We start from the raw sequence: 287,462 nt of genomic DNA, 5'->3' as shown, positions 1-287,462 counted from the left end.
ACTCGGGCCAACCGCCGGATTGGTGCGAGGATCTCGGTGGTCCCCTCGCTGCCACCATTAGCTACTCTAGGTCTCATGCAGGCTCTTGGGCCGACCGCCGGAGTCTCTGGAACCGGTGTGAAGGATCCTCCTCAGGCCTTCATCTAGTCTCTGACCCTTATCCCGGGTCGTCTTTGTCTGCAAGTCGAGAGGGTGGCTCGCTCCACACCCTCCCCCGTGGTACTGACGTACCGTGCTTCCGGCCTCTTCGTAGGCCTGCTGTCTCCTCTCTTCCGGATCAGTTATCCGGAAGTCCGTTCCGCCCCGTTCTCGTCCGGATCCGCCCATCATTCTCTGGATTGTCGGGTCCTGTTCTCCTGTTGCCACCGATCTCTCTTATAGGACTCACATCGGCACTCAGGCCGACAACCGGATCCGTGTGAGGATCTCCGTAGGACCGGTCTTCGCTCTCCGCTTCCTCCCTTGTACTTCTACCGGATTCGTCGTCACTCTCCTTGCTGCGTTCCCGCCTCCATCTTCCTTCTCTTTCGGTCTCACGTTGCCATGTTGGCTTGAACTGCCGAAGTCTTCGGTCAAGATGTGAGGAAACTTATTTCGTAACGGCTCGTGACGACTCCTCCGGGGCTATTCACCCTTTTAGTGGTGCCGGTGGATAGCATCCGCTCTATGATCGATCAAGTCCCGTCTGGGCTTGATTCTCCAATGTCTGGAGTTTCGGCTTCGATGCCGATCCTGCCGGATTCGTTCTGCAACCTCGATCATCTCCCTTTTGATTCCCGACCTTTGCCCGATCGGTCTTTCTCCCCATGTAAAAGAGGGCAGCTCGTTCCGCACCCTCTCCTATATCAGCACCCTCATGCCGATTCTGGCCCTGGTTGAACAATCCACGACTAGATCGCGCTCCAACCGAATTGGAGTGTCGCGATGTTCGGTTCCCTGTCGGCTTGTTTCTTGGTCTCTTCATCGACCTTCTCGCGGGCCAACTCCCATCCTTCTTTGCTGGCATCGTGCTAGGAGTCCTCGATACCGTCATCCATCTCCTCGGTCTCACATGGGCATAACGACCCGAATGCCGAGTTCTCCAGAATCGGACTCGAGGGCTCTTGTCCGTTCCTTCCCCGTATCGTCTCGCCAGTGATTCTCGGTCTCACACCGCCGCCTTCCTCCTCTTGGGACTCACGTGGGCACTCGGGCCCGATTGCAATCGTCTCGGGAGAAAGTGTGGGAAGACGCGAAGAATCGCCCGTCCATTTTACGCCGTTGTCCGTAAGCACCGGCTCTTCGTGGTCAACGGTCGTCTCCTTACCGATCACGCAAGCCCTGCCTGGGCTTGCTTCTCCTATGTCCGGAGTATCGGGCTGGTGTGCCCAAAACCGCCGATCACAACACTCTGACTTTGCGATCGGTATCTCGACCTCGTCCTCGGGCGTTTTATATGCGCAAGTCGAGAGGGCGTTTTGTTTCGCACCCTCTCCCGTGGTACCGTGGTACCGATCTTCTGCCATCTCGTGGGGCGATCTTTCCTCTTCCTTGAGCATCACCTCGAGAGTTGCGTACGCCTTCGCAATCCTGGCCCCGAAGCCGAGTCTTGCTGACTCTGTTTGCCGTTCAGCCTCTTCCCGCTATCGTGAAGAAAACCGGCCATAGGCGGAAGTGAAGAAAAAAGCGCATGAACCGGCTCTTACACGGGTGGACGGGAGGATTGATATATTGTACATAACTCATAATTAGGGCGACTGGTGTAAATACTAGGTAGTGCACATTTATTAGGGGATTTTGTACGTATCTCTTTCCACATGGACAAGGAATAAAGCAGTTTGGCTGAGGAAAAGGGGCACCCCTTTTGGGAACTATTTAAGGAGGGAGAGAAGGAAGGAACGAGCATCGCGCGTTAGGGAGAACGAAGTGTTGCTGCAGACCAGCGTGCCGAGCTCTCTCTTCCCCTCTAGTCGTCGGTCTCTGTGGGTCGGGAGTTCGCTGCCTCTGCTTCGTGGACAGCCCGTGCGCTTCCAGCAGAGGCTCTCCCCCTTTGTTTTGTTTTTGGGAGTCGAGCGAGTGCTGTCTGTGTGTATGAGTAGGATCCCCGTGTCGGGTCCATCGCCGCCTTGTCGGTTGTAACCGTCAGAGTCGTATTCTCTTGTAACCTCTTGTATTCTCTTGTTATTGTAATCTCTTGTTATTGAAATCAAGTGTTACGTTCTATATCTCCCCTTCTCGCTCTGCATATCTACAAATCTCTCTCTTTTCTTTTCTTTTTTCGTAAATAATGGCTTTCATTACGAAAGAAAAAACACCACCATGACTAACTTACAACAAATTATAGAACCCCTTCTATCTAGGGATCTAAAGAAAACTACGACACCAAACTCAATGCCACCCTACACACCAATTCAAATGGCAAATATGATGATATGTGACCTTGCAGAGTTCTCTCTCTTCTTGGTTGAGATTTTGTGACTTCTCTAGCACTGTCAATTGCCACAAAAGAAGTCCTTTTAACTTAAGAACATATTTTCTCACCCCAACTTGTGAATCAAAATGAAGACATTCTGCATATTCCAATTGAACCATAGCCCCCAATACCTCAAGAACTCAAAAATAATTTGAAAATGAGGCATGGGTTCATTGTTCTCCATATGTGCAAAAACCCAACTGAAGGAAGATAGACTTACTCTTGTTAGAGACATCCACACTAAACTGATACACCTCCAAACCATCCTTGCCATCGGGCATGAAATAAATCGATGCCTACTATGTTCCAATTCCACCGAACAAAAGAAACACAATCCTTTAGTAATGTTTCTTCTTTTTAATGCATCCCCTAATGGTAAAGCTCCAACCATAACTCTCCAAATAAATACCTTGGCTCGTAGCATCAATCGAGAACACCAACCTGCCTTGATCACATGAAACCACCAAGTAATGGGCTTATCACAACCCCATATCTTTATAACCCTTTCTTCCAACCACTTATGTTTGTCAATCAACTTGTGATAAGCAACATTCGTTGAGATCATAGTCAATGTCTTATTTCCAACAAACCTCCAATCAAGCTCTTGAGATCGCCCATCTAAATCAGGAATTGGCTCATGCAAAGATAGTATTTGTTGCAACTTATACCAAATAAAGTTATAACCTTTTGGAATACGAAATGTTGATCTTATTGTTCGAAAAGCCATTAATCTTCTTTGTGAAACCAACATAGCATCCTTAACTCTTACCAAACCCAATCTAGCCATCCGATTAAATTGAAGGTTAAGAATTTGTTTACCTTCCCACCTCAACAACCTTGATGTTGCCAAAACCTCCATTTGTAATGAATTGGCACATCCCCTTTCTTGTGGGGGATGCCATTCTACAAAATCCAACATACTTTGCCAAGATATCAACAAATGATTAACTATCATAGACCCTGTACATTTGACATCCCTGTCAGAATTAATTACATTCCACCAATTCGCTTCAACCTTCATGTTTCCAAGCTTTATTCCGTTCTTCTCTATAAAGTATGCCACCATTTCTGTCCAAGGTTGTACATCTTCAAACATGAATCGAATGAAAGTAAATCGACGAGCCACCATATGCTCATATAGATTCAATATTGATGCCCCACCAAGATGCTTCGGAGTACAAACATGATCCCATGCCAACCATGACAAGGCACTTTTCCCTTTTCTTTTCCATAACAACATTCGCATCGAGCGTGACAACATTTCAAGAGCTTTCTTTGACCATGGGAGCAAAGGAAGATAATAAGATACCATAGAGACCATAATCGATTGGACCACCTTAAGTCGTACATGAAAAGGCCAAATTTGAGACCTCCAATACATAAACTTATCCTCCAACCTTTTGGATACCCACTCAATAAGTTTCACATGAGAAACTTCCACCCCAATTGGATATCCAAGATGACGACAAATCATACCACGATGTACTATCCTTCTTGACCACCCCAACCCTAACACATCTTGTTCTGTACATGAAATGAGGACAGATTTATGTATATTAATTCTCAACCCCGAAGCATTTGAAAACAATTCCCACACATCTCTTGTCTTACTAATATTTTCCCGATTAGGTGCCAAAAACATAATATGGTCATCTGCGAGAGCTTGAACAATACATGGCTTCCCTGATGGCAACCTTAGTCCAAGAAATTCTTCCCCCATAGCCATATTGTGTAACTTAACAAGAATAGGATGTGTCACAATAGTGAATAGTAAAGGACTTACCGGGCATCCTTGTCTAACTGACCTCCGAATAGAAATCGGTTGGGTTAGTCCTCCATTAAACATCACATGTGAAACCGAACCCTCCCCTAATGTGTATATCAACTTAGACATACGATCACCAAAACCCATATGAGACATCAATTGATTTATAAATGACCAATCCACATTATCATAGGCTTTCTCGATATCCAATTGTAGCAACACTAATTCTTGGTTAGACTCCTTTGCATAGTCAATTGCCATTTGAACATTTAAAATATTATGTAAAATGTCTCTTTTTGCTAAAAACCCATATTGAGCATTATGAATAATAGAAGGTAAAACCTTATGCAACCTATTGGCCATCACTTTTGCAAAAATCTTGTACATTCCCCCCATCAATGAAATAGGCCTCCATTGAGCAAAGGAAGATGGAGAAGGCACCTTCGGCAAAAGCTTGATCAAACCAATCTTCCAAGAATGAGGCATTTCCCCTGATGTCCACACCTTCTGAAATAAAATCGTAAAAGGCCCCTTTAACTTAATCACATATTTCTTAAAGAGTTCACGTGTTAATCCATCCCACCCAGGACTCTTATCATTAGCAAGATGTGACATGACATGTTCCACCTCATCCTCTGAAATATTAGCATCTAATGATTGTGCCACATCATGCGATACATGATTTTTCACTCCATTAAAAAATACATCTCTATCCTTTTTAACATTATCATCGATACACACTTGTACATGCAACAATTGTGTATAATATTCTATGCATTTCTCCACAATTTCTTGAGGATCGGAACACATGATACCATTTTCCTCTAACCTTACCACATTATGTCGTGCATGTGATTCATGAAGGTCATGGAAAAACTTATGTGATTGACAATTAGCATCATCCACTTCTTGTCTTAGACGATGTAGTCTAGCATGTTGATAATTTTTTGCCGTTAGGTCATGCATCGCAGAAATTAATACCTCTTGATATCCCATCAACTCTACATCCGTTGGCCAATAAGTTAACAATGAGTTGCATTTATCAAGCAAATTAACTAGGAGACTTAATTTCTTTCTCCTTTTAAAAGCATGGTGAATTCCATAATATCTAGTTAACCTCTGAACATTTGCAACAAATACTTCCCACGCTTCATACCCATCAAATTGAACGCGATAGGCAAATGCATCAATCAATTGACACATATAGGCATGGAAGACCTCATGATCCAAAAATGATGAATTAAAAATCAACGGTGGTTTTCCAAAAAACTCATGAAAACCTCTAATTGAGTGGTGATTGAACTCAAAAATTAATGGGAAATGATTTGATATAATTGACCCATAAGACACTGAAATATCCAAAATCTCTGGTAAAAAACCTTCGGTATGCATTACATAAATTCAATCCAACCTACTCCAAGTATCTGTCATGGCAAGACTCGAACCCATGACTTTATGCTACATGGGTCGAGCTCTTACCATTAGATTATGAATTGTATTTTGTAGGATATTATTTTCATTTATACTTTATCATAGAAAATTGATGTATATTCCAGATCTCTCTGGAACATTATAGAAGCTTCAGGATTATTCCTAAAAACACTATAAAAGGAGGCACAAGGCATTGTTTTGAACCAAATTGGTTCAACGCCAGTCTTAAGCCTCTTAGCCGCTTGTACTTATCTTTTCACATAATATATAACCGCTGTCATCATCTCTCTCTCTCTCTCATTCTCGCTATCTCTCTCTCTCTCTTCTTCTCACTTCCTCTCTCGGGAATCTTACGCAGTCCCGTCCTCTTAGTACTAATAGTACTGCTATTCTTAGTACTAATTCCATCTCTGTTTTAGTACTATTCCTGACAGTTTGAACCAATTTGCTCCTCTAGCCTACTTGTCACTCTCCCTCATCCTCCTACCCTTTTCCCTATACTATGGCTACTGTTAGCGCCCAAGAATACCAATCCGTTTTCTCCGAGCTACAGTGCCTAAAAGAAAAGTTTGTTGCCCTGGAACAAGAAAACCAACGGCTGATAGGGGATCTGCAACAAATCGCTCTGGAAAAACAACAAACGCAACAACAACATGGGGAGTTAGCGTTACGGGTACAACAACTCGAAGCAGCGTTGCAACAACAAGGATCCAGTCCCCAAGGATTTCATAAAGAGCCCAAGATTGGACTTCCTGTGAAATTTGATGGAACGCGTTCGCAATTCCGGGGATTCCTTAATCAGGTACGCTTAGTCATCCAGATGCATCCTTCCCGATATCCCACTGATGCATCTCGAGTCGGCCTAATAGGCACGCTACTTAGCGGCTCAGCCTTGGCATGGTTTGCTCCGCTTCTAGAAAAACAATCACCCTTACTTAATAACTTTGAAGATTTTATTGGTGAGTTTAAAGCCTGCTTTGGAGACACCGACAGCATCAGGACGGCGATCAACAAGATCCGGCGATTGCGTCAAGGCGATCGTCCAGCCTCTGCCTACGCGGCGGATTTCCGCCTACTTGCTTCAGATATACCCTGGGATGATCAAGCACTAATGGATCAGTTTCGCTATGGCTTGCGAAACGATGTCAAAGATCTACTTCTAACTTTCCCCGAAGAACCAAAGTCTCTTACGGAGGCAATCAGTCGAGCAGTTCGATGTGACAACCGCCTTTTTGAACGGCATTCAGAACGTCAATTACAGATACCACGCTCTAGGCCAGAGCCCACTTATGCCGCAGTCGCGGCTAAACCGTTTGCACGAGACATACCTCAAGCAAATACTTCGACACCGATGGAGATCGATACCATGCGTCGACGCGGCCCGTTATCGGAAGAAGAAAAGCAACGACGACGTGCCAATCGATTATGTCTTTATTGCGGTGGACCAGGACATATCGCCATCAATTGTCCCCATAGGCCAAGAAGACAGGTAAATCAAATCGTCGCCTGTACTAAACCCGAGTCAATTCTTCCCTTTGGAGTGTCTGATAGTATTAATAGTACTAATAGAGTGTTAGATAGTATTCATAGTACTAATAGCCCAAGTATCTCAAATAAATTTGAAATCCTTAGTCAATTAGATGAAGAGTTAAACGATTGAGTCCAGCCAAAATAGGAGCCATTTGGTTGGACAGCAGCCCTAGATCTGTACAGCCCATTAGTGGTTCCATTCCTTCCAAGCAAGTTAGCAATGTGTTCCTAGCCCAAGTCATTGTTAGTACTAAAAGTACTCCCCTAGTACCCGTCCTAGCACTTTTAGATTCCGGAGCTAATTCCTGTTTCATGGATCGAAATTTTGCCCAAGCTTCTCAGATATCCTTAAGAAAACTTCCTTGTCCCGCATCTGTAGTGGTCATTGATGGTCGTCCCATTGCTTCCGGGAATATTGTAGAAGAATCAGAACCCATTCAAGTTGTCCTAGGTAGTTTTGTGTGTATAATATCATTTAATATAATTAGTAGTCCAGAGCATCCCATTGTCCTAGGATTACCTTGGCTTGAATTACATAATCCAGCCATAGATTGGAGAACAAGAGAAGTCCGATATCGACCACCCCAAGAATCAACTCACCGAGTTTCGACCATTTCACTCCATCAACTACGCGAAGAAGGACCCAAGGAGGCAATGTTCCTATTTGCCATATCAGTACATCCTTCTAGCACTATTAAGAAGGACTCCTTAATACAACTTCCGGCAAAATATCATCCTTATACCGATGTATTTGACAAGGTAAAAGCCGGTACCCTTCCTCATCACCGTCCCTATGACTGTCCCATCGATTTACAACCAGGAACCGAGCCACCATGGGGACCAATTTACAACTTGTCACCCACCGAGTTAGAAGTCCTTCGAGCCTACATAGAGGAGAACTTGGCAAGCGGGTTCATCCGTCATTCGAAATCTCCGGCCGGTGCACCCATCTTCTTTGTCAAGAAGAAAGATGGCTCACTTCGTCTTGTCGTTGATTACCGCGGATTGAATAAAGTCACCATCCGGAATAGGTATGCACTTCCTCTTATATCAAGTCTTTTAGAGCGAGTTAATGGTGCCAAGTTTTTTACTAAAATCGACCTACGAGGAGCGTATAATCTCGTGCGGATCCGACCGGGAGATGAGTGGAAGACCGCTTTTCGCACGCGGTATGGGCATTTCGAGTATACTGTTATGCCGTTTGGCCTAACCAATGCACCCGCAGTCTTCCAACACATGGCAAATGATATATTCAGAGACCTCTTGGATATCTGTTTGATCATTTATCTGGATGATTTGTTGATTTATTCGAAGACCCAGGAAGAGCACGATTCTCATGTACTATTAGTACTAAAGCGACTCGGCGAGAATGGTCTTTATGCCAAGCTAGAGAAATGTAGCTTTGACTGCAAGCAAGTGGAATTTCTAGGCTACGTCATCTCCTCAAAGGGCATCGCCATGGATCCAGCTAAAATCCAAACTGTACTAGAGTGGCAAATTCCACGGTCGGTACGAGATGTACAATGTTTTCTAGGCTTTGCTTACTCGAAGATTATTTTACCTCTCACACAACTTACGAAGAAGGGCCAAGCATTTCTTTGGTCCATCGAAGCAGATATGGCTTTTCGGCATCTTAAGAAAGCCTTTACATCAGCACCGATTCTAGCTCATGTGGATACAAGCAAACCATTCATCATGGAGGCCGACGCATCAGATTTCGCCCTCGGTAGCATCCTTTCTCAACAAGGCAATAAAGAAGAGTTGCATCCGGTGGCTTTCCATTCGCGCAAATTCAATGTCGCAGAAATCAACTATGAAATACATGACAAGGAGTTATTAGCCATCGTGGATTCATTTGTACAATGGCGACATTTCTTAGAGGGCTCTCCACATCAGGTCATTGTCTTTAGCGATCATAAAAATCTTGCTTATTTTCAGAACGCTCGCGTACTAAATCGACGGCAAGCTCGGTGGGCGCAATTCCTCACGCGTTTCAACTTCGAAATCACATATCGACCGGGGAAGCAGCAAGGAAAAGCAGATGCACTATCACGGCGTTCATATCTGGCACCTCGTCCTGGTGACGCAACATTTGATAATCAAAAGCAAGTAATCTTGGGACCAACACGATTGCACACGACGCGGATTTTTCACACCCCGATGGATTCATGGATTACCGATGACAGACGTGCAACCTTGAAGACGGATAGTTTTGTTCAAGACATCCTGGCGCACATTGATACTTCTCGGGCATCCTGTTCTCAGTCTCAACAACCAGGTATTGACTACCGACAATTCGAATATCATGATGGTTTGTTATTCTTTAAAAAGCGCGTATATGTCCCCGATTGCTCCTGTCGCCTTCAAATCGTCCAACATTGTCACGACACCCATACAGCGGGACATTTCGGTAGTACCAAGACATTGGAGTTAGTGCAGCGATCTTTTTGGTGGCCCCACATGCGCCGTTTTGTCGACGACTACGTTCGGACCTGTGATGCTTGTTGCCGAGCAAAGATGCCACGACACCATCCATATGGCTTGTTGGAACCTTTACCAATTCCAAGTAAGCCATGGCAGTCTATTTGTCTTGATTTTATCACAGATATGCCGGTCTCGAAGGGGTTCGATGCTATCCTAACCGTCGTCGATCGATATACGAAGATGGCACATTTTGTGCCATGTACTAAAGCCATCACTAGCGAGGAAACCGCCGCTCTTGTTATGCGTGAGGTATTTCGGCATCATGGCCTACCAGACAGTATTATCAGTGACCGAGGCCCGCAATTTGTCTCCAAATTTTGGCAGCATCTCTTCAGGATGCTCAAGGTCTCCTGCAACCTCTCCTCCGGCTACCATCCTCAAACTGACGGACAGGCGGAACGAACAAACCAAACGTTGGAGCAATATCTCCGGTGTTTCCTGAGTTATCAACAGGACGATTGGGCTGAGATTCTCCACTTTGCGGAGTTTGCGTATAATAATGCTATTCACTCCTCGACTCGGGTCTCCCCATTTCTCGCTTATACCGGTTTCCATCCTCGCTGGTCGGTGATCGACACTCCGGAGCTACCTACCAACCCTCGTGCCGAGGACCATTTGGAGAGGCTACGCAAGATCCAGATGGATCTCTCTACTCACCTTCGTCATGCTCAACACACATAGAAGACTTATGCGGATCGTCATCGGATTCCCTCCTCTTTTGCCATCGAAGATCGAGTATGGCTCTTACGTCGTCACATCAAGACTACTCGACCGTGCGACAAGTTGGATTATCGACGACTCGGTCCTTTCCGTATTACGGGGAAGATTAATGATGTCACCTTCCGCCTGGATCTCCCTCCGCAGCTTCAGATACATCCGGTTTTCCATTGTTCTCTTCTTGAACCTTATAAAGCAAACACCATTCCCGATCGTGTGACACCACCGCCGCCCCCGCTGGAGTTGGACGTCGGCCCGGAGTATGAAGTTGCTGCCATCCTCGATTCCAAACTTGTTCGCAACAAACTTTATTACTTGGTCGATTGGCTCGGTTATAGTCCGAGCGAACGTACTTGGGAACCCGTCGAGAATGTTGCCAATGCACAAGATCTTCTTGCTGATTTCCACCGAAAGTATCCGGACAAACCCGGTCCGCAATTAGCGCCGACTCGTTCCACTCGTCGTCTTTAAGGGGGAGATAGTGTCATGGCAAGACTCGAACCCATGACTTTATGCTACATGGGTCGAGCTCTTACCATTAGATTATGAATTGTATTTTGTAGGATATTATTTTCATTTATACTTTATCATAGAAAATTGATGTATATTCCAGATCTCTCTGGAACATTCTAGAAGCTTCAGGATTATTCCTAAAAACACTATAAAAGGAGGCACAAGGCATTGTTTTGAACCAAATTGGTTCAACGCCAGTCTTAAGCCTCTTAGCCGCTTGTACTTATCTTTTCACATAATATATAACCGCTGTCATCATCTCTCTCTCTCTCTCATTCTCGCTATCTCTCTCTCTCTCTTCTTCTCACTTCCTCTCTCGGGAATCTTACGCAGTCCCGTCCTCTTAGTACTAATAGTACTGCTATTCTTAGTACTAATTCCATCTCTGTTTTAGTACTATTCCTGACAGTATCCTTATATTGAGCTGATTGAAAGGTATAACCAAGTTCATCTCCCTTGATCCATTTCCATACATCCCTTAACATGACTTCAGTCTCAAAATCTCCCCAGTCTTGAGCCTCTGGTCCATCCATAATAGAGTGGATAGATGTTGATTGATCTGTCTCACAACAAACATTAAAATCTCCCATCAATAAACCCGGTCTACCATTATGAAGCACTGAGTTTAGAGATCTCCATAACAACTTTCGTTCTTGTGAAACATTTGATGCATACACACCAACTAACCAAATAGCTTGCCCTTCATAACATATCTCTACCACAATAAATCTTCCAAATTCATCTGAAACAATTACTTTTGGGTGAAATTTATCTCTTATAAACATGACAATCCTAGAATAATCCCCATGAACCTTGCCAGCATAACATAATGTATAACCCTTAGAATAACTAATTAAACCAGCATTCCGATGATCTTTATGCTCTATTCCACATAAAACATCCCATTGCTCACTTAACACAATCCTTCAAACCTCATGCATTCTAAATCTAGAACACAATCCCCTCACATTCCATGTGGTGATCTTCATACTTTATTTTTTCCTTTTATTCGAGAAATCTCCTTCTCCTTCACTACTAATGTTTCTGCCATATCCAAATAAATCCCCTAAGATTGCATATGAATTACTATGGGAATGCAAAACTCCAGACCTCGATGGCTCCTCATGTGAACAAGGCACCGATTTCCGTTTATTCCAAGGAACATACAAATTACCTTTATTATCAAAAGATAATTTCTTTGGATAGTCCTCTTGACGAGCCCATGGTTTATTCCGCATGGGATGTGTCGGTGTGACCTTCTCCATAGATACATTATGCCCAACATTTTTATTAGACTTCTTCATCTTTCCAGAAACTATTGACCATTGTCTTTCATCCTCTAGAGTCTTTCCATCCTTCTCATTCACAATTTGTGGTTCCTTTGTTTGCTCTAAAATTGTCAAATCTTGAATCTGATCATGAGTTGTAGGCTCTTCATGTACCACTTCCACTACATTCAGCCATAAAATGCCCCAACACACCACAATGGAAACAATGTCCTGCAAATGTACCCCATTTAAGCCGAAAATACATAGGTGGCATACTAGAACATGCAATCTGTAAACAACTTGGCCTCTTTATAGCAGTATTCCAAAGAATACACATCCGATATCGATTTTGAGCATTAGCACTAGGAGGCACCAAGATCTTTCCCAACTTTTCCATCGTTGACCGTAATATTGGCCAAACCACTGAATATGTGCACTCTACCTCAACCCATATGGGACACTCTTGCTTTAATATATCTTGATATTCCACTAATGGTCTCCACGAAACAATATGAACCAAACTTTTCTCATAAAAAACTAGCAATTTATTGAGTAATTTCTCTTTATACTCTTGTGATACCAAAACAACCTCATAAAATCCACGAGGACCAGCATAAACATCCTGAACACAATCAACTTGTATAATCCCACGTAACCATTGTTTGACCCTCCAAAGGAAAGGTATCTTTCCCGTGAAAAACAATATGACCCCTTTATCACAAAAATTAGCAAATGAGCCCAAAAACTCCTTATTGTCTATTTCTACCTTAGCCACTTCATCGTCAACAAAGTCCTCAACAACTTTCACATTCTCCCTTATACAATCTTCCATTAATATATTTGCCATGCATCTTAAATGTTCCCAATGACTATCATCTTTCTCAATATCATCTTGTCGCATTGCCTCAGCATAAGACATGTCATTACTATTATCTCCAATACATCATTTTCTTTTACCATCCCCCCTTGGGCTTGATACTGACTCAACCATACACGCATCCTTTGAAGAATTTGGAGACTCATCCATATTCATGAAAACACTACCATCGATATGACAAGAAATAGGAGAGAGTTCACTTACAAGTAATTGTGTTGGAGAAGGAATCAAAGCAAGCGATCATGAGATGCATGCAGTCGAATGGGTTTTTTACTCGTAACGTTCTACCAAGACTTCCAAATGATACCTGCAGATACTCTTTAGAAAGCTCTATGTGCAGGCTTCGAAACAAGCTAAAGAACAAAGCAAACGGAGACCGTAGCAAGAAGATACATCAAAATTAGTGTTTGCCCTTCTCCCACACAACACAGATCTCTCAATCTCTCTCTCTCTCTCTCTCTCGCTCCTCGGTTCAAAACCCCCGTGGTCCTGCCCTCTTCTCCACGCACGCGCGTAACAACGAAACATCTTTGGTGAACCCGACGTGAATGAGGTGGCAAAGGAGTCGAAAGATGAGGGGATCAGAGCTAGCAGAGCCAATGGCGGTAGCCGTCGACTGGCTGGTAAGCGCTAGTGAGGGGACGGGTACCCTCGACAGAGCCATTGAATCGATTGTTGGCACTATAGGCCGGTTCGGAGGGAAAGACGCCACAAGTTATTTGGAGGCTTACCGGGCCAAAATGATCATGAGGGATATCCTGGTGGACAGGCGGTTGTTCGGATTCCCTCGGGTGGTGACGCCGAGCATCCACACGAAGGTGCTCGAGGTGCTGGCCGGATGCCAGACTTGGGAGGAGTTCGAGCTGCAGCTCCTCGAGAAGTACGCGTTTGACGACTCGCTTCGGCTGTCAAGGCGGGACTCCATGACGTGGGTGGAAAGCCCCGGAAAGGGGAGGAACACGACGGTGCTCCTCTAGGAGTTTGAAAAACGGTTCGTGCAGTTGTCGACGCTAGACCGGACGGTGCTCGAAGCAAGTCGAGTACTACTGTTTGTCAAGTCGGTGGACGCGCTCGACAGAGAAAAGGTGGGTCCCCTATTGGAAATGGACGAACGGCTCACGGTAGACTAGGCTGTGGTAAAACGGGTTTGTAGCCGATTCGACAAACGGCGCGATTGGAGCGACGGAAGCTCGTCGGGGTCGGGGCCGGTCCCGGGGAGGAGGCTCGAGGAGCCAGTATCGGTGATGGCCGGTAGGAAGGATGAGACTCGAATCTGGCCAGAGTCGGGGTCGGCAACGAAGGACGTGGTCAGAGGCCCATCCGAAAGAGCGGCTCTGGAGGAGCTGACACAGATGGTGCGCAACCTGCAGATCGCACAGGCCCAGAGAGACAGCGGCGAACAACCTCGCGACCGGAGGCTGCCGGCTGGGCAGCGGTGCATGTGGTGTGACGCAATCGGTCACATTCGGAAGGATTGCGCAGATTTTGCCGACGCGCTCAGGACCAACGTGGTGTACCTCTGGAATGGGCGGGTGCACGCGGAATGAAGAGGTCGCGGCACGGCACGTCGAAGTTGTTAACTACTCAGTGTCGGCGGGAATTCGGGTCGGGGGTGATGAGACCCGGAAGGCGAAGGACTCCGGATTCTGGCCGCTAGTGCTAGAAGGCCTCTCCGTAGTTCGGCTGAAGAAGGAAGAGGCGGACCGCACGGAACAACGGGTCCAGGAGGTCACCAGTTGGGACGATCCTGTCGAAGAGAAGACGGGCTTTGTAGAAGCCGCTTGCCAGAACTACGAGGTTCTCGTGGAAGACAAACGGGCAGGAAAGGTCACAGGGGTCGGTCCCCCGTAGAGGTACGAGACAAACGGGCAGGAAAGGTCACAGGGGTCGGTCCCCCGTAGAGGTTAGCCTCCCAGAAAAATTTGATGGAACGAGGTCGCGTTTCCGAGGGTTCATCAACCAAGTTCGACTTATCATTCGGCTACAACCTCAACGTTATGGAGATGGTCTTCGACAAGTCGGCCTTGTGGGCACCCTTCTCTCCGGTCCAGCCCAAGCTTGGTTTGCACCATTGGTAGAAACCTCATCACCTTTATTGGAGGACTTTCCCGCCTTCCTCGCCGAGTTAGAGGCCACATTTGGAGAGACGGACCGACGACGTACAACTCTTAACAAGATTTATGCACTCGAACAAGGTTCACGTGCAGCTTCGGTCTATGCTTCCGAATTTCGACAACTAGCATGCGACGTCAATTGGGATGATCAAGCTTTAGCTGATCACTTTCGGCGCGGTCTTCGAAGCAATGTCAAGAATCTTCTCTTAAACTTTCCGGAGCCCACCTCGTTATCCCAAGCGATTTCACAAGCAGTCCATTGTGACAATCGTCTTTTCGAATTTCGCCAAGAAGAGCGCCGGACTTGGGTTCCACCTCATTCACTTCCACGCCACGCCCTGGTCACACAACCCCAAGCATCCTCACACTCACCCGCCTACTTCGGCAGATGCTCCTGTCCCCATGGAAATTGATCAAGCCCGATTTCGGCCATTGACTGATGCTGAACGACAATTTCGGCGGGCTAATGGCTTGTGCATGCAAAGCCATTCATCATCGGCCATACGGCTTACTACAACCACTTCCATGTGCTCGTCGTCCTTGGGCCTCTATCTCTATGGACCTGATAACTGATCTACCCTTGGTCAATAGCTATGACTCGGTGTTGGTCGTTGTCGATCGGTTTACGAAGATGGCTCACTTCACTCCATGCTCCAAAACCATTTCCGGAGAAGGAATGGTGCATCTCCTACTCAACAATGTGGTACACTTGCATGGACTCCCCGACGATGTCATCTCGAATCGCGGACCCCAGTTTGTCTCTCACTTCTGGCAGCGCCTGCTACAAACTTTAGGCATCTCTGTCAAGTTGTCCTCCGCTTATCACCCCCAAACTGATGGGCAAACGGAGCGTGTCAACCAAGTCCTTGAGCAGTATCTTCGGTGCTCGATTAGTTACCAACAAGATGATTGGGTCAACTTACTTTCGCTCGCGGAATTCGCCTACAATAATTCTCTCCATGCATCGACTGGCGTCGGAATTCGCCTACAATAATTCTCTCCATGCATCGACTGGCGTCACTCCCTTCTTTGCCAACTACGGTTTACATCCTCGCTTCAACATTTCCCTTCCTACCACTTCCATGAACCCTTCGGCGGAGGATCGCGCTCGCATTTTGGAAGAACTACATCATGATTTATCCTTGGAGATCAGTCTTGCTAGTGAACGATACAAGACGCAGGTTGATCGCCATCGATCTTCCACTCCACACTTTGTCGTTGGAGACATGGTCTGGTTGTTACGTCGACACATCTCTACTACTCGTCCATGTGCGAAACTTGATTACAAGAAGTGCATCAATCCCATCACCTTCCGGCTCGCCCTTCCATCCCACTTCTGGATTCATGATGTTTTTCATGTCTCCCTCCTCGAACCCCATTATGCTTCACAACTCCCAGGACATCAAGCCCCACCACCACCACCTGTGCAATTGATGACAGGGGAGGAATACGAGGTCGACCAAATCCTTGACTCGCGTTGGCACCGTCGACACTTGCAATACCTCGTCCTATGGAGGGGTTACCCCATGTCTGAGGCCACATGGGAACCATCGGCAAATTTACAAAATGCCCCAAAGGTCGTCCAAGATTTTCATCACCGATATCCCCACAAACCAGCGGCCGATTTGGGAAGGTGGCGTAGGAGGGGGGATAATGTCAAGATTCGAACTCTTGACATGACCATGTTATAATCTAGTATTATGAGTTAACCAAGATATCTAGTACTAGTTATGTATGTAATTGGTCCTTATTATTTTGCTAGCATCATGTGCATAGTTGCTCCCTTGTAGTATTTACACTTGGCACATGCATGCATACCTACATGCTCTATTGTAGATTCACATGCGTGCAACAAGTATGCATGCCATGTAGTATAAATAGAGGAGTTCACCTTGAAGGAATTCAAGGTGAACAACACCAGTTATGGAGTCTTTCCTTTAATACTATCTTCTTTCTTGTCCATTTGGTTATCTTCTTGCTTGTCTCTTGAGCTTATGATCCGTGACACGGGGTTTCGGTTGAGCACCGAAATCGAGAGAGCAATGGACCTACGGAAGGTCCTTGAAGAGCGGATCCTCGACAGTAAAGTGGAGCTGTCGTTGCGGGAGGTGCTGGGAATCGCCAAGAGGGAGTTCCACAACTCTATCGTAGACTTGGTGAAGCGGAAGAGGCTCTCGACGGAGTCGGAACCGGAGAAGCCGATGGAGGTGCGGACCACGCACTTGGAAGACGAAGCCCTAGAAGACGAGTTGGCAGGAAGCCACTACACGAAGCCGCATTGGGCCAGTGCAACTACGGAAACCCCTGTACGGATCGGCAACGTTCTGGAACCTGTGGTGGCGCTGGTAGACCATGGATCCGAAATCAACCTGATGTCCATGGATTTCTACAAGAAGGGTAAATGGCCGATCAACACCAAGCACGGCTGGAAGATACGGGCAACGACGCGCGCCACGGAAGAACTACATGGGGCCTGTCCGAACGTACGAGTGAAAATCGGCGATGTCGAGATCGACCAACACTTCTTCGTGCAGGAGATGTCCTCGCATCCGGTTATACTGGGAGAGCCATACATCACGGCGGCACGGATGGAGACCAAGGTGCTGGACAACGGTTCAGCCTATGCAAGAGTCAAGAGCCAGGACGGGCGTCACTCGGTCCAGTTCCTAACGGTGCGACCAAACCACCAGTGTGACCACGAGGCCCTCGGCGGCGAAACCCAAGGGGATTTTTAGAGAGGGCTATCATGGCGTGGGGCTGTGATAGTCTGAACATCCGGGAAGAACCCCACAAATGTATAGTATGGAAGAAGACCTGTACCGTAGGTAGGAAATTTTGGTTCCCCGACAACAGAGGTTGTACTATAACTGGCGTTAGCGGCCGGGAGAGGAAGCGAGTGGAGGATCGGCTCAGGGCATGCGGAGTCCTCTTCCCCGACGAAGACATCAACGGTGCCGTGGAGGCGGTCTCTTTTGACGACACCTTGGGCGAACTGCGAAAGGTGATCGGTGAAGACCTTAGAGAAGACCGGACCATTCCAGTAGGATCAATGGGAATGTACGAAGTCATCGCGGACTTCGAGGACAGGATTGGGTCGGATTGGACGGCCCGCGTGGATACAAAGTACAAGACTGTGGACCGGAAGGTGAGGCCAGTCGCGGCACCCTTGCCGGAGGGCAACGAGGAGCGGATAAAAGGGGCCGCGTCGGACCTAGGTTTACGGAATCCGGCTGACATAGGGCACCGGTTCACCGACATAACGCTACGGGAGCTCAAGGTCGGTGGGGGCGGCTTCTTACTGCCGACGGAGGAGGACCGGTTTCGGAGAATGCTCGGGAGGCACGGGAAGGCTTTCGCATTCTCACTGGAGGAGATCGGGTGCGTAGACCCGACAGTTGTCGAACCGATGGTGATCTTCACGGTACCGCATGTACCATGGAATCTCAAGCCGATTCCGGTCCTGAGAGCTCACATCCCGAAGTTGATGGAGCTTCTGAAGCAAAATGTGGAGATGGGCATCCTCGAACCGTCGAGTGCCCCGTATTCGAATCGGTGGTTTACAGTGCCGAAGAAGAATGGAACACTGCGCTTCATCCAGGACCTGCAACCGGTCAACAAGGTGACCATCCGTAACGCAGGTATCGGACCAATCATAGATGAGTTCGCGGTGGCCTTCGCCAGAAGGTGGATTTACTCTATCGGTGATCTGTACTCGGGGTACGATCAGTTCCAACTAGTCGTGGAGAGCAGAGTCATTATGACGATGCAGACCCCTCTCAGCCTAGTGCGGATGTGTACCCTACCACAAGGAGGGACGAACTCAGTGGCTCACATGGTGAACACGATGAACAAAGTGCTCAGGGATTGTTTCCCAGACATCACCATGCCATTCTTAGACGACATCCCGATCAGGGGATGCTCGGTGAAGGAAAAGGACGAGGTAATCAAACCAGAAGGATGTTGGAATTTCGTGGCGACTCACATTGATGACTGCGAGAAGGTGCTGCAGAGACTAGAAGGCGTGAGGCTCACCTTCGTCGGGGAAAAATCGTCCTTCGGGCAATCAGAAATCATGGTCGTCGGGCACCTATGCGGACCATACGGTCGGAAACCGTCTCTGGCCAAGGTGGAAGCCATCTCCGCGATGAAGCATGACTGCAATTCGGTTACGAAGGTTGGAAGATTCTTGGGAGCATGCGCGTTCTACCATATCTGGATCCCGCATTACGCCCACGTCGCGGAGCCGCTGTATGGGTTGCTGAAGAAAGGGCATAAATTCGAATGGGGAGACGAGCATACGGAGTCAATCCGAAAGATGAAGGAACCACTTGCCATGGCACCGGCGCTCCAAAAGGCTGTCTATGGGGAGTGGCTCTAAATCGGGAGGTTCCTACGGACGATGACGTCGGACGCAGCATGGGCGAGAAAGGAGGCGAGCCGGGTACGGAAGAAGGCGTACCAATTCTTCCTGCGAGACGGGTGCATATGGAGGCACCCAAAGAAGAGAAGCGGCATTCCACTCCGAGTAGTGGCAAAGGAAGAAGAACAGGGGAAACTACTGGCAGCATTTCACGAGAGCCCTTGGGCCGGACACCGCGGAACGTGGGCCACGTTTGAGAAGCTGAAGGAGAAGTACTGGTGGCGGGGGCTGTACCAGGATGTGCATTGGTTCGTAACGACTTGCGAAAGCTGTCAGATGCACTCTGTAGTCCGACACCGGGACAAGCTACACCCGACCTACCCGCCTACGGTCCATTTCAAGTGGATGGTGGACTTGGTGACGATGCCGATGGGGGTAGGACAGATGCGATACTTGGTGCTTGCACGGGAAGACTTAACGAACTAGGTGGAAGGCCGTGCACTGCAAAGCAAGACAACTGCGGCGGTATGCTGGTTCTTGATCGAAGAAGTAGTGTGTCGGTACGGGTGCGTCGGGAGGATCGTGGCGGACCGGGGAGAGCTGTGTGCGCGAGAAGTTGAGGAGTTGTTCGACCGGCTAGGCGTCAAACTCTCCCTCACTACGGCGTACAATCCGGAGGCGAACGGAAAGGTGGAACGGGGGCATGGGCCGATCGTAAAGGCGTTGGTGCGTGCATGCGGAGGGCAGGTCGGGAATTGGCCGTGGCTCCTTCCTTATGCACTATGGGCGGACCGAACTACGCACAGTTCGGTGACAGGGTTTATGTCGGCGGAGCTGATGTACGGACAGAAGACGATCATGCCGGTGGAACGGATGGTTTCTTCATGGGCGACGATAGATTGGAAGGACGAAATGAGCCGGGAGGAGTTGCTGGCGACGCGGATTCGGCAACTCAAGCGGAGGCTGGAGGACGTTATACAGGCGAAGGAAAAGTTGCGAGCGACAAGGGAGCGGAACAAGACCCGGTTCAACCAGACGCACCGGTTGCAACCAAAGAAGATCGAGGAAGGCGACTGGGTCTTGGTATACGACAACAGCCTCGACAATCAGCACAAGGTGGTGCAGAAGTTCTCTAGGAGATGGTTCGGGCCCTACACGGTGACGAGCGCGAACGACAACCGCACGTACCACCTCGCGGAACTCGACGGTGCACGGTTAGCGGTGCCAGTGGCCGGGAAGCGGATCAAAGAGTTCAAGAAGCGGTTCAAAGACGAGCCGGAGCTGGCGAGCGAGAGTGACAACAACGATCAGATCGGGCCCGGCGAAGAATCGGAGAGCAACGAGTGAGGCCGGTTTTCTTCGGTATCTACCTATCTCTGGTGCATGCCGGTGGATGAGTGGTTTGGTGGGGGTGGATGTCGTGAAGAAAACTGGCCATAGGCGGCATCGAAGAAAAAGGCGCATGAACCGGCACTTACACGGGTGGACGCGAGGATTGATATATTGTACAGAATTCGTAATTAGGGCGATTGGTGTAAATACTAGGTAGTGCACATTTATTAGGGGATTTTGTGCGTATCTCTATCGACAGGGACACTTAGGAATAAAGCAGTTTGGTTGAGGAAAAGGGGCACCCCTTTTGGGAACTATTTAAGGAGGGAGAGAAGGAAGGAGCAGGCATCACGGCTAGGGAGGACGAAGTGCTATTGCAGACCAGAGTGCCGAGCTCTCTCTTCTCCTCCGGTCATCAGTCTCTGTGGATCGGGAGTTCGCTGCCTCTGCTTTGTGGACATCCCGTGCGCTTCCAGCAGAGGCTCTCCCCCTTTGTTTTGTTTCTGGGAGTCGAGCGAGTGCTGTCTGTGTGTGTGAGTAGGATCCCCATGTCGGGTCCATCGCCGCCTTGTCGGTTGTAACCGTCAGAGTCGTATTCTCTTGTAACCTCTTGTATTATCTTGTTATTGTAATCTCTTGTTATTGAAATCAAGTGTTACATTCTATATCTCCCCTTCTCGCTCCGCGTATCTCTCTCTCTCTCTCTCTCTCTCTCTCTCTCTCTCTCTCTCTCTCTCTCTCTCCTCAGTTCAAGACCCCCGTGGTCCCGCCCCCTTCTACACGCACGCGCGTAATAACGCGACACCACTGTGATGGCACGCCGTCGCGCGCCTTCCTCTTAGCCTTCTCGGTCCGCTCGTCATCTAGCCGTTGGCATACCCTTCTGAATTTCGACCAATCCTCCGTAAGGCCATTCGCTCCGTCCTCGTCTTCGAGCTCAATCCCGATGGCCTCCCGTTCCGCTCGGTCAATCGACCTGATGAACTACAGGACTTTGTCTGCCCCCACCAAACCTTTTCCCGCTCCAGGAGCCGAGCAAGCCGTCGCTCGAACTCTCGGAATGCCTTCGTTGCGCCCTGGTGGGTCTTTGCCGATGCTACCCACTATTCCAAGCTGCATCGTCCCCGACGCTTTTGCCGTCCCCCATATGCCTGCAAGAGGGCCTCTTCGAAGGCCTTCCACGAACTATGAGCTTCTCGGAGCTCCTTCACTTCCGCGTGCATACGGACGACCACGACCCGACAGAAGAACTCCAGCGTCAACGCCTCGGCTACGTCTCGCTCCTCCATTTCCAAGTTGTAGGCTTCGAAGTAAAATGGGACTTTGTCCCCGTTGAAACGGCCAACTCTTCCGACCACTTGCTCAACCGCTTGCTACGCCGTCTCTCGTCTTGCTGTTGCTCGTCCAAACTCCCTCACTGCTTCGACAAAAAGTTGTGCAAAGTCGTTTTCTTCCAACTCCATTCTCCCTTTCCGCCCTTCACGTCGGGTTCACCAAATATGTCGCGTTACTACACGCGTGCGTGTAAAAGGGGCGGGACCACAGGGGTCTCGGACTAGGGAGAAGGGGGTGCCGAGAAACCAACTCCGGACGCGTCCCAGAGGCAACCGAACGCGAGAGAGAGAGAGAGAGAGAGAGAGAGAGAGAGAGAGAGAGAGAAAGGAGAGGGAGAGTGTGCGCACGACACCGACTCTTATGCACAGGAAGCAAGGGGTTGTGCTTCCGACACCACCACATACACCAATATGCACAAACAGATACAAATATGTATATTACAAGGGAAAGAATGCATCCCCAGCTTCGAGCCGGACCAAGGTAGGTAACGTTACAACAACAGTCTGCTGCCAAGCCGCTGTCGGGGGTAGCTCTCGGGCTCGTTGCGCAGAGCGGGGTCTTGCACAAGAGGCCGAGTAGAAGTAAACCCCCACAGAACATACAAGCTCTTCACCGGGCCAAAACCTTAAACAGACACGAAGGGGCAGAAGAAGAAGAAGAAGACAAGATGAAACCCTAAACGAAATAGGGCGAAGACCCAAGTACAAACCCTAAGGGAACAAGAATAAGATGAAGAGGAAGAACTCTACCAAACCCTAGACCTAAGTGGTATACCCTCCTAACTCAAAATGGGCAACTCCTTCACAAGAGGCGCTCCCTTCCTTTTATAGAACAAGGAGGGAGATGCGTTACAATGTGGGATAAATCCCTTATTACATGGGATCCTCTGTCTTGACTTAACTCCAATTATTCACACGTTTTTTACAAGGGTAAATGCACATGGTGCACACCGCCGATTCTCCCGATATTCTTCGATTCCGTCTATTGACGGTTTTCTCCACGACAACGTCTTGCATGTCCCAACCATCACGGAGAACCTGGCCAGATTGTCAAACACGATATGCAAGTATGATTCAATAATGATGGGTGCTTCACCGAAAAAGACGATCAAATCATAGCTCATGGTCATCGAGAAGGCCGAACGTTCATCCTCGAATCGGAAGAGGTGAAATCGGGAGGATCCAAGAACGGTAAGGGGACAGCCTTGGTAATGAAGCACACGGCAAAATCAATGAAGAAGACCACTTCCAAATCGGAGGAAGTGTGGTACGTTGACTCCGGCGCATCAAACCACATGATGAGCCACGAGGAGTGGTTCTCCTTTTTGGAGAAGCCAGATCAACCGGGAGTTGTCGAAACCGGAGATGACACTCCACACCTATCTAACCACAGTCCCTTTGAGCCACGTCGGACAGAGGGGGAAGCTGATGAATGTATTACATGTTCCGACGATCACGAAGAACCTGGTGTCGGTCGGACAAATCGTCGACCAGGGGATGCAGGTGCGGTTTACGCACCTTGGGTGCTTCATTGAGGATGAGGGCGAAGTTATTGCGCAAGGGCGCAGAGATGGGAGGATGTTTATCCTCAACACCAATGACGTCGGCACCGCACTGTTTGCCAAAGGACAGAAGGTCGAGTTGGATATCGACCTATGGCACAAGCGGATCGGCCACGTCAACTACCGGAGGCTTCAAGACCTGCAAATGGAACAAGTCGTTTTCGGTTTGCCGAAGTTTAGTGGCCGAAGAGCCCAGATTTGTGAAGCCTGCCTACTCGGGAAGCAACACCGGCTTCCATTCCCCACCGAAAGAAATCGAAGCCGTAACAAGCTCGATCTTATCCATTCGGATGTGTGGGGACCAGCACAAAATGTTAGCATTGGCAGGAGTCGATATTTTGTCTCCTTAATCGACGACTACACGCGGCATACGTGGATCTACCTCATTGAGTGGAAGAGCGAAGTCTTCGAGTGTTTCCGAAGCCTCCAGAAGATGGTGGAACGGGAATCGGAGAGGAAGATCAAATGCCTACGGTCGGATGGCGGAAAAGAGTATTTTTCCAGCCAATTCAACAACTATCTACAACAAAAAGGAATTCGGCGAGAATTCAGTTGTAGATACACACCGCAACAGAACGGTGTGGCCGAAAGGAAGAATCGGTCGCTGATTGACGCGGCTAGGGCAATGCTGGAGGAAAAGAGCATGCCCAAGTTCTACTGGGCGGAGGTGGTCCAAACGGCCGTTTACATCCAGAACCGGATCGGGGACAAGGTGTCAGCTCACGAACTGTATTTCGGGCGCAAGCCGAATTTGAGACACCTCCGGATATTCGGCAGCATAGCCTATGTACATGTGCCAGATGAGAAGCGGAGAAAGTTGGATGCAAAATCGGAAAAATGCATCCTAGTCGGCTATGCTCAAGAGCAAAAGGGGTATAAGTGTTATAACCCCCGGTCGAAGCAGGTCCGAGTCAGCCGAGATGTCGAGTTTGATGAATCGGCATCGTGGTATTCTTTACCAACTCCGACTTTCGATTCCGACCCGATGTCGGAGGACGGGGCTAGTGAGCCTGAACTGGCCCAGGTAGAGAAAGATGAAGCCGAGACTCAAGATGAGAGTCAGGAATCATTCCGGTTAAGCACACCGAATGAGAGACTGGATCAGTCCAACCAGTCGGATGATGAGACAACGAGTAGTGGAGACTCTATCGTGCTCTCCCCACGCAAGGAACTGAGGAGATGGTTCACATGCAAAGAGAAAGGGAAGCAGAAGATGCCAGAATTCGAGACCGGCAATGATGAGTCGGATCCGTGCGTATCTGACTTCGGCAAGGACATAGGTAGATCTTCGGTAACGAAGACCGAACTGGCCAAGAAGGGTCGCATACTGGGTAACGGTGAGCTACGCCGGTCCACCCGCCAAAAGGATCCCGTTAAACGGTACGGGTATAACGAGTACATGGCGCATCATTATGCGTACATGACCAAGGTCGCGGAAGTGCGTGAGCCGGAGAGCTACGCAGAAGCGGCAAAGGACGCAAATTGGCATGCCGCTATAGAGGAAGAAATACGGGCACTAGATGCCAACGGAACTTGGGACCTGGTTGACCCTCCCCGTCACTGTAAACCGATCGGATGCAAGTGGGTGTACAAGGTAAAGTACAATGCCGACGGTACAGTTAACCAGTACAAGGCCCGGTTAGTGGTGAAGGGATATGCGCAAACCCACGGAATCGACTACGACGAGACCTTCACTCCTGTAGCGAAGATGATGATGGTTCATGTGGTACTGGCGGTTGCTGCGGCAAGGGGGTGGCATCTCTCATCAGATGGATGTGAAGAATGCCCTCCTTCAAGGAGATCTTGAAGAAGAAGTCTTTATGACTCAGCCCCCCGGATTTCAGTCGGAGGTGAACAAGTCGGCGGTATGCCGGCTGAGGAAGTCGTTGTATGGCTTGAAGCAAGCCCCCCGTGCTTGGAATGCTAAGATCACGCACTGGTTGTGAAAGATGGGGTTTGGTGCCTCTAAGTCAGACTCTTCCCTGTTCATCCGTCAAGGCTCAAACGGTCCGGTATGTATCTTACTCTATGTTGATGATTTAGTCATCACCGGCCCAGGTCTTCCGGAAATCAATCGCGTCAAGTCCCAGTTGTCGGACGCATTCGATATGAAGGACTTGGGGGACCTTCATTATTTTTGGGGGATCGAGGTCATCCGCACCCCCGACGGCATATTGCTTTCTCAACTCCATTATGTGTTGAATATAATGTACAAGTTCGGCATGACGGAATGCCGACCTGTCTCCACACCCCTAGACAAGAATCAGAAGATCCGTCCCAACTCCGGACCAACCTGCGATGAGAAAAGGTTTCGACAAATAGTCGGAAGCCTGATCTACTTGACCATCACCCGACCCGACATTAGCTATCCGGTCGGAGTGGTAAGCCAATTCATGCAAAAGCCGACCGTGGAGCACCTTCAGTGCGTGCAATGAATACTGAGGTATGTAAGCGGGCACTAAGGACCGGGGGCTCTTATACCAGCAGGGTATAACCGAAGAGCTTGTCGGCTACACGGATGCCGACTGGGCTGGCGATGCAACGGATCGTCGCTCAACTTCCAGTTTTATGTCTTCTCTTGGGAGCGCGGCTGTTGCGTGGAGCAGCAAAAAGCAGCCAACAATGGCTCTATCCAGCACTGAGGCTGAATACCGGGGTGCGACCCATTGCCACCTGTGAAGCCATTTGGCTTCGGCGACTACTGCAAGACCTGCGTGCGGATCAAGGTACCGACCCCGATCCTTATCTACTGGGATAACCTCAGCAGCATGCAACTCGCCAAGAACCCTGTGTTCCATGCTCGCACAAAGCACATAGAAGTGCATTATCACTTCGTGCGTGAGCGGGTCCTAAGCGGTGAAGTTGAACTACGGTATGTTCACACGGATCGGCAAGTTGCCGACATCTTCACCAAACCGCTCAGGTCGGACAAGTTGCAGCACTTTACCGAAATGCTTGGTGTTCAACATCTTGACGTGCCGCACTTGAGGGGGAGACGCAAAGGCAAAAAAACTGTTGAACCCGTAGGTAAGAGAAGAACTGGTAGAGGTGGAGACAAGAAGAAAAATGAAGCCGAGTCGACGAAGGAAGTCGGCACATCCGAACAGGTCGGAGTGAGCGGTTGTGAAGAAGAAGTATACACTCAGGAAGAGAAGTGCATGCTATGCGGAGGTCATCACGATCGTAATGGCCATGATGTGGAGTCGAATGAAGAATTCGACTTCGGTGAACCGGCTGAAGAAGCCAAGGGAAGCACGGAGAAGGCCAAGACCCGGACGTGGTCCGATGTGGTGAGAGGCCTGAAGCCGAAAATCGAATCGGAGGATACCAATTCGGACAAGAGCTGGAACGAGTCGGAGACAACCAATTCGGATCAACAAATGGATCTGGATGAGTCGGATCAACGAGAGGCCAAGGAGACACGGACACAGCGGAAGTCGATGCCATCGCGGAGGTACCGACGGATCCGCAAGCGCCGGAGTCATAGCAGCGAAGGAGCTGAGATGGGCCTATTGAGTAGACATGCCGAAGGTCGAGGCGCGCAGAACCAAAGGGGTCGCGGCGAACGGGACCGGACCAGACAAGGAGCGCAAGCAAGGCGAAGCGACGCCAGGAGAAGTCAGTTGGAAGAACCGGTTGCCACAGAGGTTGACACTACGACCCTACCTCAGGTTGAGCTTGAGGGGGAATGTTCAGCGGCAAGCTCAACCGAAGCCGGATCGGCTGAATAAGCCTGAGCCGGTAAGCGAGAGGAATCAGTATGCCGGTGATCAGGGGAGCCGGTATGCCGGATCCAATCTGTAACTGGTAGCCTAGTATAGGTTAGACTACTAGGCAGTTATAGTCTCGTAGTTAGTGTCAGATGCTCGTGTGAGCATTGAAGTACACTGTACTTCTAACAGTCTCATGTGGACTTGTATAAATAGCGTTGATGAGCGCGTTGTAGATACAGAGAGCATAGAGTATTCATATCATTTTTGAAAATAGTGTGTCCTGCTCTCTCTCTCTCTCTCTCTCTCTCTCTCTCTCTCTCTCTGTGTGTACTGTTCTTTCTAACGCTTTCGCAAGCAATCTTTAACAGACATCCTGGTACGAACCAGAGACAACTCTGATTACGACTTCAATCGACCCGAAATTAGCCGAACAAGAGATAGAAGAAGAAGATCGACTCAGGCGCATGTTCGAAGAAAGTTCTATCACGACTCGATTGAGTGGACCACAAGAGTTGTCGAGTGATCGCAGCACATCTCAATTGAGTTCGAACTTGGACAAAGGGAAGGCAAAAATGTTGGATTATGAAGATCCGATCGAAATCGAGTCGACTCACTCTCTCAACAGTGAGTTTGAAGGCCTTGACTTCCTCGACATCCAAACAAATGGAGCGAAGAAAGCATTAGTCTCTACGAACGAGAAGTTACGCCGGTCCACCTGTTAAAAGCACCCCGTAAGCCGATTTGGCTATGAGGAGTATATGGCATATCATTACGCCTTCATGATGAAGGTAGCAATTGTTCGATAGCCGGAAACATTTTCCAAAGCCGCCAAGGACCAGCGATGGGTCAATGCGATGAATGAAGAAATGTAGGCCTTGTGCAAAAACGAGACATGGGACCTTGTTCCCCATTCACTTCAAAGGAAAGCGATAGGTTGTAGATGGATCTATAAGGTCAAATACAACGCTGATGGCTGAGTAAATCGGTTCAAAGCACGACTCATCGCAAAAGGATACACACAAACACACAGAGTCGATTACGAGGAGACCTTTGCCCCGGTGGCAAAGATGACAACGGTGCGGATAGTTATTGCACTCGCAGCTACAAAGGGTGGCACCTCCATCAGATGGACGTAAAGAACGCTTTCCTACAAGGCGATTTAGACGAGGAGGTTTTTATGGTTCAACGACCCGGTTTCAAATCGACGAAACACCCAAGAATAGTATGTCGACGTAAGAAGCCTTTATACGGCCTCAAGCAAGCACCGCGCACTTGGCACTCGAAGATCACTCGGTATCTTCACCAAATCGGCTTCTGAATATCGAAACCAGATAACTCCTTATACAAACGAAACGAGTTGAACAACCCGATTATCATCATCGTGTATGTGGATGATCTGGTCATCGGATGAAAGGATCTCCCCGAGATCAATAAGGTCAAATCACTCCTATCCGGCAGATTCGAAATGAAAGATATGCATGAGCTCCATTACTTCCTTGGTATTGAAGTAATTTGAACACCAATCGGGATATTGATCTCACAACAGCACTACATTCTCAACTTCCTCTACAAGTTCGGAATGACCGATTGCAAACCTGTGTCTACCCCTCTCGATCATATCTCAAGCTCAATGTCGATTCATGAACAACAGAGTGTGAGTCGACTCAGTATTGATAGCTGATCGACAACCTAATCTATCTAACCATCACACCACCCGACCTCAACTATTCAGTCAGCCTACTTAGCCAATTCATGCAGAACCCATGAAATGAACATCTCCATTGCGCTAAGAGGATACTTCGATATGTCAGTACGACAATGGATTATGGCATCATGTATAAGTCAAATACGCTTATTCGACTTGATGGGTACACAGACACAGACTGGGCATGATATAAGGTCGATAGACGTTCAACCTCCGGATTCGTTTTCTCTCTCGGTAATGGAGCAATCTCATGGAGTAGTAAGAAGCAGCTGACAGTCGCACTGTCGAGCATGGAGGCATGAACAATATCTACCTGGCTCGGAACCCCGTGTTCCATGTGCGGACTAAGCATATTGAAGTACACTATCACTTCATCCGCGAGTGCGTATAGGCCGGAGATGTCGACCTACAACATCTCAACACGAATCTTCAAGTGGCTGACATCTTCACAAAAGCCTTGAGTATCGACAAGCTGCAGCAGTTCGTGACGAACCTTGGTCTCTCGATCACCGACCAGCCACGCTTGAGGGGGAGTATAGTAGCAGCGATGTTGAACAGTCGAAGACAACCAAAGGGGTTGAAGTACGAACAAACCGAAAAACGAAAATCGAAATCGAACAACCGAATCAAAGTATTTCGAAGACCAAACCAAAACAACTTTTTGGCTTCCGAAGTTGTGTTCGAAGGGGCGTATTGAGAATCGAAATCAACTTCCCATAGGGACAATGTTCACACTAGTCAGTGGACAAGTTACTAGGATAGATTTGTAATTAGTAGAAAGGGCATTTGCCCTAGAATAGTTGGTATTGAAACCAACCTTTTGTAATTGAGTAACTGTTGGATGTAATATACAATTTTCTTGCTTACAACTCTCTCTCTCTTCCTCTCTATTGCCTTACATGCACACACACACACACAAAGCTCACTTCCGTTGCATAGCACCATCTACGCCCTTCACTGTTTACACTTTCTATTCACATAAAGTTGACTTACATCTTTGTGGGACTTATTTCATCATGAGTTTATGGATTACTGACTTTATTGAATCCTTGATTTGAATTTTGTACGATTAAAACTTTTCATTCATTGATTCAAGGTTGATCTAGAACAATGTTTTAACCCAATTCAAAACGTATCATGATATACATCTACATATTCATCAATGTCTCTATAGACCAATTTGGATTGGTCCTACATACTGACAAAGTAATTTCGAGGTCTTGCCTTGAACAAGGAGAAGATAGATTAATGAATTAATTGGAATGGTGATTAACAAAAACTAACAACCATATCGATTAACAAATTTACATGTGTACAAGGAAGCAAAGAATAGAATAATGAGAATGTGATTCAAAAACATTAAGCAATTGCTTGAGGTTGACATTAACACAAAGTAATTAATAAGAGTTATAATTAGTATAAATGAACCTTGGTTGAGACCTGTTTTTCCTTCGAGTCTTCTCATTTGGTATTGCACTCCTAATTCTTTTCACCTAGCTTGGATATGAATATGCAAATGACTCCTATTGCATAGGAAACATTGGGTTTAGTACTCACCATGATATTCATCAAGCTTCAGATGACATATAAATATGACACGTTTCACATTTATTCTTGGGAATTTTGGATTTCATGCAATTCTCCTTGCTTAGCCTTGGCAATAATGGTATGCAAAGAAGCTTGGCTCCATCAATATAAAATCACTCAAGCACTTTGGAGATATGTTCACTTAGAGACAAATGGATTCTCTCACTCATTATTGACCAAAGACCCGCTTTAGCTTTGTGGATCCTTGCTATCATCTTTTGCTTGAATCTTATAATGGGCACTCCTCTTCGAATCACACACATTGAATGCCTCTTCACCTTGTGCCCATTCCATAAATATCCTTAACATCTTCTCACTTATTAGAAACTCTCCACATATAACCACACATGGGAGTACTATGCCATTCATCCCATGAGCTTGGTAATGTGCATAAAAGCATTATTGCTTGCAATTTGGGAGCAGATTTCTCTTCTACACATTCAAACTAGTTACAAAGCTTAATTCCTTCACCCAAATCTCATACAATAGCCTCATTTGTTGAACCTTACTTGATGTACAATTATGTCAATCTAGTTTCAAAGTCAAATTCCTTCATCCAAATCTTATACAACATCTTCATTTGGTAAACCTTACTTGAATAAGTGTTCTTCTCATAAGTGTTTCCCTAGATTCTTTCATAAATCCATCAAGCGTTCACATTCAGTCAAGCCTCTGGTGCAAAAAGTAATTGGTGTAAATCAATGGGTTTTTGGTTTTGGTTTCTACGAGGTTGTTGCCATCATGGAGACCTTCTGAGTTCTTTCATTGGATTCAAGAAAGATTTTTAGTTTGTTACTTAGGTTGTCAAGTTGGTATAAATGTGCATAAGGAGCGATTGTTAGTTCCTCTAATGTTATCACTCAGGAAAAAGTTATTGATTTGGGACATTATGGAGTTGTCTTTAGCAAGCATAGTTTTGCTATTTGGGTAGGAAGAAGTAATTATGATGCCGTGCGAAGGTAGCTTGGTCAATACTTACTACACAATTATTTGATGGTGGTTTAGGGTTGGTAGATCCAGATAGTCAATGTAAGGCTCTTCTGGCAAAATTTGTTATTAGAGCTATGTTTCCTGCTCAAGGTGTATGGTATGAGTTGCTTTTAAACTAATTTGTTGATATTAAACTATCTACTAGTGGTTCTTGGAAGTCATCTCTAAGATGGGATTCTTGTCAAATTTTAAGACAAGATAGATACATGTTTTGAAAGATGGTTTTAAGGATGGAATTTGTAGAGCATGGGATGTTGGTAAGTTTTTTTTAATCTGTGGATGCCCATCTTCGAATGAAGAACTATTGCGGCAACCTTTGAATTGGAATTTTATTTTTTTAGATGATAGGGGTGTTTTGCTTGGAAGTAGACCGGCTACATTGGGTTGAATTGGGTAATGGTATAGCTGCCACAATAGCCTCTTGGGGAAATTATGTTTGTCATCTTCATAATTCTCAGCTTGATGATTCCATGTGTAGGGGTTTTAGATCTATGTTTTATGCAATTCAGTTATCTTTAGGGAATTTTCTTTCCAATTGGTCACCTTCTTTTGTGCATGTTTGGTTTGGATACTTCATTTGGTGTTATTAGAGGAGTAAAACAAAAAACGTCTCAAGGAGATTGTTAATATTTTGATGTATTTGAGGAAGGAAGATTATGGGAAGTTGGTGTTGAATCTTTGATTTCAAACAACATTGCAACATCCGATGAGAGTGGTTGGTAAGTAAGGTAAAAGTTGGATTTGAGATCCCTCTCCTTCTAATAGTATGTTATTTTGCCAATTGTGGGTATTTCAAAAAGAGTCATTGTTGGACTTGCATTGGAATCCATCAAATTATCTTTGGAAACATCCACATCCTTCATCTCAAACTAAATTTATTTAGTTTTTTCAATATTCTGTGAAGTTGGGATAGAAGTTGCTCTTAAGTAAGAAATTGTATCCGCCATCTGCTATGAAAGTGTCGTTGACAAATGGGCCCTCTTTAATTGATACATCTAAATATTGGAAGTGGTTATGGAGTATGTAGATTCCTAGGACAATCATACTTTTTCGCTAGTTATTGATGCATTATGCATTACCGGTTCGAGCCTGGTTACGCCAAATACATTGTAAGTCATGTGGATTTGGTTGTGGTAGTATGATGTAATCAATTAAGCATGTGTTGTGGTCTTGTCCTAAAATTGCGCAAGTATGGAAGAGAGTTTTAAGGCTCCCGGTATTCATACATGCTAATTGTGTGATCACTTGGGGTGTTGTTAGGTGGGGCATTCTAGAAGGACAACTGTTACATGAAAAGGAGGATATAATGGAGGCCTTTCACATAGTTCCTCCTCATGTACAAATGGTTCAACCTTTTCTGTTTGACACATTGCAAATTAGGGATGATATTATTTGGAAGACAAATTCATCTATTTTGATGTGAGTGATTTGGAAGGTGCCATCAATTTTTGACAATGTCACTCATGGTGCTTCTGTTATAATTGTTGAATTCTAGTTGTTGCTTATTCATACATTACGTGGTCAATACAACAGTTGTATAGGCAATGGTGAAGCTATTTTCAGGAAGCGAATGCATTTTAAAAGGTTATGGGATTCAATGCTCATTTTTAGGGAAGATGTAAACCATATAATATGGATGTATATTGTTCCCGTCATTTTGGGAAACAATGTCTACTAACTTTGTTTATGGATTTTGTTGCTACAGATGCTAGTAATATAGGTTACATTGCATGTTCATTTGCAGTTTGGGAGGAGTAGACCACAATAATATTGGAGATATGGTATACAAATATGTGTGGTTATTGTATATACACATCAAATTGGCCATGATGTGAGTACAAGTGAATCGGTTGGTATATTCGTTTATCCAACACAACTTTTGTATTTCTTGTGATTTTATAATACCAAGGTGTACCTTTTGGTAAAAAGAAGAAGCATACAGTATCCTCTAAATGGAAGCAAATCATTAACATTGATACTTGATCAAGGTATTCCTAATCTTTCATTACCCTCAATTGAATCTCAACATCATGGATTTGATTGGCCCATAGAGACAAGTTGGATTTGTCAAACTTATGCATGTCTAAGAATTGTGCACGTTGAGCCATGTGAACTCTTCTTAGATTTTTCAACCAAGGAAATATGCTCGATGAAGTAGGGGTATCACTTGATGACATTTTTGTGATCTTGTGTTTATGAGTATTTACACTTGCGGGCACATTTGAGCTAAACACACTTCCATTGTAGTTCAACTAATGTATGTACATTAATAGGCTGTAAAATATGAAATTTCTACTCCAGGTTTTATTGTTTAGGCTTATCTCCTCTTCTTGTGAACACCACACGAGATTTCAAGTCTTATGTGACTATTATTGTTACAAGTATAACTTTAGTGAATAAATTTGAAAGCTAACTTTAATGGATTTAAATGTAGAATAAATGGGGGACTGATTATCTTACGACTTGAGACAACCCATTTGGATTTGGGGACACATGGCATACTCTGAACTATAGGACGTCAATGGGGTTTGGTTGATCTAATCTCCTTTGCTCACAGTGGTGAGTGTGGATATTACCCTTAATTCATTATTTTCTCTAATCTTTATAACTAATTACTTATTAGTAGTAAGTGTTCATGATAATTAGAGTGAAAATTGTGAATCTGATATCACTTTTTGGAATTACATGTTATATAGAGGAGTGGAAGCAATGGATGAACATCCACATTCAATGGTGCTACAATAGTATTTACGTGGCTTAGTAGATGGTTTTTGGAAAGTGCACAAACTAAACAAATGGCAATCGTGATGTATAGTGTAATCAACTAATATTGAGAGAGAGATTGAGGAATTTGAAAATGCTAAACCATGGTTATGTATTCCCCCAAAATGGAGATTTATTTGGGTAAAATTGCAAGATATACCATTGTTGCAGGGATCTTTCCCAATAAAAGCAAATGGTGTTCTTTGGGTGGGTTGGCAGTTAAAGGATGGTACTGGGTCTTATAAATCACTACAAATATACCGTATCATCATTGTCTTGGTTGTCTCGAAAGCATTTGTTGTCTTGGTTGTCACCTAAAACCAAAAAAGTGTGGGATGTATACAACTCAAGTGCAAGGTGGTGGCAAATATTGCAATGTAGTTGGCATTCTCATTTGCCATTTTGTGCAAAGGAGTTCCTGTGGAGAGTCATGATTAGTGGATTCCCATTATGTTCAACATTAAGAAGATAAGGATTGGGTCACATATATACTTCTTTTGCACCATTCAATTGGAAGACATGACACATAGGTTCATTAAACGTCTTATAGCTCATATAATTTGGATTTACTTGTTAGATATCTAGCTACTGTTGTCCCATTGTTATTTGATGCCTCGACAATGGGTTTTTGTTTAGTATGTTTAAAATGGTCCAATTGATGAGATAGAGATCATATTCCAATTTCTACGATGGGCTTACAACACAATCGGAAGATGTGTAATGCTTTCATGTTTGATGGTAGAGATAGATTGAAAGCCTAGGTTAAGAAGTTTAAAGACATTCTCATGTGGAAGATTTGGATGTTGGAGCACGTGGGGATCATTTCCTCAAATGTATATTTAGGTTTACTAATGGCTTTATAGGATGTCCATTTATGTACATAGGTAGAGATGGATGAGAAGTTCTAATAATGGTTTTTACATACAATTAAGATAATTGTGTGTGCTTTTACGAGATAGATAGATAGATAGATTATATTATCATCTTCGGAGGTCAAATATGACCTATGAGACCAAAAATATTACATTTCACGTGATACGTGTGAAAGTGAGTAGTGACTCTCGATGTTCAAGAACTTTACCAATGAATGTTGGAATCGAGAGTGCACATTGTGGTTGTGAGAGGAATTCATGCAAGGATTGGGCTCGGTTGAAGAGATGTGGAAAGTAGGGTCTAACATGTATGGGCTCGGTTGAAGAGATGTGGAAAGCATGGTCTAACATGTATCGACGTGTATGATTTCCCCATTCCACAAAGAATATGGTTTTGTAGTTAGGTGCAACATGTGTAGCATAATGTGTGAACCGTGAGCCTCCACATTTGTCCCATGTCATGATACATTGGCATTGCAAAAAGGCCTCATTTATAGAGGAATCTAATGATGCATCATGAAGCAAGTGTCTCGCATCCCATCTACCAAACCATTTTTCTATATCTTGCATCCAACCGGAACACAAAATTTTGCTTCTATGCGCCTTTTGGATCTTTTTGCTTGCTTCCCATGCAATTAGGAAGTCGATGTGATGGACTTTTTTGAACCTTAAGCATGTATTCAACAACCCTTTCCATGGCCATGATTTCAATGGAAAACGATCCTGTCTCAAGGAGGAGGGTGCAGGGCGTTTGTTTCTTAACTTGTAAGAACTTTGTAAGAAAATGTTTTTGGACATTTTCAAACTCTTTCCACATAGATTTAGGGATGTTACTGCCCCATAGAGAAGAACCGGTGTCACCAAAGTGTCGAAAAGATATTTCTTGAGGACCCAACACTTAATATCTCCAAGATTGCATGTGTTTTGAAATGCATAATATGCTCGCTTACCCGCCTCTAAGCAACGTGTAGCACATTCATTCCATCTATGATTTGAAGGAACTTCAAGGCCAAGATATTTGAAGCTTTCCACACATTCAAGTGGCTCATTGTTGTACATCATGCATGATTTATCTCTTTTTTGGCTCTTCACAAGCATAATCTTTTTTTTAGAGCTATTGACACTTAATTTAGTATGCATGCAAATTCTTTCCAATGCCTTCATAAGCTTTTGTGCATCTCCTAAGGTATTTGCAAAAAGCACTACATCATCTGCATATAGCAAAAGCATAATCACAACATTCCCAATGGCAACTTCTTCAACACATTCTTCCTTTACAAACTTAATAATCATTTCTTCCAATTCATCAATGCATAGACCAAATAGTGTTGGTGAGAGTGGGCATCCTTGCTTAACGCCAATAGTGCTTTTGAAAAAGTTTGAAAGTTTATCTCTCATGTGCACACAACATATAACCTTCTCATAAATTCGGGAAATTGCAAGCATATATTCCCTTGGCACCTCAAGTCCTTCCATTCGCCTCCAAAGATGCTCATGAGGTACCATAGCAAAAGCTTTCTTGAAGTCTACAAATCAACAATATAAACCTTTACCTCTAAGGCGACTTTCCTCCATTAATACTCGAAGGGTGACAAGGTGATCAATGGTGCTATGGTGTTTTCGAAAGTTAGCTTGTCCATAAGCTCTCTTACCATTTTTTTCAACCCATACACTTATCTTTGATTCCATTATACATCCAAATAGTTTTGCCATTAATGAGCTAACCATGATGGTTCGATAATTGTTTACATTATTTACATCTCCACCTTTATGTAAAGGTTTGATCCAATTTGTAGTCCAATCGTACGACATACCATGTTGCAATGCATCATTAAACATGTCGCTTATCCATACATGTGCTTCCTTTCCCGTCCATTTAAGCATTTCAGCCTTTATACATTGAAGATCGCCGACCTTCCAAGAGGCCAATTTCTTAAGTCCTATGCATATATCTTCAATTGTAAAGAAGGGAGACATATGTGAAAGAGAACCATAACACATCATCTTTCCGGCAAGAGATAACTCATATAAATTCTTACAATGCATAGACAAGTCATGAAGAGTTAAGTCACCATAACTCTCAACACGTTTCCCTTTTAGATTTCCCCAAAATTTAGCACATGCATGTGCTTTCTCTTGCGTTTGGAGAAATGGTTGAGTAACTTCCCATATTCTTCTCTTTCTTTGAATAAGCCTTTTATACTCATGGAAATGCTTTTGGTAATTCCCTCTATCCTTAACTACATCCAAACCCATAAGGCACTTTCGAGCTTCATGACATTCTTTATCAAACCATTTTTTCCTAAGTTTCTTGGTGCATTTCCAAGATGTGCAGTTGGTCGAAAAACATTTGTTTGTACATGAGAGAATGACTTTCTTGAAAGCTTCCCATTTGCATTCTAGTGTGGCACCATGTTGTATCTTTGTCATTTGTAACATATCCTTAACCATCTTGGAATACATGGGCGCTCACTTAAGGTTCATGCTCAAGTGCGGTTGTTTATTATCTTCAATAGCCTTCTCACAATCAAACCTATGCATACATTTGAGATCAATTCATAAAGGCCTATGATTGGATTCCAGTGTCCATTCACCAAGTGAGAATTTATGTATACGATCCAAAATACCTTCGGAAACACTATTTCCGTTGTGTTTTCTACATGTAAAACCATTAGTGTTGGGCCATAAGGAAATACCATTTGCAATAAGCAATCCGGTATTATTGCACATTTGTAGGAGTAACTTCCCAAATTGGTCCGGATCTTTTTCATCGCTAGAAGAGTGGCTATACATTTGCATATCCTCTTGTATCCTTGAGATATGTGGCATGAAAGATTATTGTGAATCAAGTTAGAAGCTTCTTGTACGAGCATTCATGTCACCAAAGGCAATAACTTCCCCTTTGGATTTGAAATAAGGAATATCATCATCTAGATTGGCAAAAGGTTGAGAGCGAGAGAGAGAGAGAGGGCAGGGGGGGGAATCATGGTTGTCATGCATTCAAACCCTAGATTCAATAATGGCATCTAGCAAATTAGGAAACATATATGATCTAATAAATATGTGTGAAAGTTGGACATTTAGCCCAAGGCCTTATGTCCATAGCTTGATAGCTTGCCACATGGGTTGGTTAATTACAAAAAATAGAAAAAAATTATATCGGGAATAGTTGCAAAGACTCAATTATGCTAATAAACAAGATTACACTAGGAAAATAAAATGATTAAAGACACCTCACGAAGCCTAGGTTACCTCTTTTTATAATTCTGCCTTAAAAAGAGGTCTAACCAATTAACTTTCCACCCTGTTCAGTGTTTGTATTGAGTGCAATACATTTAATTTCTTTTTCATTTACCAGTTTCATCATGCTAAAAATGATTAAAAATAAGAGCTTAATATGAACAAAAAAATTGGGTTTACAAGAAAAAGTTTCATTTTTATAATAAAGGAAAGGAAAATGATTGGTTATAATAAATACTCTTAAATTCCTTAAGAGTGATGAAAATCTAAGCTTTTAGAAATGTCATGTTTTCTTTACATGGCGTTGTAAACTTGTATCATTGGGAACGTATAGCAATCACTAGAAGCCTTAGCGTTTGAGGCTAACCATTCTAGCTAGAGCCTAGGATATATCTCAAATGGTATAGTTGACCTTTCAACAAAATTCATTCAAAGCAACATTATTTCAAGAATATTTAGGGTGGAGAGTCGAGACATGTCAAAATGAGGGTGCAAGCTACAACTTCACCATTCTGGTATCCAACTCACAAATTTATAATTTCAATTTGACGGTACATATATCAAATCGTAGCTGAATGTATTATTTTATGCATGTGGGCACCATATGACTAAGTCTACCCAATGGCATAAAGTGATATCTAAAGAAAAGTAAAGAAAGTGATATAGCCTTCCATAAATTTGTTTGTTTCCTAAAACATCCCTTAGGGCTATTTTTCATATTTTGAAAAAGTTACCCTAGGTACAACCAATGTTACCCATATGTACATATATGTAAGAGAGGAGGGATATTTCCTATATTTTCCCTTAAAACTTTATTTCTTAAAATGCATCTATTATGATGTACACAATTTATATAACCGAATAACAATATTCAATCATAACCTTGTAGAGATATCAACGTTTTGGTGAACAAGTTGCTCTCATTGGTTAGAACATCCGATCGGACTTTTAAGCATGCTACCTAGGTGGAGCATTAAAGGGGGAACAAATTCCGACAGAGATATGTATATAAAATTGTTGCTAGGTTGTCACATACTTATTCTAACAAGCAGAACAATAAAAGAAAAATGTCTTAGTTTCCCAAATATATGTAGAGATATGTTGGTCCAAGTTGTGGGATAGAAAGGTAAACATTGTTTGAGTGGGTGATGGATTGATCGATCGATCGATGGAGATCACGTAGAAGGAGAAGCGAAGAACTAGTTGAAGACTAAGTTAAGTGGTGGGTCAAGCAAGAGAGTAGTCATCACACTCCTTTCCAGCCCAAACCTCACAAACAAAACAAAACAAAAATATGTTGGTAAGAAAAGAGCCTATCAAAATATCTTCTTCTTCATCACTATACACACACTTACTTACCACATACACATACACATACACATACACTATTCCTTCTACTACTTCTTCTTCTTCTTCTTCCTCATTTCTTCTTTCCTTGCCCATGGATCTACTTGCTCCCTGCAGAACATGCCTCCAATGGCTCCCTTTCTTCCACAGGGATGATCCGCCTCCACTTCCTACTGCTTCACCTTCTTCTCACCCGTCTTCTTCTTCTTCTCCACCACTACCACTGTCATTACCTGCATCATCCACAGAGAAAGGGGCAGAGCTTCCTGAAGTAGTAAGTGAGTCCCCCATCCAATCGAACCTTATAAATACCGACCCCCTTGAATTAGTAACTGAAGTTACCGAATCAGACATCCGATCCAATCATGGTGGGATAGGTCCGTTGGATCAGATCATCATAACTGCGCCCGTCTCTAGCTCTGATCATCATCATCATGAGGAAGAGAAGGAGGAGGAGGAGACAGAGAAGAAGGCTGTCTATGATGGTGATGGTGATGGTCAACAGCCCATAGCATCAATAGATCCAAACGGTAATGCAGCGCAGCCATGGCTGGCGATGCCCTTCATAAACGATGTGGATTTCTCTACCGCTGGATTGAAGCCCCCGCCTTCTCCCATCACCCCATCACCCTTTGGATCTACATACATCCCACCCCAATTAGATCATGGTCATGGCCAAGATCACGGCCACAGTCAGAGTCGTGATCATAATGGCCATAATAAACATAGCAACCATCATGGTCACAGTCATGGTCACGGCCATGGTCACAGTCATGGTCACGGTCATGGTCACAGTCATGGTCACGTTTAGAAATCCCATGGTTGTCGTGAGGGTCATCCTTCTTCTTGAGGCTACCATGACCATGACCATGAACATGACCATGAACCTTGACCATGGCCATGACCATGACCATGACCATGAACCTTGACCATGGCCATGACCATGACCATGACCATGAACCTTGACCTTTGAGGATATGTACATTTGAACACCCAAATGTTGGAGGAGACTGGGTCACTACCACCGTTATATTCCATTCATTACATAAACTTGGCCCCCCAATCAATCCTTCTTCTATTATTGTGGAGTTTTTTGTATGACTGCCCTTGCATCTAATGAGACCAAAGTTAGTTTATCTGTTAAGGTTTTATAAGATAACCTTATACAAGCACTTCATCACCATTAATTAATAATGTTGTCTTAAAAGGTAGGCTTTCTCAGGTAACCTTATAATAAGCACTTCATGATTTAAATCAAGTAATTAAGCAGTTTATGAGTTCGTGGTAGAGTGTGGTTTTTAAAAGTATTTACTACTGCGGTCTTCTTTCCTCATGCCTAATTGGATATGTCATAGATACTAGAATTGTTCATTTCCCTCGTTTAACATTAGTAACGTTTGCAAGGGCTTAAGTATGCACAACATAGTTAAAAATCAAGAGGATGCTTAGATATGTGAAAGAAACAATTAATTTTGAATTATAATTAATATATACTAACAATAAATTGTCTCTCGACTTATAATGTGATCAAGATTGGGCATGAGAGAAACCAGTAAGAAAAAACATGTGGAATTGTGTCACCATTCGATCTAATTTGGTTGAGATTTGTTTGTTGAGCCCAAGTTTAATTCTCCTAGTTCCGTTTCTTGCATATCAAAGGAAACCTACGTTTTTATCTATTGAGCATCTCTATCCTTGTGAGTTCGGATAGGTTCTTTGGTGGGTCATGCTGGTGATAGTTGTTCGCTTGGTGGGATCATGAACTTGATATCAATGGTAGTGGTGAGTGCTTATTGACGTAGATGGTATTGGACAACTACTTTCAACACATCAATCAGACTGGAAAAAAGGTATCAATTGGGGTTGTTGGGTCAAGTAATATTTATATTGTTTGCATTCTCTAGCCATCCACCATGTTGATGCCCTTGGCATGCCACGAAGTGCTCATCAAGCTACCGTGCGTCCAGTTGTGTTGAGAGATTGAATTTGGGTTTAGAGTGTTGAAAGCAAACTAGATGGTTTTACCAATAATGTTTGAGTTTGGTGGTATGTAACCAAGGTTGGTTCCATAGTAATAGCCCATCATCGATGTAAATAAGGAACAAATTAATAGAAGACAAAAATTGGAATGGGTAATCCTCTAGCATGGATTGTGAGATCCTTTATCAAGTGGAATAGCCGAAGGAGCATGTTGTCCATATTGTTAAGCCTAGGCATTCACATGTGTTTTTCTCACAAATGACGTTGGCACCTCACCCTTCATTTATCATGATCTCACAGACATCAAACCCATTGATATGAAGGCTCAAAATTGGGAAGTGCTCATCCATCACTAGGGGAGTGGTGTTGTGGTTTGTGACTTCAATGTCAATGAACACTTTCTTCATGGTAATGGGGAACATAGAGGGTATGACGTCTCTAGTTGATTCAATTATTTGTGGAAACATGACATAAAAGGCTTAACAAGCAATGAAGGGATAATATCACCTCGTTGGCTTGGTGGACAAGCCAAATATCACTTGGTGAAGTTGGTGGATGTTGCAGGAGCTTGACCATGTGATTTCTATCACATGCTTGAGAGATACATGATTGGGCTGGCATGTTGTGCCATTCTTGTTGCTAAACAATATTGTTTGATTTGTGGATGACATCTTTCCACGATTGAAAGACATATCCTACTTGTTGCTACTACATTCCAAGAATCTCCCTTAAGGTAGTCAAATGTTTACAACATTTCTTTGCCAACAATGTCAGTTCCAACTATGCACATCTCAAATGTTGTACTGAGGAATCTCTAACCTACGAGCTTGTTTTCGGCCTTTCTTTGTTAACAATGTGAATTTTCGGTATCTACACTAGACCAATGTATCGAGGAATCTTTGAACTTCGAGCCATGAAAAGACAATCACTACTAGACACCAACCACTAATCTACTTAAAGTTTATTGAATTAACTATCATATATGTCATGAAGGTTTTTCTATGTCATCAATCTTCAAGGGGGGTGAGGATCCCTTGAGCAATGTTCTACCATGAACACCTTCGCTCAATCCTCCTATCCTCTATCTCTATGTCTACATCTTTCATAGAACCAAAACCCAATATTACGGTTTCTTATACCAAATTAATTTGTCAATGCAATGTAATCAAACATTTCAAGAGGTTAATTGTTTTATGTGTTATTATCTCATGGGAATTTCTTGTCTTATATATAACATATACATACATACATGACATTGCCCATCAACCGCTCATACATTGTGTCATCAAAGTCTTCGTTGAAGGATCAACTTGTTCACATGGACAAGCTTGAGTGACACTTTAGGGGAAGATCTACAAAGTGTCAATAAATGGAAGACATCTTCCACTATTTTATGTCATGAAGAAAGGAATATTAATTTAATCATTAGTAACAACAATAGATGTGCAAATGGGTAGCTTTATCTTGAATGAAAAGCTCAATCAGACCCAAATTCTCAAATGGAAAATTGATTCATTGTCTGTAATCTAGTGATGGAAAAGAATACTTGTCCAATAAGTTTATGAAGTTCCTCCAATGGAAAGATATACAAAGAACAACAAGAACCCACATATCGTGAAAGTGGTCCAAAGAATATTCTTTGTGGAAGTGGTGGACAACGAGTGTCCATCTAATGAATAGGCATCTTACCACTAGAGTACATGATGCGACTTCACACAAGAGAATCTGTGGAAATGAACTATGTGGCTTTCTTATTATACTCACCACCCCTACCCCACAAACACAATCCACACAATGCTTATCGATCTTTAGCACAATTCTTTGATTGTTTATCACCATCCCGAGTGGTCGCTCTTATGGAACTTGAGGATGAGGTTGAGAATGAAGTTGAAGAAGTCCAAGATTCAAAGAGGATAAGACGACAACTTTAATATATAATCTTGTGGAAAGGCTACCTAAGCCACTTGGGAACCAAATGAACACCTGGACAATGTGAAAGACATAGCCGTGGATTGGAAGTTCACTCTTTGATATGCTCACAAACCTACTCCTCTTGGATGTACATGAAAGAGTGCAAGGTTGTACAATCATGTAGTCAACATGTACCTTATGATATTGTAAGGGCCATCTATATTGTAGGCACTTCGTAAGTTTACAAATGTAAATCCTACGAGGTTGCATGTGTTAAAATATGGGACCGGCCACAACTGGTTCACAAGAAACAATGAGGAATGACGAGAAACACGAAAAAAAAACAAAAACAATAGAAGACAGAAACCTTGAGTGGAAAAAATCTAGGGGAGCCCTCAAACTCCGAACAGAATCACTATATCAAGAGCGAATACAAGAGACCCGCAAGCAACGACCTTGATCTCATCTTAGTCTATCAGACTGATACACACACACACACACACACACACACACACACACACACACTTCTTCTCTCTAGACACACAGAACAATACACTCCACAACTCTGTCTACATCAACAACCACAATAGTTTTTACTATTATTACACACCTTATAACTACATGCCCTAACTATATTTATACTCATATACATATATGACTATTTACAAATATAGCCCAATCGAATTCGGTCGATTTGGCTAATAGCTGAATCGGTTATCGATTAGTCGATTTTTTGGCCTCAGCTATTTTGGCTATCAACTGATTCGACTTATCTCACCAGTCGGTGCTAAATCGGTTCCTTGTGCAATATCTGAATTTCAAATCGGACAAGCTCACTATCATTTGACTCTTCAGTCGATTGGCTTCAGGCCGATTTGACTGCTTCTCCATCCTATCCAACTTGTCTTCTTCCCATCCAGAGGGACCAGTTTTCCCAACAACAGGCATACTTGCACATGATTGTATATTTGTAAGTATATAATGGGCTTTCTCTTTTAGGAGATCTATGTTAGTAATGCGAGTAATCATTCTTAATGTTATATTAAATTTCGTTCTCCTATCTCTATCGCGACTTGTCTATAACACATTTATTTTTGGGTCACACCTAAGTTTCTTGGGGGCTATGGTTGTGCCTATTTTCTTGTTTGTTTTCTCATCCATTACATAACTTGTTCGAAAAATGGGACTCAACCACAACCGAGAAGGGGGAAACAAGCAAAGCAGAGCAAAACCAAAAAATGTTGCACGCAAGATATTAACGTGGAAAACCCCTAACTGGGTAAAAAACCACGGGAGCCCTCAGACTCCGAACAAATCACTATGAGAGGAAATACAGAGTCAACCCACAAGCACCAACCTTGAGTTCATTTGCTTCGACCACATGTGGTTACAATCAGAGATGCTAGAGCACTCAATTTCTCTCTCTCTCTCTCTCTCTCTCTCTCTCTCTCTCTCTCTCTCTCTCTCTCTCTCACGCTATGATTTCTATAGTAGAGGCAATGACCTGGCACACACGCTATACAGTTACTCACGATGAACATCACATACATAAAGTTTTGCCCTAGTTATCTTTATAGTTAGATAACTTTTCAACTAAAAATTGACCCTAATAGGCGCGTTACTAAAACCTATTTACAAATGTGTCATATTTACCGGATACCTATCTAGACTCTTATCTTATTCCGGATCGGTGACATCTAATCCAACTCGTATCTCTCTTATCTGGAGTTCAACCCATCCGGTGTTCAACCCATCCGGAAGGGACCTATTTCTCAACAAACTCCCGCTTCATTCCGGAATGGGGGTTCATCAGTCTGACCCGACTCCGACATGCATCTTGCTTCTTTGCCGACAACACCTTCGTCATCATGTCAGATCCATTCTCCACTATATGGATCTTCATCAAAACAAAATCCTTTTCTTCTACTCATTCTCGAAGCCAATGATATCTCCTCTGGATGTGCAGGGTCCTTGAGTGGTAGGCCGCATTCTTCGCAAGGTGGATTGCACTCTGGTTGTCACAGTAGAGTCAAAATTCATCTTGTCGAATTCCCAACTCTCTAATAAACCCCTTCATCCAAATGATCTCTTTGTCAGCTTCTACAACTGCCCTATACTCGGCTTCTGTGGTCAACAACGCCCCAGCCTTCTACAACCACGACTGTCACGAGACGGCCCCCCCTGCATAAGTCATGACATACCTGGATGTGGACTGACTGGTATCTACATCAGCCGACATGTTCGAGTCGGCGAAACCTACTAACATGGGGTTACCTGGGTCGAATCGGAGACACATGCTCGAGGTGCCTCTCAGATACCAAAGTATCTATTTCACCGCAACCCAATGCTCTTTTCCGAGATTGCTCATGAATCGGCTAACAACTCCGACTACATATCTAATGTCTGGCCTGGTACATACCATCATGTACATTAGGCTTCCGACTGTTGAAGCATAGGGCACCTTCATAATCTCAACTTTATCTATCTTCATCTTTGGACATTGTGTCCCAGATAGCTTACTATTTGTCGGGGGGTGTCGAATTGACCGCTTTCCATGGGCCCGAATCTTTGGAGCACCTTTGTCATGTATTTTTTTTCTTGGGACAACCACAATAACTTCTTTGTCCAGTCCCAAAAAATGTGCATCCCCAAGATTTGCCTTGCCGGACCCATATCTTTCGTCGAGAATGACCTACTCAAAGCCTTCTTCAGCATTCATATCTTCATATGGTTCCTTCCCGCAATCAACATGTTGTTCACGTACAACAGGAGAATGAGGAGATCTCCTCCCTCGAACTTCTTCACAAACACGCAATGGTCGGCCTTTCCATCAATTTGTATTTTGTAGTTGATATGTATTTTAAAACTAATGGAAGGATATGTTTTTATGAAAAATAAAAAAAACACGCAATGGTCGGCCTGCGTTTTGTGGTACCCTTGGTTGGCGATGAAGGATTCGAACTTCCGGTACCATTGCCGGGGAGCCTACTTTAGTCCGTGTTGGCGATTGGCGGCCAAAGTATGTGATAGGGAAAGGGACGAGACGGTTTCCGGATATGATAATAAATATTATTAATAGTTAAGAATTATTATAGGAACGGATGGATCCGGACCGGTTCGTAGCCGATGGCCGGTTATGCATCGTTTTGTAGCAGAGAACCAAATGCCTATAAAAGGATTTGGGTGTCAATGTATTAAGGGGATGGAATATTAATATAAGAGAGTTTTGTTATTGTTATCCTGTTCATCTTTATGTTTCTATTTCGTTCTGCGCTCAATGTATGAATCTTACACGTGTAATCTATGTGTGTTGTGATTCTGGACACCGAACCGGAAGATAACTGGTCATAGTTGTTAGTGTTGAATCCCTTAACCATAACCACCCTTTGGTGAAGTGATCCGAAAGGACACCTTGTGTTAGAGGCAAGTCCAGCCTAGGAGTTAACACAATATTGGCGACCACAATTACGGCAGCAAGCAGTGAACGATGGGGGAATGGATGACTAGACCAACAAACGATCCAATTGCCGAACCAGCAAGAAGACTAGTCGAGAGACTGCGGAAGTGAGAGGCTTACTAGCAAGCAACTGAGGAGATCCGATCCAATCGGTCTTTTTCTAGTGTGATTTGGCGGGTCGTAGAGGAGTCATTCCGGTTACAACAAACTCCATACCCAGACGAAGGAAGCAGTTTGAGCAGTTTGCGGGACGCAGAATCCATCCTGCAAACCCTCGCGGCGGGCGAGGGAGATTCGAGAGCGTTCTCGTCTATTGAATGAATTCAGACGGGGAACACAGTGTTCATTCCAATTATCGATGTAGTCATGACACCTTGGAAGGCATGGACGATGACAATTTGGAAAACATACCGACGCCAAAACCGGAAATGACAAAACTGGCATCCCCGGTCAACGAAACAAGTTCGGACAAGCAAGGGAAAGAAACGAATGAGCAAGTGCCTACACCACCACACAACCAATCGGAGACTCAGGAGGAACGGGCTCGAACACCACCACCCAAGTCACCAAAGAAACAGGGGGAGCGAGTACCGACACCGCCTCAAGCAGAACTGATAGACGACGACACCATGCCATACTAGTCTTCGAAATACCGGGATGACCCAGACGTGGAGGGATGACCAAAGAGGGGAGTATGCAAACTAGCAAGGATATTGGAATAACCAGCACTACAACCGAAGAAGAAACTTTCGACGAGACAGAGATAGAAACACAACCGGTTCCCAATCAGAGCAACGGAGAATAGAGGAGCCCAACCGAGCGATACCCGACATTCAATCGGGTAACCCGGAAAAAGCAGACTCGTCTAGTAGCATACAAGAAGTGTATTGCTACTATTGCCGGCAAGAAGGACACTATAGCAGTCAATGTCTGGTCAAGACAAACGACAAACAACAGGCAGTGAATATGGTGATTGCGGAGGTTGTAGACATTAAGCAAGTCACAATCCGATCAAAAGGAAAAACGTCAGAATAGGAGGCTCAGGAAGTCATCTGGAAACAGGCCACCAAATGGATAGAGAAGGCCAATGAAAGGAACGTGACCGAATTATGAGAACAAATGAAACCCCTGAATGAACTGACAAAGACCATGGACGAGGACCCAACGTGGCAAGCATTACAGGACTGCCAGATTACGCTACCATTGGGCCAGCTATTACAATTAGTCCCTTGATTCACCGACGGACTAAAATCGGTATTGGCATCGCCACACTTTGCGCCAACTCCAACTTTCTTTTCCAACCTGGAAGAAGGATTGATGGTCGTGGATACAAGCAGCTTGGCAATTACGGTCATCGTTAAAGGACGGGAAGTACCTAGAACAATAGTGGATGGCAGATCGGGAGTGAACGTCATTAGGAAACACACATGTGACACGTTGCGAATATGAGAATGGGAACCATGTCCATTTTGGCTCCGGATGGCAAATACTAGTTTGGTATGGCCAACTGGACTGATCCGGGATTTGGAGGTCACAATCAACGGACATGCATTCCGGATATCCGCAGTGGTTCTGTAATTAAATGCACAAGGAGCATATCCCTTGTGGCTAGGAAGATCATGGCTACGGATGGCTCATATAAAACAAAATTGGCAGAAAAATACCATCACGTTTTGGAGAGGCAAAGCAAAGGTGTGAGTGCCGACACAACCATGAACGGGCGCAAGCAAAGAATTAACGCCATTGTATGCGGAAAGCATTAACATGCTGGAAATGAGGAGATGGACCGGTGTCATGAATACATAAGCATCATGGCTTCACGTGGACTTGAACCCAAGACCTTGTAATACATAATTAAGAACCTAACCATTAGGATAACATATGATTATATAAAATAATAAAAGCTACTTCTTGTAATAGATTGATTATTATAAATGTTTTGGAACATTCTAGAATATCCTAGAACATCTTAGGATATTCTAGGTCTAGACCATTATAGAAATCCCTAGGCTATTCTATAGGAACCTATAAATATGGACACACAATTCTTCTCAAACCAATTCGAATCAACACCAATCTTAAGCTTTCGTCACCTGTCTTGTATCCATCTTCATTCTATCTTACTAATACATTCATTTTTCTCTTATCACTTCATTCCTCTCTTCTTGTTATCTCTTTACATCTTTCGTCTACCACTCTATCTTTTCTCTTGGTTCTAACAGTTTGATTCAAATTCTCTCTCTCTCTCTCTCTCTCTCTCTCTCTCTCTCTCTCTCTCACAACCACAATGTGCACTCTCGATTGCAACATTCATTGGTAAATTTCTTGAACATCGAGAGTCACTACTCACTTTCACACATATCACGTGAAATGTAATATTTTTGGTCTCATAGGTCATATTTGACCTCCGAAGACGATAATATAATCTATCTATCTATCTATCTCTCCCTTATCCTCCTCTATAAACATCACAAAACATGGTTGCCATAAACTCGGAAGAATATCTCACCCTTATTATAGAAATGGAGAATATTAAATCCAAGTTCGCATCTCTTGAATTAGAGAATCAACGTCTTCTTGGGGATCTACAAAAGGTTACTGTTGAGAAGCAACAACAAGAAGAAGAGTTTACCCGACGATTGCAACAATTAGAATCAACAATTGTAATTTTACAACAACAAAGGGTCGAAGGTCAAGGAAGTATTAAGGAGCCCAAAATCAGTCTCCCAGCTAAATTCGATGGTTCAAGGGCGCATTTCCGAGGTTTCTTGAATCAAGTGCGGTTGGTAATCCAAATGCATCCCACGCGTTATTCGACAGATGAATCACGAGTCAGGTTAGTGGGCACCTTATTGACTTGCATAGCGTTGTCGTGTCGTTACACTTGCGTGGGAAACTAAGGCGGGACCACGGGGGCCCTAGATCGAGGAGTGCACGAAACAGAGAGGGAAAGAGAGCGGAAGTGGTGAGCCGGCGATTAGCGGCTATAGACAAGTGGCTAAACGAGGGCCGGCAAGTCCCGTTACCGGTATGCAGTGCTCACCGGACCAAACGAAAACACAACTAGCTCTCACCGGCTCACCGAAAACACGACATCGTACAAAGAACAGCCAAGGGCACGCTCCCAACCAGTTACAAGACAACAACGAGTTAGAGAGCACACAGATACACCGGGAGACGACAACTCATAGAATCTACTCAACCTAATAAGTGATTACAATGCTCCCAAGATTACAATCGGCACAACAGTGACCAACGAAACACACACGCACGCACACACACCCGAAACACGTAGTGGAGCTCCTGCTAGAAGCACTCGGGCTTCTCTCGCGAGTAGAGGCGACCGACCAAAATCTGCAGAGATCAACGCGAATGAAGAGAAGAATGCTCAGTTCCCAATCCGACAACACTTCGTCCTCGTCAAAGCCCCCCCCCCCTTTCATCCTTCTCTCCTTCCTCTTTATAGCCGTCGGGGAGGGACTATCGCGTTGTCGTGAAGATTTTGGGCCACAGTGAGAAATTGGAGAATATCGGAAGAATCGGCGGGGTGGAGCATTTGCACTCACCCTTCTACAAATTGTGTAAATGATAGGGGTGCCATCATGGCACTGGACAGTAGTTAATTCGGGACAGAGGATCCCATGTAATAAGGGATTTATCCCACATTGTTACGCATCCCTCTCCTTGTTCTATAAAAGGAAGGGAGCACCCTTTGTGAAGGGGTTGCCCATTTTGAGTCGTAAGGGTATACCATTTTGTGCTTTCTTTTCTAGGGTTAGCTACATTATTTTCTTCTTCTTCTTCTTCTTCTCCTTCTCGAGAAGTCGGGCGGCAGCTATGGCGGCAAAGTTGATAGGTTAACTTCTCTTCTTCTGAGCGTAGCCGGCTCGCGGTCATGGTTGTATCTTTCCCCTTTGGAGGTTTGCTTCTGCTCGGTCTTCTATGCAAGACCCCGCTCGGCGCGACAGCCCGTGAGCTCCCCGACCGGCGGCTTGGCAACCGATTGTGGTTGTAACCTACCTTGGTCCGGCTCGAAGCCAGGGTTGTATTATTTCACTTGTAATATATGTACTCAGATCTGTTGTGCATGTTGGTGTATTTGGTGGTGTCAGGAGCACAACCTCTTGCTCCCTGTACAAAAGAGTCGGTGTCGCGCGCATGCTCTCCCTCTTCTCTCTCTCTCTCACTCTCGTGTTCGGGTGCATCTGGGTCGTGTCCGGTGTCAATATTCTTGGCATCCCTTTTCTCCCTCGTCCGAGACCCTCGTGGTCCCGCCCCTTTCACACGCACGTGCGTAATAACGCAACATATTTGGTGAACCCAACGTGAAAGGGTGGCAAGGGAGAATGGAGTTGGAAGAAGACGACTTCGCACAACTTTTTGTCGAAGCGGTGAGGGAGTTTGGACGAGCAACAACAAGAAGAGAGACGGCGTAGCAAGTTGTTGAGCGGGTGGTCGAAAGAGTCGGCCGTTTCAACGGGGACGAGATCCCATTCTACTTGGAAGCCTACAATGCGGAGATGGAGGAGCGAGACGTAGACGAGGCGTTGAGGTTGGAGTTCTTCTGTCAGGTCATCATCGTCCGTATGCACGCGGAAGTGAAGGTGCTCTGAGAAGCTCATAGTTCGTGGGAGGCCTTCGAAGAGGCGCTCCTGCAGGCATATGGAGGATGTTGGAAGAGCCGGGGACTACACGGCCTCGACCAGTGGGTTGCATCGGCAAAACCGGTCAGGAGAACCTTCAAAGCTCGCACTACGCGCAGGGATCGAAAGGATCTAGAACCGGGAAGACTGGTAATGGGCCAGCCTTGGTGATGAAACATGAGGCTAACTCGATGGAGAAGACCACTTCCAAATCGGAGGAAGTGTGGTACGTTGATTCCGGTGCGTCAAATCACATGACAAACCACAAAGAGTGGTTCTCCTTCTTGGTGAAACCGGAACAACCGGGAGTTGTCGAAACCGAAGACGACACTCCTGACCCAATCGTGCATGTCGGAGAAGTTCCCCTGAGCCACGTCAGACAGAGGGGGAAGCTGATGAACGTATTACACATTCCGACTATCACAAAGTACCTGGTGTCGGTCGGATAGATCATCGACTAGGGAATGCAGGTGCGGTTTACGCACCTTGGGTGCTTCATCGAGGAGGGCCATATTAGCGCGCAAGGGCGCAGAGATGGGAGGATGTTCATCCTCAACACCAATGACGTCGGCACCGCCTTGTTCGCCAAAGGACAGAGGGTCGAATCGGACATCAACCTGTGGCACAAGTGGATCGGCCACGTCAATTACTGAAGGCTTCAAGACGTGTAGATGAAACAAGTTGTTTTCGATTTGCCGAAGTTTAGTGGCCGAAAGGCCCAAGTATGTGAAGCCTGCCAACTCAGGAAGCAACACCAGCTTCCATTCCCCGCCGAACAAAACCGTAGTCGTAACAAACTCGACCTTATTAATTCGAATGTATGGGGACTGGTATAGAACGTGAGTCTTGGCGGGAGTCGATACTTCGTCTCCTTCATCGACGACTATAGTCGGCACACATGGATCTACCTCATTGAGCGGAAGAGCGAAGTCTTCGACTGTTTCCGGAACCTCCAGAGCTTGGTGGAACGGGAATCAGAGAGGAAGATCAAGTGCCTGCGGTCAGATGGCGGAAAAGAATATTTCTCCGGCCAATTCATTAGTTACCTGCAGCAAACAGGAATTCGGAGAGAGTTTAGCTGCAGATACACACCGGAGCAAAAAGGTGTGGCCGAAAGGAAGAATCGGTCGCTTGTCGACGCGGCAAGGGCAATGCTGGAAGAGAAGAGCATGCCCCATTTCTACTGGGCAGAGGCCATCCGGATGGCCGTCTACATCCAAAGCCGGATTGGTGACAAGGTGTCCGCGCATGAGCTGTATTTCGGGTGCAAGCCGAATTTGAGACACCTTCGGATTTTTGGCAGCATAGCATATGTGCATGTGCCGGATGAGAAGCGGAGGAAGCTGGATGCAAAATCGAAGAAGTGCATCCTCGTCGGCTACTCACATGAGCAAAAGGGGTATACGTGTTATAACCCCCGGATGAAGCAAGTCCGAGTTAGCCGCGATGTTGAGTTTGATGAGACGGCATCATGGTATGCCTTACCAGCTCCGACTTCTGACCCCGACCCGATCTTGGAGGATGAGGCTAGTGAGCCTGAACTGGCCCAATTAGAAGATGATGAATCCGGGACTCAAGAAGAGAGTCCAGAATCGTTTCGGTTGAGTGGGCCGAACAAGAGATTGGGTCAATCCAACTAGTCAGAAGAAGAACCGGCAAGTAGTGAAGACGCAAGGAACCGAGGAGACGGTTCACGCGCAAAGAGAAGGGGAAGAAGAGATGTCGGATTATGAAACCGGTATTAATGAATCAGATCGGAGTGGATCCGACTCCGGAAAGGAAAATGACGGTTCTTCGGCACCAAAGACCGAACCGGCCAAGAAGGGCCTCAAACCGGGTAACGGTGGGTTACGCCGGTCAACCCGCTAGAAGGAACCTATTAAGCGGTACGGGTACAATGAGTACATGGCGCATCACTATGCGTACATGACCAAGGTGGCGGAAGTGCGTGAGCCGGAGAGCTACCCAGAAGTGGCAAAGGATGCACATTGGCGTGCCGCTATGGAAGAAGAGATGTTGGCACTTGATGCCAACGATACATGGGACCTAGTTGACCCTCCCCGTCATAGTAAACCGATCGGATGCAAGTGGGTGTACAAGGTAAAGTACAACGCCAACGGTTCAGTTAACCGATACAAGGCCCGGTTAGTGGCGAAGGGATATGCGCAGACCCACGGAATCGACTACGACGAGGCCTTCGCTCCGGTAGTGAAGATGACGATGGTTCGTGTGGTGCTAGCGGTTGCAGCGGCAAGGGGGTGGCATCTTCATCAGATGGATGTGAAGAATGCATTTCTTCAAGGAGATCTTGAAGAAGAGGTCTTTATGATACAACCCCCCGGTTTCCAAACAGAGATAAACAAGTCGGCGGTATGTAAGCTGAAGAAGTCACTTTATGGTCTGAAGCAAGCCCCCCGAGCTTGGAATACGAAGATCACGCACCAATTGCGTAAGATGGGGTTTGCGGCCTCCAAGTCCGACTCTTCGTTGTTCATCCGACAAGGTCCGGACGGTCCGACTTGCATCTTGTTGTATGTTGATGATCTAGTCATCACCGGACCCGGATCCGGACTCGAGTCAAGTCCCAGTTGTCGGACGCGTTTGAGATGAAGGACATGGGGGACCTTCATTATTTTCTTGGGATCGAGGTGATCCGAACCCCCGACGGCATATTGCTCTCACAAAGACACTATGTGTTGAGTATGATGTACATGTTCGGCATGACAGAATGCTGACCTGTCTCTACACCCTTGGACCGGAACCAGAAGCTTCGTCCTGACTCCAAACAAGCTTGCGATGAGAAACGGTGTAAAAAGTAGCGTGCGGAAGCAAGTATAAAGACAGAACAGAAGGGAGAACACTCAGGTTTAATGGAGAGCTTGAGCTTACATAGTATACACGGGAGAGACCGAGAGAGTTAGAGAGAAGACACCAAAAGGATTGTATATTATCAAAGACAAAGAAAACAATACATATATGTGTTCAATGAACGCTTTGTACAAGCCCTAGAAGGACTAACTGGAGTACTGACAGTACTTCAATGCTCATTAAGAGCTCCTACACTAACTCCCAAATTAATTCCTCACGGAATATCTTTCCTAACGGCCTAACCGATCGGTCCCAGCCGATCCGGTCCTCGGCTTCTTCAGCCGATCCGGCCGATGTTGAGCTTGTCTCTCAACACTCCCCCTTAAGCTCAACTTGAGGCTCTTCGGGATCTTCACAGCTTCGGTTCCTCCTGACTTCACGGCTCGCTCGCGCTTCTCGACCTGTTCGACTCTGCGCGCTTCGACCCTTACGGTCGGCTTGTCTGCTCATGTGACCCTTATCAGCTCTTTTGTTGTTGCGGTGTCGACACTTCTTCTACTGCCTTTTCTTCCGCTTGGGCCTCGGTTGATTCAACGTGTTTGAATCAAACATCCGACCCGACTCGGCTACTTCCGATCGGTTTTCTCTCTCGTCCGAGTTGGCTGTCTCCAACTCGTCTTCGGTCTTCTTGCCCTTGATTGCGTCATCTCCCCCATGCATGGTTGGCTTCGGCTCTCTCCTTCGACTGCTCCCCTTCTGTCCGCTTTCGGACTTTTCCGTGGGTCCGCCCTCGGCTTCTTCAGCCGATCCGAAGTCGAACTCGACAACTGAGTCAACCGACTCGGACTCGGTGTCGCGGTATCCACTCCTTTCATGCTGCCTTGCTTGGTCGTTCGGGACTGTTCTCCCCCTCAAGTTTGGCACGTCGAGGTGACGCAACCCGAGTGCACCCGAGAATTGCCGCAACTTGTCCAGACCAAGAGGCTTTGTGAAGATGTCGGCAGTCTGCCGATCCGTCGGCACGTACTGAAGTTCAACTTCACCAAAAAGGACACGCTCACGGACGAAATGGTAGTGCACCTCAATGTGCTTGGTCCGTGCGTGGAAAACGGGGTTCTTCGCGAGCTGGATGCTGTTGAGGTTGTCGCAGTAGATCATCGTCGGATCTAACACCTCCACCTGCAGGTCCTTAAGTAGCCGCTTCAACCATATGGCTTCGCATGTCACAACAGCCGCTCCTCGGTACTCAGCTTCGGTGCTCAACAGTGCAACTGTCGGCTGCTTCTTACTGCTCCACGCGATCGCGGCACTCCCGAGGGAGAACGCGTATCCAGACGTGGATCGGCGATCGGCGGCGTGGCCAGCCCAATCAGCATCGGTGTAGCCGACTAACTGCGCGGCGGCACCGGTCCGATATAGCAGTCCGCGGTCCTTAGTGCCACTTACGTACCGTAGTACGCGTTGCGCACACTGAAGGTGCTCCTCGGTAGGTCGCGCCATGAATTGACTGATCACTCCGACCGGATAACTGAGGTCGGGTCGGGTGATGGTCAAGTATATGAGGCTTCCGACAATTTGTCGGAACCTCGTCGGGTCGCATACCTTTCCCGTATCGGGACGAAGCTTGACGGTTCTGTCTAGAGGAGTCGAGACGGACTTACAGTCGGCCATCCCGAATTTGAAGAGCATACTCAGCACGTAATGACGTTGGCTGATCAATATGCCTTCAGGGGTACGAATCACTTCGATCCCGAGGAAGTAATGAAGGTCCCCCAGATCCTTCATGTCGAACGATGCCGCAAGCTGGAGCTTCACGCGGTCGATTTCACCTAGGTCAGCGCCGGTGATGACCAAGTCATCGACATATAGTAGAATACTAACCGGTCCGAGTCGACCTTTCCGGATGAACAGGGATGAGTCCGATTTTGACGTGACAAAGCCCATCCGACGCAGTTGTTGCGTGATCTTCGCGTTCCAGGCACACGAGCCTTGCTTCAGTCCGTAACGGGACTTCTTCAGTCGGCATACTGCCGAGGAGTTCGTTCCGGAGTGAAATCCGGGGGGCTGTACCATGTACACTTGTTCCTCAAGGTCACCTTGTAGGAACGCATTCTTTACATCCATTTGATGTAGGTGCCACCCCTTGGCCGAGGCTACTGCGAGCAAAACACGGACGGTCGTCATTTTCGCGACCCGCGCAAATGTCTCATCGTAGTCGATGTCGTGTTTCTACACGTAGCCCTTTGTCACTAGCCGAGCCTTGTACCGGTTGACTGAGCCATCGGTGTTGTACTTGACTTTGTACACCCACCTACACCCGATCGGTTTTACCCCTCTTGGTGCATCAACCAGGTCCCAGGTCTCGTTCTCTGCCAATGCGTGCATCTCTTCCTCCATCGCGGCACGCCAATTCGCGTCTTTAGCCGCTTCTGCGTAGCTCTCCGGCTCACGCACTTCCGCTACACGGGTCATGTACTCGTTGTATCCGAACCACAAAACAGGATTCTTCTGGCGGGTAGATCGGCATAATCTCACATTAGCCGATGTCGAGGCCTCCTCGGTCGACGCGGTCTTCATCTTTAAAGACCCGTCACCGGTTCCCTCGGAGTCGGACTCGCGTCGGTCTGACTCGTTCCTTTCCGTGCCGGAATCCGACACCTTCTTCTTCCCTTTCTCTTTGCGCGTAAGTCGTCTCCTCGGCTTCCTACACGGGGAATGCACGGCCGAGTCTCCACTACTCGCCAGCTCTTCATCGGACTGGTCGTACCGACTCAGTCGTCCAATCGGTCCACTTAACCGGAGTGAAATCAGACTCTCTTCGCGGGTCTCGATTTCGGGCTCATCCAGAGGCATCTCGGCCTCAGTGACCTCATCGTCAGAGCTCGGATTGGAGTCGAGGTTCGTAGTCGGGGGCAGGTACCAGGACGCGGACTCGTCAAACACAACGTCGCGGCTGACACGCGCTTGTTTGGTGCGAGGGTTATAGCACTTATAACCCTTCTGCTCGTCCGAGTAACCGACCAAGATGCATTTCTCGGCCTTTGCGTCCAGCTTCCTCCTTTTCTCCTTCGGTATATGCACATACGCAATGCTACCGAACACCCTCAAGTGTCGCAAGTTCGGCTTCGTTCTGAAATATTGCTCGTGCGCTGACACTTTGTCTCCGATCCGGTTCTGAATGTATACCGCGGTCCTTACCACCTCGGCCCAATAGAACTTGGGCAAGCTCTTCTCCTCGAGCATTGCCCGTGCCGCTTCCACAACTGACCGATTCTTCCTCTCGGCCACGCCGTTCTGCTCCGGCGTGTATCTGCAACTGAATTCATGCCGAATTCCCATTTGTTAGAGAATTTTTAGAGAGGGCTATCAAGGCGTGGGGCCGCGATAGTCCGGACACTCCGGCAAAACCCCACAAGTGTACAATAGTGAAGAAGACTTATACTATTAAGTAGGAAATTTTGGTTCTCCGACAACGGAGGGTGTACGATAGTCGACGTTGTTGGCCGGGAGAAGAAAAGGGCGGAGGAGCGACTTCGGGCATGTGGTATCCTCGGCCTTGGAGAGGAAATCAACGGAGCCATAGAGGCGGTCTTTTTCGACGATACCTTGGGGGAGCTACGAGAGGTAGTCGGAGGAGTCCTTAAAGAGGACCGGACGATTCCGGTATGTTCAGAAAGGATGTACGAAGTCATCGCGGACTTCAGTAGAGGGCTCGAGTCGGATCGGACGGCCCGGGTGGACACGAGGTACAGGACTGTGGACCGGAAGGTGAGGCCAGTCGCGGCTCCCTTGCCAAAGGGCAGCGAGTTGCGAATAAAGGGGGTTGCGTCGGACCCGAGTTTACGAAATCTGGCCCGCATAGGACACACGTTCACCGACATAACGCTACGCGAGCTCAAAATCGGTGGAGGCGGCTTCCTACTGCCGGCGGAAGAGGACCGTTTTCGGGGAATGCTTGGAAGGCACGGGAAGGCTTTCGCATTCTCACCGAAGGAGATCGGGTGCGTAGACCCGACAATCGTGGAACCAATGGTGATATTCACGGTACCGCATGTGCCGTGGAGTCTCAAACCGATTCCAGTACCCAGAGCTCACATCCCGAAGCTGATGGAGCTGTTAAAGCAGAAGGTCGAGATGGGCATCCTCGAACCGTCGAGTGCCCCATACTCGTATCGGTGGTTTATTGTGCCAAAGAAGGACGACACGTTGTGCTTTATTCAAGACCTGCAGCCGATCAACAAGGTGACCATTCGAAACGCAGGAATTGGACCAACAATAGACGAGTTCGCGGAGGCCTTCGCCGGAAGGTCGATTTACTCGGTCGGTGATCTCTACTCGGGGTACGATCAGTTCCAGCTAGCCATAGAGAGCAGAGACATCACGACAATGCGAACTCCTCTCGGCCTAGTACAGATGTGTACCCTACCACAAGGAGGGACAAACTCGGTGGCTCACATGGTGAACGCAATGAACAAGGTGTTGAGGGATTGTATCCCAGACATCACCATGCCATTTCTGGACAACGTCCCGATCAAGGGATGCCCGGTGGAGGAAAAGGACGAGACGATCGGACCGGACGGGTGCCGGAAATTCGTGGCGACGCACATCGATGACTGCAAGAAGGTGCTGCAGAGGTTGGAGGGCGCGAGGCTCACCTTCTCCGAGGGAAAATCGGCCTTCGGGCAATCAGAGATCATGGTCGTCGGACACCTATGCGGGTCGTACGGCCGGAAACCGTCTCCGGCTAAGGTAGAAGCCATCTCCGCGATGAAGGACGACTGTGGCTCGGTCATGGAGGTTCGGAGGTTCTTGGGAGCGTGCGCGTTCTACCACATATGGATCCCGCATTACGCTCACGTCGCGGAGCCGTTATACGGGTTGCTGAAAAAGGGGCGAAAATTCGAGTGGAGAGATGAGCATACGGAATCTGTCCGAAAGATGAAGGAAACACTTGCCGCAGCTCCGGCGCTCCGAAAGGCTGTCTACGGAAAGGACACTCCAATTTACGTAACGATAGACACGAGTCCAACCGAGATCAGATGGGTCGTCAACCAAGAGGACGAGGACGGCATGCGTTTCCCGATCCGGTTCGGCACAAAGGTCCTCAACGAGCGACATAAAGACTACCTGATCGGGGCAGAGGTAATTATCGAGACGGACTGCCTGCCAATTCTTGGCATGGTTTCCGGATGCGCGACGCCGGACCTGGCAATGCTCAGGTGGATAGCGTACATCAAGTCCCTGAATCCGGAAATACGACACATTTTCGGGAAAGACAATGCCATGGCCGACATGCTTTCAAGGGCGAGGTTCAAAAACGAGGGCGGCATGGTTTCGGAGGACGAGGAAGTCGGCGTGGACTTCTTCAAGGTGGCTCACGTAACAACCGGTAGGGAATGCACTCCAACGCTTAATGATTTTGAAGAGAGCAAGTAATACCGGGAGTGGCTGCAGATTGGCGGGTTCCTGAAAACAATGACACCGGACGCGGCATGGACAACGGATGAGACCAACCGGATTCGGAAGAAAGCCTACCGATTCTTTCTCCAGGACGGGTACATATGGAAGCACCTGAAGAAGAGGAATGACATCCCGCTCCGAGTGGTGGCGAAGAAGGAGGAAGATGAGGATTTGCTAGCGGCGTACCACGATAGTCCTTGGGCTGGACACCGTGTAACGTAGGCCACGTATGAAAAGCTAAAGGGGAAGTACTGGTGGTCGGGACTATACCGGGACGTGCATCGTTTCGTGATGACTTGCGAAAGCTGCCAGGTGCACTCCATGATCCGACACCAGGACGAGCTTCACCCGACCTACCCTCCAACCGTCCACTTCAAATGGATGGTGGATTTGGTGACGATGCCAATGGGGGTAGGACAGATGCGGTATCTGGTGCTGGCTCGGGAGGATCTAACAAACCAGGTTGAAGGTCGAGCCCTGCAGAACAAGACGACTGCAGCCGTATGCCGGTTTTTGATTGAGGACGTGGTATGCCGATACGGGTGTGTAGGGAAGATCGTGGCTGACCGTGGTGAGTTGGACGCAGAAGAGGCCTAAGAGCTGTTCGACCGGCTAGGAGTCAAACTTTTGCTCACCACAGCGTACAATCCGGAGGCGAACGGGTAGGTGGAGCGCGGACACGGGCCAATTGTCAAAGCGCTAGTACGGGCATGCGGAGGCCAAGTCGAGAACTGGCCACGGCTGCTACCTTATGCCTTGTGGGCGGACCGGTGTCGCGTTGCTACACACGTGCATGGAGAAGGGCGGGACCACGGGGGTCTTGGACTAGGGAGTGACGGAGCGTAGGAAGTCGCACTTCACCGTTTCCGGGGCATCCCAGAAGCACACCGGAAGCAACCGAAGGGAGAGAGAGAAGAGAGAGGGAGTGCGCGTATAACATCAACTCGCACACACACACACACACACACACACACACCCGACTCACGCCCTTATGTACAAGAAACGCAGGAAAGGAGAAGCACTCGACACCAACAGAGACGTCAATATACATAGACAGACGCAAATGTATATATATATAAAAGAAAGAATACATTCCCGGCTTCGAGCCGGACCAAGGTAGGTTACAGTAGTTGTCGGCTGCCAAGCCGCCGGTCGGGGGAGCTCACGGGCTTGTCGCGCCGAGCGGGGTCTTGCGCAAGAGATGAGTTGAAGCAAACCCTAAGCGAGCACGAAGGGGGAAGAAGAACAAGAAGAAGAAATGTCACTAACCCTAAATCTAACGGTATACCCTCTAACGCAAAATGGGCAACCCCTTCACAAAGGGCGCTCCCTTCCCTTTATAGAACAAGGAGAGAGATCCGTTACAATGTGGGATAAATCCCTACTTACATGGGATCGTCTGTCCCGACTTGACTACTCTTCGGCGCAATAACGGCACCCTCGTTATTCACACTAAATGTACAAGGGTGAGCACACATGCTGCACCCCGCCGATGTAGCCAATGTTTCCCGGTTTCCGCCTTTGGACAAAATTCTTCACGACACCGGACTACGCACAGTTTGGTAACCGGGTTCATGCCGGCCGAGCTTATGTTCGGATAGAAGCCGATCATGCCAACAGAGCGAACGATCTCCTCGTGGGCCACGGTGTACTGGAGGGATGAGATGAGCCGGGAGGAACTGTTGGCGGCGCGGGTTCGACAGCTCAAGCGGAGGCCGGAGGACGTAGAGCGAGCCGTGGAGAAACTTCGGGTAGCGAGGATAAGGAACAAAGCCCGGTTCGACCGAACACACCAACTCCGGTCAAGGAAGATCGAGGAAGGCGACTGGGTGCTAGTCTACGACAGCAACCTCGACAATCAGCACAGAGCCACGCGGAAGTTTGCGAGGAGGTGGTTCGGGCCTTACGTAGTAACAGGCGCCAACGACAATGGGACGTACCATCTCGCGGAGCTCGACGGTACGAGAATGGCGATACCGGTAGCGGGGAAGAGGATCAAAACGTTCAAGAAATGACACGACGGTGAGCCGGAGCCAGGGGGCATGGACAACAGCGACGAGCAGCCCGAGGCGGAGGATGAACCGGTAAACGAGGAATAAAAGCAAGGATCGGTTTTCTCCCGTAGGAACCCAATTTCGGCGCATACCGGTGGATGCGCGGTTAGGTGGGGGCGGATGTCGTGAAGAAAACCAACCCTAGGCGCAAACCGTGTATAGCATGTGTGTGAACCGGCCCTTACACGTGGGCGCGTCCCTTGTTGTATAGTAGATAGGTAGGCACAAAAGTTGAATCCTAGGTAGCAATATTCTATAGGGAGAATCAAGGAGTATCTCTGTCCGAAAGGACAGAGAATTAATGTGATGTAAACGGGTGAAACGGCCTCCCTCCTTGAGCTATAAAAGAGAGGGAGACGGGGAGAGAAGGGTATCGTGCGCTAGAGGGAACGAAGTGTTGTCGGACTGGGACCGAGCTCTTCTTCTCTGTCGTTCTCCATAGCTTTCTTTTGCGCAGGTTCTCAGGAGGCTGATCCTGCTCCGTGGAACGCCCGTGTGCTTCTGGCAGAATCTCCATCTTGCTCTCCTGTGTGTGTGGGTGATCAGGCGCCAGCATCCGTCTCGCCGACCTGATCGGCTGTAACCGTTCGAGTCGTCTGCATACATACAAATACATACACATATTTATCTACATACGTTAGTGTTCTCAACTCGTGTCTCCTGTGTTGTTGGGCCGCGTCCCCGTGCGCTTCTTTGTCTATACGTGTGTGAGCGTCTCTCTCTCTCTCCCTCCCTTTTCTCACCTAGTCCTCGGTCCAAGACCCCAGTGGTCCCGCCTTGTTCTCCACGCACGTGCGTAGCAACGCAACAACGTGTCGTTCTTCTTTGGCACCGTGAACCACCGATTCGAGTATGGGGCATTCGACGGTTCGAGGATGCCCATATCCACTTTCTGCTTCAGTGGCTCCATCAACATCGGGATGTGAGCTTGGACACCGGAATCGGCTTGAGATTCCACCGCACATGTGGTACCGTGAAGATCACCATTGGCTCGACGATTGTCGGGTCTACGCACCCAATCTCCTCCTGCGAGAACGCGAAGGCCTTCCCATGCCTTCTGAGCATCCTCCGAAACCAGTCCTCCTCCTCCGGCAGTAGAAAGCCACCCCCACCAACCTTGAGCTCCCGTAGCGTTATGTCGGTGAACCGGTGCCCTATGCCAGCTAGTTTCCGTAAACTTGGGTCCGACGCGACCCCTTTTATCCGCTCTCCGCTGCCCTCCGGCAGGGGTGCCGCAATTGACCTCACCTTCCGGTCCACAGTCTTATACTTTGTGTCCACACGGGCCGTTCAATCCAACCGGATCCTCTCCCTGAAGTCCGCGATGACTTCGTACATTCCCATCGAGCTAACCGGAACGGTCCGGTCTTCGTTAAGGCCTTGACCGACCACCTTTCGTAATTCGCCCAAGGTGTCATCAAAAGAGATCGCCTCCACGACGCCGCTAATTTCTTCGTTGGGTAAGAGAACTCCACACACCCTAAGTCGTCTCTCCGCATGCTTCCTCTCCTGGGTACCATTACCCGTTAACATACAACCTCCGTTTTCGGGGAGCCAAAATTTCCTAGCTATAATACATGTGTGCGGTTCTTCCGAGGTGTCCGGACTATCACGGCCCCACGCCTTGATAGCCCTCTCTAAAAATCCCATCAGCTGTCGTCGCCGAGGGTCTCGCGGTTTCGCTCGTGGTTGGGTCGCACTGTCATGAATTGGACGGAATGCCGAACGTCTTGGCTCTTGATGTGCGCATACGCCGAACCATTGTCCAGTACTTTCGTCTCCATGCGCGCTACCGTAATGTACGGTTCGCCGAGAATTACCGAGTGCGAGGAAGTTTCCTGCACGAAGAAATGTTGATCTATCTCGACGTCGCCGATCTTCACGCGTACGTTCGGGCACACACCATGCAACTCCTCTGTAGTGCGCGTCGCCACGTGTTGTCGTGTTGTTACGCACGTGCGTGGAGAAATGCGGGACCACGGGGGTCTTGGACTAGAGAGTGACGGAGCGTAGGAAGTCATACTTCACCGTTTCCGAGGCATCCCAGAAGCACACCGGAGGAAACCGAAGAGAGAGAGAGAGAAAGAGAGGGGACGCACGCTTAACACCGACTCGCATACACACACACACGCACACACACACACACAGGCTGACCCGGTTCACGTCCTTATGTACAGGAAACGCAGGAAAGGGGAAGCACCCGACACCAACAGAGACGCGAATATACACAGACAGACGCAAATGTATATATATAAGAGGAAGAATACATCCCGGCTTCGAGCCAGACCAAGGTAGGTTACAGTAGTCGTCAGCTGCCAAGCCGCCGGTCGGGGAGCTCACGGGCTTGTCGCGCCGAGCGGGGTCTTGCGCAGGAGATGAACTGAAGCAAAACCTAAGCGAACACGAAGGGGGGGGGGGAGAAGAAGAAGAAGAAGAAGAAGAAGAAGAGTAACTAACCCTAAATCTAACGGTATACCCTCTAACGCAAAAAAGGGCAACCGTTTCACAAAGGGCGCACCCTTCCTTTTATAGAACAAGGAGAGGGATGCGTTACAATGTGGGATAAATCCCGACTTACATGGGATTGTCTGTCCCGACTTGACTACTCTTCGGCGCCATAAAGGCGCCCTCGTTATTCACACTAAATGTACATGGGTGCGTACACACGCTGCACCCTGCCGATGTAGCCAATGTTTCCCGGTTTCCGCCTCTGGCCGAAATTCTTCACGACATCCGCCCCCACCTAACAACATGTCCACCGGTACGTGCCAAATCCGGTGAAGGGTGAGAGATTTCAGCCGGTGAGAAACCGGTCTTCCGTGATCCGCATCCCGACTCGTTGCCGGTTTGATCCGTCGGCTTCGATTCTTCCTTCGCGCTTACCTCCCCATAGGCTCGTTCGACCCGTCGATGGGTCCTCTGCCGCGATCTCCGTGGTACGCGTACTTCCGCTGGCCCTTGTTCAACCGTATGAACGCCCACTCCCAGCCGTATGCTCGATGTCCTCTGCTTGAGGAAAGCCCGTAGTGGCCCGCTTGGCCTCCGTTGATCATTCGTGTTGTCCTGATTGCCGTCCCATGCTGCTTCGCGTTGCCTTCGTCCTCTTGCCGCCACCTTCCTTCCCCATGCTCTTTACATCGCCGCGTTGGCTCGAACCGCCATGGTCTTCGGAACGGTGTGGAGGATGCTTTCTAGCCTTCTACGCGCTACCTCCGAACCGCGCAACCTATCTCCACGCTCGCCATTCCGCTCCGGCACCTCCGGGTGCTACATACCCTTGTCCGTTGTTTGGCACTGCCTGTGCCGTACTCCGGTTCATTGCATGCCTTGTCGGCCCCTTTCCCAGCCGGATCGCGCATCGCCGCTCACCCGCATACCAGTGTCCTCCGCATCCGAGGAACACCCCATAGTAGCCTGCTTGGCCCGTCCCGTCTTCGTGTTGTTGCAACAGGTCCCGAGTCTTCCGCTTGCCGTCGTCCCCTCGCCCCACCAGCTTGTCACCCCGGCTTGCCGTGTCAGTCTTCGCTACTTCGACGGAGCTACCGAGATCTACGAAGCGAGTGTGGAGGATCCTCCTCCGGCCTCTCTTGCCATCCCCTGACTCCGACCTTGTGCAATCCACTAGTTACTTGTCACCTCGTTCCCGGCACCTCCCTTGTGCCGTCTTCCGCTTCCTTTGTTCGGCACCGCCCGTGGCGAACACTGTCCCGTAGTCACGCTTCGATCTGGCCCGTGATGGCCACTTGCGAGACTCTTGTTCCGTCCCAGGTGTGCCTTTCCGGCCTGACACACCTCCTCGTATTTGCCCTACCGGCTCCTTCTGAAACCTCGTGTCGTCGGGTCCCGTTCCCTGCCGCCACCGTCCTTCTCCCTAGGTCTCACGTGGCCGCGTTGGCTGAACTGCCGAAGTCTCCGGATCGGTGTGAGGGTCCCATAGGACCTGTCTTTGTTTCGTCGCTTGCCGAGATCTTGGTGTCTTTTGTCGGAGTCCTTCACGACTCTCCTCATGTCTTCCGCGTAGTCGGGTCCCGTTTCTCGCCGCCACCAACCTTCTCTCTCGGTCTCATGTTGCCACGTTGGCCGAACTGCCAAAGTCTCTGGTTAAGTGTGGGGATCCCGTAGGACCGGACTTCCTTACGCCCACTGACCTTGCCGGAAGGTCCGATTTGGTTCGTGGCCGCCTCGCCGGCCTGATACCTCCTTGTCGTCCGTCGCCTCATGTCGTCCGATCACGTTCTCCTGCTGCCACCGATCTTCCCTATAGGACTCACGCTGGCTCTCGGGCCGACCGCCGAATCGGTGTGAGGATCTCCGTAGACCGCCCATCCGTAGCCCTTTTGCCTTCGTCACCTCGCCGCCACCGTCATTATCTTGGTCTTACGTCGACCGCGTTGCCGACTGCCGAAGTTTCTAGAACCGGTGTGAAGGATCCTCCTTGGGCCTCCGATTTGTCTTCTTGACCTTGTCCCGGGTCGTCCTTTTCCGCATGCCGAGAGGGCGGTTTACTGCGCACCCTCTCCCGTGGTACCGACGTACCGTCTCCTCGGTCTCTTCGTAGGCCTGCTTTCTCCCTCCCTCCCGGAATGGTCATCCGGGAGTCCGTTCCGCCCGGTTCTCGTCCGGGTCCGTTCGTTCTTCTCCGGATTGCCGGGTCCCGTTCTCCTCTTCGTGTTCTCGCCTCCATCTCCCATCTCTTTCGGTCTGACGTTGCCCCGTCGGCCGAACAACCGAAATCTCCGGATAAGATGTGGCGTAACCGATTTCGCAACGTCTTTCTGCAACTCGTCCGGGCCACCGCCCCTTTTAGTGGTGTCGGTGGATAGCATCCGCTCTGTGATCAATCAAGCCCCGCCTGAGCTTGATTCTCCAATGTCCAGAGTTTCGGCTCCGATGCCGATCTTGCCAGACTCATTCCGAACCTTTGATCACCTTCCTTTCCAATTCCCGACCTTCGCCTAGTCGGTCTTTCTCCCCATGTAAAAGAGGGCGGCTCATCCCGCACCCTCTTCCGTATCGACACTTTCATGCCGAATCCGGCCCCGATCGAACGATCCACGACCAGATTCTGCTCCATCCGCATCGGAATGCCGATCTCCTCGTGCCGCGTCCATCCTCGGCCTCCTCACAGGCCGTTTCCCATCCATCTTCGCTGGCATCATGCCAGGACTCCTCGGTACCGCCATCCATCTCCTCGGTCTTGCATGCGCATACGGGCCCGAATGCCGAGTTCTCCGGAATCGGGTCCGAGGGCTTTCGTCCATTCCTTCCCCGTATCGTCTCGCCGGTGATTCACGGTCTTTCACCACCGCCTTCCTCCGCTTGGGACTCACGTGGGCACTCGGGCCCAACTGCCATCATCTCGGGAGCAAGTGTGGGAAGACACAAAGAATCGCCCGTCCGTTTTACGCCCTTGTCCGTAACCACCGACTCTTCATTGTCGGCAGTCGTCTTCTTACCGATCGCGCAAGCCCCGCCTGGGCTTGCTTCTCCGATTTCCGGGGTTCCGGGCTGACACGCCCGGAACCGCTGGTCCCAACTATCCGGTTCCGCGATCTGTATCTCGGCCTCGTCCTCGGCCGTTCTATCTCTGCAAGTCGAGAGGTCGTTTTGTTCTGCACCCTCTCCCGTGGTACCGTCGCACCGATCTTCCGCCGTCGCGTGGGGCAAGTCCGTCTCCTCAGTCTCGGCTTGCGGCCTTGGTCTTTCCTCTTCCTCGAGCATTGCCTTGAGAGTTGCGTACGCCTTCGCAATCTTGGCCCCAACGCCGACCCTTGCCGACTCTCTTTGCCGTTCGGCCTCTTCCCGCTGTGATGGCACGTCGTCGCGTACCTTCCTCTTAGCCTTCTCGGCTCGCTCATTGTCTAGCCGTTGGCACACCCTTCCGACCTTCGACCAGTCCTCCGTAAGCCCATTCGCTCCATCATCGTCTTCAAGCTCAATCCCGATGGCCTCCCGTTCCGCTCGGTCGATCGACCTGAAGAACAATAGGACCTTGTCCGCCCCCACCAAACCTTGTTCCCGCTCCGGGAGCCGAGCAAGCCGTCGCTCGAACTCTCGGAACGCCTTGGTCGCGCCCCGGTGGGTCTTTGCCGATGCTACCCACTGGTCAAAGTCGTGTCGCCCTCGGCACTTCCGCCGTCCTCCGTACGCCTTCAGGAGCGCATCTTCGAAGGCCTCCCACGAACTATGAGCCTCACAGAGCTCCTTTACTTCCGCACGCATCCGGACAGCTACGACCCGACAAAAGAACTCCAACCTCAACGACTCGTCTACGCCACGCTCCTCCATTTCCGCATTGTAGGCTTCCAAGTAAGATGGGACTTTGTCCCCGTTGAAACGGCCGACTCTTTCGACCACTCGCTCGACCGCTTGTTGCGTTGCTTCTCGCCTCATCACCACTCATGCCGACTCCAACACCACTTCCGCCACCATCACCGCGAGGTTGTCGTCTTCCGACTCCATCCTCTCTTGCCGCCTTTCACGTCGGGTTCACCAAATATGTCGCGTTGTTACGCACGTGCGTGGAGAAAGGCGGGACCACGGGGGTCTTGGACTAGAGAGTGACGGAGCGTAGGAAGTCGTACTTCACCGTTTCCGGGGCATCCCAGAAGCACACCGGAGGCAACCGAAGAGAGAGAGAGAAAGAGAGGGGATGCGCGCTTAACACCGACTCGCAGACACACACACAGGCTGACCCGACTCACGTCCTTATGTACAGGAAACGCAGGAAAGGGGAAGCACCCGACACCAACAGAGACGCGAATATACACAGACAGACGCAAATGTATATATATAAGAGGAAGAATACATCCCGGCTTCGAGCCGGACCAAGGTAGGTTACAGTAGTCGTTAGTTGTCAAGCCGCCGGTCGGGGAGCTCACGGGCTTGTCGCGCCGAGCGGGGTCTTGCGCAGGAGACGAGCTGAAGCAAAACCTAAGCGAACACGAAGGGGGGGGGAGAAGAAGAAGAAGAAGAAGAAGAAGAGTAACTAACCCTAAATCTAACGGTATACCCTCTAACGCAAAAATGGGCAACCGTTTCACAAAGGGTGCACCCTTCCTTTTATAGAACAAGGAGAGGGATGCATTACAATGTGGGATAAATCCCGACTTACATGGGATCGTTTGTCCCGACTTGACTACTCTTCGGCGCCATAAAGGCGCCCTCGTTATTCACACTAAATGTACATGGGTGCGTACACACGCTGCACCCCGCCGATGTAGCCAATGTTTCCCGGTTTCCGCCTCTGGCCGAAATTCTTCACGACAGCGTATCTTCCACCCGTGCTTGGTGTTGATCAGCCATTTCCCCTTTCTATAGAAGTCCATGGACATCAGGTTGATCTCCAAACCGTGGTCTACCAATGCCACCACCGGCTCCTGGACGTCGCCGATCCGAACATGGGTTCCGTAGTGGCCCTAGCCCAATGCGGCTTCGCGTAGTGGCTTTCCGCCAACTCATCCTGTAGGGCCGTGTCTTCTAAGGGTGTCGTCCGCACTTCCACTAGCCTCTCCGGTTCTGGCTCCGTCGAGAGACTCTTCCGTTTCATCAAGTCCACGATGGAGTCGTGCAACTCCTTCTTGGCGATTTCCAGCACCTCCCGTAACGACAACTCGTCGAGAATTCTCTCTTCCAGGACCTTCCGCAGGTTCATTGCTCGTTCGATTTCGGTGCTCGGCCGGAAAGCGGCCTGCTTCTTCTTCTCCGGTGCGTCGGCGTTGGCGGCCTCATTCGGCTTCGGTCCGAACCAGGTCTCATACCGCTGCGAGGGGTCGCCCCCTCCGGCCTTTCCTGCGCACTTGTCTTCTACCAGAACCTCGTAGTTCTGGCATGCGGCTGTCACGAAGCCAGTCTTTTCTTCCACCGGGTCGTCCCATCCGGTGACCTCCCGGATCCATCGTTCCGCACGGTCTGCCTCTTCCTTCTTCAGCCATACTCCGGAGAGACCCTCTAGCACCAGCGGCCAGAATCCGGAATCCTTCACTTTCCGGGCCTCATCACCCCCAACCCGGACTCCCGCCGACGCCGAGTAGTTAACGGCCTCTGCATGTCGTGTCGTGGCCTCTTCCATCAACCGCTTCATTCCGCCGCGCCCCGTATTCAACTCTAGGGCTTTCCGGGTCTCGCTTGCGTGCACCCGCCTGTTCCAGAGGTACACCACGTTGTCGTGAAGATTTTCGTCCACAAGCGGAAACCCGAGCAACGAGGGCCAAAGAGCAATGTGCAACGTTGCACACGTACATAATGTATTTGTAATAGTAATAAAGGTATAAAGGTGATGTGGTCTTGTACGCACAAACACGCGAGAGAGAGAGAGAGAGGTACTATGTGGTACATAGGTACCTAGTTGTTTGTGAGGAGGTGGGAGTTAAGGGGGCCATCGATCTCACCCTCCCCAAATCAAGGCAAATATCCCCTTTGAATGAAGGGGGGATATTTTAGTCTCGCTTTTGTAAACGGTCTTCCCTCCTTGTGCTATAAAAGGAGAGGGAAGGCACCATTGTGGGGGTTGCCTATTTTGAGTGTGCGAGGTATACCACATAGGTCGAGCATTAGGGTTAGGGTTAGGGTTTCTTCATCTTTATCTTCATCTTCGTCGGTTAGGGTTCCGAGTAGTCGTTTGGTGCGGCCTATGCGGCCACCATTTTGTAATCGTTCATTTCGTTTTAATATATCTTGTTGATAATCTTGTCTCCATCTTCCTCTTGTTCGATCTAATCTCTTGTTCATTCTTCTTCTTCTTGAGCCAAGCTTCCATTCCATGTCTGACTCCTTCTCCTCTACTCCTTAGTCCAAGACCCCCGTGGTCCCTCCCTTCTCCACGCACGCGCGTAGCAACGCGACAACGTTGGTCCTGAGTGCCTCGGCGGAATCCGCGCATTCTTTCCGGATGTGGCCGACCGCGTCGCACCACATGCACCGCTGCCCCGCCAGCGGCCTTCGGTCATGGAACTGTTCGCCGCTGTCTCTGCGGGTCTGTGCGATTTGTAGATCTCGCACCATCTGCGACAGCTCTTTTAGAGCCGCGCCCCCGAAGGAACCTTTGACCACTCCGCTCGGGGTTGAGCCCGCCTCAAGCCAACTCCGAGTTTCTTCCTTCCTAGCCGGTACCGACACCGGCTCCTCGAGCTCCCTCACCGGAACCGGCCTTGCCGCCGTCAAGCCCACATCGCTCCACTCATGCCGCTTGTCGAAATGACCGCAAACCCTCCTTACCATGGCCCAGTTTGCAATGAGCCCTTCATCCATTTCCAACAAGAGACCCACCTTCTCCCGGTCCATGGCGTCCACTGACTTGACGAATAGTAGTACCCAGCTTGTGTCGAGAACGGTCCGGTCCAGCGTTGACAGCCGTGCGAACCGTTTTTCAAACTCCTGGAGGAGCGCCGACATGTTCCTCCCCTTCCCAGGGCTCTCAACCCACGCCATGAAGTCTCGCTTCGACAACCGAAGCGAGTCATCGAACCCATACATCTCGAGTAGCCGCAGCTCGAACTCCTCCCAAGTCTGGCATCCGGCTAGCACCTCGAGCACCTCTACGTGGATGCTCGGCGTCACCACCCGAGGGAATCCGGACAGCCACCTGTCCATCGAGATATCCCTCATGATCATTTCGGCCCGGTAGGCCTCCAAGTAGCTCGTGGCATTCTTCCCAACAAATCGACCTATGGTGCCGACGATCGACTCAATGGCCCTGTCGAGGGCACTCGTTCCCTCGCGAGCGCTCACTAGCCGGTCGACAGCTACGGCCATAGCTTCAGCAAGCTCAGATCCCCTCATCCTTCACTCCTTTGCCGCCTTTTTCACGTTGGGTTCACCAAATATGTCGAGTTATTACGCTCTTCGCGTGTGGAAAGAGGCTGGACCGTGGGGTCCTTGAACCAAGGAGAGTGAGAAAGAAGAGAGGGAGAGAGCGCACGCAGCTTGCAGGAACACAGAGGGAAGAAGAGGGAGAGAGAGAGAGAGAGCAAAGACTTAATTACAAATCAATAGCGATTACAACTGGCAAGCCGGTAATGGGCCCAACTCATGCGAACACACACACACACACAATGCTCACGCACTCACACAGCCCCCACTGCATTGTGGAGCCTCTACAGGAAGCACACGGGCTTTCCACGAAGCAGACAACTCAGTCCGAAATCCAGCGAACGATGTAGGAGGGAGCTCGGTCCCAGTCCGACAGCATTTCGTCCTCACTCCCCAAAACACGATCCCTTCATCTTACTTCTTCCCTCCCTTTTATAGGTCGTCGAGGCAGGCCATTGCACCCTCGTTTTTATCAATTTATTCTCTATCCTTTCGGGCAGAGATACTCCTCGATTTCCTAGACATTCAATGCGTCACATCTAGTCTATTTACACCCACAGTCCTACTCCTAGTTATGTACAAGGTAGTAATTAGTGTGGAAAAGTGTAGGGCCGGTTCATGCACCCTGCTTCGTTGATTCCGCTTCTGGCCGGTTTTCTTCACGACAGCAGCAAACAGAACCGGACCGGACGAGGAGCGCGAGCAAGGCGTAGTGATGCCAAAAGGAGCCGAGCAGAAGGACCGGTTGCCACAGACGTTGACACTACGACCGGACCTTAAGTTGAGCTTGAGGGGGAGTGTTGAGCAACAAGCTCAATTGGAGCTGGATCGGCTGAATAAGCCTAAGTCGGTGAGCGAGACGGATCGGTGACCCGGTGAGCACCCGGTGAGCAAAAGAGCTGGTGAGCTGGGGAGCCGGTTAGCCAGATCCATCAGTAACCGGAAGCCTAGTAGCAGCTAGACTACTAGGGAGTTATTACTCTCGTAGTTAGTGTCAGACGCTCGAGTGAGCATTGAAGTACACCGTACTTCTGTCAATTCGTATGGACTTGTATAAAAGTGTTCGCTGAACACATACGATGTATAGAGTGTTGATATAATTTTGAATAGCAATTCCTGTTTTGCTCTCTCTGTCTCTCTAGCGTACTATTAAGCTCTCCATTAAACTTGTTCTCTGTTTTCTGTTTTTCCTATTTCTTCCACACACTATTTGTTTTTACAAGTATAGAGGGTAATTCGAGGAATACTGCAAGTGCCAAGGTATTCAAATCGAATACACAGTGCGAAAGACCCCAAAGTTGAACAGGCTTGTAGAGAGGATGAATCGAACAATCATGGAGAGAGTAAGGAGCATGCTCTCTCATGTGAAACTGCCGAAATCCTATTGGGCTGAGGCGATGTACACAACTGTTTATCTAATCAACAGGTCTCCCTCAGTACCATTAAAGGGCGATGTCCCACAGAGAGTGTGGACAGGGAAGGATGTCTCCTACCAACACCTAAGGATGTTCAGATGTTTGGGGTACATGCATGTACCGAAGGATCAGAGGTCAAAGCTCGACAATAAGTCGAAAGCATCCATATTCATGGGATACTTGGAAGATGAGCTCGGCTATAGGCTATGGAACCTAGTCGACAATAAGGTAGTGAGAAGTCAAGACGTAGTCTTTCTTGAAGATAAGACTATTGAAGACGGGAAGCAACAGAAGTTGGATACAACATCCCAATCAACCCCGACTACCGTCAATCTAAGGTCAAGTGAACCGACAACGTCAGCTGTTGGAGACGGCCAGTCGGCACAGCCGAATCTGAGTCGGTTGATTCAGAGAGACCGACCGATTATGAGTCAGAGTTGGCAGAGCTGCTAAGGTCAATTGAAGAGTATGAGTTGGGTCATCCAACCTAGAGATGTTGATTGAGGTGCAAGAATCTGAGCGGAGAGAAGAGTTAGCAGAGACATCCGAAAGAGAGCCAACAACGAGTGGACGGAGATACCCACTCAGAGAAAGGAAAGCACCGACAACATATGCCAGTCAATACATCCTCTTAACTAATGAAGGTGAACCGGAGTGCTATGAAGAAGCCATTGCCGACGAGCATAGAGAGAAATGGTTGAGCGCGATGCAAGATGAGATGGAATCCTTGCACGAGAATTACACCTACGACCTGGTAGATGCCAAAAGGTAAGAGAGCATTCAGGAATAAGTGGGTCTACAAGGTGAAGACTGGAGAAGCCGACAATGAGCCCAGGTATAAAGCCCGCATAGTGGTGAAGGGTTTTCAACAGAAAAAGGGTGTCGACTTCGACGAAATATTTGCACCAATATGGACCTGGAGATCGAACAGTTGGATGTCAAAACCGCATTCTTACACGGGGAGCTAGAAGAAGAAACCTACATGCAGCAACCTGAAGGCTTTGAGGAGAAAGGGAAAGAGAACCTGGTGTGTCGACTGAAGAAAATCTTGTACGGTCTAAAACAAGCTCCACGCCAATGGTACAAGAAGTTCGAGTCCTTCATGATGTAACACCGGTTCCAAAAAACACAGGCCGATCACTGTGTGTTCGTCAAAAGGTACGAAGAAGGAGACTTCTTGATTCTCTTGTTATATGTTGATGACATGTTGATAGTCGGTCAAGACACAAGGACGATCAAAAGCTTGAAGAAAGCTCTAGGTAGGTCGTTTGCCATGAAAGACCTTGGACCGGTTAAACAGATCTTAGGAATGCACATAGTTCGAGACAGAACTCAAAAGGTGCTATGGTTGTCACAACAAAAATATGTGACGAAGATCCTAGAAAGGTTCAACATGTCGGACGCAAAGCCAGTCAACTCAGTGTTGCCGACAAACTGCAGGTTGAATGCGAAGCAGGCCCGAAACGGGAGAAGGAGAAGGCCGAGATAAGGAAGGTACCATATGCCTCGACCGTCGGCAATCTAATGTATGCTATGGTCTGTACGAGACCAGACATAGCATTTGTTGTGGGAGCAGTAAGCTGATATATGAGTAATCTAGAAAGAGAACACTGGGCAACGGTGAAGTGGATACTCATGTACTTAAAAGGCACTTCATGGGTGTGCCTAGGGTATGGTGTCGGAAAACTTGTGCTGGAAGGTTTTACTGACTCGGACATGTCGGGAGATGTAGACTCAAGCCGAACCACATCGGGGTAAATGATGACCTATGGAGGGGGAGCAGTGTCGTGGCAATCACGACTGCAGAAGTATATGGCAGCGGCAGAGGTCGGCAAAGAGCTGATCTGGATGCGAAATTTTCTCAACGAGCTAGGGATGAAGTAGAGGGAGTTCTTGCTTCACTATGACAGCCAGAGTGCCATACATCTTGCCAAGAATGCTGCATATCACTCCCGAACCAAGCACATATAGAGAAGGTATCATTGGTTGCGGGAGAAAGTCGAAGAAGGAGAGTTTACACTTGTGAAGATCCACACGGATAACAATGGATCCGACATGCTCACGAAGAACCTACCTATGGACAGAAGTCTTAGAGTCTGTCGACAGAAGATAGGATTGACTAACTCCCTCCTACAAGAGTAAAGGGGGAGTTTCTTGGGGATATGTCCCTCCAATGGGAGGAACCGACTGTTCGAAAGTAGCCGACAGTCGAAGAGTCGAAGGAACCGACTGTTCGGAAATAGTCGACAACAGAGAGTCGATTGTTTAAACAGATTATTATTATTGTTATAGTAATAATAATAGTAATGATATGTAGCAGTGGCTACAATTGTAAATAGTCCATACGATGTATCGGTATAAACACATCTAGGGCAAACATAGTGAAGTGGTGATGACAACGTAAGAGATACGAGAGAGAAAGTGTAGAAAAGAGAAAGAGAGAGAGCGACGCCATAGTTGTGTGTGTAACGGCAGACGCCAAGAACCCTGTGTGGTTGATACACTCATAATTAGAGTGTTGTAATTTTTGTCTTGTACATCCAGCTGGGTGGAACTCTCGTTAAGGGAAGTGCTTAGGATCTCGACGAAGGAGTTCCATGACTCCATCATCGACCTCATAAAAAGGAAGCGGCTCTCGACGGAGCCAGAGCCGGAGAAGTCGGTCGTGGTGAGGGTAGCCCACATTGAAGAGGTGGCGATGGAAGAGGAGTTTCTGGAGAACAACTACATGAACCCACACTGGGCCAGAGTGATGACAGAAACCACGGTCTGGATCGGGGATGTGAAGGAACGGTGGTGGCACTGATCGACCACAGATCAGAAATCAATCTAATGTCAATGGACTTCTACAAGAAAGGTCGGTGGCCGATCAACACCAAGCACGGGTGGAATATACGCACAGCGACCCGAGCCACAGAGGAGCTACACGGGGCGTGCCCAAATGTCCGAGTAAAGGTCGGGGATGTTGAGATCAACTAACACTTCTTCGTGCAAGAGACATCTTCCCATTTGGTGATTCTCGGCGAACCTTACATTACGGCGGCTCGTATGGAGACCAAAGTGTTGGACAACAGTTTAGCATACGCTCAAGTGAAGAGCCAGGACGATCGGCATTCTGTCCAATTTTTTACGATTCCGCCCAACCACGAGCAGAATCGCGACACTCTCAGCAACGATAACCAAGAGGATTTTTGAAGAGGACTATCAAGGCGTGGGGCCACGGTAGTCCGGACAACCGTAAAGGACATCATTTGAAGTGCAAAAAAGTAATGCTTTGATTGAAATTCTTGGAAAAGACTGTATCAAAATAACTGTTGATGTGATGTTGTAGGTTCAATACTCACTAACTATGTATTTTATGTCACTTTGTCGTGACATCATCCTTTGATCCTCTCTCATCCTCATTCACATCCTTCTCTTGAAATTTTGTATATGTGCAACATCTATATTATCGCATTCCAAGAACCAATATGACCTATTTTAATTGTTTATAGAAAATATAAAAAATGAAGTAGACTCCATGAATGCAATATTGAAGGGCTAGAAGTTAGTCATGAAGATTGTTAAAATTTCCTTCCTCTTGTTATAATGAACTAAGCTCAGAAAAAGAACTATATACATAATGGATTATTTATTTATTAGTGGCGTCACTCTTTGTGGGTTTGGTGATTTACATTATAACGTCAACTCCACAAATTTGAGAGTGTCAAGCACGTTCAATCCTTGTCATGGGCTCAATTCCACTACATACGTCATGTTTTGTCTCAATGGATGTATATCCAGTAACTATCTTTGTAGTAAACGATATTTTTAACTATACACGAAGGCTCAAATCTCAAAAAGATGATAGTTTTGCATAATGATATTACAAAATGCATGAATTTAACGGACGACTTTGTGGTCTCCATCGAACAACCTATAAACCAAGGTACATTATGGCCTCTCTCTCTCTCTCTCTCTCTCTCTCTCTCTCTCTCTCTCTCTCTCTCTCTCTCTCTCTCTCTCTCTCTACCTATTTGTCTCCCTCCCAACCTTCCTTTCCGCAACCCAATCTCAAATTGAATGATAAAATAAGGGTGTAGTAGTTGTACCAATGCATAGCCAAAATCATATGGTCGATAAAGGGACAACTAGGAAGAAGTTTTCTGTGGGTACAAAGGATCGACATGGACCTTTGTGTAAAACCTCTCCTTCTTGTGTCATAAAAAGAATTCTAGGCACTTAGGGGGGTTGAGAGCTACTCATGGTTGACAACATCCTCTTCATGTGCCAAATAACACATAAATTACATTTCGTCTTGATTATAATATATACACATACATGTCATCGAGCATCGAATCTTGATATATATAGTATGGATGGTGGTGACCCTGCAAAGGGAGGAGGCCCAAGGGATTGATGTGATGGATGGGGACGTAAGTTCGTAACCGATTAATGATGAGATGAGAGTGTGCACATTTTCTATTACATACATATAAATATGCATTTAAAGTATGTAGGTAAAATGTGGAGTGTGGCTCTCAATTCGAAGGGTAGGGTCAACATATTTGTGAATTATGTACTTGTGAGATGTACAAAGACTTTTTTTTTTCCTGTGTTTTAGAATCAGTGGGTTGAGTTGGAAGCAGAGAGAGAGAGAGAGAGGAGGTGTACTTTTTGGGCGATTCCAAGGGCCAAAAAAGACAGCCTTAGCTAAAGCCTAATACATAATAAGACTTTCTCTAAATCATTGACTTTACACACACCTTTGACAAAACTTTGTTTTGTTTCACACCAAAAACAGCATAACAAAATAGACAGATAGATAGATAGATAGATAGATAGGATTTTGTGAATGCTTATGTCGTTTTCATAGAATGGTCTTCTCTGATCTCTGCTCCCTTCATCTCTCTCTCTTTTCTTGCCTCCATCATTTGTCTGACTGAATGCTTAGTTCTCATCAGCTATGCATACCTTCTCATCTATTGTTGCTCTCTGTTTCCTTTCTGTAAACTACTCCTTGATTTGGCTACCATTTTAGCTTGCCTACCTTTACCCTCTGCTAATCCTGATACCCTTCATCATGAATCCATATCCTTGCTATCTTCTTCTCCCTATGCTGTATCTACTCTTTATCACTGCTTGGATCCCCTCATCCTCTGTTTCTGCAGCAGATAGCACTTCAGATGGTAAGAAAAAAAGCTTACTTCCTACGTATCTCATTTGCATTAAAGACATCGTATGTTTTTTCTCGTATTTCTTTTCTACGTGATTGATTGGAAGGAATGTATGCGTGTGTTTTTTTATCTCATTCTAAATTTTTGTTGCTTATATATTGCTGAAGAATGCAAGCTTTTTTGGGGGTCTCATTCTAACTGTCCATTTCCTAAATGAGACTTTTTTCTGATCTCATTCCAATTCCTTCCATGCATTGTGAAGAACAATTACACGTACTTCTTGATCTGATTCTAAATCCTTTCATTCCAACTGTCCATTTCCTAAATGTGATTTTTCGCTGATCTCATTCCAAATCCTTCCATGCATTGTGAAGAATAATTACATATGCTTCTTGATATGATTCTAAATCCCTCCATATATTATGAAGAATAAAATTGCACAAGTTTTTTTCTGGTTTCATTGTAAAGAACTTTTAGCTATGTCGAATGACTGTGATTCCTTGTTTCAAAACCAGGAGCTTCTCTGCTAGCTGCGATGACATCGTGGAAAATAAACCTCACCTCATGGGTGGGCACTGACCCATGCCAGCAACAGTGGCAGGGTGTGGATTGCAACCCTGGTGGCAGAGTGATCAATTTGTAATCTTACTTCACTTTCTACTTTACCCATCTATCGAAAACTCTTCACAACTTCTACTGTTCCTTTCTTTTGTACATGCTTGTTTTGCCTTGTGAAATGTGTACCAATGTTCTGTTACTAATTTGATTAAAAATCCCTAACAACCCATCCTCAGTTTGAGAAATCGACAAAAACTTTGCATTGTCCTAAACTGTGTGATTGGACTATTAGTGCTCGATTGGGGTGATTACTGCTGAATTTATGGCAAAAGTGATCAGTTGTGGTGGTTAGGGATAAGTATTTAGTGATCGCCATTGCTTATCAAGAGAGGCTTTATGCAGGAATTTGCCTGGTGTTGGTTTAATTGGACCAATACCAAGAGAAATAGGAAATCTGGAGTATCTCACAACACTTGATTTAAGCAATCCCAGACGGGGAAATTTCACTGCTAATCAGATTTCTGGAGACCTCTCTGCATTGGAAGGCCTAATCAATCTCCAAAATTTGTAAGTTAATTTTGGATTACCCATAATTTGTGCATATTATACATCTCTTGAAATTTTAGGGAATTTTTCCTTGTGGGATTTTATCACACTGTCTATGCATTATGTATTGAGATTCTTCAACTCTTCTTTCTGCTTCAGGAATTTAAGCTTCAACCCTATTCAATTGGATACTTTTCCATCTGTGATTTTCAACCTCACGAATCTAGTTACTTTGTATGTATACAAACCTACAAGATATCTACGTATTGTTGTCAATGTATGCTATTAGTTTCTGTTAATAAATTTAATAGAAAACTTATATGATATCCTAATATTTGCATTTCTTTCTTTCTCAGAAAAATAGATAATACACGCATCAAAGGACAGCTTCCTAAGGAACTTGTACAGCTGACTAAACTGGAGTATATGTAAGTAAATCTTTCTATGTAGTCAACCAAGAAATTTAGGCAATGAATCATTTACTTCTCTCTCTTTTCCTTTTTATTGGGATCAGAAGGATTCATTAATTCTTGCAACCTTCTCTAGATCACAATGTGCATGTTTTTTTGTTTTTCTGAAAAGAAAGAAAGAACCAAGAAAAGATTTTAAGGATTTTTTATATAGATTTTTAACCTGACAGCAAAATATTTCAAATATGCTCTTTTGTTTTGTAGGTATCTTGCAAATAATAGCTTTGCAGGCCCATTACATCCAGAATTCAGCAAACTGACACATCTTAGAGAAATGTAACTCCTTTTTTATGGTTTCAGAAGCATGCCTGTTCCCATGTTGAATAGATTGTCAAAATTGCTTGAAAAGCTATAAGTTATTGACATCATTGTCTTGTTCAGGAGTTTATGGAATAATAACCTAGATTCTGAAATGCCACCTGAATATGGAAATCTGGTCAACTTGTCTTACATGTAAGAACCTAACACTAATATGGTTATTCATAATTAATTATGTAAGAGCTCGTGCAACATACATAACTATGCATCATACTAACCTGAATGATGATTTTGGGCCGTTTTCCTCTATATTAAAAACTTTTTACTTAATATAATCTGGGATATGCATTTTTATCTAGTCTAGATTCATGATTGTTCATTACTGTGCACAATGATTTATTCAGAATATAAATTTATTAAGCATACCAACACTCTTTGTTGATTTCTTCACTCTTTCTTGGAGTTTACCATGCGTGTTTTTTATTATCCTTGATCCCTGTTCTCTGTATGTATGAAGTGGTATTTACATTGTGCACCATAAAAAACATACAGACGACGAAGACAATGATCACCATGATTCAATTCTCTCTCCCCTAAAGTTAGTGATTCATTTTCAGGCACATGATGGTCATAAAGATCTTAAAATCATATGTTAGTTCTTGGATATCATTGGTTCAAAGGTGGTGATGTAGTGCTACAGCAACAGTCGGGCTCAAATGGAAGAAGAGTCTTTGGCACATCTGAGTGAAATAAATTATGACTTTAGTGGACTTTGATGAATATTCTTAGTGTAGGAACTGGGAAGAATCAAACAAATTTCATGATTCTTTTTCCAGATGAGATGCAGTTGTCAGTATCACCATTATGGAACAGATGAACTTAACATGGATACCAAAAAGGGCCAATATAACCGTATGTTTCTGAAGAAATATTTGTGTGCAAGTAGTAGTCTCATAAGTCCTTGGATCGTGAATATTTTGTCTAGCACAAGTATTCGATATGAAAACAATTAATTAAAACCTTCATGTTCTTTGTAATTTTTTAAATAATGCAGTGAAACAATAATGACCAGGGATACTTCCCATATGGTTTAAGTGAGATAGTTCTATATTTTCAATTCGTGCTTGCTGATTTGACATCTTTTCAATTGGATGAGTTTTTGAGCATATAAAAGAGGGCTTATTAGATATGCAATAATATTTCATCAATGTTCTTTGATGCACAGACGGAAATATTTCTTCAGTCTCATTATGATTTGTCAAAACATTGGAAAGCCACTAAAATTTGGCAGTTTGAAGTGTTTCACAAACTTCAGATACCGTCTTCACGAATTGTATTCCTCGCACTTGTATTTTATATATTGACGATGAAGTACCAGTCTTCTCCTTGGAATCCATAGCATTGTGTCTTTTATATAAACCTGGTCTTGTCACTTATGAAAATGCACACTACTACGCTGTATTTTAGGTTGTGGATATATATTAACTCAAATCTTCTATGTCAACTTTACTAACTTAGTCTCTTGTTTTCTTGTGCTTATTTTGAAGAAACTTTCACGAATGTAATCTTTATGGAGGCCTTCCTTCAGAGTGGGGACAGTTGACAAAGATGCTTAATATGTAAGTTATATACTCGTTCTGCAATCTTTAAAATTACTGATGTCTGAGCTGTCAACGAGTTTGTATTTTCTTTTCTTTTTTCTAAGAAAAAGATACTAATCAGTATTAAGAGAAACCCTAAGGCTGTGCATGAAATACGTAAATACAGGAAATTACCCATTTTTTGACCAAGGTTAAGTTCTAACTATCAGCTTAAATAAATACTTTGGTGTAAAGTAAAACCACTCCACCTTGTCAAACAACCGCCTGTACTCCAAACGTTGTAATTTTGCCAGTTGACTGTCACCCTCCATGTTATCCAAAGAACCTCTTATAGATTATGCATTTTCATCTCTTTTGTGCTCAATGATTTGAGGGCATTCTTCTCTATTCCAAATATAATTTCTTGGGGGCTTATTATAGTCTCATTTTTGTGGCAACTCATCACCCTTTTGTACATGGCAGTTGTTAATTCACCCTAATCTCAGGGTTGTGTCGTGGGATGGGATATGATTCGTCAAGCACGAGATTGTCCAAGAAAGGAAATCAAAAAGATTCTCGAGGAATCACACAAATGTCTCCTTACATTTTATTCATGAACATCTTGAATCTTGTGATTTCTTTATTTTTGCTTTCTAAGCTTCAGAAGATCTAGAGATTTGATGCGTAGGGAATCTACAGGTCATGACGGAAAATAAGATCTTATGAATTTATTTGGAACAAGCATAAGTGGTTTCCTTCATTTGTCTCCAGTAGTATTTCAATTGTGTGGCTTTGTTGTGTATGCAGATCGTTGTATGGAAATCGTTTGACAGGCAGCATACCTGATTCCTGGAGCAACATGACCCAACTATACAATCTGTATGTTGTTTATGGTTTATATATTTTTTTTGACTCGTTATTACTGATTGGTTCAGGATTTTTGCTTTTTTGGATCAGGTGGCTACACCGAAACTTGTTAACAAAATATGTTCCTCAGTGGTTACCGCAATTGCCTGGCCTATTTAACGTGTATGATTGTATGCATTAACATATCTGATTTATGATTTGTTTATTGCTCATTACTGTGGTTCTGATATCCGGACCTGTTTTCTGTTTATTAGGAGTCTGGATTATAATATTTTTTATGGCACTATCCCCAATTTAACAAATGCAAAGACGAGATATATGTATGTGTACATTATGATCCCATTTTTTTATTCCATTCATTTTTATTAAGTAGTTTGTTGCCTTCATAATGCATTTTTATCATTTACTTTACCACCTTGATGCTTAATTTATAACATGCAAACAAATAAAATAAAAGCATTGATTGTTTTTCTTCTTAAAACAACTGCAGGTCATTCACATGCAATTATCTCTCAGGCCCCCAGCCAACAGGACCAGCAAATCTTATGTAAGTTATTTCTCGCAAGGCAGATCAGAAAACATATCAAGATCAGCTATGGGGATGCCATAAAACTACTCAATCTTGGTATTTAGAGTTATAATATCTGTGATATGGAGTTTCCATTATATTACTTCATCTCCAAATTGAAAATGAAAGAAGCCTCCATTTATGTACGGAAAACATTAAAATAAAATTACGTCTTGTACAAAAAGTTGAGATGTAGTTCTGCAATCATGGTTCTCTAATGTGCCCCATCCTATCTAGAAATACCTAGAGAACATCATACACTAATGGGTCTAATATAAAGCTTTGGAGTTCATAGTTTCTATTCCTTAAATATATGCAATGATTTCTTTAGGGAATTCAGTAGGATATCTAAGTTGAACAGGTGAAAGTATACATCTTACATGCAAATTTTATTTATTTGAAGTTATACCAAGCACCATACCAAGAGAAGTCTAAATGGTTCAGTTAACTATATACTTTATTAATGTTGGGCACTCGGAAAGGCTGTTATTAATAATTATATTCTATACATAACTTGGCATACTTTTCATGGTGTATTGCTCATTCAATGTGATTGGATTGTAGCTTCAACACTTCTGGAAATTGTTTCGATCCTATCAATAACAATGACAAAATTAGGTGTGGACAATCATACTATGATTGTGAAACCTTTTTCAGTAAAGTGCCTAACGGTAAGTGCATATTCCCCTGATGACATCTGATTGTTTGCTTAATTAATGGCGCCATGATTTGGAACTTCTTCTATGAAGCTACGATATGCGATGACTTTTTTTGCAACTAAATGCTAGAACTGTGTCTTTGCAACCATCTGCAGGCAGCTGCCCTTCTTGTCCAGCAGGTCAAACTGTTCAGGATAAGTCTACATGTGTTTGTGGTATTGTTACAGCAGGTGAATTGATAATCATAGGTGACTCTGAGCAGCTCAATAATTTCAGAGATATAAATATTTCTATTTCTTGTTTCCTTTAACAGTATCCAGTTCTGGATCAAGAAAGTGGGTATTGATTGGTTCTATCATTGGAATTGGAGCCTTTCTTTTAATCTTAGCTTTTATGTGGTGGATCTGTTTAAGAACCTGTGGTAAAGATTATTATGACAAATATTTCAATCCACAAGGTGAAATATCTGGTGATTCCCTTCATTCTGAGATACTCATTGCTTGTTTGTTTCTGTACAAAATGCATGTTTAAATTGCCTGTAAATGCATGCATGCTATACATAACTAGATTTTGTTAGAAGACTTACAATGCATGCAAATTCTCATAGATGTTTGGGAAGGCCCGGAGGGCATAGTTCACTACCAACTTCAAGATATCATCAAAGCAACAGATGATTTTAGCAGTAAGCATGAGATTGGTGTGGGGGGTTTTGGAAATGTATACTATGGAATGCTTGATGGAAAGGAGGTGGCTATCAAACGTGCCCATTTGTCGTCCATACAAAGTAGTTCAGGTTTTCGCAATGAGGTTCTGCTTCTTAGTAGGCTTCACCATAAAAACCTTGTGCGTCTGCTGGGATTTTGTGAAGACAAAGGAATCCAGGTAAATTTCTTGATTTTTTGCACAATTGAAATGAATAATTTGCCGAGAAATCATGTGTCAAATTGTATTGGAGCAAGCACGTTAATTAACTTTACATTCTTTTGTTCTCAGATTCTTGTATATGAGTATATGTCAAATGGGAATTTACATACCATGCTTTTCAGTATGTTTCCAATCTCTAAATCTCTTCCTATTTCCTAGTTCATGGGTATCTATCTGTATGGACTTTCTATATTACTAAATGTTATGCATTATTATTAGGCATCTGTTTAAACATTCTTTTGTCATCCATGCACAACTAATGTGGCCATCTAAATGCAAACAATATAGAAACCATCTACAAATAAATATGTTTGGAAAACAAGTAAGCACACAGAAGTGTCTGCCAATTTTCAAAAAGATGAATTCCAATAAAGATAGTTCCAGTAGAGCATTCCAGCGTGATGAACATTTCTGACAAGTTCCCTGTTACGGGCATGACCATATAATATCCCGTGGTAAGAATTTACCGTAGTATTCTATACACGTGGATAAGTGTGAGGGTTAAACGAGAGTGTAAAGAAGGGGAGGATTACTTTTAATCCTCGGGATTGAGACAACTCATTAGGTCAAGTGTGAACTTGCCTAGGGGCCTTGGGTATCGCTATAAATAAGAGGTCTAGCTACCCTCATTTGATCATCTTTTGACTACATCGAGACTCTGCTCGTGTGGTGGGTCAACTCTTGTAGCGAGCGCGCCAGCACCAGGTACGACTCGACGCCACGGCGGTGGTATGGGATGCCGATCGAGGCTCGAGTCCGTCTCGATCCCTTCGCTCGGGGGTGGTCGGGTGGATCGGCACCCTTCTTTCTCTTTCTCCTTTCTATCTATCTTTTCTTTATCCTTATCTTAAGCTTACGTTAGTACCTAGATCTATAATATTCCCACGAATAGTTTTCATGAGCACGCCATTATTCCAGTGAAAGAGAAAAGTTCCAATAGAGCATTCCAGCTTCATGAATATTTCTGATTAGTTTCCAGGAACAATTTTCATGAGGAGCTTATATAATACATGCATGCACACTTATATAAGATACACTGTATATTGTATGTGTGGATAAGAGACATAGGTGTAGTGTTACCTGAACTATTTAAGAGGCTCTTTTCTTTTGAATCTTTATTATGCGAAATCCAGTGCTTAATACACATGCTCATATTGGGGTACTGTTCATTAATCAGAGAGCACCATTAATCTTGACTGGTTGACACGACTTGACATTGCCATTGCCATTGCACAAGGATTGGAATATCTGCATTCTTTTGCGGTAATAAATTTGATCTGGACATTTGATGCCATATATGATTCTTAATGTATATCTGGTCATTTCTCATATGGTTAAAAACAATCTATGGTGATTATTATGCAGGACCCTCCAGTTATACATCGGGATGTGAAGCCAAGCAATGTCCTTCTTGATGCTAATATGATAGCTAAGCTATCAGATTTTGGCATCTCAAGAATCGCTCCTGACACTGGTGCAGAGCTTGCAACTAAACCTGCTGGAACTGTTGGGTAGTATACTACTGTCAATGACATTATCCTTATTGTTTCATAAGGCATTTCACAAATTTTAACAATAGGAAAGAAGTCTCAGATACCCGCAAGTTTTTCTTTATTTCCCAGAAATTGCCCTACATTCTTATGTAATTTCTGCAAAAATGACATTGTTGGTCAATCCCCTCCGACGAATTATTAGTGCTCTGCGAGCAATTACATTGCTCAATTCATCCCTTCTTTTCTCAATTATGTGTCGTTGAGTTATTATATGGTTAATTCATCCCCTTTCTCTCTCTTTGGGGGCTTGACCAGGGGAATTTTGCGGAAGAAATGGGTTATATGAAGTTTTTCTCATAAAAATATACACCAAAGGAATGTTTTTCTCAAATCATGTTCCCTTGAGAACAAAAGACAATGTAAGGTGTCCTTCGACAGTAACAAGATTATTCACATGCATTTTTATGGTCTTTGCAGATATATTGATCCTCAATATATTTTGAGAGAAGAATTAACCACAGCAAGCGATGTTTACAGCTATGGCATGGTCCTATTAGAGCTATTTACAGGGCAACGATCTGTGGATAACAAAAGAACAGATGACCGGAATCTCATAGAATGGGTAAATAAATACTAATAAAAATAGTTGGTGCATTGATTTACAGTTGGAAGTATTATTAGATTTTTTATGCACATTATGTGAAACATGGAAGCAATAACCTGTCTTGACCTTATATCCAGACTAAGATGAAACTGAAAACAATGGGATTAGAATATGTTATTGATCCTCGGTTGGCAAACAACTATCCGAAAAAAATATATGACGATATAATCAAGCTTGCCATGGACTGTGCATCATTCGATTCTGAAGACAGGCCATCAATGAAGGTAAAATACTGTAAATATGTATTCTGCCAAGTACACCCAGAAACAAATTCTCATCACAATGAATTCACTCGATGCTTTAATGTACTTAAAGTTGGGATCACATTGCTCTATAACTTGAATTGGGCAGTGTATAATAATTTTGGGTAGATATATATGCATTAAACTTGTGATACTATCAGTTTATGATTCATTCATTCATAGTTGTGGATTGGATTGATCTATCAACATCCTACTGAGTGTAGGTAAATCCTTAATCTACACTAACTAGTGCTCTTTAATGTACTAGTAGTTGTGGTTGCATCGGTTTTGTTTACTAGTAAAGGTAGGCTTTGGCAGCCATTTTATAATGCGAGATGCATGTGTTAACTCGTACATAGCATTGTTTACTCATATATTTGTTAACTAGGCAGTGTTGAACCTGCATTGGATCATTGTCTTGACATCTAACATCATATAAATGGTGAATTCAGGTAGTGTTAACAATTCTAGATGCATGTCGTTGGTCAGTGGCTTCACAAGTCCTCGATTTTCCAAATGCAAAGCCCATTCCTGAAGACCACAATGTTTCAGACGAACATACTCATACTGTTCTAATCCATGAACCATCACCAAATTCCACTATCTTAGATCACAGTATGATGGACAACAGCACTTTAATGTCAGGACGGTAGCAGCATTTCAAGGCTAAATATTGAGTTCTTTGCAGCAGTATGTGTTTGACATTTACTGATTTTTTTGCTTGCTATTTGTTGGTTTCAAGCACACATCTTATAAATTTATTTCTCACCAGATGAGAGTACCCTTGATTTGTTTTCTTCTTTTTTCCATAATTGAGGTGATGGTACAGCTATCAATGCAAACGATTGTGTATACCATCCCATCATTTGATGGTTATCATTGGAGTAAATGCTTACTGTAAGGATTGTGTCCATGCTTAAACTTTGGCATTTGTCAATCGAGGTGCATAACCATTGCCTAATTTCTTGCTTAAATTTTACCAACCATTATTGGCTAAAAATAAGGGGGTGCCTAACTTAGGCAATTGTCAATGGAAGTGAATTAACCATTGCCAAATTTATTGCCTCAATTTTAGCAACCCATGATATTTTGAATCCATGTAAACCCCTAAGATTTCATTTTCAAGTATCTCCAAAAAGAATTTGAGAATTTGAGAGAGTTTGCAATAGAATATTGTGAGGGTTTGCAATAGAATGTTGTAACCACTTTGTATATTTTCTTCCTTTTAGTAAAATGATCTAGAATAGGTTTGGAGACATAGGCACAATTGACCAAACTCTGTTATCAAAGTTGTGTGTTTTATGGCCAATGTTATTTTGTGCTCTCACTAATTACACCTATAAGGACGTTTGTGTAATTTTCTCAGGAGGCAAGGCATGCACAAATACATGTGGTCAAGCTAAGACACCTATATGCAAGCACAAGCAACACCTTGTAGAATATTGCTTGATTGTGTGATTTATTTGGCATTCAGATTAACACATAAGAGAGGTAGCTTGCATTGGAGGACACACACATATCATTGCTTGAGGTCAAGCATGAGCTCCAAATGGTTCATTAATGTGGGATCAGCATATGAGTGTCCTTACGTTGTTCCACTCACATTTGTCCTCTTCTAGGTATGTGTTTATTTATTTTGTGCATTGATCCTCTACCTTAATTATACCCGTGGTTCATATTTCATTGCACATCAATCAAATCCTCATTATAGGGAAAATGCGTAGTTTAATTGCAATTTGTTTTGTTTTCTTTAATTAGATTTAACACATATATGTGACTTTTGGTTTCATAGGTCAATATGGTCTTTGAAAATATTAACATACCATTTCATCTCTCTCTTTGTTTTTTGGTAAAAGAACACAATTAAATTAATTGTATGTAAAATCCACATTTACAATACTTCTTAATCACCTCTACCTATATATCCTATGTTGGGAGAGGGACTTTTGTAATGTCATTAGAAAACCTCTATATGCATTTGAGGAAGTGATCCCCACACGCTCTAACATCTAGAAATTCCACATAAGAATTCCTTTCAACTTCTTCATATAGGCTTTCACCCCATGTTTACTATCAAACATGAAAGCATTACACATATTCAAATTGTGTTGTAGTCCCCAATAACATTGAAAGGCAACAATGGTTCAAGCTACGTGGCACAAGCATAGATGCACTATCCCCACATACCACTATAGGTTGGATTGTTTCCATAAACATAAGCAAAGGGGGAAATAGTAAAATGATTCAAATTGGTATATTATCAACTTAGATAACATAAGAGCATGTAACAATCAGCAACAGTTCAGTTTGAACCAAACTGAACCATAAAACCACGGCTTAATGGCTTAACAATTGAAATGGTTCGGTTTTGATTTAGTTCAATTTTAGGTTTTTGTAAACGGTTCGGTTCGGTTTGGGGGTTTAACGGTTTCATTTCGGTTTGAGCCTTTATCAGCTTAATGGTTTCTAGTTTAAACAATTTGAAGACGTGGTTTAAATGGTTTGACCGTTTAGTATTGAAACTTGATAAATTTCTAAAATATGTTTTTGAACATTTTAGGCCTAATTTTGATATTTTAAGAAAGATCTTAAATTTTTGAATTTTTTCTTTTTTTTTCCTTTTCAAAAAGATTTCCTTCGTTAGTATTAAGAAAAGCGCTTGAGGGCTACAAAAATGTAAAATCAGAGAGTATTATATACAAAAGAAGTGGTCAGGGCAAGGACCAAGGGTGATGATTTTTCCATAACGGGAAATTTTAAAATTTTAAAATTAAAATGTAAAATCATAAAGCACACTTTTTATACAAATTGAAGGATGGATTTATCATTAGTCCCATAGAACATAATATTTGCATTCTTCTATTCAAGCATTCATTTTCATACGTTTGAAATTTAATGCGTATACACTTATGAAACCATACTCATGTTTTTTTCTTGACGTTTATTTTTAAAAAAACTTGCTTTTTCACCTTTAAAAAATGTTTTACCATACTTCAAGGGTGTTTACCATACTCGAATTATCAAAACATACTCAAATGCGAATGCATGTATGATATGTATGGTTCATACTATGATTAGGCCTATATGCACATGCATTTACCCTATGCATTGCATAGTGTGATAGGACATTACAAAGCTCTTAACATCAATTAAAGATTGAGATAGGCCGATATGCATGTGTATCTCTAGAAGAAAGAGTTTGGTAACTGTGTCTAGGATTCGATAATGGCTCTACTCAAGCCGGAACCGAGATGTTTAATTGCTTTTAAACGGTTTGGCGCTTCGGTTTGGTTCAAGCTTGAGTTTCCTTAACCAGTTTGGGATGGCTTGAACCGAATTGAACCGTTTTGGGCATAACTAGTTCGCAACTTGGTTAAGGCTAATCAATTTGGCTAAATCAGCTCTTAAATTGGTTTATGCTTAAGAGCCAATTCATTTCAAGTTTGAAAATTCCCCCAAAGCCAAACCTTTGCCGATTCCTAATTGTTTCATAAAGGAGTACAATCTGAAGAACATTATTTTTGTCAATGTACTATTTATTATGAAATTAGAGGGAGATAATTACCTCTTTAACCAAGACTTTGGCCCCATGTGTATCTCTAGAAGAAAGAGTTTGCTAATTGTGTCTCCTTTTTTCATAAAAAACAGTACAATCCGAAGCAGGTTATGTTTGTAAGAGTACTGTTTTTTATGAAAAAAGAAGGAGATAATATTACCTCTCTAACCAAGACTTTGCCCCACTATGCAAGGTAATGGAAAACAAAAGTGCTTGGGGTTATGCTTGCTAGAACTCAAGAGATAAAGGGATACTTTGTTGGACAACAACACAACCACAACTTTTTTTAGTGTCATGCCCCTATTTCATGGGGGTCCTTAAAACATGCAAAAACACGATTTGGACACAAGTTAGGACACAAAACATGCTCAAATATCATTACAAAGAGAAAACCTTACAACGTCCTGAATTAGGACAAAACCAAAACCCAAGAAATGAAATTGGAACAAGTCAATGGTCATCAAGCATGAAAGAACTTGATGCCTACTATGTTCCAATTCCATTGAATAAAATAAATACATTCCTCTAATAATGTTTCTTTTGTTTAATGCATCCCCCAATGGTAAAGCCCCAACCATAACTCTCCAAATGAATACCTTTGTTTGTAGCATCAAGCAAGAACACCAACCTACCTTGATCAAATAAAACCACAAAGTAATAGGCTTACGAAAACCCCATATTTTTAGGAAATTGGTAAATTCACAGTTTTTTCCATATTTTCACAGTTTTTTGGGGGGGATGGAATCTGGCTATTCTTCTAAAGAAGCTATGATCGAAGCTCTCAAAGCAGAATATGTTCAAAAAGGTGTTGTTTTACCAAAAATAAATAAATAAATTCTACTTCCATTAGTTAAGAAAAAGTACATGGAATAATATACAACTCATATATTACAAGCCATTTTGCAATGGCTACAACAAAACATCATGTATAAATGAAGCAACTAAGCCTCATCACATAATTACTTGACAGATGCCCATCAACATGAGCCTCACACACCCACATTCAGCAAAGTGTTGTTTTAACAATGAAAAGATCTGCTTATAACAGAGTTGAGTTGAAGTGTGATTTGGGTGGAGAACCAAAGGTCAAGGAGACTAGCAATGGCGATCAGAAAAGGAAAAAGGGATCCAAGCTAATAGGTTGCACATTTGAAATCATTTGTGGGTGCAAAAAAGGCGTTTGGTATGTTTGAAAGATTTCGGGTGATCACAACCATGAGATACCTGATAGTTTGATTGGCCATTCGAAATATAGGAAATTAGATGGTGAAAGTAAGATAAAAGTTCAATCGATGTACGAATCTAATGTTGAACCGAAGGAGATACTTAGTACTTTGAAAAAAGAGTCCCAAAGTAATGCTTCAATCCAAGAAGTATACAAGTTGCAGAGCGACTTGGTATTAGAACAAAAACGGTCATGGCTCCAAGCCTTAGAAGAAAAAAGAAAACATATTGAGGCCGCCAAGAAATATGCCGCACAACAAGACACGTCATGGTGGGATGTATTTTATAGTGATCAGAAAGAAATTATAGACAATTGTGTATCTGTTGATAATTGGAATTTGGAAACGCCATTCACATGGTCGTTGCAACATGATCGCGTAAATAGAAGTCCGGAGCGACTAGTAAATGCGATTAATGACAGCTTGGTCCATCCACAACAAAGAGACATTTATGTGGGACCAAGGATGACCAAAGCAGCCGAAGCTAGATGGCAAGGAAATTTGCAAGAGCTCACCGCGGGGATGTTGATTGCAACGCCGGCTGATGAGAACTCACATGGCCACCAATTTTGGGTTGGTAAAATTCTAGAAGTGCTAATGCATGAAATAGAAAACACGATCAAGTCTATAAATGTTCATTGGTACAACACTAGAAGTGCAAATGCTTTTACAGGTAAGTATACATTGGAGATGATTGAATGCCAAACAAGAAGGGGAGGTAGGAAGAGGAAGCGAAACATTCGTAACACCTCGACCCTTGATATCTCTGATGTGGATATCATCGTGTACGACTTCACACTTACAAAAGCCGGACGATTAAGGAAGTCAACAATAGATATAATAAAAGAAAAATTACTAGGTCTACAAGGTGGCTCGAGTCAAAGGCAAACGAGATCTGCTACATATAATCTAGAGTCAAACCATTTGGTTTATGACGAAGATAATGCACTGATTGGTACATCCGAGGATGATGAGGAGGAATCGTCATTGTATATTAGTTATAGTAGTGATTCTCCGTAAAGGAGTGATCATGAATGTATATTTGGCTATTAAGTGTAACTACATTCCGCTTGTAACAAATCGAGTAATATAAAATCATGTGTTTTGAATTCTTATGATTTCCCAAAAATCGTTTCTTATAAAATAACATTGGTTGTAAAGTTTGTGATATAAATTGAGAATGTATGTTTTTGAAATTCGTCTTTTTTTAGTTACTTCTAAATCACGAAAATAGTGGATTTTTAACCTTTTTCATAGTATGTTTGAACTTGTATGATACTGGTATCAATGTGTTTTGTAAAATCATTGAAAAACCCCTAAAATTTCCCTTATCCTTCCATTTATGCGCGATCCTTCCACTTGTGAACGCGAACGTGTTCAACGCTATAAAGGGTGTTAAAAGAGATTTTTTGGAGGGCAGATCTCCATTGGAAACATTGTCAGATATTATCGCGTCCCCAGAATACACTGGTAAGCTGCGCTTGGATTACGGCGGTAGAGTTAATGGATTATTTTTGGCGTTCAATGAAGTTGTAAAGCTTGCTAAAAGATTTGATGGGGTTTTCTTTTTGGACTGCACATACAAGACTAACAAATTCGGCATGCCCTTACTAAATTTCATGGGAATTGCATGTACGAATCAGACGTTCAATTTTGTTGTTGCATTTCTTCTTGATGAGCAGGAAGAATCATATAAATGTGCGTTAAGGGAATTTAGCTCAATTGTTAGTCCAAGAGTAATAGCGTCAAGCCGAGAACTGGCACTGATGAATGCTATTGCGGTGACATTCCCTATGTGTAAAAACGTCCTCTGCATATGGCACATTAACAAAAACGTTGGTTCCAAATGTAAAGGATTTTCAAGAAAGAAGACGAATGGAAAATATTTCTACAAAGATGGAAGGAATTAGTCTATTCATCAACTGTGAATGAATTCAATCAAAATATGAATGATTTTTCGATATTCAAGATCACAAATCCAAACGCATATGAGTATATACTTCAAACGTGATTACCTTGGAAAGAAAGGTTTGTAACCTATTACGTAAAGGATATACATCATTTTAATTCTATCACTACATCTCGTGCTGAAGGTAGTCATCGGATCTTAAAAAGTTACATCAAAAATGGGAAACGAAATTTACTAGAAGTGGTAAAGAGTGGTAAAGAATCTCAATTTGCTTTGGAAAAATCAAATTGCCGAGATTTTAAAAGAAATTGAACGTCAAAAATTGATTGTCTGTGATAGACGCAAAATTGGGTTGTTAAAACAATCGCAGAAGAAGTTGTCTTTGTTTGCATTGGATGAAATAATTAAACACTACAAGAAATCATTGAATGAAGAGGAAATGAAAAAGGTTTGCACCCAAAGCGTCACTGGAACATTGGGATTACCTTGCAAACACACAATAAGGGAGCTGGTCGAAGAAGGTCAAGTACTAATTGATGCATATATTGACTCTCAATGGCTCTTAGAGTTGAATGCATCTTCTAGAGCCATTACCAATGTTAGTTTGAGTCAAAATATTTCACCAAGAAAAAATCTTATAGAGAGATTACATAATGAGTTGTACAACAATCCTCAGACTCATTCGTCATCATTTATTAATCGTATTCAAAGTGTTTTGGATGATCCAACCAAAGAAATTCAAGATATTCAACCTCTTCAGCACAAAAAAGGAAGACCAATGGGTGCCAAAAATAAGGGAGCTTCAATTAGAAGGGACAAATCTCATTTTGAATATGTACAGGGGCGAAATTGCTTAAAGTGTGGAGAGCCTGGACACAATGCTAGAACATGCTCCAAATCTTAATAAACAGTTTTGAAACAATTTTTACGTTCATTTGTCGTGCAAATAATCATATTTCTGAACTCAAAAAAAAACTGTGGAAATACGGAAAAAATTGTGAATTTACCAATTTCCTATTTTTATAACCCTTTCTTCCATTCACTTATGTTTATCAATCATCTTGTGATAAGGATTATTTGTAGATATCATAATCAATCTCCTATTTCTTGCAAATGTCCAATCAAGCTCTTGAGATTCCACACCTAAATCAGGAATTAGCTCATACAATGATAGTAATCCTTATAACTTATCCCAAATAAAGGTATAACCTCTTGGAATACGAAAGGTTGAACTTATTGTTCAAAATGTCATTAATCTTCCATGTGACACTAACATAATATCCTAGGATTTTACCAAACCTAATCTAGCCATCCAATTAAATTGAAGGTTAAGAATTTGTTTGCCTTCCCACTTCAACAACCTTCATATTACCAAATCCTCCATTTGTAATGAATTGGCTTATCCCCGTTCTTGTGGAGGATCCCATCGCACAAAATCCAACATCCTTTGCCAAGTTGCCAACAAATGTAATTAAACATCCCTTCCAGAATTAACAACATTTCACCGATTAGCTTCAATTGTAATGTTTCCAAGCTAAATTCTTGTCTTCTCTATAAAGTATGCCAACATTTCCATCCAAGGTTGTACGCCATCAAACATAAATCGAATGAAAGTAAATCAACAAGCCACCATATGCTTATATAAATCAAATATTGAGGCCCACCAAGAACTTCGAAATACAAACATAACCTCATGCCAACCACGGCATGGCACTTTTCCCTTTTCTTTTCCATACAACATCCATATTGAGTGTGACATTATTTTAAGAGCTTTCTTCAATCACAACAGCGAAGGAAGATAATAAGATACAATAGAGACCATAATCAATTGGACCACCTTAAGTCGTGCATGAAAAGGCTAATATTGAGACCTCCAATACATAAACTTATCCTCCAATTTTTTTGATACCCACTCAATGAGTTTCACATGTGTGAAACTTCCACCCCAATTGGATATCCACAGTGACAACAAATCATCCCGCAATGCACTATCCTTCCTAACCACCCCAACCCAACCCCAATACATCTTGTTCTGTACATGAAATAAGGACAATTTTATACATATTAATTCTCAACCCTTAAGCATCTCATCTTACTAATATTTGCTCGATTAGGTGCCAAAACCATGATATTATCTTCCACGAGAGCTTGAACAATACATGGGTTCCCTTATGGTAACCTTAATCCACACAATTCATCCTCGACATCCATATTGTGTAATTTAACAAGAATAAGGTATCTCACAATAGTCAATAATAAATTACTTACCATGTATCCATGTCTAACTAATCGTCGAATAGAAATAGGTTGTGTTACTCTTCCTTTAAACAACACATGCGAAACAAAATCCTCCCTTAATATGTATATTAATCATATGATCACTAAAGCCCATATGAGACATCAACTAAATTACAAATGATCTCTCTCCAACTTGAGAATATGATCTCACCAACTTGAGATTGAGAATGGTCGTACTAATGGAGTCCCTAGGGAGAAAAGGATATGTAGGTTATGCCATATAGAGATAGAGGATGGGTACCACTTTACATGCAAGTGTCCAACTTACGCCAAGATAAGGGAAAAATACCAAGACATACTCGGTTCCTCTCCCACCCTCCCCAAACTATTAGACACTCTAGATTAAAGAAAGTGGGCAGATACATCCTAGAGCTAAAACAACACAGAGAGAATAAGCTACAAAATGTTGACAATAATGTTTCTAATATTCACCAACATGTAACAAATGAAGTTTTTCAGGGACATGGGGAGACAACGAATGTTGACACACCTACACCACTCAGCCTCTTCCTTGATGAAGCAGAAAACCAAAGAAGAACCAAACGCCTTTGGATGTTAGGTTTCAAAGCAACTCGATGTGGTGTAGAAGCAATTAAGAAAATAAGGGAACGTAAGCTACACAGCCTAGAAGTCATGGTTGGGGCACTCTCTACACCGGGACCACGAGTTACACCCACATTGAAACCCTTTGACCTTCCAGTTCTTTTCGAGAGGCTTGGGTGGAAATGAAATTAGGCTTAGTGCAAAGTCACTTCCTTTATCGAATATACCACATTTTGTACACAACTAGAACTCTTTTAGCTTAAGTTCTATTTTATTTATTTTATTTTTAGTTCTAATGATTGGATAAATACCCCATTTTGTTGTAAACCAATTGTCTCATGGGCCAATTTTGGCCTTAGAAAACGTTAATCTCTCTCTCTCTCTCTCTCTCTCTCTCTCTCTCTCTCTCTCTCTCTCTCTCTCTCTCTCTCTCGTAAATAATGGCTTTCATTACGAAACAAAAAACACCACCATGACTAACTTACTACAAAGGGATCTAAAGAATACTACGACACCAAACTCAATGCCACCCTACACACCAATTCAAATGGCGAGTATGATGATATGTGACCTTGCAAAGTTCTCTCTCTTCCTGGTTGAGATTTCGTGACTTCTCTAGCACTGTCAATTGCTACAAAAGAAGTCCTTTTAACTTTAGAACATATTTTCTCACCCCAACTTGCAAATAAAAAATGAAGGCATTCCGCATATTCCAATTGAACCATAGCCCCCAATACCTCAAGAACTCAAAAATAATTTGAAAATGAGGCATCGGTGTGCAAAAACCCAACTGAAGGAAGATAGACTTACTCGTGTTAGAGATAACCACACTAAATTGATACACCTCCAAACCATCATTGCCATCAGGCATGAAATAAATCGATGCCTACTATGTTCCAATTCCACCGAACAAAAGAAGCACGATCCTTTAGTAATGTTTCTTTTTTTTAATCCATCCCCTAATGGTAAAGCTCTGACCATAACTCTCCAAATAAATACCTTGGCGTGTAGCATCAATCAAGTAATGGGCGTATGAAAACCCCATATCTTTATAACCCTTTCTTCCAACCACTTATGTTTGTCAATCAACTTGTGATAAGCAACATTCGTTGAGATCATAGTCAACCTCTTATTTCCAACAAACCTCCAATCAAGCTCTTGAGATCGCCCATCTAAATCAGGAATTGGCTCATACGAAGATAGTATTTGTTGCAACATATCCCAAATAAAGTTATAACCTTTTGGAATACGAAATGTTGATCTTATTGTTCAAAAAGCCATTAATCTTCTTTGTGAAACCAACATAGCATCCTTAACTGTTACCAAACCCAATCTAGCCATCCGATTAAATTGAAGGTTAAGAATTTGTTTACCTTCCCACCTCAACAACCTTGATGTTGCCAAAACCTCCATTTCTAATGAATTGACACATCCCCTTTCTTGTGGGGGATGTCATTCCACAAAATCCAACATACTTTACCAAGATGTCAACAAATGATTAACTATCATAGACCCTATATTTTTGACATCCCTGTCAAAATTAATTACATTCCACCAATTCACTTCAACCTTCATGTTTCCAAGCTTTATTTTGTTCTTCTCTATAGAGTATGCCACCATTTCTGTCCAAGGTTTTACACCTTCAAACATGAATCGAATGAAAGTAAATCGACGAGCCACCATATGCTCATATAGATTCAATATTGATGCCCCATCAAGACGCTTCGGAGTACAAACATGATCCCATGCCAACCATGAGAAGGCACTTTTCCCTTTTCTTTTCCATAACAACATTCGCATCGACCATGACAACATTTCAAGAGCTTTCTTTGACCATGGGATCAAAGGAAGATAATAAGATACCATAAAGACCATAATAGATTGGACCACCTTAAGTCGTACATGAAAAGGCCAAAAGTGAGACCTCCAATACATAAACTTATCATCCAACCTTTTGGATACCCACTCAATAAGTTTGACATGAGAAACTTCCATCCCAATTGGATATCCAAGGTGACAACAAATCATACCACGATGTACTATCCTTCATGACCACCCCAACCCTAACACATCTTGTTCTGTACGTGAAATGAGGACAGATTTATGTATATTAATTCTCAACCCTGAAGCATTTGAAGACAATTCCCACACATCTCTTGTCTTACTAATATTTTCCCGATTAGGTGCCAAAAACATAATATGGTCATCTGCGAGAGCTTGAACAATACATGGCTTCCTTGATGGCAACCTTAGTCCAAGCAATTCTTCCTCCATATCCATATTGTGTAACTTAACAAGAATATGATGTGTCAGAATAGTGAATAGTAGAGGACTTATCGGGCATCCTTGTCTAACTAACCTCCGAATAGAAATCGGTTGTGTTACTCTTCCATTAAACATCACATGTTAAACTGAACCCTCGCCTAATGTGTATATCAACATAGACATACGATCACCAAAACCCATATGAGACATCAATTGATTTATAAATGACCAATCCACATTATCATAGGCTTTCTCGATATCCATTTGTAGCAACACTAATTCTTGTTTAGACTCCTTTGCATAGTCAATTGCCATTTGAAAATTTAAAATATTATGTAAAATGTCTCTTTTTGCTAAAAACCCATATTGAGCATTATGAATAATAGAAGGTAAAACCTTATGCAACCTATTGGCCATCACTTTTGCAAAAAATCTTGTACATTCCCCCCATCAATGAAATAGGCCTCCATTGAGCAAAGGAAGATGGAGAAGGCACCTTCGGCAAAAGCTTGATCAAACCAATCTTCCAAGAATGAGGCATTTCCCCTGATGTCCACACTGTCTGAAATAAATCCGTATTAAAAGGCCCCTTTAACTTAATCAAATATTTCTTAAAGAGTTCATGTGTTAATCCATCCCACCCAGGACTCTTATCATTAGCAAGATGTGACATGACATGTTCCACCTCATCCTCTGAAATATTAGCATCTAATGATTGTGCCACATCATGTGATACATGATTTTTCACTCCATTAAAAAATACATCTCTATCCTTTTTAACATTATCATCGATACACATTTGTACATCCAACAATTGTGTATAATATTCTATGCATTTCTTCACAATTTCTTGAGGATTGGAACACATGATACCATTTTCCTCTAACCTTACTACATTATGTCATGCATGTGATTCATGAAGGTGATGAAAAAACTTCTATGATTGACAATTAGCATCATCCACTTCTTGTCTTAAACGATGTAGTTTAGCATGTTGATAATTTTTTGCCGTTAGGTCATGCATCGCAGAAATTAATACCTCTTGATATCTCATCAACTCTACATGCGTTGGCCAATAAGTTAACAATGAGTTGCATTTATCAAGCAAATTAACGAGGAGACTTAATTTCTTTCTCCTTTTAACAGCATGGTGAATTCCATAATATCTTGTTAGCCTCTAAACATTTGAAACAAATACTTCCCACACTTCATACCCATCAAATTGAACACGATAGGCAAATGCATCAATCAATTGACACATATAGGCATGGAAGACCTCATAATCCAAAAATGATGAATTAAAAATCAACGGTGGTTTTCCTAAAAACTCATGAAAACCTCTAATTGAGTGGTGATTTAACTCAAAAATTAATGAGAAATTATTTGATATAATTGACCCATAAGACACTGAAATATCCAAAATCTCTGGTAAAAAACCTTTGGTATGCATTACATGCATTCGATCCAACCTACTCCAAGTATCCTTATATTGAGCCGATTGAAAGGTATAACCAGGTTCATCTCCCTTGATCCATTTCCATACATCCCTTAACATGACTTCAGTCTCAAAATCTCCCCATTCTTGAGCCTTTGGTCCATCCATAATAGAGTGTATAGATGTTGATTGATTTGTCTCACAACAAACATTAAAATCTCCCATCAATAAACCTGGTCTACCATTATCAAGCACTGAGTTTAGAGATCTCCATAACAACTTTCGTTCTTGTGAAGCATTTGATGCATACACACCAACTAACCAAAGAGCTTGCCCTTCATAACATATCTCTACCACAATAAATCTTCCAAATTCATCTGAAACAATTACTTTTGGGCACTGAAATTTATCTCTTATAAACATGACAATCCCAGAATAATCCCCATGAACCTTGCCAGCATAACATAATGTATAACCCTTAGAATAACTAATTAAACCAGCATTACGATGATCGTTATGCCCTACTGCACATAAAACATCTCATTGCTCACTTAACACAATCCTCCAAACCTCATGCATTCTAAATCTAGAACACAATCCCCTCACATTCCATGTGGTGATCTTCATACTTTATTTTTTCCTTTTACTCGAGAAATTTCCTTCTCCTTCACTACTAATGTTTCTGCCATATTTTGAAATAAATCCCCTAAGATTGCAAATGAATTGCTATGGGAATGCAAAACTCCAGACCCTGATGGCTCCTCATGTGAATGAGGCGCCGATTTTCGTTTATTCCAAGGAACATACAAATTGCCTTTATTATCAAAAGATAATTTCTTTGGATAGTCCTCTTGACGAGCCCATGGTTTATTCCGCATGGGATTTGTCGATGTGACCTTCTCCATAGATACATTATGCCCAACATTTTTATTAGACTTCGTCATCTTTCCAGAAACTATTGACCATTGTCCTTCATCCTCTAGAGTCTTTCCATCCTTCTCATTCACAATTTGTGGTTCCTTTGTTTGCTCTAAAATTGTCAAACCTTGAATCTGATCATGAGTTGTAGGCTCTTCATGTACCACTTCCACTACATTATTTCTTTTTTGAGGACACTCAGCCATAAAATGCCCCAACACACCACAATGGAAACAATGTCCTGCAAATGTACCCCATTTAAGCCGAAAATACATAGGCGGCATACCAGAGCATGCAATTTGTAAACAACTTGGCCTCCTTATAGTAGTATTCCAAAGAATACACATCCAATATCGATTTTGAGCATTAGCACTAGGAGGCACCAAGATCTTTCCCAACTTTTCCATCGTTGACCGTAATATTGGCAAAACCACTGAATATGTGCACTCTGCCTCAACCTATACGAGACACTCTTGCTTTAATATATCTTGGTATTCCACTAGTGGCCTCCACGGAACAATATGAACCAAACGTTTCTCATAAAAAACTGGCAATTTATTGAGTAATTTCTCTTTATACTCTTGTGATACCAAAACAACCTCATAAAATCCACGAGGACCAGCGTAAACATCTTGAACACAATCAGCTCCTTTATCACAAAAATTAGCAAATGAGCCCAAAAACTCCTTATTGTCTATTTCTACCGTAGCCACTTCATCGTCAACAAACTCCTCAACAACTTTCACATTCTCCCTTATACAATCTTCCATTAATATATTTTCCATGCATCTTAAATGTTCCCAATGACTATTATCTTTCTCAATATCATCTTGTCGCATTGCATCAGCATAAGACATGTCATTACTATTATCTCCAATACATCGTTTTCTTTTACCATCCCCTCTTGGGCTTGATACTGACTCAACCATGCATGCATCCGTTGAAGTATTTGGAGACTCGTCCATATTCATGGAGAGCTCACTTACAAGTAATTGTGTTGGAGAAGGAATCAAAGCAACCAATCATGAGATGCATGCAACCGAATGGAATTTTTACTCGTAACATTCTATCAAGACCACCAAATGATACATGCAGATACTCTTTAGAAAGCTCTATGCGTCGTAGGCTTCTAAACGAGCTAAAGAACAAAGGAAATGGACACCATAGCAAGAAGATACATCAAAATTAGTGTTTGTCCTTCTCCAACAACTCCCAACTGTTGCGTTTCTCCGTTCTCTCTCTCTTTTATTGTAATTACCTTACCCTAGTGGTAAGTTGTTAGCACTACAAGCACTGTGTTCTGGGTTCAAAACCCAACTTCCTCACCTCTCTATTATATACTTCTTATATATCTCTTAATTCACTAGATGCCACTGTGGAATGTAGGGGTTGAACCCATGACCACCTGGCCTCCATTGGGCAACCTTACCAACTGAGCTACATCCATCTGGGCTCTCTCTCTATCTCTCAATAGCTTGGTGGTTCACATTGTCGCAGCAAAAGTCATATCATGTGAAGGAGAGGTTGTGGGTGAGGAATATATTGTTTTCCAAGTGCCAAACTTTCAAGTTCATTAAAAAGAAGTCATAGAACTTCACCACCTTTCAACAAATGATATGGAAGGCTAACCCTAACACTTGGCCAAAGCTTTGCTTGAGATGATACCAAGGGAATGTCTCCTACAAATACTTTATGCACTCAAATTTCCCTCTAACTTGATGTGGGTGATATATGCACAATATGAGCAAGTGTTGGGAGGAGTTAGGTGTCCAATGACACTATGAGAGGTTTTCACTAGTACCATCACTCTTACACAAGTATGCTCACTTTCTCCTACACTCTCCGGACTCTACATTGATGAGATAGTGAACTACATTACCCTTGGAAGTGACAAGGGAATCAATACATTAGATACATTCATCAAAATTCTTTCTTTTCTCTATGTTGCAATATTGGTCTATGAATCTCATCACATAGACCTACAATGTCATTTCATTGCCTATATGATTTTGCAGACAAAAAGGGCCACGACCTTCCATGTTTGTGACAATTAGCGAACAAGTTGCTTTTACTTTATCGAGAGGGAAATTTGAAATAGAAAATTCCTTTGGCTGTGTAGGGGTCATATCAAAGCACAATTGGGTGCTTCTCTATCATCCAAGACAGTAAGGATAAGGATTGACTCATTCCAGGCAATGCAACTTTTTGGCCACGCTAGAATGGTAATGTTGGCACGTAATGTTGGCACATGAGGAAGGCATGATTCACAAATTGTGCTTTAGCATGCAATATCTGTTGGGGAAGCACAAGACAATACCACTCTTCCACACGGAAGCTAACAAATCTTTTCCCCACTTGTGTTGTAAAATAGAAGATAGTAATCAAATCAAAACTAATCTTGACATCAACTCAGCAAGAAACTCCACACTTGAACACTAACAAGATCAAAGAGACACTATCGTGGAAAACCCCAATGTGGGGAAAAACCATGGGACCATTCACAACGGCACCAAAATTCCACCAAAATTTCTTATGCACTTCGTTTTTCTCTATCTTTCTCTATCTTTCTCGAAGACTTCCCTCTCAGTTTTCTGTTTTACTCTCTGTTTTTCACTCACAAAATCAGATTGTATCACACTTGTATATTCTCTGTTTTTTTCTGCACTCTCTTTCGTTGTCACAGTTTTTTTACGTCTGCCCCTCTTCCCTCAGCCTTGTAGGGCAACGTCCTTTTTCGAATCTGTTTTCACACCTGAACAAAACAAAACAAAAAAGACACACGCCCAAAAACATACAAAAAAAAGAAAGAGAGGAAACATACATACATACATATATATATTTATTTAAATGTAACTAATTAGTTTTAAGTTGTATTCGGCGTTTAGCCGACTTAACATTGTGGGCTCCACTTGAGTGGACAGGCCCCAACACTTCTCTCCCTCTCTCTCTTTTCTTTCTTGTTGCATGTTCTTTTTAGTATATTCTCAAAAAACAGAAATAGTAATAATAAGGGTTATGTTTCTAAAAAACCCCTTATTACCCCTAAGAAAAAACTTGTAAGTAGAAACTTTATTTGAGCCCTTTTCATACTAATTTGGACCCATTACAACATACACATCCACATACTAATGTGGCTGAAAAAACATAGACCCAATGAAATATTTGGACCTCTTCATCCATGTAGGAGGGAAGAACCCACAAATCTCCCCCTCACTCCTACATGGGGGGTTCAACCAAACCTGCTTTCAAGCGGCAAGCTTCAATCTTACTCTTATGTAAGATTTTAGTCAACATGTCCGGTCCATTTTGATCGATGTGCACTTTCTCAAGTGCAACTAATTTTTCTTCCACCACTTCATGAATCCAATGATATCTTCTTTGAATATGTTTGGTTTAGGCATGGTAGGCAGCATATCTTGCTTCTTCTCTCAGAATTTCTCTTCTTTGCAATCCACAATTTTATATTTGAATTATTATTTTTATGCAAAACGGATGCTCAACCTTAAATTTGATAATCAAGTTTAAGTAAATGGTGCATGACCATGCTTTGAATTTCTTATAAAATGGCACTTCACTCATTTAGGTCAATGACAATATGCTTTGTGGATCTAATGGATCCTTTTGATGTTATTACTATTTCTCATCTTAATCACTTTGGGTGTGGTGTGTCAAACAGGCTTTGCAAATCTAAATGCTTTCTCCATGACCCGTAACATGACATATAGGTGTGATGCTACAGCATCTAAAACATTTATCTTTGTCAATGAGGCACTTTTAAGAAGTGTTCGAGATATCTTTGGAATGGGCTCTCATAAGTTTTGTGAAACTAAGGTACACACTCAAATTGTTGTTTGGATGTGATGTCCTAGTCAATTAGGCATCTATATGTGCAATGCTTTTTTTGTTTCTATCACACTATACGGCTTTATGAAATCAAACAATTGATTGTGTAAGTAGTGAGTATATGACTAATCAAAAGCCTAACTACATATATATATCTCAAACTTCTTGAAGATATAAGGGTGTGGATGCTAGTTGGGAAGTATTTTGAAGGGAATTCAAAAGACTCCTCAAACAATGGGCGAATCAGGCATATAAAGGTTCAACAAGAAACAAATATTATTGAAATTGAAATACATTCCAAATTTCCCAATTTATTGATAGAAGAATGTAGTCTAAAGATTGATCAATTTAAACTTGATGTAGAAACTATGGTAGGTATTAGGGATCGCCAATATTTATCATCCACGAGTAATCATGTTTATTATCTCATCTTGAAATGCAAGTTATAACATTATCTATGAAGTTCACATTAAACCTTCTTAGCGTTTTTTCAAGGTACTTGACCATTTTTAATTCGAAACTCTTGAAGTCTTTTGTAAAATGTTGTTACATGACTCTCTTATGTGCAAGTGCAATTCTAGAATTCTTACAACATAACTTTGCTCTAAGCTTACCATATGTTTGGACTGATTCCCTTAAAATTCCTTGATATGACCACTAACAAGAATAATTTAATCTTTTGTGGAGGAGATTTTTTAGCATAAGCTAAATGAATAATATGAAAGAATAGTTAGCTTTCTTGATGAGTTATACTTAATGTTCCAACCATTTTGGTATGCGAAGGTTTCAATGTAAGCAATGAAGACCACTTGTGAAGAATCCAAATGCTGAAGAAACGAAATTACAAACTTGGATCACCACAAAAAGCTTCCCAACACACAAGTTGCCTAATCCTTTAGGTGCAATTTGATATGCTGATTCGATTACAATCTGGCCCTGGCTTAGTTAGTTTTATGTTTTTTGTGGGCAGTTTGCATATATCAGGTATAGAAGCTCAGTCAAGTGGATGATGATCGTTGTAACCATCAGGACTGCTTAGTAAGCTTGTGGTTGCATCCTCTGTAACCTGAAGTAAATGGGGAGTAACAGACCACCGACATGTATCGAGTATAGCTGCAACTGCCTGTATGTAGATACATAACCAAAAAGCTTTCTTTGCAATGTGCATTGTTAATGATGTGTACATTTTTAGCATGCTTAAGACAACGGTATATTGTAAGGCCATGTTTTTGGGAACAAACTGTCGGTGCGTTGCATGATATTTAACCATCAAACAAATTACTAGAAGCTTCAGCAACTACACCATCATGTTTGGATGTTTTTAAGTAATAATTTTAATAGAGGAACTTTCTGAATCTATAAGCACTAATTTTTCAAAGAAAATTGGTGGGCAATTGTAAAGTGTCTTAGATGTGTATTTAAAGGCAATGTTTTTCACATTGTACTTTAGCATATCATGGCTTGTCAATTCTATTTAACCCCCAACACATGCATATTCCAGAACCATACCTTCATTGACGGGCGGCTTGCCGAATCAAAAGATGCACAATCAAGGGCCAATCTAACCATATCGTAGAAAACTTCTCGAGGATATCTATCTTCAAGCCGTAAATCAACAACGTGTTCGATACCGCCACTTTCAAGTCTCAGCTTCGTCTGCAGAAGAATTATCAAAAATAATCAAACAAGATCATGGTCATAAAAATGCAGTTTTAAAGAAGTTACCGATTCAACAAGATTATGGTCATCGAATCGTGTATTGTCTATGGCCTTCTGTCCTGTTATAAGTTCCAATAACACCATTCCAAAACTATACACATCACTTGCTGTTGTGAGTTGCTCCCTTAATATGTACTGAGGATCTATATACCTACAATTAACATAGCATGTCATCGGTTACAAGAGGAGAAAAACAAGCTAATGACTCCATACACAGAAAAATGCCCCAATTTTTCTAAAGACACGTGTATCTTTAATTAAGTTCACCAAAAAAACACTCATTTAAGCCAAGGTATAAAAGAATCAATACCCAACTGTTCCTGCAGGTCTAGTAGAAAATTGGGTCTCACATTCGGCAACAGCTTTAGAGATTCCAAAGTCCGCAAGCTTTGCAATCAGATTATCATCCAAGAGGATATTACTTGGTTTCACATCCCTGTGGATTACTGGTGGATTCTAGATGACCAGAAACACTTCATCTTCTTAGTTGTAAACTTTTACGCCATAAACACACATATATGCAAATACAAATGCCTATGCATTGCAGGTAGTTTCAGACTTACAGCAAATGAATGTAGATACTCCAATCCTTGTGCAACACCAATAGCAATGTCAAGTCTCCTCAACCAATCCAACTCAATTGTGCTAGCACTTTCTGGAATAAGGGAAGAAAAAAAGAGCGTGTGAATATTCTGAGAGTATAATTTTTATTTTATTTTTTCCTTGTAAAATCCAAAATGAGCATGAGATAGGGACACACTAAATAGTAGAGTATGAAGGTTCCCATTCGACATGTATTCGTAAACAAGAATCTGCACATGAAAATGAGAAGCTGGATTCAGTACATGCAAAAAAACGCAGTGAATAGCTGAGATGTGAGTCAAAGTAGAAATTAAATGAGCTGATAAAGTAAAATGATTCAAATGTGTGGATATTTTTATGTATAAAGAAGGAAAGGTACCTGGATTCCTTCTTCCTCACAAAATCCTAAAAGATGAACGAGGTGTTTGTGATGAAGTCTACTCAGAAGCATGACTTCGTTACGGAATCCTGAACTGCTTTGTATGGCAGAAGGATGTGCGCGTTTGATAGCTACCCTCCTCCCATCCAACAATCCAACAAAGACCTTACCAAAGCCACCTGAACCAATCTCATAACTGCTGTCAAAATCATTGGTTGCTCTTGATAGATCATGCAATGAAAAATGTTGTACTCCTTCAGGCCCTTCCCAAAAGTCTGGCAATAGATATGTTGAAAAATATCTCAACTTAGATATATATAGTCAATTTATGATTCCACAAATGTTCAAGTTACAAATTTCACTAAGGTGTCATTTCATGTATCAGAGAAATTGGATAAAGTGACCAGCTTCTAAATCTTCAGTACCTGGCCCACTATAGATAGAAGACAAAAATAGTGGACTTAATTATGAGAATGAACAGTATCATTTTCTATCTTTATGCCATGGGTTCCATCGTTTCTTCCAAACAAATCTTCATTTCAGAAACCCTAAATCACTTGCTTTCAAAACTTCACCAAAAGTTTGCAAATCAAACTTTAGCTTTATAATATTTTTTGAATATCCATGTTTTCCCCAGTTCCTGCACTGGAAACACCTCCGGACATAAGTCTTGGCATCTTTTTGTTCTTCTTTGGTTACTTAAAAGCAAAGAGTATGCTTTGTCAGAGTCTGCAGTTAGATTTCATTTTGCCAGCATTTAATCTGTGCTGCAGCAATATAGCCGTTGTCCAAATCTCCTTGAACTTACTACTTCGAGGTTTTTGTAACTATCTTTTAAGTGATGGTGGATGTCACATAAGGTCTCTTTTCAGTAATATAGAAATGTTTAAAGTGTTTAATCAACTGTTGATTATAACAACTTCCATGACATATTTCTGACTTAAAATAGCATAAGGTATAACCTCTACAGTTTCACATCAGTTACCTAATATTATGTTGCCAGCTTCCGTGGTTGATATGATGAGTAGAGGTAATTGTCTGCAGGCCACTATGTTGTTTCTTATTCAAGCATACACATCTAACCTGACATACATATGTAAAGCTATGTGCATACTGCATGCATTAATAGCACATACGTTATAAAGTGTAGGTAAAAAGCCTTCATAATTTACTGATCTTTATGCCTTTACAGACACATAATGCCATATTATTTCTTAGGGAAACACAAGATTATGCCCCTAGTTCACCAGCCATTTACCAAGTTTAATCTGCTGTATGAATTTGTTGGTGTCTTCGGTTCAAGGGAACAGAAAGCCCAAGCTATACAGCTATTTACCAGGATAGCCCTACACTCTCTTTAAAATATCATAATACCCTTCTGGTCATCAGGAAAGGAATACTGGGAATTTTTTTAACTCTAGTGTTTTTCCTTCTACCTATTGCCCTATTCTTACACATCATGCAATTGCAAATACAAATTTATACTTTTTTCCTTCACCTGTAGACTGTAGAGTTAACAAACCTTCACATGATACTCACTGACCTTTATGTGGTGGTGTATATGATCGACGGCACTTCCACCAAACTATGGCTATCACGGTCAAGAATGCACCCACACCAATAACAGAGCCTATTATTATTATCTTTTGGTTACCATGTGAATTTGTTCCACCTTCAGTATAAACAAAAGAAAATTCAAACAGTGAGAGAATATAGCTCATCAATACAGCATCCAATTTACCAAAGAGAATAGCAGACCTGTTGCTGTAACATTCCAACTACATTCACAAGTAGTGGGGTTTATGATCACTTGTAAAGATGGACAAGCAGGGCAACTTCCTACAAAGCAGCATCATAATGATATTTTATATAGGACGCATTAAGAGTGTGTGATTGTATTTAGAAAACCTTTTTAGAATCCTGAAACTCAACGAAGATTATGTACCAGTATTTTGTAGACTGAGAAAGCTATTGCAGTCATAATAAGGTGTTTGGGAGCACCTAATCTTCTCGTCTGCAATTGAACCAATGAAGCAGTTTCCTGTATCGCTAAAGCTATAACAAAAAGGGAAGGAGTTCTAAAAATCAAGGCTTGATTTTCAACATTATTTTGCTAAATATATGAGAGACACATTATAAGGCCTTACATCGGTACAGATGGAAATGTTGGATCTAGACCAGAAAAGAAATTGCATGCCACAGAACTGTTGGAAAATATATTTCAAAATAGAATAAGAAATCCTTTATTTAGGTTAAACACAATACAATATGACATTTCACTTACAAGTTCACTAGTTGTCCACTTGTTGTATTAGATAAGTTTCCATAAAAATAGTTATGGGCTATGCTTCTGCCTCAAACATGAAGTTCCAATATTCAAATGTCATTATTTCACAGAAATTCTAAAAGTAAAAGTAAGATGGGATCCTATCAAATGGTACTGATCATATAGTAACTCTTACATGTTATAGAGATTGGGAAGGTCATATAGCCAGATAGGGAAATTTTTTGTCAAGTAATTATTATTTACTAACCTGTAGTAGCATTACCATACACCAATTATAAAGATTAGACCCAATATGAGAATGAATGGTCCATATTAGACTATGTAAGAATGAGTAATCTCATAAAGTGATAAGATTTTTTACAAAGTTGTAAGGTTTTTTAGGTTTTTCCATTTCTCAGGTATTATGCCTGTAAGTTGATTCCTGTATAATGATCTGCAGACAAGAAAACCTGTAAGCACATTTGCATGAAGAGATCGAATGGTTTCATGTTTTAGTTCTAAATTGGACTGCAAATATAAATAATATCATGAATAGTGCATTGTTGATGGATCAACATCATTTTTAAGGCATACTTGTCTCTCAAGACCTCTAAATGAAAGACGAAAAATAAAGCCTAAAACCTGAGCCTTAATGTTATATCAGCTAGGAAAACAGAAATTGAATTACTAGTACCTATCATTATCTCCCAATTAATAGTCAAAGTAGTAATCAAACTTGCATCGAAAAAACAAAAAAGAGTAAAGTAATGATCAAATTTGCTATCAAAAAAGACTCTAAAATAAGCAACCTGCATAAGACTCACATATTCTCCAAGCTTTTCAGATTTCCAAGCTCCTCAGGAAGGCCTCCATATAGGTTACAGTCATGAAGGTTTCTGTCCCAAGCCAAGAAAAGGTTCAAATTCAGAAGTTTCAACATCAATGACTATGTAGGAATGAACTACGGTGCATAAGTATAAAGCCTTCAAGCCTTACAAATATCTTAAGCTGGAAAGGTTACCAAACTGAGGCGGTATAGTTGATTGTAGATCATTATTCCACAAACTTCTGCTTCAATAGAAGTCATCAATGACACTACGTACAAAAGCTTAAGCATAGGACTGTTTGTAATGGTACTTCAAAGTTTAGAAGTTCTTACAATACTTGCAAATTGACCAGTTTACCAAGTTCTGGAGGTATCGGTCCAATAAGGCTATTGTTACCAAGATAACTGAAAAATTAACAAAGCATATAATACATATTAACGTCATTTATACATGTATAGCAGGATCTTGAGGAATAAATGTCCCCTGGTGCAAAAATAGATCTTCCTTTCTTTGTTTTGCTTTTTTTTATCCTCAATACTCAGCAATATAAATTTTAGACAAATAAAATGGACTACATAATATCTTTAATTTCAAAATAGGCATTCAATAAGCAGAGACATCAAACCATTGAAAACTGCAGGTTGAACACACAAACGATCCTGTCAACTGGTGATTTCTTTTTTATCTTGTGGAGATAAGTGGTCTTGACTGAGGTTTTGTTGGACAGTAGATTAACAAGATTGGCTTTGGTTGATGCATGTAATTACCTTAATGAAATCGCATAAGTTATTGATGAACCATTTCAGGCTTTACATCTCAAAGAATATGATATGAAATGCATAGCTGAGCTGTCTTTTTCATACAGTACAGATCTTGAGCTCTATGGACAAAATATGATTTTCTTGCCATCATGTTTTCTAAGGTGAACAATGACATAGATCACGTGACACTTACAGTTTTTCTAGCATAGTGAGTTGACTAAGCTCTTTTGGAAGGGCACCTGATATTGCATTGTTATCCAGTTGCCTGCAGCAAAAACAGTGAATTCGTAAGTGTTAACATATAAAAGCTAGAATCTAAAGGTACATAAGGGGCTAAAGATTTTAGACTTTACAAGGTGGTGAGATTGGTTAGATTGAAAATCTCTACAGGAAAGCTGTCGACAAAAAACTTATTAAAGCTTATATTTCTGCAAAACATGAGAACGATGCAATGAATTAGATCAGACAGTGAAAAAACTTCACATAATTTCAATTCATCAAATTGTATTGTATTGCAGTGCATTAGGTGGTGTAATTATTTCCCTTTGTGGCTTTTGGTGCACATTGCACCTTCAAGCAGCATATATATCATAGATCAGACACACTGACTTACATTAAGCTTGTGAGAATGGTCTCGATAGTAATAGGTTTGTTTCTCTAAAAACAGAAAAGTATTTTATGCAAATTTCTATATATAGTCTTACTCTTCTTTACTCTCTTTTTTTCAGAGGTCAAATACAAAAACTCATGTTTTGAAAAGAAGTCAGAATAACAGTTCATACAGGAAGAGAGGTGGTTTTTGTGTACATACAAAACTTGGAGGTTTGAGAGACTTCTAATCACAGAAAGATTCCCAGATAAGTGGTTGAGTGACTTGGTTGAATTCCTCATATTGCTCAAGTCTAACGTCGTGAGATGCTGGAGATTCCCAATCTCACTCGGTATTGGCCCAACAATGCCCGCATTCGACAAATTCCTGTTTTAACATGCAAAACATTCAAGATGTCATCATTATGATCAATTCCATTGGGTGCTATATTATCACATGCACATGATCCTTCCAAGGTTCCAAAAAAGGTTGATGATTCCACAATAACAATCATGTTGATTATTGGGATCAGTATAATGTCTTGAGAGTCAAGTAAAGAGATGAGAATATACAAGAAGTCTTTGCACATTTGGTCATAAAGTTGAGTGTATACTTGTCACCTGGTGTTGTTCCATATCCAACATATTTGTCATGATCATCTTTTCTCTCTCCTTCATTTTCAGAATTTTGCACAAAGATGGGGCAATTTCATGTTGTTTTGAGTGGAGATTAATCATGAAAATTTGCAAATTATCTATCACGTTGTTTGTGTTGTGATAATGGAGTTTCGTAACTAATCATAAGTGTCTATTAGCATATATTTGGTTGTGAACATGACATATTGTAGCTATAGATGGAATATACATCTCAACATTGTGTCATAATCGATATATTTGTGGCCATAGATCAAGTGATTCTAATGTTTTGCTAGTAATTTCATTGAGATGTGTTTCAGAATTGATCATGATAGATTTCGAAACTATAGATGGTGCATCTCTCGTAAGTTTGTGGGTGATGATGAGATTTTTGTAATAATAGTGTTGTGCCATATGACACAATTACCGAGAGAGAGAGAGAGAGAGAGAGAGAATACAGATATGTTACTCTGTTATCGGCATCACATTTAATCCCCGCCCAACCATTGCAAGGATCAGTATTCTCTTGCCAGGATGAGTAGTTAAGTCCCCACGCCTTCTTAGCTGCAAGCAATGAATCTCCTGCGAAGAAAAGAACAGAGGTAGTCGAAGATTTCTTTTTCGTAACAAAAAAAGAATTGAAAAACAGAGAAATCAAATTCAGCAAACAAAAACATCAAGATCCAAAAAGGCAACACATAAGAGACGGGCATTAACAAGAGAGGAGGAACTGCCAAATCCATACCATCAGAGAGAGTACTGCAACAGAGGGGGTATATGGAAGCTAATAAGAACGAGAGGAGGAAGAGAAGAGCAGCCATGGCTGAACCAAAGTTCGAAGTTTTGTGTGTAGTGTTCTACTAAAGATAGAGAGAGAGAGAGATTCTATTAGCTTCTTCTGAGATCATATCTGAGCTATTAGACCAAAAATATTACATTTCACGCTTGATAAATCTAAAAGTGAGTAGTTTGAGTTCAATAATTTTTCCAATGAATCTCGCAAGCCAAAGAAATTTGTGCAAAGGATTGGGTTTGGTCAAAGATGTATCATGTGTGGAAAGCATAGTCGAATATGATCAAAGGCAGAACATTGTATCAAAGTGTGATACTTAGACTCTCGAACTTATTTAGAGCAAAGTATGCACCGCAATGCATGTGAGTTGAGTCGCATGGAAGCAATGGTTTAGATGGGTGGGAGAGAGAGAGAGAGAGAGAGAGTCCTGCCAAAATGTCAACAATTTGATGTTTATTGATGACAGGGAGAAGATTGTGGTTGGGCTCATTGCCTTTCGGAGATGCCTTAAAAAACGAAAGAAGAAGCAAAGATAGAGCTTCAACACTTGAGGTGGACAATCAATTTTGTTTTCTTGTCGAGTACCAACAAAAATGGTTTGGAACGTAATCGTCGGATCGGGTGAATGGTTTTGAAGGCAATCATTTGATTTGGGGGGCATTTGCAATAACATGGATTTTATAATGGAGTGATGGCTTGTCTCGCATCGAAGATAACGTAAGTTAAGTCGTATAGAAGCAATAAATAGTGCAGATGGTGTGTGGTGATTTCGGAGTTTGGTGCAATATATGTATAATGTAACATAATGTGTGCATGTTTGTTTATGTGAGTGATAGAGATTAGTAATTCAATTAAGAGATAGAGGAGAAAGCGATCTTCCGTGAGGTCATGACTACATCATGTGTTTATTCTTTCCTTATGTTTTCGTTGTTATGTTCTTATTTTCGCATTTGGGTTCCAAAACAGGTCATTGAATATGTTCTTGAATCTCTCATGCCACATAACTATATATATTTATATCCTTGAGCTTTATTGCGGTGTTATCTCGAGCTTGTCATTGGACGGTGGACCATTATATTATTTATTTCCTCTATCACAAAGGGAAGCTATAAATATATACTTCTTTTACATATCAAAGACAGAGAAACATATGTTTTTGAATGCCATCCTAGAGAGTATGTTTGACCGTTCTCTTTTGAATGCTTTTTATGGAAAGGTCGTGCAAACATAATCAAACAAAGAGAAAATTATCTACCTACCATAATTAATTAATTAATTAATTAATTATCTACCTTTCAATGGAAGGTTCAAAGTATATTGGACTCAATCTCAATCAAATCAACTATGCCACGTCTCAAAGATATATTATTTCTTTACCTCTCTCTATGACACTCTCTTTTTATTACTATTATTATTGTAATTAGCTTACCCTATTGGTAAGTTGCTACACTACAAGTCATTATGTCTTGTGTTCAAAACCCAATTTTACTCACCTCTCTATTATATACTCTATTATATTCTCTCTCTCTCTCTCTCTCTCTCTCTCTCTCTCTCGTACACATCAATACATGTTAGAGCCCATACTGTTATCTGTCATTCGAACCATTGCTTCCATGCGACTTATCACATGCATTGCGATGTGAGGCAAGGCATTGGGGCACAAGTGATGAGAGCGGTCGGCTATACACACTTTTCCCTAAACAAGTTCGCGAGACCAAGTATCATATTCGACCATGCTCTACCTTTGATCATCAATATATAATATATACCAATTATCATTCATCTTGTTTATTTATTGTATCATGCACATTCAAAAATATTGTACATGAATAGTCCTTTGCATCAATACATTTAATCACGCTAAAGCAAATTGATCAATATATCCACCCATATACCTTGTAAGCTTTGGATAAGATAGAATATTTGAAAGATTTATGCAATTTATGAACATGATACATCTCAACAAGCACATGGCCTAAAGCGTGGAAGCCATGTGGTGCTTTACTATTTAAACTAAGCCCATTATTCTAAATCTTGTTTATCTAATATTTCTCCATCACCAATACATTGTTAAATGTTTTGTGGTTAAGAGTTTACATCGTGCTTGTCGAAGGGTAATTATCAAATTGCATGCCAAGAAGACTAGGTTTAAGTTGTTCATATTAAACGTAGGGATGATTTAGAGCTAGATTTTGCTTTCCAAATCCAAGGCCTTGCATAAATATTGTATGTGTAGGGTCTTACAAGATTTTTTTTTCCCCAAAAAATATGCTAACCATTAGTTAGGAAGAAAGTAGGGTCTTACAAATTGTGAAATGTATTTGTAGACATAATATGTATTTCCAGCAAAATCAACAATCAATCAAAATAAAAAATCCATTGCTAGGTACTTAAGTCATTAGTTGAGCATGACATCTCATAATGACACAGTGACATGGGACTAATGTTGATGAGAATTGTGTTTTGTTTATGATTAGGTATTGATTGAAGTGAAAGGTTTAAAATATCCTATACCAGAAAATAAATATTCCAATATTGTAGGCATTTTATTTTATTTCATGATGATTGTCACAGTGGCTTGAGATTTAGATTTTCGTCGACCCAATCCATTTTTTAGTGTGGGTGATGGCATGTCCGCCACAGTATAAGATGAAATAAAGTGGTTGCCTCACAAAATATTTGAGTTGAAACTCATAGTAGAGTGGGTGTCCTAACAACTCATATGATGTTGCAATTTTTAAGTTTCAAAAACTAAAGGAAATAAGACATTACATGATACAACAGAATGTGAAACATTGATCCTATAGCCTTGTTTTTTTGCTATTCATATTGTATGTGGAAAACCATCAAGCCAATGATAAAAAGCCACACAAAATAATTACACAAGGGTAATGATTATGCAATGCAATGTATGCTCGTAACATTAAAAAAGAAAGTGTAAGTTTAAGTACATACATAACATGATGGGGACATGCATCACAACTTAATTTTGGATATGTCGACACCAATCACACATCTAGCTTATTACTGAAGATTAAATCACTTTAATATTCTCTAATGGCAAGTTGTCAAATGGTAATCCTAAATTCTAATAGAAGTTCTCAACATCTTCAAATGATTATTTGACCACCCCAATTTCTTAGGTTTGAAGACAACTTACTATATGCATCACACAACCATCATCGCTTTAAATCATTGTTTAATATTCCATATTATAATGTCAACACCGTCAATGCCAAATTCACCACCTTGGTAGCCTTGTCTTGAACGCAACTTGCCAAGCATCATACTTACATTTAAAGGCTCTAGTTTCTTACAACTTTCAATACCATAAAGTTGAGGTCTATGACGCATTGTGATGATTTAATATTTGCAATATTCAACATTTGCCCTTCTACATTTCAACTAGGCATATTCTCCCACTTTGTTCCAAGTTCAATTTTCTATTGTTTTTTATTACTTGCCTTCACTTTCACTATCATTCCCCATGAATGTTTAATCCAACCCTTTTTAAATTTTCTAATCACATTTGGTTTTCATGCATCGAAACCACATCAAAATATGCAACCTATGTCATGTTCAAATTTCAATCCATCACAATTGAATCTAAAATATAGGGATCGGTGACTCTTGGTCTGCACCATGTCACTAGATTAATAATAATAGAATTTGTTTATGAATGGTAGGTGAACTCCCCTCCCCCATAACATGGGCCAATTGTCAACCACGGGCCATACTATCTTTGATGTATTATTTTAATTTATATATAGTATTATCTCACCATGGAAAGTTTAAGGCTATTGGTCAACATAATGAAAAATAGTATGGTATCAAGAGCCTTTGTGATGCTCTAACAACTGGCTTGACATTGACTCATCATAATTCTCCTCCATCAACATGTTTGTGTTTCGTCAATGACATTTTGTTAAAAGCGCATTGAATATATGATATACTTCCCTCCTCGTAAACAATGTTGTGATATTAAACATGTGTATGGTTTTCTTAATAGTGGCCACTCTAGTCTATCTGTAAATTACATTGGTGCATCAATAAATCCTTATTACTTGTAGCGATCATATACATAAGACTCAATAGCTTGGGAGATTTGGTAATCTTAATATATGAATAATCCATTATCCTTATACATTATTATAAAATCATACATAATACATGGATAAAATGCGTATGCATTATAACAATATTATGTCAAAAAAGAATGATTGTGCCAAATAGGACGAAGATAAATGTATGTATATCAAACAATTTGTCAACACAAAACTTTTTTTATATGTGCATGAGAGAGAGAGATGGGTTTTAAAAATCAAATACAATAATCTCATTCATAAATTGGAGTATTATCTTTATATCACCAAAGGTTGGAGGTTGCCCAACAATGCAACCAATTTAGGGGCATTGATTTTGTTCCTAGTAATGGATGCATTTTTTTAAAACAAAATCCCCAAAAGTAATATCATCGTAATTTGTATTAATCTCACGCTAATACATAGATAAAAGTTTGAAAGTATCCCAAAAGTGCAAAGGGGCCAAATATGCAAAAATTTAACAATAGGAGGTTATGTGTTTAATTTCCACAAATTAAAGAGACACTTTTTTCAATTTCGTGAAAAGAGAAAGAATCAACAAAAAAAGGTTGGGTTTGATTAGTCAGTTGAGGAAAACTGAGAAGACATGAAATGAGACCTCATTGGCTTGCAAACCAGAGACAAATAACAATCATCTTGCTAATTTCATGTTAAGACAGAAGCATTGTGAGAACTTCCTAGGTGTGGTGAGTATAAATTATTCATGACCTATTTATTTTTTGAAGAAAATATAATCTTTGATATTTTAGATAGAATATTATGTTTACATGTTTCAATTTTTTGCAAACAAGCTAGAAATATGACTACCATAAGAATGTTATGCTATGTATTAATGTAACGTATACATGAGCAACAATTTGGCCACAATTCAGTTTTGGTTGGGAGTCTCAAACTCAAATCATTTATAAAACGTGAAACTTAAACTAGAGCACAAAATATAAGAACTAAACTCGTTAAAGCCAAAATGTTTGAGTATTTGCAAGCCCAAACTAAATATTTTAAAAGTTTTACAAACCGTTAAGCCACAATGTCACAAGATTATGAGTGTGCCTATGAAATGAGTGAATCATTGTGAACTTTAACCAAGAAAGATGATTTTTTATGACATAATCACATGTTTCCTCCTCATTGCATGGGGTTTCCACGAGGGGAAACTCGATGCAACCTCTTTACCAATTAAGTTGTAACAATGCCTAATTGGGTAAAAGGTAACACCCAAAACTTTGAGTAATGCAACACCAAGGTTGTTAGGTACGGTACGGATACCATACGTATTTAACGTATTAATACCCATATAATACCTCCCAGTTTAAAAATACGTTAAATATGTTTTCTTAATATGTTAAATACTTATAAAATACTTATTTTACATATAGTACGTTAAATACTTCTAGAATTTGAAAATTATTTACCTTTCTAAAAAATATCTATAATATTGTAAAAAACATCTATGTTTACACGGTTTTGTGATGTACAATATAGTTATACATCCTAAAATGCATATAAGACATTTGAACCTTTCACATCCTAAAATACTTGTAGTAATATGGATGTCGACATTCCCTTATTCTATAAATCAGTGTACGTGTGTATCACGATGTTCTACTTCAAATTATAATTATTTACAATTATGCCTTCATAGATTGAGGAATTGTCTACGATTATCACACTCATGATAGGTTTCTCTTTTCTTCGTTTTCTTCTTCTTCTTCTATCTTCTGCGATTATCACACTCAAGACAGGTTTATGTCTTCTTTTCCCTCTTCTTCTTCATCGTCGTCTCTTCTATTCTTCTTCCTTCCTTCCTTTGGCTTCTTTTTCACTAAAATCTATTTTTTCTTTTGCTTTTTGTTAGGGTTTTACTTACATTTTCTTTATAAATACGTATTATACATGTTTTTTTATAAATACGTTAAATACCATATTGGACAAATGTACATGATATTTGACTTAACAACATTGAGGTATAGTACGTACTATACAAATGATGAGGTACTATATGTATTTAAACGTTAAATATGGGTATGTAAACAACCATGTGCAACACCCAAGCCTTTGGTAATACAATGCTCAACAAGTCAAATGATTCGCGTCGTTCATCCATGTTGCTTCCATCTCTCTTTTTCCTGAAATGCGAGTCACCTTGTGGGCCTTCAAGTAATGGATTTACTTGTTAGTCCCTATACCTATGGGCCTTAAGGCAATGGATTCACTTGGTTGTTCATGGACACAGAGTTTCTTGGGATTTAGTGTCATAAGGTAGACTCTCATCATTCAACAATCTTCTTTTGCTCGCAACTTCTTCTCCAATAACTTGTATAAGTGATGTACAAAAAATGCCACAAATCTCATGGAATCCACAAGGTGATGATGCATTGAACACTTAGACACATGGAGTCGAAATCCACCTCTTGTGGGATTAAGGTAAATTTCATATAGATTTTTGTTGGGTGCTTGAATTTTCAAGCCGTAAATTCCGTTGCAATCCTTATTCAAGTGCCAAATCAGAACGAGCAAAAATGTCAACTTTTATTTTTCCAAATGCATGAATGGAAAAAACTTCTAAAAGCTTACGATAATTCCACATGGCTCGAGGTGATATATATGATTTGAGTTTTAGCAACCAACAACATTACAATAAAGTAAGAAGAGCATGATATCAAGATACATATAGTGATAATTTGTATTACATAGGCACGAGAATTTTAGGTGATGAAAGATATAAAGTTGAAAGAGCGTCGAAAGGAGATCCTTTAGTTTCGACATAGCAAGTCTAGGATCGATGGTCACATTGCCTTTTGTCTTCATAGGCATCCTACGAGCCCCCTTGGTTTGCTATCCTAGTTGACAATGCTTGGACTTGTTTCTCAAAAATGCCAAGAGATCTCTTACCAAAATAGAAATGCTTTTTAGCACTTGTTCGAGATACTTGACTTTTGCATACCTTATTATTGTATCTTGTATCTTGTATATTGTAGATGACATTTCCTCTAAACTCCTTTCAATTGTTTTGTCAATAGAACGTAGGCGTTTCTCTAACTTCACACACACCACATCACTATTGCGGGGTGGTTTTGATGAAAAAATATTATGTTTTTTTTCCTTTCCAAAAGGGATACTACATCATTAATATTAAGAAATGCCCTAAGGTTATACATGAAATATGTACATTTAGGTAATGCGTCCGTTTCGAAGTTCTAAGTTAACTTTTGCACAATTCTTTTACAAACAATTTTCTAACCAAAAGTTTTCTACGTATAAACCAAGGGAATAAGAACATATTGAGTCTCAAATGTTATAACTTGTTACGTCAATAGGTTATGAGTCCAAGCTTTACCAAGTTAATTCATATTACAAAAATATCATAATTGCAACCCATAAGGCCCTTTAAGTCACCATTAGGGGTTGCTTAAACTGCAAACTATTACTTTGATGAAGGCTAAAAACAAACTCTCAAATCCTCAGGCAAAACCAAAATGTTTACAAAATTAAAAACCTGAATTGAGCGAGTTATAAAATTACAATGGTAAATAAAGTTTTTTGTGTTTCAATTTGGCTCAAATTGAACTATTGCCAACTACTAATGGGCAAGATTGGGACTAGATTAACAGGAGGAGAAAAGAACGAACGAGAGCTTGATGCCTGGGGTAAAGCGAGAAGATACACAACTATTTTAAGAGTAGAGGTGAATTAAAACAAATGGTCGTCAAGAATTGAAGAGAAATTGTTCTCAAACAGGTCACAACAAACAAGATGAGGGAAAGGAAATATGTATAAAGATCCTCCGTCTTTCTTGAACTAATTAAAACTTATGTTTTTTGAAAATTTCTCGAAGTGGGAATTTTATTTTTGCTACTAAGGATATGTTTTCAAGCGTCCTCATGGTAGTTAGTTAGTATAGCCTACCACTTCTCTAGATAGGGCTTGCGAGGAGGTGGACAAATATGATATTTTGGAGAACAAGAAGGACCATTTTAGGAAAGTCCCTAATAAAGGTAAGAAAAAGAAAATAAAAATGACACGTGGATCTACGATCGACGTGGCCAGGCTGCGGCTGGGCCAATGGGAAGAGCAGCAGCGACAATCAGACTAATCTTTTGAGGACACGTGGCACCCAGTGCATTTGGAACAAAAGAAAATAAAAATGACACGTGGATCTACGATCGACGTGGCCAGGCTGAGGTTGGACCAATGGGAAGAGCAGCGGCGAGAATCAGACTAATGTTTTGAGGACACGTGGCACCCAGTGCATTTGGAACAGAAGAAGAACCACTGACGAAAAGAAAAGGATCACCAGAGAGACGACGAGAAGTGTGAAGTAAAAGAGGAGGGCCTTCGAAGCTTTGCTGTGGCCATGGCGGTCTCTTCTGTGTCGTCTTCTTCTCCAGGAATTTGGCGAGTCCTCCTGCTAGTCTTCTGTATCGCCGGGATCTTCTCTGCTTACCTCACACAAGGCATCTTTCAAGAAATTCTGTAAGTTATCGACCTCTTTTTTTCTCTTTTCTCCAAGAGTAAGACTTTAAAATGATCGATCGATTCGTTTGATCCTGCTTTCAAGAAAATCCTGCCTAAGTGGTCTACCATTTTATCATTCTGTCAATAAATAATATAAAGTGATGGATCGATCAACGCCATTTCCTCCATCTTTCAAAGAATAAGTACAGTGATGGATTAAAATATATTATGTTATCTTGTGTTTCTTACTTCCTTCCTCAAAGAAATCACGTAAAATGATGGATCAGTGCATCTAATTATCTCCTTATCCTCAAGAAAGTTTACAATGTGCTTGATCGATCCATCTCATTTTCATATATTTTTTTTCTGTATCTTTTATTCTAAGTCTTCTTCTGTGCGTCCATTTTCTGCAGATCGATCAAAAAGTTTGGTCCAGATGGACGTCGTTTCCAGCACCTTCCTTTCTTGAACTTTGCGCAGAATGTGATCTGTTTCATGTGGTCCTTACTAAGTGAGTGTTTCCCGTTCTCCTCTCTACAAACAAAACGCCTGTTTTTCTTCTCCTATTTTTTCTGTTATATTCGAGATAAATATGACTGGCTTGAATTTTTTGCTTGACCTTCATCTATCTTATTAAATGAGTGGTTTCTTATCTCCTCTTTGTAAATCCAACTTTTTCTTTTAGTTTGTTTCATCTGAAGGGTTTTTATCTCTTCATCGATTGAAAGTGTAAGAACAATATACACACAATAACAGATATTCTTTATTTAAGTAATCATGGAACATTCTCTCGTATTAAGGCTGACTATCTTATTATATGACAGCGGTCACAGGACTTAAGTATGATAATGTTAATTTTCTTATTCTTTTCTGTTGTGTGTGAATAGTTTCCTGTGGAAATGTAGTAATATTTTATGCTGGCTATATGGTCTTGGTTTATACGCATATAATGATGGAGGGTTCTGATAAGGATGCAGTTAGTATTGTTTCATGGAAGTAAGTTGCCACAAGAATAAGCATTGACAATATATTTTTTCCTTCTATTCTGTTGCATGTGCCAATTTTATCTCTGCATTGAGTGGGGCATTGTGCATATGACCATTATTCTACGGTTGACATTCTATTTTATTCTATTCTGTTGCATGTGCCAATTTTATCTCTGCATTGAGTGGGGCATTGTGCATATGACCATTATTCTACGGTTGACATTCTATTTTATTCTATTCTGTTGCATGTGCCAATTTTATCTCTGTATTGAGTGGGGCATTGTGCATGTGACCATTATTCTACGGTTGACATTCTATTTTATTTTACGGTTGACATTCTATTTTATTCTATTCTGTTGCATGTGCCAATTTTATCTCTGCATTGAGTGGGGCATTGTGCATGTGATCATTATTCTACGGTTGACATTCTATTCTATGTGTAAGCAGCTTCAACTCTTAGGCAGTGGCCATAACACTAAATGTCGATAATAGCTGTAAAGAATTCTAACTTTCTTAGAGTCAGGGTGTGCGGATGCGTAGTGCGTGTGAGAGAGTGGATGTGTGAGCAAGAGAAGAAATTAGGGAAAACAACTGGAAATAAAAAAAATACACATGAGGGGGGATGAAAGCTTGTGCACTGAGGGGAATACTATATTTATCGGCTAAAAATCATCAACAAGACACAATGGGCCAAGTGGGCTTTATATAAGTCCTCAAGGGACTGCCACATTAAATGTGGTTGGAGTCTAGTCATAGACATCCACTCGAATACAATTCTGTCATTAGAATATCGAATATTCTTTGAGTACATTTACACTTGACAACTAACTAGATATCACAATGTAGTTCTTCACGTAACTAGATAGTTTACAAAGATTACAATAAAGTGTGCTCACACACTTTTTCACACATCGCACTTTTCTCCATAAGCATTTGTTCACATGAATTGAGCTTGATTCTCATTAATAGCTATGTGAATTAATCAACAATGAGCATATGCATGTTTACTTTTAGTCTTTAGTCTCGAAACTCATTCCCTTGCTCCAAAATGTCATTGAATCTCTTGTTTGTACTTGTTTGTACTTGTTTGTGTGTCTAATATTCTATTGCCATTGCCAGCGATTACATTTGTTGGCCAGTGATTGATTCCTCTGTTTACCCTTTCTCAATTATACACTATGTTTATATTAGGAGCTTCTTTTTTTCGTTTTCTTGTAAGGCCATGTGTTGTAGGTGTCCACTTCGAACCTCCACTCTGCACATGTCACAAATTGCAATGCATCATAGTGATAAAGACTTCCTCCGAGCTATCATAGCTTTGTTAAGATATCTGGAACTATTACTTGTGAACTGCGTTAACCCTGTGGTTTATTTTAATATTCTTTGAAGTAACCTTAAGGTTTTTGGATATGCAGTGATTCTAATTTGGAATAAAAGAAAAGAGCGACAAGCTCCTTTGTGGGTCTACTGGAGTCCTAGTATCACAAATTCCATTGGACCTGCATGTGGCATCCAGGCGTTGAAATATATTAGCTATCCTGCCCAGGTTTTCCAATAAAAAGTCTAGTTAGTTTAAATCTAATTAAACCTTTTCTGTTCCTCCTAAATGGATGCATGGAGAAGTAATATTGAATTTGTTGTCATGTAGGTGCTTGTGAAATCTTCCAAGATGATTCCAGGTATTTTTAATTCTGATAAAGTTATTCTTATCCTCATGCTTTTGATACGAAATGTACTCAATACTCTCTAATTTACATCAATAGTCATGCTGATGGGGACGTTAGTATATGGAGTGCGTTATACATTGCCAGAATATATTTGTACATTTCTTGTGGCTGGAGGGGTTTCGGTATTTGCATTTGTGAAGGTAAGCACCAATTATAGGTCATTATGAAGGTACATTTAAATTGTATTGTGTTTACTATATGGTGTGGAGAAGTATCAAGATTTGATGGCCATCCACACATCTAAGGCCTTCAAAAAGTGTCCTATGGCATGCACACAAAATGGACGTGGAAAGAAAAATTTGCCATTCAACAAGGATGCATACACAATGGATGGGCAAATCGCTAAAATGCCTGTCCAAAACGTACAGCTATATCTATATATTGCGGTATACATAGTACTATTCTTGACTCACAAAGGTTGTAGGTTTATTAGTTATAGCCCATAAGTTATAAAATATAGTCTTATATACTTTAGTTTTAAAATTGTCTTTTCAAGCCTTCTACTCTTTCTACAGTGTACTATGTATGTTCAAGAAGGTTACACTTCATAAACATATTTAACGCATAGAAATCTTGGACGCATTCTTTAAAATGCCAATGTAATTGAACACTGAAATTTTTTCATGTTGATAGTATTGGTCAAATTGAAAGATGCATGTCTTGTGAAATTTGATGATGCATGTTGAATCTTGAGATTTGTGTGGCAGTGGTTGCTATTCATGGCTAATTGACGATGGTTGTGAACAGAGTCGGGCAAAGGCAGTAGCAAGTCCAAATGCACCATTGGGCTACTTATTATGCTTTCTTAATCTGGGATTGGATGGATTCACAAATGCTACACAGGATTCCATTTCTTCTAGGTAGAAACAAACAATGAATGTTTAATATTCTAATATTATTGACCCTTCTAATTCAGGTTCATAGCATGGTAAAAGAGTTGTTGCATAGGATGTATGTGCATGGTGACAGATTGGTTGCATATGATGACATGGAGCACTCTAACTCAAATTAAGTGAATGGTAGTAGAATTGTAGCTTATGAGTCATAGAACATTTTAATTCATATTCAATGCATGGTAAAATGTTGTTGCTTTATGTTTTGAGGGTTTATAAACGATTGAATATGTTGCTTGTCTAGGTATCCTCAAACATCAGCTTGGCACATCATGTTGGGGATGAACCTATGGGGTTCAATCTTTTCCTTTTTATACATGTTTGCCTGGAATGGAGGAGGTGGCTTTGAAGCTGTACAATTTTGTAGGGAGCATCCTGATGCTGCTTGGGATATAATGATCTTTTGTTTGTGTGGAGCCGTTGGTCAAAATTTCATTTTTCTCACTATCAGCAAGTTTGGGTCTTTGGCATTAACTACTATAACGACCACACGGAAGTTCACGAGCATTCTCGTCTCTTCTATATGGACTGGGAGCCCTCTATCTGCTCAACAATGGAGTGGAGTTACGATGGTTTTTGCAGGACTTTCGGTCCAAATATATCTCAAGTGGCAACGACAGAAGCAAAGAAGTGCCAAGAAAGTTAGGAAAAGTTAAAACATTTTTGTTGCTTACTAAAAGTTGACAAAGATTACATATTACACAGCCAATTTCCCAATGCAAGCTGGAAAAAACTAACACATTGAATGGATGGACTTATTTTCTAGTCATCTGTTTTCATGAGGATGTAGAAGGTATCTCACGAGTCACTCTTTGACATTATTAAGAAGATATATGCATTAAAAAAGAAGAGTTGGGAGAGAATGGACAACCAAGATATAATGACATTCTTTTTTGGGAAATCCTAAATTATTTAAGAGAATCTATTTTTTTAGCAAATATTTGGCTTGTGTTTTTTTATCAAATTTTGTCCACTTTTACACGAAAAGCTCTTATTTTCTTCTAAGAAGACATCTCTCTCTCACTAGAAGTTCTACGGATTTGGTTCGAAACCCAAATTTCTCACTTATCTACTACCTACATACATATCTCTTAATTCACTATCACTAGATGCCACACTGGAATGTGGGGGTTGAAACCCATGACTTCCCGGTCTCCATTGGACAACCTTACCAATTGAACTACATCCACTTGGGCAAAAACTCTCTCTCTCTCTCCATCCATCCATTTGCATCGATACATGTTAAAGCCCATCTTGTTTTTGCCATTCGAACCATTGCTTCCATTAGCTTCCATTACATTGTGAGCTAATGAGACAGGGTGTTGGGGAACAAGTGATCAAAGTGGTCGAAAGAAGTTCGGGAGTTTGAGTTGCTACTCACTTTCATGTGTAATATTTTAGTCTCATAGGTAATGTTTGACCTTCGAAGACGATAATAAAATCTTTCGCTCTCTTTGGTAAACTCTCCGTCCTTCTCTCAAGAAACAATGCCACAACATATGCAATCGCATCTCACTACCCTAATGAGCCTTTGCCTTCGAAGAGCCTTAACACTTTTATGAACTCATTCACAAAAGGTAGGCATTGAGGTAGCATCATGGCATTGTGATGCCAACATGAAGACATGGAATCCAAACCTACCAGAGGATGAATACCACTTACTTATTGCATGCTTGGTAATTTGCGAGAAATGAGGACTTGGTAAACAGACATGATAATGCGAGTTTCATACTCAACTTTCCATTAAGAAGAGTGAGCACATATATCTGTGCATTATTTTCACATTGAGAGTTTTTGCTACAAAGTAGTAATCCCTGGTCCTAGGAAGAAGTCCCATACAAGATGATATGCTGATTTGGTTCCGTGGGTCAATTTTGGCCTCATCACGGACGATAAAATATCCATTGTATTCCATTATACTCTCTCTCTCTCTCTCTCTCTCTCTCTCTCTCTCGACCAAAACATTCAATTGTTGATTATTTTGTTACCTTAAGAGTAATTATGGAAGAAAATCAGCTTCAAGGAAAAACACTTTATTGTTGTTTTATGGACTTTAAGAACGATGGGGGTTTCTCAAAGTACTTCTTGAGCTACATGGTGGCCAAGTAAGAGTGTTTGCTCTCTTCCACTCCCTTTAATCTATACAATAATAAACTAGAGGAAATAGTAAACAAGGATACAAACTAAGAAGGGTTAGATGGCCCAAAATTTATGTAATAACTTTATTTTATACTCCTATATGTCGATGTCATTGTGTTATTCTTATATATTGTGGATGATATGCAATGCTTACTTTATGTATTGAAAACATTTTGTTAAATCAACAAGCTAGTTGTAAATCGGCAAAGCTAAAATGGCAACAATACAAGCAAGACACCTACTTACTTCATGCATACAGAACATATAAGGTAATTTTTAAGAAGTATGACGACTTGTTAGAAGAACACGAGAATGTTTAAGTGTCATTCTCGAATCTCGACTAATAAGGGTGGGCATACATTTGCATGCATTATTTTCACATAGAAACTTTTTAGTAAAAAGAAGTAAAACCCCTTCTTAAGAAAGGATCACATACATCATGCCATGTTGATTTGGTCCCATAATGTCAAAATTAACCTTCTTGTGGATGATAAAAATGATTCTATTTTATCTTTTCTCTCTCATAGATTGCAACCGGTCTTCATTTTGAGATTAATGATTGGAATTTGGGGGCGAGGATAATTTGGTATTTCTTAAAAGCAGGAGGTCACATTTGGAAATAATTGAAACTGTATAGATTTGTTCTCTTCACAGTCGAGAGAGAGAGAGAGAGACAGACAGACAGAATACTGAGATTCTGGAACTAGACGTGCGATGGCAACCAGATGCTATGCGAGCCATCTTGGATCCCCAGAGCGATGGCGATGGCGATGGCGTGAAACAGGTAGAGAAACGCCAAAAAACAAAAGAAGAAGAGGAAAAGCAAGCTTAAAGCTTCATATTTCCACCTCTTTTCCTCGCACGGTCTGCTTTGCAGCCCTATCTCAACAACGAGAGCCAAGGTTTAATGAGAATATCGATACTTTCTCGAAGTATTCAGGTTATATTGCCGATGCTTCAGCCACTGAAGCCGAGTTTCTTACGGAGTACAATGCTTCTCGGATTGCTTCGATCTTCTCCAAACGTCCCTTCCTTCTTGGCCGTCGCCTCCTTCACATTGCTTCCACTCTTGGTGTTTGGGCGCTTTTTAGGTATCTCGATACGCTTTCAGGACGCTCAGAATCCATGTTTAAGGTACGCATAGGAGACACACATACGCACACTTATAGACACATATGTATAGAGGAGGAATTGAGAGGCAATACCAATTGACTTCAAAAGGACAAATTGACCAATGTGACCGAAAGTTACACCCATGTGCATCGTGTAGAATTAGTAAAATAAAGCGACATGAAATTATACCTAAACAAGATACTTACTTATGTAACCTAGGCTGTGATTAAAGTGTAAATGTCTGATGATATGCCGGGAATATCATGCTTGAAATCGGGGAATGACACTAAGTATCCGCTGATGTAGGTAACATTTTTTTGTATATCTCAGATTGTAGTAACATTTTTTTTTGTGAGTAGCGTGGACTTTCCAGGTATGAATTAAGAACAAAGAAAAATCAGTTTCAATGTACATCATAAATTTGCTAGGAAGAAAAAGACAAAAGTGAGATTGACCTATGTAAGACGGATGTATGATTATCCAGCATAAAAAGTATGAAAAAACTTATAAAATTACAAGTAACAAAAATTTGGCAGAAATGGTTTAGTGTAATATTGATGAAAAAGGGGACTACACTATGTAGTAAAGTTAGGAAAGAGGCGGGAACACTTAAAGCTACAATCTGGTAACTCTTGGACCTACTTCAGAATTAGGATAGTTAACAATTTAGATGGATTTCAGAACAGTTGGCATAAGCACCTGAACTGTGTAGGACAGTGGGGCCAAACGTGCACATAAAGAATTTTGGGTGCTTACTTCAGAATTAGTCTAGTTAACAATTCGATGAAATTTCAGTAGTCAATATAAGCACATGTGAAGTACATAGAGCAGGTCAAATATATGTCATTGACCACGGGGAAATGCCGAACTTATTGGGATTGAGAGTATATTGCAGACTGCAAATTGAAATGAAAATATTGTTGTGAGTAGTTTGTAATTTCCAAAGGAGAAGTAACTGATCTTTCTTTTTGAGGAGAAGATTGCAATAAAGGTCGGTGGAGGTGAAGGCATTAGACTTGCATATTGTATTGTGATTGTCCAATTTTGAAGCAACTGCCCATGTCAAAGGAAGAAATCATGAAGATTGTCTATAGGCCTTAAAGAAGAGGTACAAATGTTCTAACTCGAAGATGCTGGATAGATTCCCAGTACACTTTATTACTGTGTATAGAAGATTGAGAAGCCAGACTTCCAGATTGGTACTTGCAGTGTCCAGCTTTTAAAGGTTCATAATAAGAAATTAAACCTCTGGTGTGTGGCCAGATCCTTAGATTGAAGGGGTAATAAAGCTTCATTGTTGGTTATAAATCAGATCAGAACTAAGTATAGTGAGAGATAATGTATTTCTAGAGGTGCATTGTACAATCCGGCAAAGGTAGAGACCATCTTTGGCTTGTTGTGTCTTGGTTGTCTATGGAACACCTCAAATATTAATGGATAAGAAATAGACAGAATCTCACTCTTGTTTTCTTTAAATTTCAGAAGCGGGCTGGCGAATTAAGGGCAGCATTGATACAGTTAGGCCCAGTATGTTCTCATCTAGATTCTGTAAACAAAGAAAATCTGATTGTGTTTGTTGTTTCCATTCAATATCAATTTGCTAAAAGAAAGCCACATGTGCTTGAAAAACTATGCACATTGAGACTTAGATTTCTTATATTTTGGCATTTGTTCGAGTGCAGGCATTTGTAAAGATAGCGCAAGCAGTCTCGTCAAGGCCTGTAAGTTCTTACAACAATTGGATTTTCTTTGCTCAGTTTTTCACATCCCTAATGAATTTAGCTTTCTGGGTCTCTACTGATACTGAGGCGCGAAAGCTTGGGGAGCAATGTTTTATTCACCCAACTCTACCTCTTTTACATAGGACGTGATATCACCCGCTTATCTTGAGGAATTATCACTACTTCAAGATCGCATTGCACCATTTGCAACTGATGCAGCATTACAGATGATTGAGCAAGAGTTGGGGCTACCGGTAGACCTCATCTTCTCAGAAATAAGCCCACAACCTGTTGCTGCAGCTTCTATTGGCCAGGTGCTTCATATATTGAGAAAACATAGTTTTGCTAAAGTCATCATCAATATTTCTAAAATTTGTATTCATGATTCAATACATGTTTTTCTTATTGAAGGTCTATCAAGCACGCCTTCGAGCTAATGGACAAACCGTTGCTGTGAAAGTACAAAGACCTGGTGTTAGGGCTGCAATTTCCTTGGATATATTCATTTTACGTCTGCTTGCTGGCTTTGTAAGGAGGGCTGGAAAATTTAACACAGACCTGGAGGTTTGTGTGCAACCTGTTCTCATAAATTTTCTGAGGGTTATTAATGTTCAGCACTTGAACCATTATGGCTAATGTTAGGAAAGGACCGCTCTTGTAGTTTTCTGTCTCAATATGTGTGGGTTATTTCTGACAATATTTTTATGTTATCCAGTTTTTGTTCCTACAAGCATACTAGGAAATTTTATGCGAATCTGGGACACAAAGATTTGGAGATGGTAATTGTCTCATCATCCAGACCGCATCTAGCTTTCTCATTTTCATTAGTATATCGACTCCAGGAGCTTTGGCGATGATTTTTGTTGCATTGTCCAGACAGCCCCAGTAACCTTTTGATTTCCATTCCTTAGAACAATGAAGCTTGGGGATGAAGTTTAGAGATGGCATTCACACCATCGTTCAATCTGTCTCCAACCTTCTCAACCCTAGTGTCACACGAGTACAAAGCTTAGGAGATGCTTGTCATTGCATCATCCGAAAGAGCACATATTTAAATGCCAACAAAATTATGGAAGGGCTTCATAACTTATAATTTATTCCCATTTTGATCAAGTTATAGGTTTTAAGGTCCCAATATTAAATTCCGAAGTTCCTGCATATATTTCAATTTTTTTTTCCATGCTTCCTGAATTGCATACTTCGAACAGCCATGCAGGATATGTGCGTGCATTCGTGTGTAAATTTGCAAGCCCCAATGTAATACCCAAGACCTTAATCTCTTAATTAAACATAATTAATCCAAAAAATACATGCCAGTAATATTCGTTACCACCCATCTGCCCCCACACCAGAGTTGATAGTAGCGATGGGCACGGTTTGGTTTGGTTTCAAGGCAAAGAAACTGAACCAAACCGTTTTTATAAAACAAAAACCAATCCAAACCATTTAGGGAAAAGTTGAAACCAAACCGAACCATTTAATAAATTTTTTAAACCAAACCGTTTAGGGAAAAGTTGAAACCAAACCAAACCATTTAATAAAAAATTTAAACCTAACCATTTAAATCAAACTAATTAAACATCTAAATAAACAAAAATACGTTTAATTAAATAAGCATTTAAGTTAATTTTATTAAATCAATAAAAGAAACTTTAATTGAACCATTAAATTAAATAAACATTTAAGTTAAATTAATTAAATTAATAAAAAACCATTAATTAAACCATTAAATTAATAAACTATTAACGTAAAAAAAAGTTAACCAAAAACCTATAAACCTTTAAGCCAAACCTATAAACCTATAAACCCGAGTTTTAGAACCGAACTGAACCGTTTATCGAAAATCCAAACCAAACCAAACCATTAAAATGTTTTGGAACCAATAAACCGTTAAACCATGGCTTAACAGTTCGGTTCGGTTTGAGCTGAAACCGTGCTCATTGCTAGTTGACAGTGTAGATGTGAATTCCCTAACCGCTAACCATTTCATGCTACCCAAGAGCTTCATACGAGGACCTTGGTAGATGACTATGACTTCGAAGAGGCACATCCAAAACTACCTAGATCGATCGAATGTCCAAAGACCCCCTTGTCAAGAAGGAACTCTCCCTCTTATAAAGATTGGCCAACAATAATAGCATTTGCCGGAACTTTCATGCAGAGGGTACCCAAAGACATGTATTAGCTTAAGTTCACTAAATCCATTTAATGGATTTATGCTGACAACTCTGAGATTACAGCATGATTTCCCCTATTATGAACCTGGGTACGTTTGACCCAATTATGTACCTGAGTATGTTTGAACATTACCCCTCTTCTAATAAATGCACTCTTGCAATTTAAAAGAAGTAAAGATTTGTTGCAATGTGTCTGTAGCTTCCCACGTGCTATCTTCCTCCAATTTATTCTTCCATTTGATTTTCTTGTTTGATATCCTCTGATCTTAGCATTTTGTCCTACGATCAAGTATCTTCCTTGGTTCACGAGGAAGGTAATGGTATCTGCCAATGGTGAAATGATATTATCATAATACCCTAGAGCCTCTTTTAAGCGATTCATGTGAAAGACTGGATGAACCATGACAATGGAAGGATGTAAATCAAGACGATTAGGAGTTGAGGCCGATTTGTTTAGTAATGGTGTAAGGACCACAATATCTTGTGCTTAATTTAGCACACGGGCCCATTTTTAATGTTTGAGAGTCCTTACGAACACCCAGAAAAACGTATTGAAGTACATGGAATTCCCTTGGTTTGTGATCATGGTTCACATAGAACTTGTGAACTTGGGCAGTTTTTATGTTTTGAAGTGCATTATCTTCATCACCTATGTTGTATTGCAGTTTCTTTTTCCTTTGGTAATGTTTAGTTTGAGAGTTCTACAATGTGTAAGATTTCTTTGAATATTGAATGTGGTATAGGTTTGACATAATATTTTTATGCAGGCAATTGTTGATGAATGGGCAACCAGCCTTTTCCGGGTAATGCCATGATCAACTATTTCTGATGTTGCATGCAAGTTACTATTTTGATTTTTAGAGTAATAATTGTTTATCATGAATGCATAATTGAAAGATCACTAACCTTATCATAAATACAGAATGGAAAGCACAATAATCTTACGATAAAAGCATAATAGAAAGCTTATTAATCCTCCTTTTATTATCAATTCATTTTGCTCTTGGAGACTATCTATGATCCCTTTGATTGGTCAATGAACCTGCAATGATCTGCTGTACCTTGCGTCAAAATTGTGAAAAGAGGAAATTATGTGGATGTTTTTGTAAAAGCCGTAGTTGGCATATGGGAGAACTTGAATAGATAACAGTGTATATCCTCAACAATCATAAAACGAAAATTGCTGTTTGATGGGTGCACAGCCAGTTACAATCCAACTATAGTCGTTGTGTGGGCATTGCAGTGTCTCGGTATCTCAACTCTGTCTGAATTCTTTACAAATCATCTTACAATCCTCAACTTTAAGAAGCTGCATGGCAAGGTAGATTAAGATTTTTGTGAGAACACCATGTGCACTTCTTGGCTGTGGAATTTTCGCTTCACTCTTTGCACATGACCACGTGTTCATTTAACACTAGAGGTTAGAACACATTGATTTTTTCATCCTTAGAATGATCTGATTTTTGGTTTCTATATTTCTCCTCTCTTGTTCTTAATTTTTGTAGAGCTCATTGGCCGTCTTCTCAGGGTGAGAGGCATAGGTTTGTTAAATATCGAGCTCTCATGACCCTCCTCCCTTCATGAGCTGTTGGAGGCATAATGACATAGGGTGTTCATTTCTTCATTCCGTGTCCTTTCTGCGTGTATTTCAATTTTCTTGTGTAAGTTCCTTGTCACAATAACAGGAATGACATTTTTGATCCAGCTGTTTTCTGTCTCCCAAATCCTCTCATGAATTGCTTAGAGATAGGATTTGTTTCTGTAACATATTAGGTCTGTGGTCTGTACATTAAGATAGGATTTATGATCCAGATTAGATTAGAACTGTGGGAGTGGCAATTACATGGGCATGGGGAGGTAACTAGCCAACTTGGAGGTAGGGAGACATGTATAAAAGTATATCATATGTGGTGTGTGTATTACCCTCATGATGATAATGATACCCAACTGATAATGATACCCAACTCCACATATATATCTATTTTAAGCAGGCTCCAAATTGTAACCTTTGAAAGGGTAAGAAATTGTCAATAAGGCTGAGGAACACTCAGGGCTTTAGGTGTAGCACTAGAGTAATTGTTGAAAAGATAGACAGATAGAGAGAGAGAGAGGCAGTTGGAGGAGTTCACCTTTCAAAGTGAGATCCAAACGTTTTTAACTTATGTTTTATATGACCCATTTAGGGTTGGCCAAGTTCACACTGAACTTGCCCAAAAATAACAAAAAAGTGATTAGTGACTTTTGGCCTTTATAAGTAGGCCTATACACATTTACACACTTTAAGGGGTCATTTAGGGCCTCTACCCCAACAACCTCCCAATTAAGGGCATAGATGACGCCTTTACGCTACGTAACTCCCGCCATCTGTATGCATATATGATGTTGTGCTATGGGTAAGCACTTGGTGAGTACATCTGCAGGGTTCTGTGATGTGTGGACCTTTATCAATGTGATAAGGCCATCCTCAAGCACTTCTCGAATGAAGTGATATCGCATATCAATATGTTTTGTGCGTGCATGAAACATAGCATTCTTTGCCAAACAGATGGCACTTTGGCTATCACAACCAAGCATAGGTGCCTTTTCAGGCAAACCAAACTCACTGCAAAAACGTGCTAACCATATCGCTTCCTTGGAAGCCTCAATGACTAAAATATATTCATCCTTGGTAGTGGACAGAGCAACAACCTTTTGCAGCCTACCGCACCATGATACAGCACCACCTGCAAGTGTGAATACATAGCCACTCGTGGATTTCTGTGTATCCACATCACCTGCCATGTCAGAGTCACAGAAACCCTTCAGCTCTAATGGGTCTTTTCCATAACAGAGGCATTTATTTTTAGTCCCTTTTAAGTACCTCATAATGGACTTTACTACATTCCAATGTGCCTTGCCTGGATTAGCCATGAATTGGCTTACAACTCCCACTGCATAGGCAATATAAGGTCTAGTAGCAACCATAGCATACATAAGTGAACCACAAGCTGAAGCATAAGGTACACCTTGCATGTCATTGATTGCTTCTTGTATCTTAGGACAATCTTCCTTAGAGATTTTATCATATGGCTGTAATGGCACTCCAAGTGGCTTTGCATCAGCCATACAAAATCTGTCCAGCACCTTATCAATGTATTTTTCCTGAGATAAATACAATGTGTGGAGCTCCTGTTGTCTCCTAATTCTTACTCCAAGTACATGTTCAGCTCCCCCAAGGCCTTTCATTGAAAATGCAGATTTCAGCTGATTTTTAAGGACATCAACAGTGCTCCTTTTCTTGGCAGCAATGAGCATATCATCGACATATAATAGAAGAATGATTGGGCTGCCACTATAGCAAATAGCACTTGCAAAGTGGTCATTTTTACCACAAGAGAAAACACTTCTTGGAAATCTATGCCCTTAGTTTGAGCATATCCTTTTGCAACCAGCCTTGCTTTATACTTGGGTTTGTCATCAACAGTCTTGATTTATATACCCATTTGTTAGGAATAGCTTTCCTTCCTTTGGGCAGTTTAACCAAGTCCCAAGTATTATTTGAATGTAAAGCCTTAATCTCTTCCTGCATAGCAAGCTCCCACTTATTGCTGTGCTCACATGCCTTTGCCTCTTTATATGTAAGAGGTTCTCTCTCATTAGTCAACATTTAGGGTTGGCCAAGTTCACACTGAACGATATGTTTCAAATCAGGTTCCTAGGCATGTTTCATATTAACCTTTTTACGTCAGACTGCATGCTGTGACTCCAGGCTGTCAGAATCTTTAAACACTGCTTTTGGACTTGCAGACATGCTCATCTGGTATGGCAGGTCATAACTCATATTCATTTTGAGGAGAACAATTTCAGCCATATTATCTTGCTTATCTTGTCCATTATTTTTGAGGTTCTTTAAACATGTATTCTATGGGGGACGCATGCACAAATAGATATGATGTATTTGCTACAATTGTTTTCTATTCTTTTTTGGTGCATTTGGAAATCCTGCTGCGTCAAAATTCTTGGTGGTGAAAGTTTCTCCATGCAACCATCTTGACTCTTATTTCGACGGAGTTGATCTATACTCTCTGTAACTTATAGGAAGCATCTGCTTGTTCCTCTTGTGCTGCTTAGCAGATGTTGCAGAATGAATTATAGCTCTTCAGATTCCATAGTGGCTTCTTGTACATACAACTTAGCATATCTTTTATGAACTTTGTAATATTTCTTATACATCGCTACACTGTAGGCAATTTGGTCTGTTTTTTCATACATTAAAACAGATTCTTCATCTAAAAAAGAATCAGAGAAGTTGCAGCTTATTAATGTGCTTTTCTGCATTCTAACATGCAGGAAATGGATTATGAAGCTGAAGCTCAAAATGGTTTACGTTTTCGGTAAGAACAATTTAGCAGGTTTTTCAAAACAATATCGTTGTCATTCTTAAACAACTTTATTGCAGCTCTAAGTAATAAACAATGATCATAGGGATGCATTTGGAACCTTACCAGATGTTATAGTACCTGAAATGTTTCCACAGCTATCAAGTCAAAGAGTGTTAGTGATGGAATGGGTAGAGGTACAATCAAATTCATGTCTATATATTTTGTGGTGTCTTTGGATACTCGCACAATGTGGTGATTGTCTCTGAGACATTCTGCAGGGGCAAAGGTTATCAGATGTAAACGATCTTCATTTAATTGAGGTGTGCAAATATTGCTTTCTAACTCTAGTTGTAAATGCGTGCAATACCTTATTTTAATGCGTTTTCCTGGTTGTCTTGCTAGTATCAGTGGTTAATACTGATGTTAAACACAATTGGAATTGATAGTGTTTCGTGTTTTTCAATACTTTGTTAATGTGTTTTCATTGTTGCCATTGCAAGTACCAATGTGCTATGCTGATGTTAGATACGAAGTGGAATTGATACTGATTTTTGTTATCTAAAGGTCGGAGTATACTGCTCTCTATCTCAACTTTTGGATAATGGATTTTACCATGCAGACCCACATCCTGGCAACCTCATGCGAACATATGATGGAAAGTTGGCATATTTAGGTGAAGTAGTTATCTTTAATTATTCATACTCTGCATCTTACAAAGGCCCAGATACATTGACGTTGATAGATATAGTATGTAGACTTTTATGAAGATTTCATGGTAATACTACCCAAGCTAGAATAGTAGCTCGAGAAAATAATGTAGTATAGTTTAGAGTGAGCATGTCAATTTTATGCTGTGATTGGATTGCAGCAATCAACACGTGGCCATGTTTTAATCAGACTTTGGCATGATGGGTGAAATGCCGCAAAATCTTCGAGATTCACTGATCGAGGCATGTGTACATCTAGTAAATCGCGACTTTGATGCACTGGCGGAAGATTTTGTTGCTCTTGGGTAGGGAAATTGACCTATGGATTGTGATAGTTGGGTTTGGCTCTTAATTTTGGTGCACAAGCTTGATTATTTCATTTAATGGACACCCAAATTTATTTTATATTACAGGTTTCTTCCTGCAGCTGCCCAAAAGAGTGACGTTTCAAAGGCTTTGACAGGTTATACACTAAAAACTGAGATTTCTGATGGATATAACTCTTTATGAAGGCTGTCTATTATGTTGAAGACTAAGACAAACCAGCATTTTGGGCATGTTTTTATGATATTAGCTCTCTAGAACTTAATGTGAACTTCAAAATATTTTGATTTTGTAGAGGTATTCCAAAATGCTGTCAGCAAAGGGGCTCGAAACATAAGCTTTGGTGACCTCTCTGGAAATCTTGGTAGAACAATGTATGGAATTTTTGCCTGTACATTATTGGAAGTATATGTTTTATATTATCCATCTCTATTTAGTTTATAATCAAAATTATGTTATTGAGCCAAATGAATTATGCATTATGAGCAATATTATTCAGGTCTGTAGGACCAAACACTGGTCAAATTTTTTTTTTAGTAGAGAATGCTAATTTAATTTGGTGATCTGTGTTTCAAATATTTGTACAATTCAATTGCCTCTCGACAATTAACTGTTTGAGGATTGGTATCTTTCTTTTAGTCTTGTTTGATGATTGCTATGGCACGCGAGCTATCAGTAACTCTATGGTATACAGTCATTCTTAGTCTAGAATGTGAAGTTTCAACTTCCGCTAGCAACCAAACTTCTTGGGGTTAATTTTAGGATCAGATTTTCATGTTGCCCTTTTATCAATGTGTATCAATTTTTTGACTGGTATGTGATATACCATATTACTGAGGACTCTGGCCGTACAGGATTAAATGAGAATGATGTAGATTGTATTCACTTCGTTAATGGGACTCTGATGGTCCATTAATATTATATATTCCAGATAATCTCATCTCTTTTTGGATCCTATGAAGTGAATGAAGGGTTGCTCTTTGTTGGACATGGGTAATAAATGTTTTGCAATTTCACTTATGTTGTCGTGGCATTATTCATGTGATATAGTCAAATATAAACTAGTTTCTGAACTATATATACAAACCCCATTCAGAAGCTGAAGTGTCTATTGATGCAGGTACCAGTTCAAATTTCAAATACCATCATACTTCTCCCTTGTCGTGAGGAGGTATGGATTGAGAGGAAAATAGTTCATTAGTTGAGATTTATGAGGATTCATCTATAATCTTTTGTCAAAATTGGCTGAATATTCTGATCTATTTTCACATAACTTTCAATTTCAACCTGTACAGTTTGACAGTTTTGGAAGGTATAGCTCTCAGTAGCAACCCTGATTACAAAGTTCTGGGCAGTTCTTATCCTTGGATTGCTAGGAAAGTGCTCACAGATGATGCTCCTCAATTACGGTCTACATTGAAGGCTCTTTTATACAAGGTATTGAGAAATGGATTATAACAGTTCTGATATAATCATACCCCTTGTCTATCTGGTAATTTTCTTCCCTTTCCATTCCTTTTGGGCTGTAAAACTAGTTTTGATAGTGGAGTAAAGGTAGGTTGCCCCTTGAGATCAATTTTATTTGTTTTCAAAGTGAGAGAACCATGTCTTGATTTTCTGTTTTCTTTATTAAAATTTCAAATATGATTTTAGAAATTAGTTTCCTTTCTCTCAGATTTAACAGCCAATGAAATCCATGCCTTGCTTTTCTATCTCTCATACTTTTGATGCCATTTTCTCTACGTTTTTCTAGGATGGTGCTTTTCAAATTGATCGGTTAGAATCCTTGGTGACAGAGGTTTGTTCCTTCAACTCTGACACTGAAATTTATTAATTCTTTCATCTTCTTGCTGGTAATGTGGCTCCATAATTTAATGCTACAGGCTCTGAGGTCTGCCACAATCGAGAGCCTTGCTGTCAAAGAGGAGAGACCAAACACAACCAGAAACCCCATTCTCAAAAAGATTCTAGCTTTTATTTTAAGTGATGATGTAAGTTCCCTATCTCTATACAAATCTGCCTGGAATAAATTTAAGCATCAATGTATACCTTAAACACAATAGTTTGAGAGACTTTGCCTTTTATAATACACTACCTTGTATATCCTTGGGTAAGTTAATGAAAGTTTTTTATATTAGGTCTAAATTTGAAATTGTTATATTTTTTATGCACAATTGCACTGATAATGTACCACCAGAGCACCTCGACTAGGGGTGAGGCAGACTTAACAAAGATCAGAACATTAGTATATGATGTCTCATATTATTTTAAAATTTCAGTTGAAGCTCATTAGAGCAGTACCTTCTGTTTTCTAATCACATTTCTCTGTACTAATCCATTATTAACATGGAAAATTGGGGTTTGGCATGGCATATAGTTTCACTTTTGAAAGCAATTCATGCACTGATGCATGAGGTACTCTTAATTTCCAGGGAGGTTTTGTAAAAGAAACTGTTTTGGAGGAGGTTGCGAAGGTAGGTATTGTTCCCAACTTTTTCTTATTTTTTCATGGTTTCCACATGTGAACTTCCTGAGTGCATCTATTTGAAGTGACAGGGCTTGGATGCTTTGGCCCGAGCTACAATTGAGACCAGTGCCAATTCAGTTGTTTCTAGTGTTCCAGCACTTGGGACCCTTGGGCAACCAAATCTTCTAGAAGAAAATGATTTGCAAAACCTTAACACTTTAATAAGGCTGAGAAAAATCATGTTTGAAGGATTAGGAGAGTCTTCTAATGTGCAGGTGATGTCAAGTTATGATAGTGCCATGATGTTTATCATACCATCTTAATTTTCTTAACAGCTCTCTCAGTTTTAACTTTCAGGAGCAATTGGTTGAAAATGATTTGAATGTGACAGAAATTGTTCGTTCTTTAGATAGTTTTACTGATATTCAGAACTTGGTCAATTCATTGCCAACATTAGCTGTGATATTTGAGGTGATCTATTTTCCTTTTATTCTATCAAAATGCTATAACTAAATTATGTAACTGGATGATGTACATATGAAAAACAATGTGAATGTGCCTGAAATTTCTATTTTGGAAAATATGTTTACTCATTTTCAGAACTAGGGCCACTTCATTGCCCACACTGGCTATGACATTTGCCAACTTACATATCTTTATCTGTAGAAATTTCCTTTAAAAATGCTGCAGATTAAGATATGTAAATTGATAGTGATGTACATTTTATGAACTGTATCAGTCTTTCTTATCTGTTCATGATCTTCGTCATCAAACAAATGAAGCTGAATATTCACGTCAATATTTTCTTTTAGTTAATTGAAGTGGGATAAACACAACCTTTCCTTAACCATTCTATAATCTTTGTTTAACCCTTGTTTTAACAAAAAGAAAATGAATGTTAACTCAAGAAGTTTGGTTTGGACAGCTGCCTTCTCATTCATTGTATTCTCTTTGTTTACCCGCTTCTTTCTCCCAACGAAAAGAAGCTGAATGTTAACTTAAGAGTTTTTACTGTGATAGGGCCTTCTATAAGCGTGGATACTCTTTGGTTTAAGCCTTTGATTATGCCTAACAAAAAGAAGCTTTTTCCTTTGACAGCTGCCTGTTCAAGCCCAGTGGCAAGCCCTCCTGTTACCGGGTGAGCTTGTTGGGAAGCTGACATCGAGGATCATTGCGAGAACAATCAGAAACTCTGTCAATGGTGTGGCACAGGATGTGATAGCGGTGAGGACACTGGATATTTCTATTTCTTTCATAGAGGGAAAGAAAACTCTGAAATACCCCCTGCTTTGTTTTTATTTTGCTTGGTACTTCTGGTAGACTCCCCAAAGAGAGCAAAAAGAGATGTAACAGGACCATTTAAACTTACCCAAATAGCACCTGTATTTACCTGACAGGGGAGGGGGTTAATCAAGGGTGTTTGAGGAACTAACCAACAGTGAGAGGCACTTGGGGAAATGAAGAATAATTTAAGGCATTTGGGGAATATAGATGGCCCAGGAGTATTTCAGAGTTCTTCACTATGTTTATTTTCCATATTAGACTAGTTAATACATGAACCAATTTCTGTCTCTGATTAATTTTCCTGTGTAACAGTCATGAGTCATAAGGAAGTGATCGGTTGCTTTCAATAGTTTTCTGCAGAGATCTGTGGGGTAAAACAAGTCGACTTTCTATGGTGAGCAATCAGTACTTAGCTTCCTCTGTAATGGCAGAGATATTTTAAGCACAAGAAGTGTACAATAAATACGTGTTAGTTATTATGAGAGATTTGGTGATAATTATTGGACGTATGAAGGCGCTGTATAGTAGTTACTGCCATATCAGCTGGCTCTTTATTTCGCCTATACTCCATTTCTATTATTTGATTTAATATAGCAGTGAATTGTATACATACATATACATATATATTATATATAGATATTATATAATTGTTATTACAAGAGAGATGTAGTTGTATTATTTTGCAATATATGATTTCTGTAAATGTATTTTGTCAGGTTTAGTTAGTGCGATTGTATCTTCACTTCCATTTTTAAATATTAGTTTACATATATTAAAATCATGCCAGTACAAGAAATATGATATGAAAATTCAAGGTGGTTATTGGGAGCACTTTTCTGGCAATCTCCTCTTAGGACAAGATTCACAATGAATATCAGAGGTTCTTTCTTCTAGTTTCCTACAAATTTCTGTGCATATTTGTGGTAGAAATTAGTTATTTTTATATGCTTTTCAACGAGTGAAAGGCTGTTGTGGGAATGACAGGAATAAAATAGAAGCTTGAAAACTTCGAATGACATTGTAGGTAAAAGGTATTTCTACATGTTATGCTCAATGTTGTTTCTCCACCTCAAAGCGAAGGAAGATTGGAAGAGTAAATTAGTTAGTAGCAAGGATTATCTAGGTTATGTTCTAGAATGGGGGGGGTGTACACAATGATCTACCTGAGTTGCTTCATGGGGTTAATATTGCTTTAGGCCATTTTGATCCCAATTTGTGGCATACACATATAGCAACCACTAAAGAATATTTCTTTGCATCTTTGTTCAGTAGCAACTACAACTAAAAGGAACACCAACAATATATGTCTACTTTTTAATGATTTACATCAGCTGATCTTTCATTCAAAAAAATGATCACGATACCCTGAAATAGCTTGTGTTGCCTTCTGGATTTTGCAAAGTTTATCCTCAATGAACCTAAAATATTTACTTAATTACTGTATTTTACACTCTTGGCAAATGGAAAAACCAATCGCATAGTCTCTGACCCTAAGGAATAGGGCTACACATTGTGAGACAATGTTGAGACTATTTTTTTTGCTCCGTTCATCTCAACTTTCATTATGACATTCTTGACACTGACGATATTTTATGTTTGTTTCTCTTATCCTTTGTTCTGAAAGGAATTTCCATGCAGAAAGGTGTTTTCAGATGGGAAAAAACGCAATGTATTATCAATGGGATCGAATATGCCTAAATTATGCAACTGTACTATAGCATCATTTTAATCATATATACGGTTTAGTCTTTTATGATGCTTTTGCGAGTTAATGAATTCTTCTTGCATAAGAACTTCAGTGACGTAAATACATGTCAATGGAATATTGCGATTAAATTGCCACACCTTATTATACCATCATTTGATCCATTCTAAATAAGAAAGATTTAGTAATACCTAATCTAAAATTTATGGACTAAATAATCGTGTCATTCAATGTGCTCTAGATCTTCATCAAGCCAGCAACAAATCAATCGAACAGACTTGAGATACCTTGCTGAACAATCCATTTCTGAATGTAAATTGTAATGTAAGACCTACTTAATGATTCATACAAGCGTAGCACATCTTCACTAACTAATGCAGCAAAATTTCAATAGGAGGGTGATTTTTAGTCTTAATAATTCTTTCGTGATTCATATGTAGTTTGAGATGGCTGCAGCAAATGCAATAGTATACCCTTTGCTTAAAATCATTCACCTCTACCTTTGCTCTCCTCTTTGTACACCACTGCCATCTCCATCCATCTGCAAATCTTCACCTGTACCTTACAACCATTATATATGTATATATAGACAAACATATATTCACTGTAAGTTGTGAAAAGTTGTGAGATATTGTGAACTCACTGTTTGCTGTGTGAGAGTGTAAACTATAGTTTATGTAAGTGGGTGATACTGTACACGATCTCTCAAGATATCTATGAGATATTCAGTTACGTAAATCAGAACTTTTTAATCTGATTGAGATCATTCCACGTGAATACCATTGTAAGTATGATCATATCCCGTTGTGACATTGTGCAGGATTAAGTGGCGCCCAAAGTCATGAAATGGTGATGTTGAATACACAATCTCCGAGCCAGCCTGCTAAATATAGATATATTAACACAAAAAGACAACATCTGATGATGTAAAACTTATTAAAATATGAGAATTTAATCGAAGGGACCAAAGGACCTGATCCTGATTAATCCTGTTGTGTATAGGTGGTGCAAGTCCAACACCACGACTATGAGGGACAACCTGATAAATAAGGAATATAATTAATTGGCAATGAGAGGAAATGAAATCCAGTGTTTAATTGAACAACTTCAGATGGATAGATTAGCATGGATGATTAGATATACGAACCTGATCGATATTGTGTGTGGCTGGTGTAGATCGAACACGACGAGGAAAGCGATCCTGTCAAATGAGGATAAAATGCAAATACTAAGTGTAAGTCAACCTTGATGCCAATTTAAAACTCGAGAATGTAGTGCATAGAAAACACCGGATTGAAGGATCAACGAACATGATCCTGCAAATGTCTATAAAGGTGGTCAATATTGCGCCTGCGAGCGGCAGATGGAATACGAGTAGGAGAGGAGGCAGCCTATGATAATAAGAGAAAAGGAAATCTTGTAATACAACGTAAAAGATAGAAGAATTTGTTTTATGGATGCCAAATTGAAGGGATCCGAACGACTAGCGTGAGCCTGATAAGCCCTATAAACCTGGTTTATATAGCGTGGGGCGGGTGCAGTTCGAACACGATGAATAGAGGCAATCTGGCAAATAGTGGATATAGTGCAACAACAAGCTGAAGAAATGAAATCTGATGCAACGTTTAAACACAAGAAAGCAATTACCGTAGTAAGATTGAAGGAATCAACGAACCTCATGATGATAAGACCTATAAATCTGGCCAAAGTGTGTGGTAGGTGTGGTACGCGCAGGCCTTGGAGAGGCAATCTGGCAAATAATGATATATTGCATGATGTAAAATCTAAACAGAAGAATTTATACCATAGAAAAACGCTGCGGCTCCGATGGAACAACGAACCTGATCCTGGTAAGCCCTATAAAACTGGTCAATATCGCCTAAGATTGTTGTAGTAGGACTACGAGTAGGAGAGGGAGAGCCAACCTGACAAATAATTCATATATATCCAGCAACAGGAAACAAATAGCTGAAGAAATGAATTTTGATGCAAAGTTTAAACGCAAGAATATAATGCATTAACGTATGGCGATTGAAGGGATCGACCAACCTCATCCAGATAAGCCGCATAAACCTGGTCAATATTATGTGCGACTCGTGCACGTGATCGAACACAATTAGTGGAGGCAATCTGACAATAGTGTTCGATCACGTGCTGATTTTAAACAGAATTTGACGATGAAATTTGCAAGATTTAACATAGGGAACATCAGAATAAACCTGATGATCCTGAGCTGTAAGGAACCTTGATGTTTGCCTTTCATACATTAGGTTCACGTTTGGCCGTAGTTGTTCATCAATCTGCCTATCTTCTTGGTGGCCTGCACTTCGCATAACAGAATTTACCACCTATGCATGTACTGATAAATGTTACATGATCTCCCAAGGACATCCTATAGCCAGCTTTTCCTGACTGAGCTATATAATGTGTAATTCTGAGCTCTTTCTCTGAAAGAAATAATCACTATATAGAACAAGCACTGCAATGGATCATAGCATAGTACTGTATGTAGGATCATGGGTCAGATGTCCGAAGTGATGAAATAGCGATTGAGAATATTCAGCTTCCAAGCCAATCTGGTAAGATATATTGCAACAAGATGAAGTGAAATTTGATGCGCAAGGTTCACGAGGTTTAACTTATAGAAGATTAATGAAGGGATCAATGATCCAGAGGCTAGGCATAACCTGCACAAGATCCTGTCTGGCCAGTGCAGGTTCGACTACAGGACTAGTCGAGGCAATCTGCAAAAGAAAAGATTGCTGATTCTAAAAACCATTTCGACTGGTAATCGAATGTGCCATAAAACTTATTGATTGAAGTGACCAGAGAACCTGGTCCTGGGTTGTATTGCGATCGGTTGTTTGTGGAACCCCATCTTGTAATGGAATCTCATTCTGTGTTGCGTGTGGCATTTCAGGGGTCATCTGTGGAAGAATCAGCAGGCCGAACATCGTTCGCAAATCACAACAGACCTATTCCTGTGCACTTACGCAAAACGTTGGCTGCATGCATGCTTGCATCTGAAGCTCACCTACCTGGAAGGGTTCTTGTTCAAGGTTACGCCATAGCAATGACGGAAAAAGTGATCCAGTTCTTGAATTGGTATCCGAACCAACCTAGCAGACAATAAGATATCGCAACAAGAAAAATCAAATCTTGCAGGTGGCTGCAATTGCTACCGATAGCTAAAAGATCTAAAAGGGATCAATGAACCTGATCTTGTGGTGTCATGACATCGAATAGTTGCACCGACCTGTCCTGTATCAGAACCTCATTCTCTGTTACTGGCGGTTGAATACAACCAGGGGAATTCTATTGAAAAAACGCCGCATTTGGTCACATTAATTAGTCTATTAATGATTTCGACGACAAATTGGCTATGCACATGACTTAATTCTTATTAATAAATAAACCTGAGTCTGAGCTGCGTTGGATGGTGAAGGCTGTATAACCCTTTCAAGTTCTAATGAAACCACTGGTCCATTATTCTGCAATTCGTCATTATCTACACTTTGTGTAAGGTATTCTTCCATGTGTAACTCATCTGCCTGGAATTCTCCTTGTGCATTGTTATGCAATGGAAATGAAAAATGTGATTCAGTTCTTGGATTGGACTCTGAATCAGTCTGCAGACAACGATATATTGCAACAAGAAGAAATCAAATCCGGTGGGGGAGTGGTTGCAATTGGGACTTACAAGTAACAGATGATTAAAATGGATCATAGAACCTGATCCTGATATGGAATGGGACTCGATGGTTGTAAGGACCCATTCTGTACGGGAACCTCATTGTCTGTGCTTGGCCGTTGAATAGAACTATCGGCACTCTGTGAAAGATGAAATTGATTATATATATAAACCATTTCAAGGAAAACCTGAAAGTCCACACGACATGGGTGTATCAACCGATAACCTGAGCCTCAGATGTACTGGAAGGTGATAGGTGTATCCCGTCAATTTCTGATGAAACAATCGATCTATCAATCTGCAAGTCTGCATCACTTGTGCTTTGCAAAAGCCACGCAATCATCTGAAGTTCATCTGCCTGAAAGGCTTCTTCATGTGGATGTCTATGCGATGGCAATGAAGAATGTAATTCAGTTATTGAATTGGTCTCCGAACCAGTCTGGAAGATATCAGTTTATTGCAACAAGAAAAAATCAAATCAGGTAGAGAAGTGTCTGCAATTTTGATCTATAACTAATAGATTGAAAGGTATCAACGAGCTTGATCCCGAGATGTGATGAATTGAGATGGTTGTAAGGATCCATTCTGTATAGGAACCTCATTCTGTGTTCCTGGCTGTTGAATACAATCAATGACAATCTGTGGAAGACAAATTCGTCATATAAACGTTGTCAAGGAGAAAGTGGCATTACACGCAAAGTAATTCATATTAATCATTAAACCTGAGCCTGAGCTGTATTAGTTGGTGAAGGCTGTATAACTCTGTCCAGCTCTAATGAAACCACTGGTCCATCAGTCTGCAATTCTTCGTTATCTGCATTTCGCATTAGGGCATTTACAAAAAGCACACCAATGAATATTACATGATCCCCGGAAGACATATTATGATCAGCTTTTCCTGACAGAACAGACTGCGTAATCCGAGATTTGTTTATGAAGGAAATCATCAACACATGGACAATTAGTGAGATAGACATAGTACTAGCATTTATAGAATCTGTTCTATTGGTCTCTGATGAAGAATCTGATTGAGCTGTTGAATTAATCTCAGATGAAGAATCTGGTTCAGTCGTTGCATTAGTGTCCGAACCAAACTGTCAAACACGGATATAATGAAACAAGAAGACTCAACAAATTAATCTGTGCAGAGTTAAGACAAGATATAATCATCTATGCTAAGGTAAATTGAAGGGATCGGCGAACATGTTCTTGAGCTGTAGTGTAACCCGATGTTAGCATGTCCATGTCCTGCATGGGGACGTTATTCTGTACTGCGTATGATGATTCAGCACGTCCAGAGTCAACCTGTAGAAGATCGACATCTTGCTGATTTACACTGAGACGAGGCAATCCGAAAAACGTCAATGCGTTAAAGAGATCAAGGAACGTGAGTATATGCAGTAAAAGGAACCAATCGCTGCATGAATCCTATCACCTGAAGGTCATCGCAAAGCCTTGAAATAGCGTTAAAGAATGGATATATTTGCAACAAAAAGAACGGAAATATGTGCAAAGTAGATGTCATGGAGTTTAATCTATATCATTGCGTAGAAGGGATAGAGAAACCTGATATTGATTCCCGATTGAATGTATTACTTTTGTGAGCATGTCTTCTAATGAAACCTGATATAGACATTCAAGAAGAAATGAAATACGTGCAAAGTTTACATGAGATCTAATCAATACCCATGAATTAAAGGGATCAACGGACCTGATACTGACTCGCAATGGAACGCAATACTTCCATAAACAAGTTCTCTAATGAAACCTGATTGGCATTCAAGAAGAAATGTAATCAGATGCATAGATTAGATAGAGTTTAAACTATACCAACGAGTTGAAGAGACCGACAACCTCATATTGTGTGGCTATACAGCGTAATAGTTGAATGACTGAATCCTCTAAGGAAACTTGATGAATATTCTGTGTGTCTAGAGCAGGTTCAACATGACTGGTAGAGGCAATCTGCTACAAAATTTCAATCAGAAAGTGTTGACAGAACGTAATCTATTTCTAACGAAAGGAAGAGATCAAAGAACCTGGTACTGATTTGTAATTATGAAAGGTACTGGTGACATGCACACTTCCGGGTCTAATAAAACCTCATTTTGTGCCTCTTGTGATTCCATACAAGTAGAGGCAATCTGTATTAAAGACGAAATTTGTGGTATCAAATGATTGTGCAAGCAGAAATTGGCAGCCATGACGCGATTTGACACCAATGGAATAAAGGGATAAACAACCTGATCCTGAGCTATAATGGAACCTGATGGTGGCATGAGCACTTCCACTTGTAACGGAACTTCATTCTCTGTGCCTAGTGGTACAAGAGAGCTTGCAGCAATCTGTGTCAGAGGAACACGCTGATTTCAAACAAAATTTCAAGCAGAAAATGGCAACTAGAGCGTAATTGTAACCAAATATAGAGTTATAATGGAAGCTAATATTTGCATTGACATTTCCTGCTCTAAATAAACCTCATTTTGTGCTCGTGGTAATTCCAAAGACCTATTAAAGGCCATCTGTGAAAGGTGAAGTTAGAGATTTTAAAGGTTTTCCAACCGAAAGAGTGTACATAAAGTTTTATATTAAAAAGATTCCTTGATAGTGGAATCTCTTCTGCGTAATGGAACCTCTTCTGGATCTGGTTGAACAACAAAGCTACTAGGGACAAGCTGTGGAAGAAGACGTTGCTGTAATTAGTTTGACAAGAAGGGTAACAATCACCTACAAATCTTTAAGCAGCGGATGGAAGGGATCAATAACCTGATTCTCAATGAGATCGGATGAAAAGGAATGTGATTGTAGGTCGACGTCGTCATGCAGTGGACGATCATTCAGTGGGACCCGTAGTTCAACAGCAATCTATTAAACATGGATGTGGTTATTTCAAACAAAATCTTAAGCAGAAAGTGGCATAAAATTCGTAGGTTATGACTAGTGAATGGACTGGATAAACTCAAACCTGGCCCTGAACCGTAAGCCTGGAGCCGAATGGTGGCATATACTGTTCTCGATGTATTGGAACCTCATTTTCTGCACCTATTTGTTCGAAACGACTAGAGGCAATCTGTGAAACGCGAACTTGCTAGGATGAATTAACCTGGTGCTCACTAACTTTTTTATTGGAATCTGATGGTTGCTTGACAGTAAATGGAACCTCGTTCTGTGTCCCTGGACGTTGTTCAACACGACTAGAGGCAATCTGTGAAATACGAACTTTCATCTGATTGTAACTATCTCGAACATTTTGAAGCAGAAATTCGGATAATTTGTAGCCAAGTTATTAAGTGGATCAATGTACGAACCGGATCGACATGAAGATCAACTGTAGCAATGGAACCTGATGCTTGTATGCCCCTGCCCTGTAATGGAACCTCAATATGAGACTGACTGATCTGTGAGACGAAACTTGCTCTTTTTAATCATTAACTTTTTGAAACAAAGACTACTGGAAGGCTGCAGCTAGAACTATCCAAATTCTCTCCGACGGATTGAGCAGATTTATGAACCTGATTCTCGGGAACTGCTATATTGGAATCTGCAGATCCTTGCGTATCCCTGTCCCGTAATGGAACCTCAATCTGCGTGCCTATTTGTTGTTCAGAACTGGATGTCATCTGTAAAACAAAACTTGGTCTTTTCATATATTTCAATTTGAAGCAGAGACTCGTGGTAGCCATCACAAAAATAATTTCTAAGTAACGGATAGAACCGATTTATAAACCTGATACTCATAAACAATAATATTTGAATCTAACGCTTGAGTATCCCTATCCTGAACGTCATTCTGCACTTCTGATAGTTCAGTAGAACCAGAGGCAATCTGCGAAAGATAAATTTTCTAGTTTAAATTTTGAAAATGTAACGCAGGTAATGAATCTGTGAAAGAAAATCTCGCTCTTTTAATATATTTAAATTTTGAAGGACCCTTATTTTTAAACGACGGTTTGAACAGATTTATGAACCTGTTCATCATAAACTGTTGTATTGAAACCTGACGCTTGAATATCCTTATCCTGAACGTTATTCTCCGCATCTAATTGTTCACTAGAACCAGAGGCAATCTGTGAAAGATGAACTTTCTGGTTTAAACATTAAAATTGAGAAGCAGGCAATCTATCTGTGAAAAATGAGGTTTCTGGTTTAAACGACGTTAGAATTGTGAAATCACAATTTTTAGCCAAATGGATTGAACGGATCAATAAGCTTGATTCTCAAGGGCTGTAGCGGAACTTGCCAATGATTGAGCACTGTTCCTGTCAACCTGAAATGGAATCTCATTCTGCGCGTCTGATAGTTCATTAGAACTAGACGCAATCTGTGAAACAGGAACTTCCTTGTCATACAAATTAAACATTTGAGGTAGAGAGTGCATGATAGCCACGACTTAGATTTTTCGAACAACGGGATGTTAATGAACCTGATCTTCATGAGGCGTTGTAACAAAATCTGATGGCGAATCCTGTATTGGAATATCATTTTGTTCTCTTTCTGTTTCAATGGAACTAGACGCAATCTGTGAAAGAACAAATTTGGAGCAAAAAGTGGCAGCCAATTATATAGTTGAACGTTTTGAAAGCATCGGGTTAAAAGAGAAACGAAGCGTTTATAAAACCTCTACATTTCAATATTTAATTTGTTTGGCACAGATAAAAGATGCCAAGGACTGATGAGATATTAAAGCAAATGCTCGAAGAGCATAGGTTCTCTAGATGTTATGCTTTTCAGATCCAGTAAGCATCAACACATGTTATTATTTGCCAACAAAAGGAACGAATTAGCATATTCAGTGAAATCGATGATTCATTAACACGTACCGAAGGATGAATTAGCACTAATATGTGAAACGGATACTTGAGAAATGCTACTGAAATTGAACGACAGTTTTCAATCCATGAACACTACTACAGCAGAATAATATGTTGAGGTTTATTAAGAGACTGAAACTTTACGCTATCCGAATAAGTATTTAAATCTGAAATCCAGTACAAACTTTGAATGGACCATTAGCTCAGCTTCAATATCCAATAAATTTTCCTGTCTTTAGTGAGCTGCAGAATATTTGCGTTGCATGAAATCAAGGACAACTTACCAATGAGGAAACTATGATAGCATCTCTGCTCTCACAAGATATTTTGCACTTCTAGTAGATTTACATTGCAGAAACGAAGGTATATATATAATGGAGCTTCGATATTGATAAGGTTGAATTCCACATTGTAAGTACTTTGCAAAATATTCCACAATTCGAAAATATGTAGCAAAATCACCTGATCAGAGCTACGATCAAAATCTGTATTCTCGACCTGTGTAGGTGAAGAAGTGTTACCGGGATGTCTTTGCACTAATAGGCGATATGGGATTCTGGATGGACGCAGCATAGGCGGTCTTGGCAGTAGAGGTGGAAACTCTTCCAGATCGCTCAAATCAAGCGTATTGGAAGTAGAGGAATCTTCCATGGGGAGCAATGGAGAGAAGGTAGTAGCGCAGCGCTCTACAAGGAATAGAACCAAATCCTTCTGAAGTCGAACCGGCAGAGTTGATATGCTTAATTAGCAGATATTAGCAGTCTCACGAGGTCCTTCTGGAGATAAAGGACTGGTTTCAGGTCTTCTGCAGAAGAATAAGCTGCGTCAATGGTCTGGCTTAACCATCACTGCGCTCCTGGGAGGTGAAGTGGCAGGGATACCAGCAAATGTATATTTTCCAGCGATGGGAAGGTGAGGTCGGAGGACAATACTGGTCTCTGACAGGAGAGAGATATTTCTGAGAATGATGACCGGCGAAGTGAAAGTGAATGGGATTCAGTTCAAACGTGAAAAAGGTTATATACGCCAATTATTTCATATTATTTGCTTGTTCATTTCTTGGAGACTAGAAACGCATGCTTGACGCTTCCTAAAACATTTTGAAATAATCTCAAGGAACCGACTAATGTATGCCCTCTTTTATTACGTCATAAATTACAAACCATGTTTTGATACATACTGTACTTTGTGCCCATTGATAAAAGCATCAAGAGTTTTGAAATACATGTTTTGCCTCTCTTTAGTGACTAGGCCAACCCTATGTTCACTTGGGAGTCTGGCTCACGCTATTACATGGGTTGTCTTGTTCATTCCCATGAGGTGTTTGAGGCACTTGGAGAGCTATATCAAACCATATCATGATACCGACACTAAGGGTTTAAGATACATTATTTTAAAATTGTGGCGATTGATAAAAGCATCAAGAGTTTTGAAATTTATGGTATGCCTCCCTCTATTGACTAAGACAAGCCTAGGTTCACTTATGACGCTTGCGCACACTACTACATGGGTCGTCTTGTTCATTCCCATGAGGTGTTTGAGGCACTTGGAGGGCTATATCAAACCATATCATGATACCGACACTAAGGGTTTAAGATACATGATTTTAAAATTTTGGCGATTGATGAAAGCATCAAGAGTTTTGAAATTTATGGTATGCCTCTCTCTAGTGACTAAGCCAAGCCTAGGTTCACTTCGGATGCTTGCTCACACTACTACACGGGTTGTCTTGTTTATTCCCATGAGGTGTTTGAAGCACCATGATACCGACACTAAGGGTTTAAGATACATGATTTTAAATTTTTGGCGATGGGAGATGTACATATTTGATTGGGTGAAACTCGAAAACAAATTTTTCGTCATTTACATGAATTGCTTCTACTATCTTGAAAACAATATTAGTCATATCATGGTACCAATGGTAGGGTTTTAAGATACATTTTTTCATTCAATTAGCCCACAAAAAATTAAGGACAAGTATGATCGTTGGAAACAAGATTAGCTAGAGTCATAGTGCATAATCAAGATAAACCAGTATATGATTAAATCAAAGCAAGATTGAAGCACAATGGGAGCATAAACGAAAGTGGCATGTATGAGATAGAGAGAGAGGAGCTCATGGGTTCAACCCCTACATTCCACAGTGGCATCTAGTAAATTAAGAGGATATGTATGGTGTAATAGGGAGGTGAGATAATTGGGTCTTAGGGTCAAGACCTAGAGCTAGTAGTCTAACAACTTACCACTAGGATAAGAGAGAGAGAGAGAGAGAGAGCTTAGACTATGTATGGAGAGGATAGATAGATATTTTTATGGCATCCATAGAGAGGCCAATATTAATCCATAGTTCTTGATTACATGAATTTTCTTGATATGTGTATTTTTCTTACGAAGGACAAACTCTTGATGTGTGAATACGGAGAAAAAGAGAGACGAGCGGGAAGACAAGAAGGTAAGGAAATAAAGGGAAAGGAAAACGAGACAAAGAGAGAACAAAAGAAATTGACGCCGGCTATGTTCTAATTCCAGCTTCTTTTGTTTGGTGGAATTGGAACTTAGCATGTGTCAATTTCTTTTGTTCTCTCTTTGTCTCGTTTTCCTTTCCCTTTATTTCCTTACCTTCTTGTCTCCCCCCCCCCCTCTTTTTCTCCGTATTCACACATCAAGAGTTTGTCCTTTGAGTATGAACGTCCCTTCGTAAGACAGATACACATATCAAGAAAATTCATGTAATCAAGAACTATCGGTCAATATTGGCCTCTCTATGATATCTATCTATCCTCTTCATTTTGTGGCATAGACCCAAATTTTTCTCCTCTATGATGAACTTTGTTGGTCTAACACTTTATGTTCAACTCTCTTTTTTAAGACAGCACATTTTTAACAAACGTGGCAAGCATCAATTTCTTTTGTTCCCTCTTTGTCTCGTTTTCCTTTCCCTTTATTTCCTTACCTTCTCGTCTTCCCCCTTCTCTTTTTTTTTTTCTCCGTATTCACACATCAAGAGTTTGTCCTTTGAGTATGAACATCCCTTCTTAAGAAAGATACACATATCAAGAAAAATCATGTAATCAAGAATTATGGGTCAATATTGGCATGTCTATGATATCTATCTATCTTCTTCATTTTGTGGCATAGACCCAAATTTTTCTCCTCTATGATGAACTTTGTTGGTCTAACACTTTTATGTTCTCCTCTCTTTTTGAAGTGAGTCCATATTTAACTTATTAATGTGACTACAAAAGATGACTATCCTTTATTTATTTCAATAATGTTTTGTGAGCTTCAATTATGTTATTTATTTTCATATTGAAAATGTAAAGTCTTCAAGTGAATACCATCATTAGAATTGAAATTCATATTCGAAAACCTCAAATAAATATTGTCATCACAATCAAAATGTCTCTCTAATGCTTTAGTGAATATTTTCATTAAAATTTAAGGGTCATTTTAAATGCTTCTAGTATTTGGAATTCAAATATGCACAATCAAATGGAAGATGTAAATTCAATCAAAGGTCATAAGTCTTCTATAAAGGAACATGTTGGGCCACTAAGCAAGAACTCAAATGCAAAGAGTTGCATGGCTTTTGAGAAATGTAACACATATATTTATCCTCAATATGTTTATACCTCTCTTGTGGCAAACTATGCCCATATTCTCCAAATAATAGTTTTGGGTGTATATTGATAGGAAAATAACTCATATATTTGTCTAGCTTTTGTTTTCCATCAAGTGACAAGCACCTTGTGTTTGGCGAGAGACCGACATTCTAAGCATTTGTGTAAAAAAAGTATTTCTTAACGAAAAATAGTTCTTGTCACACAAAAGATGAATTGCATAAGTATAGACTCTAGATGTCAAGTCAAAAGTGAGTGTTGCATCCCCAAAATGTAAATGCCACAAGTACAAACATAGCTTAAGTTTGACTCCAACGTATGCTTTCCTAAGGGGACGTAGTTGGGACATTTTAGTTTGCTAGGATTTTACCCTCAACACTTCACAATCGATTGGCCATCAAGTACAAAATTAATAAAACCACGGTAATTCATTGTGATGATTGTGATATGTGTACATTGTTTTATCTTATGAGATTAAAGTCATGTCCTTACGGTCAACTTGGAATAGACAATCAACCATCAATTTCATTGTAAAAATGAATACCAATGTTATATAAACAAAAATAATTGTGAGGGTTCTATGTTGAATATTACTTTATAGATATAGATTACTCAATCCCAATAGCTTTTCATCAAGAGAATATAAAACATGTCATTTGGAAACTACAGAATGAAGCAACTGGGGATCATGGTGGTTTGATAGCCTTACATTTTTACAACCATGCTCCCTGGTAACCGTAGAGCTACCTTGGTTAGGCATAATTTGGCCAAAATATACAATCTATATTGGACCATGACTTTGAGTGAATATGTGAAGGAACAAGGAATGAGATCTCCAAGACAAGTTGGATTTAGGACACCACACACTATTTCTCACCAAGAACAACTATAGACAAAGCCTATGCACAAAAGATAATTAAAGTATGTTGTTCTATATACTTTCACAAAGCATTTGATGTAATGTCACTACAAAAATAATGAAGAGATGTTCCCATGAAAATGACCAAAGAATATGCCATGAACCATATAATTTCTATATTAGACTATATAAGACGGATACAAGCACCAAGGGGATATATAAAACTATCTTATTGAAGCAAAGATGCCAATTAGCATGCAACCTATTTGCTTAGCTTTAGCATGTATGTGTGAGTGCAATTACTTGCTTATTTGGAGAAGAACATTGTTTCATAATTTGGTGCAACATATGTAACATAATGTGTGAATCATGAGCATCCACATTTCTTCCATGTTGTGACGCATTGGCATTGCAAAAATCTTGCATTCATCAAGGAATCTATTGAAGCATCATGAAGCAAGTACAATGCATCCCATCTTCCAAACGATTTCTCATAATCTTACATTCATTCAAAATACAATATTTGCTTGTGTGTGTCTTTCGAGTTTTTTTTTACTTCTAACCGTGCAATTATAGGAAGTTGATTCTATATAAAGAAAAAGTTGATATTGCAACATTGTAAAGCCATTGGACATAGTTTACAAAACTAACCATTTTGATCGTGTTTGAGTTAATTCTTATGACTTGCAAATTCTTATGTAACCGTGTCATATTCAAATTAGTGCAATGAAGTGAGAAATTTCGAAGGGAGGATGAATAAAAGATGCAGAAAAATGCGTAAAGAAATATGATATTAGCATCGTGAAAAGAAGGTGAAATGACCTATGAATAATGAGAGCCAATGAACATGACGATCAAACATAGCAAGTTCATACATTAAGAGAAGTTCATCCTAAATAAGTAGCATAACTCATTTTCCTTGGTTCTAATCTAAACGAGACATTTTGTAATGCCAATGTCCTTGAGTGAAAGCTAAAAATGAGCGAAAGTGGTCCAAGAGAGTCATTGGACAGATCACCACGAATCTTATGAGCAAGAGCAAAGCAAGACATCTAATAATGGAGGTAGTTGAGATTTTTATTTGGTGGGAGGGAATGGGAACACGGATGATAATTATAATTTATAACCAATACCATCTTTGGAAATCCCATGTTGGTGGGGACATTGTGAAGGGAAGGATCAAGGATTTGATATTGTGTGTGTGTGTGTGTGTGTGTGTGTGTGTGTGTGTGTGTGTGAAAGAGAGACTAGAGAGGGGGGGGGGGGGGGGGGGGGGGAGGGAAGAAGACTAGTCAATACTAATTTCCCAACCTATAGTCTAGACTCTATATTTAGGCCGTCACTATCAACTATGTCCCCCATAACGATACATACATTCATCATCGTTCCCATTATATATACACATAGATAGATGATGATATATGCATGGTCATGCTCCCTCCTCGTGGAGGGTCCATCTTGTCATTCATTTGTTTTGCTGTTATTTTTAGAGCAAATAGTTTCTCCTTCTCTAAAATGAGGAGGACCAATCACATTGGATCACACGTGAATTCTGGCTCATATCCCATATGCTTCATTTATATTTAGGTTATGGGTGGGCGCCCATGAGATGCATGCATGACGCCATCACTTTGCATGGCGCACCCACACATTCCCGACAACATATCATCATGATCATAGCCGACATGGCACACATGGTACCATGGGCCCATATGTTTTCATGTCTAATATTGTCTTCGCCACATGCATCTATTTCAGCATGTATTTACAATTAATACACCTTTTCTATATATGTATGTGGAACATATTTATGCATGCATAGCAGCGTGCAACTAAGTTGAAGTTACTAACCCTTACGTATATATCACCTGCCGCATATCCATCATATATTGTATCATGTATGCATGCACGCATGCAGCACATAAGGATGTATGGTACGCACGTATGTATGGTTGTGCATACTATATACATCCATCACCATGCCTAGAAAATGTACATAGTATATATTTATATTTATTCAGTTATGCCTAAAACATTCATTATATTTTTCCTCTTGCTTTCATTATTATTTTATTATTTTATTAACCACATACCCTTGCATTTGGACAAATCTTTTAAAGAAGTGTAACTCATTCCAACTTCACCTAGTATGAACAAATTTTCAAAGTTCCTTATCCACATGTGTACCTATTGTGCGTCATTGGTGCACTTCACATCTCTCATAGTAGTAGTAGTAGTAGTAGTAGTAGTAGTAGTAGTAGTAGTAGTAGTAGTAGTAGCAGTAGCAATAGTAGTAGCAGCAACGATAATAGGTAGGCACCATGTCCCTTGCAGGTAGTACGCATCTATGTACGTTAGCATTAGAGGATTTTTTTTAACGTTTTGCAATTGATTCCCTTTCTTTGCTTCCTCAAATCTTGCGTATCTCCTCGGTACCCTCCTTGGTCATTCCATGTCTTCAAATCGGTGGAAACTCCTGTGCTTATAGGTCGAAAGAGTTGTCTACCCTCTTAGTACGTCTTACTTCACATGTCTCGATATACAAAACCAAGCTTATATGCAATACTTACAGATGTTAGGTGTGGGGTACAAGCAAATGTGGAACCCCAATGTCCATGGATCGAGGCTTGGAATCTCACCAGCCAACTAATGGTATTATTACAAGATGGACTTAGAGCTCCAATGCTCATAGAGTAGAGCTACAAGTTACTCAGGTGTATTTGTGGTGTGCAGAATAGATGTCCCCTAGCCTAGAGTCTGTAAACCATAGTTCCTTCATTTTATAAAATTTATTGTGTTGATGCATTTACTTTGAATTGAAAAATGAAGGTTTCGAAGTTCAAATGAAACAAAATAGTGTTGTTTCTTATGGCTGTTTAAGGAAAGTCGTCTTTATAGAAAATTGGGCTCCATGATTTAAATAAGAAAAGTTGAAAATGTGCATAGTACTAAATGAATACTTTAACTCTATCAAATAAATTGTCTATGATAGTGTTTTGTTTAACTTAATCATGAAGCTATGCCTTATAAATGTTGGCCACTTGAAGGAATGAGATTTGTATTTGGAACTATTAATACTTCCAAATGCAAGGAATGGCTTAGGATGTATTTTCATCATACAAAAATAACAACTTCTTATGCAAGATCAATGAGATGTAATAGGTCAAGGTTTAGCGCAAGCTTGAATGAATAATAGGTAGTATTAATGCATCATGTAACTGAATAGTATGAAGCCCGGATATATTGGCAAATATAGCAATACAACAATTTTTATCCTTTCAGTGATGACACCTATATCGAGATTCTAGAATGAGAACTGTTATGTTGAATATGAAGGCAAAGCACTCACTACCTACAATACTCCACTTGATTGATAACATTGAGCACATAGGAAATAGAAGATTTCCATATGTCATTAATAAGACAATGGTTATTTCGCATTGTGTTTTACTTTTACATTCCAACATCCACATGACACACTTATGTCCCATGAATCATCCGTAGTCATGGTCTAGATGAATGTTCCCAACTTTCTCTTATCTAATGCGGTCAATGTTTTTATCTTAAAGAACCATTTTATATCTAGTTGTAGAGCAATTTGAATGCATGCATGCTCAATATGTGCTAAAAAGGAACCATCACCACATAGAGTATCATTTAATATTGGTCTAAAAGTAGATCACTTGACATGAGAGTATGGACACACATATTTAGTTTACATTGATATCTTTATGTGATCTTGACGGTAGCATCGGTAAGAAACATGTACAGTGCTTTGTTAGCAAGTTGTGCATTGCCAAGCTTTATGAATATAATGATCTATGGTTCTTATTAATCAAGGTTTTCAAGGGTTAATCACATAAGTTCAATTATTAAAGGAGGTTTTGATTGATGATAAGGACAATGGGACAAGTTCAAGTTCTTATTGTATAGTGGGGTCTCAAAAGATATTAATGTTTGTGTTTCCAAACTTAATATCACATTTAATCACCTGATCATATAAATGAAGTGTGTAAATGTCAAATACTACTTTTTCCAAGTTCCAAAACTGAAACTCTTTGGGTTAGGCTTAATATTTGCATATTCCTCTTAATGTATTGTAATGGTAAGGTACCCACGTGAAAGCCATGTGTAAATACTAAGTTCTTACGTTATATATTTTGTTGTGCACATCACTTATATCAAATTCTTGTGCGATTTTTTGAGAGAGTGTATTATACCTTCTTTACTTCTATCAAGGTTGTCACTTTTTAAAGGATCAATCCAAATGTCAAATTGTAAGAAGATGGATCCAAAGGTTTTTTTTTTTTCTAAAACAAAATACCCTAGATGGATCCAAAGGTTGCCCTAAGTTTGTATAGTCACCGTCTAAGAGCAACCATTTTTTCCTTATAAAATATCAAATTGGCAAGGGATTGGGACGAATACCAACTAGTAATGAGAGCTAGTTTTTGTTGAAGGAAATGAGGTCACAGTATCAAGAATGAATAGAAAACTGAGCCAAGAAGATGAAAAAGATAAAAGACGAATTCAAGGAAAAAGCAACTCTGAAAATTATTGGGATCCAATAGGTAAAGGGATGACACATCCTCACATGTAGGATTGAGAATATTAAAAAATGCAAAAACCCAAAATAAATAAGTAAAGTAGAGTGTATAAATATAAACTTCATTATTCAAACCAGTGACAATCAAAGATAACAATTAAATAGCTCATTAGATGTAGACAATACAATCAAAACATATTATTGCTAGTTTAAAAATGACTTAACAAATTATTAGAGCGAGGTAGAAATCATCCTCAAACAAATGGGAGCAGTACCATGCATAACATTTATTGATGAATAGTTTGAGATATGTATGATGTAAAGATAGCCTCACAATATTAAAAGAATAAAGGTGAAAATAGTAATGTTGATGCATTACAAATATTGGTAAATATTCTTCTAGGATGATGTATAATCGATGAACATTGTTGAGTGTATCAGTGAATGTATCATTGGATATATGGATGATGTGCTGCTTACTATACAAAAAACATTTATCAATGAATAGTTGAAATATATATGATGTTTAGATCAAGAACTGATGTATACATAACGCCAAATATCCTTGGCAATATCATGAATCTATCGATGAATGTATCGTTGGATCTATGAGTTAACGAATATTCTTGTAGTATGATGTATAAATCGATGAATGGATTGTATCATTGGATCTAGGCATGAATACGAATGAGAAAGATGGAATGGATACATTGTCTAACATATAGATATAGATGGATATATGCATGAAAAAGAGTGGGTTGAATCTAGAATGAGATCTATGTGATGGGTACAATTGGTAATATATACAAGTGATGGGTATTCAATACCCGCTAGAGAGAGAGGGTGTGTGTGCGCGCGCGCGTGTGAAGCAGTCCTCATATGGAGGGAGGACAAAATGTTTTTTGAGGTTGTAGATAAGTATATGGGAGTGGTAGGAGCATTACTATAGATTTCATGTACATACACTCTTTTTTCTCCTTAATATAAAGGTGGGTACTAAGCACATACAACATAGATAGGAGGAAACCAATACTCTCTCTCTCTCTCTCTCTCTCTCTCTCTCTGTCCCTCATATTCCAAGGTCTAAGGTCTAAGAAAAGAAGGATTACGTTATAGCCTTAGGAAGAGAGAGAGAGAGAGAGAGAGAGAGAGAGAGAGAGAGAGAGAGAGAGAGAGATCATGAACATTAACCAACTAGATAGACAACATACCAATCCTCATTAGTTGGAGTCCTCTTATCCATATGACCTTTTATAATCTAGTGGGCTAGCTATATGATGATGAATATTTGGATTTTGCATTTTACTTAACCTATTCACATGATATATATGCAAGGCATGGATCCTTTCTTGTGTCCATGGTTCGCCAATCTGTAATTGCTCATCTTGTAAATTTCCCTCCACCTCACCTTCATTTTGGCTAACATTTGCTCTTCTTCATCTCCTTCTAAACGATTAGTCGTGTTGATTCACAATTACTCTCAAAACAATTCTCGCAGTGTTATTAAGCCATCAATTAGTTGACTCATGGTTCTCAATCTTGTAAACAAAAATAGAGAGGTCCTCCTTCTTTTGATTAAATAAAGAAAACTGGATTCCCCTTCATAAAATTTATAAACCAAAGAACTGTTTCTCAGCAATGGCTTCTTCCTCTGCTGCTGCAGCTGTGTCCAAATCTGCACCATTCTCTACAATAGCTTCTGATTGGACACAATTTGAAGAATTCTCAAATCTATATCCCAACCCTAACTCTAACCCTAATCAGGCATGGGGAACTTCAGGGAACTATGACCTAGTGGAATCGCTGATGAAACCCAACCAGGGCCGCATAAGTGGCAACTTCTATGGTGGCTATGGCAGCGAGGAGGCGGAGCTGATGCGGCGAATCTCTGTCGTGGATCCTACGAGAAGTGTGCAGAGGGCAATGTCGTCGTCTTTGGTGGAAGGCCACAGAAGTGCATCCACATGCCTCTTGAGGTCCTCCAGCTTCCCACAGCACGAACAGCAGTTGTGCAGCAGCAGCAGTAACAGCAGCAGCAGGGCAGCAGACACCAAAGCTCTGCCATTCAAGGTAAAGTAATAAAAATAAAAACTGAAGAAAGAAGTCTACAAAAACCGTTTTGTCTTGTGGATTTATCATAAATAATGATGTGTCTTAAGTGCCTCAGTCACTTGAAGAAATCCCCATATTCCTTTCTTGGAGACTCCATCATGTATGTATGTATGGATGTATGTATGTACAAACAAGCTTTAGGTATGTATTGGTCCAGTCCGGCCACCGATGGCTCGCCTAGGCCTAAACAAGTTCATATGTTTGAACATTGTGGATTCCAGGTTGTATCGGTGATTCTTCTACACCCTTTGGCATGTTATGGAGGAAGATGGTCAGCAACCCCTTGCCCTCCCAATTTCCACCTAGCTATCTCGCCTATACAAGTTCATATTTATGAACATTGTAGGAAATTATGATGATGTACTCATTATAATTAGTTGCTTTATAGCCTGGATTTCTTGGTGTTTAATGGACTCAGTATAAAGGCCTTGTGATTGGAACCTAGGCAATTGTACATACATAGTTAAATTAAGTGATTTCATAGAAGTGATCGATTGAGTTTTATTCTTTGTTCATAAGGCACTCACTAAATAACATTGGTTGTGTTTGCCAAACATTGGTGGATTACATGCCATCTTATAAGGTATTTAAACTCTCGTAGTGAGCCAAGGCACATTGGGGTATTTCCCTTTCTTTTATGTTGCATTTCTTATCGAGAAGAAAGTTTTAGTTTGCTAAATGTTTAAACTGCAGCTATATGATATAAACCTCTTGACCATATTGGTCATGGTGATAATGAATAAGATCTTGCCCTACCTTAACTAACATGTCAACAATGCTTAGACTGATAGTTTTCTACATTACACATCTGGAGCCTGACATTGATGACTTTGTTAGAGACACAAATTACAAATCTAGCCTTTAATTAATTAGAGTATCGATAAATCAATATTAGTGTAAAATGCATTTTGTGCATACCACTAAACCTAGTAGGCTAAGTGAAATAAACTTATCACATGGTAAAGCATCATAACATTTTTTCTACTATTACAGAACAATGGTGTAGAACTATCGGACGAGGATCAACAATCATCCATACAACAACAAATGACAATGAATAATAGGAAAAATGCAATGCAACAACCAAAAAACAATATTAATACTAGAAAACGAGCACGAGCTGATCAAAATAGCAATCCTAAGGCTATGGAAACACCTCCTGATGTTGTTCATGTTCGAGCTCGTCGTGGGCAAGCTACAGATAGCCATAGCTTGGCTGAGAGGGTAATTTTCTCTCTTTATAGCCTTCCTTTCACTCTCCCTCTCTCTAATTCTGAAATGATGGTTTAGCTGTAGCCATAGCTTGGTTGAGAGGGTAAATTTCTCTCTTTATATAGCCTTCATTTCATTCTCCCTCTCTCTAATTCTTAAGTAATGAGGGTTTAGCTAAGAGGTGTATGTATGGATGCATCTATGTGCATTTCCGTGTGTTGCTAAAATAAAGTGGATACATATATGTGTGTGTGAATGTTTCTAATATGACATCTCGTCAATATTTTTGTGGGTTTTCACATCAATTTGAGGTGTCCCACGAGCGAGAACATACATTATGAAAACAAATCACGCACGTGTGCTTGGGTTTTGTTTTTTGTTGCTTAAATAGTAAAAACATATTGATAAATTTGCTGCATGATCAAATGTATGGCCATGTTAATTGCTTCTCTAATAGGTCTAGGTCTCTTCAATTACGATTTATATATAGATATATCCAGAAAGAGAACCAAAATTATGCTTGAGAATCACTTATCCCTTGTTTATAAGTAAAATACATGAAACATCCATCATCAACTTGCTTGACATGCTCATATATAAATTCTCACTATTTAGGTGCGTCGAGAGAAGATTAGTCAACGAATGAAGGTGCTTCAAGAAATTGTCCCTGGCTGCCACAAGGTATGATACCAATTTTGTGTTAGGTCCTTCTATATGTTACACTTTGGACCCCATTTAGAAGTAAAGGTGATATGTTGATACATCACCTCTCTAACGACATGTTTCTATTTGTTTCTTGTTATTATTATAGTAAATGGTGTAACCAAATAAAGAGAGGCAAAAATAAAGTCATTTTTGTATTGAATTTATATGATTCATATATAAATTCAATCCAAAAATGACTTTCTAGAAATAGGAACTTATAAGCTCCTTTCCTCCCTTTCCATACCTAATTCATTTCCTTTTCATGAGGCAAAGTAACATAAGAAGCTACGACGTCTTATTATTAATACTTCGAGTTTGGATCTAGCTGGGTTCTTAATAAAGAGGACTCATTAATATAAACCATATGTATATTGGGCATTCATGTCTATTTAAAAACCCATTAATAATATGTGGAGTTTTCATGAATAACACTAAATTATCACTATTCACCCATTATCTGCATTTAATAGTCATGTATAAAAAAATCACCTACATTTTATGATTGACACTCTCTCCGCCTCTTTGTAAATAACTTCAATATCCTATTGAAACACATCAATCTTTGAGAAATCATACATAGAACATAATAAATTGATGAGAATATTTTGTGTAGGTTTTGGGAAAAGCCATGATGCTCGATGAAATAATCAACTATGTCAAGTCCCTACAAAAACAAGTCGAGGTAATCCTCACACTCTTTAAGTGATAACACATCAAGGAGTTTATTATTAGGGGGACAACTTTAAGATTCTCATACTGTTTTCACCTAATTGCATGTAACAAGCTTCATATTTATAGGCATTCAATCTTGCATGAAAAATCTTTGCGTATACATAATGATAACTAAATTAATTCCCCTTAACAATAAAACATTTCGACATCCCACCTTCCTTAATGATTGGTTAATTGGCCCCTTCAACATTGAAGATAAAAATGTAGAAAACACACATCAAGATTTTTGAGTATGGGATGGAAGATGTACTATTTTAGCTCTTACTTCCATAATCATGCATGCCAAATGATTATGTTTTTGTAAACACTTTTATGATGTGGGCCAACAACAATTCAAGAAGACTCATCACTAATAACTTAATTAGTTTAAGCAAGTTAGAAATATTCAAATATTCATTGAGTTTTACTATGATTTTTAGTTCTTGTCAATGAAACTAGCAACTGCAAACCAAGTTGGGATTGATTCCATGATTATGAACAAGGATTGTGCCTTTGTTAATGAGGTATGTGGTTCACCTAACTTCTATGTGCCCATTTTGGTTTCATATTGCTTTTATATTAAAATAAATTACAAGTCTCCTTATTCTTGTAGTTTTTGCAGAACATGGTTAGTTTTCCTTCACATGGTGATGTTGCGTACGTCAACATGCCGAATGAATTGAGTTCTGCATGTCAACAACTTAGACCAGAAGTTTTGATGACATCATTAATCCAATGAAAAACGTCTCCTCTTATTTTTTTCCCAAAAAAAAACTTCTCATCTTAGTCATTACATTAATCAAATTGAAATAATAATACGTAATATATTTCGAGCACTACCATTGACTTTAATATTTGATGATTCATATCATTGATATAAATTCAATGGGATATACATCAGCAATTTATGAGCTCGGTCCATTCTTCCACTTAATTTAATTGCGAATAGACTTTTCTTTATTCTAGTCTTGTTTTTTATATTATGCTCAAATCAAAGATAAAGAAATCAAGTTTAGTAGTTTGGTAAGTTGTAAACAAAATCATTGATAAGTAGAAATTGCGTTGTAGCTTGACAAGATGAACTCCATTTACTTTACCTATTTCCACATTGGAGATTCTTCTCCAATCTCATCTATGTTACGTGGATATATTGAAGGAACAAATGATGAATAATGTGTCATGATATATCATTACCATACCAATAAAACTCATGGAAAATGGGTATATCATCCAATGGAGGAAATTGTCTTTTAAAGGGAAATCAGGCTAATTAAAAGCACAAGAACACACAAGCACATAATTTTATGACAAATGAATCCTTGCCATAAAATTATTGCCAAATGCTCATTGAATTTTGTTGAAATTTTAATCAATATAACTTATATCACTTGCACAATACATCTACATGTACTCCCATATTTTCTATATAGCTTTTTCATAAATTTGGGGTTATGAAACATGTTAAGCATGTGTACACTACTACATGTTTTCTTATGTTTCCTATCTGATTTTTTCTTGAATTCCATGTTAGCATTGTCAAAGAGTGATGAGTTGGCTTTGTAGGGTCTTTGATCATGTCATGTCCTTTGAAAAAGAACGTCTTGACTTTCGTTTGTGTGTGTGGGTGTGTTTTTTTGTAGACGTAATGTTTATATCAAAATGACATGACAATATTAGACAACCTTGTTGTCCCTACCATAGTAAGCTATTGTCCAACTCTAGCTTAATTTTCTATTTGTAGTATTATCGCATGCATAATTGCATCACAAAATAGTGACAACCAATAATACATAATATAACGTTACACACATAATGCCACACTTAAGAAATGCTACATTTCAAATCTTTTAATCCAAAAGGTGCAAAATAAATATTAAATATGCAGGATCAAAGGCTTACATAATAAAGGCATGTTTTCAACAATCTCTTTCTAGATGTAAGTGAATTTCCATTTCAACCCATCTTCGTTTTTGTAGAGTTATGTAGTGTGTTTAATTGTGGGTAGCGTTAGATCCAAATTTGACATAAAGTTTTGTTTGCCTTTTTTTTACAAAGCTTTAACTTAATGTTGTCCATGTGTCCACAAAATCTTTAAGATCTTGGTCAACAACTTGGTTAATTTCGGTAAGAATTTAATTGAAAACGATTGTTTTCATACAAATATTCTCATCAATTAAACATCTTTTGTTGTGGTTAAGCCATATGGCCCACATGTAGAATCCTCTCAAAAGTTCTACATAGATACTATATGCTTCCTTCATGATAGACTCTAAAAAATGCATAAAATGTTTGTATTGCATTCATTTAGTGAGCAAGTGTAAATGGGTTTCTCAATTCTTAATGTGTTTTTCTTCTACGAGGTAAGCTTTTGATCCAAGTTGGAATGCTTAAAAAAGTGTGCTTTTCCTTTTCAATTTCCCATCCATGAGTACATACAATACATCATGTTCTAGGTCACGCTAATCAACTAGCAAAAACAAATAGTTGGTTGATGGTGGTTGTTTGTTAATGCCTATATTTGAATGGTAGTCAAGACTTAGCAAGCGTACTATCTTAGTCCTTGAATAAGATATAGCGCCCCATTGCAAACACATGGGTGTTTGTGGAGCATCCTAGAGTGTGATGCCTCTATGATCAAATCACATACTTGCACTCTAAGTAAGACTTCACCAAACATAACAAATAGTCAATTCTCATATTATTTGTCACGAGAAACCCCTGTATTACAAGTAATAGTGTTGACTAACAATATGCTACTTAAATCCTCAAATTTCACAGTTATCCATGTTTGCTTTTATCACAGGGGTGACCACCCTATCTCCACATACATGCATGGCCTCTATCCATAAATGTGATGTGGTTAATATAATGTCAAAGGTGGAGAACTAGTCTTTGGAAAGTATAATTGTTTGTTGAGACATGGATTTGCACCAAGTCCTATGGGAGGTCACACAAAATGTTTGTACTTGTAAGAGGGTCTTTCTGAGTTTGATACATTCATAACCAATGCATAATACATTCTTTACACATGCTTGGTGCATTTTATGAGTCTCATGCATGACGATGACATGACACATAATTGACCCATGCACGAGACATCCGTGACCTTAGCCTATAAACTTCCATTCCATCCCTAGCCATGCATTCTCAATCGAGTAGAAAATAAGTGGCATCGAAACAATGAGTGGCATTCAAACAAGACGTCTATGGTTAACCAAGAGTATTTGTGGAAATAACCAAAATTTAGTGACATTGGGTTCTTTTTTCCATACGACGACCAAATGCAAAGTTAAAAGACAAGTTGTGCTTCTCCAAAGAGCACATCTATTTTTTTTAAATTAGTAGAGAGGAACAAAAACACACACACGCAAACACTTGGTCACTTACTTTCACAAGGTCTGTATCCTATGTTGTACCACACAACATAAGTTTTGGACATTTTTAAAGTATACTTAATTAAATGAAATTACAATATAGCCTAATACATATGAGAAAATATATGGCAATAGAGTGATTAGCCTTGTACTTTATAAATATGAGTGTCTTAATTAGAGTGATTAACCTTGTATTCTAAGAAATTTATATTGTGATTAGCCCTTATATAGCTTATGCATTATTGTAAATTGGTGAATTCTAACATTATGAAGATAGGCTTGGAAGCTTCAATATGTTTTCTTATTACATTTGAAATATCAAATGTAAATTGATACAAGAAAGCTTGTTATCTAATTTGGATGAGCTCTTTAATTTGTAGATCTCACAAACATTGAAATTTGAAAATTTTATGCTATATTTCAAATGGCAACTTACTAAGTTTGAGATTTGGATAAGTTATATACTATGTAGATAGAATTTAAAATTTAAAATTCGGTAGATTGAATTTCAAGTTTGGAATTTGGTAGATTGAATTTGACGTTCTGAATGAGTGGGTGGGAAAAAGAAACTCTTTTAAATGCTGCATTTTACATCAATTGATCACCTTCATGGATAAAACTTGGCTCCTCTATCACTTGATCTCCGAAAGAAATTCCCCTAATGATTCTATAACCCTTTCACTTATGGTTTTCATGTTTTCGTATATTGCAAAGGTACATGTCATACTTCATTTGCTAGCATTGAACACAATATGATATTGATAATTCTAGGAACATGTTCACATTTTTCACATTAAGAACTTGAGAAACACTTAAAGACAATAATGTTAACCTTGAGAAAATGTCATTATACTAGAAATATTAATACATTGCAATTGCAACATTTGTAGTTTACTTAGCATTTTCTTCCTAACCATGAATGAAATTGGAGAATTTGATGCTCACAAACATAAATGTGCATTGTGCATCATGCAACCTATCTAATGTTTTCAAATACTACCATGGAAACATAAGAAAACTAGCATGATCAATGAAAGAACTCTACATTCTTTTGTGTATGTGATAGGTTACATTTTTCTCTTCATGGAATGTTGTGCTCAACTTGAACTAGTTTTATATAGTTCAACTCAATTTCGTTTTTGAAAATGTTAATGGCATTTCTGTAAGATCAAGATGTTATTGACAAACATATATGTCAATTATTTGTTTGTGTTTTTTACTTATTACCTTACCATCATCATGAGGAAAAGTACAAACATTTTGATAAGCCTACTATGAAAATTGATGGATTCTTCTTGGACAATATTTATGTTTGGTTTGAAAACATAACTTCAAATTCTTGTACAAATCTTCACAAACACATGAATTACAATGTGATGGCAGTAGTCACCGCCGAGTGATGTGATGGTCCTTTTGTCCTTGTCCACAATTTCTCAATCATTGTTTCTCTTCGATTTTAGTGTTCATTAAAGTTGAAAACAAAGGATTGAACCCGTTTTTTAACTAGCATATTCTAAGACCCATGGGTAAAAGGCAAATTGGGATGATAAAAACATTAGTTCTTGAATTCTTGGCTTTTAAGTTTACATTCATATTTTCAAATGTTTTCTTACAAATTCCTTATAATATTTGCATCTTTCTTATTTGCAATATAAAATAATTGTGTTCTCTTGATCAATTCAAAAAAGGGGAGCTTTTGCTTTTCACGCCATGAATGAAATACATTTAAAGTTGTTTGTGATATCTCTTAGCTTCCTTTTGTAATAAAACAATCTTAAGTTGGTCCACCTTATTCACACCCCACCAAACACAACAATCTTGGTATTGTCCATGTTCACATGAATGCCTTTTTTCATCACAAAAACCAGATAAAGCATCCATGTGTCTTTGCAATCCATTCACCCTCCTAAAAAATAAAACCACATAATCATCATAAAGAAGCAATGTTTTGTATGCATAGCTGAAGTCTTGCTTTTAAGTTTGTCTATGAAAAAACTAGATGGTAAGGAAGACCCTTGCTTTACACCACCATTACTTTATAGTCCCTCTTTGCATGTTTCCACAAATCTATACATGCAAGTTTTGATATTACAATGATCAAATATCACAACAAAGGCTTCTTCTAAAACTTTTTATACTTTTTTCTCGGTAAGGTTAGAATCTCTCTTGTAAGGTTATGATAATGTGATTGTGGAGAGAGAGAGAGAGAGAGAGAGAGAGAGAGAGAGAGATCTATGAGCGTGCCAAATATAGCCTTAGGTGCCAAGTGAGAGAAATACCATGTGTGTTTTGGTGTGATCTCATGAGTGTGGGCATTCTCATTGTGAAAAAGGAAATGGTTATTCATGGAGTGTTTGGGTAGGGCATGTGATTTCATGTGGATATAGGTTAGGGCTCAATGATGGTACGGGATTCAAATTTTGTATTTTAGCATATTGTTATGATTGAGAGAAAGACCACTTGTTCCCTAATGTCCCATTCCCGATTGGCTAGAACGGGAATTAAGACAAGTCGATTCTTGAGAGTTCCTTGATTTCAATCAATGTCATTTGAGAAGGCTTTTTAAATCCCTTCAATCGTGCATATGTACTCAACTAGCTCCTCATAACGCCTTGTTACCGCATCAATATATTGATGACGTACTTGTTAACTCTTCCATTATTTTCTAATGGGACCAATGGGAAAAATGCTCCCTCGAAGCCACAAATTATCAACAATGGATGCTTTTCCTAGTTATTCTACTTTCTTTCAAAAGCTTGCCAAGTGTGGCAAGATGGTCTATGGTACTACAATGTTCTATGAAAATCTGAATGTGTAACCAAAAGCTTTGGTCATTATGGAGCATGCCATGATTGTATGCTAAGTGCCATATCCTTTGCACCTGCACTTTGTGTAATGGTTTAAACTAATCAATAGCCAATTAATAAGGTATATGATAGGTTTGAGCAATGTGTAACATTACATCATAGATGGACACATTCTCACATTTCTATTAAAGCATTAATGATTTGCAAACTTGAGATATGCACTTTGACATACATATTTTCAAGGTCTTTGCTAATGTCTTCCATGACCACAAAGAAAGAGGGACTACATGAGAGTCAATTAGGTTAAGGCATTCTCTCTTATCACTACATTGAGAGCAATAGTTTTGCAATGGGTTACACTAGTCTTCTCTTGACCTTGCCCCAAAACATGCCACTCTCATGGGCCTTCTCTTGTACTTTCTTTATGTTTTTGTACACTTGCAGGTAAGACAATATTCCATAAGTGAGATAGTAAATGTATAAGATAATATTAGAAATTAAGCTACTCCAATTGTGTTGCAAAAGAGGGAAAGTGAGAGATCTAGTGCAAGCCTCACGAAGGTTAGTGAAACTTGGGCTACTTGACAACATTAGCATTTCCAAAGCAAAGGGGAAATCACACTTACTTATAAATGACAAAGTTCATCCCTTTGTTTGCCATTACTTGCATATGACTTAATTCACATTCTCTTTGATGGAAGATGCATCAATTGGAGCAAAAGTGACGGGACATGCTAACTATGCATGTCTTGCCACAAGCAAATTTGGGAGTATGAGTATCACACTTTATACAATGCTTTACCTTTGACCACATTCGAGCTTGCTTTCCACATATTTTCAATCTAGTCCACTCTTTACATTCCTCTCACAGTCATAATAAAATTCCTCTTTACATTCCTCGCAAGTGTAATATTCATTAATAAAATTTGTAAACATCAAGAATCATTACTCAAATCCACACATAGGAGGTGAATATGGTTCAAATTGCTTTTCAGGTTGTTGGTCCCCGATTAGAATTGTGTCATGAGACGGCAAGAAATGGAAGGTGAATCCATCGGTCGATGAGGCTGAGGAGGACTCTAAGATCTTTTACGTGGTTGGAGGCAAGCCGCTCAAGTGTTTAGAATGGGATCCTGCAGAATATAAGTGGAGGGGAGAACAAAATAAATTAATATGTTTCTTCGAGTACTCACGCTCTTGGGGAGAAAGTTATGCTTGCAACATGAGAAGTGCATCAACAAATAGGCCGATGTAGTTGTCGATTCGGTCTTTGTGGATAGAACTAAGAGCAAGATATGGAACTCATCCCTCCCCGAGAGGGTCAAAGTGTTTTTTTGGTTAATCACCCATCGGGTTGTTCCAACTGGAGAGTGGCTTGTGAAAAGGGGTGGCACGAGCAATTGCAAGGCTACGTAGCGAGTTTGGAGGACATCGCACATTATTGTGGAGTTGCCCCACGTGCCCAAGAAGTTTTGACGAGGAGCTTAAGAATCTTGGCTCGGTGTGGGGTTAATGTTCATGTATCGAGTGCAACAACTATATGGTTGGCTACAGTACTGAATCGGATGTGTGGTTTCATGCGTGGAATGGAAATAGTCCTTTACATGTGGTGCATAGTATTGTACGACCTTCAACACAGGGGGGTTTGTTCTACATACAGGAATGATACGTGGACATTTGGTTATTAGTGGTCGGCCTTACAGTTTGGCAAGTGTGGGTATCAAGATGCAAGGAGTCTTTCACAAGTAACCAAACCTCACCGGCCGAGAGTTTAACGATGATCTGGTTTTATCTTATTTCTATGTTACGAGGAGAGTTTGAAAGCATTTAGGGGACCCTGGACGCAAGTGAAGAAGCTCTGTTTCCTCCTGAAATGGAAAGGTTCTCCGATGCAACAGATGGTGGATGACAATGCAAAGTGGAGTTATTAGCCACCACAGTGATTGTTCCCTCCGAGAGTACCGAACATCACGAATAGGTGGGCTCACGTTGAGGGTATGTGATCGAGTATACTGCGCTCATCAAATGCATGTTGTTATAATCCAGGTCGTCCAAGGGAAGGTTGCTCATCCTCCTTTGTTCGTCCCTCTTGATACAGTGATTATTAGCTTATTTTTTTGTTGATTCCTTTGTATATGTTGGTCTCTTTGTAGCCATGCAAGTTCCGTACGATATGACTTGTTGTATATTATCCTATGTACATTGTCTTAACTAATGGAAGTAGTAAATTTTTGGAAAAATGGTTTGCTTTTGGTGTTATAGGTCATTTTGAATATCTAAAGGTGATAATAAAATCTATTTGTCTATCTTTTCGCAAGTTTCATCTCACCATCGCCTATGGATGGAAAAACAAATCTCTCTTTAGATCTATTTAAAGTCTTTACATGTCTCAAGTTTGACCTTGCCATCTCCCATGGACATAAGAATGCATCACTTACCTTCATTCAAATTCTCCTTCTTTCATGTATTAGTGTTGTACCTTATTGCCGTGGCATGTTTTTTTTTTCCGAGAAAAAATTGCTTCCCATTCATTAGGTGGATATTCCTAAAATGTGAGAATAAGGTCTAAAAATGAAAAGATGGTTTAAAAACAATTTTTTTTAATTTTTATTTAAAAATAAAAAACCGTTTAACAGTTTAAACCGCGGTTTTTTATTGTTGAAACCAAATTGAACCATTTAAAAAAACTTGAACTTGAACCGAACTGAACCATTTAAACTGTTAAGCCCTGGTTTCACGGTTCGGTTCGGTTCGGTTCAAACCGAACCGTTGCCAATTGTTACCTTTCATGACAAAGTTTTCATATTTTCCTTCTTGAGTGTGCATGGCGGGATGATTTTATGGTGATGGAATAATATCATTCTTTAGAATGAAGTTTTGATACTTTATGAAAGAATGAGACGAAAAATAGAAATATAGACCTAAACTAACCATGTCAAACATGAGTATAAAATGCTGGAAATTGCAAATACTTTTCTTGACTAAAAAATGATAACAAAAGATAGTCTAAGACACACAAAAAAGATTGATAACCCTTGCTATTTCAATTTTCTATGCACGTTCTACTTTTGTAATAACTTGGCCTTCAAACATAAGAATGCATTCTTTACTCATTACCATGATAAGATGGTAAATGTATTGTTACTTTAATAGTTTACAAGATGGTATAAAACGGTATCCATAATGTTTGAAAAGAAGGAAATAAAATAGTTACAACCACCATAAATACTTACACAAAGCAATCTTGATTTTGAAGTGTTCTCCCTCCCCCACAAGATTACACACAAAATGCTCATACATCTATTATGAGCATAAAGCAAGCACTTACAATATGTACATGCTTTAGAAAGTTTGGTCTTTAGGCTACCTAAATGTTTCATGCCAAGCACTGGTGGAAGAGTTAAGAATGAAAATCATGGAAGTATGGGCCATCATTGACAACATGTTTTAAAAAGTGGTAATTAAGAGTTGAGAAAGTTGGAGTATCAAAGAAGAGATAATGAGCGTTTGTGTCATGATTCTTTATATCTTTCCTTTAAAATAAAGAAATCTCTTTGCACAAATAAGTTCATCAAACATATGCTAGTTCTTGAGCCACCCACTCTTGCTTTGTCTCAATTCGCGACACTTATTAGTGCAATTCATTAGCATTGAAACTCACTTTTTAGCTATAGATAAATGCATGTAAATGTTTCTCTTGGTCACATAAGTTATTTGATATATGAGAAGAACAATACTAAAACTTCTCTCGATGCATATTCATTCGTTGTGATATTTCTCCACCACCCTATACAATGTACATGTTCTTAAGCTCATAAGGATATTATTAATGTTTTTCCTTTAGCATTTTCATTTGACATTTATAAATTTTACTAATATTAATATTACATTGTATTCTCTCTCTCACACAGAGTAGTTTCAATTGCTAGAAAATGTTGCAAAAAATGCCTTTGTTCATTTACTTCTTGATTACATGGATCTTGACTTTGTTAGGTCACTCAAAAAGCTTAAATGTGGATGGGGTTGCCCTCATTACATTCAAAAAGAAGTTGAAAACTGATCCTCTCAATTCACTTGGTGATTGGAACATTAGTGATGATACCCCCTGCTCATGGAGTGGGGTTCTATGTGCCAATGTGCCACCCTATAATGTTCCAAGAGTAGTGGGGCTAACTATAATAGGGAAGAAGATATCAGGGCCCATTGCGCCTGCACTTGGGGCACTTGACACACTGCGTCGTCTCAGTCTCCAAGACAACAACCTCACAGGCACACTCCCAACACAACTCTTCAATGCCACTTCTTTGAGGACCATTTTACTTGGCAACAATAACATCACTGGTCATTTGGCCCATGAAATAAAAAATCTACAGAGTTTACAAACATTGGACATCTCTAACAACCGCTTATGGGGCGCTATTCCTCACACAATCACGAATTGCAAACAATTGCAAACACTTGCCCTAGCTCATAATCAACTTTGGGGTTCCATCCCACTAGGGTTCGGTACCAACTTCACTTACTTGGAGCAACTTGATCTCTCATCTAACCACCTCTCTGGTACCATCCCAAGTGACCTAGGACAACTTCCTTCTTTGCAAGGAACATTAAATTTGTCCTATAATCATCTCTCGGGTTCAATACCTAGTAGCTTAGGCAAGTTACCTTACATTGTAAGTCTTGATCTAAGCCATAATAACCTAAGTGGAGAAATCCCACAAGATGGCACGTTGGGAGATCAAGGAGCAAGTCCTTTCTTAGGCAACCCGAAGCTTTGTGGGTTCCCTCTGGATGTAATTTGCCGTGCTCCATTGTCACCAGCTCCCCTACCAAATCTCCCAGCAGAGGGGTCAACTACAATGGTCCGAAAACCTAACACTCGTGTTGATCAAGGAAAAAATAAACCAAGCCTTAGCCCAGGTGCCATTGTGGGCATTGTATTTGGGGATGCATTGGCCCTATCCATGATAGTCGTGCTCCTCATGTATTGGTATTATGTGAAAGCCCAAGCTCAAAAGAGCACCCTCCCTTCGTCTTCAGCACCTCCGGGGGGTTCGATAAAAAATGAGTCTAAGAGGAGGTTATATGAGTCATATTATTCATCAAGGAGGTGTTTCAACGCAAATAGTGAGGTTTCATCAGAGGCAAGCGGCAGCCCGGATCATTACAGTAAGGGATTGAATCATGACAAAGGGGGCGGAGAGCTTGTGGCATTGGACAAGAGCTTTAGTTCAGACATGGACGAGTTGCTGAGGGCTTCTGCATATGTATTGGGCAAGAGTGAGTTGGGAATCGTGTATAAGGTTGTGCTCGGGAGTGGTAACCCTGTGGCCGTCAGGAGGCTTGGACCGGAAGGCCATATTGATGATGACTTGAATATGAACATCAAGGAATTCGAGGGTGAGGTTCAGGCCATAGCTAAAGTGTCCAAGCATCCCAACGTGGTTAAGCTCTTGGCTTACTATTGGGCTATGGATGAGAAGCTCCTCATCTATGACTTCATCCCTCATGGCTCCTTGGCATCAGCCCTACATGGTAATTTCTATGATCATTCTCCTTTATCCTCTTATGCTATTACAATTTTAGCATCTACCTAGTACTAGACTCTGGCACTGTGGGTTAGGAGAAGGACCCAACATTATGAGCTAATGTAGGAAGCTATATGAGAGTCTCTGTGCAGCTTCATTGGAGTAAACATTGTGAGCTTGCTTAGAAGCTTAACGAGAGTCTCTAGGGAGGGCGATAGGCGCTAACACGTTTATGCGGGACTTCCCCTAGGTGTCACTTATATAAACAAATTTTGTGCAAAACCAAGGGCAGTAAGGAGTTGTTGAGGTTGGGACGGGTCACACTTACCTCATGATGTTCAACACTAGATATAGAAGAAAGATGACTAGTGGGAGTTAGGAGAATATGTCCGAATGAATGCGGTATGACATACGTTTGTTTGGCATATTTAATTTGCACAGGATATCCGAAAGTCCACGCAACAATGCAAAAATTGACGTGGGTGCAAAGGTTGAAGATAATGGAGGGGGCAGCAAGAGGGCTCGCGCACATCCATGACAACAGCCACATTAGTGGCAACCTTATGAAGGGGCAAATGTTGCACATACATGGTGACATAAAGTCCAGCAACATCCTTCTAGGCAAAGACATGCAAGCCTACATTGCGGACTTTGGGGTCTGTAGGCTAACTGCTTGGATGAACACCAGTTTCAATTCATCTGGCCAACGCGAAGATGATTCAAGATTGAAGAAATCGACTGTGCGACCAGTGGGAATTAGGAGCTCCTTTTATCGCCCTCCAGAAGCAGCTAGCGTAGAGGCAGGCAATGGAATTGCTATAGTATTAAGAGGTGCTACTCAAAAATGGGATGTGTATGCATTCGGTGTAGTGTTGATGGAGGTTTTGACTGGCAAATCGCCAGATGCGCAAATGGCATCATCAGCAGGAATCGAGCTTGTTCCATGGGTTCGTTCGACTATGGAAGAATCGCGCTCCATCAACCATATCCTCGATCCAAACATATTGGGGCAGACGTCTGCCTGTGATCTAACGATTCCACCGGTTGGGTTGGTAGTGCCCGAGTCAGTGTCTTCTATGTTGGAGCTGGCTATGTCGTGCACATCTCCTGTTCCTGATCGACGGCCTCGGATGAAATATGTCATTGATGCCATCCAGAAGGCCTTGATCTCCTCCTCTAGGTCTATTTAATTTGCTTACTATATGGTTTTCCATAGCACTAACATTGTCATTTTGAGTGTCTCCTCTCCAAAGATGTAGTTTGTCGTTTGTAAGGCACTAAGTATGAAAAGTTATTGTAAATCATATATTGCCTTATATAAAATTGTTGTGAGATGTTCTAAGAGTAAGTGATTGACTTTTCTCTAAAAGAGTAATTGAGCTTATTATATAAATCATTTATGGATGTTTTTCTTTTGAAAAAGAAATGTGTTTTATGCCCATCTTAGAGTTTATAGATACTTGTTGCAATAAAGAAAATTGTCGTTAAAATGTTTAATTTAAATCCCAGTCCTATAACTCACGTGTTCATAAGTAGTGGCATTTCAGTATGGCGTCATAGGTTCTCTGTTTTATTCTGCTTCTTGTTGTTTGAATCACTATATGCCACATTTACAAAGGTTCCATTTGATGTGTGTTCACTATGGACGGACAACTAGAGGCAAGAGGTCTTGACCACCCATGTGTTTACACACCCACAATTTTTAGAATTTTATGCGTGATTGTGGAATTCTAAAGGGACAACATGAAATTCTGGGAGCAATGAAGTCTTTTGGAATAATATTATCGTTCTTATAAAAATGCAAGGGTTTTCTTAAATAGCAACACTTACAAAACCATAATTGTTGCATCCAAGGATTGTCGTGTTGATTTGGTTTGGTTTTTTTGTTGGATAAAACAATATTTAATACCCATCATATCATTAATGAGTGTAGTGTAGTACCAGAGACTTTATCAAGCTTGGATCAAAAGACGATGAGTTCCTAAGGTGGGGTGATGGACAAATTTAGAAAGACTTGCCATGATCTCAAAAGAAAGCATAACAAGGTAGAAAATCATAGAAATTTTATCAAGGACACTTCCCATGAACATTATAGTGAAGTTAGAACAAACTTCACTTAGAAATCTCATGGAAGACAACAAACACTTAACGAAATCTCCACAAAAACAAAAGATAGTTGGAGTATGATCTGAGAGTTCCACGTTGCAGACCCAGGAAGTAACATAATAATAATAATAATAATAATAAGACACGGCCGTCAAATGCTAACGTCCGAGAAAGAAAATCTTTTTTGAATTTGACGCCTTTTTCCCTCCCGCTATCTGAGCAGAAGAAAGCTTAACGAGCTTGTTGGATATGGCAGACCTGGAATCTTCTGCCTCACCTTCACCTCCTCATTCTAATTTCTCACTATCTCCTCCTCCTTGTGCATCAAATGAGCCTTACATCTTCCCTTATGATATCTTTTCTCCACCCTCTTCTTCTTCTTCTTCTTCTTCTTCTTCTTCACTTCTTCCTTCGTCTCCTTCTCATTCTCCCCCACTCCCTGTTCTTTCTTCCATCATGAACACGTGTAAGCAGAACCAGAGCATTACTGCGAGTTTTACTTCTACCAGAAGCGATGTTTCTCCATGGAAACCGCTTGTTAGAAACTTGGATCAATATCGCCATCGCTATATCTCTGCATCAACTCATACAACTGCGTCTAGTCCCGAGATGGAGATGACCTTCCAACGCGATGAAAACGTGGTCATCATGGACGGTTTTTTGGTTAAGAAAATTGGGACGAGCAATATGAAAAAAGATCGACACCTATCCTTAATTCATTCTGATCAGAATATTCGATTTTCATCATCATCGAGCATATCCGGCTTAATAATTGAGATGCCCTTTAGGGCCAGTGGAACTAGTCATTCCTGCAAACGAAGCTCATATGGTTGTTCTTATAATTCCTCCCAAAAGATCAAGCCGATAAACATGGAGGTTCGTAATGACCATGACTTTCAGGTGAGATTTGTGCTACATTCCTGCAAATATGTTGTAATTTTGCAAATATATCCACGGTGGAAATCCTCTTTGTCCGCCTTGTATGTCAAGGCGTTGTGATCGTTATTCTTTCCAACGGAGCTTTCTGCATCAATCTATATACAAAAATGCTCTTGACCTCGTGTGAATGAGCATAAGTTATGTTTGAAATGTTTTTCCGCTTGTTCTTCGTTTGCTCTTGCTTCAAGAACGTTTACAAAATGTTAATCGAAAAAATATCTAGGAATGCAAATGATTCTTCATGGATAAACAGAAGAGACGTTCGATGAACGAACAATCACTTGTAAATGAACAGAGGAGACATTCAACAACTATCCCTAGTGGACGAATAGAAGAAACCTCCATGACATTTTTTGCTAGTGCTTCGTTAGTTCTTGTTTCATCTTCAGCTAATCTTTACGAAATTGCTAATAATGCTATCCATATGTAGAAAATTATTTAACATAACTGATTCGTTATGCTTCCTTAGAGAAGAAAGTTTTACGCAATGAATTATCTTCAACCCGCTGTAATGATAGAAATCTGTTTTCTGAGGTTATGCCTGATTTCTTATACCTTTCATCGCTAGTTCATAGCCTCCCGAGGATTAATGGATGTCCGAACTATGAAAATGCTCTATTCATTTACAATAAATGTTTATAAGGAATGATTTAGTGCTCTTCGAGCTGGTTTAATATCTACTGTGACATTCAGCAGCGCATCTTCTCAGATTTTAAACATTGTAGATTTTATTTTTATCAAATTAATGGAGGTCAAGATTGTTACTATTTCTGTTTACAGAGCTCACATAATGAGTTAGAAACGTATCTTCTCATGTTACGTTTTATTCTTGTAATTTCACTCATTATTTATTAATTTGGAATCGGACTCGGACTGTGTATCTGGTGGATGCAAACAAATGTGTATGAGATACAACATTGTTTACTATTGATCTTAGACATTCGTAATGACATTGTTTGTCTCTACTTTCTTGTGAATTCCACTCATTGAAAGACAGATTACGTACAGAAATATTGGTAAAACGAGCGCTCTCTGAGGTTAAATAGTTTGATGATTACTCAATGCATAATCTCAGTTTATTTGTAGTTTCTTGCGAATTTAAAAGCATTTCTATTTCTTTGAAAGTACATTACTGCCGCATTCTGCTTAATAATGTTTCTTTACTGCCACATTTCTAGTTCTTTCACAGATTTTGTGTTGAAATTTATATTCTCAGGTCATCCTATGTAATTTGTTCTAATTTTCATCCATTAATGCACGTTCCTTGAGAGATATGTAATGCTCTTCAAGACGGTTAAATAGTGTCATCTGTGAGATCTTTCTTTCATATTTCGTTAGAAACATAACAGCTGTGCATGGCCTCGGTCTTATAAAATTCAGTCGTTGCTAATTAATTCTTCCTTAAGATTTGTCACATGTTTCCGCAAAGCAATGCTCTAGGATGATCAAATATTAAAACTTTTCACACTTGTCTGCTCGATTTGACTGGAACTAATAAACTTCGCAGTTATCTAGTCTAATTTCTTATGTTATTCAACCATTGCTTAATCCTTGGGGACATAATGTGCGGTCAACTATATAATTGGTGTTTGGTTTTGTAAAAACCAGAAAGTTCGTCTTTCACAGATTGCCTCTGGTTATGTTGAATCACCAGGACGTTACGTAATCCCACAGCATCGGCGCAACTTATTGGAAGTATCACATCCCAATTCTGCTGAGAAACTGCACAAGGTTTGTTGGTCTGTTCAATCACTTAATTTGCATTTCCCCTTAACAGATTTCTTCTCCTCGCAAATATATTGTAATTACCAGATTGACTCAAAGGCTATTTCTGCAAGCAATTATCCATCAACATCTACCGAAGCTCAGCTCAGACGTGAATCTACTACAAACAGTACTACTGTCTTATCATCTTACTAATTAAACATTCGCTGTCATGATGAATATTTATACGAGAAACGAGAAAATACATATCATATAGCAACAATTGGGTTTATTCGGAAGCAAATTAATAGGACATAAATGCTGTCATCCTGAGAATATCACACAGTATTCTGATATACTACTAAAGTGACGGCACATAGAACAGCAGCATCCCGTCCTCTGTTATTTCACAATATTATTATGAAGAAAGGATGACGTCTTTGTGATTGTATACGAGCAGGTTGAAAATGTTCTCATCATAAAGAGTTCGAAAATGTTCTCATCATAAAGAGTTCCCGGTATGCTTATGGCCGAAAAAGGATCGTAATATAGGCATTAGGTCCATAGGTTGAATGTCTCATCGTGAAGCATTCACATTCTGACCATGAAACAGTATGGGATCGTCCTTCGTAAGTGTTTAGGTACAAACACTATATTCATAAGATCTAAATACTAGTATTATGCAAAGTGCAGGTGATCAATGTTTAGAAGACCTGCAAACATATGGAAGAATTATAAGTCTGCGGCCAAGGCGGTTACCAATCTTTCAGAAGATTTGCCCATCTACTACCGAAGAATGAGAGTTGCAGAGGAACAGAAGCCTGTCTCAATAGTAAGGTCTGCCAAGGTAATTTAATAAACGCTTTATATTACAATACCATCCATACGTACACTTTATGTTCCAATAGGCAGAGTTTATCAAAATTAAAGGGAACTTCGTTTTGCCATTAATAGAGGTAAAAATGAGTATGCATGTTGCAAAATAGACAGAAATTTTATCATGTACTTGCGAGCATAAAAGTAGTGTCTTGCAACACGAAATCTCACTATTTGAACTAAAATCCAGGGTTTCACGTGGCAAACAGCATATAAGCTTCATGAAAGTCTGCCAAAAATTATTCTGGTTTCTCTTGTTTATGTCTACAGATACCAAAATTGAACATGGTTTACACAAATGCATAATTGTGAATTAACTATGAGAGTATTATAATTGTCTGGTAACTGGGAACAAAATATGATGTCATAGAATTCTGCAATTTTTTAACAAGGGATTATAGAAATAAAGCTTCAGTTCAACTCATCCTGAAGGATCCTTCAATTAAAACATATTGTCTTTTGCTTGTGGGTAAATGATAGTTGCTCAATTGTCACTAAACATATTTCAAACAATGAGTACCTACTGTGACCAACACCACAAATTTAGAGATTTAACAGAAAGCTAGAAACGGTTTAGTGACTGGCAGATTATTTTCCCTCAAATTCTCCTGTTAGGGTGGCAGTGTTTCCAGAATATTAACTTTAATTTGACATCTACTACATGCAATTGACAAAGCATCTCAATTAGGCTGCATTCACAAGTAGAACCTAAGAACTGTGTCCAAGCTTTGTGTGTATTCTTCAAATAAATTCAATGAACAAGTGTCACTTTCATATATATAACAAAAGCTACTCTTCAAATCAATTCAATGAACAAGTCACTTTCATATATAACAAAAGCCATATTTACACAGCTTCTGTATATCACAAAAGCTAATTACTCACAAACTTTGTGAAGAACTTGTTTAGCCAGTGTTGGAAGTTGACAGTGTTTGACAAGCTTGATTTCCATCCTCCTAAGAGCTCTCTCATAAGAGATGAATCTGGTTATAGTTGCTATTGCCAATAGAGATCAAGTGGATACATACCAGTAGATAAGTGCATCAAAATGAGTCTACCCAAATGAGGTTTACCCATACTTTATCTTGCTGCCTAACCTCTTATATTTACTGATATTTAAGTTTCCTAACTGATAGGCTGATATTGAGCTGTTACACGCTTTGGAGGAAGCTTACGGAGAATATAAAGAACAAGCCCTGAAGGAAAAATTTCAGCCACCTATATGAAAGTAATTACAATCAAATCTATGGCTACAAGTTAAAAAGACCAAAGACGAGTTTTATTTAAAAACTTTTCCATTACCATGTAGTAGAGTAAATTTAGAAGGGGGTGATATAACACATCCAAGTCAGCCTTTGCGTTAAATGCTGAAAAAGCAACCTGAAAGTTCAGCAACCTGATTGATTAAAAACCCACTTCGAAACTATAAAAAAGGATAATTTAGGATCGAATGACATTTGACCTAAGCCTTGTTAGCATATGTTTTGAACTCATTTGCAAAGCTTCAACACATATTGCTGAGATCCAGAAGACACTTTCCTAGATTTAAAACAGGGTAATCCATTGTTTGATGATTTGATCGATGCAATTTACAGCCCTCATAGTCATCATTGAAACGCAGAAGAGATCCAGAAGACACTTCCCTAGTTGAAATATCTAAATATTGAATTAATATTTTGCTATTTGTTTTAACATATTCTCGAAAATTTTATTACCACTTGGTTACCAATCTTTTATGAAACGTTAGCATTTGTTTTAATAACTTGTGGAATCATGGGGATCAGAAAGGGTGTATAGAACACATTTTTAAAGAAACTTGGGTCTCTGGTTTTTCAGGACTTTAATTACCATATTTGGCTACCACTGTTTATATATAAGACTAACACTTGCTTCAAATAATAATGAACTTTTGGAGCCACAGGATCAGAAAGGGGTGACTTTTTCAAACTGTTTTGCCATCACATTTTTTTAAAACATACTAGCATTTTTATATCCTAACAATGACCTTTCCGGAATCAGAACATCAGAAAAGGAACTTCGTAGATTCATAAGAACTTCGATCAGAAGTCGTAAATTTTGACACCCTTAAATTTAAAACTTCCTTGCAATACTACACCTCGAATAATGGGGATGAGAACCTAATGGATTGATGGGAGCAACGGATTCTAAATGAATAGATTAAAATATAAAAAATAGACTAGAACCAATGAAAGACAATGTGGACATCTTCATATGCCAGGTTAACAAAAAACAACTTCATTTGCCAGGTTAACATATGAGTATCTCAATAAACAAATAATAACACAATACAAATATTACTCTGATACTGAAAGCTCTTTTGCTCTTTCCATGGAACTCACATTCAATGGAAAGAATGAAAGAATCTTACCACAACCGTTCGGATGATAAAACAAGTAAAGCACACAGTCGTTATAAATCCAACCTGCTCATAAACCCATGCACATTAGCCAAAACTAAAACAATGAAAATGTTATAATAGCAATACCTTACGTTATAATACTCAGGTTTCAAAGGTGCACCTCTCTAAGCTTCTTTTGACGCCCTATCGACTCTAATGGGAATCGTCTTAGCATAAAAAATAACCTGGCCAAATTATTGTTGAAACAGTTTGATTCAAAAGCATAGAAAACTCTGATTCTTATTTAGATGTCAACATACCTCCCTCCATATATAGCAAAGCCTATAGCAGCAAAACATGATACAACTGCAGACATCAATGTATAGTAGAAAAGATGCTTTAGGAAGGAGAATTATTAAGAACAAATATGGGTGAACTAAAAAAGCTTTGGATAACTAATGGTTTTGACAAAACAGCTTCTGTAAAGGAGTTATTTTCTTTGAGGAATAAGAGGCAAAAAACTAAATCCATGTTGTAAAATACTCAGTCTTAATACACCTATGAGGTTCAGGCCAACACATCACTACGTTCAGAACATGCATGTTCCTATTCTAGCAATATATGCACATGTCAAAACAATACAAATGTCAATCTCCAATCTTGGAATCTATTTATTTGGAAACAATTTAAGTACATCTGATAAGTGCTTACCTGCAAAAAATGTTTTTGTTGCAACTTGAGTAACTGCATTATAACTTACGCATTCCCAGACCCAAATTATGATCTAACAGACAAAAGATCCTCAATTAGATCATGGCATTTCAGATACATGTATAGGAGTTCCTACTTGTCATGAACATTACATCTGTACCTGTATGACATAAATCGCACCATTTATTCCAAGAAATAAAGGGCGAAGATTTTCTGTAGGCATGCTCCGTGCCTGTTATGAGTGTAACGAGTACATGTGATCTTAAGATTAAAAATATATATATATAATAGCTTTGATGCTAGAATTTCAACCCATAGCTAGGATTTATAATAATATTGCTAAACAGTGAATATAAATGCACCAAACATGATTGTGGCCATGCTATTATATGACAATCGGCAACGGTTTGGTTCAAGAGGGTCCAAACCAAACTGTTCAAAATTATTGAAACCTAAACCGAACCATGAAACCGTTACACCGAACCATTAAAAAAATTCAAACCGTTGAGCCATTAAACTGGTAAAACTGCGGTTTCGTGGTTCGGTTTCGGTTTCAGCTTAGGTCAATTTTTAAAATTTTAAAATTTTCATTATTTAAATTTTTAAAATTTTAAAGATTTTCCTAAAATATGAGAATAAGGCAAGAAAATGAAAAGATTGTTTAAAAACAATTTTTACTTTTTTTTTTAAATTTTAAAACCGTTTAACCGTTTAAACCACAGTTTCGCGGTACCGTTGCCGATTGTTACTATTATATAGCCTATTCATTCTATGGAGACCTTTCATTATCTATTATCTAGACAACTGCAAGTTTCTCAACGTTGCAATTATAATACAGCAACATGAACTAGCTGTATCCACTGTTAGGTCTGAATCTCCGTTAAAAGCTGTATATAGCCTATTCATTCCAAGGAAGACCGTCCATTATTTATTATCTAGAGACAACTGCAAGTTGCTCAATCTTGCAATTATAATACAGCAACATGAACGCACTGTATCCGTTGTTAGTTCTGAATCTCCATTAAAAGCAGTATTAAAGAACAATCAAACTTCCAAACATATTGCAAAAAAAGTAGTTTATGTATAACAGAAGCCTGTAAACAATTCATTTGAAAACTGACAGTTCAATGGTAACTTCTACAAGGGATTTGTAACCTTCAAGTTACAGTTTCATGCCTGATGCAATGCATCATCGAAGGGCGCTGGAGCATCCGCCTTGTGAATACCTGGAAAAACCTCTCCTTGGGTTCTAAATCCAGCACTCTGCTAGGAAAAAAATAAGGTAGCTTATATGGAAGAACTCTTTCTAACAAAGCTCCAACTTTGGTTGTTATAGTGGGGATGTGTATATTCACATCAAATGAAGGCTTCTATTTATCTACGGCAAATACATGACATATTTTCTTAATAAGCCCGTTGCTACTATGCAATCACAAAACTAGAAAGATTAGAGACCTTATTAACCTCAGCAAATATATATATATACAAGCCTACTACAATATCCTAGAATTTAGAAATTGCTCACAATTATCTCCCCTCTTTCATCATGTTTTGATGAGTACATGAATTCTTGTTTTAATACCAAAGAAACAAGAGTTCATATGTTTACAACACATCATTAATGTCATGATCAAAAGCATTATGGAACCACACTTAACATGTCCTTGGGTGTGAGAATGGACACACAACATTAATTTTGAGTAGGCAAGGGGGTGGACATGCCCAGCAGCACTTATGCATGGGGGAATTATATAAGGGCATGCCCTATGGTGGAGGGACATACGCTATCACACTACACCTTTGTTAATCATATCACCTTCTTCACGAAACACCACATTTATTCTGACACACAGAACATAATTAGGTTGTGACAATTCATGAAAGTCTCTATGCATAAAGAACTAAAATGCATGGGCTCACGTCCCATTAGATCAAGGATATGATTCCACTTGTCAAACTGTCCTCAAGACGCATTGATGTAGTTTAGGAAGTACATGGGTTGGCCATGATTTATGTATTGTTGTTTACAGCCACAGAGCTGACACAAGGACAGGTTATGTATTGTTTTGTAATGCAGCTAATTAGTCTCTGGGACAGGCAAATTAGTCTCTTGTATGCTCTTTAAGCACAATTACAGTTAAGATTTATCTGAAGTTTAAAAACTACACTCAGTCAGTAAACAATCAACTCATACCTGGTAATATATTTCTGCCCAAAAGAGAACAAGTAGGGTATATGTAGAGAAGAAAAGAAGTCCTGGAAGTTCTAGCAGGATAGCACTCAGAATCTGCAATAGCACTTGACACAATTAAAACCAAAAGCTTAGAATATATCTGGAACTCAAGATATAAACATTTGTTCTGAAAGAATTTACCTTGATTCTAAATGAAAAGACACTTTCAAAGAAGCCAAAGACCAGTGCTCGAGCTGCAGATGTTAAAATCAACAATTAAAACAAAACCAATAAAAAGGACAACAAGACATGCTAGGAAAGTGAGATACCAGCAGTCACTAAGAAGTTCATCAGATGGAAAACCTTTTGAGTAGTCCAACCATACTCTGGCACACGTATCTCAATGCGTACTAGTTGAATCTATTCAGCATAAAACAAGACAAGATCCAATTATCATACTCAATTCTCTCTAAAAATAAATACGGACAGCTTGAGGAATAACAAAAGCAAAATCCTAGCTGTATAGATTTGGTTGAGACTGACAAAATATTGAGCACGAAGTAAGCAATTATCAAGTTATCATATTTTCTCTAGCTATTATCGAAGGAAAGCATAGTTTAACTTCAAGTTATCATATTTTCTCTAGCTATTATCGAAGGAAAGCATAGTTTAACTTAAGTTGTTGAGAATTTCTAGTTTCTATTTCAATACAATTTCTCAACACTGCATGCATCCAAAAGAGATGCAAATTGAAAAATATGAAAGCCAAGTAGATACACGATAGTTCCAGTTAACCACTAAGATTTGTAACAAATTTAATCATGAATATCCATATGCATTTGTCATTGCACCTTCTGTTAAGAGTTCAGCCGTACCTACTTCAAAACCCTAAAATTTCTCAACATTACATGTATCCAAAAGAGATGTCAACTGAAAAACGTGAAAGTCAAGTAGATAAGCAATTGTTTGAGTTAACCACTAAATATGTAACAAATTTAATGGTGAAATATCCATATGCATTTGGCATTGCGCCTTATGCTAAGAGTTTTCAGAATATAAATACGTCAAAACCCAACAAAATGACACAGATAGATGCATCAGGGGACAAAAAATACACATTCAGCGCAGGACATACTATGTTTCATCTTTTGATTACTATTCGACTTAAATCAGCATCTATAATCTTTATATATATAAAAGAAATTTTAATAGCTATATTTGTGTTGGACAATTGTTATTGTACTCACTCAAATCAAGTTCTTGACTGCTGAACTATCATCATTCTATAACCTAAAGAATAGATGAGTGCTAAGCTACAAATGAATTGTTCACATCTAATGAGTGTCATCATACAACCTAGACAAAATGTTAGAGATGAGTTACATGTGACTTATTCACACTTTTTTGAGTCGTAATTTATCCATACCCAAGTCATCAATGTTACAGCACCTAAAAGACTTGAATCTTACAGACTAGAGTTTTTAAAACATAAGTGAGGATAAACTTTAGTGTAGTATGTCATAGATGTAGCTACATTTAGTATCCCATATATGAAGGGGATAGCCAGCATCTAGTATTTGATACATAATATCAGTAAGTTTATCACAAAAAGATAGTAATGTCACCTTTACTATCACAAATCTGTTAGCATGGCTTTCAAGTATATGCATAATCAAAATGGAAAGGATTGGTCTGGTAATATCTCAGGACACATGAAAAGACAACCTTGCTTGTCATAATCTGCAATATTCACGTTTAACAACCTAAACAAACCATATCAGAAAACTTTGGTGTGTTAATAAAAAAGAAACTTCTTTGCTGGTCATAATCTGCAAGATTCACATTTAAAAACCTAAACAAACCATATCTATTGAAATTTGACAGTATCAGAAAACTTTGGTGTGTTAATAAAAAAGAAACTTCTTTGCTGGTCCTAATCTGCAAGATTCACATTTAAGAACCTAAACAAACCATATCTATTGAAATTTGACAGTGATCTGTCACCTTTGAACACATGTAGGTGTATAGATTCAATAGGAAAACAATAGTATGGTCACTGTAAATTAGAAAACATTAGCTAACATATAATCTATCGAATTTCCTTTTCAGAATTTAACATGCATCCCTTGAATCCAACATTAATTTCATCACACAACACAGGACCTTCAGGGAGATCTACAGAATTCTCTTGTTCCTCCTAACGAAAAGATGACAGCAGAGTACAATTGGCATTGAACTTGCCTTTCTCGATATATACAGAATATACCATACAATCCAAAACAGCCTGACCATTACCTACTATGGATTTAGACCACCAATGAAACAATCGAAATCAATTCCATCCCAAAAAACTTTCACTGCTGCAAGAATATCAACATCTATTTATTTAACATTCAACTGAACGCTGGGGTACATCAGAATGGTACATGAACAGATTTCATGACTAAGAACTCACACATGTTTCTTTTGCTTCAAAGCTTCATTAACTTTAAGCATACATTAGATGCAACGCATGCCACATTTCATGAATAAATCCACTTCCATTGTTTATTATGCTTAACCACTCCCTTGAATTGCAAATAAAACAGAAGCAATTACCTTGCACAACATAACAGACCAGTTCATTCCAAATGGAACACATATACATATATTATCACGTGAAAATACCATGGAGCAAGTCAATATCACTATACAAAACTGAGGCACACAAAAGTGACACGCACAGAGACAAAACTAGTATAATATAATATAATATATATATATATACACACACACACACACACACAACAATATACAACTATGTTCCGTCTACATTCATCAGATGGAACCAAACTAACATACAATACTTATGGAAAGAGAGGCATATCAAAATGATTGACATGCAATACAACCATATACTCCATATATGAAGTATTATGAGTATGCCATTATGCTATTATATGCATCCATATCTATATGTATACGTAAAAATTAACATACATTCATCGCGAATACTGAATGGAACAAAAAAATATGACATATATATATAGAGAGAGAGGCATATTACCAGTGTAACTGCAGCAAGCAAAGAATAAGCTCCACATAGCGTGTAGAATACGCTTTCTTGCCATGTCCTTGAATCGGTTTCCCACCAAGATCCATGCAGAATAGTGCTAATTAGACCATATTTCCTGCTCCAGGATTGATCCATCTCCAGAAAAACAGGATAATTAATTACTCCGCCTGCACGAGCCATGGAATTCTTTCTTTGCTGAATTCCTTCTTCTGCAACTAGTACGGAAGAAAACGTTCGAATGTATAGCCTAAGAGAACTTCATATGCCTGAGAAGCAGATCAAAAATCAAAGAAAAGAAACAAAACGAAATCGAGGAGGAAAACTCTCTTTCGTTTCTTCCCCCCGCGCTCGTGAGTGGAGGGAACGGCTATAAAAGGAAAGAAGAAACCTGAGCCAGATATGGAAAGAGGAGAGCACGCGTATTAATGAGGCTTGAGGGGGGGGGGGCTTTAACGAGACATGCAGAGTTGACGAGAAACCCTAAAATAAACCCTAGAGAAAGTGAAAAGAGAAAAAGAGAGTATGTATAGTATTATAGAATATAGACTAGTTTTTTTCTGTTGTCCACGAGGGAGGCGAAATTTGACGTGTGGGACACAAATCATCAACATAGCATATCATCTTCTTGTACGTAATTCCTTCCAAAGGAGGAGGTGGGGTAACATCTCTCTCTCTCTCTCGCTCTCTTATTATCGTAATTACCTTTTACCCTAGTGGTAAGTCGTTTACACTAGTAACACTACATCTTGGGTTCGTTATTTCACTAGATGCCACTGTGGAATGTAGGGGTTGAACCCATGACCACCTAATTTCCATTGGGCAACCTTACTAATTGAGCTACATCCATCTAGGCTCTCTCTCTCTCTCTCTTAAAAACTCCTTCCGAGACTCGAGACACTTTAATCATCATGGCCTTCTACCCATACACCATACTTCTTGTCAATCGCCTTACATGTCGAGCATGCATCGTGAAGTCAGTGATATTCATCTTCCACTAGGTTTTCATTGCGCACATTGCATGTCTTTGTACTTGGCTGAGTAATGTATGCCATGATGCTACGATCTCACCATACTTCTTGTCAATCGCCTTACGTGTTGAGCATGCATCATGAAGCCAATGATATTCATCTTCCACTAGGTTTTCACTACGCACATTGCATGTCTTTGTACTTGGCTGAGTAATGTATGCCATGATGCTACGATCTCAACACCTAACTTGTGTGAGTAGAGTTCAAAGAAGTAATAAGGCTCCTTATGGGTGTCACGAACACACCAAGCGCGAACTAGGACGGAGCACAAATGATGGGGCTACGAGCGACGAATGAACTTGGAGCTAGATGTGACGAGGCTAGGAACTCTAGATGTTGTGAGCGACATGAAGGCATGAAGATAGAAATAACGATCAAGGAGACAAAGATGAGGCAAAAGGAGAATACTAGATTGATGTGTCAATGACTTGTGTTGAATCCCTTGAAATGGACCAAGGATGTTACAAGTATACAATTTTCGAGATTGAATATCTCTAGAATATAGTCGAGAAATATCTCGAGAATATACCCGTTTAGAATATACCACAAAATAATTCTAGAATATACTAACGACTAGAATATTCTCGAATGTACTATACACTAGACTCTACAATATATACAAGTTCACAATCGAATGTGGACAGTTCACAAGAGTTTCCATGTGGTTAACACAACACAATGTACGTGTGTGTTAAAAGTCAGAGGTTCGAGTCTAGAATGTGACATTATCCCCCCTCTTACTCTGCCTTCCCAAACCGGTCCTTGGCTTAAGGGGATACTGTTGATGAAAATCTTAGACCACCTCCAAAGTATTTTTTAAATCCTAGACAAGGAGTAACCCTTCTAGAACCCTTCCAAAAGACGAGGTATTGAACACCAACAAGCATGAGCGACCATGTGCAATCCTCGCCCAGAACTGGAACACGAATACCAATGGGCATGCGTGACCATGTGTGGTCCTCACGGGGAGCACGAACACCAACGGGCATGAGCGACCATGCGTGGTCCTCGTCCGGAACTGGAACACGAATACCAACGGGCGTGAGTGACCATGTGTGGTCCTCATGGGGAACAAGAACACGAACGAGCATGAGAGACCATGTCAGTCCTCGTCGAGGGTTGGGAACACAACCACCAACAAGCATGAGCAACCATGTGTGGTCCTCATCGGGAACTGGAACATGAACAACAACATGCATGAGCGACCATGTCTGTCCTCACCAGAATGTGGAACACAAACAATAGTTGGAGTGAGCAACCATGTGCGGTCCTCACAGGAGACTGGAACACGAACACCAACGGGCATGAGAGACCATGTCGGTCCTCGCCAAGAATTGGAACATGAACACCAACGGGCGTGAGCGACCATGCGTCCCTCATTGAGAACTCGAACACGAACGGATGTGAGCGACCATACGGCCCTCACCGAGAAATGAACACGAATGAGCGTGAGCAACCATGTGGCCCTCACGAAGAACTTGAACACGAATGGACGTGAGCGACCATGTGGCCCTCACGAAGAACTCGAACACGAACGGATGTGAGCGACCATGTGTGGCCCTCATCAAGAATTGGAACGTGAGCAACCATGTGCGGTCCTCATCAAAAACACGAACGGGCGTGAGCGACCATGCGGCCTTCACAGAGAACTAGAACACAAATGGACATGAGCGACCATGTGGCCCTCACTGAGAACTAGAACAACAACAGGTGAAGGAGTGCCAATGAAGCAGTCGACTCGACTTCTTCTATTATGAGAGGGTAAATAGTCGAGGTTGACCCAACACATGTCACAAATGGTAGCGCCAACGAGAAACCAACGGGATCCCCACCAGGAAAGTGAGCAGTTGTGACCGCCACTGAAACTAGAAGGTGAGCGATCGAAATTGGTCCTCACCAACAGAAAGTGGTGCGAGACTTGAACTATAACGAAAATGCAGTGCAAGCGAGCAGTGATCCAATCCTCACCAGGAACGTGAGCGGTTGTGACCCCCACCGGAACTGGGAAGGTGAGCAATCGAAAGCACTCCTCACCAAAATCGTGATGCAAAATGATACCTAAAAATGATGATGACAATGGTTGGGCGAAGAGGTTCCGAAAATGATGATGTTGAAGACAAGGATGTTGATGATGGTAACTCCAGAAGCAAGGACGGTGATGATGGTAACTTTAGAAGCAAAGGCGATGACGAAGACGGGTGGTGCTCCCAATTGGAAGGGATTCAAACTGTCACGAACACACAAAGCGCAGACTAGGACGGAGCACAGATGATGGGGCTACGAGCGACGGATGAACTTGGTGCTAGATGTGACGAGGCTAGGAACTCTAGATGTTATGATCGACATGAGGGCATGAAGATAGAAATAATGATCAAGGAGACAAAGATGAGGCAAAAGGAGAATACTAGATTGATGTGTCAATGACTGGTGTTGAATCCCTTGAAATGGACCAAGGATGTTACAAGTATTTATACAATTTCTGAGATTGAATATCTTTAGAATATAGTCGAGAAATATCTCGAGAATATACCCGTTTAGAATATACCACAGAATAATTCTAGAATATACTAACGACTAGAATATTCTCGAATGTACTATACACTAGACTCTACAATATATACAAGTTCACAATCAAATGTGGACAATTCACAAGAGTTTTCATATGGTTAACACAACACAATGTACTATGTGTGATAAAAGTCAAAGGTTCGAGTCTAGAATGTGACAATGGGGGCGGTTTAGTGTATTGCCACATCCTTAGTGCCTCGACTACTAATCTATTCTTGGTGATCTTATACTTCATAACATCACCTAAGAGCTTGCCTCAACTAGTAATCTATCCTTGGTGATGATGTACTTCATCTCACCTTAAAGATCCAAAAGACATTTCATTCCCTGATTTTTAAATAATTTCATAATGTCAAACACCCATCCATATTGTTTCAAGCTTGTTTTGATAATCCATGAGCATGCATATTCTTGACTTCTGTTTTCACTAATAACAAGAATTGTAAAATCCAAAAAGGTGTTACATGGTCATCGTCGATGGACAAGCAACACAGACACATTCTCCGTAAAGAAGTGTGTTAAAATGTGCAATCTCCACAATAAAAGGTATATATAATGGTCTTATAATATATCATGTTAACTTTTATTATTCCATATTATATACAACTATACTTTATAATTCACTAATAACAGGAATTGTGAAATCCAAAAAAGGTGATGAGTTCAACCCTTACATGCCATGGTGGCATCTAGTAAATTAAGAGATATCTTTGGAGTAATAGAGAGGTGAGAAATTTGGGTTCCGAACTCAAGACGTAGTATTAGAAGAGTAACAAGTTACCACTAAGGTAAGCTAATTAGAAAGAGAATATAATATTGATGCAAGGTTCTTACCTATATGAAGTAATGAGGACAGCTACATTGAATTTATTCAATGACATAACTTTGATTATGGATGATGGAAAATCTCAAAACATAGTTGGCATTATAAATTGCAACTTCTAGCAAAAGTCTTCATTTGGAGAGTATATTTGATTGGGAGTTTGCCTTTTGGGCCAATTATAGCAATAATCAGTTGCTTCTTTTACATTATTCAAGTGGAAGATAATACTAGTCATTTCATTCAATGATTGAGTGCTTGTCAGATTCGACAAATTTGATCACATTACTATATGACACCAAGAATTGGAGTGTTTGCACAATTCACACAAGTCGACTTGAAATATGCACAACATTTTTGTATTTCATAGTATGCACGGAGTTCATGCATGTCTATGATCGTAGGAGTACTACTGTGACAAATTTGTTTATTGGAGCAAGTCAAAGTTCTTTTCCGGTGGATGTGTTGTGGTGACACCACTCAGTTGTGATACCATTCTAGTGTTTTCACATATATTTATTAATATAATTGTGTTTTTCACGAGAGAGAGAGAGAGAGAGAGAGAGAGAGAGAGAGAGAGAGAGAGAGAGAGTTTAGTCTAAAGATTGAGAACGAAGAAGAAGACCAAAAAATGACACAAAAATAGTCATTGTCTTTAAATTGTTTTAGCCGTTTTCACATGATGGTGGCCACAAGGCCTTACATTCTAACTTTTCCTCTATTGCACACATAGATACTTCTTGTTTTTTTTCTTATATGACACACCAATGTCAATGTGCTTGCCATGGGAATGCATGGCAAGTACTCAAAATTGATACAACATATTGCTCGTTCATTCCTTGTCTGCACCAAGTTTTTATCACTTCATGCGTAATAGTGGTTAAAAAAGAAGGGGAAACTTGATCTCGCATATATGACAATATCAATGACTTTTCATATTAAAGCATGAAAAACATAAAACAACTACTTGATAGGTCAATGCATATTACAATTTATATTTCTAGAAATTCCCTTGCTAAAAATGATTGGTCCGCACAATTCTCACAATGCCATAAATTTCCAAGAATTTCAAACTCAAACAACTCATCTCTTGGTGTTTGGATATCCCCCAACTTATGGAATGAATCAGACAACTTGAAAGGAATATTTAGATCGAGCCCTATGCCAACAAAAAAACATAGATTGAAGCTTGCAAGTTCTTTGCATCACACACTACATGACTCCCCTCATGCCCAAACACCTCAGGAATAAGAAAGAATTACAATGTATACCCTATATAGTTAATTATAAGGCATGATTCATGTGTTCGAGCGCACATAGCTAAAGTTAATTAGTGACCATTGTTATGAGCTCATCCATGTAACGAGTGATGTTATACCTATCTCAGCCTTAAGCTTTAGTTAACAAGTCATGATGTGAATAGTATATATGCATCCCATCATATGGTGGGTCATAAACTCATGTATCTTAATCATTTTGGCATTATATACAGAAGAGCATAGCCTATGAGCTCTATCTAGAGATTATATTGATATGCGATTAGTGATTTGGATTAATATCTAATCGCTCTTTGATCTTGCTTAATAGTCTATAAACCTCCAACCACTTGAAAGTATCAAATTAGCTAGAGAGAATCCTCGTGGTTAAATCTATCTATTCTATAACCATCGACTAATCTAGATATTGTGACATATTTGTAGTTTAAAGAAATATTAGACCTACGTTTGAAGGTGCTTTCTCTTGCCACTCAAAATGAACACATTCGTTGTTTGTTGTGATTCGTGAACAAATATTTTAGGAGGCTTTTGGCGATGGCGATGGCGATGGAGATGGAGCTCAAATTCAGCAGAGCGGATCGAATATATAGACCACCTGTGGGTATACATATCTATATTTATACATGTCATTTTCATCTTTGTAAAGGTCGAAGGTTTTATCTGAGTTTTTGTAACCTATTAGACGCATCTCTTTTTTATTCTCCTGTTATTTTCTTCACAGGACGTCATCGATGGTTTCTTAATATTGAAGAATTTCTCAAGTATCTCTCATCAAGGTATCAAAATCACTGCCGTCGGTACCATTTCTCTGCAGGTTTTTTTCTTTCTTCATTATTCTACAAACAATTTATGATCTCAATTTTCAAGATGCTCAAAATTCCAGTTTGGCACCATTTCTCGGCGTTTGCTTTACTTGTTTTACTCCACAAGTAATTTCCTTATGGTCTCAACATTTCATGAAGATCTGAAATGGCCGTTTCTGTACTCTTTCACTGAAGCTTTGATCATTTTATTTTACTTCATTCCCTCTGCAAGAATTTTTGTTTTCATGATTTGAAAGGCCATTTTTTACCATTTTTTGGGTATTTTGTTCTCTCCAAGGAATCTTGGTTATGAACTCTGCTATTCCTGATATCTAGAGGGCACCATTTCTTCTATATTTATTTATTTTGTTTTCTTGTGGCTTTTTGAACAGCCTAGCGTTCAATCTATTGGAGTTCTGGAATCATTGTATACATCCGTAAAGCCGATCCAATTGCTGTAAGCATCTCTCCCCACTTCCTATTTTCCTCTTCATGCTTGAGAAATCATTACTATTTGCTAATGAGGTCAATCCTGTACTGCATACAAAGATTCAAACATCTGATAATTATAGCATGAGAAACATTTGTTCCATAGAAGTTTTAAAGCACATCCGTTGCAATAATGTAGCAATCACCCCGAAACTGAGATATCAGTGGCGTTATGATGATGTTATCTATTTTCAGGCATGCAAAATTTAGAAAGAAGTATGACCTTTGTGATTGCATGTGTCTATTTTGCAATCATTCATGATTATTCATTAGCTCTTTGATTTTCATTTTTTCTTAACTTTTTATGTTCATATATATCAACCATATAAATAAATACAAATATATACAGATTTACTTGTGAGCTCATACAAGATTTAGATAGGATTTACATATAGTGCATTTTGAAATGATGAAAAGCATACTTTATGTTATTTAAGTGAAAGAGGTCAGAATGGAGCTGTTTGCATTGGTTTTCACTCTTTTTACCAGCCCTCTTCCAGTTGAAGTCATGAGTTTCAGCTATGCATGCCAGCGTATTGTAATAAGAGCTCTTTGATCTCCGAGCCCTACAAACACAAATTGCAACAAGACACAAATTGTAATATGTACGAGCACTAGCTGTACTTGACCGAAACCCGATTGCAAACTAGAAACCAACTTAATGATCATAGCTTGTTGTTTATTAAATGGGAGAGCTCAATTATACCTCTTAATTAGAATGATAAACATGCAATTAATAATAAGGACATGCAGAAATATAATATGCAGTATACACAGTTAAAGTAAAAGTCAATTTATATTAGCAAAGCTCAATTGTTATTCTCACTTCTAATACACACATTTGTGTTCCCTTCTTGCAATTTTTACACATGTTATGGCAGGTTGCTATCTCATTGTTTAGCTTTAATTACATATTTTATTGGGTGATCAACCAATGGTTATACCTACCTAAAGCATATTTACTATTCCTACTCATACAGTACTTTATATAATATAGCCTTCTGGCTGTGTTTATATTATGGCATGCCTGTGAGACAACGAATTCCCTTGACAAAACCATTCAAGCAAAAGAGTATTTACTGTTTCTATTTGATGTATAATAGACTATTGCTTGTTGGCCATGATTACACCTGTTGGATGACCAACACTGTGGCATGCCTGTGGGACAACAGATTCTGTGCAAAAATCTGGTGAAGCAATGAAGTGCCCCAGGATAAGCAGGGGGCAAGAGCTCATTGATGGTTTCGGATGATTTCATCATTTACAATTTTGTCCAACATTTATGGAGAGTTGATGAGTTTGGTAGTTGCGGTGCTACTATGGCCTCTTCTAGAGGTACTGCAGGTGACAACAAGTAGCACGACATATGTGTTCTTTCTGCCAGCCACGAGCCGTATGATGGGAAACTCGGCAGGGCAGTTTGTATTCTGGAACCCTCACCTGATGGATGCTAGGAGCTGTATGATGGGAAACTGTCATGAGCTGTTCTGAATTGGTGGTCAGGCAGGGTTGTGGGTGATCTCACCTAGACAGAAGATGGTGAACCTCATTGGTCACGTCCACCATTTTATGGTTTCCCTTGGTTATGTCCTCCCACATCTCAACTATTGCTGCAACGTCCAAAAAGTAGGCATCTGTTCCTTGTTGGAGTTGGGCTTCTCAATAATCCTGGAGTAGGTGAAGCTTGGCTGCATTTGCAGTCCATTCATGCCAGAATGCCGTCAAGGACACCTACAATTGTTTTATCATATGAAACTGACAAGGATCGAGTTATGGAATTCCTGTGTGGCAGAGGGCACGGTTGGAGGGCAAAGCTCAACTAAGCTCTCTTCCTAACCTCCCTGGTCTTTGCACCATCACCACCACATCCTCCCTGCCAGCTATAGGGATACTGTCACACCAAAGAACCAGAAAACACATACTCATTGCACCAACACCCTGATCTGGGGACAGTCTCTGCTATCCCACTCTCTGCTCTCCACCTCCGCCTGACCCTACTTTTGGCCTGAAACTCAAGAGCAATTGCCATACCTCTGCAGTTGCTCCTGGACACCTCATAGCTGGCCAAAATAATGGTAGGTGGGACCACATGTAGCGTATACTACTCCACCCCCCCCCCCCCCCCCCCACTGATGCAAAACAGATGATTGCCAATCAATGCATGTGGACCTGACTTCCCCCGAGCACATGCCCCAATTGGCAGTACATGCATCCCCATCTGCAACAAATGCCCAGTTGCGCCAAACCAACCACCTCTAGGAGGAGCTCAAAGTGGAGCTCGGGGCAAAAGAAGCACCAACTGTAGGGATGAAGACTCGTCACGACTAAGACTGAGGTGGCCTCAGACACTCCCAGTTGGAGCAACGTGTTGAGCTTGCCAACGCTCCGTTCATTCCAAAGGAAGTTGTGGAAGATGTAGCAATCCCACTGTTGTTGAGCTGTCACCCCAGGGCCTTCAATTGCTTCACTGGGTTTATTTGCGGAATTTGTCGTCCTACAGGCGTGCCATAGTGTTGGCTGTCTAACAAGAGTATATACGACCAGAAGGCCATAATATATAAAGCAAATGTATAAAATAGTAACAATAAATATGCAGCCATAATACTGATTAAGAGTGATGGTAACTGTTGGTTAGTCAATAAATGAATATGTAATTAAAGGTAAAAGTTGAGATTGCAACCACCAAAACATGTATAAAAGTTGCTGAAGGGCACACAATTGTATGCATGAGAAGTGAGAATAACAGCCAAGTTTTGCTAATATAATTCAGTTTCCTCTAAATGCGTACACATTGTATCATATTTTCACCTATCCTTGTTGTTAATCACATGCTATCATTTTGATTAAGTGGTATAACAGATCCCTACCAAGTGAAGAACCACAGAATACACTTGTTAAGCTGGTTCCTGCCAAGGTTAGGTTCTAGTCAAGCGCAAATAATGTTTAGAGAGGTAATGAGTATGAGGTCTGAGTGATGGCTGTCAAGGTAGAACGCCACTCGTGGAGTCTTTCCACTACTCCCCGCCAATGGGTAACAGAGGTAGCGTTTGGGTGGACGACATCACACAAACCCCTGGGTATACTAAAGATTGGCATCACATAGTAATTTGTGTTTGTAATTTGGCATACATACCTGACGCTCATGTCGTCGATCTAAGGAGGGCAGTTAACAACTCCCTTTAATTGAATCCATTTAAACTATCCGCTGTCTGGCGAAGGCATTAATCTGGCTTCATGGTGTTAGTACTTTTCCATTGGAGCATTTATATATCGGCAAACACTGATGCTGGCCCGACCGAAATTCACTTACGTAACCCTTTTAGCAGAAGTCAATTTTGCTGAACCAACAATACTATTATTATGAGTGTTACATTTCAACCAATTAAACTATAAGCCCACAGCCCACAGCCCACAGCCGACTGGCTGGTTATCAGCCCTCTCAAGTATTAGGGTCAATAGATTGGTTGAGGGTAAACCAGCCATATTTCCTAAATTTTCTCAATGAAAGCAAACACTATATATTCAAACTCTTGGTTTGGTCTTACACTGGTATATATCACTTATCTCCAGTAATAATCTCCAATCATCAGTGAAGGCTTCTCAGGTTTTGATAATATATACTGTAGTTAAAATAGTGGCTTATGAATCGATGCCTTCTCGTTTTAATCACTCTTTTGAAATTTGAAAGGGCTTTATCTTTTCCAATCTGCATGGACTTCTATTTATCTATTTGTTTCTTTGCCAAAATGTTCAAAGCTCCTTATATATCATACTGAAGTGAAATGCAGGTATAAAATGATACAGATAACCTCCCCAGGCAAAATTGATCCAGGAAACAAGGAGGTAAGCATCTTTAGAAATATGTACTTCCATAGTGAACATTTACTATAATTTCAAACTGGAATGTGTTTTAAGTGTCTGCAGGGAAGCCTACAATGCAATGGTGTTTGACATAACAGTTCATATTAATGATGGAAGGCACTGAAGGAAACTTAAAAGGATGTATACTATAAATTTTACTGTTTGAGCTGTTCTGAAATATGTAAAATGTTCCAAAACATTGTGCATTAGAGATGTAAGAAAACCTTATTTGTTTTCTAGCACCAATCAAATTTCAATATTATCTTTACTTAAAACATGCCACCCACTTCCTATGATCCATCATCATTTCCACTCTGGCTACTAAGAATAGCTCTATATATTTGAATGAGTGTTCTTGTTCTCTTTGTTGCAGTGAAGAGTTTGACAGTTGCCTGTTTCTTGTACATAATTTTGTGATTTGTATTCATGACTGGCACTTATGTAATATCCTTGCCTGTTTTAGATACCATTTCGTATTTCCTTGGATGGATCGAAAGATGGTGCATTTGGTTGCCTGTATGATACATATCATGGTGCTAATATTAACATTCAGGTAAGCTAAGTGTGTTTCCATTTCTGCTACACTGTATTTTCACCTCTGAAACAAGCACCTTACCATTCTTTCCACTTAGACTTGCCCTTAATAACTGGTATAATAAGTCCACTGTAAAAGATATGGAGATGTATTTACATGGACAGAAATCAGTAGAAGAAGCTTCATGCTTCTCATATTTTGGCACAGAAGTCTAAATTCCTCTGCCTACAATTTTATTTTTCTTTGATTTTCTTTCTAGAATCTCAAGATTGATTCTCCAACAACATTTTACAATTACTATATAGACAAAACATGTTTCAAACTATTACAATAGTTGGTTAATTAAGGGAGATTGTTTAAGAGATTGATGGTTAAATACGGGAGGGTTTTAAGAGATTGATGCATCACTATCACAGAGCGGAATACTTGTTTTTAACATTTTGGTTATTGCGGTTTTCTTTAATCTTATGAGCTGTCGTTGCCAGTACCTATTGACTGCAGAGATTTCCAGGAGCTATATGCAGAAGACTTTATCTACAACACTTGAATTTATTCTGGAAAACAGAAAAGGCAAATTTGTTTCTCTGTCTTTACACTTTGTGATGTATATACATAAGTTTTTGGATCTTATTGTGCTGCTAAATATACTTACATACTATATGTCATTACAGGACCTGTTCCACGTTCTCCAATTCAACATGACTCTGTGTACTTTTATATCACACAAGATACACAAAAGCACTCTCTTTTGCCTTCAATTCGATCAGGTATATATTGTGGTTTGAATTTATGATTTTTTGGTGGATCTTAAAGAATCATGAACACCAGAGAAAAGAAATAAAACTTCCTCTTCGCCCAGAAGATAATTCTTTACCATGCTGAATCATCTCTTAATATGGTGCTGTATGGTGATAAATGAATCCGGCATACTTCAGGGAGAGTAACCTAATTGAATGAATATGTATGGTGACTTCAGCACTGGAGACTTTTATGCTGACTAAATACACATTTAGAATTTTCTGTTTGGACATCACCTAATTGGGAAATTCCAGCATTCTCAAACTGCAATTAGTAAACTGTAGCATGAGAATTAATTGATATTATTTACCTGCTCTTAATCGTCCATATTTACTACTAGAAAATGCTATACACTGGTTCTTATGAAGTCTTGTCTTGCATGGATGTAATTTATGCAAATATATAAATTAAATAAATATAAATTCCAATTTTATTTCTATTTTCATGAGGATGGGAGGAATAAGGCTTATCATAGATTTGGAAGCCATTTGTTACTGAAATATATGAGACATTGGCCTTCATGAAGTTGCATAGATATCGCATTTCGTTTAAGCTTACAGTGGTTTCCAAAGTTGATTTTCTATTTGTCATTTTCATTATGTTTGTGCACTTCAAATATGAACATCAAAGTTATCTCAATTGTGGATTGTAATGTGTTTCAGGTGGATTTCGAGTCACAGGGAGGGTTGTCACATCATGTATACTAACAGATCAGGTTGTAGGGGAGATTACGGTTGAATTTTCATCTGTTCCAATTCGATCAATTGATTTGAATTTGCTGCGGTCGGAGACAATTATTTTGAATGATCGAAGGATCACAGAGACAACAGAGATTCAATCTACGCAAGTAATATCGTTGATAAAAAAATTTCTAGAGTCTGACATCAGGCATACAAACATAAAAAGATGTGTGAATCAGTATAATTGTCTGGTTGTTGTGTGTCAAATCACTTTATGCTAATTGGAGATGGATGAACTTCCTTGGACAGAAGGAACCAATTTAATCCGCATGATCAGTGTATACCTTGTTTCTCACCTGGCAGACTCATTCCATTTCATGTCTCTAGGTGTTTTTTATTTATCTTCTGATCTAGATAATGAAGCTATCTTAGCGTTACAGTGGTCATGAATCTCTTTCAGCGTCTTAATGCTACAGAGAAAATAGATCTTTGTAACTGCTTTTTATTCTGGATCCTTATTTGACGTGAATATGCAATGGCAATGCACATGTATGACAGTATATATACATTTATATCTTCTCTTAAGTTTCTTGGGAAAATCCTCATCCCTTATATGCACAATTTTCTTTATTAGTAAACATGTTTATGTGATCATATTTTACGCATATACTATACCTTTGTTGCCAATTTACAATGAGTATGTGTGTAATGAATTTACCATGTATATGTATTTTTTTATCAATATCGTCTTGGTTCAACTGAACAGATAGCAGATGGAGATGTTTGCCGTCGGCTATCTCTTCCAATTTATTTAACTCTTCCTCGACTTCTAACCTGTCCCACACTATCGACAAGGTAAGAAGAATTCCTCCAGGCTCGAAAAAAATTTGACGTACTGATTCATTTGGTAACTTCTACATCCCTTCTGTTATTTAGGTCTTTCTCTTTGGAATTCGGAATATCCATTAACATAACATTTGAAGCTGAAATATCTAAGCTCTATTCTGTTTCTGACTCAACTGTTGCTAAGGAATGGGTGAGTTTTTAGAATTTTGTACTTCTTTTCTCGTTTTTCTCAATCAAGAGTTGTTTGCAAAGTGTCATAATTTAGTCCTTTGCTCATCTCAACTATGACATATCAAGTTTCCTCTATTATCCATATATTTTGGAACGTATACATCAAGTTTCCTCTATTATCCATACATTTTGGAATGTATACATCAAGTTTCCTCCTTTGTTAGAGCTAATTATGTCTAAATGTATACATCATGGTCATGGCTTATTTGTGCCAGAGAAATATGCCGTCACTGCGTCTTTGTTCAATCGTCCAAATTTCAAAGTGCACAAATATTCCTATGATATTCAAAAGATGTTAAAAGTGTGTTTGGCAAGCTATTTTATTAGAAATCCAACAAGGTAAGCTAAGGAGTCAATATGCATAGGAATAACCTAAATATCTGATGTATCTCTTGAAGACACTACCCGTCCATCCGAACTTCTCATTGCTTATCACAACTTGAAGTATTTTGACTTTTTCTTCATATTTTATTCTTATCCTTTTTGTTAGGTTTTTTGGTACCTGTTTTCCGTTACATTCTTTTCAAATTTTGGTTTCAGCAGTATATCTGAAAAAAGAGTATAGCTCCAGACTGCCTTCATAGCTACTTAATGCAGTATGATATACAGATATCTAGCACTCATGCTCATTGTTCTGACACTGGAAGATGATCATGATAACGTGGGCTATAATGTCTTTTCATTATTTTCTTACATGTATCTATTTGCTGCATAAATATTGATGGGTTTTTGAACTTTTTGGGGCACGTGAAATCCCGTGTGAATCAGCAAGGACCACCTTGCAAGGCTAAATACTCCTGAGTGACCGATAACGAAGCAGTACCTGGCTAACAAACCAAACCCCCACCGATGACTTATATTGCCCAGACTTAGATGATCTATCGAATGCTAGTTAAGCATTGAAAATAAAGGCTCATTTTCTAGTGGATTACATAATATTTTTCTTTCTCTTATTCAAGTTAAATTGGAAACTATTTTGAAGTAAACTCGTAATTTTTTATATATTATTTTAGCTTTCTTGAAAAAACAATTCTATTTATATATCTAAAAAGGATAATCTTTTTTTTTTTCTTTTCCTTTACTTGCTATCACACTCACTACTACGATCATTGTGTAGCAAATATTCATGCCATTTCCTATTGTACACATAATTATGATCGTTATATTGCAGAGAATCATACTTCCTATGCGATACATCATTCTGACCACCACTATGCCTCACAGAATTTCCAGGAATTGCTGACTTGAAGCTGTATAGCCAATGAATTCGAGGGGAGTAGCTAAGCCTCAAGTACCTCGGGTGTAGGATATAGCATACCTGAAGCACCTCTAGATTTCTCATGAATGAGCTCGAGACGAGGGATCATTCTCTTATCTCCCTTTATTACATTATATTGGCCATCACAATAATTTCAAAACAATAATGTAGTACTCCAGCAGGGCTTCGGAGTGGGGAGATATAGGAGAAGGAACACGAAGAAGAGAAGATAACTGCCGATCATATTAGATTTAAGTGTAGAGATCTTGTGAATACATTAGAAATGGAAATATAAAATCCCCGTCATGCTTCCATAACTTTCAAGAACCTCTTTTGAGGGTTAACAGAGTGTTTATCAGAGGATTTACTATGCTAATTACCGGTATGGTAACTGCATATTTGGTAGGCTGAGCATTACAAGTAAATGAATGTATGGCCCTTCGTCACTTGCATAATGGGTAAAACCAGGAGTCTAGTTTCTGATTGTTCATGGATAACAGATGCATTGATTGTTCTTTTCTTGAAAATAATCAAGTTTCTTTTGTGGTCCTTCGATCAGGTGGCTTTTGAACAACTGCCATTGCGGTTGACGCGGTGATAAGAAGATCATGAGCCAGTTCTGTTCTATACAGTAAAATTCCACCACAAAAAGTTTTTCTGTAGCATTATTCTCCTCAAGTATTGAACATAAAAAGTATATTTGTAATGTATGATTAGATCATGATGAAGATGTGGTGTCAGCTATACTGGGTTTCCTATTTTTTAGTTGACAAGTTTGGCCAAATATATAAAAAATTCGTAAAGGTTACTGGTTTTTCCTCAAAACAAATTGTCAACACGATTGCTGTGAGGTTTTTAGCTGAGGTTGATATGCCCAAAATTGCAAACATGTTATACATCATTCATTGACATGTACCATTATATGATTGTTTTTAATTTTATTTTTTGAACTCTTGTTTGGCCAAATCTATTTTGCATGAGAGATTTCAGGCTTCTTCGATAGTCAAGACCCTAATGTTGAAACATCCACAGGAGTTTATTAAGAGGTCTTATCCCTTAATCCAGAATCCATGTTTATGTGCCAGATGGCAACAAATGAAAATAATAATTCTTTCACAGGAAATGATAAAAAATACACAGTATGTTAGGATGGCTCCATATTCAAAATGTTGAATGAAGATTTGACTATTGGATCCTTAGTCAAAGTGATACTTGTCTAAACTAAAACTTTTCATCTTCATCTTCCATTTGATTTCCTTCATTTGTGCGTCGCCCCTACTTGCTAAAAAGTGCGTCACCCTTGGTAATCAACATGAAATAAGGTAATCCACCCAACATCTTGATCTATGTGTAAATGAGTTGGCAAGCTATGGGGATCTTTGATCAAGATTTGAAATGATGAGATGAAATTGTGCTGGATTGCTCCATAGCTTGACTACCTGCTCCTATCGTAAGTTGGACTCCTGAACACATGCATTGAAATATTCACTTGAACTAATGTAATGTTATTTTGCATGGCAAAGAATCGAGACTCACAGTCAATGCCAAAGGAATTGGCAGATGCTTGTCCAGTCACAATCAGCCCTCTTGTCAAGCACTTCTTTATCTCATCAAAACAAGGCTCTAAGTTTCTTACATCCTCTTTAGAAGTCAACTCCACCTGTTGACATGTCATTTATAGGCTCAACATTTCTAAGTGCTGTAATTGTGCTGGATTGCTCCATAGCTTGTCTACCAACTCCTATCAAAAGTTGGGCTCCTGAACACATGCATTGAAATATTCACTTGAGCAAATGTAATGTTATTTATGGATGGCAATGTACATTTTTTTGCATGAACAGGAGCACTTAACTGGAAGAAAAAAAAACATGTTCCATAAGTGTATTGAGTAGGCAAATCTAGGTATAATATATTTTAACTGAATGTCCCATTTAGTCTATTTACTTCTATTGGATTTTTATATCGAAACGTACCGCATGTAGATTACGATTAGACGTTTGCTCTATTCCTCATACGGATGTTACTCATTCTCTTTTGGGATGCATCCCATGTCCCATGTATGCTACATTTGGAAAGACAAAAACAAGATGACCATGATTCTGGGTATCCATTTAATACTACTGGGTCGTGAAAGTGTGCTTTTGTGTGGGAATGACTGATCTAATAGGATAACAAAGACTTTTTTGTAAAAAATATCAAATTTAGTATGCAAGAAAATGGATCAATTTTCTTTCTGCGCTCTTGGAATCTTATTCAGATTCTTGTGTCTACAGTGTTACTTGGATTTTTGAACACACACATTGAACATTTGCTTGAAGTAGCGTGCATAGCATTGTTTTTGGTTGGCAATCCATTTTTTACATGAACAAGAACACTAATACCAGAATTTAGGAGAACTTATACCTTAGTTTACCTAAATATAGCCTCCAAGCCTACATCAATGAATGTCACCACATACGATTGTATATAATTGCAAGCAATGTATATGATTTGCTAGAAATTACAGTAGTTCTAACACTACATTCTTTTGTAGAACTTTTGATAGTATTTTTTTGTTACTTATGTTGAAATTATCTATTAACATATAGCTCACATGATTGCTCAATTTCTAATTGGCAAAGTTTCCCCGCACATTTTGTTCTAAGGGTTGACAATCACTAGAACAGATTGGGCACTTTATATCAATCACTAAATTTGTTCTATGGGAGAGAATACTCGGCTTGAATCTTCCCATTAAATTCCTTGTTGAGAATTATATGGGTATGTTTGCATTAATATGAAATAGCATACTCCCTATTTAACATTGTTATTAGTATGAGGACATGAAATTATAGTGTTTGTTGGTTGATTGGTCATGGGATGCCATATACTATAAACATTATGATAAATAACGACACAACATCTTTGGAAAGTAGTGAATATAATATATGTACATACACAGAAATATATAAGACCTAGTCTTATATACAGAGCCTGGCTCCGAAGGAGATACCAAATCCCATCATGCATGATATGTATAGAGTAGTGCGATACATATGGTGGCAATGTAAGCTATATAATCGATACATACACAACACCCACATCTGACATGTATATAATTGTGTATAAACTCGCTCTAACAGTTTGACGCTAGTTACCGTGGGGCAGGTACGTTATATGTTATATGAACACATATTTGAGATGGCCCATGGATGGTTATTGATCACACACACCACTTGATGCGCTGCGTGCATATATATATATATATATATGTGTGTGTGTGTGTGTGTGTGTGTGTGTGTGTGTGTGTATGATATACTGTTACAAGTGTATCTAAAATTAGAGAGAATCACAAGCAGCAGGCGCAAAAGAGAGACGTTGCTCTTGGAGGTCATAGAGGATGTGGAAATTTTGCTGTTGGATGTTGCCGATGATGGATATGTCGTTGGATGCGGCCAATGCCAAGCACACGAGATTGTCGTCCACAGCAATGAAGTAATTGGCGATGGGAAGCAGCATATGAGCCCCACCCCCGAAGCGGAAGGTGAGAGACGGCACATTGGAGGGAACCCCAGGGTAGCACAGGTCCAGGCCCGTACCCGAATCCTGGATGGGAATCAGTGGAATCTTGGAGCGGAAAAGGTCCAGCACGCGGTTATAGACGGATTGGTCGAGGTACGTCAATGTGGTGCCAGAATCGAAGATAACACCAGTGTAGAAGGCGTCGGAGGGGATGGCGGCGGCTGTCCCGCCCACGGAGATCCCCTCGATGGTCACGTAATAGAAGGTTCCGGAAGACTCGGGGTTGTTGCTGACGAGGGGTGTGGATTGGACGGTTCCGGAGAGGGAAGCAGCTGCTCCCAGGTACAGGGGGCTGCTGCGGGAGGGGTCGTCCCCCATGGACTGCAGGCAATAAGAGAACCTTGGGATGCTGAGCTGGGAGAGGAGAGAGAGTGGGCCTTGGCCCAGGCCGATGATACCGTCGGCACCGGCGAAGTTGCTGTTCTCGTTGTCGTAGCCGCAGCCGAAGGCGAGGTTGGGGACGGAGACAGGGCGGCCGGAGAGGTCAGGGAGAGTGAGGGTGTCGGAGACGAGGTCCCCGGAAGTGTAGGAGTTGTCGCCGTAGGCATAAACGTAACGACAGGAAGAAGAAGAAGAAGAAGAGGAGGAGGAGCAGGAAGAGCGAGGGAGATCAGAGCAGAGGTTGGCGGAGCAGGGGAGGCGGCGGAAAGTGGAAGAGCGGGAAGGGTTGAAGACGGGGTCGCCGGAGGATTGGGTGAAGCAGTTGGCGCAGGGCTGGCACTGCCTCCACACCAGGTCGCTCCCGGTGTCGATGAGCGCCGCGAAGGCCACGGCGGGCGTGCCGGTCCCAGGCAGGTTCGTGAGGAATGCGCCATCGCCAGAGATCACCGACGCGTCGAAGGTGCTGCTGCTACTACTACTACTACTACTATTACTGCTGGTGATCTCTGAAGCCGAAGCCGAAGCTCGAGCCGCGAGCCGCTGCTTCCGCCGCAGGCTGCTGGCCACCAGGCTGCTGGTGGCGTTCACATTCAGCCGCCCTCCCTTGTTTGCGCCCACTGTTGGAGCCGTTAGCTCCAGCCTGAACGAAAGCGTGGGGAGTCGTGCTGCCTCTTCTCCTCCTCCGCCTGGGGTCACGACTGCGCTTGCGTTGTCACGTGCCGCCGCCGGCCTGCCCCGATACTCGCCACGTGGCACCGAGTAATAAGCGATGCCACGTGCCGAAGCTGGAATGCGCCCATCCGACCCCACGCCAATAATAATAATAATAATAAGAAGAAGAAGAAGCATGAAGGAGGGAGTGGTCATATTTGTTTTGTCGTATTTATAAATGTGGCCTAGGGAGACAGCAGCTAGGCTCCTTTCCCTTTTGGACTTTTACCAATCCCCCCTACCCTCCTCAACTAAGAAATATGACTAAAGGACGGGCCCCAAGGTCTTTCTTTCTTTTGCTCCTCCTTACATAACAATGTTTGTGCAATGTTGTTATGCTCTTTCTCTCATTTGACACACACACCCACCCACACACCTCGGTCCTCCTCCCCTCCCTTCCCTTCCCCTCTTTACTTACTTACCCTACCATTTGTAGCCTTACCTCCTTTCCTTTTTATACAGCACAATAACCTTTGCTATCACACGCACACGCACACGCACACACGCACACGCACACTCACATGCACTCACTCTCTCCCTCGTTGTTCCAAGTCCATTGCGTATATCCTACCATCCTTCTCCTCATTTCATGATTACCGTTACATGTTCACGTCCCCCCTTCAAATCCTTTTTCTCCTCTTCCTTTCCCACTTCCTCCTCCTTTCCTCCCTCATGTCGATATTATTTACTCCCTTTCTTTATACATTCCTTTTACTTTCTCTCCCTCATTTATTTTCTCTCCCGTGGCACTCCCCAAGGGCTTACCCTTCCTCTCTCACAACATGGAAATGTCGTGGAGTCAATTCCATAGGTTGGCATTATAATAACGTAAATGAACAAAATTCTATTCTATGCATAACTTTTTAGATGTTACATATACGCACAAAACTTACCGAATTCGAGTTTTACACACATCATCTCTAAAAGGAATCCTTTGAAATTCCCAATTCAAATACACTTCGTGTGTTATTATTACATTTCCTCCATGTCATCATACACAAGAAAATGCCATAGTACTCAATGCACACTTCACTTCAACCAACTTGGTTTGTGTGGACATAGAATATTAAAAAGGTTGTGAAGTGTTCTCATTCATGTTTGGCATTTAATCTTATACCATGACAAAAAGTGGTTACGTAAACACATGATCTACAAGAACACCACATAGGAAAATAACTTGGAAAGAAGTCATAACAAGTTTTGAATCAAAATGTGAAAGCATTCATTCGAGATTTTGAAACCACAAACCAAAGATACTTTAGACGTCTCTCTTACTTCCATAGGTACATGGTCATCTAATTGAAATGTTAAAGCTTCAATGGTCAAGCTCATACTTTGCAACATTAAAGTCACAAGTTCTAACATTAAAGCCACAAATCTGCCAATTGGTTTGACATTCTGTTTTGAGATTAGCTTAATGATAATAACATATCCTATACGACAAGAATGAGTGCAATTCTAGGAACTTTCCAAATTAGCTCAATAGGCAAGCATAGTTGCTTGTTTCTAGCTGAATTGCACAATCATGGTGATGTCATACTCAACTCAAATGAGCCCATAATAGGACATCAAGACAAATAATTCCTCCTTTCTCAAACCCAATACAATAGCTATAGCTCACAAACTACAATGTGCTTTGATCATACATAGGTTGTTGGTTTCCAACTTGCTCATTTTTGTAAATTGTTGCCTACTTTGCCAATTTCACATGATGTGCAAAAGGATGTATTCCTTTGTAGGCGATGGAAAATTCTAAAATGCGCTTGTCAACCTAAGCCAAAGTCATTTTACAAATAGATTTTAAAATAACTTAAGAGTGTTGATGACTCCATCTTTCCCTTACAACTATGCATAAGTTATTTCCAAGTAACACTCCTAAGGAATGAATAAAATGTAAGTCTATAAAAGATATGGGTGTCTTTTGTCAAAGTGTTGGTGCAAAAGTTAAGCGTGATGGGGCATACATTATATGTGGGAAAAAGAGATTCCCAACTCAATTGAGAAGTAGGCTATCTATAAGAAACTTAAATGTATTCATCACAATGCGGAATTGGAAAAAACAATACAAAAAATGGAAAATTGATTTCAGAAGACTCGGACCTCTCCCATAACTTCCAATGATTCACACTACCTTGATTGTCAAATTAGGACACAATCAATCCATATTTCTGGATTGAATTTTGTCCTACCTTTTCACATGATTATTGTCATGATCAATTGCAATTGCATTGGTTAGACTTCGCTAGATGCATCATGGATAACAATCCTCATGTTACTTTTATCAAAATCCTATGTAACCTTCAAAATAAACTTAGCCCTCAAAATCCTATGTAACTCTTTATGCCTACACTTGTGAATGATTCATAACCACAACCAAATTTAATAAAGGTGGTTCGTTATATAAAATAATCACACTTACAGTGTGCATGATAAATGTGTTTTTTACAAAGCATAAAAGAAGCTGAAACAAGCTTTGAGTTTATTCACTTGCCAATACCGGACATTTTTGTATCACCTTCTGCATCAAAGTCCTTAATACACATGGATGTTTTCAACATACATATGAAATGCTACTTCACAAAATATATGCTTGATAGATTGTATCAGCAAAATACTATTTAGATTGTGTCACATGCTATACATAATATGTGAATGTATGTATATAATATATTGTATGTATGTATTTATTTATGTGTGCATGTATATAGGAACCCAAAGAATAATAAACTAGTATAAAGTAGTCTCCAATGAGCATTAGAATCATAAGATGAAATAGTTAGCATTTTTGCATAGCATTCAGGAATGGTACTGAAGTTGTATGTATGTGTGAAACCCGTCTGATATTCTGGAGGAGAATCTGCAGTCTTTTTAACATTGGCTCCTACACTCGTTAGTTATTCAATGATATAGGCGATATGATAAGGCCCAAATAGATATATGCATATTGCATAGCCATGTGCCAATCTTTTTCAAAAAGAGTCAAGATGATACTTCAACATTAGGAAACAATACCATTGCAATCATTGTGAGTTAGACTATAATTGAGAGTATGTTTGCACATGTCTAGGCATTTCCTCTTTCGGAAGTATGATAGAGAACGCCAGCCATAACTAGGGTTGCTTCTCCTTGCAAAAACACTCGGTCAGCTTTATTAGCAATCCTAATCTGTAATGTTCCACTCCGTGCTGATGCCTGATGTTGATGACACAATAAAACATTCCGTTAGTTCTAAACATAAGGGATAAGAGCTTTTAATCCAAAAATAAAGAGCACATAGAAATGGAAGGTAGGGATGAGATCTTTAAAGTGCATAGGATGACATCTTGTATATACAATTCCTTAGGGCCAACCTGAAAAGCAATAAGGTTGTTTTTATTAAGCTTGGTAGCCCAAAAAGGAGCCAACGCACAATGAGCTTGCCCACAAACCGGATCCTGTGATATGGCACCAGAGGTCTTTCATCAACTCAATTTCAATTTGTTAGTAAATCAACCTTACGTAGGATTTTATATTAGGATCCTTACCTCATCAATACCAACTTTTGGGGCAAAGAATCGAGACACACAGTCAATGCCAAAGGAATTGGCAGATGCTTGTCCAGTCACAATCAGCCCTCTTGTCAAGCACTTCTTTATCTCATCAAAACAAGGCTCTAAGTTCCTTACATCCTCTTCAGAAGGCAACTCCACCTGTTGACATGTCATTTATAGGCTCAACATTTCTAATCACTCTACTCGTGATAAAAATTTTAAACTGAAGGAAAAGTTGTAAGAAAATGCTCACCAGCAAATCATTAGAGGCAGTCTTCCTCCACGAAATAGGTTGGATGCCCTTGAATGTATTTTGTAGGCATGCAAGTTCGGAATCACATTCATATGATGGCAAAACAGGCAGGTTAAGCTCTATTAAAAAGTCGTTAGTGGAGGTCTTGTTGAGTTTGCGAGCTTGCAAATGGCCACCCCTTATTGGATGGAAATGAATCTCATCTCCATGCACTATACCCGATCCAAATAGAATATAGGCTGATGCCAATGTTAGATGGCCACACATGTCCACCTGACCCAGCTCATCATGACATGCATACAAATAAGAAGGAAGGTAAGAATTTTGATTGGATATTTGCTGCAATACCATTGAGGCCAGGAAAATCAATGTTTCAAGAGATGTACAAGATTTAAGGTCAATAAATGATTGATTGTCTTTCATAAGCTAGCGATGCATCATATTATAGAATTTAAAATGACATTCTTAAAAGCAAAAAACTGGTGGGACGTGGCTCTTAGGTCCAAGCCAAGAATTCCATTTATTTCATTATTCATACCTCTACAGTTGGAGTGAAGGTTCGAATTTCATAATGATTATTATCCAATAATGTAGAGCTTTTGTTGTTTCCATTCAACCAAACTTGATCCTCATTGTTGGATGCTCGTGACATTAGGAAGGCTGTCATGATATTAAACTCTGATGCCACCTTTTGCATCCAATGCAGTTCCGCCCATGATTGAAGCAAGCATACTGCAGCTGGGTTGCCCTTGAAAGCAACATTAGTAAAAGCATCGACCTGCCATTAATCAACGAATGTATGTGTATTATACTCCATAGGTAGCTGCACAAAAGGCATGTGACTTCTGATTATTGATACCACGGTTTGTGCAGGGTTTAATGTGTACTGCCCTCTGGAAATGACACTTCAAAATATAGACATGATTACAATCATTCCTTATGTATGAGTTTAGATGTGGTTTGGAATATGATTGGGCTCAGGGTTTTCATATTCTTGTTTTTCTGTTAATCAGTGGAGCTTTTATCATTATTTTTCGCATCTATGCGTACTAAGCTTTGGAGAGACTGCACAGAGAAAAAAAGCAAATCCTATTTGAAATATCGACACGACCATGGTCTTGTTTGATACCATTAGGGTTTCATATTTCTTTGTCCTGTATCAAACAACCTCTGACACAGATTTTTCTCTCTGATAAATGCCTAATGGATCTGAACATAATAGACATAAATTTGTTTTTTATAATAAAACCTAAACATTTAAATTAACTTCTCATTCGCATCAACAAGCATCGGCATGCGTTTATTTCTGTATCAACGCTGCCTAATGTATTGACATGCATCTTGTTTGCGCATCAAAGGCTTAATGTACGATCTAAACGTATCAGAAAAAGCTTTTCCTTCTAAAGATGGGACTAATGCTTCCCCAAACCACATATCGCTTCTTCTATATCAAAGGAGGCATTCGTTTTACACCTGGTTTTTGAATGAAGGTAAGCCATATATCCAGCTTTTTATGCAGAGTAAATCGACTGTAAAGGAAAGAATCGCGTGAAAACCTCATATTTCAGAAATGGATAAATACCACGGCATAGTTGATGAAGTATGGGGAGGATGAAGACTGAGAGACAGGGAAAAGCCCCTTCAGTATCGGCATTTCGCTATCGGATTCTTAGCTCAGAAAGAACCAACAAATGAGTACATATTGCTTTTCAATGAGACCACATCTTCCTGCCCTATCATTCAAATTTGACAGCTAAATCCATTAGGTTTACTTTTCTTAAAGACACAGTGGCATATTCTTGCGTGAATGAATTGAAATTGACGGTCAAACTTGTAAGATATTTGGACAAGCATGTGTAATCTAATAATGTTCATAAGCTGCCGTCCGTCCGTTCAGGCAAACGATTGGACTTGGCATAACCAATGTAAAATTATCCTCGTGTTAAATATCTGTATAATCTAGATCATAGAAGAAATGTTGGAAGTTATGTTTGTTTACCACTATGCTGTAAAATAATCATTCACTATCACTGTCTACCATTGGCCTCCAGGGTGATAGCACCATATCAGCTCACTCTTGCTTCATTATTAAAGTGATTGACACTACTAGAGGTATTGATTTGCATTTAGTGGGTATACATGGGTATAAGGTATGGGTAATACAACTTGAAATGACAAAGTTTGATTTGATAAATAGGATTTGAAATTCATTAGACCAACACTATGTTAAATATGTGCTATTCACATGGTATCGTCTGCGTCTAGAGATTCCATACCACATGTTTTTTACCAAGGACTTTCTTATCAACAATGCCATACATACATATATTATGCCGACAACCATGACTACAAGCATATTTGACAGTTACGAATACAATATTTGCCACTCAGTTCAATTTTTGGTGGGAACCTGATATTTTGAAATGATATTCTAACATCATTCCAGTGCTCTTTAATACATAATTGTGCTTCACATACTTGGGAAGCCAAGAAAACATATCATTGTTTCCCAAATCAACATTGGCTTCAAAGTTGATCTCTGGAAAACTAGTATACATCTCTATTTACTAGTAACAAGTTCCCATCATAACTTGTACAGCAGAAGCTCAAAAAATAATATGAAATTGTAATCTATACAGTCCTTTTCCTTTTTGAGCGTTTCCCTTTCTTCGTTGTTGGGGAACTAGATTCTCCTCCTGATTGGCTACGGCTATAGATCTCTTCTAAAGAGTCCTGCTATATAGGAAGACATAAGTTCAGCACATGTACAAGAAAAAGATAAACAAACATTGTGATGTGCAAAATATACAGAACGGACTTGCCCCAATAAAGTTGACATGTACAAATAGATACATATATATCGAACAAAAAAAACTATCTAAAAAAACATACAAATTAGCATTTTCTAGTAATACCTTAGCATTAGAAAGGTCAATAATTTCATCTAATTCTTCCTCACTACCACTGTCATCGTTCCCACCATCTGGAGTTGAATCAACTGTCTTTTTGGTGGATCCCGCATTCTTCCGTGCTTCCTCCTTCTTGAGCTGCCTGAACCTATATCACAAATCATGCTTGTTTATTGTTCTGCACAAGGGCTTGCCATTATCTTCAAGTTCCTATAGAAATCCCAAAAAGGGATAAGGCAATTATTTGTTTATTTCATGAGAGGATCATCATCAAATTTCTGTTCCAAATACTATAAGCAAAAGAATTGAATCTGCTTGTACATTTAAAATTGCTTCCCATATCCCAAAAGGCAACAGTAGATTCCATTATTGGATGCTTGACTTATTAAATTTTTTGTTTTTTTACCGGGGGGAAGGGGGGGGGGGGGGGGGGGAGATGTTATCATCTTTAAAATCTTCCATTACAAATCCAAATGGAATAGTAAAGTTATTGCCATTGAAATTAAAATGCAAACAAAACATTGAAGATGATTAAAAAGTAAATGAAAAATAGAAGTGATTTAGAAATACTTTTCCCCACGACGATCCTTTTTCTCGAGTACAGGAGGGGCACTGCTCGATCTCAATGCTTGTCCTGCACTTATAATGTCATTCCCATCCACAGTGGTGGGGGTTTTAGCACCACCCATCTTCCGCAAAAACACTTGTTGTCCTGTACTTAGGAAGTTATTCGTTAACCTGGCCCAGTAAATAAAGTATAGTTAATAATGGATCAGGATGACATCAGATATTAATAAACACGAGATTTGTTCCCCTGTACATTTATTTAAATATAACAAGATCAAATTCCCCATTATACCAATTGACCTATTTTTAGATAGGAAACAACTTTAGACATTAATCAGCAACTATTCCGTACAGTTTTCTTTAAGGGAATGTCTAAGTGTGTTTTCAGGCATTCTACTTAGGCAGTTTATAGCTTACTTCGATTTGTTTTCCCAGATGAGACATGTTCAGATGTACTCTCTTTTTCAGTCTGACAGAAAACTTTGATTTTCTGAGATATGTAAATACTATTCAAAGGAATGGTAGCAACCACAGCCAACCATGAAATTCAGGAGACAGAAGTGTACTACGAAAGAGGAGAAAATTGAAACCGTAGTCCAGTCTGAAATTTGAAGAGGAGACCATTGAAAAAGTTAAAAGTTTCACTTACCTTGGAGTTGATATGCCTACTCAAATTATTTGAAGCTTTCAAACTAAAGGAATGGAGCCCATTACAGTCCAGTACTAAGAATTTGAGAGTATGGGCCACTTCGGCACAACCCAAAGATGGTACATAAGCATAGTACTTCATTATGTATGTACATGGAACTCGGGTTTGAGAATGCAGCATTTGGCATCTCATGGAATGGAAAGGAGTTAATACACAGGAAATTTCAATACTACAATTTAGGGTCAAGAACACAACTCCATGCTTTAGAAGTGCTTCAAGAAACTAGAAGAAAGCAATGGAGCTTTATGTCTTCCAAAAAGTTTATAAGTACATATCAGACGTAAAGATAATGACTCAAAGTCGCCTCCCCAAGGCCACAGAGGAAATTTGACATATAAGGAATTTCTTTTTCTCAAGCCGGGTTCAAGACATCCAGAATCTCTCCAAAAGAGATGGAAGAGCAGCCCAAAACATACCTAAGTTTCACTACTAGCAGCCAAATTACTAATACACTGGGAAATTTATCAAGGGTCGCCAGCCAATGCCCAAGCTCACATCCAAAGACCCATGTCAAAAAAAACAAGATGTGGCATCTGACAGAAATTCCAAACCCTCTCCCTCTCCCCACAAGTTCAAGGTTCAAAGCTTGCTCATAACACTGATTTACTAGGTGATGCAACCAAATGGGAACCAAATCATAACCTGGAAAGTGTTAAAAAGACATTTCGTCTCAATGTTTGGCCGCATGACAAGGAGCAACTCATTGGGCAAGCCCGAGATAGAAGCAGCCCCAATCATCACTGAGACATCATTCTGATTAGTGACCTGTATCCAACCACTTTGGGAGCACACTCGAGATCCCTAAATGATGGTATTCAAGGTTGGTTTATGTGCATCAAAACAACTTGCTGAACACAGAGATAATCATTGTTGGTATGCTGAAACTAAACAATGCTTCGAGTTGCATGGCATAAGCACTACCCCCATCCCACTATAGTTTGGATTGTAACCATCTAAACACAACCAAAGCAGAACTGATATTATTAACTTGGATAACACAAGAACATGGCTCAGCCCCACATCTCATGGTAGGAAAATGGCCCACTATAAGGCACACTTTTTACACATATTAGAGGATGGATTCATCATCAAGCCCTCTTGTATGACATACATCTAACCTATGCGGTGTGGAGTGTCATAGGGCAGTTGCAGACCTCTTCACATTAGTAACAGATTGAGATAGGGAGATATGCATCCATACCCCTAAGATGTTTTTTGGTCAATTGTGACATCAGGGAGGAGAATCTGAGAGCATTATGTCTATCATTGTACTGTTTTCTATGAAATAAGATGTGAATAATCACAACTTTCTTTTGCCCCATCACTCCTAATGCTACAAGTTAATCAAGGGCTACACAAGTGGGCTCCCATGTAGGAAGTGGCAGAGGGTTACAATAGATCAGACTAGCAATTTTTCGTGCATGCAGGCCTTGGCTTGGTGGATGACACAATCTTACCACCCATATAAAGGCCATTACCTGCCGCTATCACAAGTGCTTCCCTCACATTGGAGATCTCTCCATTTTGGATTGATCTATGTTAATCTGTCTGACTTGTGAATCTTACATGTATCAATAATGAGATTCTCTAATCACGTTTAAGTTCATTTACTTTTTTACTTAGTTATATTTATATTGGTTTGTTCTCAAGTACGCCACAACATTTTAAGATGTAATCTCTGATTTGTTCTTAAAGGTCATTTTGGCCTATTAAGAAATGTTAGTATATCTTTCTTTCTCCTTCTCTCTCCATGTATTGTCAGTCCAGTCCAATCGCCACACAAATTTTTCTAAGTCATAACGTGCACTCTCAATTGCAGTATTCGTTAGACAAATTCTCGAACATCAAGAGTCATTACTCAAGTCCACAAACTCGTGAACTGTCTCACATTTGATCATAGGTCATATTTGATCTCAAGGGCAACAATACAATCCAGTAATCTCTTCCTCTCTTTCTCTCTCTAAAAACCAGCAGCAAGCAAAAATAAAACTACCAATAAAGACTGAGACCAGATGGTACTGAAAGAGAGAAGTAGCCAATCATCAACGGAAGAAACTTCAGGATGACTTGTGTATTCTTCTGGCTAGGATCATCAGACTGCATGAGAATGAGATTAATAAAAAAAATGAAGACTAAAATAAAAAAGAGGACGATCAATAGTTGCAAAATAGAGCATTACCTGTGGGGGTTGCATTATTTGCATAGAAACATACTGGGAGATTATCAGCAACACAGGTAATACAAGGTAGGCAATAGTATCACCCCAACCAAGAGGTGGAGCACCATCCTATATATCGGAAAGATATTCATGCAAAGATAAACACAGCCTGATTTAATAAATAATATTAACAAAAACAAGATGCATAGTGTGACAATAAAACATATTTTAACAAACCCAAGTTCAAATCTCAATAATAATACAAGTTATAACGTATTAATGATGTCGATAAATATATGACTTACAACGAACGGGAAGAGCCATGAAACTCCACTTCCTGTTTGGCGAGCTGCAATAGTTGTAGGTCCAGCTAGGGATGGGATCCAAAAGAAACCTTCCGTCAGCAACCCCTGGTTAAACAGGACTCATTCACATTTAATCAAACCTGATTCTGTGAAGCTTTATAGCTATAAAGCGTGATGTAAAGGTCAATATATTTCTTTTAACACACGACTACAGAAAAATAAAGTCATCCGACCTCATTTGCAACATTTGATAAGGCACGATAAAGTCCAATAAATACAGGGATGGTTGCCAAGGTGGGTAAACAACCTACAAATACATGAAGCGAACTTAGAAAAAAGATAAAAAGGCAAAACAATTATAGAGACAAACATTTACCTGCCAGTGGATTAACACCCGCTTGTTTGTAAAGTCGTGATGTTTCAAGTTGTATTCTCTCCTAAAATAACATCTTCTGTAGTGTTAACTTTTGAAATTTAATATGCAACCAAAAAACAGTATTCCCTCACAATGATAACTAGGGTCATGAAATACACTCTCCTGGTTAGCCCTTAAATCGCCCTTATATTGATCCTTCCTACTATTATGATATTAGATCCATCATCTCTTTTTCTCCCTTATCATGCAGATGATTTACTATTCAATATGTACATGCATAATCATAAATGAACTAGCGTCCACCGCAATGTACCATTTGTGCACATATAAGCATAACAAACAAAACTATTGTCCTCCCTAAGCAATGTTCATTTTTACTCATCATGGAACTAAAACACTATTATCTATCCTAGTGAAAATAAAGCATTCTGATCATCAATATAAAAGTATTCATGTGGATGAAAGTATGGAAGAAGGATTATCTTGCCAAGTCAATTCAAACAAGTCGTTTAACCTAAAAATATTACTGTCTTTCCTTAAAAATCTCTCCCAAAAGCATTCCTTCAGACCTTACTCCTTCCCCAAAATCAATTATTCACATTGGGAAAATCCAAAATATATTATATCACACCTGATTGCCAGCATAGCGCTGCTGAATTGCTTTAATTTTTGGTGCCAGACTCTGCATTGCTAAGCTAGATTCCAGCTGTACCCAAGAAGCACAGTCAATTGATATTTTCGAGATTGCAAATGAGGCAAACAAAAGAAGGGAGAAAGGAGATAATGCATACTTGTTGTTTTGTTAAGGGAAAAGTTGCAGCTTTCACAAGAATTGTCAGAAAAATTATTGCAAAGCCATAAGCATAAGGAACATGTAGGGTTTGAAATCCGTCCTTCAAAACCTGAAACATCCAAAAGAACCCAATACGGTATTGATATTTCCCAGAAACTGATTGCACGATGCACTTCTTATTGCAGATATGAACAAATCAAAGTTCTTAAAAGATTTCCTTATAGATGTTTTCCTTGTTCCTATTGCCTCAATGGCAAGAGACCTCCATTGTACGTAATGAACATAATGGTACACAAGATAAAGAATGAAACAGAAAAGAGAATGATACTTTCCTAATGCATTGAAAAGGCTGAAACAAAAATAGTGAATGACAATTCCCTGATGGATTCCAAAATATTAAACTCTATGGTACAAACCAACAGAGAGCTCATCGCATGTTTTGAACAATATGGTACACACGAAAAAGAATGAAACGCAAAAGAGAATGATACTTTCCTAAAGCATTGAAACGGCTGAAACAAAAATAGTGAATGATAGTTCCCTGATGGATTCCAAAATATTAAACTCTATAGTTCAAACCAACAGAAAGAATCATAGTTGTTGTAAGACACCTCAAACCCATATTTTTGGTCTCAGAAAAACAATTGAAAACTTCATGTTCAATACATTCAAATCAATGATTTTTGCACAGGAATATGGTCTAACCTCCAAAGTTGCACACGTCAAAATCTATCATTGTATGCTAAAACCATCAAAATATATAGCTGTTCACAACAAGACAAACCACTCTCCAACAATAAGAAAGACAACTGAAGCCTCACTTTCAAACCATCCAAATCTATACTTTGTATTATAGTAGTTTCCCAAGCAACTTCATCTTGAAGCCATCAAAATCTATGGCTGTATGTTCAAACCATAAAAAGGCAACACTTGTATGTTCGAACCATCATCAAAATCAATAGCTATATTCTAGAACTACCCTCAACATCAGTTGTATCCCAAGACATCATTGAAATCAGTACTCTCTAAATCATTAGACATTAATTCTAAATTATTTTTCGTCGTGTTTTCAGTATCCCCATTGTACTTGGAAAAATATGATTAGATCATGCTATTTTTAGAAAATAATATTTCAATTCCATAGGATTTGGGACTATCCATAATTTCAAATTTAGTCTTTTAAAGAAGACTATTGAAACATCTAACATGTCCACCATCTAAATCAGCCATTTTTGTACTGCTAGAAGACCAAAATCCTCAATTAACATCAAAATCTACATTTTTATTTCAGAGATCAAGACCCTCAAACATGAAAACGCATTACATTGAGAAAGATTAATTAATAATGAAACCTCCAACATGAAAGAGCTATATATTGAGCAAGGATTCAATGATTAAACGTGACGAAGAACAAGTATCCTACCTTGAGAATGGATTCCAAACCATCAGTAAGACCACTCAACCAGTCACGATTCTGTTGAGTATTAGCCACAACAGGATCGGAAGAAACAGCAGAATCCGCTATGGTGTAAAGAAGACCTTCAGCTCTCATCAGGAGCTCGGGGATTCCTTTGGAGACGAGTTCTAGTGAAGTAGAATCGAAATCCTGAAACGATGAACGAATGGCGAGAACACCATTGCCTGCAGAATAAGAAGAATGATGATGACGATGAAGGCTTCTTGATCTGTGGAAGAAGCCATGGCTAATCTTGCTGACTGTCGCTGCGGACAAAAGCCGCGTGGACAGTGGGCAAGAAGCCATGGCAACGATAAGGAAGGAGAAGAAGAAGAAGGAATGAATGGATGGATGGGATGGATGATAAGGATGGTATGGTATGGCATGGCATGGTGTGGTATGGTATGGTATGGTATGGTATGGTATGGTATGGTATGGTATGGCACGACATCATGTGGTATGGCATGAACGATACGAAGGGGGCTCATCCATTGTCAAGCAAATCCAAGGTTGTATCACCTGAATTCATGCCATACAAAGCATGCTACATAATATCACAACTCATTTTTTCTAAATCAATAACACTATTAGTAATCCCAGAAAACCAGCCTATTCGGTATGGTATTGGTAACGGAATATGGTAGGGTATTGGTAACGATATATGGTATGGTATTGGTAATGGCATATAGTATGGTATGGTGAAATCAATGGCTCTCCTTCCATTACATTGTTAGCACGTTTCCATATATATATATACACACATTTTTTCTTTTCTTATTTTCAGCCTGAAAAGATTGCTTTTGTCCAGACTTTGATTTTAGTTTTCCTTTTCCTCTCAAATTGTCATTAGAGTCTGATGCATATGGTAGAACAGTAGATTCAAGATGGATTTGACCTTCTCCTGTTTATCCTTAAAAGATCCCTTTCGTCTAGATTTTGCTTTTAGTTTTCCTTTTCCTCTCAAATTGTCACCACAATCTGATGTATATGGGGGAATTGTTGATTCAAGATGGATTTGAGATTCTCGTGTTTATCTTGAACCTTATATGCATTTGACATTGTAAATGCATTTTCATTCCCAAAATAGAGTTGCCAAACATTGAGAGAACCATAAAGTAGTGTTACACATCGACACACCCTACATCAAGTGCCAATGTCAAATGTAGGATATGTTCTCCTCTATAAACATTCCAAAGAAATATGTAATAAAGTGACATTAAGTCAAATGCGAGCCACCGCCATGCAAGAGTGGAGGTGGAAAGATTAGACAATTTTATAATGCTAAGAAACACACAAGGGAGAAGAAGATTGTAACCATATGCATTCAAGCATAAGTCCACCCATTAGCCCTTGCTCATAGGCACTCTAATCATATATAGTCGTTTCACATGGTAACACGTTCACCTCACTGACACCCTACAACGTTGGGTAGCATTAACCATATGACAAACCACAACAAGCCACCATTGCAAGAGCAAAGAGATTAATGCATATTATAGAGATCACATTGATTCATCATGTTCTTCAAGATAAATAATGAATTGTGTGTATATAATACAACAAATTTGGCTCGAACCATCAACATAATGACATTTCCATAACCAAGATATGTGATAAAAGGAGCTATTGGAATAAAATAATTTGCAACTGTAATTTACTCACATTTTCCTTAATGAACAGAGAAAAATGATTACTAAAAATACAAACAATGGTCAAGAATCTTTATAGATATGTACACAATTGTAAAACCTTAACAATCTACCCAGTGTATGTAGATGGCACTAGTAGAACAGCCACATATCCCAAGTATCATGCTTATTTCCATGTACTAATGTTCAGCCCAATTTACTCTACCTGAACCATAATAGTAGTATCATTACATGATGATACAATGAGTAGCACTGAATGCCAACTTTCCCACCAAGCTCAACAGGAAAAAATACAAATGAGGAAAACTTGACATAAGAATGTACAGATTCAAAAAATGATGCATAACATAAAACAACCATAAAATAATGGCTAAAGTTAGTTTGATAAAAACAAGATTTGTTGAACATGCAGCCACATAGCAAAGGAAAATAAAAGAAACAGAGAGTTCCAGACCGACACAAGCACCAATTTATCACATGAGCTGCATCCATCTGGTCATTCTCTCTCTAAAATTGTATCAGCTGGTTTCACATGAATTTTTATATTAATGTTTCTCCTCAGCATGTATAGGTAGTACACATGAGAGATAACACATGAGGTTACATAAGGTTTCATGTGTTTCCCCCACACTTTTATGAAGCAAAATCCGAGAAAAAATTTGCTACAAAACTATATAAGTTCTTACCAAAAGTTCAACATCAAGATTGGAAACTGGTAACTCTTTCAATCAATCTGGGGTCATGCCTCCTTGATTTAGCTCCGTAAATCTCAAGCTAACTCGCATCGAGTGCTTCAAGAATTTCTCAGCACAATGGCGCACACAAGATTCCTCTTGCTTATCTAATGTCTTCCTTCGGAAATTATCAATGCAATGGCCAAAGCATCTTTCCACCAACGAATTGTACATCCTCAAGCTGTGAACAAGAAAGATCATTTGCTTTATAAAAAGGAATACATGGCCTATCACTAATAAGCTACACTAATCAATGATATCTTATACATTCAGGAGAGCAAATATGCTGAGAAATACAGACTTCAGATTATACACACACACACACACACACACATATATATAAACACACATAAAAATGATTAAGATATTCCAGTTCGATTAAGAATGATTTTAGCACCAAAAATTCCAGGCATTGATTGGAACACCATATGCTATCATGATTTCCCAAATATTTTGACTTGAGCATTAGTTTAAGCAGCAGCCCTCATTTTTAGCAAATGTTTGCTATCCTTGGAACCATAACCAATCCCTATGCACTGTATGTATGCCTAATGCCATCATAAAGTCAAGTTAAGAATTCAATCCTCAAATGAGAACAATCAAATTGACGCCATCATAAGGCTAAGCTAAATATCAAATCCCAAAATTAAAGGAATTCAATTCAAGTGTAAAAGCAGATGCAGACTCAAAGTGATATGGCCACTAGCATCATAAGCCCAAAGTAAAGAATACTGTCTCTGCAGGATGTCGACCAAGGGCATTTGGAGAAATATCAAAACTCAGGGTCATGTGGGCAAAACCAGGGTGTTTCCAGAATTTTTCACATAAACCAATCGAACCAGCAAACAAAAGTATGTCAACTGTGATTTACCCCAAAGTTGATGAAGATGTGATAACAAGCATACGCTCTTTATCGCTAGATAGTGAAGAAATTTTTTGACTTTCCTGACATGGTCTCCACCATGATGCATGAAATGCTACTTAGTACATATTTTCGTAGATAATAGGAGTTATTAAACTTAAGAAAGAAAGAAAAAATCTTCAGGACTAGAAATTTGAAGTTACCATGGATTTGTTTTAAGCAAAATACCATTTTTATTCGGTATATAACAGAATACCCATCATTTTCGGAATTTACAATAATTCCCCATCATAGCATCTGACTTGATAACAACTGCATGCTCTTCTTGTCTTTACATTGAAGAAAATATCTGACTTTCGTAACACTTTCTCGAACATGATGAAAGAAATGCAACTTACTGAGTACAGTCTTTTCTAGATAATAGAAACTAGTACAGACTAAACTTAGGTGAGAAAAAAATTCTTCAGTGCTAGAAATTTGATATAGATTTGTAACAAAAAAATAGCCCATTTCTTGGCTACATAACAGAGTACCCCTCAATTTCCAGAATTTAAAAGAATGCCTCTCCAAAGCACATGCGTATTCTGGATACGAAAGAGGGTTACTTTGTGAAGCATCCAAAACATTATAGATACAGAATTCTGAACCGAAATCGAAAGCTACCATAGATTCTGAATCAAACAAGGAGACAAGGATGAGAGAGAAGCGGGAGCGAACACGAAGAATACCTGTCTCGGACTTGCATCTGATCGATCATAGAAGCCATTCGCACACCATCTTCTTCTGTCAAGTTGCCGAGCTCTGGGGCCTCCATAGCTTCGGCCTGTGTATGAAATGGTAGATGGGTGTATTGGTATGTATGCTCTGTGACCTAGGGTCAATATTAATAATGATCACATCCCTCTTAAGTCGTGACTCATGACTAATGAAGGAAGTATGTCTACATATGTACATATTTACAACTATTTGTTCTCTCTGTGTACCTTTGATTATGTAATTAGCTTAATCTAGTGGTAAGACTTTACACTACAAGCAGTCTATTACTTCATATATATCTGTTAATTCACTAGATGCTACGTAAGAAAAGTGTTCAAGTGGTTGATTTGATAGGCCTTACTTCCAAGAGAGGAGAGGAGTTGAGTTCGAGTAGAACATGTTAATATTTCTTACTTTCTCTCTCCCCTCCAAAACAGTTTCCATGTGCTTCTGTTGCTTGCTCCTCCATGCTGTGAAGGGAATCGATACAACATCAAATACGTACGTCTACTTTTACCATCTGTGAAAGACTATGTATGATATATTTGACAGGGCCCAACCTTTGGGGAAGGATCAGAACTTGGGCTCTCTCTAATCAATGGATTTCTATCACTGTGCTGTAGCATATACCACTAGGCCAAACTAATCAGAGAGAGACAAAGAGACCACATGAATGTAGCTCATGGAGGTCTATACTCCTATAGCCAATGTCATCTAGTAAAATAGTGCATTAATTAGATTTGAAGTCAACTAGAAACAAAAAATGAATAATGGAAAGAGTGTTATGCTTATAAAAGTAGGATAAGAGCAATTGCATAGGTAGAATCCATGACCTTTTTATCTTTCGCCAAACTACCTTAGAGAATGTGCTCTATCCATCTGGGCTCTCTCTTGTCAGATTTAATCAAGAATTGTGTACTTATTCAAAGCCATCAATCACATTGTAGATTTAATTAGATTCAACCATCACATAGTTTGATCATACTGATCTAAAAGTTGGAATTTAATCATTCATGTTAAGATTGTATTCACATACATAACATGATTTCTATTATAGGTATGTACTTGGGATCCTCTTGAAGTTGTATGGTAACAAACTATTATCTTTAGATAGATCCCCCCTTTTAATGACAATTAACTATGTGATCTTTCACTCTTTAGATAGATCACCCCCACTCCATTAGCATGTTATAGTCATTGTCATTCTAATTCTAATGCCAAGACAGCTTGTTCATAGTATCCATTAACCCACTAAGCTTTGTTCCTAGAGAATAAAGGACTCTTCAACCTCATTAGGATGGACTTTCATTAGCTCAATTCCATATTAGAGTTGACCACTCTCTTTCCTCTTAAGCACACATGTTTTCTTGATTAACTTAGCTTACCTTCTAAAGTATTTATGTGATTGGAATATAGCTATCATGAGAGGTCCCTTGAAATCAAATAATATTCCCATCACAAATTTACATGAACTATCATCTCTTGACATGATTGTGAAGAAACTACCAAAGTTTGCAAATAAATCAGAATCTAGTATCCCACGGTGATAAGCATACGATCTACTTGAATGAACTTTCAGAAAAACCTAGAATTCATGTACTTGAAAGGTAAATATATCAAATCTAGGTCTAGCCAACAAATGTTTATGAAAACCCATCGTACTGCTAATGCACAATACATTCCATTTTAATAATAGTATTTTACAACTCCCATATGAATGATAAACTCAAATCTTCTTGCAATTTCTCTTCAATAAATATGTTTACAAAAACAATGGTAATTTTCATACCAGTCATTGATAGAAAGAAACCAATGGCAGGGTAAAATACAACATTTGAACCCACAATTCTCTTTTCTTCCCAGCATAATCATACAAAGCAACCTAATCAGTTTGGAAGAACTTGCATTGGTCCACTTTATTCATGTTCCAAACTTCCGTCGCAAACATTATAATGATATCTTCATGATAACCACCTAAACAGGCAAGAAGAACTATGGTCAGGTTTAGGATAGCAATCGTTGCAACTCCTTTCTCCGTTTATCCAATTCCTGCAAGTACATAACAATCAAAATCCATTAGACTGAAATGATCCACAACCCAAAATATGTATCATTCCTGAATTTCATGACACACTGCTAAAGCATTGCCCGATATGTTTATGACTCTTGTTGGTTGACCTTTAAAAAGTTGGGGAATTTGTAACAGATGAAATTACCTCAAGATCCTTCACGGCTTGATCTCGATTTAGTGCTCTCTTTAATCGAGCTTGTTTTAAATGACGAATGCATAAGATTCCCTAATACAAATACAGAGCTTTCATTGACAGGCTTTCAAGTTTGTATCAACCTTGCAATTAGATTAACAAGCAAGCTACTTACAGTGATTATATATAAAATTCCACATGACAATAACAAGTAACTGGATATTTGTTGAACTATAACCATCGCCTCACCACCTGACTCTTGCTCAGCAAGTGCCCTTGTCATCACAGCCACACTATGTATGCACAACAAAACACATTTCAAAATTAAGTGCAAAACATAATTATTTCCTTGTACAACTTTGCAAGAACAAGCACCTGAAAAAAAATACTATTCAAGAAGACAGTTTCCAATGCTACATACTTGGAGCTTGCAAAACTATCTCAAGAATCATTACCAATTCTAAAGCGACTTCAAGCATTAAAATCATTATTGTGGATATTTTGGAAACCTTCAGCTTTTGTTTTTGTTTCAGTAAGGATAACCTGAAGTCATCCATATTGGTAATCACAATTTCTCAAAGGATGATTCCGGCCTCTAGTAGATGTTAATATTTCTTGCTTACTTTCATTCAGAACAATTACCGGTTCAAAAGCACTGTCAAGGATTAAGATCATAATTATTGATATTTCAGAAACCGTTTTTATTTTCGTTTCAGTATGGATAACCTGAGTCATCCATATTTGCAATCGCAATGTGTCTCATATGACAATTTGGAGCTCTAGTAGAGGTTAATATTTCTTTCTTCTATATCATATTAGGGTTGCATAAATCATGTTTGGAAAAGCTCATTATCGACAATACTTGAAAAGATGCTACTGCAGAATGTATGGGCCAAACGCATGACATTCTCGTCACTATGGAGAACCTTACCACTGAGCACATCCTTAAAATCACATTGCTTGGTGAACCAAGCATATATGCAAAAGTTGTGATTGTATGGATGCTTTACAGATTTCCACCAGACCTTTAGTAATATACAAAGAGAATATCTCCTACAAAGACTCTCTGCATTCAGAATTCCCTCAGACATGATATAGGCTATATGTGCATTATATAAGCAAATGTTGAGACAAGTTGGGTGTCCAAGGGGCCTCTCATAGGTAATCACCATTACCATTGGTGTGAAGCAAGGATGTCCACTCTCCCCTACCTTTGGATTGTACATCAATGAGGTAGCGAACTACATCACACGTAGAGGTGGCGAGGGAATTGGCATGTTGGGTACACCCATCCACATTCTTCTTTACATTGATGACATGCTCTTGGTGTCTATGTCTTATGCAACTCTACATCATCTCAATGCCTTGCATGGCTTTTGCCATGAAAAAGATCTCACGGTAAACCATGAGCTTCCATGCATCCATGCTAACTCATAGACTCACTCGAGCATATGTAGCTCTAGCCATCCTGCACAAAAGTATATTTTTTGACAACATGGACATCCTTACTCTCATATCATCTCAATGCCTTGCATGGCTTTTACCATGAAAAAGATCTCAAAGTAAACCATGACCTTCCATGCATCCATGATAACTCATAGACTCACTCGAGCAAATGTAGTTCTAGCCATCCTGTACCAAAGTATATTTTTTGACAACATGGACATCCTTACCCTCATATTCAGTGCAGCCATATTGGCTCCTTACTTCCCCATGTACATGTGAAAACGTGCCATGATATTGTCACAGACAATACATAGCAAAGCATCCACACTACATGAAAGAATTACACATAAGGTGTTTGACGTGGCGAAGTAAATGGCAGCTATAGAACATGCAAAAGAATCACAGTACTCACAGGTGATGTAGTGGTTCAACAACAATGGCCTTGACATCAAGAACTTTCCACCCTTTTCATATAGTATACCTCTCCAAAATGACGATAGAACAAGGTATTGCCAGAAGATTTATGGCCACATCACTGATTTCTTCCATATCCCTGTACCTCCACTAACATGCCGAAGAGTCACCATAGAGCAAGTGGAGGAATGCTGACAACAACCAAGACAGCGAGTACCAGGATATAAGCCCCATGGGCCATACTGTCAAAAGATCATGAAGGCCATTGCTCACCAACTCCGATCCGCATGATGACACCCACATCCACTTGTTAAACTTTGTCATAGCATCATTTCACCGCATCAACCAACCTTGGATACAAAGTACAGTCAGCACTACCCTCATACATATTAGCTATGCATTTCATGCTTGTAAACCATCTCAAAAATCATGGATCAACATGCATCAAGATAATGATCATGGCGCTTTAGGAAGCCTACAGCTTTTATTTTTGATTAAGAATGGATGACATGAATTCACCCGTAAAGGCATTACAAAAATGATGGCAATAAAGGCAATACAACTACAATACTACATCGTTTTTGCTTACAATGGAGAACCAAATACAAGTGGTGCAAGCTTCAAATATATTGGTATTGTCCCATTGACAAATAGGTGGAAAGTATGCTATGAGTCTAGACGTCAAGTGAGTTGGAATAGTTATTATATGCTTGAGAATCAATGCAAACAAAATGATACTCAAGATGGGAAGTGAGATTGATGTTATTCAATGCTATAGTGGTCCAAACATTGCTTTATTGAGTGGAAGTGACAGTGGCACTATCTCACTCAGTGCACTGAATGAAATATGGAAAAGCCAAAATTTTGTTCTTCTGTAGAAAATTAGGGATAAATCCTCAACATGCTATCTGATCATGCTATCAGAACTTAGTGCCTGGCCCATAGATAAACTAGCCATGCAAAGACCATCCAAACAAAAGTCATGAATGTGCCCGATCACAGATTGCCAAGACAAACTTGGAATATAGAATGCAATGTACAAAAAACTAATAACAACAAAATTCTGTCATCTGGCTAGGTGCTTGACATTATAAAATAGTTTAAAACATGGGATGTAAAAGATCTATTGGAGGTCTTAGGTATTTCTAGGAAGTATGTGATCATTGAAATAGATTACTAGAGGCACTGATGATAAAGTGGAAAGATGCTAAAATGTCAAATCTGGAATATTACATCATTGCAGATAGTAACCCTCAATGTTGGCCCCAAAACAAGGTAAACATTCCAGAACGTATCCAACCACATGTTACTGCTCCCATGAGCCTTGGCTCTCGGAGAGCCTTAACACTTCTTCAGACTCACTCACGCAGGTTAGATCTTGAGGCAGCATCATGGCATCATCACCTGAGCATGAAGATATACAAGGTATGCAGCAAAAACTTAATGGAGGATAAATATAGCTTACTTAATCAATGCTCAGCATATAAGGTCATTTGCGAGTGCCAAGAATTATGATGACTTGTTAGACAGGCATGATAATTTAAGTTTCATACTCAACTCTCCACCAAGAAAGATGAGCACACATGTCCCTGTACTATTTTCATATAGAGAGTTTTTAGTACAGAGTAGTAACCACCCATCTTAGGAATGACTCATCTCCAAGATGATACGTTTATTTGGTCCTACTTCTTCCTACTCTTTCCCCCATCTTAAGGAGTCACTTCCAAAACAATATGTGTATTTGGTCCAATAGGTCAAATTTGGCCCCTCATGGGCGATAATAAAATCTTTCTTCCCTCTTCCCTCTCTCTCTCTGTGATTCATAAATACACACATACAGAAGCAATTGTATAGAGAAAAGAGAGATTCTTACAACACTTGCAACATTCCTCGACCAGCCCAGTACTCCAAAATCTGTAACAATAGTTAAAGCAATTTAGGACATATCATTTGAACTTTCATAACTAGAAAAGAGATATGGAAAACTTTTACAATATACTTATAAGTGTGAATAAATTAATAAATATGCTTGGCTTTTCATAATTAGTCTTAATCAAATTTACACTCCTAATAACAAAGGTATACCTTTAAAAAAATTACATGAGACTATGAAGAAGGATTAATAATAGTCTTAGGTACTGCATTTAGCTGATTATAAGATTTGAATACTAGTTTCTCTCTAATAAAAAAAAGGAAACTTGCCCAAAGTAGAAGCTTAATGTCACTAATTTGTTTCTAATTAGAAATAAGCACATTTTTTTGAGAAGATTAAAAGAATATTTTTCTACTTTTGCTTCTAGCAGCCCAACTTGCTGGTTAATGACAATGAATTAGGGGATATTTTAAATGCACTACTAGGCAAATTAAGCTACTACATTATCCTTGATCATGATAATTACGTTGACTAAGTGTATGCCTCTAAATATCTATAATTTTTATTACATGGTTGGATCTTAATTTTCATGTGATTGCGCATCATCCTTTGACGAAGCAAATATAGGTGATTTTTGGAGACTGGCAAGCATAACTTTTCTTTTCTTTTTCTCATAGACATAAGCACATTTTGGTAGTTTTCACAAAAAAGTACTACATGTGATGATTTGGAAGAAACAAGATAAGAGTTTTCTAATACCTTCCAGAACTTGAAAACCCATTGCCATTCTGTCTCTGCTATAGCAACAAAAAAAGCGAAGACTATAGCATAGCACCTAAGGATGCCACCAAAAATCTGATGCGCCAAAAGCGGAAGCAATGAGAATAAACACATACATGAAGACACAAACATAGAAAGAAGGACGAATTTGTAAATCCACACATACAGAATTAGATCAACTACATACATTCGTACACACACATGCATTCACACATATATACATAGATAAAAAGGAGCAACAAAGAGAAACAGAGTTAGAGGCACTGAGGATGCCTACATGCATAAAGAAAACGTGAAAGATGAACAAAAATAGAGTTGCATGACACGCATTCAAAATAGACAATGAAGAGAAAATGCAGTTAGATCAATTGGAAATGCTCGCACCCAAATGAGATATATGGAAAATGCGTATAGAATGAAGAAAAGTGTAGAATTCAAGAGAGAAGGAACTCACGTCCTCACCGCTTGTGAAGGAATGTATGGAAGAGAAGACATTGACGATAACACAGAGGATGGCGCTGATGGCAGTGACAACACTGAAGCATCGACAGATGACAAGGAAAGGATCTCTCCCATTATTCAGGTATTGAGTCGCAAGCTGAGGAGGTGTGTCTTCCTCTTCTGGTAAGAGCTCTCCTTCTTCGGTCGACATAGCTAGCCTGCTGAACGGAGGAAAAAGAAGGGCCAAACACACAGACAACCGAAACCCTAACCCTAACCCTAACCCTAACTGTGCAGTGTGAAGATTGGAAAATAATTAAGGTATCGACAAGTTAGGCCTCTTAGTTTTGGAAATTTGCAAAATTAGACACACACAAATACACAATGTCTTGCTTGACTCTTGAGGTGTGAAGTAAATGGGAGGGCATGATAAATGTTTGTACTATTTGAGTTCCCATGCATATCGTGGGACTTTGAAAAGTGTGTGAACTAAGCCGGCCTGCTCAATATACCTCATGAATATTATCACATTCGTTGGCATATGAACCATGGAAAGGCTTTTGATTATTCAATCGCAGCCTGCCAGTGATGTGTATCATAAGTTTGCTTGGTTCGTGGGGAAGGTATCGCTTGCATGGCACACCATTTAGCAAAAGTGTTGTCAAGCATTAGACGTAGGATCGCAAAATTCATCTTCCTTCCCACACAAAATGTTTCTTTGCCAAACAATAGTTGGTTGCCTTTGGCGATGGCTTAAAAATGCCACGAAGCTTCACATGGGACATGTTTTTTGATAAAAAAGTTGACAAAGATCTTAAGACACAAATTCGTTGTGTGCCCAATTTGTTGAAGGCATAGGACTGCACGCTTTGTTAGTTAGGATACTTTTGTGACCCTTTAAGCAAATTTTCAGTTAAAGAACTAGAATTTTACATGATCCTTGTATGGGGTCAGGGGTAGTATATGATTAGCTTGGGTATTGGGATCTATGGTACAATAAGAGTATGAAAAATGGCTTCTTGTTTGATGGTTTGCAAGGAGTAGCACAAAGGTACTTAAGTTGAAAGGAATATTGATTTGGCAAATTTTGTACTGCACTCTATGGGCACATTTTCCTTATAATGGTTGCTAACAATCGGCAACAGTTCGGTTTGAGGGGGTCCAAACCGAACCATTTAAATTTTTTGAAACCTGAACCAAATTGTTAAACCTTTTCCAAACCGTTAAACCATTAAACCGTAAAAACCGTGGTTTTGTGGTTCGGTTTCAGTTTTCAACATAAGTCAAATTTTTTATTTTTTAAAATTTATAATATTTCATTATTTAGAATTTAAATTTTTTTAAAGATGTTCCTAAAATGTGAGAATAAGGTGTAAAAATGAAAAGATTGTTAAAAAATAATTTTAAAAATTGTTTAGAATTTTTTTATAATTTTTTTTAAAAAAATTAAAAAAATTAAAAAATAGAAACCATTTAAACCATAGTTTTTTACTGTTGAAACCAAACCGAAACCGAACCGAACCGTTGCCAATTGTTAATGGTTGCCTCTATATTAACTTATGTTACAACATCCTAGTGGGTTCACCTTTCTCTAAGATCCTCATTATTATTATGGCAATAGAAAAAAGTTTTTTTATTGCCATGTTGTTTTAATATACACACTAATTTTATTGAGTGTGCATGTATCCATGCACGTGTGTTGGACAAAACAAATGAGACAAAAAGCTTCGCTCTAGTTGCGATTAATGTTTTGCTATCACGTGACGATGGTTTCTTATATTAATGATGAACAATTAATGAATTGATGGATGAAAATAATGGATTAGGTGTGCTAAGTTGTTAACCACACAGAGCACCGTTGAGCAAAGGATCATAGATAAACAAAAAACTCCATTAACATCCATACCACTAAATATGGCCTTCGTGTTATACCTTAGAAGTCAACCAATCTACAAATTTCGAAGTATAAGAGTTTTGCTTCACCAACAAGGTCTCAACAAAATCCTTGAAATGCATATCAAAGGGAGTAGCTAGTCTTGCTATCATGGGCTGAATTCTTTAGGCTCATATGTCATCGTGTGTCGCAAGTATTACAATGAACTCATCCTACCTTTAAATTCATTAAAACTAGGATTCAGAATCGGTTCATGATGTTATTGTATTAATAAAATATTAGATGATACTCTTTATGTAACTAAACTCCTTGAGCTCCACACATCTGCGCGTTCTCAAGTCCTTATGGGTTTGTCCCGAGTCCAAGGATAACCAGTTTCTCACTGATATTACCCTCCTAACGATTAAAGCTAGCCTTTAGAATTGGTTCATAAGGTTATGTCTTTAACAAGTTTGATTTAATCTTGATTATTGATGTTATTCACATTCTATGTTTAAATAAGATTATTTTTACATCTACAAGAATATAATTCAGTAGTTAGTTGCTAGATCAATAACGCACTACCTTGTATGAGTATGCTAAGATAGTTACTTTATAGATCAGACAATCAGCTTCCCTTTTCATGTGCATGAAATAATAGGAAAAAATAAATGACATAGTAAAATCCCTTTTCATGTGCATGAAATAATAGGAAATAATAAATGACATAGTAAAATCCCTTTTCATGTGCATGAAATAATAGGAAAAAATAAATGACATAGTAAATTTGGTACATGACATGTGTTGCCTCACGCATCATGTAGGACAAACACTTTACACATTTATACCAACTAAAATGTTATTGCTTATAGATTCACTTGGATTATCATATTAAAATTTCTTTAGTTTATATATATATATATATAAAGGATAATGGTGTATTGGTAAAGTGTGTACTTTACAACACTAAAGTTGTTGCGTTCATCAACAAATATTCTTCATAAAATTTGATTTCCATAAATAAATGGTTAGCTCCTAAAAATATGGCTTTATGCATCTACTAGAGCGCGATATCATTGTCATAATTGCCTTATGATCTTGTTGTCTTAATCAACCCATGGTTATGTGATTGAGAAGAGGGCAAATTTCAAGAGAGCTTAGAATTACAACTCAAAATGGAAAGGAATAACAAAGTTATCAACATCTCATGGAGTGACCACAACAAAGAGACAAAATCAAAAGAAAAGGGAGCATTTTTACTTTATCAAAGAGTTATATCTGAAAAGCTCACAAAAATGCCACATGAGAGACTTGTGGAAAATAGAGACCATATACATAGATAATTTGTTCTCTTAAGATGTACAGTTGAAAAGCAGATCATAAACTTAAGATATTACAATGCTATGGGTCTCAAGTAGAGAGGTCTAATGGCTAAATGGGCCGAGCCCATGCTTTATGCCTTGCAATGTAGCTGTTTGTCTGCACATCATGTAAATTTGATGTTTTTGCCACATTTAAAATTTCCATATATTTGCATCTTCTTTATGTGAACTGAAGAACTTGAATAACTTGAAATGCCTGTTGGTGTAGGAGATTATATCATGTGCCATATATTTCTTTTAATTCCTTGTATCATATCCATGAGCATTATGCAGATCTATATGCATTATCTCTTCTAATTCCATGTATCCATGAACATTATTAAATCTATTTCTGATTTCTCAAATCTCACTCAGGATGCACAATCAATCTCTTTACATGTATCTCGTAACTTATTGGTTGAAATTGGCATTACTTGGTTGGTTGGTTTGATAGCCAATAGAAGAAACCAACAATTACAAAAGGGGGGGGGCTTGAAAACACGAGATCCCACTTGTTACAATAGCACCAGTAACTCATCCCATTACAAGATGGCCACCTATTAGGGTGGTATATTCTTGAGCTTCGGAAAGTTTGCCATCATTCTCTATCGGAATCACCAATTTGGTGGTGGGATCATGAAAAAAAGTATAGAACATCTCAAAACATTTAACATGGTACATAGGATGAGTTTTTCAAATGTATTGAAAGAATTTGAATGATTTGTGCAAGAATCAAATGAATAATTTATGCCACAGACATGCCATTCCAGAGAGAACATGCATGGGAAACACTAAGTACATCATATATATAATGCACATATCTTATGCTTCAAGGCATTGATTCAAGCCTGAGATCCCCAGGCTCTTAGTGATAGCAAGTGCTTCCAGTTGCTTCCAAGTCTTTTCTCTTTGATCTTGTCTCGCTTTTGTTCTCATTCCCTCTTCTCGGTACTCCCTTTGGCACGATTCAAAAAGTTCATGGTCTAAATCTAGTAACTGCTTTCTCAAGTCTGATATGAACCCATTGACAACTACATTCCAATGGTTCTCTTCAAGGGCGCCAATGATCAATGGTAAAATAACTCGTCGGTTTTGAGCGACCAGATCCACTATGTGATCATTTTTCCATAAAAAGATGGTGGATACAGCAACCTGAGACGATGATAAAAACACCTTAGCTCTAATGCAATACAGCAACAACAATGTTAAACTGATATGGATTGAATCAACACAACAGCATACATTAATATGATTAAACATCAATTTGATTTCAAATATCTGCAACTCGATTATATGCTCTTAGGAATATAGCTACGGTTCTGCTACATCCTACAAAAAAGTCCTATTTGCTCTGATAATCTATGGGTTTTATAGACCAATTGGTATGGAAGACAACCACCACTGTTAGCATGTATTCCTGATCCACACCCATGTATGTCTGAAGTTGGGAAATATGGACAAACATTCATAACAAAATATATGATAACTATAATCCTACTCCCTCCAGACATCAAAAGTTGTCCCATCGGCATACCTTCCCATGCATCCATCTAAAGTTCCTCTCTAAATGTGGTCATGATTGAGTCATTAAAACACTTAGGAGCATTTAATGAGAAACCACTTTCATATCCTTAAAACATTTGCAGCATTTCTCATACAATTAAGATATGAATCATAACTTAATACAAATTAAGATTGTAAATTAATACAACTTAAGATCATTGCAATTAGAAAATGCAATGAGCAAGACACCTCACCTGAGAATGTGGACTACTTAGACTATGTCTGATTCTTCGAAACAAAGGAACCATACATCGTTGAAACTCTGCTTCCTCTGTAACCTCCAAAACGCCTTCAAGCTCTTGCAAGAACAATATCTCCGTTTGACTACTAGTAACTGGCCAATACTTCAATAATCCTTTGATCAAATTACTGGCAAGCTTTGGATCTTTCCTTGCGAATTGGACCACACAAAACGAGAGCTGTTTGTGATAAACCCACACGCAATCTGGCTTATGCAATGGCATGAGAGACCTTTCTAAGAACAATTTATGTTCATCTTTCAAAGGTATCGAAAATCCACTAATAATGCTTCCATATACTTCAAGAAGCTCAGCTATACCATTGGGTTGAAAGGGTTCAACTAAAAACTGATGGAAAATCCCATTCACCGCCTTTCTAATAAAAGCTCGATGAGTCGTAAGCCGAAGATAAGTATGATGTAACAATGTCTTTAGCATCTCTCTCTCTGGAGGGTATGGGGTGGAATTAAATAAACCAAGAAGTTTCTCAAGGAAGCTATGGTTTATATATTTCGAAGCTACCCTTGGATCGAGTTCTTTTGATTCGATGAATCTGACCAGAATATCATACACAAGCTGAAGATGAAACCATGAGAGATCCATAGCTAATAGCGTTCCTTCTTCATCGCGTGGAGGTAAAGATCTGAAAATATTTAACTCTATCATACTCACGAATTCTTCCATTACTGTATCTGTGAAGCTTCCTGCTACAGAGGGCATGTAATCAAGAAGCTCTAGCAGAGCTTCTCTCTTGATCTGTTTCTCTTCTACTTTCTTTTTAGGGTTTGTGAAATCGAATATGACACAGCAGATGCAGAATCTTGTTAACAAGAGATCTTCAATAGCAGATCTCTCTTCTGATGATGAAGATGAGTCGTGCAGAGATGGAGTAAAGCTTAGGAGATGCTTCTTACCTCTGAAGTTGTGGTTTCCTCCTCCTTCTGGCATTTCTCGATCTGATGATGGCTTCATCAGAGCCATGGTGAATAGCTTGGCTAACATGATGATGAAATTAGGATTAAGATTTAGGGTTATGAGATTAGCGTCAGAGACATGAAACTAGGGTTTGGGACGGGGAACAGGGCAGCGGGGCAGGGTCTCTGTGTTTTGTGTGATTCTTGAAGGAAATCTTTCTGTCGGGGCGTCATCTTCACTGGTGAGGTTATGGAGAGGAAATTCGCCCATTACCGGAGCATCTTGAGAAGGAAGAGAGAGAAGAGAGAGAGAGAGAGAGAGAGGAAGTGTGTGTGTGTGTGTGTCTAGAGAGAGAGAGAGGAAGTGTGTGTGTGTGTGTGTGTCTAGAGAGAGAGAGAGAGAGAGGAAGTGTGTGTGTGTGTGTGTCTAGAGAGAGAGAGAGAGAGAGAGCAAAACAAGAATGTTGGTGGTCTTAGGTGTGGCTTAGTCTCTTTTGGGCGGGCACATGTCCGTGAGACCGCAGAACCCCGCTCATCGAATGCTCTACGTGGACACCCTTGCAATGGACAGAAGATACTCTCACCACAAAGTATGTGATGGTGAAGAAAGAGATTGGCATTATCGGTAGAGTGTTTAATCCAATAAGAGGGAGCTTTAGGTCATGCGCACCTAATTTAGCTTACATGTAGATAAAACTCCATGGGTAAATGATGAATTAACCCTAGAATACACATTAAGATCCACTTTTATACCCTAGGTTCTGAGACCCACCACACTCAATGCACTATTCTTTCTATTGTCCACGCATTGCATTTTCCACATCAAAATGCCCTCTCAAGCTCTTTAGTCATACCTACCATATCCTCCTCGTCAATTCAAATTCTACTTTATCTTTTATCCCTGAACCCTCATGTCTTCTTCTACTTGCGAACTCTCGCATCATTCAATTGCCCGAGCTCACACACCATTGGTTGGTCTATATTTATGTGTTAGTATTCTCACGTTGGAATGAGTTGTCATGGCTTCTTACTCCGGTTAGGTCCTAACCATTTCATGAAGACATAAATTTGCACAATTTTCCTCAAGTGTTACTATTTGCTCACCCTCTATTTTGACAAAGAGGGCAAATTAGCTAGGCATCTCCTAACTCTAACAACCATGATCAATACATCGATCCTCTCATATTAGGCCCTTGAGGCTTGCGTCAGTCCATAAAGAGCTTTTTGCAACCTCAAGTCCTTCCATTTGTTTCACTATCACCCCCCTCGTTGAGATATCCATTAGAAAGGCAAACTTTAAAATGCTCAAATAATTCAGAGGCTTGTATTCAAAGCCAATGATTCCTCAAAATATGCTCTCTTCTTTGGTGCATACCCTCACACCACAAGTCCTACATTATATTTATCCATGGAATCATAAGCCTTATCATCAATCTTCCATGCCCACTTCTTCCCTATGACCATTTTGTGTAATGTACCCACTAAGTCCCAAGTCTAGTTATCCAAAATACATTTCCACCTTTCCTTTTCCAACCTCAAATCCATCAATGCATCGTCTACAAAGCTAAACTCCTCATCATCTTCAATCATCATTCTCATAAGTGTGAGGTTGACCAATTGATCCATTGCATGATTCCATCATGTCTACTTGTAAATTCTTGTGGACCTTCTCAATCTTGTTGTATGACATCCAACCTATGAACTTTCTTCATCATCATGGAGTCAACTTTCCCTCTTCAGAAGTGGCACTCCAACTTGAGCTGAATTGAGTTTTTCAAGGCTCACTAGGTCCAACTCAATGGAGTGAACTAGACATTGTGGAAGTTCAAGGTGTCAACCACACTAGATTCCAATGACCTCCTAAACAGAACTACACCTTGAGTTCATGGGAATAATAGGTTTGAAGAACAATGTGGTCATGATTGTGATAATTGCAATGGAATTGCTATAATGGGGAAATCTTTATATTCAATTGTTGTGACAACAATGTTTTAGTTGTTGATGCTATCTCAACACAACATGATACTAGATTCCAATGATATCTTAAACAAAACTACACGTTGAGTTCATGGGAATAATAGGTTCAAAGAACAATGTGGTCATGATTGTGATAATTGCAATGGAATTGCTAGCATGGGAAAATAGCTATATTCCATTTTTGCGACAACATTTTTTTAGTTGTTAATGCTGCCTCAACACAACATGGCAATGATCAATGCTTGGTAATTTTCATGGGATTGATATGAGATGTGGAATGAGGCCAAAATCCTAAATATAGGGAATGGGTTAGTCTATGAGCACATGATGGAAGCTAAAAAAAATTGGGATGAGACCATAATCTAAAATCCTTGGGACTAGATGGGAATTCCTAGGTAGATGACCTAGAGAACAAAGCCTTCGTGGGATTGGTCAAACTCAGCAAAAAGATAAAGAAGAAAGCATTAGGTGAATCATCTTATGTACTTGATAAATGGCTATAGTAGGATAATGTGAGTATATTTTCTTAAGAAGAAGGTTGAGGCTCATCAACAATAAAACATGTTTGTGAATTTATTTAGGTTGATTTGTAAGGAGAATTTCTTTCAGGATAGTTTGACGAGTATATATGCCATGAGGAATTCCTAGGTGGTTGATGGATTTGCATATTGCTCAAGGAAATGAAGTAACTAATACATCAAAACTAGGCCATTCTGAAAATGGCTCAATCTATAACCAAGGGAGTGAAACTACATGACTTTTTTCAGTAGGGGAAATAAACATTGCAATTAACATACTCAACAGAAGTTTCGCAACAACCGTGAAGTAGATATTTCCATAGGAGGGATATGTAGTGACAAAATCTTCTACCACATATATACATACCTTCTACATACTTAACAAAAGATCACACAAAGCTTGAAGACAAGAGCAAGATGTGCATATTCTCTAATTAAACTTATATTCCGAGGCACATAAATTCTATGATCTAGCTAGTAGGAAGATGATTTGAAAACATAGACTTAAATGAATATCTTCATATTTTGCACGAGGTATCTGAGACATTGTTAGGAACATATATACAAATTGACCATAGGTAGGATGGGTCACTTCCAACATGTCTTGTTGAAGTGTTCTACATTGAAGGCACACAAATTTTGATTAGTCATCCCCTCCTTTGATTGGATATCCTCCACAACTCTTGTCAAATAACAAGTTGGCAAAACCTTTATAGCTATGATAGCATGTCAAGTACTAAATAAAAACACAAGGATGCACAAATACGTGAGAATACAAATATCATATTATTGTTGGAATAGTGCTAAAAATGGATTACAATAGAGGGTTCAATAGAACGAGATTTCTAGCTCATATGTTCCGTAAGCAAACAAATACAAATACAAACTCATTTGATGAAGTGAGAACTAATCCTAGATTCCCAAGCCACTTTTATGCATTACATTGTTAGGCCTAATTACTAAACATGTAAAATATTCAATGCACCACTCTTTCTATCAATGTCCAAATGGGAGACAATAGTTGGCAAATTTTCACATCAACACTTCTCATCCACCATTTGTTTGGTTCAACTCATGGCCCAACCATTGTTCCTCAAAAGGGAGTGGTCAATTATTGTACCAAGGTTGAGAATCATGTACAAGATACTATAATTTATAAAATTAAAGAATTTTTCTCTTGTTAGCTCGCTCTCTCACTACAAGCATTGCGTCATGGGTTCGAAACCCAATTTCCTCACCTCTCTATTATATACTTCATGTACTCTTCATTCACTAGGTGCCACTGTGGAATGTAGGGGTTGAAACTTGAACCCATGACCACCTAGTCTCCATTTGGGCTCTCTCTCTCTCTCTCTCTCATTTTGTTAAGTATTGACGAAGATGGCTTGAACAAATGTGTTTTGCATGGATTTCATCTTGAATTACTTTAGCCATGGCCATCCCTATGAGTAGTCATAGATAGAACACTTGTGCTTGTCATTTGTAATCCTCAATACTTTCAAATAATATATTATATTGCACATATATTTATCTTGTCATAGAACTAGCCCACACATTCTCAAACAATATATACACATTTATACCTTCCATCCATCAAACTTGTAAATCTATTTGCAATCATACTCACATTAATACACATAGAGTTAAATGGAGCTATCACCAAAATTGCCCCAAAATAGGATGGTTCTCTTTCAATTGAACTTCCTCTTGTCTCCCCATGTGGTCATTGCTCAAAGCAACAACATATGCATTTTTTTATTATCCAACAAATCATTTTTTTCTTCTTCTTTAATTATTCCCATTAGTTATAATTTAAGACAGAACTTTTGTGAGCATTCTTGGTAAATGATGTCATCTTATGGTGGATCATTCCCACTGCTTTCTTATATCCACAATGGAAAGAGATAAATACATGTCCTCAATGTTTGTATCTCATTAAAATATGCATGTTGTAAATGCATCATGTTCCATGTTTTAGGTCCTTCTAAGAACAAGGCATCGATCCTATGTATTCTCTTATTAAGCATTTTCTCCATCTCGAGAGTACCTTGCAACAAATTCTTGTCAAGTAGTGCATCATCCCATGCTTTCACCAAAAGTTGGATGTTAAGGGAAACCATCATGTCAAGACATTGATTTAACCCAAATAAAGAAAATAGATTTCTTCTTTAACTTTTCACATGCTACATCGAGAATTTCTCCTTTAACTTTTCCTTAATTTTTTTAGTAATAGTAAAAGGAAATTGCAACCATGATTTCCTAGGGTTATCTCATAGTGTCATGTTCTCTGGGCATTGTATCTTGCAAAATTTAGCTTGGCTGTCAACCTCAAAGGCTTGACCAATATTATGGTTGATATTTGCAACGACCCTTTTCAATCCCTTTCCTAGCCTCTCCATGGTTAATTAGTTAGTTAGTCAATTTATGAAAGTTGTATACATATCCGAATTTAAATACACTTGACAAAAATCACATCAGTTTCTTACACGTGCTTCAAGCAACTTTATAAATACACAATATACAATGAGCACCAAAATTTGCAAGAATCATAATCCAATATTCTAATTGTTAATTTAGGCGATCACTTTTTTTATCCATTGTAACATATTAAACTCAATTATTAATGTGCACTAGCTTGTGTGCCCACTCATTTCTAACCAAATAAAAATTCCATACGAAAATACTTCACACTACATATGTTTCTTTATCAAGAAAGTCATAATCAATGACATTGTTGACGGCCTGATTTACAAAGTTGAACACCTCCCATGGAAAATGAGCCTTGTCTAGACAAAACAAACTCTCTTCCAAAAGGCTTTTGCTAGTCAATGCATTGTAATAAAAGGTAATTGATGTTAAAAGTATATGCAATAGGATAAGTGAGCAAAATTTTAAAATATTTGGAAGCGAATAAAGAAGAGGAATTCTAATTCGACATGCCACCACAAGCACATTTTATGATACTAGATCCCCAATGGTAGAAGAGAGATAAAAAATGCAGCTATAAAAGTTGTAGGGAAACTTTATTAGCAACTCATCAATTATGATCCTTGACCTTGTAGCTTGGATGACTAGAGACTACATTTTGCTATATTTCTAGAAACAACTATTGGTCTCCATGTGGTGCAATAGGAGCTTGTTCAAAGTTAACAAGATGAGGAGGTTGAGTAACAATAACAAGGTGCCAAATACAACAAGAATTTGCCCTCCGGCATTTGAATAAAAAAATCTAAGCTTTAAATTTTGTCAAAATTGAAGTAGACATGCTTCTAAACTACGAGATGTCAAATCAAAGCCTTCAACAACTTTTAATGAAAGTTTATTGTCTTTTGCGAGCTTTTATTTGAAACTTTCACATGGGTTATGCGAACATCCCTAGTTGTTTTCAAAAAACAATGTTTTGTCATGGAGATGCAGAAAAACTATTCTACAAATCCATAAATCCAACTAAAATGACATTAATAGACAAACAAATTGTACACAATAGTTAATAGTGACCTCTACCATATTGCTTGTAAAATAACATAGGCTAGTAGAAGCAAAAGCCAAGCCATTTATTTCACCAAAGCATTGATCAATGGGTTTCAAAATTTTGAATTCATCACCTTTAAATACTAATTAACCATTCATGAAGCCCATAAGTCCCTTCAAACTTCAGTCATAGTTACAACTTACAATGCTTTCACCGATTTTGTACTCACTCAGCTCACAAGATACAAACTTCCTCACCATTAGGTGATAACACACTTTCAAGCACATTGACATAGTAAAAGACCATTAATTGAATCTCTGTAGTTGCACATCAAACACACACTGGAACTTCCTACATTATGGACATTTATTGATATAGAAATATCTCAATTGTTCCTACATGTGGTACACAAAATCTCATTATGACAAAAAGTAATTGGGAGATAATAACATTTTCCAAATATTATGAATCTAACTTCAACATTTGAACAAGTCTAATTCATATAACTTATTATTCATGATGTTCAATGACACTTCAGACACAACTCTCTCTGGGTGCATTCTGTGAACTAAATAAAATAACCAATTTATGGAAGCTTATTGATGTCACTTCTTTAGTCTTAATTGTTTGTCAAAGAAACTAAGTTATATGTTATTCAATATTAGAGTGCTCAATACACGTATAAATTAGCCACTTCAAGATTGAAACAAACAAAACATTTGTGGTTAAGAAACATATGATTAGTAAGCACATTCTTGAATAACAGCTCTAAAGATGAACACAATCATTAGTATAACATAGAGAGAACCTGCTATAAAAGAAGTATTGTCAAAAAGGGATTGTCTACATAAAATCAAAACGAGATTTTCCCTACACAAAGAATGACGAGTAGAGAATTAAAAACAAAGACTCGATCTTGTTTCAATGATACCTTCAGAAATAGTAGTGACGAAACATATGATAGATTCATCACTGATGGAAGTAGAACATAAGATAGATGGAGTGGAAATCATAACTGCAGAAATGGATGGACAAACATGATGGGGATCGAATCTGTGCATCATGGATCCACTTTTTTAATTCTCTTCAACGAAGCTGAGGTACATCCAATCAATGATTTACTTCATTATAGTCAGGCTGATTTACTTAAACAGTGCACATGGATTAGGAATAACCAATATTGTCAGCCCCATCTTTTGCCCTCTGGGTCTCTTAATCAATAACAAAAGAGGCTAAATAGTCAAGTTCTGGTGCATGGACAAGCAGGGGATGCAGGAAAAAAACAGTGATATGGTGTTGGTCACATGCTGAGTGGTCAAATAATATATCTAAATAGAATAAACCATCTTCTATTGTTTCTTACATACTTGTCATTGTGAATGCTCATGATCAACTCCCTAAGATTTTGCAATTGTTGCACCTGCTCGTCCAACTTCTTCAAGTGGGACTCTATGCACAGCAATTCTCAAAGTACTTGCTTTATCCATGGTTCCTGGTTCATGAATAGGCATTATCAGGTGCTCCATCTCTCACATCAGACCTGAAATTCATCACCTTGTTCTCAAGGGATAGTCATCTACACATTGATCAGGCAAGCATAAATTTCCTGGGTTTTTCTCTTTTTTTTTTGGGCAGGGGGGGGGGGGGTCCAAATGTGATTGGCCCCCCCTAGATTGGCCGAATCTCAAGTGAATGAGAGACGGAATCTCTATTAGATTTCCTCCTGAAGAGTAGTTGGTCTTCAGACAATATCTTGTCAATAAAGTGTAGTAGTGGCATGTATTCAAACCAAATATTCAACATTTAAGTGTAGTTTATTTTATATTGGTTCCATCACCGTTTCTAACAGTCGTTATCTAGATGGATGGGATTTGTTAATCCCACTTCTCAGGAATCACGTGAAAGATTCTTTAACTTGAGGTTTCAGCAGTGATGGTAGTGCTTCATTCACGATAATGATAAATATTGTTCCGAAGGCATCAACACGTTAATTATTCTTATCAATGGTCACTATTTGACCCTCCTTACCATGACTCTGCTAAGTGTCATTTGTATGAACCAGATCTGTAAGTTCTTTTCTATACGCTACAGATACCACATGTTTAAGGAAACTGTCGACCATCATGTTTAGACATGTTTAGCTTTATCAAGTGCGCTGTGTATGCCGTGAAGTCAAGAATCCATTCGTACAGAGTAGTAAATATTTAAAAATAAAAACAGAAGAAATAAGTTGCAGGTTTATGGCTTCAGAACCTGTTGGTTTGGGTCATCAATCAAAATATGACGCATTTTTGCTTAAATGAAGCAGGAACTGGCATGATGCCTTGTGGCAGGTTGAATATTATTATCATCCTAGTACAGCTCCTACAAAAAAATCAGAAGAGGAGGAAAACCAATGCTTTATATTCTGTAGACTATAATTTAAAATAGTTTCATCAGTAAAACAATCATTTGCTATATGTTGATACATGAAAAAGTAGAAATAGTAAAAATAAGAAAATAAAAATTCTAACCTGCAATGTCAAGAACACCATCCAGATCTGTGGATCCGTTAACACTCTATGGATCCCTACACATAAAGAGAATGAATCGAGAATAAATATACAGAAAATTTAAAAATCAAATTGTGAACTATAAAATGCGGGAAAGAAACAGGGATACAACATCATTTATAATTCTAACCTCAAAGCATGACATATTGTGAAAAAAGATCACAGACATCATCACCCAGATTTCTGTTGTTATGTAAATCATATTCAGAGTTTGGTGCCACCTGATCCTCCCTTTGATGCACTACTCCGATCACTCATCGATTGTAACAAGCTATTACTTGTTTTCCTAGTGATATTCACACCTGTGCAGACGTTCCATTTTGAAGGCACAAATTCCAGCAATATTGGGATACTTGAGATAGTGGCAGACATCATAGTTCACGGTATCATCAAGTGCATCTTTGCTGAATCTCTCCAGATATCAAGATCTATAATTTCCCCTTTATTCATATTTACAAAGTCACAAACAATAGCCGGAGGATGCCTTCTGTTCATCCAATATGTCTTAATACAGTTTATGGCACTAAACATTTGCCTACAGAATATCCTTTATATGAGGATTCAAGAGCAATCTCTCTACTTGCATTGATATCTTCCCCTTGAGAATCATTTGAGTCCCTGCTAGAAGGCAAACAGAAATCTTTACTTGTATCGATCCACAAGTTACTTGCAAAAATTTCCCGAGCTGCATGTTATTCTCATGGCTTCAATTTCGTTAGCATTTTCTCCCATTCCAGCAACCGCATACATATTCGCCATAATAACATAAGGTGCAGAAAGATTACTATCTAATTGCATCGCTTGATCAAAAGCCGTTTTCCCAAGACTCACATTTCCCCATCTTGTACAAGCATTCAAAAGTGCAATCCACACTTGGGGATGATCAGAAGATGGTAGCGTTCTAATAATTGACATTGCCTTTTCAAAGTCCCCTGAACATGCAAATACCACCACTATACAAGTATGATGTTCTACTGTTGGTATCATACCATAATTTTTACTCATACTTTCATAATATGTTTGTGCCTCATTCATTTTACCAGAGTGAGTACATGCGTTCAGTACAGATAAGAAGGCAATCTCATCAGGAGAGAGACCTTCATTTTGCATCTGTTCAAAACAATTCAATGCTTCATGGCATTGCCCATGTTTGGCGTATCCGGCAATCAGTGATGACCAAGAAACTACATCTCTAACAGGAAGTTCCTCAAGCACTTGTTGTGCTTTTAAAAGTATTCCACATTTAGCATACATATCAACCAAAGCATTTCCAAGTGCGACATTTTTTTCCAGCATGTCCCTATGCATAACCTGATCATGAATTTGTTTGCCTTTGCCAATAGCTCCTGCGTTGCCACAAGCTTTTAGAGTAGAAAGAAAGGTAATTTCGTTTGGAAATAGACCCTCCCTTTTCATTTGTTCAAAACAAGTCAATGCTTCATGGCCACGCCCTTCCTGAGCATACCCAGCTATTAGTGAAGACCAAGATACAATGTCTCGAAAATGAAGCTCTTCAAGTATATGTTGTGCTTCTTCAAGCATACCACATTTGGCATACATGTCTACTAAAGCATTCCCGAGAACAAAATTTCTCTCTAACAGTCCTCTTTGAATAACTGCATCATGAATTCGTCTCCCATCATCGATGGCTATTTTGTTACCACAAGCCTTCAAGATGCAAACAAAAGTAACCTCGTTTGGAAAAACTCCTTCCATCTGCATCCTTTCAAAACAAACCATTGCCTCGTGGCATTGGATCTCTGCATACCCTGAAATTAGAGCATTCCATGAAACTACATCTCGAAATGGAACCCCATTGAGCACTTCTCGACCTTTGTCAAGAACACCACATTTGGCATACATATCAACCAAAGCAGTAGTAAGTGCGATATTATCCTGCAACAAACCCCTCCGAACTATCTCACTATGAATTTCTTCACCTTTTCTTATAGCTCTTGTGCTTCCGCATGCCATCAAGATGCAAATGAATGTAATGCTGTTTGGAAAATGTCCTTCTTTTTGCATCATTTCAAAGAAGAAAAATGCTTCATCACATTCTCCCTCATGAGCAAACCCTGAAATTAATGCATTCCAAATTACAACATTTCGAACTGGAAGCTCTTCGAGGACTTTCTTTGCTTTCAAAAGCATTCCACATTTAGCATACATACTAATCAAACAACTAGCTATATAAGGACTTCTTTCAAGTAACCCTTGCTTCACTATATCAACATGTAGATTACAACCCCCACAAATGTCTTTCTTTCTAATACAATCCTTAAGCAACTCTACAAAGCCCAACTCTTGCTTATTCTTTTTTTTCTCCAGAGAAAAGGATTTCTCTTCATGTGTAGAGGGCGTCACCATATCTCTTCTTCTAAGCTCCGCATTTACCCAACAAGGATTGAACCATCCATTGATCCATAAAGATTCACTTGTATTTTTGTGAATAATGTCAGGGGATGCAGAGCTATACTACAATCAAGAAAACCAAGAGGCATAACCCACAAGATATATAAACATAGTATGTATGATTCTACACCAAACAACACATAGGTCATATAATTATAAATGTTGATTTCTTACCTTAGTGTTGCCATTGTCTAGCCAGAGGGAAGAATCTCTGAAGTATTCTCTCCACTGTAGGTGTTTCTTTTGGAATGAACCAACAGATCTCTGCATTGAAACGATCACATCACCGGAGTTTCCGCCTTTGATTAGGTTTCACAGTGGGGGTAGTTAGTTTAGGAGGAGACCTTAAAGTCAAAATCAAGGCCAAAGATAGGCCAATCCAAATTCCTATTAGGGGCCAGGGCGATGGCCTTTTCATAGTATGGTCTTGAGAGGGGCCCCCCGGGATAAAATGCATGGTCACCGGTCATTTTGGTCTCGGACATGAACACTGTCCGAGAATGTTCATAGCTTCGGCCGACATGGGTGGCCTTTTCGTATGATATGCTTCGGATATATATGCATGGCACATGCATACTTCCGAACGTAGAATTGGTCATTCTCGTCTCAACATGAACCTTGCCTAAGAACAGCAGTAGTAGGGTTTGATCATTTTGCTCTCGCACTCTCCTCATATATAGGGTTCTTTGAGCTATATTTAAAGTTTGAACCCCGCTTATTTCAGACTTCTTCACTAGATAATGTGACAAAAATATAGGGGCCAAATGCATGACTTGCTCATCTTCATCAAACAACCTTATAGTTGGTTTGAGTTATTAGGTCGTGTTTCTTGACCAAGGCCAACATGACTCATACCTTAGAGTGTTACACTTCCTAAGGGCCACTATTGGGTTATAAGGGGTAGACTTTCCCACTGTGAGCTAACCATGTATTGGAAGCGTCACTCTCCAATGAAAAAGTCAATGCCATATCTCACCACATAAAAGCACTTACCCCTCACTTTACACAATCGTAGAATCCTTGAGGAATTAGATTAAGTTCAAGTTTCAACTAACATTACCACACACCTAATCACCACACTAATGAAGAAATATATCCATCTTAATAAATAGATATTAGTACGTAAGAAATATGTGAGTTTTCTTAATTAAAATAGATAATCGTGACATAGAAAACACTTTTTTTTCTCAAATAATGTGTGCAACGAAGCTACATGGAAGAAATTTGCTTTTGGTGGATGCAATGAAGGAGAATGAGGGGTAAAAGTTATCTTTTATCCAAGTCAAAAATCTTGAAAGGTCCTTTTCGCATTACAGGCAGTTTAGGAATTAACCCTCCATGCAATTTATAATCTATACATGCATGTAAGGTATTGCAATGAAGGGCTAGTAAAGGATGAATATCACTTGCTTTTTATAAGCTCCGCATATAGTGCAATTCATGAAAGCTGCGTTGATATATTAAGCGGGAGCGATGACTTGAGTGTCATACTAAATATAACACCTAGAAGGTTGAGCTCATATGTGTATGCTTCGTTCACACATTGAGAGTTTGTGTTTTAAAGTATGTATGAATATACGTTCGTAGGAACGAAACACACATTAAAAGACTCCATGGGTCAATATTGGCCTCTCTATGGATGCTAGATAATATCTAATCTAATGAGCATGTTTCTTGAATATATTTGGCATGTAATTGGTACTCTATATTAAAAATGTTACACTTCATAAGGATGTTAAGACTAACTTACAAAGCATTATTTCCCATGACAAGTATATCCATATACCCTCATTCTCAATTCATAAGAAAACAAAGGCTAAACCTTTTTTTTTTTCCATAAAAAACCATCCTCCATTGGTATTAAAATTAAAGTGGACAATATACAAGATAATCCAATATTACAACAAATATTGTATAGCCATGTCGAATGACTGTAGTCAATCTTTCTAGGTAGAGATAAATAATATTTCTAGCCAATCTTATTCATATTCGGCATATCCAAGAAAAATGTTTCATCTAGCAGTCCCGTTCTTTCAATCTCAGCATGCATCTCACGTTCCTTCATAATCTCCTTGCATTGTCAGTGTCTTTGCACTTGCAATACATGTCTATAAGAGCATTGCTCACAAAGACATTGAAGTCATAACCACTTGCAATTGTATGGTTGTCATGTCTATCATCTTATTTGCAATAGTGATGTTTGCTAACAAACCATTTTTATAATAAGGTTATGTAATTGCTTAGCACAAGCCAGATTTCGTTCTTTTTTGTATCACTTTATAAGAAAAAATATTGGTTCCTTTGGAATAGTTTTTCCTTCAGTAAACAATTCCTAAAGTTCTTGAAATTCCTTGTTCATTGATTCATCTTCATGCACCTCCCCGAAAGCCCTGGCCCCCAACAATGCCAAAATAGTGATCCTTCTCTTGCACATAATGATGCTTGTATTTGAAGGTATATCATTGTCAACCAAGCATGCTATTTTGACTCTAATATATAAGGGCAATGCTTTTGTGGATCTCCGATTCTTGCAAGAATAAAGTATTATCATATAGTGTCCCATCTGATGCCCAGAGCAATGAAGAAGTTTGTGGGGATAACAAAGACCTTATCACAATTGTTAATTTCAGTATAGCGAGTGGGCAGTGCATTCCAAGAGACTATCGATCAAGCTGGAACATGGTCAAAAAACCTACTTGAGCAGTTTCAAGTAATCCTAATTTTGCATACATATCAATGAGCATATTAACGATTACAAGATCATGTTTCAAACCTTGTTTGCCGATATGGTTGTGCACTTATTGTCCTCTTTCTATTGCTTGAATATTGGCCATGACATTCAGAGATATACCTTCTGAATGTATACATGAGTGGCTCGAAAACAAAGGCTAATACTTGCCATGGGCTTAGATCCATATCCCATAGACCACATCCCATGGATGCTAGTAATGCTATTTATCCATTTGCCTCTTCATGGATCGTTGTCCCATAGGTCACATTTGACCTTAACGAATGTTAATAAAATTTACATCACTCTCACATGTACTGAGGTTGTATGATATAACTTGTGTGTATCAATAAATGGTTTAAAAGTTGGGGATTTAAATATTTATCAAAGTTTTGAGGCGATGTTAGGAAGTATGTGAGCATGAATGAAAGTGTAATGGAGTCATCGAGAGCGAAATGATAAAATGCTAAAAATTCAAAGTTGGAATATTACACTGCAAACATGAAGCTCGAGTATTTTGGCTTAATACAATGCAAGAATGACAAAACATATCCAACATCTTACCACCCCCCATGAGTCTTAGCTCGTGCAATGCCCTTAAACGTCTTCAAACTCACATGCACAAACTAAGCATCAAGGTATCATCTTGTCATTAGAGTGCAAAACGGACAGAGATATGCAATAAGACCCAATGACAAATCTCACTTATTCCTCAAATGTGCAACATATAATGTGATGCACAACAATAAAAAGACTTGTTAACTTAGGTTTCATACTCAAAACCACTAGCCAAAATGTTGAACATATATGTGGCAAGGCCCATTCTTAAGAAGGAGACAAATATAATATCCACATGTTTATTTAGGTTCCATTGATCATATTTGCCTTCTCATTTATCACTCAAACACATAAGTTTGAGAGAACCGAAGTTTGATCCTTGCCTTGTGCTTGACTCGATGCATAGATTGCAGATTATCTCCTACAGACATTAAAAACATATATCTTGGGGGGTCATATTGTAGTGCTACTTATAAGTCTAGTTTTTATTAACTCATATACATGGATCCAAATCTCACTACTTACACTTTTAGGGTTTAGGGTTTAGGGAGTAGTACTTGATTTGCCACTATGATGCGACCCGCTAGCGACAATTTTTTCGAGCTCCAATGTATCAACTTTTGTCGAATGGAATGGATAATGGGTGCAATCATAGTCTCCGGCGATATGTTGAAACCAATTTGGAAACCCAAATATTTGGTGCTCGCTCCTTGATTGATCCATTTGAAAGTGGGATGTGGGTGCCACGCCGGATGTGTTTCCTGAGAGAGCCATATTGCGTAGGATTTGTGCCAATTGATCATGGCGTTGGATCTCTTGCAAAATATAGCTAGCCCACTTTCTAGCTTTTGGTGGTTTTCCAAGTCCCCTTGCAGGTAGACTGTTGTGTCATCTGCAAATTCTATATCCATGATGCTTTGGTGAGAATGAGGTACGGGAAGACCACGTAGAAGACCACGTAGGTTGAGATTCCACGAGTTGAGAAAGCAAGAGAGTGCTTCGGCGTATAATAGAAATAAGGATGGAGCTAGTGGGCATCCCTGCCGTACAGATCGGGATATTCGGAAAAAGGGGCCCCTTTCACCTGCCAGCGAAACACAACTGCTGCCATTCCTATAAAGTCCTGCAATGCCTTTGATCCATGTCTCTTGAAAGCCGAGTTTCCTCATCACACTTTCTAGAAAGTTCCAGCATACCCTGTCATATGCTTTCTCAAAATCTAGTAGCACCACCACTACCTTGTTGTTGGTACGCTTGGCAAGGGCTACTACTTCCCAGAATGAGAAGAGGTTATCTAGGATGCTCCGATTTCTAACGAAACCTCTCTAGGACGGATGAATGATTTGAGGGAGAAGTGGTATTAAACGGCGTGCCACGATTTTTGCGAGCAACTTATAGACAATATTGAGAAGAGTTATGGGCCGCCACTTGCTAATGTCGTTGGCATTCCCACCACTTTTAGGAATGAGATGTATCATCCCCTATCCAAATTCCTCCGGCATGCTTCCAGAGGTGGTGATCTCCTCATATGCCTGGAGGAGGTCTTCTTTAATAGTGCCCCAAAGGCATGTGAAAAAGTGTAGGGTGAGATCGTCGATTCCGGGGCAACTATCGGCATCTAAATTAGTGAGGGCCTCCCATATCTTGATGATTGATAGGGGACGCATGAGCCATGTATTCATTTCCGACGTGATTTTCTCGGGTATGCTTTGGAGGATAATATCTTCTCTTATGTCTTCCATGTAGTTATAATGTCATCGGTAAGTAGGCGGCTATAATACCTTGTGGAAATATTCATCATTTCGTCGCCATCCTCAGTGGTCGTTCCATCCTCTCAGTTAAGGTTGCGCATCACAGTTCTAGCATGCCTCGGGCCTTTGGAACGGAAGAATTCCTTTGTGGTTTTGTCCCCTACTCGAATCCATTGCACCATGCTTCCATGAAACTCCATGTCATATATTTCCTTTTCCGCCATGCTAAGTTCATGTTTGGCTGTGGCGACTTGTCCTGCGATCCAAATATAGGACGAGTATCTTTGTTGGAGTCGTTGTAAGGCTATTAGTCCCTGTTTTGTCCTCTATCGCTTCTCCTGAGCATCATTGCTTCTGGTCTTGACAATCTCATGTAGGAAAGTAGAAGCTCTTGTTAATTTAGCTAAAAGTTTGTCCGATGCTGATGAGCCATTGACGGGTAATGACCATTGGTTGGATAGTTGGTCCTTCATGTCTATAAATGTGTAAATAGTGTGTGGGATGTGAGTATGGAATGGGCCCCATTTTCAGTACAATTGAAAATGACTAGCTACCAGGTAGTGGTCAGAGAAAGTCGTGCCTGGAGTTATGCGACACCACCCTCCCTTCGCTTTTAGAGCCTCCCCCACATAAATGCGGTCAATGCGAGATAGGGTGGGTCCACTATTCTGCCCATTTGATTGGGAGAATAGGAGAGAATCCCTTTTTCGTTGGAAGTTGGTAGAATGCCAGATGTCTTGCAGGTTAAGGTGGACACATAGCTTCTCCCATTGTTTACGTTCCCTTCCTTGTAGAACTATGGGGTTGTTGTTGGAGCTATCATGAATGGATTCGATCATATTAAAATCCCCTCCAATGCACCACTCTTCCGCACCCACTACTTGTAGGTGAACGCGGTCCCAAAATGTTGCCCTTTCTGTTCTGCTATTTGGAGCATAAACATTCATGAAGTTCCATCATTGCCCTTGGATGGCCAACGTGCAAAAATGTGCCCTACTAGGTATAAGTGATTCTTGGTGTATTAAGCCTTGGGCTAGATGTTCCCGAATCAAAGTGCAACTACCACCATGATTTCCATCCTCCCCAATTGTTGGCTCCCAAATTGTTCGCCATGATCCTGGTAGAAGGTCTCCGACTTCCTTTAACTGCGTGCTATCGAGATGGTGTTCCTGCAACATGATGATGTCAGCACCACTCCCTAGTAAATATTCTTCAAGATCCCTTCTCAGTTTCCATCTATTTTGTTGGTCTAGTCTACTTCTGAGTCCTTGCACGTTCCATGTTATAATCTTCATACTCATGGAATGGGGTGGGAGATTGCCAGTTGTTCCTGGTGCTTTGTACAACAGGTCGTGAGTGGGGAGCACTCACCATTTAGACATCCAATCATTTCCAGGGATGGAATAGTGGTCCACATCCATGAGTGGAGTTTGTGGGCTATCTTGTGAGCTTCAATCGCCCCTTTATGCTTCTCATAGAAATAGAAAAAGCTTGGAGTTAGTTGGGTGTCTATGATAGTCCGCAGGTGAATGTGGCAAAGATGAGGTTCCTTGTCATCCATGGTGCACCAAAATTCAGTGTTATGCCAATGTTGCTTTAGTTCATTCATGAGCTCTTCATCTCTTATTTGTGCTACAAAGCACGCTGCTTGGCTACATAACGTATCTTTAATCTTGGATTTCGACCAATATTCCTGTGTCAGAAGCAAGAGTGGAAAGGAGATTGAGGTCGTCGGAACTTCGTTAGTGTGTACCCATTGACAGCCGGATGTTGTACACGGAAGCAGATCGGTCCCGTGGGCGTGGTGGACGAGGCGGGTCGGCATACAATGGAAGCGGCCGGCAAGACCAGGAACAAAGGCACAAAGATCGTGCCGACAGCAATTCCGGATCCTCCAGTGTCGTGAAGTACGAAAGCTTCACATTAAAAGTCTACAATTAGATAAATACGTAACTAAAATAACATTTGATAATGTTTTATATATAAAGATAATATTAACAACACATATGATAATATTATATATATGTAAAGAAAAATACTATATATATATATAGATAAATTTATTATATTACACGAACAAGAGAGGATTTGAACCAATAACCCCACCCTATGACTTTCAAATCTTACCATTTACTCTATACTAATAATATATATAAAATAAAGGATTTGCTTCATGCTATAAAAACAATGTTACATGTTGTAAATTCAATAATATTTGAGAGACTCAAACCCACAACCTCATATACCAAAGTCAACACACCTACCATTAGGCTAGGTCCTTTATTTTTAATATTGTATTTTCATGTTTATTCTTATGCCATATATTTTTTCATACATGAAAGCTCAAATGAGCGAGATGCCTATCATGCATCACATGTAATGCATGAACGCCAAATGGCGATCATGCATTTCATGCACTACATGCATGACTTGTACCCTCCAATGCATCATATGCATGGGGGCACCTATTTAAATGGTGAAAGAAAAGATGAAAGAAAAGAAGTATGAGATATCAATAAAATATATATTACATAAGAGATACCATAAAATAGGGAAAGAAAGGAAGAAGTTCAACATAAAGGTGGAGCTCTAGCTTGGCGATCGTGGTGGTCAACTCTCAACAAGAGGGAGGCGGTTCGAGCCTTCTCTTCATCAAAATATTGAAGTGAATATTGTTGTGGCCTACTATCAAGAAAGAGAAGAACAATTATCTTGTGAGACCAAGTTCGAAGGATCAACAACGCTTACAACCACTTTTGTAACTCTTTCATCAAAAAAATTATAAATCTCTTTTATTCCTTCAAATATCATTCAATATCCTATCTTGTCATATCTTGTTGATCTCTATTTACTTTATCTCTACTCTTTCGTCTCTTCCGTCCATAATCCCAGTGATTCCTTCCTCACTTTCACGATATCTATTGTCTACGCAACGCTACGCTGCTAGGCGAGCCACGCCACGACACCGGGAGCAGGGGGAGTCATGGCAGCACCGGAAGACGGTAAGAGAAGACTGCAACGGAATGCTGGTACTGTGGCAAAAAGGGCCATAGAGAAAGCGAGTGTTGGAGAAAACGCGCCGATTCGGACAAATCCGGATCCGACAAGGCCGGCAAGGATGGCCGGCAAAACTCACACTACGCGACGGCATCGGGAGGATCCAAGAACGGTAACGGGCCAACCTTGGTGATGAAGCACGAGGCGAACTCAATGAAGAAGAGCACTTCCAAATCGGAGGAAGTGTGGTATGTTGATTCCGGTGCGTCGAACCACATGACGAGCCACAAAGAGTGGTTCTCCTTTTTGGAGAAACCGGATCAACCAGGAGTAGTCGAAACCGGAGACGACACTCCTCACCCAATCGTGCACATCGGAGAAGTCCCTTTGAGCCACGTCGGACAGAAGGGGAAGTTGATGAATGTATTACATGTTCCGACAATCACGAAGAACCTGGTGTTGGTCGGACAGATCGTCGACCAAGGGATGCAAGTGCGGTTTATGCACCTCGGGTGCTTCATCGAGGAAGAGGGCCAGATTATTGCGCAAGGGCGTAGAGACAGGAGGATGTTTATCCTCGACACCAATGACATCGGCACCGCTCTGTTTGCAAAAGGACAAAATGTCGAATCAGACATCGACCTGTGGCACAAGCGGATAGGCCACATCAATTACCGGAGGCTTCAAGACCTGCAAGCGAAACAAGTTGTTTTCGGATTGCCGAAGTTCAGCGGCCGAAAGGCCCAAGTATGTGAAGCCTGCCAACTCGGGAAGCTACACCGGCTTCCATTCCCTATCGAACGTAATCGGAGCCGTAACAAGCTCGACCTTATCCATTCGGATGTGTGGGGACCGACACAGAATGTTAGTCTTGGTGGGAGTCGATATTTCGTCTCCTTCATCGACGACTATACACGACACACGTGGATCTACCTCATTGAGCAGAAGAGTGAAGTCGTGGAGTGTTTCCGGAGTCTCCAAAGCATGGTGGAACGGGAATCTGAGAGGAAGATCAAATGCCTGCGGTTGGATGGCGGAAAAGAGTACTTTTTCCGCCAATTGAACAATTATCTGCAACAAAAGGGAATTCGGCGAGAGTTCAGCTGCAGATACACACCGCAACAGAACGGTGTTGCCGAAAGGAAGAACCGGTTGCTTATTGATGCGGCAAGGGCAATGCTGGAGGAGAAGAGCATGCCCAAATTCTACTGGGTGGAGGCAGTCCGAACGACTGTCTACATCCAGAACCGGATCGATGACAAGGTGTCAGTGTTACCGACTGGTAAGAAGGCTTAAGGAGGTCCAAATCAGAGTGTGAAAAGGAATAGTTTATTCGGGAATTGTTGTAATTAGTAATCTTAATATAGATATTAATATATGAGAAGATGTGGACGGACGGACTGGAATCGGTATGCCGATCCGGATCCGGACCGATCCCGTAAAGGTGCCGGTTGGCACCGTTTCGTATTTCGCACTGGAGACCTATATAAAGGCCCGGTTATAATGTAATCAGAGGCGGATAATTAATAGAGCTTATTGTCTTAATCTTCCAGTTTTGATTACCGTTCTGTATTCATTGTTATATCTTACGCGTGTTAATTAGGAATTGCTAAGTAACCAATTAAGGTCTAATTAAGCGTTGTGCCATAAGTCATTCTGCTGTACCACCCTTTGGTGAAGTGTCTTAAGTGGACACCCTGTGTTAGGCTGTTGTCCGGCCCTAGGATTAACACAGTTTTTGGCGACCACGATGTCGCGTTGTTACGTGAGTGCGTTGTCGGGGTTACAACGCCCTTGCGTGTAGAAAGGAGGAGGGACCACGGGGGTCTCGAACCGAAGAGCAAGAGAGAGAGAAGAAAGAGAGAGAGACCCGATTACACAGAACCGAAGATCCGATTGCGCAGAACCGACGATTTCACAGGGACACGGCCCAACAAACAGAGATCCCAAATAAACGCCGACGCAGATGGACGCAACAACGAGAGATATGTACTTATGAATGCAAGAAAATAACAGACTAAAGTATTACAACCCACGGTGGGGCACAAAATAGATACTAACGAAAACGAACAGGGCGGCGAACAGCTGCCGACCCCTGTATGTCGCGACGCACAGAAAGGGAAAACAGGTCGGAGGTGCTGCAGGACGCACTCGGGGCGTTCCACGGAACAGCGCAAGCCTCCTCGAAACCAGCACAGGTACGCGATGGAGCAGAAGACAGAGAGAGCAGGAGTGAGAGAGAAGCTCCGAAATCGGTTCGGCAGCACTTCGTCCTCTCCGCGGGAGATGCCCCACTTCTATTCTTCCTCTTCCTTTTTATAGCCCGTCAAGAGGCCGTTTGGCATTAACTGCATACCAACCGAATCTACCCACCTAGGATCCTCGTATGTACCTACTTCGTCCTTAGGTACTTCTTGGCGCGCGTGTGTGTGTAGAGCCGTTTCCCACGCCTTGTTCCTCCGATTCCTCTTGTGGGCGGTTTTCTTCACGACATCCGCCCCCACCTAACCGCGCATCCACCGGCATGCGCCAAATTAAGTTGGCACGGAGAAAACCGGCCCGCCTCTACTCTTCGCCTGCCGGCCCTTCCTCGGCCTCGGATCGGTCGTCGCTGCTGTCCAGGAGAATCGGGTCGGGTTCGTCGTCGTGCCGCTTCTTGAAAGCTTTGATCCTCTTCCCGGCCACGGGTATCGCTATTCTCGTACCGTCGAGCTCCGCCAGATGATACGTCCCGTTGTCGTTGGCGCTCTGTACCGTGTACGGCCCGAACCATCTCCGTGCGAACTTCCGCGTTGCTCGGTGCTGGTTGTCGAGGCTGCTGTCGTAGACGAGCACCCAGTCACCTTCGTCGATTTTCTTCGGTCGTACCCGGTGCGTTCGGTCGAACCGGGCTTTGTTCTTTGTCCTCGCCACCCGGAGCTTCTCCGTAGCCAGTGCCACGTCCTCCGGTCTCCGCTCGAGCTGTCGTATACGTGCGGCCAACAACTCCTCCCGGCTCATCTCGTCCCTCCAGTCGACCGTTGCCCACGAGGAGATCGTCTGTTCAATCGGCATGATCGGCTTCTGGCCGAACATGAGCTCCGTCGGCATGTACCCGGTTACCGAACTGTGCGTGGTCCGGTCTGCCCACAAAGCATAAGGTAGAAGTCGCGGCCAGTTACCGACTTGGCCTCCGCATGCCCGAACCAGCGCCTTGACGATCGGCCTGTGTCCGCGCTCCACCTTTCCATTCGCCTCCGGGTTGTACGCAGTGGTGAGCGAGAGTTTGACTCCCAGCCGATCGAACAGCTCCGCGCCTTCCTCGGCGTCCAACTCCCCTCGGTCAGCCACGATCTTCCCGACGCACCCGTACCGGCATATCACGTCCTCGATCAGGAACCGACACACGGCCGCGGTCGTCTTGTTCTGAAGGGCTCGGCCTTCCACCTGGTTCGTCAGGTCTTCCCGCGCTAGGACCAGATACCGCATCTGTCCTACCCCCATCGGCATCGTCACCAGATCTACCATCCATTTGAAGTGGATAGTCGGAGGGTACGTAGGGTGAAGCCCGTCCCGGTGTCGGACTATCGAGTGCATCTGACAACTCTCGCAAGTTGACACGAACCGATGCACGTCCCGGTACAATCCCGGCCACCAGTACTTCCCCTTCAGCTTCTCAAACGTCGCCCACGTTCCACGGTGTCCAGCCCAAGGGCTGTCGTGGTAGGCCGCCAGTAGCTCCTCCTGTTCTTCCTTCATCGCCACCACCCGGAGCGGGACGCCGTTCCTCTTCTTCGGGTGCTTCCACAAATGCCCATCTCGGAGAAGGAATCGATATGCTTTCTTCCGGATCCGGTTGGCCTCGTCCTTCGTCCATGACGCATCGGGCGTCATTGTCTTCAAAAACCCGCCGATCTGCAGCCACTCCCCGTCGTACTTGCTCGCGTCGAACTCGTTAAGCGCCGGAGTGCTCATCCCGTCGGTCGTTATGTATGCCGCCTCGAAGAAATCCACGCCGACTTCTTCGTCTTCCGAAACCATGCCGCCCTCGTCGTCGAACCTCGCCCTCGAAAGCATGTCGGCCATGGCGTTGTCTTTCCCGGAAATGTGTCGTATTTCCGGGTCCAGGGACTTGATGTACGCTATCCACCTGAGCATCGCCAGGTCCGGAGTCGCGCATCCGGAAACCATACCGAGAATCGGCAGGCAATCCGTCTCGATGATCACTTCCGTCCCTATCAGGTAGTCTTTGTCGGCCTTAACCGCCGAAACAATACCCCAGAGTTCGCGTTTAACCTGGGCGTATCCTCGCTGCCGTTCACTGAGGACTTTCGCGCCGAATCGGATCGGAAACCGATTGCCGTCCTCGTCTTCCTGGTTCACGACCCATCCGATCCCGGTCGGACTGGTATCCACCGTTATGAATACCGGGGTACCCTTCCCGTATACCGCCTTCCGGAGTGCCGGTGCCGCTGCAAGGGCCTCTTTCAGCTTCCGGACCGATGCCGCGTGCTCGTCTAGCCATTCGAACCTTCGCCCCTTTTTCAGCAACCCGTACAGTGGCTCCGCGAGGTGTGCGTAATGCGGGATCCATATGTGGTAGAACGCGCATGCCCCCAGGAATCTCCGTACTTCCGTGACCGAGCTGCAGTCGGGCTTCATCGCGGAGATGGCTTCTACCTTTGCCGGAGACGGTTTCCGGCCATATGGTCCGCACAGGTGTCCGACCACCATGATTTCTGACTGCCCGAAGGCCGACTTCTCCCCGGAGAAGGTGAGTCTCGCATCCTCTAGCCTTTGCAGCACCTTCTCGCAGTCGTCGATGTGCGCCGCCACGAATCGCCGGCATCCGTCCGGCCCGATCGTCTCGTCCTTTTCTTCCACCGGGCATCCCTTGATCGGGATGTCGTCCAGAAACGGCATGGTGATGTCCGGGATGCAGTCCCTCAGAACCTTGTTCATCGCATTCACCACGTGGGCCACCGAGTTGGTCCCTCCTTGCGGCAGTGTACACATCCGAACTAGGCCGAGGGGAGTTCGCATCGTCGTAATGTCTCTGCTCTCCACGGCTAGCTGGAACTGGTCGTACCCTGAGTATAGATCCCCGACCGAGTAAATTGACCTTCCGGCGAAGGCCTCCGCGAACTCGTCTATGGTCGGTCCGATCCCTGCGTTCCGAATGGTCACTCGATTGACCGGCTGCAGGTCCTGGATGAAGCGCAACGAACCGTTTTTCTTCGGTACGGTAAACCATCGATTCGAATATGGGGCGCTCGACGGCTCGAGAATTCCCATATCAACTTTCTGCCTCAGCAGCTCCATCAACTTCGGGATGTGAGCTCTCGGAACCGGGATTGGCTTGAGATTCCATGGTACATGCGGTACCGTGAATATCACCATCGGCTCCACGATCGTCGGGTCAACGCACCCGATTTCCTCCGGCGAGAATGCGAAGGCTTTCCCGTGCCTTCCGAGCATTCTCCGAAACCGGTCTTCCTCCGCCGGCAGTAGGAACCCGCCCCCACCGATTTTGAGCTCTCGGAGCGTCTCGTCGGTGAAGGTGTGTCCTATGCAGGCCGGATCTCGTAGACTAGGGTCCGATGCAACCCCTTTGATTCTCGACGCGCTGTCCTCCGGTAAGGGTGCCGCGACTGGCCTTACCTTCCGGTCCACAGTCTTGTACTTGGTGCTTACGTGGGCCGTCCGAACCGACTCGAGCCCTCGACCGAAGTCCGCGATGACTTCGTACATCTCCTCGGAACACACCGGTATCGTCCGGTCTTCGTTAAGGCCTTCTTCGACTACCTTTCCCAGCATTCCCAAGGTGTCGTCGAATGAGACCGCCTCCACGGCTCCGTTGATTTCCTCGTCAGGGCCGAGAACTCCGCACGCTCGAAGTCTCCCCTCCGCCTTTGTCTTCTCTCGGCCGCCGATGCCGGCTATCGTACACGCTCCGCTGCCGGAGAACAAAAATTCCCTACCTATGGTACAAGGTTTCTTCGGTTTTATCGTACAGGTGTGGGGTTTTCCCGGGGTGTCCGGACTGTCGCGGCCCCACGCCTTGGCAGCCCTCTCTAAAAATCCTCTCGGTTATCGGAACCGAGGGAGTCGCGGTTACGCTCGTGGTTCGGCCTAACCGTCAAAAACTGGACCGAATGGCGCCCGTCCTGGCTCTTGACCCGCGCATAGGCCGAACCATTGTCCAGCACCTTGGTCTCCATTCGCGCCGCCGTGATGTACGGCTCTCCCAGTATGACCGGATGCGAGGACGTCTCCTGCACGAAGAAGTGCTGGTCAATCTCGACGTCGCCGATCTTGACTCGCACATTCGGACAGGCCCCGTGCAGTTCCTCGGTGGCGCGCGTTGCTGCCCTTATTTTCCACCCGTGCTTGGTGTTGATCGGCCATTTGCCCTTCTTATAGAAGTCCATGGACATCAAATTGATCTCCGATCCGTGGTCTACCAACGCTATCACCGGTTCCTGGACATCGCCGATCTTCACCGGGGTTTCCGTGGTCGCTCGGGCCCAGTGCGGTCTCGAATAGTGGCTTTCCGCCCACTCGTCTCCCAGCGCCATGTCGTCTAGGTGCGTCGTCCGTACTTCCACCGGTCTTTCCGGTTCTGTCTCCGTTGACAGCCTCTTCCGTTTCACCAAGTCCACGATGGAGTCGTGGAACTCCTTCTTGGCGATTCCCAGCACCTCCCGTAGCGACAGCTCCACCTTGCTGTCGAGGATCCGTTCCTCCAGGACCTTTCGTAAGTCCGTGGTTCTTTCTATCTCCGTCCCCAGACGGTACCCGCCCTTCTGGGGTTTATCTTGCGTACCGGCCCTGCCGGCTTCGTCCCGTCGTGGCCCGGACCGGGTCTCGTATCGTTGTGAGGGCCCGGTCGTCCCGGGTTTCCCCACCCGCTTCTCTTCTACCAGAGCCTCGTAGTTCCTGCAAGCGGCTTCCAAGAAGCCCGTCTTTTCCTCGACCGGGTCGCTCCACCCGGTCATCTCCCGTACCCGTTTCTCCGCACGGTCCGATTCCTCCCTTTTAAGCCCTGCACCGGCAAGGCCTTCCAGCATCGTCGGCCAGAATCCGGCTTTGCTTTCCTTTCGGGCCTCGCCGCCCCCGACTCGAATACCGGCCGACGCCGAGTAGTGGACGGTTTCCGCATGTCGGGCCGCCGCCTCTTCCATCAACCTCTTCATTCCGCCTCGCCCGTCGTTTCGGTTTAGGGCCCTTCTCGTGTCGTTGGCGTGAACCCGGCCTTCCCATAGGTACACCACCCGGTTCCTCAGCGCCTCTGCGAAATCGCCGCAGTCTTTTCGGATGTGGCCGACCCCGTCGCACCACATGCACCTGTTCCCTGCCGCCGGCCGTCGGTCACGAGCAGGTCCTCCGCCTTCTCTGCGGGCTTGTGCGATTTGGAGGTCTTTTATCGCCCTCGTCAGTTCCTCCAACGCAGCTCCCCCAGTCGAGCCTCCGATCACGCCGGTCGGAGCCGAACCGGATTCCAGCCACTCCCGAGTCTCTTCCCTTCGCACCGGCTGCGCCGGCTCGAGTTTCCTCGCCGCGACTGAGCCCGACCCGGTTGCTCTGTCATCCTCCCATTCTCGCCGTTTGTCGAAACGGCCGCAGGCTCTCTTGACCGCCGCCCAGTCGGCTGTCAGCCCATCTTCGGTTTCTAGCAGGGCGCCCACGTGACTCCGATCCCTCTCGTCAACCGATTTGACGAACAGCAGGACCCGGCTTGTATCCAGGACCATCCTGTCAAGCGCCGAAAGGCGCGCGAAGTTCTCTTCGAACTCCCGGAGGAGTGCCGACGCATTCCTTCCTTTCCCGGGAGACTCCACCCACTCCATGAAGCTTCGCTTCGAAAGCCGGAGCGCGTCGTCCAGTCCGTATTTTTCCAGGAGCCGACCTTCGAACTCCTCCCAGGTACGGCTCTCCGCCCGCACCTCGAGCACCTCCGCGTGGATGCTCGGCATCGCCACTCGGGGAAAACCGGCAAGACGCCTGTCTTCCGGAATGTCCCGCATTAACATTTCCGCACCGTAGGACGCCAGGTACTTCGTGGCATCTTTTCCGGTGAATCGACCGATCGTTCCGACGACCGCCTCAATAGCTCTATCGAGGGCGCCGGTGCCCTCGCGCGCGCTTACTATCCGATCCACGGCCGAAGCCATGGCCTTTGCAAGATCCGCCCCCTTCATTTCCTACTCTTCCGCCGCCTCTTTCACGTCGGGTTCACCAAGATGTCGGGGTTACAACGCCCTTGCGTGTAGAAAGGAGGAGGGACCACGGGGGTCTCGAACCGAAGAGCAAGAGAGAGAGAAGAAAGAGAGAGAGACCCGATTACACAGAACCGAAGATCCGATTGCGCAGAACCGACGATTTCACAGGGACACGGCCCAACAAACAGAGATCCCAAATAAACGCCGACGCAGATGGACGCAACAACGAGAGATATGTACTTATGAATGCAAGAAAATAACAGACTAAAGTATTACAACCCACGGTGGGGCACAAAATAGATACTAACGAAAACGAACAGGGCGGCGAACAGCTGCCGACCCCTGTATGTCGCGACGCACAGAAAGGGAAAACAGGTCGGAGGTGCTGCAGGACGCACTCGGGGCGTTCCACGGAACAACGCAAGCCTCCTCGAAACCAGCACAGGTACGCGATGGAGCAGAAGACAGAGAGAGCAGGAGTGAGAGAGAAGCTCCGAAATCGGTTCGGCAGCACTTCGTCCTCTCCGCGGGAGATGCCCCACTTCTATTCTTCCTCTTCCTTTTTATAGCCCGTCAAGAGGCCGTTTGGCATTAACTGCATACCAACCGAATCTACCCACCTAGGATCCTCGTATGTACCTACTTCGTCCTTAGGTACTTCTTGGCGCGCGTGTGTGTGTAGAGCCGTTTCCCACGCCTTGTTCCTCCGATTCCTCTTGTGGGCGGTTTTCTTCACGACAGCGTGTAGAAGGGGCGGGACCGCGGGGGTCTTGGACTAGGGAGTAGAGGAGAAAGAATAAGATATGAGAAGTGGTAGCTTAACACCGGATGAGATGATGAAGATTAGCACATAAGCATAGACCAAAATAGATGGAAGCAAGATCCACAACAAGCTATATTAAAAACAAGCGAATGATTACAACAATGGTGGCTGCCATGGCCGCACCAAACGACTATATCAAAAACCTTAAAGGAAAACCCAAGAAGAAAACCCTAACTGAAACCCTAAAACCGAATAGGAAACCCTCAACCTAAGTGGTATGCCTCTCTCCCTCAAAATAGGCAACCCCCTCATAAGTGACCCCTCCCTTCCTTTTATAGCCCAAGGAGGGAGGGACCTTACAATGTGGGATAAAATTTCCCCTCTTCTTTCTACACACCATTTCCTAGTATACACGTGCACATGTTGCACACCACCGATTTTCCTATTCCACTCCGGTTTCCGCCTATGGACGAAAATCTTCACGACATCCGCCCCCACCAAACCGCACATCCACCGGTATGTGCCAAGAAAGGAGAAGAGGTGAGATTTTTCGGCCATGGTGATAAAACCGAGGTCCGCCGTGTCCTCGTTGGCCTTGCTCGGCTTCGTTTTCCATTTCGAGCACGCCCGTCCCTTCCACACGAACCGTCGTAGCATCACGTTCCACCGTATCTGTCGCATGTCCTCGAGCCGACGGCTCCAACCGATCCACCACATCCACCGTGTGTCCCCGAAACATCGATTCCATCCGAACTGCCATATCCACCGCGTTCGCCTTCCTCCCCAGTCGGTCCTCCTGAACGCCATTGCCGATCCGGTCACTCTTTCTTTGTCCGCCACGTAGGTCCTCCGATTAGGCCCTCGGTCACCCCGTTTGCTCGGCGGATTCCGCCCCTTGCGTACCGCTTGTGTTCTATATCTGGCTCGATCCTCTCTTCGTCTCGAACACCTCGCGCCGATTCCCTCCGTTCCGCGCTCACCTTCTGTAGGCTCTTTCCGTGTGCCCTTGTTGTCTCCCGAACATGCGCTCGTTCTTTGGTCCCTCGGCGACCTCATTACGCGCTCCTCGTTTCTCCTTTGCTCACCGTGCTCTCTTGCCGTAGAGCGTACCGTCATCCCGACCTCCGTGTCAGTGTCCTTCGCGACTCCCGTTACCGCTTCATCCCGACTCTCCTCCTCTTGGCCCGCTTGGCCTCGCATGCCTTCCGGGACGCCGCGCTTCCTCTTCCCGGCGCGTAGCCCATTGCTCTCCACACACCATCCTTCGCTCTCGTCGTTCATCCGCCAATCCCGGCAACTCACCGCTCCGTTTTTGCCGCATGCTTGCCTCTCAAAGGGTCGACTTGTCCGCCGTTGCCGGTCACTCGTTGCCGCTCTTCCGGGTGCATGCTTGCTTCTTGGCCCTTTGCCGTCCGTAGTGCATGCTCCGTTTTACGCCGTAGTGCATACTTCGTATTACGTGCCTCATCCGTCGTAGACCCGACCCCTGCGTCGGTCTCTTTGTCCTTTGTTGCTGTAGCCCCTTCCGACTCTGGCTTGCCGTTTGGGCCATGCTCGTCTATCTTCACGGACCGGGTACCCGTTCTGGTAGCCTCGTCTATTCCGGTCCCCGACTCCTCGCCGCCACCCGCCGTCTCTTTGGTCTTATGTTGATCCGCAACCGCCGAAGTCTCTAGAATAGGTGGGGAGGGTCCCTCTTGCTCTCGGCCTCTCACCGATCCGTACTCATCGTGCCCGGTTAGCCTCCTCGCTCTCGCGCTCACCGGCTCCCAACGTGTGTTGTGGCTCGTACGCCTCGACCTCCAATCATGCCGACTTAGCCTTCGCCCGGATCAGTCTCGGCCGATCGAGTTCCGGTTTGGTCGGCTCCCTTCCGTAATCGTAACCGGCCGGTACATGTTTGTCCGCACAAATCCGGCCTTGCCGGCTCTTCTTCGGTTCGGGCCCGGTTGACCGGACCCCGCTCCAATCTTCTTCCGCCTCGTCTTCCGGTCGTGTTGGATTATCGACCGGTTCATCTTCCGGTCGGGTCGGTTCCCGACTCTCTCCTCCTTGCCGTTCCCGACCTCTCCGTCGATCCTCTTGTATATCCCCGTTACGGGCCTCGCATCCTCATCTTCGCACGTGTTCGCTCCAGGCCATGCCTCCTCACGGCCACCGTCCTTCTCTCCGGTCTTATGTTGGCATTCGAGCGCAACCGCTGTAGTCTCCGGCCCCGATGTCGAGGGGTCTCTCCTCCGTCCGCTATGACCTTCCTCGCCGTTGTTTCGATCGTCCGCATTGCCACCGCCACCTTCTATCTCTCCGGCCTCACGTGGGCTCTCGGGGCCGACCGCTGGAATCTCTAGAATAGGTGTGGGTAAGGTCCCGACACCTCCGCTCGTCGTTGCTGTAGCCGCCCCCGTCCGGACGTCGTTGTCCGCGGCTCCCCTATCTCCGATTCCGCAAGCCTCGATTATGCTTGACGCCCCTTCTTCCTCGCTTTCCTTGCCGTTGTCTTGGTTGCCCTCCTTGTCGCCACCACCGCCCGTCGCTCTAGGTCTCACGCCGGCACTCAGGCTGGCCACCGGAGCCTCTAGGACCATTGTGGGTAAGGACTCGACACCGCCCCTCGTTTTGTTCGTAGCCACCTCCATTCTGTCATCGTCGTCCGTGGCTACCCCGTCTCCGTTTACGCTTGCCGCCACCTCTTCCTCGTCGTTCTCGCCGTCGTGGTAGCCCGCCTTGCCGCCGCCACCGGCCGTTGCTCTAGGTCTCATGCCGGCACTCGGGCCGGCCGCCGGAGCCTCTAGGACCAATGTGGGTAAGGACCCGACACTGCCGCTCGTTGTGTCCGTAGCCGCTTCCGTTCGGACGTCGTTGTCCGCGGCTAACCTGCCTCCGATTATGCAAGCCTCAATTATGCTTGTTGCCTCCCCTTCGTGGTCGTTTCGGCCACTCGCCTTCCCGCTTGATGTTTTGGGCCGCCGTGTCCCGAATCCGTAGTTACCGGCCTCCATGGCCGTCCCTTCACCGCAAGGCAAGAGGGTCACTTGCTCCACGCCCTCTCCCATGTTGCCATCGTACGCTCTTTCGGCCTCCGTATAGGCCCCGTCTTCTACGTCTAGGGAGGCTTCTTCGTCCGCATCCTCCGATCGCCTCCGGCCTGACTCCATAACAAGCCCTTCTTCGGCTCCGATTTTCGCCTTCACAAGCTCGCATGCCTCCCGTATTAGCACCTCAAGGTCGAGCTCCTCCGAACCGTTTTGCGTTGAGCTCTCTTCCGGCGGTAGTGCGTACTCACTTGCCGTTCTCTCTTCTCCGCCGCTCGCGGGCCGTGTTGTGGCTGACTGCCTCACATCATGTTGCCGGCACACCCACCGATCGAACTCATGTCGACCTCTTCCTTCCGGTTCCGTGTACCCATACGCCTCCAATAGGGCTCCCTCAAAGGACACCCACGACTCATGAGCTTCTCGTAGCTCCTTGACCTCCTTGTGCACCGATATGGCCGCCACTCGAGGAAAATACTCTAGCCGCATCGCCTCGTCTACGCCCCCTTTCGCCATCTCGGGCTTATAGGCTCCCAAAATTTTTAGGACCTCATTCCCATTGAACCAGCGATTCGATCGACCACCCTTTCGATGGCTTGTTGAGCCGCATCTCGCTTCGCCATCTTCCGTCCGGCTTTCATCACGATCTTTGCCATCATCTCCTCGAAGTCGAAGTCTTCTTCCATCTCCATGCTCCCTTGCCGCCCTTCACGTCGGGTTCACCAAAGATGTTGCGTTGTTACGCGAGTGCGTGTAGAAGGGGCAGGACCGCGGGGGTCTTGGACTAGGGAGTAGAGGAGAAAGAATAAGATATGAGAAGTGGTAGCTTAACACCGGATGAGAAGATGAAGATTAGCACATAAGCATAGACCAAAATAGATGGAAGCAAGATCCACAACAAGCTATATTAAAAACAAGCGAATGATTACAACAATGGTGGCCGCCATGGCCGCACCAAACGACTATATCAAAAACCTTAAAGGAAAACCCAAGAAAAAAACCCTAACCGAAACCCTAAAACCGAATAGGAAACCCTCAACCTAAGTGGTATGCCTCTCTCCCTCAAAATAGGCAACCCCCTCATAAGTGAGGGTTTAGGAATGGACGAAAATCTTCACGACAACGATTCCGGCACAATCGCAGTGAACATCGGTAGGAATGGATGACTAGGCCAACAGACGACCCGGTTATGGAGAGAGCACGAAGACTTGCTGAACGGAGAAGGCGGCGAGAGGCTTTCCAGCAAGCAGCGGAAGAAATCCGAACGGATCGATCATTTTCCAAAGTGATCCGGAAAGTGGCGGAGGAGTCGCTCCGTCTGCAACAAAACGCCTACCCGGATGAAGGAAGCAGCTTAAGCAGCCTCTGGGAAGCGGAAACCCTTCTCCAGGCCTTCGCCGGAAGAGACGGCGAATTCGAAGCATTTTCAGCGCTGGAATCGGATTCGGAAGGGGGTTACAGCGCGCACACGAATTATCGCAACAGTAACGACACCCCAGGAGGATCGGAGGACGAGGAGTCGGATACATTATTGACACCGGAACCAGAGTTGGCAGACGGGGAACCTCCGGCACTAGACGCGGAGCAACCTCCGGAGGCGGAAATAGAGCGGCAAAGACCTCTGAGACCGGAAGTCGAGCCGACAACACCAAAGGAAGACCGACAAAGACCTCTGACACCGATGGAACAGCAGGAAATACCACCGACACCACCAGCCGGGGTACCGACACCGGTCGACGACATGTCGTTCCAGTACTCCAAGTATAGGGATGATCTGGACGCGGAGGCCCATGTTCACGCTGTCGTGAAGAAAACCGTCCCCTGGCGCAATCGGTGAATAGCGCACATGAACCGGCCCTTCACGTGTGCGCGCTCTTAGTGTATATAATATAAGAATTAGGTACAGAGAGAGATCCGGGGTAGTTAGATTCGGTAGGTAGGAAGTAAATGAGGGAGACGGCTCCCTTCTTGACGCTATAAAGGAGAGGGAGACGCAGGGAGAAGGGATCGCGCATTGAGGAGGACGAAGTGCTGTCGGATCGGAACCAAACGCTTCTCCTCTGTCTGTTCTCTGTTGCTCTTCTCTGCAGGTCTCGGGAGGCTTGCGCTGCTTCGAGGAACGCCCGTGTGCTTCTGGCAGCACCTCCATCCTATCCCCATTTCGTGCGTAGACGAACAGGCATCGACATCTGTTCGCCGGCCTGTTCGGTTGTAGCCGCTCGCGCGTTCTGCTGTGTACTTGTTATTCGTTAATATACAAACACTTGTCTCTCCTTGTCTCTGTGTCCATTCGTGTCTTCTATGTTGACGGGCCACGCCCCTGTGTTTCTTTGCTCATACGTGACCGGGCGTCTCTCTCCTTCTCTTTCCGCCTCGTTTCTCAACGCACGCGTGTAGCAATGCGACAACGCGTTTTCAATCTGTTGGAATGTTGCCGGTGCCGTTTTCAATCCGAACATCATCACCACAGCAACAAACACTCCCCATTCGGTGACGAAAGCCGTTTTCTCTTGATCATCAGGGTGCATCCGGATATGATTATACCTGCTGAATCCGTCTAAGAAACTGTAGACTTCATGGCCGGCGACGGCATCCCAAACTCCATCCATAAACGGAAGTAGAAATGCATCAGTTACCGTTGCCGCATTGAGCTTCCGGTAGTCGACACAAACTCTAATTTTGTCGTTCTTCTTTGGTACGACTATGATCGGGCTGAGCCATGTAGCTTTCTTTATGGGACGGATGAAGCCAACCCTCACCAATTTGTTGATTTCCTCCTTGACTTTGGCGGCGTAGTTTTGGTTCATCTGGTACCGACGCTGTGCTACCGGCTTGGCGTCTTTGCTCAGATATATCTGGTGCTGATACAACTGAGGATCCAGCCCTCTCATATCCTCGCACGACCAGGCAAATACGTCGCGAAACTCGTTGAGGAGTGTGATTATCGCCGTTTTGTTCACTGCATTCATTTCTTTGGGACGTGCACCGGTTTTGCCTCCTCCGCCGTTCCTAGATTTACCTCTTCTAATTGAGACGCTTTTACGCGCTGTGATACGGCCATTTCTCTTTCCAACGCCTCCTGCGCTTGTCGTAACTCCCGGATTGCTTCTTTATCCGGTTCCGCTTCGGGTCCGTCCGGTTGCAGTAAGTAGGGTGATACCGCTTCGGCGACGTCAATTTCGAATAGGGGTACAATCTTCGGGTTCTCCTGCAAGTACTGATCTTCTTCTTCGTCTGCTAATCCTTCCAGCATATTGACGCACTCCGCATATAACGGTGTCAGATCCTTGCCGGTGCCCTTCCTTGGTTGTGTTGGTACCCGTACCTTCGCTTTTCCCCGCCGGAACGTAATCATATTCCTCCTCCAGTTCTGCTTGATGTGTGTCGTCTTTAACCAAGGGCGTCCCAACAATAATGGGTACGCTCCATGAGCCTGCAATTGGAGAACTACGGCTGATATTCGAAATGTATGGCCCCCGATGGTTACTTCTAAGTTCCGTATTAATCCTGTCGGTCGCACCGAGCTTGTGTCCGCCATCCGGAGCCATAACCGACATGGCTCCCACTCTTGGATTCCAAGAGCGTCGCATGTCCGGAGGCTTGTTACATTAACGCCGGAGCCTCCGTCTATTATCGTGCCGGGGAGTTCTTTCCCTTTCACAATGACAGTAATTGCCGGACTGTTGGTGTCCACCACCGCCGGTCCCTCCTCCGGATTTGAGAAGAATGCCGGAGTCGGTGGTGTTCCGCATGTCATCATGCCGGACTTGAGTCCTTCTATGAATCTTGGTACTAGCTGCAAGAGTCATCCTAATGGCAGCGTGATCTGGCAGGCCTGCAATACTTGCCATGTCGCGTTTTCAAACTGACTGCCGCCGGCGAGCTCTTCGGTGTTCTCCTTTTGCTGCGCAAGTTCTGCTACGTTTCGCTCATTTGCCTTTTTCACCCATTCCGTTGCCTATTTCCGGATGGCCTCTTGTGTCTCCCATTTCGTCGTCTTGCCCTTCCACCTTGTGGTGACCTGCTGTAGGTCCGCGACTTCGGCGACTACCATGTTTACTGTCGGTCGCTTATCATAGCTCTTTGCCGGACATTGATTACTGTAATGTCCTTCTTGCCGACAATAATAGCAATATGCTTTCCGGGTATTGCTGGATTCGGCATTGCTTCCTGTACACGGTGGAGGGCCTGTGGTAACCGCGGGGCTCTGGTCCAGTTGGCTGCTTGAGGCGCCTTTTTCCGGTTCACGTGGGTGGCTCCCATTTTTGAAATGCCGTTTTTTATTAAAGTTCTTATTGTTGCGGTACCCGTGCCGAGGTTGGTCATCATACCTCTCGTAATCTTCCCGTCGTTGGTGATAACCAGGGGAGTGATCCCGGTTGTGATGCTCGTACCGTCCATTGTAATCTCGGTACTTGTCATATCTCTTGTACCGGTCATAGTTGTCTCGCCGATTGTCGTACCAGACATCCTGTGCCGGTCGATATCGCTCCTCTCGCCGCCAACATTCGTCTTCTTCGTCTCGGCTGCTACGTGGCTCGATTTGCCGGACTGGTGGTGCTTGCCGATTCAATAAGTTATATTCACACTGGTCCATCATGTGACTCGTAGATTGGTAGAGTAAGCAGTGCGTTCGCATGGTGCACTCCAGTGACGAGTGTCCGGAATTCAAGCAGGTCGTACATTGGATTGCTTGCCGAAAACGGAGATCCTCATCGGTTGGTAATGCTCGTTGGAGGGCTCCCATTGTTAGCCAAGAGCTCGTTTTCTCCATTTCTCTAACCCGGTCGATGACCTGGTCGACAGTGCTTGTGCGAAAGTCGATGACCGTGCATACCGTTTGTAGAGGTTCCCGGAGCGCGGCTAAAAATATAGCCCGCGTTCTTCCTCCGGAGGTGCGCAGGTAAGCTGACTGTGCATCTGTTGAAACCGGATGACAAACTATGGGATGCTCTCCCTGGGGTCCTGCCGAATGGTATAAAATAAGCCCACCATTTCTCGCTGGTCCACCTCCTTTTGGAAGAAGTGCAAGAATTTGTCTTTCAGGTCCGCAAAGGTGGTGATGGTGCTGCGATCCTGCGTCCGGTGCATCTGGCGGCCGGTCCTTCCAATGCCACGCTGAATTCGGCTATCTTAGATCGTTCCTCTTCTGTCGCGGTTAACCGTTGTGACACATTGTTCGCCTCCCATGTTTGTTGAAACGCATGAACATGGGCCTCCGCGTTCGAATCATCCCTATACTTGGAGTACTAGAACGGCATGTCGGTCCGGTGTCGGTACCCGGGCTGGACAACAGCCTAACACAGGGTGTCTACTTAAGACACTTCACCAAAGGGTGGTACGGTAGAATGACTTATGGCACAATGCTTAATTAGACCTTAATTGGTTACTTAGCAATTCGTAATTAACACGTGTAAGATATAACAATGAATACAATGAATTACAATAGTTCCCGAATAAACTATTCCTTTTCACACTCTGATTTGGACCTCCTTAAGCCTTCTTGCCAGCCGGTAACAGTCAGCTCACGAGCTGTATTTCGGGCGCAAGCCGAATTTGAGACACCTTAAGATCTTCGGTAGCATTGCATATGTGCATGTATCGGATGAGAAGTGGAGGAAGCTGGATGCAAAATTGGAAGAATGCATCCTAGTCGGCTATGCTCAAGAGCAAAAGGGTTATAAGTGTTATAACCCCCGGACAAAGCAGCTCCGAGTTAGTCGAGATGTTGAATTCAATGAATCGGCATCGTGGTACTCCTTATCGGCTCCGACTAGATGAGGCTAGTGAGCCTGAACCGGCCCAGTTAGATGATCATGAAGCGTGGACTCATGATGAGAGACCGGAATCGTTTCGGCTGAGCGGGCCGAACGAGAGACTGAGTCAATCTGACCAGTCCGATGAGGAACCGACGAGTAGTGGAGACTCTGTCGTGCTCTCCCCGCGCAAGGAACCGAGGAGACGGTTCACGCGCAAAGAGAAAGGGAAGAAAAAGATGTCGGAATTCGAAACCAGCAACGATGAGTCGGATCGGTGTGCATCCGACTCCGGCAAGGAGAAAGGTGGATCTTTGGCAACGAAGACCGAACCGGCCAAGAAAGGCCTCAAACCGGGTAACGGTGAGTTATGTCGGTACACCGCCAGAAGGATCCCGTCACGGGTACGGGTACAATGAGTACATGGCACATCACTATGCGTACATGACTAAGGTGGCGGAAGTGCGTGAGCCGGAGAGCTACGCAGAAGCGGCAAAGGACGCAAATTGGTTGAAATGATAAATCAGTTATCCGGTCGGAATGATAAATCAGTTCATGTAGAAGCCGACCGTGGAGCACCTTCAGTGCGCACAATAGATACTGTGATATGTAAGCGGCACGAAGAATTGGGGCCTGTCATACCGTCACGGTATACCCGAAGAGCTGGTGGGTTACACATATGCCGACTGGGCCGGCGATCCATCAGATTGTCGATCAACCTCCGGTTACATGTTTTCCCTAGGTTGCGCGATTGTTGCGTGGAGTAGCAAAAAGCAGCCAACAGTTGCTTTGTCGAGCACTAAGGCTGAGTATTGGGGCGCTACCATTGCCACCTGTGAAGCCATTTGGCTTCGGCGACTGCTGCAAGACCTACGGATCGAGGTACCGACCCCGATTCTGGTCTACTGCGACAACATAAGTAGCATGCAACTCGCCAAGAACCCCGTATTCCATGCTCGCACAAAGCACATAGAAGTGCACTATCACTTCGTGCGTGAGCGTGTCCTGAGCGGTGAGGTCGAACTTCGGTATGTTCACACGGATCGGCAAGTTGCTGACATCTTCACCAAACCACGCGGATCGGACAAGTTGCACTACTTCATCGAAATGCTTGGTGTTCAGCATCTCGACGTGCCACACTTGAGGGGGAGAACGGGCAAAGGCAAAGAGACTGCCTATTGCGCCGGTGAGGGAAGAACCGACGAAGGGAGAGTCAAGAAGAAGAAAGGAGCCGAGTCGACACGTCTGAACAAGTCGGAACAAGCAGCAGCGGCGGCAGAGTCAAGAAGGATAGAGCCGACCGAAGGAAGAAGGCCAAGACCCGGACATGGTCTGATGTGGTGAAGGGCTTGGAACCAGAAGACGAATTGGGAGCAACCGATTCGGACAAGAGCTAGAATGAATCAGAGACAGACGATTCGGAAGAATCGGATCAATTCAAGGCCAAGAGGACGAGAAGGCAGCGAAAGTTGACGCCAACACGAAGGAATTGGCGAACCGGAACACGCCGAAGTCACAACAGCAAGGGAGCTGAATTGGGCCTGTTGAGCAGACAAGCCGACCGAGGAGGTCGAGGTGCGCAGAACTAGAGGGGTCACAACAAACAGAACCGGACCGGACGAGGAGCGGGAGCAAGGTGGAGCGACACCAGGAGAAGTCGGTTGGAAGAACCGACTGCCACAGAGACTGACTTTAAGATCCAACCTCAAGTTGAGCTTGAGGGGGAGTGTTGAGGAGCAAGCTCAACTGGAGCCGGATCGGCTGGATAAGCAATAGAGCCGGTGAGATGGGGAGCCGGTAGCCGGATCTAATCGGTAACCGGAAACCTATTATTAATTTAGACTACTAGGCAATTATAGTCTCGTAGTAAGTGTTAGATGCTCGTGTGAGCATTGAAGTACGCGGTACTTTTGCCAATGCTACTGAGCATAGTTGTATTGACAGAGTGTCTATATTGTTTTGAATATAGTTTTTACGTTCTGCTCTCTCTATCTCTCCCGTGTACTCTGTGTATCCTCTGCTTTCTATGTTTTCTAACGCTTCTGCAAGTAATCGTTTACACCATTCCATCACAACCTTGTCGGGTCATGGTGGGGGAGGTTTCTGATGTCTTATGGTGTCCTGACCTTCCAGAGCCTCCTTTGTAGGATCTTTAATATGTCTTGTGGGGTAGTTCTTTTTTAAATGACCAAGTTTTTTGCATGCAAAACATTGCCCTGGTGCGCCAATCACTTCTATGCGTTGTTCAATTCGCATTCCGTTTTCCCCGGGAATGAGGATCTTGGAGGGAAGATTATTGATGTCCTGCACCAAGAGGCAGATAGAGGGAGGGCCTAGGTGCTTCTTTAGCCTGTTTGCTAGCGTTAGTTCCTCATCTAGCATCATACCAAAGGAAAGGGGTCAATTGGGCCCCCCAAACGGGATGGATTCTAAACATGGATCTCAAACCTAGTTTCTCCCGGCAATTGGAGGATAGATTCAGTGCATCCATGTGGAAGACATGGTGTGACATTCGTCGAGGGCTCAAGTGTGATCAACCGAGATCTGAACCTACCTGGCTCAGTCAACGTATCCTATGGAACCCATGTCTCAAGGATGAATCTAATAAACTATTGGGATCATGTAAGGGGTTGTCATGGGGATACATTGCAGAAGGTCCAGGAAAAAGTATAGAATGTTGGCAACGATTTATGTCAATGCCACTACAAGATCAGGCGAACATACTCCATGGAATCAGGGGCAGATGGACTATGAGATTGGAAATCATTAACGCTCTATTGATTAGGGAATCTGATACTCAAAGGACGACAATGGAGAAATGGATAGGCCACGAGGAGGAGGGATCTCTGATCTCGAGAGGTAGGGGACCACCAGACATACTCGAAGGCTCTGAATTGCGAGACACTGAGACACCAACACAGAATAACACAATTCGAGTACTTGTGTATACTGGTCATAAATGGATTGTAGATCCTGATCCGATCAAAGTACAACCCGATTGGCATATATGTACTCATGAAAACACATGGCTACGTAAGGTCAGTTGGGACCCTTTGCAATGGACATGGCGTGATCCCTACGAGGGGCAAGGAAGCAAACCCATCCCTTTCTTTCAATTCACAACTAGATTGGGTCGCCACATTCTAGCTGCTCAAACCGCCCGAGAACCGGCTACTGCAGAGGTCTGGCACACATTTCAAGTTCCTTCCACAATAATCACCAAGTTTTGGCAGAAAATCTAGAAACAATAACACGCGAGGCGAATTACCACGTTCCAATGGCTATTAATACATAAGTCTGTACTAGTGGGAGCATGGCAACGTGGGAACTTTAGCTCTCCTAATTGTGTAGAGTGCCCACATGTAGTAGAATAATATGACATGCTCTGTGGGACTGCCCAACGTCCTATCAAATATGGTGGGACTGCCCAATGTCCCAACGCGCTTGTTGCAATTATGCAAGGTGCAAGACTCAATCAAGTGGGGAAATATATGTTGGCTATCATGGCAGGCCACAATTGGTAGATATGAGCATCAGGAGGAGGGGATGACTTTGGTGATAAAAGCACAAGAGGTCCTTTTCTCCTCCAGCAGCAATGTCCACTACACTCCTCTTAATAACAAATCTGAAGAGGTGTTGGAATTGGTCAGCCCAATAACCCTTTGGATTCTATGGAAACAACGATGTAGGCGAGTCTTCTCCAACCAAACCGCACATCCAACAAGGTGACGAGAAATGCGCGGATTAATCTCCAGCCACAACCGAAGCATAGATCACTTGATGACAATCAAAACACAGACGAAATGGGAATGGAGGTAAGTCGACAAAACAGAAAGAGTATACACAGGATATTCTCGTGGAAAACCCTAAGTTGGAAAAACCACGGGAGTCCACAGACTCCAAACTATCACTCTATAAAGTAATACAACAGGGAGCACAGAGGCAACGACCTCTTGCTCACAATCTTCGCCTAGCGGCGGTTAGAACAGAGACATGCTCTGTATCGCTCTCTCTATACAGTCGTTACACCGATAAGTTTGCCCTAGGTCATATTTATACTAATATGACTTTCAGGTTATTTACAAATATAGCCCCAGTGCGCTCTCTGGGACATATTTACATATATGTCCCTTCCATCCGATGAGAGGTTCTCACCGGGCCTGCAACATCCGGTTCTCACCGGGTCTTCCTTGCCGGGCACTCGTCATCCGGTTCTCACCGGGTCTTCCTTGCCGGGTACTCGTCATCCAGTTCTCACCGGGTCTTCCTTGCCGGGCACTCGTCATCCGGTTCTCACTGGGTCTTCCTTGCCGGGCACTCGTCATCCGGTTCTCACCGGGTCTTCCGTTGCCTGGTACTCCACATCCGGTTCTCACTTCCCATCCGGTAGGGATCTATTTCCTAACAAACTCCCCCTTCGCTCTGGCATGGGATGTCTTACTAGTCCGATCCGCTTCCGACATGCATCCAGCTTGTCGGGTATCAGCACTTTGGTCAGCATATCTGACCCGTTCTCGGCCATGTGGATCTTCGTCAGTGCGAACTCTTGATCTTCTACTCGCTCCCGGATCCAGTGATACCTACGCTGGATGTGCTTCGTCCTGGAATGGTACGTTGCGTTCTTTGCAAGGTGGATGGCACTTTGACTGTCGCAACAAAGCTGGTATTCATCTTGCCGGTTACCGAGCTCTCCAATGAAGTCCTTCATCCATAATATTTCCTTGTCGGCTTCCACAGCCGCCATGTACTCCTCCTCTGTGGTTGACAACGCAACCGTCTTCTGCAACCTCGACTGCCACGAAATAGCTCCCCCTACATATGTCATTACATACCCGGATGTAGACCGGCTGGTGTCCACATCAGCCGACATGTCCGAATCGGTAAAACCGTCAAGTTGAGGTTTACCGGATCCGAATCGAAGACACATATTCGAAGTGCCCTTTAGGTACCGGAGTATCCATTTGACCGCGTTCCAGTGCTCCTTGCCAGGATTGCTCATAAACCAGCTCACCACTCCGATTGCGTATCCAATATCCAGCCGAGTACACACCATTGCGTACATCAAGCTCCCGATGGCAGAGGCATATGGAACCTTCATCATATCAGCCTTCTCCGCTTTCGTCTCGGGCTTTGCTAACCGGATAGTCTGCAGTTTGCCGAGAGTGTCGATCCGACCGGTTTCGCTTCTAACATGTTGAACCGTTGAAGCACCTTTGTCACGTATTTCTCCTGTGACAACCACAATTGATTCTTTGATCGGTCCCGGATGATGTGCATCCCCAGTATCTGTCTTGCCGGGCCCAAGTCTTTCATTGAGAAAGTTCGGTTGAGAGCCTTCTTCAACATCCGTATTTTGGTATGGTCTCGTCCGACGATCAACATGTCGCCTCCTTCGAAGTTTTTCACAAACACATAGTGATCGGTTTGCGTTTTGTGATACCCTTGGTCGGTCATGAAGGAGTCGAACCTCCGGTACCATTGTCGGTCATCCTTCGCTTCTTCGAAGCTTTCCGGCTCTCCCTCATCGGTCAGCAGCACATGCTTTGCATCCGGAAATCTCCGGGGGGCCCTTCTCTCTCTGAGAGGATATCTCCGTCTTTGGCCTTCGGCAACTGGCTCCACTATTTGTTCTTCATCCGAATCCAATTCGGGGTCTTGGCCGGTTCCAATTTCAGCTTCCTCTACTTCTTCTTTTGCCGGTTCAGTATCCTCACCATAACCGGCTGGTTCCTCGAGTGTCAACCGGCTCTTAGCCGGGTGGGTCCGAATCTCATCGGAGTTCATTATCTTCTTCTCCAACTCCCAGTCGGCAAGAGTCTTCTCCTCCATGAAGATAATATCTCGGCTCTGGAAAGCCTTCTTGTCAACCGGATCCCACACTCGGTAGCCGAACTCATCATCGCCGTATCCGAGGAATATGCATGGCCGGGTCTTTGGATCCAACTTTCCTCTCCGGTCCTTAGCAACATGCACGTACGCGAGACACCCGAACACCTTCAGATGTCGGTATGACACTTCCTTACCAGTCCACACCTTCTGCAGTGTGTCTCCATCCAAGGGCATTGAGGGTGATCTGTTTATCACATACGTCGTTGTCGACAACACCTCAACCCAAAACGTCTTGGGTAGCTTAGCCTGTGCTAGCATACTCCAGACCCTCTCCATTATGGTCTGGTTCATCCTCTCGGCTAGCCCGTTTAGTTCCGGATTCCCTTCGAGTGGCAGTACTCCTCGAATTGCCTCCGGTATTCACCTCCGTTATCTGCTCGAACCGCCTTCAGCATCCGGCCGGTTTCTCTTTCCACTCTCGCGTGGAGCTCTTTGAAGACGGTGTCACGTTGTTACGCACGTGCGTGGAGAACGAGGCGGGACCACCGGGGTTTTGGACCGAGAAATAGCTGAGAAGGAGAACGGAAAGGCAACTGACGCACTTGCACACGCACAAACACGAGAGCACACAGGAATCACAGTCCAACAACACAGCAAAACGAGACGACTAGCAGTCTGAGTATATGAACACGTATGTGTATAAATATATATATATGTCAAGACGGTTACAACTAACAGGCCGGCAAGGCGAACACCGACGCATGTTCACTCACACACAGAAGAGCGAGATGGAGACTCTGCCGGGAGCACACGGGCGTTCCACAGAGCAGAGTCAGCCTCCCGAAAACCTGCACAAAATGGCTATGGAGAGTGGCAGAGGAGAAGGGCTTGGTCCCAGTCCGGCAGCACTTCGTCCTCTCTAACCCGCGATCCCTTTTCCATTCCTCTCCCTCTCTTTTATAGCCCAAGGAGGGAGGCCGTTATCATCCGTTACAACACATAAATTCTCTGTCCTTTCAGACAGAGATACACCTCGATTCTCTCCCTATTGAATGCGTTGTCGTGAAGAAAACCGTCCCTTAGCGCAATCTGTGTATAGCGCACGCGAACCGGCTCTTCACGCGTGCGCGCCCTCTAATGTATATAATAAAGGATTAGGTACAAAGGTATATCCTAGGTAGTTAGATTCGGTAGGTAGGAAGTTAACGAGGGAAACAGCTCCCTTCTTGGAGCTATAAAAGAGAGGGAGGCGCGGGGAGAAAGGGATCGCACATTGAGGAGGACGAAGTGTTGTCGGACCGTAACCGAACGCTTTTCCTCTGTTCATTTTCCATCGCTCTTCTCTGCAGGTTTTCGGGAGGCTCGCGCTGCTTCGAGGAACGCCCGTGTGCTTCCAGCAGCACCTCCATCCTATCCCCTTTCGTGCGCAGACGAGCAGGCATCGACATCTGTTCGCCGGCCTGTTCGGTTGTCACCGCTCGCGTGCTCTGTTGTTTTGTGTCATTTGTTAATATACAAACATTCGTGTCTCTCTGCCTCTGTGTCCATTCGTGTTTTCTACGTTGACGGGCCGTGTCCCTGTGTTTCTTTGCTCATACGTAACCGGTCGTCCCTCTCTTTCTCTTCCCCCCTCCTATCACCTGCTCTTCGGTTCGAGACCCCGGTGGTCCCGCCTCGTTTCTCCATGCACGCGCGTAGCAACGCGACATATTTGGTGAACCCGACGTGAAACAGGCGGCAGAGGAGCAGAAGATGAGGGGGTCGGATCTTGCAGAGGCCATGGCTTCGGCCGTGGACCGGATAGTAAGCGTGCGCGAGGGCACCGGCACCCTTGACAAGGCTATTGAGGCGATCGTCGGTATGATCGGCCGGTTTAGTGGAAAGGATGCCACGAGTTATTTGGTGTCCTACCGGGCGGAGATGTCGGGCATCCATGTGGAGGTGCTCGAAGTCCGGGCAGAGAGCCGGACCTGGGAGGAGTTCGAAGGACGGCTCCTGGAGAAATACGGGCTGGATGACGCGCTTCGACTTTCGAAGCGAGTCTTCATGGAGTGGGTGGAGTCCCCTAACAAAGGAAGAAATGCGTCGGTACTCCTCCGGGAGTTTGAGGAACGCTTTGCGTGCCTTTCGGCGCTCGATCAGACCGTTCTGGACACAAGTCGTGTCCTACTGTTTGTCAAATCGGTTAGAGCGCGGGATCGGGGGCAAGTGGGCTCCTTACTGGAAACCGAAGACGGGCTGACGGCCGACTGGGTCGCGGTAAAAAGAGTCTGCGGCCGTTTTGACAAACGGTGGGAGTGGGCTGATACAAAGGCGATCGGGACGGGACCTGTCGCAGCAAGGAAGCTCGAACCGATACCGTAGGTGCGAAGGGAATTGACCCGAGAGTGGCTCGAGATCGGTTCGGCTTCGACCGGCGTGGTCAGAGGCTCGTCCGGGGGAGCAGCTTTGGAGGAGTTGACACAAGCGGTAAAGGATCTCCAGATCGCCCAGGCTCGGAGGGAAGGCGGCGATCAGGCTCGTGACCGACGGCCTCCGGTAGGAAATAGGTGCATGTGGTGCAATGAGGTCGGCCACATCCGGAAAGACGGCGGGGACTTTACGGAGGCTTTGAGAAGCCGGGTAGTGTACCTGTGGGAAGGTCGGGTGCACGCCAGCGATACCCGGAGGGCCCTAAACCGAAACGACGGGCGAGGAGGAATGAAAAGGCAGATGGAAGAGGCGGCGGCCCGGCACGCGGAGACCGTCCACTACTCGGTGTCAGCCGGTATTCGGGTCGGTGGCAGCGAGACCCGGAAGGAGAGCGAAGCCGGGTTCTGGCCG

General features: G+C 41.2%; 20 protein-coding genes across 37 annotated transcripts; 7 read left to right on the top strand and 13 right to left on the bottom strand.

Moving 5' to 3' along the window:
- The first annotated feature begins 40,015 nt into the window (after positions 1-40,015).
- Positions 40,016-41,095, top strand: LOC147859550 (uncharacterized). Its single transcript, XM_087325331.1, has 2 exons — positions 40,016-40,144; positions 40,175-41,095. Exons 1-2 carry the CDS (start codon positions 40,051-40,053, stop codon positions 40,765-40,767), a joined length of 687 nt encoding a protein of 228 aa, XP_087181457.1. The 5' UTR covers positions 40,016-40,050; the 3' UTR covers positions 40,768-41,095.
- A 37,410-nt stretch (positions 41,096-78,505) lies between these two features.
- On the top strand, positions 78,506-88,267 carry LOC147859549 (uncharacterized). Of its 3 annotated transcripts, none has more exons than XM_087325573.1 (22): positions 78,506-78,662; positions 79,166-79,289; positions 79,611-79,775; positions 79,914-79,988; positions 80,111-80,182; positions 80,429-80,500; positions 80,606-80,677; positions 82,030-82,101; positions 82,870-82,941; positions 83,020-83,091; positions 83,184-83,249; positions 83,420-83,476; positions 84,062-84,168; positions 84,312-84,386; positions 84,470-84,613; positions 84,764-85,038; positions 85,150-85,201; positions 86,258-86,343; positions 86,446-86,591; positions 87,051-87,195; positions 87,315-87,461; positions 87,932-88,267. In XM_087325573.1, the coding sequence occupies exons 1-22, from the start codon at positions 78,557-78,559 to the stop codon at positions 88,130-88,132; spliced, it is 2,403 nt and encodes an 800-aa protein (XP_087181699.1). In that variant the 5' UTR covers positions 78,506-78,556; the 3' UTR covers positions 88,133-88,267. The 3 variants fall into 3 exon arrangements, with proteins under 3 accessions (XP_087181699.1, XP_087181698.1, XP_087181700.1); XM_087325572.1 differs by having other exon boundaries at positions 84,470-84,625; XM_087325574.1 differs by lacking the exon at positions 82,030-82,101 and having other exon boundaries at positions 84,470-84,625.
- A 17,916-nt stretch (positions 88,268-106,183) lies between these two features.
- On the bottom strand, positions 106,184-114,188 carry LOC147859548 (uncharacterized). Of its 4 annotated transcripts, none has more exons than XM_087325576.1 (22): positions 113,973-114,183; positions 113,686-113,809; positions 112,815-112,979; positions 112,357-112,431; positions 112,197-112,268; positions 111,575-111,646; positions 111,412-111,483; positions 111,240-111,311; positions 110,798-110,869; positions 110,612-110,683; positions 110,434-110,499; positions 110,297-110,353; positions 110,095-110,204; positions 109,908-109,988; positions 109,693-109,821; positions 108,150-108,424; positions 107,949-108,000; positions 107,752-107,843; positions 107,499-107,644; positions 107,195-107,339; positions 106,979-107,125; positions 106,184-106,592 (listed from the first exon to the last, which is right to left on the bottom strand). In XM_087325576.1, the coding sequence occupies exons 1-22, from the start codon at positions 114,046-114,048 to the stop codon at positions 106,464-106,466; spliced, it is 2,301 nt and encodes a 766-aa protein (XP_087181702.1). In that variant the 5' UTR covers positions 114,049-114,183; the 3' UTR covers positions 106,184-106,463. The 4 variants fall into 4 exon arrangements, 3 of the variants coding, with proteins under 3 accessions (XP_087181702.1, XP_087181703.1, XP_087181705.1); XM_087325577.1 differs by having other exon boundaries at positions 113,697-113,809; positions 113,973-114,134; XR_015530336.1 differs by lacking the exon at positions 106,184-106,592 and having other exon boundaries at positions 106,986-107,125; positions 107,504-107,644; positions 113,973-114,187.
- Positions 114,189-115,188: 1,000 nt separating this feature from the next.
- LOC147859536 (uncharacterized) lies at positions 115,189-217,463 on the bottom strand. 2 transcript variants are annotated; one of them, XM_087325588.1, is made up of 7 exons: positions 217,294-217,463; positions 216,250-216,489; positions 215,712-215,984; positions 215,453-215,617; positions 215,279-215,362; positions 214,986-215,120; positions 115,189-115,205 (listed from the first exon to the last, which is right to left on the bottom strand). In XM_087325588.1, exons 1-6 carry the CDS (start codon positions 217,363-217,365, stop codon positions 214,992-214,994), a joined length of 963 nt encoding a protein of 320 aa, XP_087181714.1. In that variant the 5' UTR covers positions 217,366-217,463; the 3' UTR covers positions 115,189-115,205; positions 214,986-214,991. The 2 variants fall into 2 exon arrangements, with proteins under 2 accessions (XP_087181714.1, XP_087181713.1); XM_087325587.1 differs by lacking the exon at positions 115,189-115,205 and having other exon boundaries at positions 214,920-215,120.
- LOC147859547 (UDP-galactose/UDP-glucose transporter 3-like) lies at positions 122,415-127,122 on the top strand. The gene is made up of 7 exons (XM_087325582.1): positions 122,415-122,596; positions 122,992-123,089; positions 124,980-125,110; positions 125,213-125,243; positions 125,328-125,431; positions 126,039-126,151; positions 126,429-127,122. Exons 1-7 carry the CDS (start codon positions 122,478-122,480, stop codon positions 126,838-126,840), a joined length of 1,008 nt encoding a protein of 335 aa, XP_087181708.1. The 5' UTR covers positions 122,415-122,477; the 3' UTR covers positions 126,841-127,122.
- On the top strand, positions 128,979-143,186 carry LOC147859546 (Protein kinase superfamily protein). Of its 4 annotated transcripts, XR_015530337.1 has the most exons (23): positions 128,980-129,457; positions 130,919-130,963; positions 131,119-131,157; positions 131,301-131,471; positions 131,569-131,721; positions 134,102-134,137; positions 137,664-137,707; positions 137,799-137,889; positions 137,974-138,015; positions 138,260-138,368; positions 138,593-138,707; positions 138,816-138,865; positions 139,022-139,100; positions 139,847-139,897; positions 140,022-140,163; positions 140,480-140,524; positions 140,610-140,717; positions 141,159-141,200; positions 141,283-141,468; positions 141,551-141,664; positions 142,292-142,417; positions 142,596-142,720; positions 142,754-143,186. XR_015530337.1 is itself a non-coding variant. In XM_087325581.1 (22 exons), exons 1-22 carry the CDS (start codon positions 129,038-129,040, stop codon positions 142,793-142,795), a joined length of 2,214 nt encoding a protein of 737 aa, XP_087181707.1. In that variant the 5' UTR covers positions 128,981-129,037; the 3' UTR covers positions 142,796-143,186. The 4 variants fall into 4 exon arrangements, 2 of the variants coding, with proteins under 2 accessions (XP_087181707.1, XP_087181706.1); XR_015530338.1 differs by lacking the exon at positions 134,102-134,137 and having other exon boundaries at positions 128,979-129,457; XM_087325581.1 differs by lacking the exon at positions 142,596-142,720 and having other exon boundaries at positions 128,981-129,457; positions 142,790-143,186.
- On the bottom strand, positions 144,487-149,029 carry LOC147859545 (uncharacterized). 2 transcript variants are annotated; one of them, XM_087325589.1, is made up of 9 exons: positions 148,596-149,029; positions 148,100-148,512; positions 147,915-148,013; positions 147,599-147,811; positions 147,399-147,497; positions 147,221-147,301; positions 147,017-147,109; positions 146,870-146,926; positions 146,515-146,758 (listed from the first exon to the last, which is right to left on the bottom strand). In XM_087325589.1, exons 2-9 carry the CDS (start codon positions 148,214-148,216, stop codon positions 146,672-146,674), a joined length of 846 nt encoding a protein of 281 aa, XP_087181715.1. In that variant the 5' UTR covers positions 148,217-148,512; positions 148,596-149,029; the 3' UTR covers positions 146,515-146,671. The 2 variants fall into 2 exon arrangements, with proteins under 2 accessions (XP_087181716.1, XP_087181715.1); XM_087325590.1 differs by lacking the exons at positions 146,870-146,926; positions 147,017-147,109; positions 147,221-147,301; ... (3 more) ...; positions 148,100-148,512; positions 148,596-149,029 and adding exons at positions 144,487-144,737; positions 144,963-145,062; positions 145,156-145,221; ... (2 more) ...; positions 146,024-146,107; positions 146,232-146,312 and having other exon boundaries at positions 146,402-146,672.
- LOC147859544 (uncharacterized) lies at positions 149,119-150,503 on the bottom strand. The gene is made up of 6 exons (XM_087325591.1): positions 150,351-150,503; positions 150,117-150,218; positions 149,913-150,017; positions 149,728-149,838; positions 149,440-149,641; positions 149,119-149,178 (listed from the first exon to the last, which is right to left on the bottom strand). Exons 1-5 carry the CDS (start codon positions 150,393-150,395, stop codon positions 149,576-149,578), a joined length of 429 nt encoding a protein of 142 aa, XP_087181717.1. The 5' UTR covers positions 150,396-150,503; the 3' UTR covers positions 149,119-149,178; positions 149,440-149,575.
- On the bottom strand, positions 150,462-151,132 carry LOC147859543 (uncharacterized). The gene is made up of 4 exons (XM_087326313.1): positions 151,034-151,132; positions 150,839-150,943; positions 150,640-150,738; positions 150,462-150,566 (listed from the first exon to the last, which is right to left on the bottom strand). Exons 1-4 carry the CDS (start codon positions 151,097-151,099, stop codon positions 150,462-150,464), a joined length of 375 nt encoding a protein of 124 aa, XP_087182439.1. The 5' UTR covers positions 151,100-151,132.
- Positions 151,302-153,631, bottom strand: LOC147859542 (uncharacterized). Its single transcript, XM_087326312.1, has 5 exons — positions 153,147-153,631; positions 152,114-152,194; positions 151,842-151,940; positions 151,601-151,699; positions 151,302-151,493 (listed from the first exon to the last, which is right to left on the bottom strand). Exons 1-5 carry the CDS (start codon positions 153,333-153,335, stop codon positions 151,302-151,304), a joined length of 660 nt encoding a protein of 219 aa, XP_087182438.1. The 5' UTR covers positions 153,336-153,631.
- LOC147859541 (uncharacterized) lies at positions 162,717-167,409 on the top strand. Of its 3 annotated transcripts, XM_087325584.1 has the most exons (7): positions 162,717-163,250; positions 163,346-163,779; positions 164,815-165,045; positions 165,649-165,714; positions 166,352-166,420; positions 166,890-166,973; positions 167,063-167,409. In XM_087325584.1, the coding sequence occupies exons 2-7, from the start codon at positions 163,348-163,350 to the stop codon at positions 167,186-167,188; spliced, it is 1,008 nt and encodes a 335-aa protein (XP_087181710.1). In that variant the 5' UTR covers positions 162,717-163,250; positions 163,346-163,347; the 3' UTR covers positions 167,189-167,409. The 3 variants fall into 3 exon arrangements, with proteins under 3 accessions (XP_087181710.1, XP_087181711.1, XP_087181709.1); XM_087325585.1 differs by having other exon boundaries at positions 162,717-163,779; positions 167,072-167,409; XM_087325583.1 differs by having other exon boundaries at positions 162,717-163,779.
- Positions 176,229-179,502, top strand: LOC147859540 (receptor protein kinase-like protein ZAR1). The gene is made up of 3 exons (XM_087325575.1): positions 176,229-176,426; positions 176,624-178,165; positions 178,600-179,502. Exons 1-3 carry the CDS (start codon positions 176,309-176,311, stop codon positions 179,346-179,348), a joined length of 2,409 nt encoding a protein of 802 aa, XP_087181701.1. The 5' UTR covers positions 176,229-176,308; the 3' UTR covers positions 179,349-179,502.
- Positions 184,589-192,570, bottom strand: LOC147859539 (tobamovirus multiplication protein 1-like). Of its 2 annotated transcripts, none has more exons than XM_087326332.1 (11): positions 192,073-192,570; positions 189,356-189,446; positions 189,228-189,280; positions 189,048-189,140; positions 187,014-187,085; positions 186,854-186,926; positions 186,463-186,508; positions 186,324-186,387; positions 186,173-186,226; positions 185,086-185,163; positions 184,589-185,001 (listed from the first exon to the last, which is right to left on the bottom strand). In XM_087326332.1, the coding sequence occupies exons 1-11, from the start codon at positions 192,259-192,261 to the stop codon at positions 184,909-184,911; spliced, it is 906 nt and encodes a 301-aa protein (XP_087182458.1). In that variant the 5' UTR covers positions 192,262-192,570; the 3' UTR covers positions 184,589-184,908. The 2 variants fall into 2 exon arrangements, with proteins under 2 accessions (XP_087182458.1, XP_087182459.1); XM_087326333.1 differs by having other exon boundaries at positions 185,086-185,150.
- On the top strand, positions 198,218-208,229 carry LOC147859538 (Vacuolar protein sorting-associated protein 26). Of its 2 annotated transcripts, none has more exons than XM_087325725.1 (11): positions 198,218-198,371; positions 198,496-198,588; positions 198,970-199,034; positions 202,855-202,909; positions 203,391-203,480; positions 203,948-204,032; positions 204,134-204,229; positions 204,923-205,107; positions 205,707-205,795; positions 205,877-205,976; positions 207,835-208,229. In XM_087325725.1, the coding sequence occupies exons 1-11, from the start codon at positions 198,309-198,311 to the stop codon at positions 207,871-207,873; spliced, it is 960 nt and encodes a 319-aa protein (XP_087181851.1). In that variant the 5' UTR covers positions 198,218-198,308; the 3' UTR covers positions 207,874-208,229. The 2 variants fall into 2 exon arrangements, with proteins under 2 accessions (XP_087181851.1, XP_087181852.1); XM_087325726.1 differs by lacking the exon at positions 207,835-208,229 and adding an exon at positions 207,242-207,788.
- On the bottom strand, positions 210,594-214,471 carry LOC147859537 (aspartic proteinase nepenthesin-2-like). Its single transcript, XM_087326311.1, has 4 exons — positions 214,444-214,471; positions 213,177-213,361; positions 212,551-212,588; positions 210,594-211,593 (listed from the first exon to the last, which is right to left on the bottom strand). Exons 1-4 carry the CDS (start codon positions 214,469-214,471, stop codon positions 210,594-210,596), a joined length of 1,251 nt encoding a protein of 416 aa, XP_087182437.1.
- A 545-nt stretch (positions 217,464-218,008) lies between the features above and the next one.
- LOC147859535 (inner membrane protein PPF-1, chloroplastic-like) lies at positions 218,009-225,334 on the bottom strand. 2 transcript variants are annotated; one of them, XM_087325830.1, is made up of 11 exons: positions 224,952-225,334; positions 223,527-223,637; positions 223,367-223,441; positions 222,736-222,796; positions 222,593-222,666; positions 222,360-222,464; positions 222,076-222,183; positions 221,890-221,993; positions 219,191-219,358; positions 218,627-218,768; positions 218,009-218,447 (listed from the first exon to the last, which is right to left on the bottom strand). In XM_087325830.1, exons 1-11 carry the CDS (start codon positions 225,288-225,290, stop codon positions 218,343-218,345), a joined length of 1,392 nt encoding a protein of 463 aa, XP_087181956.1. In that variant the 5' UTR covers positions 225,291-225,334; the 3' UTR covers positions 218,009-218,342. The 2 variants fall into 2 exon arrangements, with proteins under 2 accessions (XP_087181956.1, XP_087181957.1); XM_087325831.1 differs by having other exon boundaries at positions 218,009-218,444; positions 224,952-225,332.
- A 1,805-nt stretch (positions 225,335-227,139) lies between these two features.
- LOC147859534 (mitochondrial import inner membrane translocase subunit Tim9-like) lies at positions 227,140-229,117 on the bottom strand. The gene is made up of 2 exons (XM_087326552.1): positions 228,958-229,117; positions 227,140-227,548 (listed from the first exon to the last, which is right to left on the bottom strand). The coding sequence occupies exons 1-2, from the start codon at positions 229,041-229,043 to the stop codon at positions 227,362-227,364; spliced, it is 273 nt and encodes a 90-aa protein (XP_087182678.1). The 5' UTR covers positions 229,044-229,117; the 3' UTR covers positions 227,140-227,361.
- A 1,582-nt stretch (positions 229,118-230,699) lies between these two features.
- LOC147859533 (vacuole protein) lies at positions 230,700-236,549 on the bottom strand. Of its 2 annotated transcripts, none has more exons than XM_087325833.1 (6): positions 236,165-236,549; positions 235,682-235,777; positions 234,923-234,963; positions 231,365-231,482; positions 231,202-231,282; positions 230,700-231,034 (listed from the first exon to the last, which is right to left on the bottom strand). In XM_087325833.1, the coding sequence occupies exons 1-6, from the start codon at positions 236,276-236,278 to the stop codon at positions 230,990-230,992; spliced, it is 495 nt and encodes a 164-aa protein (XP_087181959.1). In that variant the 5' UTR covers positions 236,279-236,549; the 3' UTR covers positions 230,700-230,989. The 2 variants fall into 2 exon arrangements, with proteins under 2 accessions (XP_087181959.1, XP_087181958.1); XM_087325832.1 differs by having other exon boundaries at positions 236,157-236,537.
- Positions 236,550-239,779: 3,230 nt separating this feature from the next.
- On the bottom strand, positions 239,780-242,391 carry LOC147859532 (serine/threonine protein phosphatase 2A 57 kDa regulatory subunit B' theta isoform-like). Its single transcript, XM_087325938.1, has 2 exons — positions 241,135-242,391; positions 239,780-240,529 (listed from the first exon to the last, which is right to left on the bottom strand). Exons 1-2 carry the CDS (start codon positions 242,179-242,181, stop codon positions 240,200-240,202), a joined length of 1,377 nt encoding a protein of 458 aa, XP_087182064.1. The 5' UTR covers positions 242,182-242,391; the 3' UTR covers positions 239,780-240,199.
- A 7,389-nt stretch (positions 242,392-249,780) lies between these two features.
- Positions 249,781-253,385, bottom strand: LOC147859531 (pentatricopeptide repeat-containing protein At2g13600-like). 2 transcript variants are annotated; one of them, XM_087326193.1, is made up of 4 exons: positions 253,199-253,385; positions 250,743-253,087; positions 250,574-250,629; positions 249,781-250,424 (listed from the first exon to the last, which is right to left on the bottom strand). In XM_087326193.1, exons 1-2 carry the CDS (start codon positions 253,292-253,294, stop codon positions 251,276-251,278), a joined length of 1,908 nt encoding a protein of 635 aa, XP_087182319.1. In that variant the 5' UTR covers positions 253,295-253,385; the 3' UTR covers positions 249,781-250,424; positions 250,574-250,629; positions 250,743-251,275. The 2 variants fall into 2 exon arrangements, with proteins under 2 accessions (XP_087182319.1, XP_087182320.1); XM_087326194.1 differs by having other exon boundaries at positions 250,743-253,082; positions 253,199-253,371.
- Positions 253,386-287,462: the final 34,077 nt, after the last annotated feature.

The sequence above is a fragment of the Azolla caroliniana genome, unplaced genomic scaffold (genome assembly GCF_043228905.1).
Source record: "Azolla caroliniana isolate FFs.n. ecotype wild unplaced genomic scaffold, voAzoCaro1.0.p SCAF_10, whole genome shotgun sequence".
Lineage (NCBI taxonomy): Eukaryota > Viridiplantae > Streptophyta > Polypodiopsida > Salviniales > Salviniaceae > Azolla > Azolla caroliniana.
This window is presented reverse-complemented; position numbering and strand designations above follow the sequence as displayed.

Coding starts and splice junctions, on each gene's coding strand:
- LOC147859550 (XM_087325331.1), top strand. CDS start 40,051: ATGGATCTACTTGCTCCCTGCAGAACATGCCTCCAATGGCTCCCTTTC. Junction 40,145..40,174: donor TCCTACTGCTTCACCTTCTT/CTCACCCGTCTT, acceptor CTTCTCCACCAC/TACCACTGTCATTACCTGCA.
- LOC147859549 (XM_087325572.1), top strand. CDS start 78,557: ATGAATCCATATCCTTGCTATCTTCTTCTCCCTATGCTGTATCTACTC. Junction 79,290..79,610: donor GGTGGCAGAGTGATCAATTT/GTAATCTTACTT, acceptor GGCTTTATGCAG/GAATTTGCCTGGTGTTGGTT. Junction 80,678..82,029: donor CTGGTCAACTTGTCTTACAT/GTAAGAACCTAA, acceptor CTTATTTTGAAG/AAACTTTCACGAATGTAATC.
- LOC147859548 (XM_087325576.1), bottom strand. CDS start 114,048: ATGGCTGCTCTTCTCTTCCTCCTCTCGTTCTTATTAGCTTCCATATAC. Junction 108,425..109,692: donor ATATACACCACCACATAAAG/GTCAGTGAGTAT, acceptor ATCTATTGCCAG/ACTTTTGGGAAGGGCCTGAA. Junction 106,593..106,978: donor CAAGCCGCCCGTCAATGAAG/GTATGGTTCTGG, acceptor ATCTACATACAG/GCAGTTGCAGCTATACTCGA.
- LOC147859547 (XM_087325582.1), top strand. CDS start 122,478: ATGGCGGTCTCTTCTGTGTCGTCTTCTTCTCCAGGAATTTGGCGAGTC. Junction 122,597..122,991: donor GGCATCTTTCAAGAAATTCT/GTAAGTTATCGA, acceptor CATTTTCTGCAG/ATCGATCAAAAAGTTTGGTC. Junction 125,244..125,327: donor ATCTTCCAAGATGATTCCAG/GTATTTTTAATT, acceptor TTACATCAATAG/TCATGCTGATGGGGACGTTA.
- LOC147859546 (XM_087325580.1), top strand. CDS start 129,038: ATGGCAACCAGATGCTATGCGAGCCATCTTGGATCCCCAGAGCGATGG. Junction 129,458..130,918: donor GCTCAGAATCCATGTTTAAG/GTACGCATAGGA, acceptor TTTAAATTTCAG/AAGCGGGCTGGCGAATTAAG. Junction 138,016..138,259: donor ACGATCTTCATTTAATTGAG/GTGTGCAAATAT, acceptor TGTTATCTAAAG/GTCGGAGTATACTGCTCTCT.
- LOC147859545 (XM_087325589.1), bottom strand. CDS start 148,216: ATGATTGCGTGGCTTTTGCAAAGCACAAGTGATGCAGACTTGCAGATT. Junction 148,014..148,099: donor CCAGTACATCTGAGGCTCAG/GTTATCGGTTGA, acceptor CATCTTTCACAG/AGTGCCGATAGTTCTATTCA. Junction 147,110..147,220: donor TTGAACAAGAACCCTTCCAG/GTAGGTGAGCTT, acceptor ATTCTTCCACAG/ATGACCCCTGAAATGCCACA.
- LOC147859544 (XM_087325591.1), bottom strand. CDS start 150,395: ATGGCCTTTAATAGGTCTTTGGAATTACCACGAGCACAAAATGAG. Junction 150,219..150,350: donor TACCACGAGCACAAAATGAG/GTTTATTTAGAG, acceptor CCTCTGACACAG/ATTGCTGCAAGCTCTCTTGT. Junction 149,839..149,912: donor TAATTACAAATCAGTACCAG/GTTCTTTGATCT, acceptor ATTTTGTAGCAG/ATTGCCTCTACCAGTCATGT.
- LOC147859543 (XM_087326313.1), bottom strand. CDS start 151,099: ATGAAAGTTCGTATTTCACAGATTGCCTCTAGTCGTGTTGAACAACGT. Junction 150,944..151,033: donor GTCCAGGGACACAGAACGAG/GTTCCATTTACT, acceptor CGCGTTTCACAG/ATTGCCTCTAGTCGTTTCGA. Junction 150,739..150,838: donor GGCTTACGGTTCAGGGCCAG/GTTTGAGTTTAT, acceptor CATGTTTAATAG/ATTGCTGTTGAACTACGGGT.
- LOC147859542 (XM_087326312.1), bottom strand. CDS start 153,335: ATGGAAGATTCCTCTACTTCCAATACGCTTGATTTGAGCGATCTGGAA. Junction 151,700..151,841: donor CAACAGTTTATGATGAACAG/GTTCATAAATCT, acceptor TATCTTTCGCAG/ATTGCCTCTGGTTCTACTGA. Junction 151,494..151,600: donor TTATTGTTTATGAGTATCAG/GTTTATAAATCG, acceptor TTTGTTTTACAG/ATGACATCCAGTTCTGAACA.
- LOC147859541 (XM_087325584.1), top strand. CDS start 163,348: ATGGCTTCTTCCTCTGCTGCTGCAGCTGTGTCCAAATCTGCACCATTC. Junction 165,046..165,648: donor GCCATAGCTTGGCTGAGAGG/GTAATTTTCTCT, acceptor CTCACTATTTAG/GTGCGTCGAGAGAAGATTAG. Junction 166,974..167,062: donor ATTGTGCCTTTGTTAATGAG/GTATGTGGTTCA, acceptor TTATTCTTGTAG/TTTTTGCAGAACATGGTTAG.
- LOC147859540 (XM_087325575.1), top strand. CDS start 176,309: ATGCATGTAAATGTTTCTCTTGGTCACATAAGTTATTTGATATATGAG. Junction 176,427..176,623: donor TCTCCACCACCCTATACAAT/GTACATGTTCTT, acceptor TGACTTTGTTAG/GTCACTCAAAAAGCTTAAAT. Junction 178,166..178,599: donor CTTGGCATCAGCCCTACATG/GTAATTTCTATG, acceptor TAATTTGCACAG/GATATCCGAAAGTCCACGCA.
- LOC147859539 (XM_087326332.1), bottom strand. CDS start 192,261: ATGGCTCGTGCAGGCGGAGTAATTAATTATCCTGTTTTTCTGGAGATG. Junction 187,086..189,047: donor GGGCAGAAATATATTACCAG/GTATGAGTTGAT, acceptor CACTCATAACAG/GCACGGAGCATGCCTACAGA. Junction 186,509..186,853: donor AACAAAAACATTTTTTGCAG/GTAAGCACTTAT, acceptor TGATGTCTGCAG/TTGTATCATGTTTTGCTGCT.
- LOC147859538 (XM_087325725.1), top strand. CDS start 198,309: ATGGCGATGGCGATGGAGATGGAGCTCAAATTCAGCAGAGCGGATCGA. Junction 203,481..203,947: donor GTGCTAATATTAACATTCAG/GTAAGCTAAGTG, acceptor TGTCGTTGCCAG/TACCTATTGACTGCAGAGAT. Junction 205,108..205,706: donor CAGAGATTCAATCTACGCAA/GTAATATCGTTG, acceptor TCAACTGAACAG/ATAGCAGATGGAGATGTTTG.
- LOC147859537 (XM_087326311.1), bottom strand. CDS start 214,471: ATGTGTATTAAGGACTTTGATGCAGAAG. Junction 213,362..214,443: donor TAAGGACTTTGATGCAGAAG/GTGATACAAAAA, acceptor CTTGTCGTATAG/GATATGTTATTATCATTAAG. Junction 211,594..212,550: donor GAAGAGGAGAAAAAGGATTT/GAAGGGGGGACG, acceptor GGCCTTCGCGGC/GCTCATCGACACCGGGAGCG.
- LOC147859536 (XM_087325588.1), bottom strand. CDS start 217,365: ATGCCGATACTGAAGGGGCTTTTCCCTGTCTCTCAGTCTTCATCCTCC. Junction 216,490..217,293: donor ACTTCATCAACTATGCCGTG/GTATTTATCCAT, acceptor GATTAATGGCAG/GTCGATGCTTTTACTAATGT. Junction 215,618..215,711: donor CTGCCTCTAATGATTTGCTG/GTGAGCATTTTC, acceptor ACATGTCAACAG/GTGGAGTTGCCTTCTGAAGA.
- LOC147859535 (XM_087325830.1), bottom strand. CDS start 225,290: ATGGCTTCTTGCCCACTGTCCACGCGGCTTTTGTCCGCAGCGACAGTC. Junction 222,797..223,366: donor AGCGCTATGCTGGCAATCAG/GTGTGATATAAT, acceptor ATGTTATTTTAG/GAGAGAATACAACTTGAAAC. Junction 218,448..218,626: donor TTGACCTTTCTAATGCTAAG/GTATTACTAGAA, acceptor CTTCCTATATAG/CAGGACTCTTTAGAAGAGAT.
- LOC147859534 (XM_087326552.1), bottom strand. CDS start 229,043: ATGGAGGCCCCAGAGCTCGGCAACTTGACAGAAGAAGATGGTGTGCGA. Junction 227,549..228,957: donor CAGATGCAAGTCCGAGACAG/GTATTCTTCGTG, acceptor TCTTGTTCACAG/CTTGAGGATGTACAATTCGT.
- LOC147859533 (XM_087325832.1), bottom strand. CDS start 236,354: ATGTCGACCGAAGAAGGAGAGCTCTTACCAGAAGAGGAAGACACACCT. Junction 234,964..235,681: donor GGGTTTTCAAGTTCTGGAAG/GTATTAGAAAAC, acceptor CTATTGTTACAG/ATTTTGGAGTACTGGGCTGG. Junction 231,035..231,201: donor AAGCCGTGAAGGATCTTGAG/GTAATTTCATCT, acceptor ATGTACTTGCAG/GAATTGGATAAACGGAGAAA.
- LOC147859532 (XM_087325938.1), bottom strand. CDS start 242,181: ATGTTAGCCAAGCTATTCACCATGGCTCTGATGAAGCCATCATCAGAT. Junction 240,530..241,134: donor TAAGTAGTCCACATTCTCAG/GTGAGGTGTCTT, acceptor TCATCGTCTCAG/GTTGCTGTATCCACCATCTT.
- LOC147859531 (XM_087326193.1), bottom strand. CDS start 253,294: ATGCAGAGATCTGTTGGTTCATTCCAAAAGAAACACCTACAGTGGAGA. Junction 253,088..253,198: donor TAGACAATGGCAACACTAAG/GTAAGAAATCAA, acceptor TCTTGATTGTAG/TATAGCTCTGCATCCCCTGA.